This window comes from Peromyscus californicus, unplaced genomic scaffold, assembly GCF_007827085.1.
Source record: "Peromyscus californicus insignis strain IS unplaced genomic scaffold, ASM782708v3 Scaffold_17__1_contigs__length_78620276, whole genome shotgun sequence".
NCBI classification, from domain to species: Eukaryota; Metazoa; Chordata; class Mammalia; order Rodentia; family Cricetidae; genus Peromyscus; species Peromyscus californicus.
The window spans coordinates 36,059,827-36,348,184 of record NW_026294469.1 but is presented as its reverse complement, the minus strand read 5'-3'; the positions used below and the strand labels follow the sequence as shown (position 1 = coordinate 36,348,184).

General features: G+C 42.7%; 1 protein-coding gene and 1 long non-coding RNA gene across 7 annotated transcripts; both read right to left on the bottom strand.

Moving 5' to 3' along the window:
• Nucleotides 1-114,661: 114,661 nt before the first annotated feature.
• Nucleotides 114,662-136,174, bottom strand: LOC128112803 (uncharacterized). Its single transcript, XR_008219166.1, has 3 exons — nucleotides 134,131-136,174; nucleotides 131,268-131,526; nucleotides 114,662-114,774 (listed from the first exon to the last, which is right to left on the bottom strand). It is a non-coding gene; the product is annotated as an uncharacterized LOC128112803 (long non-coding RNA).
• Nucleotides 136,175-139,955: 3,781 nt separating this feature from the next.
• Commd10 (COMM domain containing 10) lies at nucleotides 139,956-268,055 on the bottom strand. Of its 6 annotated transcripts, XM_052742155.1 has the most exons (7): nucleotides 267,940-268,054; nucleotides 265,996-266,086; nucleotides 262,974-263,084; nucleotides 260,420-260,575; nucleotides 231,810-231,920; nucleotides 141,472-141,531; nucleotides 139,956-140,755 (listed from the first exon to the last, which is right to left on the bottom strand). In XM_052742155.1, the coding sequence occupies exons 1-7, from the start codon at nucleotides 267,978-267,980 to the stop codon at nucleotides 140,717-140,719; spliced, it is 609 nt and encodes a 202-aa protein (XP_052598115.1). In that variant the 5' UTR covers nucleotides 267,981-268,054; the 3' UTR covers nucleotides 139,956-140,716. The 6 variants fall into 6 exon arrangements, with proteins under 6 accessions (XP_052598115.1, XP_052598119.1, XP_052598113.1 ...); XM_052742159.1 differs by lacking the exon at nucleotides 231,810-231,920; XM_052742153.1 differs by lacking the exons at nucleotides 139,956-140,755; nucleotides 141,472-141,531 and adding an exon at nucleotides 150,124-161,753 and having other exon boundaries at nucleotides 267,940-268,055.
• Nucleotides 268,056-288,358: the final 20,303 nt, after the last annotated feature.

Here is a 288,358-nt window from a genome sequence, read left to right as displayed (position 1 = left end):
ATCCTGCAGCGAGTCCATATGTGCACACCCACGCCAGTCCTGCTGAGATGTGCATCCTGTTTTTCAAAGGGCTTTAGCATCTGAGATAAAGTTAATAGTTGAAATTCCAAGTGCTTCAAACAAAACAACAAAACCTTCCGACACCCTCACACTTGACCCTCACCACATCCCCATCCCAGTGCACATATGGGTCCAAAGTCACTCACAAAAACAAAATGACAAGAGAACACTCACAGGTAGTGGAATATGAATCAGAGTTGATACACCACAACAGAGCCTGTATCTGGGGACATTCTGACCAGTGCGGCACCACAGACACATAAGCACATTATCTGTGGGGACAAAATATGTGCCTCCAGCTCTTAGCCGGGAATAAGAGAGGAGTCATGACCAAGAGGGAGAGTTATTAATGCTTCTTCGGAGTAAGTAATGATAAGAATCTCCTAAAGCCACCTTAGGAGATTATTTTAAAAGTGACCTGGACATATTTCGGGGGCGAGGGGGGGGGATAGACTCGTAATTTGGAAAGGGAAAAGACAACAAGTTTGATTTCACGGCTGCTTCAGCAATAATAGCATAATCTTATCCGTTTTCACCAAACACAATCTGAAGCATTCAACCTCCCATAAAGGTATATCGCCTTCACTGTAGCAAACTGCAGATTAAGCTTTTTTTAATGCTGTTCAAATTGCCTGTGAAGCAACCTTTTATGAGATATGATGGCTCAAACAATTTTGCAAAGAGCAGAAGACAAAGAATACATTTTACACCGAACTGGTTTCCTAGGAAACACAGAAAAATGTAATGCCATATCTCCTAGAGGTGGTTCAAGGACCAGGGCTCCTCTTAATTTTTTTTCAGCAGTGTTTAACATCTGCCTTTTCCTCTCTCAGCAGTGGGAAGCTAGATGGACTGAGTAAACTCGACCAGCAGCCCAAGTGTCCTTTCATTAATTGACTGCCTGTTCTACACAAAAGAAATAGATGTGAGCCTACCATTATTCTCTGAAGCAATTGGAAGTAAGAAATAAGGAAAAATTTATACCATTTTGCTTTACCATTCAAAAAAAAAATCCCCAAACCTCAACTAAGAAATTAAGGGGGAAAAAGTCAACCCAGTCTTTTAAAAATCACATCTAAATTAGCCTGCTTCCTGGTCTCTAAATACCATTTATTTGAATTTTATTTTTGCTTTGGCTTGTCTTCCATCCCTGTGATGTGCTGGCATATGCAGGCTGACAGAGAGGTGCCTGAATTAGCAGGCTTATACATTCTCCAAGTTCATGTGCAAGGCCACCAGTGAGTATAGGTAGCAGAGAAGTTCAGGATGAGGGGCAGGAGAAACTGTCTCCTAAGAACCTTTTAAGGAGCAAGATGTTAGGGATGGCACCTCTGGTGGTCCCTGATTTCCTCCATCATAACCGGTGTCGAAAGGATATCGTAAGAAGCCTGGGGGAACATCTGGGCTGTGTGGGAAGGAGTTAAATTAGATTTTTTAAATAAATAGGGAATTAAAGCTTCAAGTTTCACTTATTCAAAAATCTGGGGTGAAAAGCAAAGTGATATTTTCAAGAAGTTGTGGGACTTTGTAGGGAGTGAGTGAAGGATGGGGCAGCTACAGCCTCATCACAGCAGCCCTTGTTCTGTGTGCATCCGCTTCATCTGGCCTGGGACTCAGAGAAGACACCAGATGGAGCGGATGGATGGTGACAGTGAGTGCCCATCTGTGTGTGTGTGTGTGTGTGTGTGTGTGTGTGTGTGTGTGTGTGTGTGTGTGTATGCATATGAGTGTGTAAGTGTGTATGTGAGTGTGTGTAAAGTGGAGGACAAGAGTCTAAGGTGGGTGTCCTCCTCTATCACCCTCCGTTTTTTATTTTTTTCAAGACAGTGTCAATCACTGAGCCCATTGCTCACAGATTGGCTAGAATGACTGGCCAGCGGACTCTGGGAATCCCCCCATCTCTACCTCAGCAGGTGCCCCGGCATACTTGGCTTTTACACTGGTGTTGGGAGTGGGAACTCAGGTCCTCATGCTTACACTTTATCCACTGAGCCAGCCCCCTAGCTCCTCTTTCCTCTCTTCCTGTCTGGGCAGTGAGTCTACACGAGCAAAGGACTGAGAAGAAACCTCTTGCAGTTGAACACAATACCAATCTTTTGTTTTGTTTTGTTTTGGCATGCAGGGCCTTCGTGGGAGAGAGTTGGTATGACAGCCATTATTGTCATCAAGACACATTTAGCAACCACCTTTACAGATGAGGCACTATATGAGGAATTGTGCAGGACAAGGAGGAGCCTTTCACAAAGACAGGAACTAAGAAATCCTGAAGCAACAAAAGCTGGTTGACATGTGCAATGCCCCAGGCTTCTGCTAAAGGACAGAGCAGGACATGGAGAGACCCCAGTTCCCATCCCACATGGCTTTACTGTGGGCTGAGTTGGATTTAAATGAGCATAGGCGATTTCATCCACAGATGGGGGATTCCATCTCAGAAGCAGCCTATGGAAAAGATGGAGAAGCCATGAAGACATCCTTCCTGCTCGCCTGGGACTAAAAAGAGGACAGGGGTAGAGTTCAGAGGTAGAACACTTGCCCAGCGTGTACAGGATCCTAGATATATTCACTTATGCTAAATACATCATAACCAATGTATGAGTCCTTGGAAGCCCAGGCCCAAGGTGCACAGCTGGAAGCCACTGAGCATCTGGAGATGGTACAGTTCCTATATGCCAGGGAAGAGCTGGGGTTAAAGTGCAGAGTGAAGGGGAAGGTGTACACTGATATGTGGTGAAACCGGAAGTGGGCGTTTTGTATGAGCCCTCTGTCTAAGGAGGGAGGCTACAGTAAACTTTACTCAGCTGGGTTATCCGGACAGATTGCTATTGCAAGATGGGTGTCCAAAGCACAGTCCACCGTGACCCAAACACTTAGCAGAGACTGGCCAGTGAATACCTTTCCGACTTGGCATCGGGGACTGGAGCCCTGGGTTTGTAGCTGCTGTTCCCCTGGAGGCCCAACAGCCTTCTAGCCTGAACAGATCACAGCTTATTTGCAGCCTGCATGTATGTGGACAGGTACTTCCTGTCCCAGGTGCCATCCAAGGGCACAAGAGGGAGTGTAGTTGGAATGCTGGGTCTCACGTCACCACAGCAGCTGAGCAAAGTCCCTTAAATTTTCTGCTTCGATTTCTTCATCTCAATGGGCCATTCCTCCATCTTGCCTTGTTGGTTGATGAAAGGCTAAACTCCTGGAATATTCACAGGATCCAGGGGTCCCAGCACATTCAGGGAGCACTAGGTGTTCATCAATTATCCTGAAGTCTGGCTGTGCATACAAATCCACTGAGCTCTAACATCTAGACTGGGTGTACAAGACCATTAGGCTGAGTGGCAGTGTGGTAAGCAGTCTCTAGGACCCGAATGTGTTTAAACAAACACGACATTCTTCGTGGCTAATGTGACTCAATAGGTGTCCCATGTATTTTTATACTTTAATGGTAAAATTAAAATATATTTTCCCAGAATATCAGAGTACCAGCTGTCAAGTAAGGAAGGGGGAAAAAAAAGGCTCAACACACAAATTGTATTCATAGATGAGGGAATGTGGGATGCCTGAGTGCAGCGGGTGGGAAATGGAGTTCTGACAATACAGAGTCCCCCCTTAGCGAAGCCTTACTCTCATTGTTTGCATGTTAGGATCACAAGGATTGTAGCGGAATCCTAGCGGTCAAAACAAACAAGTGTGTTTTCCTGAAAATGTCTGCTAGAAAAATTTGAAATTGATGCATTTAGTCAGCAAACACACGGCAGACCATGCTTCATGTGCTGTTCAAGGGGATGGAGAAAATGAGCAAGTCAAAAGACGAGCACGCCACAGTAGGCTGCCCGCTCATGCGTGACTCACAGCGGAGCAAGAGGAGGGTCCCCCCACAGGCTGTGGGACTGGATGGAGCTTTAGAAAGCATCTTGGGGCTGGGAAGATTCCTTAGTCAGTAAAATAATTGCTTAGCAAGCATGAGTACCTGAACTTGGATCCCCAGCCCAGAAGTCAAGCATGGTGGTATGTACACGTAATCCCAACGCTGAGGAGGCAGAGCTGGGAAGATCTCAGGATTTGCTGACCAACCAGTCTAGCCAAATTGGAGAACTCCGGGCTCAACAAGAGACCTTGTCTCAAAAACTTGAAATCACATGCTGGTTACTGGTGACCTGAGTTCCATCCCCAGAATTTACAGTGGAAGGAGAGAATTAACTCCCCAAAGTAATACTCTCATTCCCACACTCGCACCCTGGCACACATGTGCCTGCCAGCAGACACACACACACACACACACACACACACACACGCGCGCGCTCCTGCATCATACACACCCCTCCACGATAACAGTAAACAAAATAATTAAAAACTGAGGTGGAGAATAATTAATGAAGATACCTCCCGTCAACCTCTGGCCTCCACAGACAGACACCAACACACACGTGCACACATAAAAACATGTACATACACCATACCCATACAAGGTCAGTTGGAGGTGTTCCCAACTTAAAAGATGAATGATAATTAACTGTGGAAATAGTATTTGGCTGGTGGGTATTGTACTGAATTTTTCTGTGGTTGTCCTAAAATATCCTGGTAAATGCAGCTTAAGAGAGAAAAGGTTTGTTTTGGTTCGATGTTTAAGGTGATGGTAGTGCATCATGATGAGGAAGCAGTGGCAGCAGGAGCTTGAGGGAACTGATCACGTGGTAGCTGTGGTCAAGAAGAGACTGACAGACGCTCCTGCTCAGGAAGCATGGGCATGGTGGAGGAGGTATGTCACCAGGGGTGGCCTTGGAGGTTTCAAAAGCCCATCTCACTCCCAGTTAGAGCTCTTTCCCTCCCCTTCTCTCTCTGTCTTATGCTTGTGGATCAGAGGTGAGCTCTCAGCTACTGCTCCAGCTCCATACCTAACTACCGCCATGCTCCTCGCCATGACGATCATGGACTCGAGCCCTCTGGAACCATGGGCCCCAAATTAAATGATTTCTTTTACAAGTTGCCTTGGTCAGGGTGTTTTGTCACAGCCATAGTAAAGGAATCGAGACAGGAAATAGCACGGTCTACCTGTAGGGTGAGTCTGCCCACCTCAGCTGACCTAAATAGTCTAATAGATTAAGGGTGGAACCTCCCATAATGGGATGGGCCCTTCTCTATCAATTAGCAATCAAGAAAATACCATACAGACCAATATAACCGAGGCAGTTCCTCGACTGAGATTTCCTTTCTCCAGATATATCAAGCTGGCAGCCAGGATTAGCCTTCATAGGAGACTTAGAGGTATCCCATAAGAAAGAGCAAATGTGTATAAGTGAAGGTCTAGGCTCTATGAATGTGCCTCCTATAAGAACAACTCGGGCTGGAGAGATGGCTCAGTGGTTAAGAGCACCGACTGCTCTTCCAGAGGTCCTGAGTTCAATTCCCAGCAACCACATGGTGGCTCACAACCATCTGTAATGAGCTCTGGTGCCCTCTTCTGGCCTGCAGGGATACATGCTGTATACATAATAAATAAATAAATTTTAAAAAAAATTTTAAAAAAAAAGAATAACTCTAAGATACACATGTTTCTTTAGATGATAAGGCCTCTGAAGTCAGCTCACATTATTCAGTCTCTATTTATACATAGTGTTTTTTTTTCCTCTGAGCAACCCCCTCATATAGGAAAACACATACACACACACACACACACACACACACACACACACACACACACACGGAGAAATCACTGCTGACAGTATAATGTACACCCTTACATTCTTTGTCTTATCTCTGCTCCAACCATACATTGTGAAATATATTATTTGTATTATCCAAATACCCAAGACAATAGTACTATTATACTTCATAATATTATAATACCATGAATACACAGCATCAAGTATTTAGTCAGCCAGGCTATAGTACACAAACCTTAACTTATACTTTAAAATGGCATTTTACTTATTTCCTGGGTTTCTAAAATTTAGGTTAGTATGACAAAGGGTATGTGTGTTTCAATAGTAATAGTTATTTCTTGAACATGTTTCTATAATTTATAGTAAAATCATTAACAGATAAAATTACTCTTCTCATGTCCTGATGTCCCATGCAGGGCCTCTAGTTCTGTAAGTCTGGCCAGTCTTGTGAGTCAGAAGGCTTATCATTTTAGTTTACACATTCTTCAGTATTGATCAAGAAAAGCAAGTTTACATTAACGTAGGAAAACAAGGGGGGGATTTTCCCTCTTTTTTCTTCATTGACTTTCTCCATTTTCCTGAATCTCAATTTTAGACAAGTTTGTAATTGTCCTGTCTTCCATGTACGCACACGTTGTTGTAACCCTGTGTATTGCATGAGTCTATTTCCCACTGGCTTCTAACACCAGTGAGGTGACCTCTGTTACTTCAGCTGAGCTACAACTCCTTTTTCCAAAATTCCCTTCCCTGTGTGATTGCAGGAAGAGACAGTTCGGGGAAAACCTGGAAGTTGGTCACGACACAGCTGTGCTTTGAAGGTCACTGTAGGGTGCAGGGTCCTGTGCCAGCTCCTCTGGGCTTCTGGCTGGGACAGCACCCAGACCTGCTGCTCCTTGTCTGAGTACTAGGCCTGACATCTGTGTCGCACAGCACTCCATACAGCTCCCCCACAGCCTCAAGGGGGGTGGGGGAGAGAACAGATCTGGCCTTGCTCTTTCCCCCAATGTCTAGTTCTTCCAGTTCCGGGTCCAGGTTACTGACTGTGGGCCAGACTGAGCCCCCCACCCCCACTGTCAAACCCTAACATGGTTTCCATAAGATCTCACTGCTGAGCAAGACCTAAGTCCCAGACTCAGACCTTTATATCATGGTTTCTTAACCACATTGCTATTGGCGTTGGAAGTAGCCGACTCTTGGTTGTGGGGACTACCCTGTGCGTTACAAGATGTTAGCAACATCCTGTCAACTCTGCTCATTATGTCCAGTACCACCTGCATCCTAGTTGTGACTACAAAGAGACTATCCAGGGCAAACATCCAAATGTTCCCTGGGGAGAAGACCACCCCATTGGAAACCACGGCTCTGTCTTTCTGAGCATGGTTTTGCTCCTGGGATCCCTGAGGGAGACCATCAGGTGTATTATATGTTTTAAAAATACTTTGTTACATCCTTTTCCCTTCTTATTCTATCCACCGGTCAATAGGTGCGTTTATGTCAATACTTTTAAAGACTGTAGTGGTTTCCAAGCAAGTAAATGCAAGCTGCCTTGCTCTTCCTTTTGAGCATCTTGGATTTGCCGAGTATTTACTCAAGTGCGTTACAGCGTCTCCCTTAAGCCAGTTTATAAAGATTAAGGTTTTTTTTTTTTTTTTTTTTTTTTTTCTAGAGACAGGGCTTCAAGACTAAGTTTTAAAACTCAAGTTCAGGGTCCCCTTGAAATTGTATATAAAATTGTGTGGCCAGGGATGGTATGTGGAGAGTCACTCTGTGTCTTAACGTTTTCCAAATTATCCTGCTTTTTCAGCATCCTCGCTAAGAGTCGGAAAGCAGGCATTGGGGCCTTACTGTCCATGGCATAGGGAAAAGTATTGCATGCACAGTACTACATCCTGACATTCGCAAGAGATCCTGAAGAAGGCCAAAAGCGAAGATTCCCTTCCTGGGTCTCATCTGGGCTGATACAAAGAGACACAGACCTTGTCAACTCCGAAGTGTGACCCAGAATTCAGGGTGTACATCTGCAGGGGTGAGGATGTGCGGGGGAGCCGGAACACACAGCCACGGCAGGGAGAAGCTGCCTGCTATAGCAGGCGGTGAGGCATCATTAGAGTGCCATATCGCATGTTCATCTCATTTATTATTGATACCCCACCTGCTTCCAAAAGGATGTCACACAGCTTCCAGAGGAAAGCATGGATATGAAAGATCGGACCAGCTCTAAAACTACTGTCAGAAAGCTAGAGGCAAGACAGAGATGGGGTGATGTGGGGAAGGAGGATTTCGATAGAATAATTACTCCAGTTTATCTCTAAATTTCCATCTCTCTCTCTCTCTCTCTCTCTCTCTCTCTCTCTCTCTCTCTCTCTCTCTCTCTCTCTCACACTCACACACACACACACACACACACACACACACACACACACACACACAGCATGGAGAGAGACAGAGACAGAGACACACAGAGAGCGTGCTGATACACAGCTGTCTTTAACTAGCAGACCATCAGGAAGAGCATGAACAGCCTCCAAGGAACTGGCTCCTTCGGTCAGCAGAGAGCTGGGGTTTGTTTTATTTGGGGGTTTTGGAGGTTTATTTGTTTTTAAACTCCCCGTTTTCTGGTGTCCAAGGGAAAACTACCCTTCCAGAACTATTCATTTTATCTATCAGATACCTGCTTGCCACACTTGGTGCTCAGAGTTTACCAGTGAGACTAAGAATCCAGCACTAGGGCCGGGCAGTGGTGGCGCACGCCTTTAAACTCAGCACTTGGGAGGCAGAGGCAGGCGGATCTCTGTGAGTTCGAGGCCAGCCAGGGCTACCCAGAGAAACACTGTTTCAAAAAGGCAGGCAAAAAATAAAAAGAACCGAGCACTGTCTGTCACTGAACTCACGGTCAAATGAGGAATATAAACGTGAGCAATTAATTGAAATTAATTTTGATGATGTTCTAGAGGAAGGTGGAAGGAGGTGTCAGTGCGTGGCTTGGGCCCAGGAGCCCTGTCTAGGGGTGATGAGAAGATGAAGACGTGACAACACTCTGGAGAAACTCAGACCCATAGAGTTTGGTTCAAGTGGTCCAGGCTCTCTGATGGAGAAGCCACAGGATCCAGAGGCTCAGTGTTCTGACTGTATCCAGTTGAAGAGGGAGGTGGGGTTTTACATCCATCTGAACAAGGAGAAGACAGGTTTATGGCACACAGGTGAACAAGGAAGCAGGTTTATCCAATCCTGTTAGGAGCCGTCTCTATTAGGGAACAGTCTTCAGGTTCTAACTATCCGAGGGGAATAGAGCAGCGGCGGACATTTTCTGCACACATTGTCAACATTCATGCTCCAACCAAAAGAAGGCTTTGCCATTCTTTCGAGTCTCATTCGGGGAAGGCTTTCCCACCCCCATGGGAGTCAAAGGCATTGGTGTCCTTGACATAGCCATGTCCATGTCAACAGCACACATTCCTTCAGGACTTCACTCCCTCCCGACAGAAGACTAGAATATAAAGCTGTCAGGAGTTCTAGGTGGTAGGTGCTGATGCACAGGAGACTGAAATGGAGCAAGAGGATCTCAATCATGCAAAGAGAGCACGGATCTGTGGGGCCAGTTTCAGGGGGAAGTGGAGCAGATGGTATGTGGGATCCATGGAGGCCTGGGACCTGGGTACAGTTAAACAATGAAGGCCTTATTATGCAATGTTATGCAATGTATCAAAGGCCTTTGATACAGGAACTATAACTTTTTTTTTATGCAGGGAGTGATGAACTCAGATCTTGGATGGGAGTGTTTCACTTAAGATCCTAAATCCAAGAAGCTCAGTTGGTACAGTGCTCGTCTATCATCCACAAAGCCCTGGCATCAATGCCCATCACTACATAAAACAGACACGGTATCCTGAGTGCTGGGATTACAGGCACAGGACACCTGCAGCAGGAGGAGCAGAGAGTCAAGGTCACAAGGTCATCCTAGACTACATTTATAGTTCATAGTTCAAGGCCAGCCTGGGGTACATGAGACCTAGTCTCAAAGCAAATAAAAAACAAACTAAGGGGGGGAAAATCCTCAAATCTACACCCAGAAGACCCAGGTGCAGGCTCAAATTTATCAAAAAACCCTCACTCGGAGCAAACTAGGGCTGCACCCAGGGCTTTCCATGTGAACTCAGTGTTCTTTCTCAGCCGATCGTCATGTCCTTCTTCATCCTTAAGCAGATAATGAGAGACTCGGCACAGCAGCCCTCCTTAAACACAGCCAAGAAGAGAAGTAAAGTCAGCAGCAGGGGGGCTGCTTCCAAGAATAAATCTAGGAGCTTGAGGAAGGAAAAAAAAGAAAGAAAGAAAGAGAAGCCACATCTGTGAGTCATCTAAAAATACATTCGGCGGTGAAGGACGCACAGGTACTTTCCTACCTCTGTGTAGTTAGAGAATAAAATGTGGCCTGCCCCCATTAATGCCAGTGATGAATGCAGGTTTCAGTAGAACTCAAAGCCCAGGGCAGCACACCTGAATGAGGGACAGAAGCCCAGAATAGGATGGGAACCAATGACAGTGACTTCAGGCAAAGCCCAAGAGTTTAGGACAGAGGTGTGCATAGGAAATACACCTATTCTAAATGCCTGGGGTGGGATTAAGACTCAGGGAAGGGTCACAGCTGCAGTTCTGTTCTCCAGCTCTGCAGGAAGAAAGAGGGGTCCTCCGACCTTGCTCATTCTCTGACAATCACTCTTCTCTTCCAGCATCAGCCTCTGCAGGCTCTCCACGGGATCCGACATCCCTCACTGGTCCACGGGATCCGACATCCCTCACTGGTCCACGGGATCCGACATCCCTCACTGGTCCACGGGATCCAACATCCCTCACTGGGTCTGCCTCCATAAAAGCTTGCTCACTGTCCAAAGCTGAGCAAGTCCAGTAGAAACGAAGATATTTTTATAAGCTTGAACACAGAACACAGACATGATTTACGGTACCAGAAAGCCCGAGGAAGGCTTGGGATGCAATCCAGTCAAATAACTAAATAAAAATCTGCTTTTAGATGATTGTGGCCTCAAAATGCAGACACTGAATATTGGTTATGACCTGCTGTTTGATATAGGAAGTCTTCTCATAGGGCTCAGTGGCAATGCTTGTTGGCCTTTTAAAGGCCAGAATGATTTGTTCTTCCTCTGTGAACTAATCTTTCACCGTTTCCCACAATTTTCATGACTCCCCTACAGATGCTCTCAGTCCAGGGTTACCTATGGTCACTTATTCCTCAGATTTCCCAGAATCCTTTCACAGACCACAGACATGTCCTCAGAATTTTTAATTCAGCTAGCAAAATCCAGACCTAGTAGGCATGGTACATGCCTGTAACCTAGACTTTGAAAGCTGAGGCAGGAGGATTGTGAGTTCAAAGTCAGCTGTGTAGTGAGCTATTGTCTCAGAAAGAAAAAAAATTGACGGGAAGGAGGAAGAGGGATGGAGGGGGTGGGGGTGGGAGTAATGAGGGGGTATGACAGGTAAGATGGTCTTTGCATGAGCAACCCACTCACTGTATGATCAGAAGGGCTGCCCACCCAGCACTCTGACTCTGCTCTCTCTCTGCACTCACCCCTGCTCTGACACCACACAGCAGAGCTGACCACGGTGTTGTCAAAGTGCTCTGTCCTGTCTGTGTACAGTGGAGGAAACGCTGGAAGGCCGGAGGGTAAGTGTCCCCCCATTTTCCCCATCGGAAGGCTCTGCTCTTGGCTGTTCCTCTCCTGTACAGAAAGGAAGAACCAAGACTAAATGTGTCATGTGGAAGCACCACAGACTCAGTAAAACCCCATTTCAATACCCCCCACACTTCCCATCTTTCTACGTGAGCATTCCAAGCTACCCCAAGCTCCATATTGTTATTTAAGATGTCTGCCATAAGGCAGGCCTTCCAAACTGCATAAGCAAGGGGCCCCACAAAACTTGGCTCTCTCCCCAAATGCATCACAAACAGAGGAAAGAAAAATAAAACAAGGGAATGCAAAGACGTGAATTCTCTGAACAAAATTAAAAGTATGATTTCGACTTTGGCAGTAGAGGAGGTTTTTTTTTTTTTTTTTTAATTTATTTTGCAATACAATTCAGTTCTACATATCGGTCACGGATTCCCTTGTTCTCCCCCCTCCCGTCCCCCTCACCTTCCCCCCAACGCCCCCCCACCATTCCCATCTCCTCCAGGGCAAAGCCTTCCCCACAGACTGAGGTCAACCTGGTAGACTCAGTCCAGGTAGGTCTAGTCCCCTCCTCCCAAGCCGAGCCAAACCGGGCGTCTCTGGACCTTTTTTTTTTTTTTTAAATCCCACAGGAGGCTGTCTCTCACTTCCTAATGGGGGCCTACAGAAAGCAAGAACACGCCTACATCGCCTCAGACCCCCTCAGGCTTGGGAAACTGCTGTGGATTCCTCGTAGCAGCCCAGTGGGAAGGGCTGGGTGCTGTTGCCAATGGACCAGGAAACAGGTGTTTCCTCTCTGGGAAGCCCACTGCCATATCTTCCCCAGAAGGAGCCACTCTGAACTCAGCAGGACACTCCATGGGACAGAGAAGAAGGCATCCAAAGGCTGACACAGTAGACAAGCCGGATGGAAGGGATTTATTTAGCTAACATCGCTCCTTGCTCTGTGCAAGGGTTGAGGTAGAAGAACAAAGCCTTGGAGTTGGGGCCTTCAGGGGATGTCCCACATATTGGGTACTTTGTTCCAGCCCAGAGCAGGTGCTACTTCATGCTGTGACTATAGGAATTAAAAAAAATACAGAAAGCTCTCTAAAATTACTACTTATGACATCAGATGGGACCATGTCACTGAATTTGAGGCTTGCAAGAATTTTAGCAACAGCACAAAGTATTTAGATGTAGTAACAACAACAAACCCCCTTCAAAAAAAAAAAAAAAAAAGAATTCAAAACCCAAACCAGCAGGTCTGGGATGTTTCTCGCAGGTCTTGCCCATGTTGCATGTTGCATGTGGCGATCCCACTAAGGTGCTGGTTCTGAAAACTTGAAGTAGGCACTTCACACTCTATATCCCGGCAGCCACCACACAGGGTGAGGCCAAACAACTCCTGTAATAATCACTCACTCGGCTCACATTTCAGACTGTGTTATACCTTGCAGGGTTTTTTCTGGACATACAAAGTTTTCTGTTCTTACCGAAACACAATCATTTAGTCCTGCAAAGCTTTCCTACTGTTGTCCTGTAGCATCAAAGTATCGAATTAGCCTATCTTTCATTATGTTGTGCTAGAATGTCTGATTTTTTTTTTTTTTTTTTTGAGACAAGGTTTTGATGTGTAGTTCTGGCTGTCCTGGAACTCGCTCTGTAGACCAGGCTGACCTCAAACTCACAGAGATCCTCCTCCTTCTGCCTCCCAAGTCTGCAGAATGTCTGACTTTTAAAAATGCTGCTGGGTGTGCTGACTTGAGTTTCATTTTAAAATCTTCATTGAATTTTGTCTTAGGATCGGGATAGAATTTGAACAATTTTTGAAAGAGCCCTAAACATCCTTCTTCTGTTCTGTACTCCATATTTATGTAAAGCAGGTTCTCAGCATTGACAATTATAAAATCAAACTCCCCATCAACTCTAAAAAACATTGGTGACCCTCTGTATTTTGCAGTATTAACTAGTCAGCCAAGATTTAGTTCTTTATGTAATAATAAACAAACATGCCTACCTCATCTGTATGCAAATGTGGTTTTCTCTCTAGCAAATGGTGAGATTATATGTATACCAAAGAATTGTTTTAAAATAAAATTTCTTTGTGATTTCTTATCTGTACGTGTTTGATTTGTAGACTGATTTTACCCACGAGTAAGATAAACAATTTCCCGGTGAAAAGGAGTTGCTGGCTGAAGAAACCTTCCTGTAAGTGGATGGATACAGCTTTGAGCCTGACACCCAGGCCTGGAGAGCAGAGCTGGGGCAAGACTGTAGTTCTCACACACCGCCTCAGCGCTTTCCTCAGCACAGCGCAGTGGCTGCTGAACCTATCCAAACCTATCCTGGGCCTTCCAAGGTCTCCCAACTCTCCACCTTCTCTTCCAGTTTCTTCCCTTTTTTCTTTATTATTAATTTATTCTCTCATATAGTACATCCTGGCCACAGTTTCCCTTCCCTCCTCTCCCCCTAGTTCCTCCCCTCATCCCCATCCACTTCTCTGTTTCCCTTCAACAAAGGACAGGCCTCCCAGGGTTATCAACCAAACATGGCATATCAAGTTGCAATAAGACTAGGCACCTCCTCTCATATGAAGGCTGGACAAGGTGACCCAGTAGAAGGAAAGCATCCCCAAGAGCAGGAAAAAAAGAGTGAGAAACAACCCCTGCTCCCTTTTTCAGTTTCTAATTCCTATCTACCTGGACATATACCTTCCCAAGAGGGCCACGCCTGGGGTGGTACAAGATGGTATCCCTGTACTCTGTTTTCCTTTGCTGGCTGTAAAGCCGAGAGCGTGGATCTGGTCCCATGTTTGGCAAGGGTCCACTTCAGTGTCTCCACCACTGAGGATGTCTCAAGCAACCTTTATGATTTCTTGAGAGCAAGCCAACACATCCAATAATAACCCACTCTCTTTTGAAGTGAAGACAGTCTGAGTTCGCCCAGAGCACTCATTTTTTTCTGTCGACCATAGTTTGACTCTTACTCAGAGAAACAATAATCCTGACGCTCGTCCCTTAAGGAAATAGGAAGGTGTGCTGCCTCCAAACAGCCTCACTCTGATATGAAGTCCTTTACTGTCCAAGTAAAGATGGAGAGGCTTCAGGACATGACACCACAGCATGTTTTCAGGGCTTAGCCAAGGAATAAAGTTCTAGTCCCTTCTGGGACCTCTAAGAGCTGATGGAGGGAAAGGGGGGAATAAGAAGGGTACCGGGACTGGTCAGAGGGGAGCTCTGGGCTGTTACTTTCCCTGCTGTTTAATGCATGCAAGACTTTTTATGGAGGGTGAGAGCTATAAGGTAGCTACCAGTGATTTCTGTAATCGTGCCCTATTAACCCAGAGGCATACAACATTTAGCATTATAAAGCATTCATTTTTTCCACGTGTATCCCCAGATTGGCTGGATATCAGCTGATCCAGGCTGGGCTCTGGCGGGTGAGACCTTGGGCTGCAGGCTGAGTCCTGATCTCCTCCACGTGTCTCTCACCCTTCTTGAGGCATGTCATCCTCGTGCTAGGGAGTGAGCAAGCAAGAGAAAAGGCTCGGCCATAAGAACTCAGTTTGACTTCCCTACCCATGACTCTGTGAACACTCCAAAGGCTAGAGGAGGCCTGGAGCTAGCCACGCTCAAAGCCAGTCAAGTTGCCAAACTCAATACCACTGGGGTAGAAAAATAAACTCTGCCTCTAGTGGGAGCAAGTGGAAACGTATGTGGTAGACTATACACAGAGAAGAGTGATGGACTGAAAATCATCTGCCCTTGACCATACAGGGTGGGGAAGGGCAAGGAGAGGGTGGTGAAGGGCAAGGAGAGGGTGGCAGAGGAAATAGTGTCTTGGGGTACTTGTTTCACACCACACATTTCAATGCATTCTTTGGACTTATTCTCATAAGAGCTTTCTATTGTAGATGGAAAGCTGACGTCCATATGGGGAAACTGGCATGCCACCAATACAGGATTTATTCCTGGCTCTAATGGACTCCCAAACAGTGCCACCCGATGTAGAGCCTGAGACAGCAACTGCTGGGACTATGTCTTGTCTTTCCTAGCTACTGAGGAGGAAAAAAGGATACTACACTGTAATCTTTTCAAGGTCAGGCTTCTTCCCAGGGCTACTAGGAGGGACATTATGCTTGATGTAATGATTGTGATCTAGTGGTCTGTGGCTTTCATTATTGGGCTGTAGTTTTGCTATTTGCTCATTTCCCAAGTTCTTTCCGGCATTCAAACTAGTAGTAGGTTGTGTGATTCATACTATGCCGCCCTGAAGACTATGCTATAATAAAACCAGAAACCACTTTCAATAGCAATATAAAGAGCTTGGGTTTATATATGTCTGAAGTGCTTTCTCACATTTATCTTAGTGTGTGCTCGAACAGAGGTAAATATGGTATAAGGTGATACTGGAGACAAGTTGTGAATCCCTTAGCATCAAATTTTAGATTAACAAGAAAGTTCTTACAAGGAACAAAACAGAACACAAGCGTATGGATCTGATATTAGATCAGTTGGTGCTGAGTAAATATTTGTCAGAAGAATGAATTCATCAGCTAGGATTTTCTACCTGTGTTGAGCAGCTCTATGGCACTGTGTGCACAAGTGCTTGAACCTTGAAGGATGTTATTAGGATTCTTTGAAACCACAAATACTCCACCACTCAGAGAAAGGCATTGCTCCTGAGGTTGATGCTACACTGCCTTTTACCCCTTCTGGAATTCATGAAACCAAACACAATGTCATGAAGTGGCTCCTGCTTTTTGTGTTCCTTCCGAGCATGATCCCCTTTTGAGCACAGAAGAACTCTGTGAGGTAAGGGAGGCCCCGTTAGAATTCCCAGGCATCAGGCTTTAGGAGACCAGCCTCAGCATCACAATTCTAAAGCAGAGAGCCTGTGGGTTCACATTAATGCTTCGTTCACAAAATGTACACTCCTTAGTTGATTCCCCAGTTTTCTGGTAATGTCATGGCAAGAATCAAAATGCCAGGAGACAAGATGTCAAAAAGGCTTTCAGAGACCGAATTTGTACATTCCCAACCTGTGCTGAATTATAAGAATGCATGCTGTTAGCATCACTTACATGGGAAGTAAGTGTCCTTCCATCAGACAGGTATCGACAATGCTTCCTGCTCTGGACCCTCCATCTCCTGCCCCCAAGATGGCGCTGAAGAAATGTCCCCTAGACAGTTCCCATGTTTGTGTGTTAGCACTCAAATTCCAAATCCCTGGGTATTGTGAGGATGCCAGTGTTACAAAACTCCAGGTGAAACACTCACAGAGAGTGTGGAAGCTCCACGACGCTCAGCTCCAGAGTGTGAACAAGGCTCCAGGGGCAACTCCAAGGGTAAATAGCAACTGGTAGCTGGTAGCAAATTGGGCAAGTACCTCATTAAGTGTCCACGACCTTGGGCATGTCACTGAATTTCTTGCCATTTCAGTTCACACTACTCAGTTTGTCAGTTCTAGAACATGCTTCCAGCATTCTCTGAGACTGCCCATTGGGAAGTATGGGTCATTTGGCCTTCTCTTTGAATCTGGGCTTCATGTCAGCATGGCCTGTAACCACGGTACAGATGCTAAGTTTAAAAATTCAAAACATTCTAGTACCTGGCTCTTGGGATGCTCCCTCTTGGGACTCTGATAGTTGGCTGTGATGAAACCCAAGTATCCCCAGGAGGGGCTCCAATGAGACAGTCAGTACCAAACAGACAGCCAGACAAGTGAGCCATCTTGGAGGTTGGTTGGTTCTCCAGCCCCCAATCTAATTGCTCCCGTTCACCCCTGTGCCGCCACCGAGATGAGGCTTCCCCATGGCACACTTCCCATATTGCTGACCCATGAGGTAATGAGAGGGGTGGGTATGTGAAACACTGTGAGGGGAAGCTGTGACGTTGCAGTCACAGCACTCTGGCAATCGGATGAGAGAGGCCGTGAACAGCAAACACTCTCAGTAACTGGAAGGAGTCAAATCAGCTTTATTTTGTATTATTCCAAGGCACACACGCAGCCAAGTCCCTCATGCCAAGTCAGCAGCTGGCCTGTGTTCGGAGGAGAGGAGGTGGCTGCTACCGACACAGACCAGAGGAGACAGGTGGAGGAAGGGCACGCAGAGAAGGGGCCAACAGGACGCTGCAGTTTATCACGGCTCAGGGCTAAAGGTGACCCTGTGAGGTTGTCTGAGACCCTTCCTCCAGACAGATACACGAAGAATATTGATTTTATTTTTAAAGTTCTACGCGGAAACACATAACAAATGTCAGTGTTTAGCAGTGAGCGTGAGTTATTCTGCATTCTCTGTCAGGAAATTATAAACCAAGTCCCTCTGGTTTCCTCTTTTGGCCTATATTTTTGGGTTAGGTTGGCAGATAAATTAGGGGACAAATTAGAATGTCTAAAGGGAAAGCAATTTAGTGGAGTTGGTTAAGAGGCAAAGAGGGAGCCAGAGGAATAAGCAGGCGCCAGAGGTAAGGGGAGAGAAAGGGACCAAGCTACCTGCATATGCCATATATCCTTGGCTGCAGTACATGTGGCCCAGAGTGTTTCCATCCTTGCAAGGCGCCATTTATTATCTTTTAAGAAGTATTTTTCCTATTTTATAAACAGTAGAAGCATGATTATCCCAGTTTCAATTTGGTGGTGGAGATCCATAAATTACTTGGCTCGTCAAGGTGCAGATACCAGCAAAGCGGTATTTCTGAGCCAAGCTCAGTGGCAGGCACTTTCTCTTCGGTTGCACAGTACTAGTTCTGTAATGGCAGGGAATTGATCTTTACTTTTCCACTACACAGGAGCCACTAAGAAGCTAAGGAGAGATGGGCAGGGTTGGATATTTGGTAGAAACCAAAGACAGGGACGCAGCTGGTGCCATTGCCACCATGTACTAGCAGCATATGACATCAAAACACTAGTCAACTCATTAACATAAAGAGGAAGTGAGTCCTGGGAGCATTGGGTTAGCCCCATCTAGCCATGCCTAGATGCAGTTCTACCCTTCCGAGAGCAGTCTGCACACCAATAATGCATCCTGGAGTTGAAGCTATCACACGCAGCCCAAGTTGTTAACTGGCCGACGTGTATGAAGAAAATGCCCTTTGATGACTAAAGCAAGAAAAGTCCATGATAGATGGCCCCACTGTTTGTCCAAATGTCAGGAAGAGCCCTACCACTGCAGGAGCTCTCTTGTTTTCCAAGCACTTAGCAGTCAGACTTCTTTGAGACAGAAAAGGACACTAAGCGGTCAAGTCCTAACCAAACATATTCTCTTGTCTCTCACTGCTAAAGCTCTGTGTACTCCTTATCCCCCATGCCTCCAGTCACGAACACAGCGGTGCATACTTGTGAAAGATCTTGGGAGGTCAAGGCCAATCAGGAGTGCAGGTCTTGTGAAACGAATAGCTATTGGTCCCTTAAAGCTCAGCAAGCAGCAAATGGCAAAGTTGACTCTCGGGGGAACCTATTTTGTCTCTGAGAACAGGGCCCACACAAGGGCATTTGGAAGAGACCGCCATCAGCATCCATTTGGGTAAGACAGCTGTGATAGAAATTCCCACCACGCCCCCAGGGTCGGGCATGGTCGCGCATGCCCAGCGGGACACTTAGTCACCTCCGCCTAGTCATTTCTGGGTCATACGTCCTGCGCGACCCACGCCCCATGGTTACGCGGTCACGTAGTCGCACAGGTGCGTCCTGGCCTTTATAAGGCCGAGCTATGTCCCCTGTCCCCCCCCATATCCCATCCCCATTCCCCCCTACTCCCCCCGCCCATCTCTCTCTCGAACGTGGTTTTCCACAGACCTGATCACATCTATCCCTTTCTCTTTGTCTTGATAAAATTCTTGTTAGTGGATTCTGTTGTGTGTCGTGACTTTTCCTTTGGAGCAAGAGCACCATAAAAACCAACAAGCTAGAGTTGGTGCTAGCACGGTCTGCCTTAGTTTACGCAGTTGAGCTGTGACCAGCCATATAGCCTGATGTGGGGTTTTGAAAATACAGCGGCTATTCATAACCAAGCTTGCTTGTTTTCCAGGGGCACAACACCCATCACAGGGGGTAAAAGCTGCCTATTTACAAGGGAGCATCTGTGCACTGTCCTCATCCAGTGCCAGGGAGCGGGGACCACGAGCAAAGCATGGAGCAGGCAGTGTAAGAGTCCCTGAGTCCAGAGAGTCCTGAGCAGCAGGACCAGCTCTCGATCCCCGTGAACAACGATTAACCAAGAGTGGTGTTCCCAGTGGCTTCAAAGTGCTGCCTAAATATTTTGCTTTTCTATTGTCATGCCCCGACTTAAGGGCATTGCGAAGAAATGTCTGCTTCATTGGACCACATTTCCTCAGCATGTCCAGTTCCACAGCTTTGCCTTCCTCTCCCACCCACCACCCACTCCACAGATCATTGGCTAAACACAGAAACACTACAGTCAGGTTTGTAAAAAATCGTGACCAGACAGGTGGGCTTATAGTATCTTTCCTAAGAACATATTCAAAGAACAATTTGTCACCGTAAATAAGTGCCACAGTGCTAACATGTCTTGTGTGGTTCTAGTACGCATTGTGTATGTAGGCTTCATGGTAGGGCATAGGCTACGTGGTTAACCTGTTTGTAGCTTTATTAACTTTTTGACTGCAATTTCCTGTTAAAGGAGTTTCTGTTAAAGGGATAGCAGAATTAGATACCACCACGGGAGAGGGAAGGGATGGGGGTCTCGTAGCAGAAAAATAACATTCTTTCCATGCTCAGGGTGTTCCATCGACGGGTCTGAGACCAAAGCTACAAAAGCCACCTAGTCCACAATCCTCTAAGCCCATCTAGGCATATTTTAGATACCCTCATATGGCAGTACATTCCACAGCCCCTGTCCTTAGCAAGTGCTCATTCTCCTCTCCTCTCCTCTTCTCTGCTTTGAGTGTACAAGGGATGAGAAGGGAAAGGCTGCTGGAGGCTAAGCAGGGGTCACTGGACAAATATCTTGAGCTACATTCTTCCCACCAGTTGCTCCAGACAGACCATCGAGGCAGGAGCACTTGGCTACATTCTCAGGGATGCTAGCTTCTTGCTCACCCTCTGGATACATAGAGGGCCATAGGCAAGGCTAGGGCAGGGAAAGTTGGGCTTCCACGGGTGGCCAGGGCTTAGATACCAAGCCTTCTGTCATGGAATATTTAATTATGTAATTCTGTAAATATTTAATTATTTAATTTGTTTATGCTGTGAAATATTACTCTAACTGTGTAAAAGTGTGTTACATTTGTTTGTAATGCATTGGTTTAATTATGCAAAGATGTGTTGCTATGTCACCTTGCCTGCCTAAGGCTCCTGATTGGTCTAATAAAGCTGAACGGCCAGTAGCTAGACAAGAGAGGGAAAGGCAGGGCTGGCAGGCAGAGAGAATAGGAGGAGAAATCGAGGAAGGAGAGACGAAGGAAGAGAGAAGAGAATGAGGAGAAAGAAGGAGACATGCCCGGGGAAAGAAGCCAGGCAGCCGCCAGCTACCAGCCAGGAGAAGCAGTGACTTTAAGTACAGAGGGAAAGAAAAGTACAAAGCCCTGAGACAAACGGTAGATAAAAAGAAACAGGTTAGTTTAAGTTTAAAGAGCTAGCCAGATGTGAGGCTAAGCTAGGCCGAGCCTTCATAACTAATAAGTCTCCATGTCATGATTTGGGAGCTGGTTGGTGGCCCAAAAGAAAAAGCCTGGTACAGCTTTCTCTGCCAAGCTTTTCCCAGAGACCTCCCCTTGCTAGGGTGTAGCTAGAGTTTTCCTGCCTTGCCCACAGTCAGGACAAATCTCTCTCACCCGCCAGTCCCACTGTCGCTCAGACCCAACCAAGTAAACACAGAGACTTATATTGGTTACAAACTGTATGGCCGTGCCAGGCTTCTTGCTAACTGTTCTTATATCTTAAACTAATCCATTTCTATAAATCTGTACCTTGCCACGTGGCTCGTGGCTTACCGGCATCTTCACATGCTGTTTGTCATGATGGCGGCTGGCAGTGTCTCTCTGACTCAGCCTTCCACTTCCCAGAATTCTCTTCTCTGCTTATCCCACCTATCCTTCCTGCCTGGCTACTGACCAATCAGTGTTTTATTTACTAACCAATCAGAGCAACATATTTGACATACAGAACATCCCACAGCACTAGGGGATACATCTTCAGCTTCCTTCCCACGGATGCACTCTCCAGCTCACAGGCCTGTCTCTCAAGGAGCCTGTAAGTGACAAGTTAGCATCAGGTCACAAGCTTGGAGGTCATTCTGGACCTGTGCAGGTTAAACAGTGAACTACAGCCACAGCACAGAGAAGTAGATTTGAGTGAAGACAGACAACATTTGTTTGTTTGTTTTTAATTACTTAATACAGAATGAACTTATTATGGTACCAAGAAAGAGGCAGAATGATGAAACATTTTGAGAAACATCATCTCCCTGAGAGCTTTACTATAGGTGAAAATTACCTGTGAGCCACAACTCTTCCTTGTCAAAAACTGAATTTATCTGTCTTATTTCCTTTTTTTAAAAAACTTTTTTGATTGATTCTTAATGTGTGTGTTTTGCCTGCATGTATGTACATGTATCACGCGCACACTTGGTTCCTGCGAGGGTAAGAAGAGGGCATTAGATCCTATGGAACTGTGGAACAGGGTTATCGATGATCGTCAGCCACTATGTGAATGCTGGGGACTGAACCTGGCTCTTCTAAAAGATTATCAAGTGCTCTTAACCCCGGAGCCATCTCAAAGACCCTCTGTCGTATTTCTTATTGCACAGTTGCCTTCCAATAAAACAAGACACCTACCTAATAGTTACTATGGATTCTGAATGTGCTCCAGGTTATAGGAAAATAGACAATCTCTGAAGAGGAACATCTACCATAGCCTAGTTGGTCAGGGAAGTTACAAACTGTAGCCAAAACAACTGGTCTGTCCATGGACTCAAAACTTAGCAGAAAGGGGAAATGGCAACTTGCCGTGTACCCACATTTCTGCAATCAGAGGACAAAGACAGGTATAAACAGAGAACAGAGAGGGCAGCCATGCCTCCCTTCCCCACTGCCCCACATCACTCTATGCTTTGGGCATTTGTCCCAATTGCAAGACCTCACCAGGGCAGTCCATTCTGCTCACCTGTGCACTTTGAAAGGCGGTGGGGGATGGGGTTTGTAATTACTACACACTGTATTATTATGAATTAAAGTACTATCCAATTAGTGAAGAAGTGTGCATTTAAATGACTTGTTTATGATGCATAATTGATGAAGTCTTGTGTACACAACTTTTCTGAGTCACAGTAAGAGTTCCCAGGCCTCAGAAGACAACTCAACTCCTTCGGCACTTGGCAACCTTGACCATCTGCTGTTTTGAAGTCCGTATCACCAAGAACGTGTCGGTCTTTACAGCTCTCAGGCTTTGCTTTCAAAGCAAAGAGAGATGCCTCTCGTTTTCTGGGAGGCTGGGAAAGTCCTTGTATCTCATTGCCAACTCAGAAGGCAAAGTCGGAGGAAACAGCAGGTGTGGGCGCTGGAGCCTGCCCTCCAAGAGTTAATAGAGCAGAAAGGGGCTGCTGGCTTGCTACCACAGTAGCAGGGGTGAAGGGCAAGTTCTCCGCCATCGCCTGGGCCTCCAGCCATAGCTTCAGGCGGGACTGAACACCTGGGAGTTCTGCTCACCTGGTTCCTATCATGAGCTCACTGACGGCCTACGCCACTCATGGGTTTGCCGCAAGGCGGCTGAATAGGCAGGAAAAAAAAAAAATCTGGGCAAGTTCAATTTGGGGAAAGCCTGTCATATGAACAACCACAGGTTAGGTGGATTAAAAATATAAATGTACTCTCTGGCAATTCTGGAGGCTGGAAGAGTAAGATCGAAGTATCATCAGGGTTGGAATCTTCCAGGGCTTCTTGTCTTGACTTGTCAGTTGCCGTCTTTCTCCCATGTCCTCACATGGCTTTCCCTGTGTGCGTACCTTTGTCTCAATCTCCTTTATAAAGGAAACAAGTCACATTAGATTGAGACCTATCCTCGTGAACTCATTTTAATTTAGGTACCTTTTAAAAGGCGCCGTCTCTAAATGCAATTACAGAATTGGGGATTAGGACTTCAACATAGGAATTTTACATGTGATTCCTCCATACATGGATTATGTCCAGAGCCCCTTCTACACAGCACTGTGACTTCTGCTCACCCCACGAATATTTCACCTGGGCATCTGGCTGTGTATCATGCAGAATATGAATAGCAATTAGGTAGAAAAGAAGATGGAGAGAAGTCCATTTCAGCTACGTGGCCATGTAGAGAGATGGTTGTTTTTGCGCTCCCAGGATCATGTTTACTATCAGCCCTAGTAAAAAGGATCTCACTTCTTAAGTTTAATTTGCCAGATATCTCAAAAACTTATCTAGTCTCTCTCTCTCTCTCTCTCTCTCTCTCTCTCTCTCTCTCTCTCTCTCTCCTTCTTTCCTTCCCTCCCTTCCTCCCTTCCTGCCTCCCTTCCCTCCTTCTGCGTGTGTGTGTGTGTGTGTGTGTGTGTGTGTGTGTGTGTGTGTGTGTGCAGGAGCTCATGCACGAGCATCACGGCATACCTGTGCTGTGGATAACTCTTCTCTCCTGACACCTTGTGTGATTCTGGGATTGAACTCAGCTCTCGTCAGGTTTGCAGGCCAATGTGTCTACCCACTGAGCCATCTTGCCAGGCCAATTCAGCAAATACTTTAGAACAGCAACTGTATCAGGCAATCGTAGAGGTTGTCCACTCACAGCCACTGAAGAAGGAAGGATCCAGGGCTATTCTTTAATGAAAGGCTGGTGATCAGAAACTTCTGACATCCAACACTGCTCATTGGCCCAGAGACCCTTGACCAGGAACAGTGGAGCCGTTGTCTGACCTAGAGGGAGAAGTACTTCCTGATGACAAACGACTTCAGCTAAGGCAACCTGGTACAGTCTCTCCTCGCCATGCCTCCCATCTCCCTTGCTCCCCTTCCCTCCTTTCCTATTATAATATAATATAACATAATATAATATAATATAATATAATATAATATAATATAATATAATATAATATAATATAACATAACATAACATAACATAACATAACATAACATAACATAATACAATACAATACAATACAATACAATAAAAAATACAGAGAGAAGCTGCAAATCTCTAAAGGGCAGAGAGAGGGAAGATGTAGGAAGAGGAGTTTTTTAACCACACCAGATTAAAGATTCATTCCGACCCCATTGTCCAAGGCTTTTTGTTTATTCATTCAATTATCACTATTGTTATCTATTGTTATGGTTATTATTTCTGGTGGTGGTGGCACGAGGGATCCAACCCAGGGCTTTGAATATGCTCTGCTGGCAGAGTACCAGGCAAATGCCTTGCCATCAGGCCGCATCTCTGGCTTGGGACTCAAGGTGGGCTCAGGAACACCTTCCAGATCCAACTTACCCTGGGCTGCACCCACACAAGGGTTTGAATTCTGAGGTTCTGAGAGATTGTGTTCCTCAAACAGTTTGTTTGATCCAATCCAGACGTGTACCGACCTCTTGCAATTGACACAAAGGAAACCTTTAAGGTAGTGCCAGACAGTTTAAATATAATGAAAACCACAAAGGTAATTTTTAATTTTATAGTAGCCACATTAAAAGTATAAAAGATGCCAGTGAGATTAACTTTGGTTATTTTTTTTATTTTTCCCAACTTCTAAATATTATTTCAATGTATAATTGGTCTAGATTGCTTAATAAGATATTTATTTATTATTTATTTTACATCCTGGCTGCAGTTCTCCCTCCCTCCTTCCCTCCCAGTCCCTCTCCCCTCCTTCTCCTCTGTTCCCACCCCACCCAGATCCTCCCCTCCTGTTTCTGTTCAGGAAAGGGCAGATCTCCCACAGATATCAACAAGCCATGGCATGTTGCAGTAAGACTAAGCACCTCCCAGTGTATTAAGACTGGGAAAGGTGGCCCAGTATGAGGAATAGGGTCCCAAAAGCCAGTAAAAGAGTCAGAGACAGCCCCTGTTCCCACTGTTAGGAGTCCCATAAAAGGACCAAACTACACAACTTTAACATTTATGCAGAGTGCCTAGGTCAGTCCTATGCAGGCTCCCTGATTGTCAGTCCGGTTTCTTTAATCCCCTGTGAGCCAGGTTAGTTGATTCTGTGGGTTTTCTTGTGGTGTCCTTGACACCTCTGGCTCCTGAACATCTATGCCCCAAATGTAAGGGCACCCATATTTGTAAAAGAAACATAACTAAAGCTTGAATCACACATTGAACCCAACACAATAATAGTGGGAGACTTCAACACCCTCCTCTCACCAACGGACAGGCCATCCAGACAGAAACAGAAATAATGGAACTATCAGGCATTTAGACTCAAATGGACCTAACAGATATCTACAGAACATTTCACCCAAACACAAAAGAACATACCTTCTTCTCAGAACCTCATGGCACCTTCTTTGGAATTGACCTTATACTCTGCCACAAAGCAAATCTCAACAGATGAAAAAAAATTGAAATAATCCCCTGTATCTTATCAGACTACCATGGATTAAAGCTGGATTTCAGAAAAAGCCTACAAACTCATGGAAATTGAACAACTGTCTATGGAGTCACCACTGGGTCAAGGAAGAAATAAAGAAAGAAATTAATGAGATATTTAAAAGGCTCCAATATCTGAGGTGCATCCCTTACAGACAGGACTATTTATATTCAATGTTGTCCTCAGTAGCCTAGAGGCTACTATATATGATGTGCACCTTAAGAGCCCATCCCAGTGAGTGCCTCCAGTCCCACCGAGCACACAGCTAACACAACTGTGGCTCATTTAGACCCTAAGCTCATTTTTCTTTACTATATAAGTTGGCTGTTTGAATTTTTCTAGACTACTACCATTTTATTATCTTGAAGCATAAGGATATATTTACCAGGGATTATTTAGCTGGTAGAGGAACCTTCACAGTTTGGATTGGGAAATAGTAGAAGAACAGAATGATGTGCCACCCTAGGAAAAGTACCAAGGACTCAGCATCAGATGAATTTACCCAGCTTTCACCATGGAGGAAGCACAGCCATGAAAGCTCACAGTGGCCAGTCCTATGCCAGGCAAAGTCACCTGTGTTGTGACCGTGGCTACTTGCTAGGACAGCTGCTGCAGACTACGCATCGTTATCTACCTGCCGCTGGACACCGAGGCCACCAAGTGATGCTACTTGCTGGAGGCATTCACTCCCAGGCTGGTGCAGTCAGGAATTAAATGAGAGTCTATGCAAATTCCCAGTTTGATGCTTCGTACGGCGATCCAAGGTTCATAAGACCTGGGTTTAAAACACGACTGATCTTAGAAAATAAAATAAAAGAGGTATCATGGGAAGAGACTGTTGTTGCTGCTGTTATTATTGATTGATTGATTGATTGATTGATTTATGTAGATTATCCAGGTTCAGCCTCAAGTGAATGGCATGGAAAAGCTCTCCTTCACTGGGCAAATGTGACCCATCTCTGGGAGAAACTCTTGGTTCCTTTGCCTCTCTGGTCTTCTAAAAAGCTGGGGTGTAGGGACAAGCCAGTTCACAGCTTGCTACCGGAAGCACCAAACAGAAAACCTGACAAAACCTAACAGTGGTGTCAGATGGAAAAGACGGTCTCAAGCATGTCCAGTGTCTCACTTAGAACACTGTCTCTGCCAAGCTCTGTTTATAAATTTGAGTCTGCCCTCAGTTTAGCCTGCTGCCTGAAGGATGATCATTCTTTCCCTCCAGACTCAGGAAATGCTCCCACCACACACCGAGCCCAGCCTTCTGGTCTTAAGGATGTGCTGAATGGCTCACCTGTGTGGGTCGGAGTTTAATTACACTCATCAAGTGAGGGATTTGGGGAGCTTTAATTTAAAGCTGCTGTCAAAGGCTTTTAAACTATTTTAAATTTTCTGAGGCAACCAGGCGCAACACACACTTTTATAAATTACAGAGTAAATGCTGTAGAGGTTGAGTATATAGAGGGCCCGAGGATCAGAATGGATCCCAAAAGATAGGATAGATTCCAGGCTCAGAGGAGGAACTCAGAGCACACCTATCATTATTGTTAATGGGGCTGGGGTGTTCAGAGGCACACAGCACAATGCAAATTTGGCTCTTGGAATTCAGTTCCTCATTGCTCCCTGCCCACTCAGTAGCTCTGAGCCCTGGTGAAAAGTGTGTCAAGTTCTTCAAAACAATTATTGCTGCTGGAGGAAAAATGATCAGTGAAATACTCCAAATTTAACACCTCCTTAGAGCTGGAAATGAATTCTAGAAATGTTTTCATTCTGCTTAATATGAATGCACAGACATCTCAGCTGCTGTGTGAAAAATGGGAGAGAGATTTTAACAGATGGTAATGAGTTTAGGAAGAAGCTTGCAAGGTCTAAAGGCCAGTGACACTCTGAGGTCTTGCCATCTTGGGCAGCCTACTTGACATGTTGGGGGCTCCCTTTTGGAATCTGACTCAAAAGATGTTTGTGCCAGTAGTTTGTGTTAGAGTTTAAATAATAATACAAGTTACCCGTAAGAATGGCTGGACATCTTACAGATGTGATTGAAGTATCTTTCTGCAGGAACACTCCTGCAGAAAGGTGAGTGATTTCAATTCCAGGACCACCATGGATTGACTGTTGCTTCCTAGACAAAGAGATGACCTGGAAAAAGACCCCCAGATAGGACTGAAAATACCTCACAAAGAACATTCCACTGACCTTGAGAGACAGGACTAGAAAATTCAAAGAGGCATGGGATAAAATGTTAAAAGGGAATCTATTCGAATTTGTTTTTTCTGTTGCTGTGATAAGCACATGACCAAAAGCAACTTGTGGAGGGAAGGGTCTATTTCATCTTCTAGGATATAATTCATCATTGAGGGAAGCCAAAGCAAGAGCTTGAAACAGAAACCACTGAGAAAAGCTGTATGCTTACTCCCAGTTTCAGGTTCAGCTACCTTATACAGCCCAAACCCACCTGCCTAGGAATGGTACCTTCTACAGAAGGCTGGATCCTCCTCCATCAATTAGCAATAAAAAAATTACCCTCACAAACATGTCCACAGGCCAGCATGATGGAGGCAATTACTGTGGAATAATTCTTTGGTACACTGTGAAGATTTGTCACTCAGATTTGTTTAATAAAACTTGATTGGCCAGTAGCCAGGCAGGAATTATAGCTGGGACAACTAGGCTAGGAGAAAGATGGGAAGAAGGGCAGAGACAGAGAAAACACCAGCCAGACGCTGAGGAAGCAGGATGTGTAGAAAATGAGGCAACAAGCCATGAGCCACATGGCAAAACACAGATAAGAAATATGGGTTCATTTAAATGTAAGAGTTAGGTAGTAATAAGCCTGAGCTATCGACTGAGCATTTATAATTAATATAAACCTCTGAGTGATTATTTGAGAGCAGCTGCAGGACAAGAAAACTCCGCCTACAGGCAATTCTTCAAGAGAGGTTCTCTCTTGCCAGGTTGATAAACAGATTAGCTATCACTGGGTCCATTTTGTCTTGGTTTTCGCTGAGGCCCCCAGAGACTGGGAAGAATCAGTTAGACTTAGGAGTCTCCAAGGCCCCAATATAAAATATAAAAAGTGACTTCCCTCTTTCCAATTGAACAAAGAAAGAAGAGCTTTGAATGAATTCTTTGAAGACACTGGCCTTTGTTACTTAGAATAGGTAGGTTAGATCACACCTGAAAAAGTCCATCTGCTATATTAGCCTGAGTGGTAGAGTAGAGAGAGCATCATGAGGGTAGATGCCATAGATAACCGTAGAGAGTGGGCAGGAGGTGAACTAGATAATAAGCTATTAGAACCATTTTGTGGTGGCTAATCTTGGGTGTCAACTTGACATACCAGGGAAGAAGGATCCTCAGTAAAAGAACTGCCTCCATCACACTGACCTGTGGGCATGTCTATGGGGGAATTTTCTTGATTGCTAACTGATGGAGAAGGGTCTAGCCCACTATGGGCGGCACCACCCCTAGGCTAGTGGACCTGGGTTGTATGAGAAAGCAGGGTAAGTAAAGCACAGAGAGTAAGCCAGTAACAGTGTTCCTCTATGGCTTCTACTTTCGTTTCTTTCTTCAGTTTCTGCCCTGACTTCCGTCAGTGATAAGTTTTGACCTTGGAGTTATAAGATTGTGGGAGCCCAGCTGGGAGACTGGCTCCCACATTTTACTCTAGGCTATTCTTGAGGAGTGAGGGATAAGAGATTTAGATAGAAGGATAGAGGGGAGAGAAACAGATAGAAACACAGGATAGCCTCGGGAGGGCCTAGATCCTAATCCACCAGCTCCTTCTGTCTCTTCTAAAGGGCTATTTATAGGAATGCCAAGGGGCGCCGAGCAAAAGATCTCCCCCTAGGACACTCAAGTGCAGACCCTTTCCAATCACCTAGTAACCATGCACATGGTCAAGCCATCCTCTAATGCAGCTCTGCTGGGTAAAGCAAGCTCAGGTCTCACTAGGAAACCTTTGTGGGCCTCCACATGAGATGAAACAAACCCTTGCCTCAACAAGTTGCTTTCATCATGTTGTCTAGCAAAGCAAAAGAAAGCAAACTTGGACACACACCCATGTGGGTAACTGGAGGGGAGATGAGATCCAGCAGAGCCTAAGGAGTGCCGAATGTCAGGGGACAGAGGAGAGAAGAAAACGCCCATTTCAGTTCAGTTGTTCCCGGGAGAGGATGCACTACATGGAAACCCACAGAATGGTTCCTGCAATCCTGGCCAGCCTGGTAGTCGCATGGGCTATGCCATGCAGAGACATTGCTTACTCCTCACTTCTCCCTTCACCATCTCCAAGCCCTGCAGGATCTAGCAGCAGCCCGATGATCAACATCAATAGGTAGAGGACACGTAGCGGGGAGGGGAGGGGACAACAACCACTTTCTCAAGGAGAGAGAACAATTAATTTTCAATTGAATTTCAAGTTGTAATTATTGCAGCGGAATAGATACTTTAAATACTTAAAATACACTTTTTATAATGTGTTATCTACATGGGATTTGCCTGGGCTTTCCCCAACAGGTGGGGAATATGGTCCACAATGAGAAAGAACAATATTGTGTGGCATCCAGCTATGTCAGGCCTTGCTCTATGCCAGTCACAAACACTTCCCTGGATGCAATGTCCTAGCAATGATGACATACTGCCCTCTAGTATAGGTGTGATATGCTCCATTCCCCAATCCAGCCATGTCACTGAGGTGCCTGTCCCTGGTTGTAGAGCTGAGAAAGTTCTGGAGGTATGTTGCTTCTCTCCCATCTCTGGAACTTCAGCTGCACTTCATTGCTTCTAGACTGTTCATTTAAGCCAAGCATGCTCTTCGATGAAAGGAACTCATTTCACTTCATTTATCAGGTAAGAAGCCTAGAGAAGTTAAGGCATTTGCCAAGAAAAGTGTTCTTGTACTGCAAATGAGAGAAACAAAGGCAGAGCTGTTGAGACGGCTCAGCCGGTAAAGGTCCCTGCAGCCAAGCCTAATTTCTCAAGTTTTATCTCTAGGACGCACATGATGAGAAGAGAGAATTGACTCCCCAAAAGCTATCCTATGATCCCCCACACAAATCATCAATTAAATAAATAAATGTAATTTTAAAATGTTTAAGGCAGAAAAAAAGAAATGGAAAGAGAGAGGGAAGGAGAGAGAAGGAAATGCAAAGGATAGGGAGGATTTATTAATTACTGTATTTGAAAATGCCAGGCGTTAGTTTTTATATATATAACTTCATCTACATGTTCAATTAACACTGTCCTCAGTATATCTTTCTCCATGCCTTGGTGATGCGTTTTTCTTTCTGTAAGGTAAACAAGAATGACCATGAGAAGGTCTAGCCTTATGACTTACTAGTTGGCCAACCTCAGTAAAACTGAAAAGATTCTTCTCAGTTGTTCTGGTAAAAGCCACAGTTTGGATATCATTAATTGTTTTAAACCACGGTGTCTAGTATGGACCTAATGACCATAATTCTCAATGTCCCTTGGGCTGAGGAGAAAGATCGACTTCAGGGGAAACATGGAGTGTACATGGGTAAGAACTGCTGTCGCTTGAAGATAGGGACTTGGGCAATTAACAGGTATAAACAGCAAATACCCACTCTGGGTATCCAGCCAGCAAAGGAGAAAAATGAAAACAATTTACATCTTTTGATTTCTAAACCAAAAGTTTGTGTAGACCCAATATAATTCCATTGATGTGTCCCTCTTTCTAACATTATATTAATCAGCATTAATACGGTGATTTTAAGGTTCAAGCATGAATTTACCCTGACCTTCTGGGTAAATTACTTGCTAAAAATAAACACATGTAAACAATATCATTTTCTGTAACATGACAGCCAATGGAACCATGGGCCTTGTTTTATTAGCATTGGTGGAGAAAATCATTTGTGCCCTGATTTGTTCTGACACTGGAGAAAGCTCTATTTTGATAAACGGATTCAGGATTACAAAGTGCCACTCCCTTCATGCCCAGCAAGACAACATTTGGAGTGCGCTGCCGATAGATGCAAATGTTTCCTTCAGTGCTTTCTGGAGTCTGTCAACCTATCAAAATTAATTCCAGGAGTACAAAGAGCCTGATATGACTCGTGGAAGTGTCATAGTTGTTAATTTGTCTGACAAGAGATCAAAAGCATAAGCGGAATGATTAATGTGAAGTTTGCGGGTTTTCTTTTGTTTGTTTACTGGTACAAGAAAAAAACAAAACTTTTTTTTTTTTCCAAAGAAAGGATAGCTACATTTTTAAAACTCTGGATCCCTACTGCTCATAACTTTGAAGCTTCTATGGAGTAAGGGTTGACTTGTCTCATTCTAGAAGCAGACATCCCAAGTCTCATCACCAGATACTTGGAAAGCAGAACACGCGTCAGTAAGAGGCACAGGGGCTCTGATACTTAACAGGGCTTCCAGAATTCTCAACATGTGCTTCATGGAATTTAACTGGAACTGGAGTCCACGCTCTGCATTGCCTAAATTGAAGGAAGACCAATGGGCGTCTAAAAGGCCTGGTGGAGAGTGCCTGGATTAGACACAGTAGACGGTGCTTTGTGTCACCGACAGCACAAGGATTTGCTGATGTAATCTTAAAGAGATTTCCGGTTAAATCTTTATAGTCACACAAACTTCCTGAGGAAGATGGCTTCCTCTAACTTTACCAGTGAGAGGTCTTGGATAGTGTGTGGCTTCCTCAGGGTTACTAGTCTAATAGCAGAACTAGACTGGATCCAATTTTCTCTCTTACCAGCTCTTATAGACTTCTGGCCTAGGGCCAAGCGTTGAATGAAGGCCTCTTTGAAAGTTAATAAACTTCTACACATCCACCAATCCATCATCTATCCATCTATCCAACAACTTTGCCCCAGTTGGCCTCAGGTCCCATAGAAGAAGAAAATGATGTCACTACAAGGGGGCCGACCACGACAGAGGAACACAGTTAAGGGACCCGATCTCAACTCTGTGATCATGCTTTCCGGAAATACTACTACCCCAGGTGTGAGTCTCAAAGAGTGTCACACCAACATGTGGCAGCAGCTGGAAGGATGGGGGTGCCCTGCACAGAAGGAAGGCTTTGTGCTAGCTCAGTGTGGAAACTCTGAGTGAGGGCAGTGAGAGCTTTCAAATGAATTTCCTATCATTTATCTTTTTATCAAAAGGTTTAATCACTTTCCGCTCTCCTGACACTAAGGGATAATGAGCTGATTCTAACCCTACCGATACAATGCACAATAGAAACAGTTGAGAGACTATGTGGCCTTCAAAATGAATGTTTTTATTGTATAAGCACCACTAAAAACACAGCTAAAGAAATTTTTAAAGGAGAAAATCAATCCCCCTAATCCCATGCACTGCTACTCCATCCCTCAGATGCCTGTTGGTATCTGTGTGCATGCCCGGATGAAATTTATGTGAAGTAATATTAGATGTCATCTCAGGGCTTCAAGAAGCCGAATACATTTTGACATATGATGGACCTGTGGTTTTTGGAGAAGAAAGCAGCCCCTTCATGAGTTTCCACTTCATCTCTAGAATACAAAACGTACTCAGAAAGAGTGCTTTCTGAACAGTTGGGTTGCTTAAGCCTTATTCTGGAAACGATTAAAAAGCTACTGTGCACCCCTTGAGGGCAAAGTCTATATCATATACCTGGATGCCTCCATCAGCACACCTCTTTAAACAAAGCGCCTTTTATGTGATGGCAGCTGTGTTAAATAACAAAAGCAGCCTGAAACCTGAGCCATTGGGAGAGGTGTGGGTAGTTCCTTCTTGTTCCTCTTGCCCTGCACTGAAACATGGTCTTCAAACCTGGTTGTGGCTTCTTCAGCCTTCCATTTCTGTCCTCTTCCCCAGGTCAAAGTCAGGGACCTCATGTTTCCTCATATCCCTTCACCATCAAAGGGAGAGTTCTTTTCAGCTCACCAATCATTTCATCCCACGGAAGGCTCATCTCAGATGCTGTCCCACTGCAAAGCTCTTCTCTAACTGTACCATGAGGGCAGACTTAGGTGTTTGCAAGCAAGTGAAAAGGTCTAAGGGTAGGTAGATGATCCGTAAAGGGCCACCCAGCCTGCTACTCCACATATGCACTCAGAGCCTGTTAAGGAGGGAGAATCCTAGGCTTCACCCTGCAACAACCCTGAATCAGGATGACCGAGCACCAAGACCTCCACCTAGTGCTGATGTTGTTGATGAGGGACCTCACCTTGAGGACTCTCCACACCCAGGAACTATTCAATGAATTCACCCTCCTGGTGAATCCTGCCCTAGCAGGGTCTGGCAGGAGCAGAAGACAGTTTAATTGTTTTCCATATCTTGCTCTCAGAGCATCCAGCAAGGCAGCCATTTCTCAGCGCCACCCCTCCCTCCACATCCCACCTCTTCTTCTCCTTCCTTAGCGTCTTCTCCTTCTCTTCTCCTCCTGCAAGCATAATCGTCCGGCCCATGGGATTCCATTGATCTGTTTCAGTATACTACTTTCATAAAGACGACAGTTGTGCAAATCTGAAGCCATGTTTTAGGAAATCATATTGGTAGAGTATCACATTATTCATAAAACAAGAATTAATATGAACCCTGGCGGGGGAGAATCCATCAATAGCTGCATAATTCCAAGACTGGCAGAGGTCCTTGGAAACAGTTCCCATGCTCCCCACATGCCAGGCCACACAAATGCCTGCCATCCTTTTTCAGGGTCTGTGGTCAATCCATCCATTGTTTGCATGTATCAAAGTGCTAAATAGTATCTTGGTGACTATTTCGCTAGTATTTTAACATCAGCAAATATAATTTATTATGCTTTTATGCCTTAAATGTCTGGTAGGGCATCGTCTTTTAAAAGATCCCAAATGGGCATGATCACACAAAGGCCAATGAAAATCTACATCAAATTGCATTTCTCTGCAAGGGAAGTCGATGTGGTACAATGCCAAAACAAAGCCCTGCCCACTCTCCCCCCCCACCCCCGTCCCTGTTAACGTAGGGAGAGGTTCTGCAAAATATTAAAGATAATGCTAAGAAAATAAAAAGCTACTTTACAGAAAAAGACAGCACAGTAATTATAGATTTATGCTCCCCAGAACACACCCGACTTTGTAGTTATTGCTATGGGAAAATTGGTCTTGAATTGTGCTGTCTTCAGAAAAGCATTCCTTGTATAAAATATGACCCTATGTCTATGGGAAGATTCTATGCCTTGGGTCCTGGAAATCCAAAATATTCCCTGATGTGTTCAATGTGATTTCTCTACTTGGCTATGGAGCCCATCCCCTTGCAGGGGCTGCAGCTCTGTCTCCCTCTGTCCTCAGAAGCCCCATATACTAACTATCCTGCATGCTGAAGACACCCAACCACATGGTAATCTCAATCTCACTACGGAGGACAATAACACTTTCTTGTCTTTTCTTTTCTTTCTTTCTTTCTTTCTTTCTTTCTTTCTTTCTTTCTTTCTTTCTTTCTTTCTTTCTTTCTTCCTTTTATTTATTTATTTATTTGGCAAGATTTCTCTATTTTAGTGCTGGCTGTCCTGGAACTCACTATGTGGACCAGGCTAGCTTCTAAAATTCACAGATATTCCTGTCTCTGCTTCAAGAGTGCTGGAACTAAAGGCATGTGCCATCATACCCAGCTTAATAGTACCCACCCCCTTTCATTTTTTCCTAAGCTTTTATATTGACCAAGCGCTCTTGTCTGCTCTGAGCACAAGGCGCCTGGCTTGATGGTACCTTAGTTTCCCGCTGTGCAAACCTATTTGTTTTCTGCTTGACAGCTCTTGTTTGGAAGAAACTGCCCTTGGAGCACATGCAAAGTGAAGAAAGGCAATGGCGAGCAGTGGGCCAGTCCATTCTTATTCCGGGGCCCACTCTTGCCCTGCGTGTGGTGGCATAGCAACGCAGGACACAACCTTACATCCTCTTTCTCTCTGCAAGCCTCTGGTGGGATCTTCTTTGCAGTAAAAATGTAAGGCTGCCTCTCAGGAGAGAGGGCAAGATTGGCCCAGGGTCTCTGTGAGACAGCTAGTATGTGAACCTTGAGTATTAAGAGATATTGATGGAGCATGGAGGAGCCGATGGAAGATAAGCTAAAAAATAATTATCACAGGTTGAATGAGAGGGACCAGACCCAACTGCATCCTCTCTCCAAACAGGCCCTAGACCTGCACCACAAATAAGTGTCAGCAAAGCCAAAGAAGATGGCATTGAACTACATGACAGAGTCACTTAGGGGTAAAAATGATTGACTGCTGGCAGTATCATATGATTTAACCTAAAATTATCTATGTGTGTAAATGAAGATGTGAGGTCCTCTGAAATCATCTGTCGTGATAGTAAGTGAAGCCAAGAGGCAGGAGAGCCCTGTCTGTCCCAAGCCATGGGGTAGAGTGGGGAGTGGCCTATAGAATCATCTCCCACCAGGTAATAAATACACAGACACAGGAGACCACTCCTGTGAGCTGCTACCCTGTCAGAGGGCCTCTTGTTACTCCAGTCGTGATTTGTTTTCAGCTGCATCCTGAGAGCAGGGAGAATACCTTAGTTCTCTGTGTGTCAGGCCCCAATAAATAATCTCCAAATTAAAGTAGAAGCCTCATTAGATCAGTAAAAGACCAATAAAAACAAGTCCCCTTATTGTAGAGTAAGATAATATAGTAGTTCTATAGAAAGTAGGCTTCTGAGAATCTCTAAGAGGAAGGAATAGGGTTAGTGTTTGCTAAAATTATTTGATCTCAAAATGTGTTGTTTTCATGGAGCATCATCCAAAACTGTTGCTTCTCAGAAGGCCTGTTGGCTGAGGAGAGACAAGTGGGGCTGAAACGGTATATACTAACTATGAGCAAGAAGTTCATAGTGTAAACTGGGTTGCTATTTTTAAAAGAAATATTAAAATACTTCAGAGAAAAACGAACTGTTTCCAAAGACCTGGGACTTATTTCAGAAACACCAAATACATATAAATAATTGAAATGATATTAATAATAGATTAATTATTCATTGGAATAGGTTCCCTAAAGATATGGCTGAGGAGAGTCTAGACCAGCCCAGTTGGCAACGGATATTTGAGAGCAAAATTGCTTCAAACACGTTCATTCGGGCTTTTCAATAATTCAAACTGCTTCCACCATTTTAGTCTGTACTTTAAAGATCTTAATCTACCCATTTAATTCACTAATTCATTTGGAAATATATGAAAGGCATCATGCTCAGTGTCATGGGTGTACAAAGATGAATCAGGTAGGAAAATCTGCCTTTAAGGGTATTTCTATCAGCAGAGGTACTACACCAGGAACATGAGAGTCATTGAACATTCTTCAAAGCAGAAAACGTTAAGTAGTCTTTGAAATAGACAGTGCCAAGGATTCTCGAGAGCCAGTGTTGCCTCCAGTGGGGGCTGAGGACTGACTTCGGAAAGAGGGAACCAGGGGTCAAGTTGCTGAATGCATCACCTGCCCAGGGAGCGAAGGGCAGGAGGGAAGAGCGGCCCATGGAGGGTTCCATGGATTGTGTCTGACCACTTCAATAAGGATCATGTTTGCACAGCCCCAGGGTCAGCTCAGGTTTGGGATACGACTTTGCAGATGTTAAAAGGAAGCTGTGGAGCCGGGCGGTGGTGGCGCACGCCTTTAATCCCAGCACTCGGGAGGCAGAGCCAGGCGGATCTCTGTGAGTTCGAGGCCAGCCTGGTCTCCAAAGCGAGTTCCAGGAAAGGCGCAAAGCTACACAGAGAAACCCTGTCTCGAAAAAACCAAAAAAAAAAAAAAAAAAAAAAAAAAAAAAAAAGGAAGCTGTGACCATGAGTATGAGTGAAGTTCCAATTGCCAATCTTAAGAATGAAGTGGGGGGCGGGGTGGGGATTAAGATATCTTTGTGCAAGTTCTTGGTGTAAAAAGCAAAAAACAAACAAACAACAACAACAACAACAAGAAAAACCAAAGCATGCGTTTTGAAAATGGGACATCATCAACTCAGCTTTGTCTACCCTGATGTTAATATATTCCACCAACCCACACCTAAGAGTCACCAAGGGAACCCTGGCTGTGTATGCACAGTGCTTCATCAGGCAAATGAGAGTAAAAAGCATCCTGCGAGCTCAGGCTAGTTTTTTGTTTTTTGTTTTTAAATGCACATGAAGAAAATTAATGAGGTTGTGCTCTTTCAGTGTAAGGACATTGAGACATATCCTGGCATAACACTTCACCCTCACCCTTATAGTGACTGACTCCAAAGAGGAGTTGTGTGGGAGCAGTGCGTGAACAAATAAAAACTAAAACAACGTGGTACACAGGCTATGGATAAATTTTGCTGCTGTTGTTTTGAGACAGGCTTTCCCTGTGTAGTCCTGATTGTCCTGGAACTCACTCTATAGACCAAGCTAGCCTTAGACTTTGAGATCTGCCTGCCTCTGCCTCCTGAGTGCTGGGGTTTTAAGGTGTTGATCACCACTCACAGCTGTTCTGCAGATGAACATTAGCTTTTATTACCATTATAATTAAATACATACCATGTTTCATCATTTAATTTTCACATCAACACCATGCATTATAGTACTTCTGTTTGTTACTAAACTGAGCTCAGAATAGCAATAAGGCTTAAAAGAGGCAAAATTACAACTGAAGTAGAACCTCAATTTTAGTCCGGACCCTTTTGACCCTGATCCCCCTCCTTTACCTTTAAAACTATAATATTTGCTGGGAGAGGAGGCAAGTGCTAAGTTGGCATAGTCCACGGGGCTTTTCTGAAACTCAAAGGCAAAAGTACATGTGTGTGTTGGTTAAGGGGTGGGGGTAATCCAGGAGCTGTGCAAGCACAGCCTCTTCTAGAACCAGACTTGAAGCAACTGGCTGGGCATTGGTATTTAAGAAGTGGTCAAAGAATGCGGCAGTGGAAGAAGCCGTAAGAGTGAAGGATGGATGCCCTGGGCTCTTGGTTTTGCCTAACAATCCTAACTCTGGTCCTCATTATGACCAGAACCTTTCCCCTTGCGGTTGTCCCTGATGATGGTTTTTTTTTTAGCAGTGCTCTTACCCTCAAGGAAAAGTCATGAAACATGACAGAATCCACTAACAAGAGTTTTATCAAGACAAGGAGAAAGGGATAGATGTGACCAGGCCTGTGGAAGGACACGTGTGAGAAAGAGGGTGGGGTAACATGGGGCCCACCTTATAAAGGCCAGGTAGCACCTGCGCACACAGGCCCACGTGGCTATTCCACACATGCACATAGATCACATGGTCATGTCCGGGCGATTATGTGACCACACAGCCACAGGGCATGGGTTATATAGGACATATGACCCGGAAATGACTAGATGGAAATGACTAAGTGTCCTGCCGGGCATGCACTACCATGGGGACGTGGTTGGAATTCCTATCACCTGACATACAGCTTCACAGGTGAAGGGAGGCTAGGCCTGCAGAACCACCTCGTGGTGTCGCACAGTGGCCAAGTACCGATGCCGACCACCTTGAGGCTGGGCTACCACCAGCAACTCTGCCAAGGGCTTTGGTTGGCAATGGCAAAGCTTGTTCTGCCCCTAAGAAAGGAATGTACTAAAGATGGAGCCAGGAAGCCTTCCTTTCTGTGTTAGCAATGGGAGTCTATGGGTACTCCCAGTCTGCATGATAAGTCAGTTCAAAGACACCAACTTCGTGGCCATGAGAGTCCCCTGTTATCGTAGGCCAAACACTGTCAGTGTTACAGGTTTTATCTTCTTGTTCTTCACAAACCCTGGTTGTGTACAGCCGGTCCTCCCAACTTGACTCAGTCCCCTGTAACAGGAACCACACACTAAGGCTGAGGCATTATCTCTCGCTCGTGGCCTCTTGAACCCGGGCCAAGAGTCTCGGGTACCACAGAAGTGGGCTTACTAACAAAACAACCAACATTTGATTTGAATTTCCAGTATAAATAAATAAAGATAAGAGAAATGGCAATTACCAGAAAAGAGTGTCTGCATTCTACTTGGCTTTTGAGACAGTGAGAAGCTGGAGTTTGGGCCCACCATCTCTGAAAGCACCAACCGGAGATTCTTCTGGGTCTCCAGACAGGTAACAGGCTTTCTTGGCCGGGTATCAGTGGGTGTATAAACCCCCTGAAACCATGTACATCGTTGTGTGAATTGCCCACACCATGTGCAAGTACCAGTGAGCATCATGAGCATTGTGAGCATGGTGAGCATCACATTCCTGCTGGGAACTCTAGGGGTTCCTGTGGGTAGCCTACATGGATCCACAGTTTTCTTGTACCTTGAGAGAACCATGACCAAAAACTGCCTGTAAATTTGAGCTCCGAGGAAGATATCCCTCGGTTCTTGTTTCCTGAGAAGTCAGGGCCCGTTGCTCCCACACGGCCATGATCTGTTGATACCTGCCTCAAACTTAGCTTGAGGGCTATGGCACAGTTCTGGAATTGGTATGCAGTCTTTCAGAAACTGGCAGTACTTTCTCCCTGACTGCTATGAGGCCACTTCACCCCACCCTTCCTGCCTCTTCTTTCACAGCTTCTAGGGTAGAAACAGATCCTCCTCTCCGTTTAGTATGGGTACCAATGAGATTGCCACAAAGCCTCCTCAGACACAGAGCACAAGGAAATTCGAGGCCTCTTCGCATTCAGAGTCCTTCTGAACTGAAGGAGCTTCTTCGCCCCAGGAAAAGAATGTAACATTCACACAGAGCTGAGTGAGCCACATAATCCTGTCTTAATAGAAAGAATAACCCTAGAGGTAAACGGGGCTATCAGCAAGACCTGTTTTAGCAGAGAGAATAACCCTAGAGGTAAACGGGGTTGTCAGCGAGACCTCCAAACTGCAATGGCTTCCAAGCCAGGGGATGTGTAACAATAGCATAATTATAACAAGTCAGGTAGCAGCAGCACAAGTGTGTGCATACATACACACACGTACTCATGCAAAGGGGGAGAGAAAGCAACTTTGGAAGCTTGGGAATTGGGGCTATGGAAGTGCCTAGGGGCCCTCAGAGAGCCTCTCCTCTTGCCGCTCCTGAATAGATGCCCTGAGGGTCCTTGGATGCTGGTAGACTTCAGCGGAGTGAGGGTGGAAGACTTCTCTCCACTGAAAGCTCAGATGCCCTGCCAAGCATCCCGGCTGTGCAGCTGTTCCACTCGGGATGAGAACCAGAAACCATTGCCAATCAGAAAACTTCAGGGCCACACCATTTCTGTGGTGCTCATGTGCCTAGAAGAGCTCCAGGCCCAGGGTCCCCTCTTCTGAGAGTGCTGACATGTCACTGCTATCCTCACTTCTGAGCGGCTCTCTCAGCAGCTGTTAAGTTTCTGGACTTACTTCCCGCCCCCTGGGACTGGGACTTGTGAGCCTTCGCTCAGCTACACTGGCGTGTCAACTGGTACTGTCCTTGTGCTGGTCTTGTTTAGATGGCCATATTGATGAGATTTCACAGGTCTAAGTTTCCCTGACATATATAGAAGACACTGTCTTGCAGCAGATTCCCTGGTCCTCTGGTTTTTACAACCTTTCTGCCCCCTCTTCCACCATGTTCCCTGAGCCTTAGGTATCAGGACTGTATAATAGATGGTTAATTAGCCTTGGGCACCCCAGATATAGTTGTTCACTGCATTTGGACCATTTCTGTAATGATCTTCATCTACTGCAAAAAAAAAAGTGTTTCTTGAACAGTGCCTTGTGCTCTCAGTGGGAACCTTGGCGCTCACTTCTATCATCCCTTCCATCTGCAAGTCCCAACAGGTGTCAGAGTGCCTGGAGCAAGCCCAACCCTCCCCCGCCCCCACGACCAGAGAGGGTGCAGCCAAAGTCACAAGGCTGGGTTCTCAAGAGAGCAGGAAATCTGTGTTTATAGGTGAAATGGCCTGTTTATAAAAAAGTAGCTATGCAGGACAAACTTGGCCTGGGGCTACTGTCTGGTCCCCTTCCTCTAAGGAGGAAGCTCCCGGAGTGGACTGTACTGCACAACCCCAGCCCCTGCCTCCGAGCATACTGCTAATGCACGGAAGTCACACAGGGCACAGCCGGGGCCGTCATCCAGAGCAGCTGGTGCTAGGACGTCCTGAAGCTCAGGAAGTTATTTCCTTCTTTATAGAACATAAAACCCACAAAGCCACAGACACCCTGATCTGAGCAATGAGTTGAGTCTTTCCATGGACACCCTTTCTGATTTGCACCAAAGTATCATTTCCTCGCCAGCTGTTGGAGAAATGGCCCCTGTCTTTGCCTCACATGGCCATGTTGGAATAGTAGCAGCCCTTAGGCATTTAATAATACTCCGAAAACCGATAGTCGTAGTAGCTCAGTTATGGCATTACTAAAATAATAGGTACTGGTGTTGCTGTGAATCCCTAAGACGCTCTATGGCATGACACTCTTGTTGTGATGTTCTAGAAACACCCACTCTTTCCCCTATTTCATTATCTCAGCTGAGATGCAGCTAAGGAATGAAAATAGTGAGATGGCTCAGAGCCTCACATGATGGCACAAGCCTGTCATCCCAGGGAAGCCTGACATCCCTGTCAACTCAGGGAAACTGAGGCAGGATGAGTTCAAAGGCAGTGTGAGATAAATAGTGAGGCCTCATCTCAAAAAATAAGAACAGGGAAAGGAGGAGAAAGAAGAGAGTGGACTTCTTAGATATCCCAGCCTTAGTCGGACTTAAGATTCAGATACAGATGCCTCATCCACCTGTCTCTAAATGAGGCCTCCCTGGGTCCCACAAATTCTACACTCTTTTAAAACCCCCTCCCACCACCCCATCACCCCACCCCACCCCACCCACCCAACCACACTTCTCTTCCTCCATTGATCCCTTTTCGGGGCGTTAGAGAAAATATTTAAAGGTCTCATTATCATAACAACCCATTACAATGTTTCCCTGACAGAATGTAAATATCAAAAAGGTTGTTTTGCTTCAGAGATGATTTGTTGTGAATAAACTGAGCCTGAATCCTTCTCCATCAATACACTCTGGACATCACTGATCAAACACCTGGGTACTTGTCTCCCACACAGTCCTTCAGGCCCATGATACTTGCAATTGGTGAATTTTTTGTCTGCATCCACATCCATCCATCCAAGTACACACACAAAACAGTTACCCGTTTCTTTATGATCCTGTGTGGCATATGCAGTTTGGACTGAGCTAGACATAACTCTTAACCCATCACCTAGGAAGCAGATGCAGGACGATTAGAATTTCATGGCCATCCTTAGGTATACTGTGACTCTGAGGGCAGCCTGTGATATATGAGACTTTGAAACAAATGAATAAATAAATAAACATATAAGTAAAGATTCTTTTTAAAAAAGAACATTTCTAAATTGTCAGAATAAAAATATGGGGGAAGACCCATATTAATAATTACCATCTCTAGCATTGCCTAGTCCGGCTTTACTTTTGAGCACAGGAATACCATTCACGACTTTACTTTCTCAACTCTTTGATTAGCCAACCAATTCACAACTGTTCATCTCTGCCACTGTCCTTAAAAGGCATTTTTAAAGGAATACTAGAGATGTCTGGTCTGAGCAGAGTGTGTTAGCTCGTTCTTGTAATCACAGAACTTGAGAGTAGAGATAGGGGAATTTCCACTAGCTGGAGGCTAGCCTGGTCTATATAGTGAGTTCCAATCTACCCAAGGCTACAAGAAAACAAAGACAAAAATAAAACAAAACAAAACCACTATATCAAAAAAATTAAACAAACACAGAAATTAACAATAATGTATTTTATCTTAAAAAAAAAGTAAGAAACTAGGTTTTAAGCATTCCCAGAACTTGACCATCATGTGGACTAATGCATGTTAACTTGATTTTGCTATTATACAATGGTGCATTCAGTCCATATTTCTAAGTATCCTTTTGTATGCAATAAATATGTGCAATGTCTGTTAAGTTAAGTAAATGAAATGCAAAAAATATCTGGGTTCCTTACCAATCAACAAAAAAGTTTGTGTGTATGTGTATATACAGACAAGAACATAAAAGAAATATATAAATTGTTAAACTATGTAATGGAGATAGTAAATTCTCTTGAGCTTAAGAAAAGGCAAAAGGAGGATGATGAGGGCAGGAAAAATCAGGGAAACTTCTTGTAGGAGGTGATACTTAATCTAGAACTTGAGGGATAAGGACAATGTATTGGACCTTCAATATTAGGAACAACGCTGTTCCTAACCTGAGATGGAAAAGCAAAAGGAACCAATCAAACTAAGAAAAAAAATTAGATAATCCAATAAGGAGATTGGGATGCTTTTAAATTCAGAATCCATTAAAATGATTTTGTTTTATTATTATTTTAAATGATATGTAAATTTGTGTATTTATGTATGTGCACATGAATGCAGGTACCTGTGGTGTCCAGAAGGGGGCACCAGTTTCCCTGATGCTAGAGATATAGGTAGTGGTAAGCTGCCCAGTGTGAGTGCTGGGAACCAAACTTGTATCTTCTGGAAGACCAGTACATGCTCTTAACCACTAACCCATCTTTTTAGCTCCTAAATTCAGCACCTTTTAGAACTTAGTTTAAGCAAGATTGTTCTGGTGGTAGTACTCAGACTGGGGACAAAACACAAAGGAGCCAGAAGGATAACAATAACAATAAAAAACAAAACCAAAACGATGGACCAAGCAACTGACGTAAATGGAATATTTTTGTTTCTACGAGTTTCACACAAACATATACACACATTTGAAGGGTGGTAACTGTCAGTTTTAGCAGGCTGAACCAACTAAGATATTGATACCTTGATACGACTCAATGTGAAATGTCTCCCATAGCCTCCTGCTTGAAAACTTGGTTCACAGTTGATGGACCTACTTTAGTAGACTGTGAAGACTTTAGGACATGAAACCTCCTTGGGTCATGGGGGTGATGCTCGAAGGCTAGATCTTCCTGTAGTTCTCATCTGCTTCCTGACCCACCACAATGTAACAATCTACATTTCTCACTGCCATAGACAGGTCCAGTCCATACTCACTAGGTTTCCTTGCTTTTGTGCTTATAGTGATGTAGTACAACATATTAAAGGGTGAATTGTAGAGGATTTCACTTCATGGTAACCAGGAGATAGGAGGAGACCAGAGTTTCAATGTCCTCTTCAAAGGCATAACCAATGACTTAACTTTCTTCCTCCAAGCCCTATCTCCTGACAATTCTTCCACCTTTCAGTAGTAGCATGGACTAGGGTCAAGTCATCAACACATGAGTCACTGAAGAACATTCAAGAGACAAACTACAACTCACCCAATACAGTGGCTATCTAAGCCAGCCACATGGTTATTCAGGGTATCTATGAATATCTATATGTACCAAGTAATAATCAATTGTCCCTAAAACTCTTATGCATATCCATTCACACTTCTGACAATGTGGAGAGGGAAAAGTCACCTTACTGAAGAGATGTTCATTCTAGACTCTCCCTCAATGAAAACAGTTGAATTCAACTCAAGAAGTTCATCCACCACATTAGTTGACTGCTGTCTATTGAGTTCTAAGCAGAAATTTTCCCACCATGTCCTAGAAATAACACTATCAGCAATGACAATACTGTACCCTTATAAAACGTACTTTAAACCAACCAATCAACTCACTTTTACAACAATGTCATTGCATAGTTCTGTGGGCTAACATTATATCCACCGTACTAACTGGGAACCCAAAGTTTAGGAGCATACTCTGAACTTGAACTAGATACAGTGACTCCTTACCAGAAAACTCTTCAGAATATTTCAAAAACAAAACTCGTTTCAAAGGCAACCATTTATTTCAAATATGCATTACAGTGTTTGATATCTAAGCAAAGGGAAGAAGGCAATCATGCATATGTTATTTCTTATCTTGCCTCATTACACAATCAAATTAAAGTTCCTGATACATGGAAGAGTGAGCCCCATTCTTGGTTTTGTTTTTGTTAATTTCACAATGGAGTTTCTGGTCTACTAATCAACCTCACGCCTGGCTTTTCCTCTCCTGGAGTGCTCACTCAGGAAGGAGAAAACTCTGTTAGAGGAAGCTAACAGGGGGCTCTAGGGCATAGAGTCTGAGTGGGCCCAGCATCTCTGCCTGCCCCTTAACCTCTTAAGGACAGGCTCTGTTGTCCCATCCTGGTCCCTCCTGAGGAGGGCCTGCAGCTTTAGGAGGAAGAGAAGGCATGAGCAATTTCCTCCCTCATTTAATTCACTCAAAAAGGTATGTCCAGACTTCCTCTTTACAGCCCCTTCCTCATGCTTGGAAACACCCTCATGATTTTTAAATAGAAGCTTTGCTCTTCAAAACTAACCCTTCCAGAAGCAACCCATCTTTTGTGCTGAAAAACAAGCCCCAGGGACAAAAGACTGTCCAGGAACAGAGGTCCTCTGTGTAGTGTGGTCAGGGCTCCCTCCCTCCCAGCAGTCCTGACTCTGAGTCAGGGAACGGCCATGCTCAGCAGCTGGAAGGGCTTTCATGGGCTGGAGGTTTTGCTTGCTTGTTTGTTTTGTTTGGCAATTTCTTGGACGTACACTGTTTTGGTTTTCTTTTTAATTTTTGAAAAAGTCTACTTATATACTTAGATCTTTTAAAACAAGTTATTATTCTGGGGACGGAACCCAGGGTCTTGTACATTCTAGTCAAGTGTTCTCTCACTGAAATATGTCCCTGGCTTCATTTAATAGTTCTAGTTCAAAAGGCAAAATGGCGGGCCTGGGGAGATGGCTAAGTAGCCAAGATCACTTACTGTTCTTGCAGAGAACTGGAGTTCACCTATGTTGGGCTGCTCACAATGCCTGTAGCTCCAGGTACAAGGATCCAACACCCTCTTTTGGCCTCTGTGGGCGCCTGCAGTCACATGCCCATACATGTACATAAAGACTTGAAATTAAAAAAAACTGAAATATTCAAAAATATATTTAAAGGCAAAAGTGACATTAAAATGAATATGTAAAGACATCCCACATCTGTACCCTCACTTCCCCGTATCTCCCCTTCCATAGAGAGAATGGTTTTTAATAATTCCTTATGTATCCTTCCCCTTCATTGTGGAATAAGCTTTCTCCTTTTCTTCTTGAACAAGCATTCTCACTGGGTCTTCTAGCACTCCCAAGATGGGTGAATACTAGTTTTTGAAAGTGAAAAATTCTTAGTCTTTTGTATATAAATCACAAATATACATTATGCATACAGGACACAAACAGATGTTCATGGTATTAAAATTTCATGGCAAGGTAGGGATTAGGGGGGAAAACGTCTTAAGAGTCTTGAGAGGGTAGTAACGTGGGAAGGTGAACATCACTGCCACAGAAAGCAGCACACAGCATGCCCTCTTCAGCACTTTCTTCCCCACTTTATGATGCAGCCTGGGGACCTTTCCATGTCAATTCATACAGATTTACCTCATCGTTTTTAGAGCGCCTTAGAATTCCACTGTGCAGGTGAGCCATTATTTATTTAGCCATCTCCCTATTGATGGATATTGGGGTTTATTCTAACCTTTTGCTACTGACAGCGCCTTGAGGGACACGCCTTTTATATCCACTGAACACATGCCCAGGCAACAGGGTTGTATGTCTAAGACTAAATTATTTCAAAACGTGATCACACATGGCCACATTTCCATTACTCGCACTCAAACCCTCCACCCATAGATCATGTAATAAGAAATAAATTGCCTCTACGTGGCTGTCTCTGATAGTGTCTGTGTACTGGTTGTTGAACCAGAGATAACATGGACACTCCCTTCCGGGTTCTTCTCTGGGGTATGCTAGATCTATAGTTTATACAGTGTTGAGGAGGGGTGACAGGACCATTGACTTAACGGAGAGAGGACTGTCATCTGTGACTCTGAATCAGGGAGAGAGGGTGGCTCTGCATCTTGGCATCCTATAGAACTTGACATGGTTTCCCCACAGTCTGGAGCCTCCAACTTGTATGCTGGAAGCTTGCAGTAAAGCTGATTACAAACGAGTCATGGCTTTCTACGGCCTGGGAACAAAGGACCCTGAGTAGTGAGGCCACGCTGCATGGAGTACCCAGGTTGCCACATGATCGGCTTCCTTCCCTATCATCCCACGCTGCAGCCACACGGGAAGGGAAGTCACCTTTCCCTGAACACTGTGGGATAGCACTGCCCCCTCTTCCCACGGCATGGGCAGGCAGGACCCCAGGAGGTGCACTGCTCTCCACGTGGTCCAGCTCCCCCTGTGATCTGGCCTGCAGTTAATTGCTAGCTCCTGACACATTTATGCTTAACACCACAACCAACTCGATGAAGATTTTATTTGATCCTTAAATTATTTAAGCCAACGTAATCATATTTGCTTTCAACAGAAATCTGCTGTATTCATGAGTTTGAAAGCAGCCTAATAAAGCCTCTAGGTGGCTCACTGTCACTTGGGGCTCTGCTAGTATCCCCTGGTGGGGGCCTCCACCACAGTAGGAGGGGTAGTCCCCCCACTGCCTCTCCGTGAAGCTTGTTAACCAAGGTCAAATAAATCACAAAGCACCGAAATTTTATGCAGCATTACGGTCACATCTGAGCTATTGCTGGGCAGGATTCTGACTTTGTAATTTATTCAAGACTTCCTCTCCTTCATCTCCTAGGCAGCTTCCTGAGAGAACAGTGCTCCGGCTTCATTCTGTAAGCAACCCCGGACTCCCACCCAGCCCGGCTCACAGCCTAGTTTTTGGTTGAATGAAGGAACGTACATAAATAAGCAAACATCTGCCATAAACATGACTCCAGAGATGAAGCTGGCCTGGCCCCTTCTCTCTCCTCTGCAGCTTCTGGAAGCGCAATAAGGCTGCGTGCCCTCAAGAAAGGTGATGGAAGTGTCGAACCGCACTATGCATCCCGGTTCCATTTGCTCTGCCTACGGTGTTAAAAATGCAGGTTTTTCATACAGAAATAGAGGACGAGCCATGAGTGCTTTGGTAAGTCAACTGCCACAACACTTCCACTACCCACGCGGACCTGGCTCGCTCACTGCGCCTCCTCTGCCCCCACAGCCCGCTGGTTTTTTCATTCATGATACCAACAGTGGAAACAGATGTCAAGATTCAAGTGTTTCCTTCCTCTCCTTGGCGCGCCCCCCCCTCCCCACCACGCTTCCACCCACCCATGGTTGTTCTTCAGCCCTCCAACAGCCGATCTCTCTCACACTTGTACCCACTCTCTCTTTATTCCCTCTCGTCCTTACTCTTGTTCTCCGGCTCCCCAGCTCCCGCTCTCTCAGCCATTCTTCCCTGCCCTGTCTGTTCCCAGTCAACACATTTTCTCCCATCTGTCCTTCAATTTCAAAGACAGGTGTGACAGAAATCAGTAGGCTACCCAAGTATTAGAAAAAAAAATGACCAGATCCTTAAAAAAAAAAAAAAAAACAAAAAAAACCTGTGTGGGGTCTAGGCATGGTGGGACATACCTGTAACATACTTTGAGAGGCTGAGGCAGATGGATGGCAAGTTCGAGGCCAGCCCTTGTATCACAGGAGACCTATAAGGTTGTGTCTCCCAGAAATAAATGCCAGAAGCTACACCCATAAAATCTCACCAACGTGGCTGCCTAAACACAAGCTGAACAAGGCTGATACCAACAGACCTGATGAAGTGGGTGGGGAAAGCCCGTGAGGACTCAACTCGAAAAAGAACTACAGGCAAGGAAATCATGTTTCCCAGGGAAGAGCACACCAATTGGTTATCTCACACCAAATAGTTAACCCTGAAAACATGTACATACAGTTACAGGATATGAGAACATTATACAGACTGAGTGGGTTGGATTTATGTATTTTATGTGCATAAGAACTCGGGAGGCAGAGCCAGGCGGATCTCTGTGAGTTCGAGGCCAGCCTGGGCTACCAAGTGAGTCCCAGGAAAGGCGCAAAGCTACACAGAGAAACCCTGTCTCGAAAAACCAAAAAAAAAAAAAAAAAAAAAAAAAGAATATATATCTTATATATTTATATTCATATAATTATGTGTAATATAAATATAATATATTTTTCTTTGTTGATATATGATATATATGAGGCCATGGATTTGGAAGAGAATGGTGGAGAATATGGGAGGGTTTGGATGGGGGAAAGGGAAGAGGGAAATTATGCAATTATATCATAATCTCAGAAAACAGTGAAAACATCAAGGGGGAGCATGGCTTTGTGACGGAGTGCTCACTCAGCACACAGGCCCTAGGCTCCATCCCCAGTGACACATACACACACACAAAGGACTGTGTGGGGACTTGTGTGAAGTTCTCCTCCCAAATGTTAAGGGTTAGAATGTGTCTTTGACAATTGTCTTCCCTTAGTCTCTTCTACATCTAGGGAATTCTGAATCTTAAACTTCTCCCTCCATAGCCCACCCCGGCCTAGCTGCCAAGGCTCTATCTAATGGGCCAAACAATATTGCCAGATGCGAAGTCCTCCAAGAGAGGCCTAGGTCTCCAAGTGGTTTACTGGTTACTTATTGTTATTATTACTGGCTAAAGGATTTTCTCTGGGTTACAGACTCTTAGAAGTCTAAGGCTAGCTTTATCCCATCTCTAGACAATGCCACACAGTCTCAATATTGCCCCCTGGTCAATGACAGCATGGGGTGACACTCTGAGGAGGAAAATGTGTGATAGTTCTCCTGGTAACCCTGGACCAGTTCTTTCTTCCTTCTCGCTCACAACTCCAAAGAAAACGGTCTAAGGTACTCTGAGGGCAGCATCTTGAGATGAGTGTGTGCTAGCTGGAGCAGCCCAGATGAATCGTAACATATTATCCTAGCCTGTCATGTTGCTGCAGGGTATTAAACCCAGGGCAGAGTGCTCTCCTGAGACCCTCCACTGCCTTGCAAGTGGTTTATGCAAAGTCAAAATTGCATACAGTGCAAGCAGTCCCTGAGCCTTGGGGGCCTGACTTAAACTGAGTCCTGGGCATCTGTTGTTTCTTGTTGCCTGTCTCTCAGAAATCAACTTCATGAAATGGGGTGTGTGTGTGTGTGTGTGTGTGTGTGTGTGTGTGTGTGTGTGTGTGTGCGTGTTCTGCCTCAGTAGACTCAGTTGGAAAATAGCGCACAGTGAACCTGATTCACAGAAAGACTCATCACCTTATATATTACACTGAAGAAAGAAAATACACTCAAAGTGTACATGAACTCTAAATCAGCCTTGTGCAACATCCTGCAACCCCCCAAAATTATTAATGGGATGTAACTGGGTCAATTCACAAAGAAAAGAAGTCTTATTTATTCTGTTTCTTTCTTATACAAACATATATCAATGTGCAAGGCTGTGTGTGCTAGAGAGGAAAAATATACAAGATGGAAAGTCACAGCAGCAGCAACGATAATAAATAACCTTATTGAGCACTGCCGGTCAGTTCTCCATGGGTCTGGCCTACTTGCTTTATGTGATAGTCCAATGTGGTAGTTTCTGTTGTGCTCATCTTACAGTTGAAAGGACTGATATATAAAGAGGCTAAGTAACTTACCTAAAGGCAAATGCCCAAGCCAGCGTTTGTACCCAGAAAACCTGACTTCAGCACCTACATACTTAACTGCTGTACCGCGGAGTTTAACAACCACTGCGTGTTGCAGAAATAGTGAATGGGGTCCTTAAAACCATCTAAACTAAATAACTATGGGAATGTAGAGGAGACGGAGATTACTCAGGAGGCAGAGGGATTGGAATCTCAGCCACGGCTCAGGAAAGAGGTGGCATTTGTGCTCAACCTTAATAATCGGTGGGTTTGAAATGCTGGGACTGTCGGATGAGCTTTCCAGGTGGCAGCTGTGGTCCTAGCAGTGACGGGCAGCAGGGGCCTTGTAGAGGAAGAGTAAACTGTCCCACAAGATAGTTCTGGGAGAGTCTTGTGTGGTAGAAGAGGAGATTGTGTGTTTTATATTCCGAGCGTTTTAAGGTATGATTCAGTCACACAGGAGCGTACAATTGGCAGAATGTCAGAGCGTATGTTGGGGTGCTAGGAAAAGTGACAGGGCTGCGAACTCTTAGCAATGGGTGTCAAAGGGGGGGGGGTCACTCCTCTGCCGTGGCTTTCAAAACTGGAACATAATTTTTAATAAGCTCGTGCCCTAAGCAGGCTCGGTTCCATTTCGGGTTGCTTTTGTTTCTTGAGACAAGGTCTTGCATGTAGCCCTGGCTGTCTTGCTCCTGGCTATATAACTAGGCAGTTCTTAAACTCATGGCAATCCTCCTGCCCCGTCCTCTAGAGTGCTGGGATTTCAGTTCAATTTTTAAGGTGAGGTGCCATCAAGTTCCAAACAGAAATAGCATGACTTAGACAGCTCCTCAAGCTGACCAGTGACCAGTCAGTGACTCTGTCCTCTTTCTCTAGTCCCTGGGCATGCCCTGCTGGAGATAGCTAGAAACTTCCTTAAGTTTAACAGCATATCATATCACTGAAAGGACCATCTGTAAAATAATGTGGCCTCGAATGGACTATTTAGGACTGTCCCAGACCCAGGTTTTCTGGCAGAATGATTTACACACAGGAGAGCTAGTCATTGACAAGTCTGGACAAGGTCGATACAAGTGGAATGCAGGGATTGGCCCGTCCAGGCCTCGCCTGCCGCTCTGGCTGTGTCAGTTGTGGGAAGATGGAGAAAGTGCTGGAGATCTCAGTGGGTGTGAAGCTGGGAAGGTCTGGTCCGAAGCACATGAGGGAAGAAGTACAGTCTAATCTACGGGATGGTCATCAGTCTCCTGGTTTGTGGGGAGCAGAAGAAGCCGAGAGTAAGTGTGTCAAGAGGAGATGAAGTCCTGAGTGAATGTGTATTGTTGACCTAGGCACAGTCATGCCAAGGACCCAGTGCCTCAGACATAGGTTGGGTTGGCAAAGCCCTCCCCATACAGATCAGGTTCCGAACTGGCAAAGGCTTCCCTTGGTCCAAGTGAGAACATGGACAGCGTGTGCAAGTACAAGTGTTAAAGGATTGACTAGTGTGTGCAAATACCAGTGTCAAACAATTGACTAGTGTGTGCAAAAAACGGCAACTGCAGCTTCCTCCTCCCTGAGGCTTCCAGCCTGAAACTGCTGATGTGCAAAGACCTTCTACCCAGACGAGCAAACCCCTCCCACTGTGCTGTTCAGGATAAACTTGCTGAGGTTCTGGGTTGCAGTTCCATCAGGGCCCGGCACCGCCCACCCGATCCTGACTTTCCTGCACACGAGTCTGTGTGTCTCTCCTTTATTCCCCCATTGCCCCAGTGCATGGTGGCTACCCACCAACCCCACAGTTCCCCAGAGTTTTCTTGAGTGGGAGTAGCAGGAAATATTAGATAGAAGGATTTAGAGTGTGGAGATAAACAGATAGAAAATACAGGATAGCCTCGAGAGGGCCTGGAACCTATTCCAACGGCCCTGACTATCTCTGCCCCAGGGTATTTATAGAAACATCAAGGGGTGGAGTAAAAGACCCCCCCCCCCCCCAGTACAGCCAAGTGCAGACCATCTCAGACACCTGCACTCAGGCCCGAGATCCTAATCATCCTCTCTATGCAGACCTGCTGGGTGAAGCTACTAGGAACCTGAAAATGGGCCCCCACACCCCAGGCCATGCAGGACGGGGCACTGGATCACACAGGTTTTGGGTTCTTCCTTGGCTTCACTCTCTGACAGGGGAACGGATGGTAGTAAGTAGCATCACCAAATGCTTCCACTTCCTCCGGCTTCCCCTTCCTTGTCCTCAAGGGAGTTCAAAGGGTTTTGTTTTGTTCTTGTGTTTTAACAAAGGAAGCTAGACAAAGCAAAACATGGAAATCTCTGGCGCAGTGTCTGTCAGCCGTGTATCAGCCAGAGGGGAGGGTGCTGTCCTTGCAGAAGGGCAGCTGGCACGCGTCTCTGTTCTGCTGGGGTTGGTGGCTAAGCAAAGGGATCAAACCAGCAAAGAGCAACAAGACTTCCATTCTTGGGCACGAGACCATATCAGGCAAATTAATTGGGCTTCTGCTCTCAGCCAAAACGTATTGCAGCCCGCGCAGGGCATGACGAAGAAAACAGCAGCCCGCGCCAAGTTAGTCGCACATCCCATAATAAATTCTCCATCCATGCCGGGCGAAAAGAAAGCATTTTTTTTTTTTTTGCACGTTCATTTGTCAGACATCTTGGGCATACTGAGGTGAGAGAGCTAAGCAATAGCGGAACTCAGAATAGCTTAGCATTGCGTGGGAAGGGTGATGAAATGACGGCACTTTGAATGGTGACAGACCCTGAAGTTTGTGTTTTATCACTCTGTGGAAGCATGCCTTGGGAGGTTCACTGTTTCCAGCGTTCCTTCCCCATATCCCCGTGTTTTCCTCACACGAGTATGTACATTGTCACACATTTTACTTCAATTCTGTATGTTTTTCCTCAGATGCACACAAGCCCTGTTGCTCAGTGATGGCTGTGAGGCCTTGCCCCTGGGCTAACCACTCTGCTAACCTCTCTGGTGCCTCTTGTCAAGGGGCCACCAGTGCAGAGGCCTCTAGGTTCAGGCTGGGCCTCCTCCTTCAAAGACCAGGGACCCTGCTAACCTTTTGAAGTAAAGACCTCCCCGAACCTGGGACACAGAATGCCCTGGTATCCCTTTCTGCCCACCCAGAGTTTTCAGAAGAAGCCAGGCAATATTACCCACTGAGCTGAAAGGAAGCTGCCTCCCATCTTTCTCTCCCCTTGTGATGGCAACTTTTGTATCTTCGGCATCAAACAGGCCGTTCCTCCAATTGCAGCCATATGCACAAACCCTACCACTTCTGGGCATTCTAGAGAAGAGGAGACTCCCCTGAGGGACCTCATACAAACTTCCCGGAGGTGGAGACTGTGGACACTGCCTGAAGAGGATGGTGAGGAAGAGGGAGGAAGGCAGCCACACACAGAAGTCAGAGCTCAACAGGCCTCCTGGAACCGGATTGGCTGTGGGAAAGTGCAGAAGGTGACAGCGCAATGTTGGCGCTCACATCTTTGATGATACTGCTTGAACGCTCCCAGTATGGTGCTTTTCTATCGATCATCTCAGACTGACCTTTAGATAGTTCTTATTCCCATTATGAATAAAGACTCCAAAGTGCGAAAGACGAGTTTCCTCATCCAAAGTGACTCGGCTGGAGGTGACATTTCTATCAGCCTGAGTCCATACCTGTCCCTGTAGCTCCGTACATGCTTCTGCAGCTCCATCCCAAAACCTCATCTATTTCCACTCCTCCTAGTTGCTTAAAGCTGCCTAGTCAGGCCTGGACTGCTGAATCCTACCAAGGAAGGCGTTGCTCTACAACCTATGCAGCTAATCAAATGCTACACTCATGGGGACCTCTTCTGATTAGTAAAGGAAACCCTTAGACTTTTAACCAGCTAAGTTATAAGAGAATCCTGCCAGCTAAGAACATGGCTTTCCCTACCCGGAAGTGTGGACTGCAAAGAGAGCCCACAGCCTTGACCTTACACTGTGTACTTGCTACCACTTGGCTTCTTAATTTTTATTTTTTAAACAGGGGTTTCCCCTTGTGGGTTAGTTTTCTGTTATGGAAAAATATTTCCACCGTATAGTTCAAATGCTCTCATAAATGTCGGAAATGAAAATGTGCATGCAAGCAGAAATTGTCACCTGAGTGCCTATGGACGCAGGCGGGCAGACAGAACAGAGGTTCATCCTGCCCACCCCACCCCACCCCCACCCACACCCACTGAGAATTTTCCAGGGAGGAGAGGCCTGGCCGAGGCGGTGAAGCAGGGACAAGAAAGGAGCTCAAGCTAGTAAATGTGTCAATTTACTTGGACTCCCTGCAATTTAGAAGCTGATTTCAGAGAAAAATTGCTTCAGGCTTCAGGCTCCTTCTGTTGCGACCAACTGTGGCCCATTTTTACAGCTGACTGGCCACCATCTAAAACTGAGGGTCCCTCGCAGTCCTGGTGGGCCTTGATGGATCTTCAGCTGTCCAGAGCTGAAGTCGTAAGCATAATTACAGCTAATGGAGGCAGGCTGGGGCAGGCTCTATCCCCCATGTCACCACCTCCTGATTCCCCCAAGTCCCCGAAGCTGTTTGTTGATGCAGCTGTTTGTTGTGAATCCCAAGTCAACAGCTGACATGAGCCAGTACAACTTCACACCTCTCCTGCCATCCCTCACACCTCACACAGCCCACGGCTGTGGAATGCTGCAGCTTCCTGCTCACCCCAGCTCACCCACGTGACCTCTAAAGCTACACCCCAAGTACTTCACACAGAAGGAAAATACACTGGGAGTAACCAGAGGGGGCAGGAAATCTACCCCTCACACATCAATCACAGCAGTGGCTTTTCTCTTAGCAACCTGAATCTGGGTACTGCCCCTTTAAAACCCACTTCTCCCATTGCCAGGGTGAGATTGGAGATAAAGGGACATCAGACTGCTCTGTGGTGACGAAGAATACATTAATTCTGACCTAGTTTCCACACTGCTTCGTTTAAAAAAAATAGTAATAATAACAGGTGTTTTTGAAAGGTTAAATCATTGATGCACTGCCCCTTGGGTAGATAGATGCTCATAGCCCCATTAACATAGCCATGGTTATTCAAAGGAGTGGCGTATCTCAGGGCTGCTTCTGCTCAAAGGGGGCCTGTTATGACGAAGTGGGCAATAGGGGAAGCTCCAGGGTGGCACTTCAGTCAGCAGCGTCATTCTGGGCCGTGGTAACATGGAGGGACCAAAGGGAATGGAAGAGGGCATCTGTGGGTAGGGACCCTGATGCAGGGTGTGGATTTGATGACTTTGCTCTTAGTGTTACTTCACCCCTGGGATCCTGGCAGCTCCTGTGAAGAAGGCAGTGTAGACGAGATAACCTTTCCAAAGCCACCCCATGACTGTCTGCAGGCACACATGCAGGCAGTTCTGGAAAGGTCACCCAGAAAATGCAGTGTTAAGAAGCATCCTTCCAAAAAAAAAAAAAAAAACAAGCGTGACAATTAAAACAAAGCATCCTTCTCACTGGTGCTGCAGAAACAGTTGTGTTTCAGGAGAGCTTGGCTGGCCAAGGCCCGTGGCATTTGTCACCTGAGGGGAACAATAGTGCCTCTGTTGGCATTTCTGTTGAAGAAGCATGAACTTCTGCACAGCCTGGTCTTTGGTTTTAAGCTTACAAAAAATATATATATATATATATATATATATATATATATATATCAGAAGAGTGCCCATCCAGGGCAGTTTCACATCTTCTCTGGGCTCCCCAGTGTGTGCATGCATATGAGCCCAGCATGGGATGAGGTACATTGCTTTGCTCCCTAGAGCATGGTTTGCTGCAGGGCAGGCCTGAAAACAGTGAGTCTTTCACTCTTTCATTTAATGTTGAAGTAGCCGGGTTATCCATGGTTTTGAATTGAAAACTAAACACTGGACTGCGTTATAAATGTCAACTGGGTCCCATAGGTTCACACGTTGGACCACCTGGTCCTCACCTGGTGGTACTGTTTTGAGAGACGGTGGAACCTTTGGGGGGGGGGGTCTTCTAGTAGAGGAAGTACGTTGCTGGGGTCTTGAGGTTTAATGCCTGGCCTACCTCCTGCCCTGTTTCTGTCTCCTGGTCTGCTGAGATACAGCTGACATCTCCAGCTGTTATGGAGCCACCCACTGTCATGCCTTCCTCATCACGGCAGACTGTGGCCCTTCAAACCAAGAGCCAGACTAAACCCTTTCTCCCTTAAGTTGCTTCTCGTCAGGACCTTGGTCACAGCAGCAAGGGAGGGAATCAGCACACACTGTTCGAGTCAAGGGTACATGGTTACTGTCTCCCATAACTTCCCAGTCTCATAGAGAACCAGGGCTTCTGAGGAAGTGGCAGCTTAAGCGCCCTCTAAGAAGACTCAAAACATCCGTATGTGCTGATGTGTTGCTAGCTGGTTGATGCCTGGGCAGATCATACTTCCTTCAAAAGGAAGTCGGCCTAGGGAAGTCTAACACAATTGATAACTTTCTTCTCTCTCTCTCTCTCTCTCTCTCTCTCTCTCTCTCACACACACACACACACACACACACACACACACACACACACACACACACAGATTTTTGCACATAGTGTGTGTGTGTGTATGCATGTGCATGTGTGCTCACACACATGTGTGCATGCACTCACATGGAGATCACAGAACAACTTATGGTAATTGGTTCTCTCCTCCCACCATGCAGAAGGGAGGCAGGGGTCCGACTCAGGCTGTCATCAGGCTTGGTGTCAATCAACTTTACCCACTGAGACATCTTGCCAGAGGAGAAGAAGAGAGAACAGAGAACAATCAGTTGGTCCAGTTCTCTCCCCAATCATGAATAAACAAATTTACTTTTGGCAGGTGAAGTTATTTATGAATGGTCACGAAGTAAACTGGGAACCTAAGAACTAACTGGGGCAGTGGGCCAGCCTGAGAAATCGCTGGCTTTGGTAGTGAAAGAGACAATGGCAGACAAGGTAGGCATTTCATCTCAGTGGTGGTGCATGTGCCTCAGGCCCGCCAACATCTCTGGCAAATGGTTGCTAACAGCTCCCACTCAAGGCCGCCGCCTTGAGTCCTTCTGGTCCAGTTGGAGATGACCTGGCTGCACAGTGCTGTCTGTCCTGGAACTCCCAGGAACTTTTTGGCCTGCCTCATTGCTCCATCATAAACCTCATCATTTCCCCTGTATGTAACTTAGCTGGAAGAGGTCTTGGTTTCTTGTCTAAAAACAAGCCTGGAAAAAAGTGAGCTGTTTCCCGAGGCCCCACGAGAACAGTGATTGTATTAGGAACACACTCCATTGCGGCTGTTCTGCTTGATTAAAGGAAGGGAGACAAAAACCCTGACCTATGAAGTAATCACTAGCTTCAGAAAATGATGAGCCAGGCAGCCAAGCCAGCACTGTTTGTGCGGATTGAGAAACCCAGTTGCCTCAGAGGGGAGGACAGGTGTCTGATTCCTCCCCCCACAACAGCTGTCCAGTTGATAACGTGAGAACCTGGAAGAGTGCCAAGCACCAACTGGCTCGCCCTGTTGGGACTGCAATAGACCTAGACTGGAGGTCAAATCCATGTTCTGCCCCTCTGAACCCAATGGAGCTGAAAGGATTGGTAAGTTCACACTCTAGGCCAAGTGACAGCCATGTAGAGGTTTGTTGGCTTATCTTTTGCCTGTTTGATTTTCAGTGGACATGCTCTAAGTCCCGGGGAGTACACAGTGGTTTTTGTTTTTTTTTTTAAATAAATACTAAGAAGTTTCTATGACATTAAATATTGTTCCCAACTTATGTCATGTGGCTGGTAGGACAAAGACAGAACAATCCATAGAATGTGAAAAAGAACTCTCACCTATTCAGAATTCAACAATTCAAACTCCTCAATTAACCAGTTGCTCCACTTACTTTTGAAAGCATAAAAGACCAAGTGATAATTTGTTTTAGTGTCAAAGTAGGTTATGTCCCATAAGTTGCCCGTAGAGATCTCCTGAACCTGGAGGAAGGACAGCATCTTGGATAATGTGAAAATCTTTGTTATACTCATTAAACTCTGCTCTCCAAGGCATGGCTGTGGCCACAGATATTTTCAAAAGATTTAAAATGAGAGAGATTTATTTTGTTCTCATGGAAGCTGGTTCACCCATGAGACCCTTCAGACCATGTGGCAATTTCTCTCCTGAGAAGGAAGATCATAGGAAAGGTTGTCTCAACTGCACATGAACTAGACACGAATCTCAAGTGCTCAAAGCCATGCTTGAACTGTTGAGCATAAGCAACTAGAGATTGGGAGGAGGGAATGAAGAAACCTAGAGTCACATCCCATCTTGTCTTTCAAGAACTGACTTTGGGCAAGTCCCAAGTCTCATTGACCTCAGCTGTGAAATGAATAAAATGAAAATCACAGCATATTAAAATATTTATCTCCAAGGAACATCTATCTTTCAGCATTCTCTCCCCACCATTTGGAGAGGAGACTGCCTCCCTGACTCCAGGCAAGTTGAAGAGGCACGTATTTTTGAATGAATCCCATACTCTGTACTACAGTTTTGCCCCTGGAGGATAATTCCATCTGGCTTAATATCCTGCTTGTCTAGTTCCAATCTACAAAGACCTTTCCCGATACAGAAAGATCCTGAAGTTTCCACCCAATTACCTAGATCGCAGCATTTAAAAACATATTTCATTCCCAGTGGGAACCCACTGACTAGACTTCAAACCATGTAGCCTAGAAAGTCTCCTCTGTAGCTCAGATCCCAGGATCCTTAGTCCTAGTTCAAACATCGGAGATCTTCCAACTTCATTTGGAGGTGAGGAAGTGGGCGGCTCAACTTGGGGAAACGATGAGGTGCTTCCTTCCTACTGAGGCTGCGTGAACCACCTTGTCACCGCCACTCCCACGGCCCCAGAGATCAAGGTTCAAAGGCTGGAGAAAGGGGGCAGACCACAGACAGCAGGTCTGATTCCAACTCAATCCACTGGGACAGATGCATGTAATGCAATGTAATCAAAGTAAAAAAAAAAAAAAAAGTATTTCTAAGCGATCATCTTTTATGCTGGATAAGTGAACTCATCTCAAAGCATTAGCCTTCTTGTCTTTTGAATGGATTAGACAAAGGCCCTATAACATAAGCTTGGAATACCAGTTCAATGGATAGTTCATGCCAAGCACTAGGCATGAAAAACTACTTAGTAGCATGAGCTGTTGCTTTTATTGTGTCCCAAAGATCCTAACATTCTTTACCCTTCATCTAGAGCACGCAGAGCCAGTGAAACTAAGTTTACTAGGCCCCCGAGTCTCCTCTGGGAGTAGGGGTGGGCTGTGGATTTGCTGGTTGAGGGTGGGTATGATGAGGTTCATTGGCTGTGAACCAGCAGCTCTGATTTTTTGCACCTATGACTTCACTCAAAAGTCCCCAAGTATCACTTCTACCACTGTGCAGAGAAGTGAGAAATGAGTCATGTTTACCACCCTCCTAAAAGTCCTGATAATTTTAATCACACCCAGGTTCATTAGTGAAACCTAAAATAAATTTAACGCAAGTGTGGACATTGAAATGCTCCCAAGCATAATTACAAAAGATGCTGTAGAACTGGACCCAAAGCAGAGCAGCTGGGGACTGCTCTGTGTGGTATCTGTGGATGAACCAGTGGGACTATAGGCACAGCCATGCATCATTCATCCTGGCTCTGTCATCTGCCAGCTGCAGAGCTGGGAACCAGTTGACAAGCCTCTCCAAGCCCAGTGTCTATGAGGAAGAGGTAAAACAAAAACAAAAACAAAAACAAAAAACAAAAAACCCAACAATGATTAGTATTAATTAATGCAGATTATAACCTGTACTAGTTTCTAGTTTCTAAGACCAAATATCTGACCCAAAGCAATTTGTGGAGAAAAGACTGGTTTGCTCTGGCTTGCTGTTGAAATGGCTAAGATTCATCATGGCAGGGAAGACATGTCCATGGAGATGAATGAATGAATGATGGCATTTGCTTTCATCCTTTTCATTCAGTTCAGGACCCCAGCCCTTCCAGAAATATCCTCACTGACAGGACAAGAGGCTTTTTTTTCCCTAGGAGATTCTAAATTTTGTCAAGGTAACAACCAATATTAACAATTAGATAACCCCTTCTGGTGGTCATGATGGAGACTGTTCTGAACTGCAGCTTTTCTTGCCATGATGTCACTATTGAGTTTCTCTCTCAGATCAGAGATCAGGTGGGCACGTCTTTCCACCCTCTGGTACCCCTCACCTGTATCAGCCCCATGCTCATCTCCTGGGTCTGTCTGCAGCCCCTGGGAGATTCCCATCCAACAGCTGAGTACACACTTCCCAGTCACTCAATGGAGCTGTCCTGGGAATGAACTGGAGTCAATCCAGCAGGCACTACTTTTACTAAATTCCTATGGTCCATCTCTCATCCTTAGAGGGTCCAAATTCATGTGGTGGTGATCATGACTTGTCAATGGTTCGGGGCCCTAAGTCTCTTCTATTGTCCGGTTGACTCCTCCAGCTCTGCTCACATGTGGCTCCTCTCCTCCACTGGAGCCCGGGCCCTTCAAACCTTAGGCAGAGCATTTTAATTTCCACTGAGTGTTCACTTCACTTTTCTTTACGATTCAACGTTCAGTCACTGAGTGAGAGCCTAGCCTTAGGCTGTTTCCGGCATCAATGCTGTTCCACCGCTTACTACCCATGGGGCTCATTACCCCTCTGGATCCGCGTCTCCGTGTCTATAAAGTGGGAGTCGAGATTGCTCTGTCTTTATAGGGTCATCGTGGAGATGAAATGAGTTTATGTACACAAGGCATTCAGAGCAGTGTCTGGAATGCAGTAAGCCCCCAGGTGACTGTTGCTGCGATATTATTACTGTCTTAGCCTTGGCGACATCTCATGACTTGCTGGCTTTTCAGATGTTTCATCTCAGGAGAAAACAGAAACTGTCCCGTCTGTTCTCCTCTCAGGACACTGAGTTAATTCCTTAGACTCTCCCTCCCTCCCTCCCTCCCTCCCTCTCTGGTTCGCTCCCCTCCCCACCTCTCTGCCTGTTTACTGTGATCCCAGAGTAGCTCTGTCCTTCCTGTTCGAGGGACAGTTCCCCCTTCTCTGGAACAATCTGTTTACTCACATTTCAGTTACATCCTCCCAGCCATCCACTATATAAACCTGCAGTACTGAAGCATATGTCTCCACTACCACCGCGGTTAACTCCAAACAATGAAAGAAAAAAGGGGCGGGGCCAACTCTGCTGTGTCCCTCACTCTCCTCAAATTCGGGAGGCCCATAGGAGACCTCTCTGTTAAACTCTCATTTACCACTTGCGTAACAGTTATGGAAACAATATTCTAAAGAACCACATGGATCCCTCTTCCATGCCTGGCCCCCCATCTCCTCGTCCTCAGCCCCCACAGAGTTTCTAAAGAGCCAAGTCCATCCTATGTAATGTCCTGGTGAAGGATATGGAGAATAGTGCCTGGGCTGTGGCCCGATGGGTGTCCCCGCAGGGGGGGGGGGGGGGGGAGACGACGACTTTGAGCCTTTGTCAACCCTTTCCCACAAGGAAGACAGGAGATACTGCAGACGTTTTCAAACAGTTACCAACCAGTTTCCGAGGAAAACAAAGCCTGTAAGTCAGGCAACACTTTCTTTTCTTTCTCCACCCAAGCTGTTCATGAACGAATAGATTTTGATGTCTATGAGTTGAAAAGCTTTTTTTTTTTTTAAAAGCAGGTAGCCACATCAAAAGAAGACTCTTTACTTCAAGATCTAGAGTTAGATCAAAAAATGAGAATAATTAAAGCATAAGATGTAACTGTTAAGAAAGATATTTTTAAAAAAACTTCTTGGCCAAGTGCTTAAACAGGTAAACCACATATTAAAAAAAAAAAAAAATCTGAAAATCTCAGTATGAACTTCAGAGACCAAGGAGGAGGGCTTATTGAGCTCTCTGAACTGTCTGTTGGACAATTATCGAGCAAAGCCCGTGTGTAGGTGACTCCCTATGATTCAGCCCCTTTCCTGTTTTGAAACAGAAGGCTATTAACCTCTGGAACAAAAATTGGCAGCGTCGGGAACGTGATTTTAATTCAAACAGTACTTGCCTTCTGTGGCCTTCCTTTTCATCTCCGTGATATTTAATTTTTAAAAGTCTTATAAATATACTGAATTCTGCTCAAATGATCTTTTCTAAATGCTCCAGAGAACATGTCAAGCATATTTTTAAACAAAACAAAACAAATTTCCCCTTTGAAAGGTGGTTAAGAGCCAAATGAACTTGCTCAAAACCCATGAACAGTCTGACCATTTATATTTGTATTTGTATTCCAAGGAGAATGTGAAGTGGGAGCGTGAAGGGCTGTATGCAAAATAATGATTCTGGGTGGGAAAAAAAAGAAATCTCCTTGCTGCCAAACTTACTGATTTTTCTTAAAATAGGATTAGAATTTTAAATTGTGGCTTGAAAACTAAGTAATCAGATGTTTCAGAGGAGAGGGCTGTGGGTTTCTGTTTTAACCTGAAAGGAATCTGGACAGCTGAACACTGGATTCGTACTTTCCTTGCTCAGATTGTTCGTTGTATTTTGAAAGTAACTTATTCAGTCTTTCCTGACAGGATGCGACTTACCTCCAGCAAAGACAATGCATGTCATTATCCTAACTTGATTGAAAGAGAGCTAAGCAGCGAACCTGAGATCAGACACAAAATCTGAAGTGGAGCAGTGATAGCATCCGGCTTGCTAGTGTCCCAAAGAAACCTTGTCAGATAAAGTTGGCGATGCTACCTGGCCAGGCGGGAGATACAGGACTTGCAGGAAAGAGCTCAAACACTCATTCACTGAGTGTAAAAGTGGAAAGTCGATAGATAGTCCACCTTGACGAGAGCTCTCTAGCCTGCCTGAAGTGCAGTCAAACAGGATACTCATTGTTGTTTGGCTTTAACATCAGAAAGCTACCCACGAGTGTTCCTGTTGTAGCCTGTGCCCCCATCAAAACAAGGCTAAAGTAGGCAGGTGTTCTCGGGTTCACTTCAGGGGTAGACGGGAGAAGGGAAATAAGCAGGAAGGATGTCCCACACTTTTGTCCCTAGCTGGAAGTCATTGTAACTACAGCATCTCTATTATCCACGTAGAGAAGGGTGGTTAGCAAAATTGGGTGACGACCAAAGCAGCTGAGACTGTTTCCTGATGAGGCCTTTCTTGCCAGTTCATCAGCACAGACCAGTGTTTTCCAACCTGTGGGTCAAGAGCCCTTTGGGGTTGAACGACCCTTTCACAGGGGTCACATATCAGATATCCTGCATATCAGATATTTACGTTACGATGCATAACAGTAGCAGAATTACAGTTATGAAGTAGCAATGAAAATAATTTTATGATTCTGGGGGTCACCACACATGAGGAACTGTATTAAAGGGTCGCAGCATCAGGAAGGTCGAGAACCAATGATCTAGACTGTGCTGTAGGAGCCTGGACTCTAGTTCACATGCCATCAACACATCCAGGAGAAACCAAGGGAGAAGCAAGCGTGAATGAGCAATCTGGAGACCACACATGTGGAGATGTCAACCCGGAATCAGCATTAACTTGATAGTCTGCTTTACTCTACCCTAACATTTTCAAGTCACCCTCTTCCTGGAAAGGTACAAATCTCTGTGCTTTCTCCTGTCCCAAGACAAGCTACTAAGTTCTCGAGAACCTTCTCTAGACTAACCCCTCTTCTTCAAAGTGGGAACTTGGTGTTGTTTCCTCATTCTTTGCAGTGTTCCAGCATCATAAATGACTGCTTCTCCTCCAAGATTGTGAAGCCCTTATGAAAACTGACCCCTCCAAATCAAGATGGTCTAGTTGGGGGAGGGACGAAGAGGGAGAGCAATGAAGGAGATATCTTGTTAGAGGGACCCATTACAGAGTTAAGGAGAAACACGGTGCTATGGAAATTTCCAAGAATCCACAAGGATGACCCCAGCTAAGACTCCTAGCAACAGTGGAGAGGGTGCCTGAACTGGCCTTCCCCTGTAATCAGCTTAGTGACTACCCTAATTGTCATCATACAACCTACATCCAGTAATTGATGGAAGCAGATGTACTGATCCACAGCCAAGCACTGGGCTGAGCTCCTGGAGTTCAGTTGAAGAGAGGGAGGAGGGATCATATGAGCAAGGGGGGGTCAAAATCATGATGGGGAAACCCACAGAGACAGCTGATCCGAGCTAGTGGGAGCTCCTGGACTCTGGACTGACAGCTGAGGAACCTGCATGGAACCAAACTAGACCCTCTGAATGTGGGTGACAGATGTGTGGCTTGATATGTTTGTGGGGCCTCTAGCAGTGGGATCAGGACTTATCCTGGGTACATGAACTGGCTTTTTGGAGCCCATTCTCTATGGTGGACACCTTGCTCAGCCTTGATGCAGTGGGGAGGGGCTTGGTCCTGCCTCAACTTGGTATGCCAGACTTTGTTGACTCCCCAAGGGAGGCCTTACCCCCTCTGAGGAGTGGATGCAGGGTGGGATGGGGGTAATTGGGAGGGGAGGAGAAAGGGAGGGGGAACTGGGGTTGGTATGTAAAATGAAAAAAAGATTAAATAAAAAAAAAAACCTGACCCCCAAGTTCTCCTGTCCTGATGTCTTGGAGTTCTTAGTTCAGATATGAAGATTAGGCTCAGGTTAGTCTAAGTTTCATTTCAAATGTGTGGAGCACAGGTGGATGAACCCTGACAGCTCCCCTTCTCAAGAACATCCTAGGTTTGTGATAAAGAGAATGACACATGTACTCAGTCCACCAGAGGCTGAGACAACGTCTCCTCATAGTCAAAGAACAAGGCATCCTCTGAGATGCCTGTATTCTTTGTAAATGTTAACACCACCATTTCTGGACAACACTGGTACCACAAATCATATTGCAGACAACCCAGTCATTCCTGACTGCCTAGAGACCAGCCATGGACAGCCATCACACCTCCAACCCAGTCCTTCCTGACTGCCTAGAGACCAGCCATGGACTGACATCATACCTCCAACCCAGTCCTTCCTGGCTGCCTAGAGACCAGCCATGGACTGCCATCATACCTCCAACCCAGTCATTCCTGGCTACCTAGAGACCAGCCATGGACAGCCATCATACCTCCAACCCAGTCCTTCCTGACTGCCTAGAGACCAGCCATGGACTGCCATCATACCTCCAACCCAGTCCTTCCTGGCTGCCTAGAGACCAGCCATGGACTGCCATCATACCTCCAACCCAGTCATTCCTGGCTACCTAGAGACCAGCCATGGACAGCCATCATACCTCCAACCCAGTCCTTCCTGGCTGCCTAGAGACCAGCCATGGACAGCCATCATACCTCCAACCCAGTCCTTCCTGGCTGCCTAGAGACCAGCCATGGACTGATATCACACCTCCAACCCAGTCCTTCCTGGCTGCCTAGAGACCAGCCATGGACTGCCATCACACCTCCAACCCAGTCCTTCCTGGCTGCCTAAAGACCAGCCATGGACTGCCATCACACCTCCAATCCACTTTATTTCTCTCTGGACACTAGACAACTGTATGACATGTTGAACTGACCACTGAATACGTGACCAGAGGTTACTTTCAGGAACAATGACAGTTCTGCAAAAATCTATCAAATCAACCAACCTACCAAACAAACAAATACAACAACTTGATGTCAATCAGGGTAAGAGACTAAAACAACTAAAATTTAATTTTGACAGGTGGGTAGAACTGTTATTTTAAAAATTGACAGGCATATAGTTTTGACTCATGATCTTGTTGGAGAGCTATTGGGTAAATGTTGCGGGCACATCTCACGTAGTTAGGCCCTCTACACTAACAACAGAGTAATGAGGACTGTTCATGAAGATTTTACTCAGTGTAGTCCCATGTAGGTTAGAGTTGGGTAGGTGCTCCCTGCTTTCTCCTCATGGAATTTTCACAAGTGCTTATTATCAAAGAATAGTATCTGTCCAGTAGTTTGCTGAACTCTCTTAGTCTAAATAATTTTACAGCTGATTTGTATGGGTTTTCTAAAGAGAAAGCTGTAATTTCTATAAGTAAGAGCAATTCTTACCTCCCTTTTTCAAGAATTATTGTCTTTCTTTTCGCTGTTTTGTCTCATTACCAAAAGGTTGAGCTGTCACTGTCTTTTTTTTCTTCTTCTGATTTTAAGCCAGTGAGTTTGGAGTTTGTGTGGGGTTTCTTTCCTTTAGTCACAAGGAGCTGGGTTTGTTTGGATTTCTATCTCGTTAAGTTTCTTTTTACTCATCAATGGGTCTTTGTTAAATATATGTCATTTTTTTTCTAACTCTATCAGAATTGAGTTTTCTCCCTAGCTCTTGATCAAACGAAGTATGCTGGTAGGTTTCCTAAGATTGAAGTGTGCTGTCATTTCAAAGATAAACCTTACCTAGTTAAGATGCACTAATCATTTAATATACAAGTGAATCTACTTTGCTAATGTTTCACTTAGGGTTTTGTAACTGCATTCCTAACTATGATGGGTCAGTGGTTTGCGTTCCCCGTGTTGTGTTTTGTCTACTGTGGCGTGCGCTCATGCAGTCCTTGCAGATGGGTGAAGAAGCGGATAGCTTTATATGCTGTGCTGTAAATGAAGTGATACAACTCCAAAATTATCTGTTCCCTGGTGATCCAAGCTTATGACTAACACTGACTAACTTTTAAGCATTTCTATAATTATCTCTTTTCAGTCAATGTTAGAATTCGTGTTTACCTACAAAAATCATCCATTTTAAAATCTCAGTCAGTAAATGTATGGTAATGAAATTGAACATGGTATGTTTTTATATTTTGAGCCTCCTGACAGGATGTTTTCCATATATATGTATATATATCTTTATTTCTAATGCTGTTCCATGAATTTCTTTTTTTTTTTTCATAGGCAGTGCCTTGGTTGACTTTATTAAACTATTCTAATCATTTATTCAACTTTTGGGGGGGTGGTTACTTTAATATTTGTTCTATAGATTCTTGATTCATAAGTGTAGCCTACTTTAAAAGTATCTTTCTCATTAGGATAATTGAAGCCATGAAATATCCTCCGAGTATCATTTTATACACATCCCATTTTCTTTTCCTTTCTTTTTTTTTTTTGTTTTTTTTTTTGTTTTTTTTTGTTTTGAGACAGTGTTTCTCTGTGTAACAGCCCTGGCTGTCCTGAAACTCGCTCTGTAGACCAGACTGGCCTTGAACTCACAGAGGTCCGACTACCTCAGCCTCCTGAGTGCTGGGATTAAAGGCGTGCGCCACCACTGCCCAGCCCACATCCCTTTCTTAGTGCTGTGATGGTATTTTCATTCATTCCCAAAGTTGCTTGTAATTTCAATGGGATTTCGTCTTTTGCCCCCAAATTATTTAGACATCCATATTAAAATTTCCTGGTAGCTGTATCCAGAATATGTAAAAAAAAAAAAAATCTACAAACAAAAAGTAAAAAGAAAAAGAAGCTATTATGAGATGAACCCAAATTTAAATTGTCATTCTACAAGAAGATGTTTGAATAGTCACTGTCCTTGGGAGCAACTGTCTCTGCTTATTGTGCTACCTCACAAGCGTGCTCAATAAACTTGGAAGAGAAAGTTAATATGAAATACAAATTAAAAACATGGTGGAATATTCCCTTTTCTCTCCTCCTTCCCCCATCTCTCTTTTTCTCTCTATATATCTTACATAAATGTTTTTAAAAACAAATGTATATATATTATATATATACATTCTATATAATGATTACAGAGAATATACATGATATGAGAGCCCATAGAATTCTCATTCTATTGAAAGAAATTTTGAGTCACACACACACACACACACACACACACACACACACACACACACACACGTAGGTATTGTGATTGCTAATGTGGATGGAAGCATTTCTACAACCACAGTCTTGTGTTTCTCATGCATCCTGTGGTTCCCTTTCTCACCATTTATTGAATATTTTTACCTGTCCTAGTTAGGGTTGCTATGGCTGGGATGAAATAGCATGGCCAAAAGCATGTAGGGGAGAAAAGGGTTTATTTCACTTATACTTTCAGGAGGGAAGTCAGGACAGGAACTCAAGCAGGGCAGGAACGTGGAGACAGGAACTGACACAGAGGCCATGGAGGGGGGCTGCTTCCTGGCTTGCTCATGGCTTACTCAGCCTGCTTTCTTATAGAACCCAGGACCACCAGCCCAGGGGTGGCCCCACCTACAATGGGCTGGGCCCTCAATCATCAATCACTAATTAAGAAAATGCCCTACAGGTTTGACTACAGCCCGATCTTATGGAGGCATTTTCTCAGTTGAGGCTCCCTCCTCTCAAATGACTCTAGCCTGTGTCAAGTTGCCATAAAACAAGTCAGCACACTTGACTATACTTAACTTTGAGTGCCTAGCTAAGCACATGCTTTTCAATGAATATTTGGAATTGGTTAACATTGCTATACCCCTGAACAAATTATGGATTGATTTGATACAACTCCAAATTAGCACACCTGTTTCTTACTTGCCCTGCATTCCCTTCTACCCCAGAGCCGTTACATTAGGATCATCTGGTGCTGGGGATGTCTTTCTGCATGCTGTGAATGTGTGCTGCTCTGATTTGGTTGATAAATAAACCGCTGATTTGCCAGTAGCCAGGCAGGAAGTATAGTATAGGCGGGATAAGCAGAGAGGAGAATTCTGGGAACAGGAAGGCTGAGTCAGGAGTCACCATCCAGACACAGAGGAAGTAAGATGTGAAGGCAGAACTGAGAAAAGGTACCAAGTCATGTGGCTAAACATAAATAAGAATTATGGGTTAGTTTCAATGTAAAAGCTAGTCAGTGGTAGGCCTGAGCTAATGGCCGAGCAGTTTTAATTAATATAAGCTTCTGTGTGTTTGCTTGGGTAGTAAGTAACAGTAAGAAGCTGGGCAGGACCAGGAAAACTTCAGCTACAATCTGGGATTCCGTTTACTCTTTTTAACACTGCTAGAGAGTTTGCAGAAGCAGGGTGAGTGGACGCTGCTTGCCCACTCCCTTGTTTTCCATAGTTTAAGTTCATTTTCTCTCTTGCTAGAGTCTTCTGCCTGGAGAGGGTGTGTGGGTGGCAGTCTTCCCTGTCTTTGCATGATGGTGGTTTTATTTTGCCCTTCCACTTTTATGTGAATTTGGGATAGCATCACATGCTCGTTCATTTGCAACTGTTCTTTTTTTTTTTTTTCTGAATACGAAAACCAGTGATTCCCCTAAATTGCTGTTTTTTTGTTTTTGTTTGTTTGTGACATACTTCTGCTTTTCCTTAGATTTCTGCTTCACAAATATTTGTTGAGTTCCCACCAGGGCCAGGTACGTTTCTGAGCACTGGGGACACAAGAATGTCTGAAACACAAGAGTTCAATGTGCTCCTGTCCCCCACTATCATCCTTTACAGGTCAATGGCCACCTTCCTCAAGGATACCCAGTTACCTAGGCTGGGCGCAGTAACAAGCATTGTGATCCTACACTGAGCCCAAAACAAAACAAAACAAAAGTTAGCGATGCTACTGAGTTCTCATCTTACGCAATGATGCGGGAAACATGCCCAAAGACCAAAGCTGCAAAAATAAAGCTGCCTACTCTCTGGCCATTGGCCCACCGAGGGCAGCGCTCACTGTGTCTGGTCTCCTCTGATAACTGCTATGACCCAGCTCTCACCGACAAGCCACATCTGGCTCACTATCACTTTCTGAGTGATGCCATTTGGAAAAGGACAGACGAGGTTCTTGGCATAGCAATCCCCCGAAGAAAGAAAACAGGGCTGAGGACTAGAAGGAAGTGTTTATTACATTGTCCGTGGAAATATTTCAAAAGGCACCTCCTGGGTCCTTACTCCCAGAGAAGGAGATTTGACTCCTTGGGGAGGCTCATAGACCCATCTTGAAAAAAATGTTTCAGGAAACTCATATATGTATAAATACACATACACACCCACACACACACACGCACACGCACACGCGCACGCATGTGCACGCGAAAAACCATTGATCTTATCTGACCTTTTTGTTTCATCAGTGGAAAAACCATGGCCCAAAGAAAGAAGGTGATTGACTGGTTTAAGGCTATACAGCTAGTTAAAGGTAGAAGACGAGGATGTTAGGGATCCTAGACCACTACTTCCGACATTGCCTCTGCTTCCCCTTAACGTCCATTCCTCAGGTGATCTCTATCACCACTACCATCATCATCATCACCACCACCACCACCACTGCCGCTACCTTACTAAAGTTATTGTTCCACTTTTCATCAATCCTGTGAGGCAGGTACCTATGTTCACTCTCCGTTCACGTTCCCAGCCTTCGGGAACTCAGTCTCCCCAATCCCAGGGTCTGTCGCCAGGCAATGTCCTAATATTTACGATCCTCCTGTTTGGTAAGGTCACTTCATTTTTGCCTTAATGGAAGCTGGGCTTGTTTCATGGCTTCTCAAATAGAAGCCTTTCTCCTTACCTCGGGGGTCGGGGGGGGGGGGGTGAGGATGGAGGGGATGTCCCTTTGCATTGTGAAACTCATTCTCTCACCCTGCCTTCAAAACTCCCACTAACTTTAGAGTCCATGCCATCAAATTTCATCATCCACCACCTGTACTTGCCGCTGCTACCTATTCACCTCCCCTCTTCCATTCCTTCCTTCCTTCATTCCTTCAGCACCTGGTGCCCCACCCCTCCGCCTATCAGCAGGCAGGTGACGTCACAGCCTGGGAGAACAGTGAGTCACCCCATATTTGCCCTCTGAGTTCCATGACCTCCTCACCTCCAACAACCCCGATCCCTGCTCCACTCCAGTTATACTCCCCTCCTCCACGTTCCTGCCCCTCCTACCAGCACCGATTAGCACACACCGCTCCTCCAAGCCTTGCTTCAGTACTCCTCGCTTCCTGACACTGATCTTTTTGCCCTAGCACCTTTATGCTCGCAGAAAGACGCTCAGAACCACGCTAGACGTGGACATAAACCGTGCGTGTGGTCTTCTCCACACAGCCTCTCTTTCTTCCTTCTTGTGTTCATTTCATGGTTTGTCACTATAATTAGTGTTTTGTGGATTCCTATTTTCCACACCCTTCCCCTTCTCATCGGATTCATCTGGAAGCTGCTCACTCGAAGATAAACAGACACTCACCTAGTGTGTGCCCGCCTTCTGTGAGGATGCCTGGAACTGTGGAGGTAACCCCGGAGGGGCTGGTGAGGCTCGCTTTACTTCATTACTTCGTGGAGCCACTACATCCCACAGAGTTTTCCTTTGGTTTGGTCTTGTCTTTTATTTTGAAACAAGGTCTCATTATGTATCCCTGGCTGGCCTGGAACTCACTAGGCAAAACCAGGCTGACCTCAAACTCACAGAAATCTGTGGGTGTCTGCCTCCTGAGTGCTGGAATTAAAGGTGTCTACCATGATGGCCAACCCTGCTTGGCAGTTTTATGATATGTCTTTGGGTGCCTACTTCTCTACACCATAAAAATATCTCCCCCTTCTGCCTTACACTTTACACATAGCTGGTTTAGGCTGGGTTCCCCTGAAAGCCATGCTTGAGACACAGGCTTAACCTAAAGATAGCTTCTTTGTGGAATGATCCCACAGGTCCAGGGAGAACTAAAGACCAAACCGGGCAGGGCAGGAAGGGCTGAGTTGGTTGTTCCTCCTGCTGTCTGATGAGCAATCGAATAGGATCACCTACCGCGCACATGTCTCCCCTCACTTCGTGGTAAAGGATGGCCCTTTACACTAACTCACCTCTGTCTCCACGTAAATCCCGTGGACATTCTGGTCAGCAGCTATGGATCGGCCCTGGAGCAGCCACTGTCACTGTGCTAGCGAGCAGAGCTGTCATTATTTATTTATTGTAATCTATTTATTTTGAGACAGAGTTGTATTATGTACACCAGGCTGGCCTTAGATTCATAACCCTCCTGCCCCAGCCTCTTAAAAACTCGGGTTACAGACACGTACTGCCACACTCAACTAGCAAAGTGGAAGGGTTCAGTGCAACAATCCATGAAGGAGAGAGTGCCTCAAAGAGGGTTTGAGATGGAGCAAAGAGGCGTCCCTCACACCTGTCAAGCCTTTTATGAATCCCCGAATCCCAATTTCAGTCTTGCAAGACTGCAACTTCTGGATGCCAGGCATGCTGTCCCAAGCCTCTAATCCTAGCAGCTGGGAAGCAGAGGCAGGGAGACTGGAAGTTCAAGGCTGCCCTGGGCCCACACAATGATAATCTGTCTCAAAAATCAGAACAAGCAAAAGAGATTTCAGTCCCAGCCAGGGCTTACAACAGAGGGTGAGTGAGCCAAGCTCCTATCCCCTGCCATACTGAGAGACACTGTCTCTACCACCAATTCTCCATCTTCTTCTAGTCCCAGTCTGCACTTAGCTGACAGAAGTTGCCTTCTCTATCAACAACACGGACACTTAGCCTTTCTCAGGCCACGACTCCTGAGGTATTGGTCAAGCAGGTACTGGGTGCCACTCCCATAGATCCTCTGGGACAGACACAGACTGTCCTGCCTTCAGTGGGTGTCTAGCAACAATCCAGCTCCGTGCAGTGATGGTATAGTGAGGCATGAGGAATATCTGGGTCAGAGATAAAAGATATACATAGGAATGGAGGAGAGGGTCAAGGCCCCTTCATTAACTTGGGGGAGCGTGGCTTTTTCCAGGACTTACTATGTGCCTCAATTCCAGGTAAGAGCAATATCGTTATCTTTGTTTTTTATAAGGGGACACCGAACTTCAGAGCAGGAAAGTGCTTGTGTAGGAGTATTGAAATCTGAGGTCTTCCTCTGGGCCCTTGTCAGCTGACCCCCACTCAGGGCGATGGTGACATGTGAGAAAGCTCCTGTCAGGCCCCAGACAGTGCAACGTGATTAGGATTTGGGTGTGAAATGCATAAGAAATCATGAGCATGGAGTGGCTGTCAGAATTAGTGGCCATTCTACAACTTGGTGCAAGCCCCTTCCTCCTTCCTTTCTTCCTGGGCTCTCTGCTTCTTTCCATGTTCTTCTGGGGTTGCCTTGGGTAAACCAACGCCATGAGATTCCTTCAAATTCACCTGCACACACACTCTCACCTTCTTCAAGTTACCCTGTCTTTCTGAAAGCGTCCGTGACCACGGATGTACACAGTCAGCAACACAACACCCAAATAGGTCACCTTCCCACAGGGACTGGACCGAGTCCACGAGGTGGTGGTGGAGTTGCAGCGGTAGCCTGGGCTGGGCTCAGGGCCAGCGATAAAGGTGCTGCCTCCCCAGTAGCGACAACCGCAGTAATGACAGCGGGCAGGGTGCGGGCAGGACCCAAATTAAAGACGCGGGCTCTCACCAAGGGGAGGCAGGGCCAGCAGCCAAGCGCCGGAGCGTGCTGGACCCACTTGAAAGCACTGGGCTGAGAAGAGGGATCCAGAGGGGGAAGCCCTAAATCTGGACCTATTTAGAGAAGACAGCAGCCACAGCAAGGGCAAGTTGCCATGAAATAGGTCGGATCTCCCGAGCGCCACAGCGAGGATGCTGTGCCAGCAAGGGCGTCCTGGGTATCCAGAGGCCTGGCTCCCGCTGCTGCCCGGCTGTCCTTCCTCCTGAGAGCGCCTCCACCCAGGGTCTCAGCCTCCTTATTGGAGTATACATCTGTTTGGGGGCTCCTAGTATCACTGTCCTTTCACACTGCAGCCAGAAGAATGCCCTGATCAACCTGGCAACCCTAAGCCACTGGGAGGGCTTGGGTTATGGTTGGCCTTTTCTGGTTACTCATAAGCGTCACCAAAGCCTACTTTCCTTAAAAGGAAAATATGAGCACCTGGCATAGGCTTCAGGCCGAACTCCCTGCCTGGAATCTTGTCACTTCCCCCACGTGCTGGCTGGGAGACCATGGACCACTAAACTCTTGTACCTTCGCCTGCCTCAGAAGGCTTGGGGTGGAGATGCTGCCTCCTTACCGCCTTCCTCCTAAGCTTCCATGCGTTTTCAGTCATCTCATTCATTCCTTGGAACAGTGTGTGAATCGTCACATTTTACAGATGGGGAAACTGAGGCTCCAAAGTGAACAGGCCCTTACCAGATTGACACAACACGTTTCAGGAGCTGAGATCTGAAACCCAAACTTTCTGACTGCGGGAGGCAGGGAGGCAGGACATGCTCTTGTGGTCTCTCAATGCCAGAGGCGCAGAATGGCAGACAGAGAAGTAGGTAGACAGACAGAGAGAGGTCCAGGGCAGGCTGAGCTGTCCCGAGCCTCTGCCAGAAATGGATTCCAAGCAGGTTCTACTTCACTTTTACTTCTGTTTGGTATCTTGGAATCAGATCAGCGTCTGGAGCCAAAGTTCTTGTTGCAGGACCAAAGGCTGAGTCCAAATTAGGTGGGCAACAGAGGAGCTGCAGGTGGTCTTCTCTGTCCTTCCTTCTCTCCTGTCCACACCCTGGGCACCTGCACATAGCCCCGGGGGGAAGTGGAGCACCGCGGGACTCCAAGCAGAGCCGCAGACACATCAAAGCCTTGCCGGTGGGCCCTTCTCAAGGCTCTGTCTCTGGACGGGAACCAAGCGGAGGGGCAGAGGTTGTGGAGTTTCTGGTGCTGTGCAAAGCTCCAGCCACCCGTGTTCTCTAAGCTCTCCCCGGCTGGCTCCTCATCTCCCTTTTCTTCTTGCTGCCCGGTGCCAAGCCTTCAATTAACCACCCTGCTCCTGCCCCTCCCCGGCCAAATAGGTACCAGATGCACCACGCAGAATTCTGACAAAGTGGGGAAGAACAACTGCACTCACATCAGCAGAGAAAACACAATTAGGCAAAGAAAACAGTGCTGAGGGAGCGGCGGGCAAGCCAAGTGTCCAGGAGCCCACCTGCAACACATTTCCAGGAGCCCCTCGAAAGCCAAACCCTTATAATGGGGGACAGATGGAAGCTCCCACCCAGAAAAGGGGGTCTCCAAGAGCACAGCAAATCAAGACAGACACTGTGCCAGGGGCTGGAGAAGGAGAAAGAGGGGGGTTTATTTGTGTTCCACCCTAGAGTCAGTCTCCAGGAAGGATGTAGGGCCCGTGGCTGCTGTAAAAACACAAGAACTCAGTGCCAAAAAAGCAACCAGAAAGTTGGCCCGGCTCCCTCCTTATCATGCAATCTAGACCTCCAGCCTGAGTGAGCTGGGAGTTGCAATCACTGAAAGGGGGTGTGTGTGTGTGGAAAGGGCCAGGTTTACAATGATTTTTCTTTTAGAGGCTTGCTCAGATCCTGGGCTGAAAATAGCAACGGCAGCCTTAGGCAGGGGGTCTCCCCATGACTCTTTGAGACACCAAATAGGTCCTCGAGCAAACATCCAAAGTCTGCCTTAGGTGGTGTGGTCCTGATGCTCCCTCCAATAGCAGCTGGTATGGAGAGCTGGTTAAGCTGCCACCAAAACAGCACGGCACAAGAGATTGACACAGAAGTCTCGCCCGCCCCTCGCAGAGCAAGGCAGGGCCAGAAGCAGTAAGGAAGCACTCACGGCTTTGGGGGTGAGAAAGCTGTAACCTCAAACACCAGTTCTGCAAGTCAGAAACTTTCCTGGGATTGTTTTTCTGTGAGGTGTAACTAAGACACCTAAGCTGCTAGGACTTCGGTAGGCTGTGCCTGGGTGATGCTGAACACATCTGCACATGGTTAGGGCTTAATAAATGAGCTCACTGAAAGGACCTAACCACTTATAGAACTAGGGAGGCGGTGGGGGGTAAGGGAAGGGGTGAATATGAAGAATAAATCTGTAGCAGAAAGGTGTGAGAAGATAAAAGAGCTGCAGTTGAAAAAAAAAAAAACAACATCCAAGTGTCAACAAACTGACGTCATCCTCACCCTCTCATAAAAAGAGAAACAGGCTCTGCTAGCTTATTAGCAGGGGAAATGTTCTATTTTAAAAACAAACCAGCACAAAGTAGCATCAAATGTTCCGCATCTACATGGCCAAAGCATCACCCTCAATGTTTTCCCCATCCCTCCAAGCTCAAAGAGGTGCCTAGTGTCTGGGCTGCCTCCCCACACTCTTCCCAAAAAGGGTCTGCCTTTCCTCCTTCCTATCCACCCACCCACCCACCTTTTGCCACAGAAGGATTCCAGGTGAAAATCAGCGAGTGGACTCCAGCTGAAAAGGGATGCTGGGCTTGGTCCAGAAGATAATGGTACAGTCCAGGACCTAGTCTTGAGAGCCCAGAAGTGTGGTGAGGGGTCACCAACTCTACCCATATGTCTGGCATCTCCATGCCTATTGAGTGCAGTGCAGCACCTGCTGTGTGCCCTTCCCCAGAACTGGGGACCTCAGCACTCACAGGGAGAGCGATAAGGGGACCACATGTACCTTTAAACCTGAAAACCAATTCTGAGCTGTCAATGCAAGGGAAAGGATTCAATCCAGAGCCCTTAGCAGGGCCCTTAGCAGAGCCCTCTCTTCCCACACTGGGCCTGGTCTAGGAGGCCTGTCTTGCTCAGAAGGTGTTGGCAAGAAAGCCTCTTCTTGCCTCCATGATGGATTCTGTCTTGCCTGCAATTGTCTCCAGTACCTGTCACGATGGCTGGCATCTAACAGGTGCTCAGTAAATGTTTCCGAACTTGACCTCTGTTCTGTCCTGGATTACTGCGATTCAGACAGTTCTTAGACCGGACACATCACGAGTGGATTTTTTTATGGCTCTTCCATGTCAAAATGACAAAGGTGTGTGCAAGAAAGTATGAAGGCATGGGGGTCGATAGAAAGAAAGCAGTAGAGAGATGTCAACTATTCGTGTTCAGTGGTCTCGATGAGAAGAGAAACATGAAAACCCCGCATGGGAACTTCACAGAAATAAAAGTAGTTGTGCCTTAGACAATGGGCTTAGGATTCTTTAAAGCTGAGAAATGGAGGAAGTGGGGCCCGGGGTGGTGGTGGGGGGCCTTGTGGGGAAGAAAAAGAAAGAGAAAGAGCAAGAGGGAGAAATGGATGACACCAAACCTTGAGAGTTGCCTGTCCAATCACTTCTCAAGTATATGATTCCAACCCTTCCAGGTCAGACACTGGCAGAGAGGGTACTAACACTTCAGAGTTCCCTAGGATGCCACCCACAGGACATCCAGCATCCCAGCCCATTCCCAGGTTTCCTGCAACACACACACACACACACACACACACACACACACACACACACACACACACAAAAGCTGAGCCCTGAGGCATGAAGTGGGCACTTCCCTTCAAGACACCAGGTACACAGCCAGCTTCTCAGCCAGCCCCCCATTTTGTCCTTCTGATCTAGGCTTAAACTCCCTGCTGAGCTCAAAATGGCTGCAGCTCCTACCTCTTCCTAGAGCTACCTTCAATAAGGCAAAGAGTGCCTGTATCAGAAGAGCCTCTCCCGCTGAAACAGGAGGAATGTCTTTGTCCCTGAAAGTCACTAAATAATAGCACCCTAATTTGGTAGTGGAGGCAGAGGACATGTCATGAGGAAACAGATAGAAAGCCAAATTAGTAATTCAGTGTCTTGGTGTTGTGGTTTAAATGTGAAACATACCCCGTAGGTTCACGTGATCAAACCATTGTTTCCCAGGTGGTAATACTATTTGGGAAGGTTGTAGAGAGTCTTGCGGAAGGAAGTGGGTTACTGGGGGCAGATCTTGAGGCTTAATGGCCTTGAGTCACTTACTGATTAGTCACTCCCTGGTTCCTGAGTACAGATGCGATGTGACCAGCCAGCCTCCTGCATCTGTCATGTCTTCCCTGCCATGATGGACTGTATCTCTGTAGACATGTAAGCCAAAATAAACCCCCTCTCTCCTAAGATGCCTTTGTCAGGCCACTCTATCACAGCGGCACAGAAGTAACTAAGATGTTTAAACTCTGTTAGTAAAGTTCGCATCAAATCCCCAGTGTGAGCACAGCACCTGCAGTGTAAGTGGCAGCCACTGGAGGAACAGAGGGACTTACGTGAGATTTATTGCATTCTTTCTTCTGCCTTCTACAACAGTCTCCAAGCAAACCTACCCCTTCATAACTATCATAGCTCCAGTCAATGCTGATTTTAATACCAGAAGTGAGTAAACACAAGCATCGAGCAAGACCACCAAAGACTAGTCATTCTGCAGCACAAAAGCCTTCCTGCTACAACCATCCTTAACGTGTTTATGTTTTCCCACGTGGGATCTCAGAAAGCCCTATGTTTTCAACTTCACTGAGCTTGGTTCTCCATAGTTATCCATACATAGCCTGTTCCTTCAACATCAAGAGTTCTGGGCAGCAGCCAAAGACTCCCTTCATGTCTTTCCCCTACTCCCATGAAATGCAGGTGGTGAACAAAACCCAGAAACGGGCCTTTAGCCAACTCTCACGGTTGCTCAATTACTTTGATCCAACCTGGGAATCAAGCAAGTCACCTGCTGCAGTTTCCCTGGTTACTGAACTGTGTGTGCATTATTTTTAATAGTCTAAACTTAGTTTAGACATAGCTAGACACTCAGGTTTTTCATGATTTTCTCTTAAACTTGATTCATATTAAAGTTGTACTATGATTGGGTGGACTTCTTTGAATTTTTGCCATTTGGCATTTGATGAGCTACTTGAATTTGCAGGAAGAATTTTATCTAGAAAAGTATCAATTGTCTCTTTACATCACATGTACTCCATGCTCCCTCCTATTTAAGACTCACTTAAAATTATTTTTAGCGCTTCTGATTTTATCCCTTGTGTTTCTCATCCTCTTTACTTTTATTTCTTTAGTTTCTAGTCTTTCTGTGCTGTATTTATGTAATTTCTTTGTTGTATTTTCCAGCTTACTAATTCTCTCTGCAGTTGGGTTTAATGTGCTAGTTAACAAAGCTTTAGCTCTGTTCATTCTAGCTGATTTTGAAAAAGTATCGGCACCATCGACTTTTGCAATTTTCTGTTTTCCTCAGACCAAACTGACTTTTATATTGACCTTAAGACTTTCAGAGTCTGTGCTTGACAATTTCAGTCTTTTAAATCTGTTTATGTTTTTTTTTTTTTTTGCATTAATTAGTTCTTTCTCAAAATGGCTTAGTTTCAGGTGAGTTTGGTTCTCTTTTCCATTCTGGTCATTGTGTCTGAAACTGAAACATTAAAAAATAATTTGGCGCTAATGAAGGTGGCATTACCTGTCGCAAGGACTGTTTTTGTTTGATCTTCCTGGGAACATAGACTCAACACCAGTCGGCTACAGCTCAGTCCCAGTTTACATCTTGAAAAGTTTTTAAACAACCAGGTGGAACTACAAGGCTGCAATTCAAGGAAGGCAGGAAAGGTGGCTGGCTGATTTGCTTCTGGTTTACTCACACTCTGAGTATGAAGCTTTTGGGATACCAGCTTAATGGGTAAATGAAGGTGCGAGTGTCAGATTTCCACCTGAGCCACAATCCTTGGCCTGGACTTCACTGCCTCTTTCCATGAGTTCACCAGAACTATAGTTCAGTCTTTAACAAATGCCCAAGGATACAGGTTGATTTCAGAGAATAATTTATCTCTTTCTAGATTTTGATTATATAACTACTTCTTATTATACACAGGGGAGAGGAAAAGGGGTGGAGGGAGAGAGAAAAAATATGAAAGAGAGAGAGAGTGTGAGAAAAATATAAACTGGCCGCTGACTCAACTTTCAGGCCTTCAGTGGATTAGATGGTGCTCATCCACACTGGGGGAGGCCATCTGCTTTACTCAATCTACCAAGCCAAATATTAATCTCTTCTAGTAATATAATACCCTTACAGACACATATAGAAAGACTGCTTAAACAGTTCCTGTATGAAAGGACCAGGCAGACACCATAACAGGCTGCTCAGTCTTCTCTCAGAGATCAGGCCTCGATTTCAGTTTCCTGAGACTTGAGCAAGTGGTTTCTGGGAGGGCCATGAACAAAAGCCATAGTCCTTGCAGGTACTCTGACCACTCAAGATCCAGCCAATTGTTTACTGTCTGGGACCCCTCACCAACTTAGAGCTACATGCATGGGTCAATGTGAAAGCCTGGGCCACTGAGTCAGCCCCCACAGTCAGTACTAGGCCAACCAGCCTCCATGGCAGCTCAAGGACAAAGTCTGGGACTTGTTCATGCCTGCCCCAAAATGGATAACTGTAACTCCCAACTAACTCTAGCCAATTAAAAGTTTCTAACATGATTGTCACTCGCATAAACTTGCATAATAAATTAAATTGTCATTCTGAGTCTGTTCCTATGTAGTCTATAGGCCCCAAGCACCCCTTGCTTGAAAAACCCTGCCCCATTGCTACTCAGGGTCTCTCCTGCTCTGCTGCTGTGTCAGACAGAGAGACCCGAGTTAACTTGCAATAAAAAGACTCTTTGCTTTTGCATTGGATTTGGTCTTTGGGGGACTCTGGGTACAACATTGTATATCCACAGAAATCAAATTAACCATCATGAGTCTATCCCTTAATCAAATGGCAGCCATAAACATATCCTCAAAAAGCATGCTTATTTCCAAATAGCAAGGTTAAAATTCCACTTAATATGATACAACTATGTTGCATGGAATTTAAAAAGTATTGACTCCTCCCACCAGGAAAGGCAAAGTCTGAAGAAGATGTTTACTCTTCTCCTCGGTATTCTATAAATGTTATGATATAAAATGAACAGTATTTATACATTATATGTATTCATTACTTGTCTCATTGCTGTGACTAAATACCTGACAAAAGCGACTTAAGGAAGAAAGGAAGGGTTAATTTTGTCTCCCAGGGACAGGGCATATCATCCATCAGGACAGGGGTTGAGGAAGCTGGGCACATTGTACCTGCAGTTGATAAATGTTGATGCTCTGTCCAAAGTGAGAATGAGTCTTTAATTAAGCTCATCTAGAAATCCCTCGAAGACAGGCCAAAGGATTGTATCCTTGGGGATTCTAAATCTTGCCAAGTTCACAATCAGTATATCATTGTAAATATATGCCTTGCCAACTTGACACCCAAATGTCACTTTTCAGACTTAAAAAATATATATTGTGTGTGCATTGGTGTTTTGTCTGCATATATGCCTGGGCGAAGGTGTCAGATCCCCTGGAATTGGAGTTATAGATAGTTGTAAACTGCGATGTGGGTGCTGGGAGCAGGTCCTCTGGAAGGGCAGCTGGTACTCTTAACCGCTGAGCCATCTCTCCAGCCCCTGCCCAGTTTTCAGTCTTCTACCATTCATCACCACAGGCTCATAGTCATCTTACAATGCAAAATGCATTCAGTCTAACTTCAAAAGCCTCTACAGTCTTTTAGTCACAGCATTGTTTAAAAGTCAGAAGACTCAAGGCAATCTATAGGCAAGCTCCTATAAAATAAAAAAACAAGGTACGTATTTCCAATAAACAATAACACAGAAGAAACATCCCCATTCTATAAAGGGAAAATAAAAGAACAAGGTACATATTTCCAATATACAATACAAAGAATAAACATTTTCATTCTACAAAGAGAGCATGGGGGCGTAACAAGGAATTATTGGACCAAAGCAAGATTGAAACCCAGCAAGGGAAAACACCAGCTTCTACCACTCAATGTCTGGCGTCCAGGGCTTGTCATGGAACAACGTGGGCTTCCCAGGACTTGAGTAGGCCTGCCCCTCCCCCAGCTCTCCCACCTGTGACACACACTGCCTCCCTCCTAGGCTGGCTCTGATCTGTGCTCAGCTTTCCTCAACGGACGGCCAGCGTTCCTGGCATCCTGAGGTCTCCACTGCACTGTGAGCTTCACCTGCACAGCATCATGTACTGGCTTCTCAGGGCCGCCTTACAGGCATTCCCACCCTGTCCTATTTTTCCTGCCTTAGCAAGTCTCTGGAACCAGTGGGCAAGCTTCCATGATGCCCTCAATCTTACATCTTTCCTGCCTGCAAAACCAGTACCATGTGGATGACGCAGCCCAGTTCTGCTGCCAGCTCAGGATGGCGCTTGGCACTTTTAATGATAGTTGTACCAGGTTCTATGTGCTGACCCTGGGGAAAAATTTCCCTTAGCAGTTGATTTTGAGAAGCAGGGAATCCCTACAGTGGCATTCTCAGTAGAGGCCAGTAGTTCTCAACCTTCCTACCACTGTGACCCTTTAATACAGTTTTCTTGTGCTGTGGTGACCCCCAACCATAAAATTATTTCGTTGCTACTTCATACGTGTAATTTTGCTACTGTTATGAATTGTAATGTAAATATCTGTTATGTGACCCCCAAAGGGGGCATGACTCTCCATGTTGAGAACCACTGGTCTAGGCTCTCTCCGATCAAATGAATTCGCATTTTCTCAAGATAGAACCTTTGATGGATAGGTTCTTACCCTCAGAACACTTCTCCTGTTGTCCCAGTCAGTGCGAAGTGCCAGGTTTCCCTTTATGAGTGCTAACCTCTCTAAGAATTACAGCTGCTTTCAAACCTGCCTTATCTGTAAGATTAAACTCATCTACACTCTTCCTCACAAAACTGCCATTTTATTTGTCTTTATTCCCTTTCTGATACCGGGGATTGAACCTAGGACCTCATTCGGGCTGGCCGAGGACTCTGCTACGGAGTTACTACCTCCGGCAGCATACTTCCTTTCTGTCCTCTCTTCACGTAAACCTGGACGAAAACAGTGAAAGGTGGCATGCCACAGCCTAAATGCTATCCTGTCTTGAAATATCCTCCACCAAACAAATTAGTCTGTCACCTTTCAGTTCAACCTCACAAAGGTTCTCAGGATGTGGGAAGAAGTCAGCCAGATTCTTTGCAAGAACATCTCATGAATGGCCCCTAGTCTTCCTGGTCAGGGTCCTTGCTCTCCTATGAAACCCCGCGAGTTAGGCTTGTTCATGTCTCTCTTGGCATCCTCGACTTCAACACTCTCGTCAGAAGGGCCCACTCAGCTCCTCTCGCAGCACTCTGAGGGCTTTTGTAGGCCCCCCCCCAAACTGCAAACTCTTCCACATTCTTCCTGCAAAATAGTTCCAAAGGCCTAGGAACCACATGCTCCATTTTTATCACAGCCCCAGCCCCACCTCTCCAGTACCACTTTTCTGTATCGACTGCTTTTCTTGGTGCCACAACGGAATGACTAATAAGAGCAGTTTTAAAAGGATGGTTATTTTGGCCCCCAGTTCAAGGGTACAGTCTGTTATGGGGGGAGTGATACAGCAGCATGAGCAGGAGGTGGCTGGTCACATTGTGCCCATAGTCAAGAAAGAGAAAGCAATTCATGCTGGTGTTCAATGAACTTTCTCTTTTTTATTCATTCTAGGATCCAAACCCATAGCATGGGGCTGCCCTCACTTAGGGTGGGTCTTCCCCTCAAATAATATAATCTAGAAATTCCCTCACAGATGGACTGACCCAGAGACTTTCTTTCTTGGTCATTCTACATTTTATCAAAATGATAATCAACATTAACCATCATTCAGAATATAAAATCGGTATAGCTTTTTATCACAAGTGAATAAAAACAAAAACGAATATACAAATTAAAAGAAGTACTCATAATAGTTATGGTCATCATTTCTGTAACTGGCCACGTGTTTATAATTGGTATTTGTCTTCTGCTACTAACTCTGTATTACCGTCAGCAAGCACCTTAACTAGTCCTTTGCCCTCTGGAATGAACCAGACGTTTAGTCCTGGAGAGTCTGAGGAATTAGTAGTCCTGCTTAGATGGAGCTGTAGTTTTCAATCATGACGTTATTCACAGGGCACAGAAACACTAAGAAGTCCTAAGAAATCTCCTGCATGCAGACAAGCTCTTCCTTGTCTTTGCTGTAGCACAGTGGCCTAATTTTTCCTTGGTACCTGGGATCAGTTGCTCCAGCCAGTGCTATAACTCCTTTCTTTACTGATTCAGAGACGTGAAAAGCCCTAAGTAGCTGGGCAGAAACTTCAATTTCCAGTTCAATGGTCTCCTTGGTGGGTCTCCTGGTAGAAGCACTCTTCTCTTTTGAAATAAGACCTCTAGAGCAAAAGAGCATAGTGTCAGGAGAACAGAAGGGAAAAGGGGAAAAAACGTTAGTAGAACATTGGGTATAAAATGATGAGTGGTGCCATTTCTGTCCCCCCATCCCCCAACTCCTGGACCCATCTCCTGACTGTGGGAGAAACAGTTCTCTTGCCCCCATGCTACAAAGCACTGTCACCCGCCCCTGCTCTGAGTCCACTATCAAGCCAGTAGAACACTGATTCTAGTTGGCTCCTTCGGCTTTGAGGTTGTGATCTTCCGTTTATGTGAATCTCAGCTGTCTTCAGGAGACAAGCTGGTATGAAATTTCTAGCTTGCCATTTTAGGACTTTTGTTGAGAAAACATCAAGCCAGAAGATAAGAAAGAAAAAAGTGTCCGAAATATTGCCAGTAGAGATATCTAGTATTAAAATTATAGTATACATGTTTATAGACATTTCTATGCATACAGCCACATGTAAGTCAATCTAAATTGATAGAAACTTATTACTGGAAATCTGAAAGTTTTATTAAACAACTGTTTTTCATGTTAATGTAGAAATTAATTTATAATGTTCATATAATAATGCTAAGCTGATACCACTGATTATTTACTGTGTTCATGGACCTTTCAGCCATTTAACAATCATGACAACTATGTAGAACGTACTTTTTAGATCATGAAGCCTCCTAAGAAATGCTATGAATTGTGAACATCTTACAGATTCAGAAATGGAGACAAAGAGATGTTTTAAAATGTACCAGAATCATGAAAGTAGTAAGTCGTGGGTCCAGATTTAAACTGAGGGAATCTGACTGCCAGGCCTATGCTTATAAAAACCAGACAAAGCATGGGATGCCACTACATGGATGCATTTAATTTATTAAACCAAGACCTCCTCCTGGTGCATAATTAAATTATTCACAGGGTATTTTTGCTATTATGTAAAAATAACCTTAAAAATTCCTTGGTGTACATCTTTACGAACTTGCCTATTTAAAAATTCCTTGGTGTACATCTTTACGAACTTGCCTATTTAATCTCCTCACAGAATATTTCAATAAAGAAAATTGCCATGTCATGGGCACCTGTATGTATCTATGCATGTGTATTCATGTATGCATTCAAGCTGAAACATTTGATACATACTGTCAAAGTCCACTGTAGACAGTTTATTAATTCAGAATGCCACATTAACTTAGAAAATGCCCTTAACATCCTTTTAGCATTGAGTCCTGTTGGTTTTTTCTTCTCTGATAACTCTGCACACTGGAAAATACTCTCTGTGTTTATATTTCTTTCAAACTGTGCCAATGGAGCCGTGCCTGTCTGGTGAGCTATCTGAATTCTGTTGGCTGTGTTTCCTGTGCACAGTCCCAGAGCCTCAGCCTCTCGTTCCTCCTCATCCGATGTCCTCCAGGAAAGTCAGCTGTGGGGCTGTGTGTCCAGTCACAGAGGAAAGCAGACTTCAGAGCCCAGTGGCAGTCTCTCTCCCAAGCCAGGTTTTCAGGGTTGTGTGTGCTAGCCTGCATCTGCTCATTCCCTCTCATCTTTCTGATCAGCAGGAAAGTCTTCCATCAAAGAAGCTTCATGGCTAGCGGCATTCCAGAATGTTTTCTCCGCAAGCCTACAGAGTCCACATAGAGTGTGAGGGCTTTTAAACCTGTTACACCATTCCAGATGAGTCACAGTCTATAGAAGAGCTCTAAAATGATGAAGGACCTTCAAGATATACCTCCTTCCCTCTTTCTTGCTTCCTTCCCCTCTTTCATTGTCATTTCCCTTTCAAACGTATTTATTTTATTTTATGTGCATGGGTGTTTTGCCTGAATATATGTATGTGCACCATATATGTGCCTACAGACGTTGTGAGCCACCAAGTAGGTGCTGGGAACTGAGCCCAGGTGCTCTGCCAGATCAGGGCTCTTAACCTCTGAGCCATCTCTCCAATCCCTCATTATTGCTTACATACTGTGAGAACCGTAACTCTTCAAACCCCGTCATCTCTCCCCTACTTCTCTCATATCTCCCCCACCCCCGTTATTTCTCGATCAAAATCCCCCCTTATAACCTTGTCTGTCACAAACTTTTTCCTTCAAATCTGCGCTGGTAAAGTTCAATGGAAAAGCAACAGGCGTTTCCTGGAAAGCAGAGGAGTGACAGCATCATGTGGAGATTATGACAAAATGGCTCCGTCTCCTGAAGTCAACGGCCGTGCTAAAGCCACTCACATGACAGTCTTGTGCGTCTGAAACACAAGTGCACGGCGTTTGGAGTTCAGATGATTCTGACAAGCCGATGGGTGGGTGTTTCCTCCGGGTGACGTGAGAAGAATCAGAGATGGTGGAGAGGCCCGGAGATTTCTTGCCTTGGGGATGAAGAGAGATCAGAAGGCAAACCCTTGGGCTCAGGCTGCCACTGGAGTGAACTGGGAGGTATCAGGACCAGAAAGGGTGGGAGGTGAGACAACAGGTTTACAAAGTTTCCCGAGCCCGTCACACGGTATCCCATGTTCTTGGCACACTGGGAGATATTTAGCAAAGGCAATAGATAAAGGGGGGGGGCTCTAGGGAGTTACACAATTTTCCTCGTTGCAGGATCCTTGGAAACACTTATATGACAATATGGATCATTTAATTCTAGGAAGAAGTGACCATATGATGTAGCTTAAACTTTCTTTACATTTCGTGACCGCAGAACACTTCACTTTTAGATCTTTTACATTATATAATATAATTTGGTAAGTAGAAACATAATTTGTATTTTTGCCTCTGTTTATAGTTGAGATGCTTTGTAACTGCGGCTGTTTTATTTAGTAATGGTGTACAGAGGGAATAGGAAAGGCCTGCAGAGTATAATATGAAGTGTTTATGTTTAAAATGTCCGAAAGCATCAAAAGTTCAATGTCTTTTAAATGTCCTTTAAAATGACTTAATATTGTTTGTTCAAATGATTTAATGTACCAAGATGCAAGACAATATTGAAAATCCTATCAAGATAATATTGGACTTTAATGATATTAAATTAGCATGCACAAGGATGCTCTTATTATTCTGTGTATTTTTACCCTGTGTTTGCATGTGCATGCTAATGTAAGACAGGAGAGACTCTGTCCTCACTCACTGATGGCCTGTGTTTGTAGCTGGGATCCCTGTAATAAAAGACAGATTAGCAAGAAAAAAAGAAAGCATACAAATTTATTTAAATGTTATATGACACAGGAATGTTCAGAAATAAAGACCCAAGGAAAGAAGGGTCTTTATTTCTGTGTACAAGTGTGCTTAGGTTTGATGAACAGAGAGCCAGAAAGCAGATGTGCAATTAAGTGAAAAGGAGTGTAGCCTCATGGTGACAATGTGTGTGGGGGGGTTGCCGCTTCAGAACCTTCATGGTGTCACTGTGGCTTGGGGAAAAGCATGTGCTTTTCCTTTGAGTGAATGGAGCACAACTTTGGAAAAAAGGCTTTATGATGATCCTATAACTTCGAGGGAAAGTCAGAATTATTAAATGTCCTGCCTCGGGAGAGAATGAGGAGTGAGAATAAACCTCCTGCTTCTGCTCTGTCCTCAAATGCCAAGGGACCATGCTTGGGGTTAGGAGGTGTAGAGCCTAATCACACCAGATTCTCCTTTAGATGCAGCTTTTTAGAAACAAACAAACAGGTTGTGTGAAACTGGGCACCTTACTTTTTGCATTCAAAGCATTTTAGCATGGAGTTAAACTTTTTTCAAAACTCTATGAAGAAAAATGGGAATCTACCTAAATATTTCTTTTTTTAGTATCTGGGCTATATTAAAAATTTCTGTTATAGTACCATGATGAACATCTTTTATATCTACATTTATTTATTTTTCTGTTTTTTTTTTTTCAGAATGAATACAAATGTACAATACCTTAATTGAAGGGTGAAGCTCCATTAAGATTCCTCTCGCTTGTTGCCGGCTTGCCTTTGAGAAAAATCATCCCATTCAAAGAATCATCAATAGTGCTTAAGACAGCTCCTAGTTACTGTCTGGTTGCTATGAGGAGACACCATGACCAAGGCAACTTATGAGAAAAAGCATTTAATTAGGGGCTTTCTTACAGCTTCAGAGGGAAGGGTTAGTCCATGATCAGCATGGCGGGAAGCATGATAGCAGGGAGACACGGTGCTGGAGCAGTAGCTAAGAGCTCACATCTAATCAGCAAGTTGCAGGCAGAGAGAAAAGCTAACCGGGAATGGTGTGGGCTTCTGAAACCTCCTCCAACAAAGCTGTGTCTCCTGTACACATACAGTTCCCCCAACTGGGGACCATGCAATCAAATATATGAGCCTATGGGAACTGTTCTCATTCAAACCACTACAGCAGCCAGAGATAACACCCTACCAAGGTTCTTTTGACCCTTAAGTTAAATGTGGTTGTTAAGCAAGTGATCCTTGCTCTGTGCATAGTTCAAGCCTTAAAAATTAAATGCAGCCCAATTTCCTTCCTATTGCTTTAGTCTAAACATTGCCTGACCTAGAGGTAAACTCACACTTCTTGAGAATAATCTCAAAATTATTTGTACATGTGTTAGCAGATTGTGGTGATATTATGTTCCCCAAAATATTGTGCACCCTAATAAACTTGTCTGGGGTCAGAGAACAGAACAGCCACTAGATATAGAGTTCAGAAAATGGTGGCACACATGCCTTTAATCCTAGCATTCCAGAGGCAGAGATGTGCCTGGATCTCTGTGAGTTCTAAGCCACACTGGAAACAGCCAGGCATGGTGACTCACACCTTTAATCCCCGGAAGTGATGGCAGAAAGCAGAAAGGTATTTAAGGCATGAGGACCAGGAACTAGGCTGGTTAAGCTTTTAGGCTTTCGAGAAGCACAGTTCAGCTGAGAGGCACCCAGTCTGAGGAAACAGAATCAGCTGAGGAATTGGCAAGGTGAGGTGGCTGTGGCTTGTTCTGCTTCTCTGATCATTCAGCTTTCACCCCAATATCTGGCTAAGGTTTGATTTTATTAATAAAACCTTCTAACAATTTGTGCTATAGTAGATCTACGTAAATACATTCTCATCACCCCCTCAAAATCTCGACTATTTCAGTTAACAATATTACTGAGTCTTATCCAAGATTAGCACATAAAGGGTATGCTCATATATTTAACAGCCATTTGCCATTCTACTGTGTAAAGTACCCCACTGTGGGGAATGAGTGTACCACTATATTATTGAGCATTCATGACATGAGCAAGGCCATGTCAAGGAGGCTGAAGCCTCAGACTTACAGGAATGGTAAGTTAGCCTTCCCCAGGTCCAAGTACAAATGTTGACATCTGCTTGACCTTTAGCTAAAAGCAGTATGTACAAAAAGTGTAGACTTCATCCTGGGTGACTACAAGACCACATCCTCCCCTACCAAGACCCCCTACCAAGATTAGCTAGCCCACCTCATAGTGTGTGTAATAAACACTTTGAGTACCCCCTAACTGGCTGCTGGTGTGCCTTCATTCACGTGCATAGCACACCCCATCCTAGCTTTTCATTACTTGTGTTAGTCTTCCTTCATCTCTTCTTGTGTCTAGTCAGGTGTCTAGAACCCAGTTAGGTAGCCACAGGAGTCCCACAGTTTACAAACCAATCGTCAATCCACAAGCATGTGCTTCTCAGTTCATGTAAGCAAGAACATCAATGCCATATTTCCTGAAGTAGAGATGTTGCTGCAAAAGTTGTGTGTGGAGGATCACTGCTTTTCTTTGTTTCTTTCTTTGTTTTGGTTTTTGGTTTTTCGACACAAGGCTTCTCTGTGTAGCACTGGCTGTCCTGGAACTCACTCTGTAGACCACCCTGGTCTCGAACTCAGAGATCCACCTGCCTCTGCTTCCCAAGTGCTGGGATTAAAGGTATGGGCACCAAAGGTGTATGTAATCAATAACTTTACTAGATATTGACACAATGCGGTGTGGAGACTTCAGTACTTCATATTCAAATCAGTCTCGTGGGGCTTAGTTCCCTGTACCGTCCGCTGATGGTGTATTGTATTTAACTAATAACTGGTTTTCTGGGGATGTGAAAGGAGACTAAACCTGTAGCACTTGCTGACTTCCGAGTTTAAATGCTTTTACCATGGCTCTTTCGGCTAGCAATCTAAAGGTGCTGTGCGTGGAACTGGGAAAGACGGCCATAGCCAGGGCTCTCCTCACCCACCCACTGCATCAGCGAACACTCTAATCTTCAAGGGTCTGAGAGGTAGAAGTGAATGCTGGGCTTGAGACTGAGTCACCTTTCATGCACACAAGAGCATGTCCTTTTCTAGAAGCTGTTTCTACTTCTTAAGTGTATTTCCCCTTTTGGTAGGTGTTCATTCATTTGTTATACAATCACTTTACAGTAAGATCACTACATTCTGATCGGAGTAAGGTAGTAAACATATTCTTTGGTTTATTGCATTTGTTTTGCCGCCATGTGAGGATACTCACTCGCCTCTTTACGCCCTTTAGGTTGTGTGTGATGTAGTTGGGTCTTCTCTACTGTAAGATGATTTCTGCTCACAGGATTTCCTCTTGTGTTCTTACAGTTCTACTTTGTGCCCACAAAAACCTTTGCAACTTGTTTCCTGTGTTGGATTTGGGGGAAGTAAACTGTCACAGAGATTGAGATGATCCTGTGGCCAGTGGCTCTCAAGTCTCCTAGATACTCATGGAACTTTTTGTCTACTGGTGTTATGAATTGAAGTCTGTGGTTTCCAGTCTGTTTGACTGCCAGTTTGGTTGTTGGTTTGGTTTGGTTGTTGTTGTTTGTTTGTTTATATGTTTTGGTTTTAGAATCTATAATCAAACACATACCCAGATGAATTATTTTTTCATAGTTCAAACCATTTATCTTTTGGTATCCAAGGAAATGCTCCTTACCTTCAGTCCTGGGTGTCTTATATTAATACAGTCACTCCAGTAGTCAGTGTTCACACAGTATGCCTTTTACTGGTGTTAGTGTTTAGATGGTAAACATTTTTCTTTTACTTTTAACCCAAATCTTTCTTTATATTGAAAGTGTATTTCTTGTAAGCAATAACACAGTCTGTTATTACTTTATATTTTGTAATCATTTAATTATTGAAACCAAACACTGTGTGGTTGGGTTTATATCCACAGTGCTTCTATTTGTCACATTTCTTCCTTCTTTCTTTATTATCTTTCCTGCCTTTCAGATTAATTTGATGATTTTTACTATTCCATTTTATTTCTATTACTGATTTATTGGTAAGATTTCTTCTTAAAATTTGTCTTTAGTGTTACCTTCAGACTTTCCATATATTACTACAATTCATCACAATCTGCTCTAGTTTAATATCATAGAAATTTACACATGATTAAAGAAACAAACAGGGCTGGAAACGGCTCAGTGGTTAAGAGTGCCTACTGCTCTTTCACAAGACCCAAGTTTGGTTCCCAGCATCCACATAGGACAACTCACAACTGCTTGTAACTCCAGTCCAGGGTGATCTAATGCCCTCTTCTGGCCTCTGTGTATAACTGCACTCATATACACAGCCTCCTACCATCTATCTATCTATCTATCTATCTATCTATCTATCTATCTATATCTATATATCTATATATATAATTTTTAATAAAACCTAAAAGTAATAAAGCATATAGCAATTTCTTTCACTTCCCCTCCTTTATGTTAATAGTTTTGAATATTTTATTACTATCTATATTGTAATCATGAAAAAATATGACTGTTTTTGTTTTAAACTCAATTATATTTTCTTTTTTTAAATAGATTTTCTTAAAGATTTATTTATTTATGTATATAGTGTTCTGCCTGCATGTACGCCTGCATGCCAGAGAGGGCACCAGATCTCATTATAGATGGTTGTGAGCCACCATGTGGTTACTGGGAATTGAACTCAGGATCTCTGCAAGTGCAGCCAGTGCTCTTAACCTCTGAGACATCTCTCCAGTCCCATAATCAATTATATTTTTGAAGCAAAAAATTTGAAAGAGCTTTTATTTTATTTGATCACACAGGTACCATTTCCAGCTTACTTCATTAGTGTGTGTGTGTGTGTGTGTGTGTGTGTGTGTGTGTATGTGTGTGTGTATGTGTGTGTGTGTGTGTGTGTGTATGTGTGTGTGTGTATGTGTGTGTATGTGTGTGTGTGTGTGTATGTGTATGTGTATTTGTGTGTGTATGTGTGTGTGTGTGTTTGTGTGTGTGTGTGTATGTGTGTGTGTGTGTGTGTGTGTGTGTGTGTGTGTGTGTGTGTATAAGTGGTTTCAAATGCCATCAGAAGCCGTTTCACTTTGGGTGAAGGGCTTCAGGACTGTTCACCAGTGCAGAGCCAGCAACACTGACATTTATTACCTTGGTTATCTAAAACTGTTTTGTCATGATATTTTTAATGGTATTTGCATTATGTTCAGAGCTCTGCAGTGACGGCGTTCCCACTCTGCTTTCTGTACATACATGCTTTAGACAAGTCATTCAATTGTGTCCTCTGGAAATCTATCCTCGTGGTCATCTTCATTTCTCTGTGTGCAATGTGAATTTTTATTCTGGATGCTTTTTATCTTCACATATTTGTTCATGAGTGTTCTTTTCTACTTTACACAGATCCCAGGTCCCAGCTGTCTCACCTTCTCTTTCTCCAACGCTTAAAAAAACAAACAAACAAAACAAAAAGCAAATAAACAACAACAACAACCAAAAAAAAAAAAACCCTACTCCTTATAAGGAATGTCTTCTGGTAAAAATTCCCTCCAACTTTTATTTGTCTGAGGTAGTCTTTATTTTCCCTTCACTTTTGGGCGTGGTTGAATGTTTGTCCTGCATGCTCTCAAGTTCTATGTTGAAATCCTGACCCCAATATGATGGTATTTGAAAGTGGTGACTTCAGCAGGTAATTAGGTACTTAAGGTGGAGACCTTGGAAATTTAATTCCTGCCTTTATAGGAATAGTCCAGAGAGCTAAATGGCCCCATTTCTACCATGCAAAGCTCGGGTCAGCAGCAATCTGGAAGAAAGCCCTCCCTAGAAGTCAACAACGGAGAATTCTTGTCTTGCTCTTTCTGCATCAAGAACAGTGAGAAATAGATTTGTCTTGTTTGTGTTAACCGGTCTCTGGCAATTTGTTATAGTGGCTAAATTGACTAGCGTCATTTAGAAGACGAATATTTCAAGAGAACAAAAGTCTCACGATGATTGTGAAGTGTACACTTGCTTTTCTCATAAAAACTTGAATATTTCAAATACTCTACTCTCTTCTTCTTACCTGCTTCCTGGGAAGTCAGACGCAATTTTTATTTTTTGCTTTTTTTTTTTTCATAGGTATGATATTTTTAATCCTCTTGTTTCTTTCTAGAGATTCATCTTTTATTGTCAGTAGTTGGAATATGGTAAACCTAAGCATCATTATTTATTTTCCTCTCCTTTCTATTTATTTACATTTATTCTGCTTGGCCTCCTCTGAGCTCCTGTGGTTTGATATCTGGCGTAAACTTGAGGACATTCTCAGTCATAACTGCTTCAACTATTTCTTTTCTCTCTCTCCTTCTCCTACTCCTATTTTGCACATGCTACTGCTTGGCATGGAACCGCAATTCTTGGATATCTTGTCCCAAGCTTTTAGGATTCTTATGTTCTAGAAGTTTCTAGTGCTATTTCCTAAAGCCCAGACACCTTTCCCTCAGATCTCTCCAGTATACTAATGAGCCCACCAAACGCATTCTTCATTTTTGTTGCAGCATTTTTTATTTCTGGCATTTTTGATTCTTTCTTAGATTTTCCATTTCCTTGCTTTACACCAACCATATGTTCTTCCATGTTGCCAGTTTCTTCCATCAGGACGCTTAGCGCATTGATCACAATTGTTTCCGATTCCCCAGTCTGACAATCCCAGCATCCTTGTATATCTAAATTTTGGTTCTCCCTCTGTCTCTTCAAACGACCTGTTTGTTTTTGCTTTTATTATGCTTTGTACGCTGCTATTGAAAGCCAGATATACTGTGCTAGGCAAAAGAAACTCAGGCAAGCATGCCTCCGTCGTGTTGACAAGCTGTGAGGAGAGAGAAAGAGCCCTGTACTTCATGGCTTCCCAGTCCTCAGTGCCTTTGGGTTTGCATCTCAGAAGGCTTTGAAGGTGTTTTTCTCTCTGGTGGGAGAGCATGACTAACACAGGCCAGGGATGGTATTTCCCTTGCCCTAGGAGACTTACTTTCTGATAAAACAGCAGTTGGTTAGGCACTACCAAAATGGTTTCTCCCAAGGGCAGCCATTTTTAGTAAGAACAGAATGCTCTGACTGATTCATCTTCTTTGCGGGAAGCATGTGGGGATTTCTCTGGACTATTCCCTGTTGTGTGATGTTTTGATTGTGTTCTGACAAATAAAGCTTGCTTGGAATGAGAGGGTGGAGCTAGCCACTAGCTGACCTAAATTAACCATAGAGGTTTGGAGGACTGTAGACAGAGAGGACACAGGAAGTAGTAAGGCAGGATGGAGAGAGGATCTTAGGTCCTTTTGTACAGAAGAATGGTAGAGGTAGGAGGCAACTGGTGGCTGCTCCCTGCTTCCCTGATCTTTCTGGTTCTTACCCTGATATCTGGCTCCCAAATTTTTATTGGTAAAGATTAATTAGATTAATGCTTCATCTGGCACTCCACATTGGGTGCCGTATGTAGTCAGACATTTCTGTCCTGCCCACCAATTCCCAAATAATCACTCAGAGGTTTAATATTACTTATAAATGCTCAGCTGGTAGCTCAGGCTTGTTACTAGCTAACTCTTACACTTAAATGAACCCATATTTCTTATCTGTGCTTTGTCACATGGCTCATGGCTTGTCACCTCATTTTCTATACGTCCTGCTTCCTCAGCAGCTGGCTGGTGTCTCCTCTAACTCTATCCTCCTTCTTCCTAGAGTCTTCTGTGTCTGGCTGTTCCACCTATACTTCCTGCCTGGCTGCTGACCTGTCATCAGCTTTTTATTAACCAATGAGAGTAATACATATTCACAGTGTAGAGAAAGATTATTCCACAGCAATCCACCATGAAAACCAAGGAAGTTGCCCAAAGATAAAACTCATAAATCTGTAGTTCAGTCCTTGGCAGTGATTGGCTTTATGATTTATGGTCCCTGAAGTCATTCAACTCTCAGGTCCCTCTACCCTGAGCTTCCAACCATTTGTCCACATGCAGTTCAGGTTCTCTCCCCTGGAGCTGGGTCCTGTAGAGATTTCTGCTGGTTGGTTTCTGCTCTGGGAATGGCATCTCTCTCTCTCTCTCTCTCTCTCTCTCTCTCTCTCTCTCTCTCCCTGTCTCTAATTTGTTTTGTCTTTGACTTTACATCCCCAACAGATCTAAGAACCATCAAGGGTTTTTTGTTTTGTTCATTTTAATTTTGGTTTTTCCATCTTTTTTCTTTTAAAAGTTGGGTTTTTGTTTGTTTGGGTTTTTTTTTTTTTAAGAATTTCATATGTGAATACTGCATTTATGTAAATTTCCCCCTCCCTCCTTCTCAAATTCATTCTGTGTGTGTGTGTGTGTGTGTGTGTGTGTGTGTGTGTGTGTGTGTGTGTGTGTTGAATCCATTTGATGTCACTCATGTGTGTATGCATTTAGGACTGACCCCTTGGGATTAGATAACCTATCAGTGGGCTCACCGCTGGAGTAGACTGATCCTCACTCTCTTAGCAGCCATTAATTGCCTGCAGCCACCCAGGTTGGCTTGTCGGTTGCTGTTGCCACATTCAGGTCTTGCTTAGGTGACCATACTGTTGTGATTTCATGGGTGCAGTTCCCTGTTGTAGATGGAAGACACTATCTCCCTCCCACGAGATGCCCTGGTCCTCTGGCTCGTATAGTCTTTCCTTTCTGTTAGAATGAAGTGACCGCCACCAAACTCTTCACTCACTGAACCAGAGAGTGAAGAGGAAGTCAGTGACTTCCCCGCGACATCGCCAGTCCCCAGCATCAGATTATGACGTGCTTCGATTTTTTAAAAAACGTTTCTCATGTTTGGAATTCATTGAGCCTCTCAGATCTGTGGTTTAATTTTTTTTTTTTTGGTCAAATTAGACAAATTTTTGGCTGATGTTTTCCATAATAAAGTTTTTGCTCCAACTCACTGTCCTGGGATCCCAGTTACACATATGCTTGACTGTTTAATGTTGTCCCACAGCTTATGGGTGGTGCACTGCTCATCTGTCAAGTGTGTGCTCTCTTTCATGCTGGGTTGTCTGTGGACCTGTAATGTCAAGTTCGCTGGCCTTTCCGCGTCCAGTCCACCGTCCTCTCTTACACTTACTCTGCAGCTTTATTTCAGCTGTTGTATCTTCATTACTTAAAACCCATTCAGTCGGTCTTTCATTTCCTTCTTCATTGTGCTGATAATTTTATTTACTTCAACAAACACAAAAGATTCATAATAGCTGTTTATCATCCTTTTCTGTTCATTCCATCATCTTTTTTATTTCTAAATGACCTTTTAAGACAGAGCTTTAGCAAAGAATCAAAACACATGATTGTCAAAAGGATCAAATTAGTGAGAGAAGCTTAAGCACCTGGTAGGAAATACCTAGCACTGCTTAAAGGAATACAACAAACCAACCACTCAACAATGTTAAATCTGTAATGTCCGAACATCAATAACATTATTATATACCTCGCCCGCCCCCCCCAAAAAAAAACAAACCAGGAGAACACAACTGTATTCTCAATGAGGAGAAGAATGCATTCACTTTGCCCCATTTCCAAAGCTTTGCCTTTTTCAGATCTTAATGGTTTCAACAATGTCTCTTAGGTAAAGAATCCCCGTCTGTGTGGGCTAAGGGAATTATTTATTTTAGGATCACCCTATAATTATTTTACCCTAGAAGTTGTTCTTGCCCAACTAAGTGGAGCTACTTTGTGTCTCTTTTCAGTGTGTCTATGTTCCCCCTTCAGTTCCTAACAAGCAGAGAATACAAACATCTGTGACCCACAAGAACCAAGAGGCTCTCACATGCTGCCCTAGGAGACGGTCCTTCACAGGAAGGACATGGCTCCGCCCATTGAGGATGACTAGAAATACAGCATATTTGGGGCTCAACTTGTCACACCCCAAAGATTAAAGTGATAAAGGTTATTTTTGACAAATGCTCTCTAAAAGTGTGCATACTGAGAATTTTGTTATGACTTGGCTGTTTTTGTTACTTCCCAAACCCATGATAAAATGTCATCCCCAGGGATGTGGCACGTTCTAGATGATGTACAGGTCACAAGGGCTCCAGCCTCGTGAATAAACTGAATCCATTGTAAAACAATCCTAGGAGGGGATTGCTCTCTTATACTTTTGTCCCTCTGCCTTCTGCCTTGTGTGATCCAGTGAGAAGGTGGGGACCTAGATTTGATCCTCAATGCCATGTAAAAATCCAGCTATGGCTGCACATTCTTGTATCCCTAAAACTGTGGGGACAGGGACAAGAGGACTGCTGGGCTCTGCTGGCCAGCATGTCTAGCCAGAGCATGAACCCCAAGCTCAAGGAGCGGCCCTGTCTCAAGAGACTAAGGCAGAGGGTGACAGACTCAGCATCCACTTCTGGCCTCCATCTGTGCACTCTCAGGGACACACCTTCCCACCTCATATAGGTACACACACATCAGATATGACCTCCACAAACATACACACACATACACAGAAACAGAGAGAGACAGAGATAAAGAGAGACAGACAGAGAAAGAGAGAGACTCTTGCCAAAGGCAGCTACCTTGGTTTTGAACTTCACTGTCTCCAGAACTTTGAGTCAATAAATGTATGTTTATTATAAATTAACCAGTCTCAGAAATCCTGTTGTAGCACACAGAGATATAACTTATTCTTAGAAACAGCCATTCAGGATCATATTATTTTATACCCACCCAAACTGTGTGTTCTTTAGCTCCTTGCTTTACATAAAGCCAGGAATCTGAGGTGAAGGAAGTTGGAAGCACAAGAAACGGTCCAGCTTTCCTAAGGTTAAGTAGATGCAACCGTACATTGTCTCCTTTTGTGAGGAGAGCTTAGCCTTTAGCCCATACAATCTAGCTGAGCCGACTTCCTCCACCTGAAGCCATTGACAATTTAGGAAGAACAAAATGTCACTGCCCATTTCTCTCCTGCCTATCACAATGAACAGATAGGTTCAGAGAAGCTGAATTAGGACAAATGCCCTGACTGTATCTCCAGCTATCCTGAGTTATCCCAAACTTCTTATAGCAGCCTAACCCCTGCCCTTATCTGACTTGTGACAAATTCTGGCAAGGGTGTAGTAGGATTTTTGGGGCGGGGAAAGGCCTGAGCAACAACTCTGAAAACTATTTACCCCCAGCCAATGGCACAGAGCCAGCTGCCAATAGCTCACCCAGTCCTGATCTTTTTTCTACTGACGAGAGAAAAATTTGGAAAACGGTATTTTCTAAGATGAAATAGTGGAATGAAAATAGATTATACATAATCACTTTAAGTGTTGGTATCAGCAGAACTGGAAAATATCCTCTGGCTAAATCCCATGGTGGAAATCCACTAATTTTGAAAGGATTAAGGCAACTGTGTAATTTGGGATGGGCAGATAAAGGAAGCAACCGTCCTGATAGTTAAACTACTCCAGGGAAAGAAACTGAATTTTTAAGTCTTTGGCAATAATTGCAAGTAGAACTCAGTGTTTTAACAGCTACACTATTGGGACTGTTTCTGAAGATAAAAATTTACATTGCAATAATCTCTGCATGCCAGCAATGTTAACATTTTCTTCAGACACATGGTTTATCACCGTTTGGAAGCTGTTATCCAGTCACCTCTCCGTTTACCTTATCAAAAAAAGAACCCAGGCCCGATTGGACCCACTTGATACAATAATCCCCATAAAATATTTTTCCGACTTCCATCACAGTGGCAAAGCCCTGAGAATGATATTAATGTCCTTAGCAGAGGACAGTGGCCAGGGAGGTCATTTTTCCAACTACAAGAAGTTCCAAACTTTCTCATTCTATTGCTTGCCACTTTCCACCAGGTCAGCACTAACTGAAGAAATATGGAGTTGGCAGAAAGCACAGGCAGGGAGAATTTTTTAAAGCACATCGCTGAATAGATGGTCAAGATGCTTCCCTCTGCAACTGATAGACCCTCAAAAATAAAGAAAAGCCAGTTGTGGGGCATACCTGTCAATTCAAACACTCAGGAGGCTGGGGTGAGAGGATTTTGAGTTCAAGGCCAGCCTAAGCTATATAGCAAAACCCTACTTTCTCACCTCAGCTCCTCCCCTCAAAAAAAAAGGCTGGGATGAGAAGCTGGGACAAAAATTTACTTCATTTTATTCTAGTATCATCAGTGCCTGGACCACTACCACACACAGAACAGAGTCCAGCATGTACTCAATGCGTCCATCATCAGTCGCCACAGCCTAGGGAGACCCTCTGAGAAGGGTCTGCTTCTCTCTTCCTTGCAGAGGCAGAGATCTGGAAGAATGGACCAAAGGATGCACAGCCCACTTCTTTCCAGAGACCTTATCTGTCCCAGTAGACTACAGTTCACCTTTATTACCAAAACATGAGGCTTTACTGCTGCATTTGATCAGGCATATTTGTGGGGTATCAACTCCTGCCCTTTCACCCTCTCCACCTAGTCTTCATTTCTCTCTCTGCTTTTTACTTCCCTGGTTTGGGTATCCAGAGTAAATATAGGTGTGAGAGTGAACCGTAACTGTTCATTTCATGGTAGATTTTCATGACTGGTCTATTGAGGGTTTTCTATTGTTTTGTTTATGTATCTTACCTTTTCTCATGGACAAACTCTGATTTGTGGCAAGCTAAGACTGTCAATGACAATGCTGATGAAAGATGACTCTGTACCAAAAGTCACATACTTTTCATTGTTTTTATTATGTGTATGTGTGGGAACCAGTCATGCCATAGCACATGTATAGAAGTCAGAGGACAACTTGTGGGTGTTGGCTCTCCCCATCTGCCATGTGGGTCTGGAGGGTTGAACTCAGATCATAAGCGTTGCTGTGAGGTTCCTTTACCCACTAAGCCACATCATTGGCCACCCCCACCTCCTCTTGTGTGTGTGTGTGTGTGTGTGTGTGTGTGTGTGTGTGTGTGTGTGTGACGATATATGTGTAGAAGGCAGAAAACAACTTGGAGTTGGTCCTCTCCTTCTATCACGTGGACTCTTGGGATCAAACTCGGGGCCTCAGTCTTGGTGGCAAGGGCCTTTACCAGCTGAACCACCTCACCAGTCCTATATTATTCTTTTTTTTTTTAAAGAAATCATTAGTAAAAAGACATCTAAAGTAATAACAGGTGTCAAGATCTGAAGAAAGTGAGCTGAGCCCTTGGTTGTGGTTTGAATGGGAAATGTTGCCCACAGGCTCTCCTGTTTAAGAACTTAGGGGAGGTTGTGGAACATTTAACCCAGGTGAGAGCTAGCTGGAGGAGAGGGTCAGTGGGAGTGGTCCTGATTATTCCCAACTCCATCCACACCATGGTCAGCTTCCTCATCTGCCAAGATGTGTAGAAGCTCCACCATGCGTATCGATACCACTGCCATGAACTCCTCCGTTTCTTTCCTGCTGTGATGGACTGAAACTGTGTGAGCCAAAGTCACTATTTCACCCTTGAAATTGCTCTGTCAGGAATTTCTCACAGCTACTCTGAGAATAACCTACTTACCCTCTGCTGCTTCTCTTCTGGAAGTGTGTTAACGTGGCAGAAGTCCAAGAATCAAAGCGTGTGAGCAGAGGCAGAGGAAGTGGCAGGAATCTTCAGGCAGGCTCACAAGGTTGGTGTCCTGTGGAGTCCAGCATACCTCCAGGTCTTCTTAAGACATTTTCTAAACTCTGAAGCTGCATTGACTAGGGACTCAAAAAGCTTAATGATAGAGTCTTTGAAAAACAGAATAGAAATGGAGGGAGTCTCCCAGTGTTGAGGAAACAATTGGTACCATTAAGCATTTACCAACGTGGAGTACGGGAGGACCACACAGGGCTCTCAATGGAAAGACTTAGAAGTAACGGCCACCAGAGGAGTGTGGATTAACTAGAGGTCAAAAGAGACTGGCTAATAGCAAAACCAAGCATTCAGAAGATGTGGTCAGCCCACTTGCTGTCCACCTAGATAAGACAAGGGCAAAGCAACTTCAGTGAAAGATACTAATTTCAAATCGCAGTGTGTGGCATGTGGTATAATAAAAATTATGCTAAGAAGCAGGCAAGTGGCAGGTAATCAAGAGATAAAGCCATGAATAGAAGCAGACTGAGAAACAAGCTAGACACTGAAGTTTGCAAATGAGGACTTCAAAGCAAGTAATATCAATGTGAAGAAAGATAGAAAATAATAAACAAATAGATACATGGAGCACTGTTACAGATCCTTTCCATCTGTCTTTCTGAAACTTAGAAGTGGACTTTTGTGACTAGAGAGATACATTTCTGAGAGCACTTTCTGCTCTTCTAGGGGACCCTAGTTCATCTCCCAGCACCCATGTTGGGTGGTGTACTATGTACACATAGTTCTTTGTGTACAGTTGAGGCTTCATCAACTTTTCCTGTACATGTTAGTATGACTGTGGATGTTGTTCTTGTACAGGTTCACAATGGCCTGTAACTCAAACTCTGGGGAATCTGACGTGTTTTCTGGCCTCTGTGGGTACCTGCTTGTTCATGATACACGTGACATATATGTACACATAAATAAAAATGTAGCACATGAAGTTTTCAAATAAATGTAGTTCTCCTCAAGGAAACACCTCTGTGCAACAGACGGAGACCGTTACAGAAAACCACAACCCATTAAAATGCAGAGTTGTGTAGCCCAGTCTCAAATGAAACATCTACAACACAACTCCTGCATCTAAGACTCAGGGATCCTATTGGAAGAAGAGGCAGAAAGACCGTAAGAGCCAAAGGAACAGGAAGCTTCTAGAAATAATCGGAGAAACTACACCCATGAAGTCTCATTAACATGGCCACCAAAACATGACCTGGACAAGGACAACACCCACAGTCATGCTAACATGTATGGGAAAAGTTGATGAAGCCTCAACTGTACACAAAGAACTACAGGGAACTAAGGAAGGTTGAGAGCAAGAGAAATAGTCTTCCCCAGGGAAGAGCATACCAATTGGTTATCCAATACCAAATGGTCAGCCCTGAAAACATATCCACACAGGTAACATTACACAGACTGAACAGGTTGTAGTTGTGTGTATACACACACACACACACACACACACACACACACACTACACAGAGAGACACATACATATGTATGTAACAACAATTAATGAGGAAGAGGCCATGAATTTGAAAGAGATCAATGGGTGAAGGATACATGGGAGGGTTTGGAGGTAAGAAAGGGAAAGGGGAAATTATGTAATTATACTATCACCTCAAAAATATAAAATAAAATAAATTTTAAAAAGAAGTGGGCTTTCCAGGAGGTGGTGGCACACATGTTTAATCCCAGTGCTCAGGAGGCAGAGGCAGGTAGATCTCTGAGTTTGAGGCCAGCCTGGTCTACAGAGTGAGTTCCAGGGCAGCCAGGGCTATACAGAGAAACCCTGTCTCAAAAAACCAAAAAAAAAAAAAAAAAGTGGACTTTAATGCAACTGACTCTTTTTTAAAATACTAAACTATAAATCCAGGGAAAATGCAAAGCATAAGGAAAAAAAAACCTAATTGTTCTGGTGATGAAAAGATGCAGGCTGATTATAGAGCGAAGTCGAAATTTGAAAAGTGGATAGCAGAGTGGGTATCCCATTTTTACTGTCCCTCTCTATCCTGAGGGCAGCCTTAGGCACACTGGTAACAGTGCCATGCCACCAAAATGCCACAGAAAAGCCCTCTAACTTATTGGCTGAAAGAAACAGAAAAAAGAACAGAGATCCATGCAAAACCCTGAAAAACACAAGCCCTGAGAACCCCTGGTTCTGCGTGTGGTTGTAGCACAGGTCTATGGTTGACAAATGAACTATGGATGCTTGGAAGAAACTGGAAGCACATAAAACTTCAAGAATATGGTTAAAATTGGCAGTACACAATTTGGTCCAATGTCTAATGAGTACGGCCCTCAATAGTCTTGCTCTTGATGCTAGAAAGGGCTTGAAATCATGCCCAAGTCGGATGCCAGCATGATCACAGGGGCTGGGCCATTACCATGAGTCTGTTGTGACCAATTCTTGGCTTTTACTGGTGCCAGCTGGGGGGGAACTTGGGGATCTTGTTTAGACATGTATTAATTCACTGATTATTTATCAAGCCCTACATTGTTTTATGTCGACCTAGCTTTCTGAACTTTCTAGCATGCTACTGTCTTAGAATAAGTATGTATATTAATAATCCGCAGCACAGACTTGGCCTGGGATCTGAAGAAAATCATCTTCATTTTAGTTCCAAATGGGAGAGATACATTTCCCCAAGTCTTGGGACAGATACCATGTTTTAATGCTATCTTTGCCTCAATACCTAGCATAGGGGCTGGCCAAGTCTAAAAGATGGCTTAGTACATGTTTGATGAACTTATCTTTGGAGAAAATTCAATAGCTTCACCCCAACTCTACAAGAACATATTTTTACTGCTAAAGCTATGACAGGTAGAGCCCATAATTCCTTACTAGGAGTCCCTCAGGCTGTGTATCTCGATGGATAGTGGCTGTATAGTTACTGGGCCCTCATACACTTCACATGTGTAAATGATAAGAATTTTATTGGGTCTCCACCTTTGTACAAAAGTCAAATTCCTGCTGGAGTCAATGAGGACTGTGGTCCCGGCTGGAGGCCATTTTCAGTTTCTAACAAATGGACATAAGGTCATTAGCTTTAACTGTCAACTTTATAAAGCCCTACAATCATCTGGAAGAGAATTCCCATGAAAGATTGTCCAGCTTGGGTTGGCCTGTGGGGTGGAGGTTGTCTTGATTGCCTTGATTAGGGTGAGAAGACCTAGCCTGAGAGCGGGATGCCCTACTTTCTGTTTTGGGGGTCCTGAACTGTGTAAGAGTGGGAAGAGCTAGCAGAATACTACGTGTGCACACATTCATCTCTTTACACTCCTGACGGAGGATTTGCTATGGTTTGCTACTTCAAGCTCCTGCTGTGTGGTTCCTCTGCACTGATGGACTAAAATAAGCCTTCCTTCCCTAAGTTACTTTGTGTCAAGGTACTTTATCAAAGCAACAGAAATGGAACCAGACAGAATTATGTATGAGTCAAAGTTCTGAGCACTCACAGGCTATTCCCACCATACTGACCACTACCTCCTGCACATATAGCTGCCAATGTACCACGCAAAATCACCTTTAATTGAAAGCCGAATTTTAATTTTCCACTGCTGCAGGTAGCTAGTCACAGAGACTGTTCCACAGGACCTATTGGGTATTGCAGGCTCCTGTCTCTAATGCTTCTTGGCTTGCTCATCATTACAAATACAAACAACAGAAAGCACCCGTAGAGGGTGGTTTGGGTCATATGCTCACCTCATGTCCGCATGTTCAAAATCTACCAGAGCCCAATAAAGAGCCAAGAGCAATGCTTCAAAAGAAAAGAAGCATTTGCCAGAGTTCTTTGCTCTAAAACCTTCAAGGTCTCCCCACAAGCTTAGTATGACAATACAAGCTGCTGTAGACACGATCCCTTTAGAATCTGCCCAGACAGCCATGTCCTACTTGAAGACCTACTTGGACCTTTCAACTTTTCAAAAACTCACATGTCAGATGAAGGCTGGATTACCCACTTTGTGGCTGGGGGAGAAGGAGAGAGAGACAAAAGGAGACAGATGTACTGTTGGCTCACCTTCAGTCAATCATTAGCTTTCCTTTACTGTCGGAAAACCCTCAGACAATCGACCTATGAAGAGAAAGAGTTCGCTTTTACCTCACGGCTTTGTAGGCTGCTCTTTTAGAGACTGGCCCCATTGCTTCAGGGTCTGAGGTGAGGCAGTGTGTTATAGCATGAGCATGTGGCAAACCATTCAATTGATAGCTAGGACTTGACAAAAACACGGACGTAGAGGTGGTGGCACCTTACTGTCCCCATGAGGTCACAGCCCCCACTATCCTATGTCTTCCCAGTAGGTGGCCTCCTGAGGCCTCTAAAATAATGACCACCAGCAGGGAGGTCTGTACCACACCACAACTGTCAGGAAACAGCGAGCGCCAGTCTGGGCCTTAGCTCTTTGTCCTGTGTTCTCAGCAGACCTAGGAAGGTATTGCCTGAGCACATTCGTCAGGGCCAGACGCTGTGAGGTGGGCCACGTGCTGCTTCCGCAGGGAGAGGACCTGGTCAGTAGCCAGCTCTTCTATGGGAACAAGCCCATTGGGCTCAGTCAGATGACAGTCAACACGTGATCTTTCACACCATCTCAGCTGCTCCGCGCTGACTCTCCACATGCAGATTTTGAGAGACCCTTTACTTTTACATTATTACACGTAATAAATCCCGATGAGGTTGGGAATGCAGTCTCATAAACTCTCTCTGTGAAGAATCTGCCAGGCATACATTTCCCCACTCTGACTCAGATAAAGTATGTGTTTTACTGATTTTCATCTAAGAGAAAATTTTACATTGGTTTTCATGCCAAAATTGCCCAACATTGATATCAATTATGTGTTTAAATATAATCTATTAAAATTCATTTCCGAAATACGTATTTTTGGGGTGTGTATGTGTGTGTGTGTGTGTGTGTGTGTGTGTGTGAGTGTGTGTGTGTGTGTGTGTTTGTGCACATGAGTGTAGGTGCCCATGGAGGCAATAAATAATGAAAAGGTGAAAAGAAGTCATCAGACCCCTGGAGCTGGAGTTACAAGTGGTTGTTAGCATCCTGATATGAGTACTGGGAATCGATCCCAGATCCCCTTCAAGAGCAGCACACATTCTTAACTGCTAATCCATCTCTCCAGTGCCTAACTTATTATGATTCCTGTCATTTTAGCTTTAAGATGTAGGGCGCAAGAGAAACACTTATGTTGCAAGATATTTGATTACACTGTGACTGGCTTAATAAAAAGCTAAATGGCCCATAGCAAGGCAGGAGGTATAGGTGGGACTTCCAGACAGAGAGAGTTCTGGGAAGAAGAAAGGCTTCATCATCAGCTGGATGCAGAGGGTGCAAGACATGCAGGAGAGGTAAAAGCCATAAGTCATGTGGCAACCTATAGATGAATAAAAATGGGTTAAGTTAGCCGGGCGGTGGTGGCGCACGCCTTTAATCCCAGCACTCGGGAGGCAGAGCCAGGCGGATCTCTGTGAGTTCGAGGCCAGCCTGGGCTACCAAGTGAGTTCCAGGAAAGGCGCAAAGCTACACAGAGAAACCCTGTCTCGAAAAACCAAAAAAAAAAAAAAAAAAAAAAATGGGTTAAGTTATAAGAGCTAGTGGGACAAGCCTAAGCTATAGGTCCAGCTTTCATAATTAATAAGTCTCTGTGTCATTTTTTTTTTTGTGAACTGGAGGCCTAAAGAAAAATCTATCTACACATACCTACATCAGGCACAAAATTTAAGAGAAGACCAGTACTCGAGATAAATAATGTTCAATGTAATAGTTTTAAAATTTAAAATGAAAAAAAATTCATGGTGAATAAAATGTCAAATTTTAAAATAAGGACAAGATCAGGAACCTGAAGCAAATGAAAATATTAATAATAGTTTCATCAGGGACACATGATACTTTTTCACAGAGTTCAGAGAGGTAAAGTAATTGTCAGAACCAGATTCAAATCTAATTCGGATGTTGGAATGATCTGACAGAATTCCAGGTTCCTGTGATAAATACTGTCAAAGACTATGGAAAAGGCAGGCAATGTTTAAGACCAGACTGGCAATCTCAGAAGAGAACAGAACATGTAAGAAAGAATAAATGGTACTGTTAGAAAATTTCCAAAAACAATTATAAAAATTGCCTTCCAAAGACTCGAGAATATATCCACACAGCTCAAAAGAAAGAACTATGAACTTGAAAATAGGTCACCATAATTTCCCAGTCTGAAGACAAAATGCACAGGGAAGAGGCTTGTTAAAATACATACCAAAGAGCTGTGGGACACTGTCAAATTAGAATCCATCCATCCAGGAATTGGTGGCACATGCCTTTAATCCCAGCACTTGGGAGGCAGAGGCAGGCGGATCTCTAAGAGTTCCAGGCCAGCCTGGTCTACAGAGTGAGTTCCAGGACACCCAGCACTACCCAGAGAAACCCTGTCTGGGAAAAACAAAAAGAAAGAAGAAGAAAATGGATCAAAAAAAAATATTTGAATAAGCAATGACTGAGAATTTTTTTAAATTACTGGTAGACACCAAACAAAAGAATCAATAAACCTGGAGATTAAAACAAAATAAACAAAGCAAAAAAGGAAATGAAAATTAAAAAAAAGAAACAAACAAAAAACTAGATACACTGTAGTCGAACTACTGAAGAACAAAGACTAAGAAAAAAAAATCTTACAAGCAGTCAGAGGAAGGAAGACACAATAAAAAACAGGAAACAAGAAAATCAGAGCCAATGTCTTGTCACAAACCAGGTAAGCAAGAAGACAACAGAGCATGTTAAGGGACTATTTAAAAAAAAAAAAAAAAACAAAAGAATCCTGTCCAACCTGACACTAAATTAAGTCAACGCTTCTAAAGAAGAGTCTACCAAATCCCCATCAACGGATCTAATCTTAAAAATAAACAAAATAAAAGGAGTTAAAGAGAATGGTTTAGGCAGAAGTAAAATAAGTCAAAAATTTGGGTCTGCACAAAGACATGGAGAGGACTAGAAATAGGAAAAATGTGAATAAAATGTATTAATTCTTTTTTTTTTTTTTTTTTTTTTTTTTTTTTTTTTTTTTTTTTTTTTTTTTTGGTTTTTCGAGACAGGGTTTCTCTGTGTAGCTTTGCGCCTTTCCTGGAACTCACTTGGTAGTCCAGGCTGGCCTCGAACTCACAGAGATCCGCCTGGCTCTGCCTCCCGAGTGCTCTTATTTTTTTAATTTCTCTGAAAGGTGTTTAAAACAAAAGAGCAACATTGTATTTCCAGCACATGAAGAAGTTAAATGTACAAAAGTACAAGTGAGAAGTGGGAAGAGTTGGGGTATGAATTCATAAATACATACACAAACTACACCCAGCGTGGCAATGTGGTCCCTGAAGGCAGATTCAGCTGACTTAGGAACTTAGCAAGGTGTTAAAGCGAATGGCAGATTCACAGAACAGATGAAATAATGAAGAACATTTGATTTGATGCAGAATGAGGGAGCGGGGCAAAGAAACAAAGACCAGCCCCAGGGAGAGACTGGTCCAGCCAGTCTCTCCCTGGGGCTGAGCAGGATGGTGAGTGTCAATGGCCCAGACCTCCCCTGTCCACCAGAGAGAAACACACTGAGCTAGGAGTCTTGTCAAAGCAGGAACTCATTTTATTGCATCAGGAGTGGACTTATATAGGTTGAGGTGATGAGGGATGGGGTGAGGATAGCGGGCCATTGATATAATGCCATCTCAGCAGTTACTAGGCAGAGGCGATTCTAGATCGGGTAGAGCTGAGTCACTCGTATGTGGAAGTCATGTCCGAAGACAGGTTGCCAAACTCGAGTTAGTCTCAGGAAGTTACACTGGGCCTCACGCCCAGGCCTTACAGGGCCCAACATTAATCCAATCACATCAGTGAGCAGAATGGCTCCAAGAGCTCAAAGCAGCTAGAAGGAGGATTTCCAGATGCAGTGTGGGCATCTTAATTTGAATGTTTCCCCACATTCATGTGTTAGGACAGTCATTCTTCAGTGTGGCACTGTTAAGTAGTGGGTGTGGGCATTGTGGGTGATATTTGGGTCTTGCAGGCCATGTCCTCACAAACTCATAAATTCTTGTCACCAGAGAGTGGGTTAGTGATCATGGAGGTATGACCCTGTCTTTCACATGAACCTGCTTGCCCATCTGCTGTCCGTCTCAGAGAGAAATGGTACAATGCTGTACCCTGATGTTTCTTGGCCTTAGAACCATCAGCGCAAAGAAACCTCTGTCTGTTATGTTACCGGGTCCCAGATATTCCCCTGTGGCGACACAGAACCACCAGGACAACAACAACAAAAAAGTATTTAGAGTGACACTGCTCTAAAGACACCTGAAAACTGAAATGTGACTTCGGGAATGGATAATGAGTGGAACTTAGAAAAAATTGGAGGGGCAAGCTAGAAAAAATAAATTACTGTAAGTAGTATTAAGAATGGTACTGGAGACTACTTAAGAAACAGGAAGCCTGGCTGCCCCTCAGCCTTCCCTTCTAACCCATCTCCATTTCCTTGTCTCACCTGCAGACCTGAAGAAACACTTTCTACCTGGGACTCCTAGTGGCCACACTGGGCTGGGACTCAGGTAAGGGATTTTCACATTCTTTCTCCAGCCTGCCTGCAGGAGCCTCTCCCTCCACCCACCTCCATTCCCAGGGGACTCCATCTCTTGGTACAGACTCAGGGTTCCCCTAGCTCTTTCCTGTGGGTCCCTCTCAGTCTTGCCTCCATTCTGTTGTGTTACCTTCTGTGGTAGTTTGAATGAGAATGGCTCCCATGGGACTAGTTGGGAAGGATTAAGAGGTGTGGCCATGTTAGAAGAGGTGTGTCACTGACAGAGGACTTTGAGGTTTTGAAATATTTCTGCCATTCAAAAGCCCAGTTAGTTCTCTCTGTGTGTCTCCTACATGAGGATAAGAATGTAAGCTCTGGGCTACTGCTCTAGCACCATGCTCCCTGCAATGATGGCCATGGACCCATCCTGTGAAACTCTATAGAACTGGAAGTCCTCATTAAACAATTTAATCTATAAGTTACCTTGATCATAGTGTTTTGTCATGGAAATAGAAAAGTCACAAGCATATCTGCTAACATGCAGAAACATTATCAAGGACCCCACAACATGACACCTGACTAGATTCCAGAGTGGGCAACAGCAGCCAACAGAGAGAAACCTGTCTAAAAAGATGAGACCAGATATCTATACCAAAAACCACCTCAAACATCCTAACTTCAGATGCCTAGACCCCAGTGTAAAAACAAAAACATGAGCAACCAAGATAATATGTCTCTTCCAGAAGCCAGAAATCCTATTGCAATAGGCCCTGAGAAATGCAATCTAGCTGAAGCATAAGAAAAAGACTTCAAAATAACAATTATTAATATGCTCAAGAACCATGAGGAAGATATGAATAAATGCTTTAATGAAGACCATGAAAATACAAACAGTTGAATGAAATAATGGAAACATTTCAAGACATGAAAGTATAATTTAACATAGAAATACAATCACACACACACACACACACACACACACACACACACACATTGATATAAAACTGAAAATGAAAAACCTTGGGTATCAAACAAAACCTCAGAGGTCAGTCTTACCAACAGATTAAAAGGCATGGAAGAGCCGGGCGGTGGTGGCGCACGCCTTTAATCCCAGCACTCGGGAGGCAGAGGCAGGCGGATCTCTGTGAGTTCGAGGCCAGCCTGGTCTACAGCGCGAGATCCAGGAAAGGCGCAAAGCTACACAGAGAAACCCTGTCTCAAAAAACCAAAAAAAATAAAAATAAAAATAAAAGGCATGGAAGAAAAAACTTCAGGTCTTAAAGACAAGTCAGAAGAAATGGAGAGCTCAGTCATAGAAAATGTTAAATCTAAAATAAAATCAAGCACAAAACATCCAGGAAATCTGGGTCATTGTGAGAAGACCAAACATAGTGATAATAGGAATAGAAAAAGAAGAAACCTAGGTCAATGGCACAGAAAATATTTTAAAAAAAATTAGAGAAGAAAATTTCCCCACTCTAAAGAAAGAGATGCCTACCTAAGGTACAAGAAGCATATGGAACACCAAAAAGACTGGACCAGAAAAAAATCCTCCCCATGACACCTAATAATCAAAATACTAAATGTACAGGACAAAGAAAGGATATGAAAAGCTGAAAGGGAAAAAGATTAAGTCACATATAAAGATGGACTCGTAAGAGTAACACCTAGCTTTTCAACGCAGATTCTGAAGGTCAGAAAGACCTGGATGTTCTACAAACTCTGAGAGATCACAGATTTCAGGCCAGAATACTATACCCAGCAAAACTATCAATTACAATGGACAGAGAAAGAGAAGCATTCCATGTTAAAAGTCAATTTAAGCAATTTCTACTTACCAGTCCAGCTCTTACAGAAGGCACTTGAAAAAAAAAAAACATCAGTCTGATAAAACCCAAGAGCACCCAAAGAATCAATAAAACAAGAACAGTAAATCAGAAGGAGGAGGGACCCACACCACCACAACGAAATAACAGGAGTTAATAAACATTGCTTATCAATAACTCTCAATGTTAATGGTCTCAATTCTTGAATACCAAGACATAGACTATCAGATTGGATTAGAAAACAGGATCCGTATTACTGCTGCAGCCAAGAAACACACTTTACCAGCAAGGATAGACAAAAGGATGGAAAAAGATATTCAAAGCAAATGGACCCAAGAAGTAAGCAGCTGTCACTATTTTAGTATCTGACAAAATAGACTTAAACTAAAACTAATCAGAAGAGATAGGGTAGGGCATTACATACCTATCAAAGGAAAAACTCCTCCAAGAGGATATTTTATATCTAAATGTTTGGGCACCCAGGTTCATAAAAGAAGCACCACTACAGCTTAAACGATCACATATTGACCCCCACAAAGTGATAGTGGATGACTTTCATACCCTACTCTTGCCAGTAGACAGGCCATCCAGACAAAAATTAAACAGAGAAATGCTGGAGTCGAATAACACATAAATCAGACGGACCTAACAGACATCTACAGAGCATTTCACCCAAACACTAGAGGATATATTTTCTTCTCAGCAGGCCACAGAACTTTTGACAAAATTGATCACATGGCCCTCCTTGCTAAATATAAACAAACAAACAAACAAACAAATAAAAGAAGCTATTTGCAGTTGATACCTGCTGGGATAAGTTGATACCTGCTGGGATAGGAAAAATCAGTTTTTTTTTCTTCTTCTTTCTTTTTTTCTTTTAAAAATCAGTTTTTTAAAATGGAGTGTACTAGGTATGTCAACCACCCTCCAGGGCAGGCCCCACGCTCATTGTTAACAGAAAACAAATTCCAGTTTTGTTTTGTTCCATAGACTTTTTGTTTTGACATATTTTGGCGTTATTGGTTCTTTGCTTGTTTGTTCTGATTTTCATTTTTGTGCTTTTTGTGGGCTTTTTGAAGAGAGGGAGAGAGAACTATAGTTGGGTGGGTAGGGAGGTGGGAGGTTCTGGGAGGAGTTGGGGAAGGGGGAAACACCATCAAATATATTATATAAAAATTTTTTTAAATAAATTATATTTAAAAGGTAAAAGAAAAAGGAGTGGGGCTGGCAAAATGGCTGGGTAGATAAAGATCTTGGCATGAAAGGCCAACGACATGAGTTCAATCCCTGTATCCCAAGGTGAAAACAGGGAGCTGAAGTTGCTCTCTGACCTCCACATGCATTCCATGGCATGTGTGGGCCCACATGTGTCTGCCATACACACATAACAACAGCAACAATAGTAATTTTAAAAGACAAAGAAAGCAAGATGACCACAAAAAATTTAGAACTTACTAGCGAGTACTTAAGTCATCGACCAGAATGCTGATGGCAATATCGAGCGGAGAGCTCTCTGAGCTCTCTGATGGAAACTAGGACCACCCTCATGAGAACTGGTGTCAAGCCCATCTGTGCTCTTCAGTCGCAAGGAGTATGACAGCTCTGTGCGCATGGCCTAGGGCTTTGGAAAAGGTGAACTATGTAGGTGATGGAGTAGGATTTCCACAGGAAATAACATAGCGTCTGCGTTTCTGCATGGTTACTTCTACCTCTGCTGACACGAGGAAGAAAACCATGACTTAGAGGCAGATTTTGTAATTAAAAGGGAAACAGAGTGTGAAGCTTTGGAAAATTTGCAGCCTGGCCAGAAAACTGTAACAAAGCATGTTTGGCAGCAAATTCTGAGAAACTTAAAGAAATCAGCACAAATAGAAAAGGACCAAGTGCTGTAGGAGCACCTCTGAGCTTAGTCTCTTCCACCATAGTCCCAGAACTGAAGGAGCAAAGTCGAAGGATATTATCAAGGACGTATGCCCAAGGCCACATTGGGATTCTGCTCTCCGCATCCCAGGACAGCATTCACTGGCTGTTCCAGCCAAGGCTCAAGCATCCCTAGGTGTGGCCCACACAATGAACCCCAGCAGCGTCCACACGGTGCTAATTCTGCAGGCACACAGAAGGACTTCAGAGTGGGGTGTGACTCTTCCACCACCTAGACCTCAAAGGCTGCTACAGAAACCCCAGGAGGCCATGTACAGATCTGTCACCAGCAGGAGTCACAGCAGGTGATGTTTACCAGGCCAATGCCCCATGGAGCTGTGGGAATGGGATCACTGTGCATGGGACCTCAGAATAATGACGCTCCTGGCAGGAGGCAGCACTCACCTGGGAAGACCACAGGCACCAGTGTGAAACTCCAGTTCAGGGAAATGGACATGGGAGCTAAATCCAGTCCAGCTAGAGGACAGGGCTGCCCAGGACTTCGGGGACACAACTCTCCTGAGTATGTCTAGGAAGAAGCACATGGAACGGAAGATTATTCTGGAGTTTCACAACTCACTGTCTCTCTTCTTGGTTTTCAATCTTCTTTAAGGTCCCTTCTCTATTATTTCACCCTTTTGGAATATGTCCCCCATTGCATATTAGATCAGGTTCTTCTCTCTCTCTCTCTCTCTCTCTCTCTCTCTCTCTCTCTCTCTCTCTCTCTCTCTGTCTCTCCCTTTCTGTGTGTGTATGTTGTGTATATGGTATGCAGTGTAGTACATGTTGTGTGTGGTTCATACATGAGTGTATAGGTGTGCATACCTGTGTGCACTCATGTGAAAACCAAAACAGAACATCGGATATCTTCCTCTATGGCATTCTACTTTATTGCCTTGAGACAGGGCGACTTACTTTGATTTTCAACTGGAAGGCGCTTGCCTTCAGTCTCAGATGAGAATTGGTGAGTTGATACTAGAATGATTTAAGATTTTTGAAACAGCTGGAATGGTGTGAGTTATTTTGTATCGTGAAAAGGACAAGGATTTGGGAGCCGAGGACAGTATGCTATGGGTTGGGTGTGTCCCACAGAAGCACATGAGTTACAAACTTAATTCCTCAGTGTGGGGTCAGGAGGAGGTGTTTGGACTATGGGGGCATCAATGGCTGCATCCTGGAAATGGGTTTGCTATGACGTCATGGGAGGTTCCTCTCCTTTTAGCTATTTCACTTATATCCTGTTTGTACTTCCACTTCCTGCTATGAGTTGACACAGCATGTGCTACCATCATGCTCTGTGGTTTCCCAACTTTGAGACATATAAGAAAAAGCAAGGCTCTATTATTTATAAACTACCCAGTCTCAAGTATTCTATTCCAGTGGAAGAGGGGGGAGTGTCCCAACTGTATGCACTCAACAAGAAGCCTATTTTAAAGACACACATAGGTTAAATGCTGAGTAATAAAAGGCGTATTACACAAATACTAAGCAAACAACAAGATTTTAGTTTTAGACAAAGTAGACTTCAGAAGAAGGAATGTTACCAGGGATAATGAGGAACACTGTATGTTGGTAAATGGATCAAGTTTTTAAGAGGCCAGAACTAAATACGTTAGCTCTTAACCACAGGGCTTCAAAATGAATGACACCAAGGCTGTCAGTAGCAACAGAGTCACTTTATTTCAAACCCAAGCAAAATGGAACCAGGAGGCCATGAAGTTGTCTTCATGTGTAGGAACATGGTCCATGAACGAAGCTGTGTGAGGAGAACTCGGAGAGCTTGTAAGAAAACCCCAAGAAAACAAGACGAGAGTCTTGTGACCTCAGTTCCTTCACAACACGGGTTGTCCTTGGAGTGTGCTTTCATGTCCTTCCCAGGCATATGGAATAGGAGTGAGGTTTGCTTCAGATTGCCCATTGTCGCTTATCACTGTCAACCAGAAAATGCGTCCAAGCGAGGCTTGGTCTTGTGATTGTATACAGTTAGAACTCATGTGAACTTCACTAATGTGACCTTGTGAGGCTTGTTCTTGTGATTGTATACAGTTGGAACTCATATGAACATCACTCACGTGATCTTGCTTAACTGTCCGAATACAAACTGTCTGATGCGCTAAATACAGTTGTCTGTTGCATGAGACTTTAGTCTGCCTCATTGTTAGGCTCCATTCTCCTGGGTCCCACCGCCTCTAGAGCAGTGACACTTATGTTCATGTTTGTGACACAAGGATTCTGAACGTGCCAACAATTCTGACACGCCAGTTCTCTGAAGGACGTCTTCCTGAAAACCAATAACAAGCCACATATTTTCACTCTTGAAAACAAGGTTGGTTGCCCCAACTGCACAGGATGTGCTTGATCACACATAGGCGGGAGGTACTTGGGCAGAAAGTCTGTCAGGACATATGCTTGCCCCCAGTTGGGTGAAGGCAGGAAGTATGTAGCCTTGTGGGTTCATACTTTATAAGCATTAGACTAACATAATTAGTGGCCATTCTCTGGCAATCCTGGAAATGGACCTGGTCAGTGTCCATCATCCTGGCCAGTATTTAATAAAGCTTGCTTCAAATTTAGCTCAAAATATTGTGGTAGTGCTCTTGTTCTCAACAGGTGGGATTAACATATGATACTCTTCCCAGGCTCTTCAGGCACCCCCACACATGTGGCATACACTCACACAGACCCACTCAGGTATACACACACACACACACACACACACACACACACACACACACACACACGAAACAAAGAAATTACCAAGAGATTCTGGGTCCAGACAGATGGCTCAGCAGTTAAAAGTATCAGCTGCTCTTACAGACCCAGGTTCAATCCCTAGGATCCACATGGCGGCCCACAACTGTCCATAACTCCAGTTCCAGGAGATCCAATCCTCTTTTCTGACCTCCTCCAGCATCAGGCACACATGCAGCATACAAACACATATGTAGGCAAAACACCCATACATATAAAAAATATTTAAAATAAACAAAACACTGATTTTAAAAATTCTAGAAAAATTAAACCATGTTTAACTACAGAAAGTTTCTGTATAAGATTCCAGGAAGTGGGGGAGGGGGGGCGGGCGAGAAAGGAGACAGCTATTGGGACATTTCCTCTATGTATGTAAAAGGCTTTGCCTTGCCTCAGTCCTCTGGGTTATCTGTGGTCCACAGTGGCATGCATACCCCAGATCGCAATCCCTTGTTATTCTTTTTTTTTAAAGATTTATTTATTTATTATGTATACAGTGTTCTGTTTGTATCCCAGCAGGCCAGAAGAGGGAGCCAGATCTCATTACAGATAGTTGTGAGCCACCATATGGGTGCTGGGAACTGAACTCAGGACCCTTGGAAGAACAGCCAGTGCTCTTAACCTCTGAGCCATCTCTCCAGCCCTCCCTTGTTATTCTTGGACAGCTATGTTTCTGAGAGTCAGTCTCTGTTATCCAAAGAAGTCTCTGAAAGGAGAAACACACAATTATAGCCCGAGACTTCAGCATTCCTCTCCGAGTAACTGAGAGAAGATAAAAATCATTCAGGTTAGAGGTGCAATCAACTGCGTATCAACCAGCTTGTCAATCCTCACAGTCATGGAATACCCAGCAATGGCAAAGGGCTCATTATTCTCAAACGCAATGGGACGTTTCCAAAGCAGGCAGCTTTGTGTTCTCCAAACTTGGCTAATTATAAAACTAGAGGATGGAGGGATGGCTCAGCGGTTCAGAGCACGGGCTGCCCTTTACAGAGAACCAGGTTTCAGGTCTCAGTTCCCACGTGGCAACTCACAACCATCTGTAACTCTTTCCAGAGGAACTCTTCTGCCCTCTGCAGGCACCAGGAATCCACCCTCATTAAACAAAACATAAAATAATAAATCTTTAAAAAGTAATGATAATTATAAGATACCAGGTAGTGATGGTGCATGCCTTTAATCCCAGCACTCGGGAGGCACAGTCAGGCAGATCTCTGTGAGTTTGAGGCCAGCCTGGTCTACAGAGCAAGTTCTAGGATAGTCAAGGCTACATAGAGAAATCCTGTCTCAAAAATGCTAATAATAGTAACAAATTGCTGTGGGATGTTCTGTATGGCAAATGTGTTGCTGATTGGTTAATAAATAAAACACTGATTTGCCATTGGCTAGGCAAGAAGTATAGGAGGGACAAGGAGGAGAATAAAGCTGGGAAGTGGAAGGCTGAGTCAGAGAGACACTGCCAGCCGCCATGATGACAAGCAGCATGTGAAGATGCCGGTAAGCCACGAGCCACGTGGCAAGGTATAGATTTATAGAAATGGATTAATTTAAGCTGTAAGAACAGTTAGCAAGACGCCTGCCACGGCCATACAGTTTGTAACCAATATAAGTCTCTGTGTTTACTTGGTTGGGTCTGAGCGGCTGTGGGACTGCTACAACAAATCATATAATTTTTAGTATTTTATTTCCAGGTATTATTATTATAATACAAAAGAAATTACTCAGAGTATATTCTGGCCCTTTGAAGGGATTTTTAGAATATTTGAAACTTAAAAACCTCCTCAAATATTTGAAAATTTAACAGTAGTCTCATACATAAACATAGCTCAAAGAAGGATGCTCAGAGAAAAATTGGTTCTGAATTGAATGATAATGAGAATAAAATAATCTGTGAGATGTAGCTAAAATATCACTTTATATATGTATTATATATAAATTGACGTTACTAGATTAGAGATGAAAAATAGTAATCAAAAGCTCTACCATAAGAAGCAGGGGAAATGTTTCTCTTGTTTTGCTTGTTTGTGTTTTGTGGCTTCAGGAATCAACCCCAGGGCCACCTCCAGCTGAGCAAGCACTCTGCCCTTGAACTGTGTCCCAGGCCCGAGACAAAGGAGTTCATTCCAAATAAACAGGAGGAGAGAAAAATGAGCAGAAATTAGTAAGGAACCAATAACAGGGAAAGAATAAAAGGAGAAAAATCCACTAATCTCAAATCTAGCTCTTTGAAAAGACCAATAAAACTGATAAACGTCCATTCTAAATGACCAAGCAGGAAGTCGCAAATCAGTAGCAGGAGCCAAGCGAGGACATCTCACAGAACGTCAGCCAATGGCGGAGTGTGGACGCCGTGAAGGGAATAAATCCACAGGCCCAAAGAAAATGGATAATGTCTTTCAAAATGACCAAAACCAGTCCAAGGAGTATAAAAAGTTTACACATAACATATAATGCAGAAACTAAATAGCTTTCTATAAATAAAACTACCAAACAGCTTTATAGTGCACCCCTTTAATTAAGACATAAAGAAACAAAAACTTGTGTTCCCAATAACACATTTTGACAATGTTGTGTTTATCCCAGGAATGCAGGTTTGGTTTAACACTAAAAACTAGTCGATGTGATCCACCACACTATAAAATAGAAAATATTTTTCACCTAGATACAGAAACAGCATTTGCCAAAATTTGACATTCATTCATGATGAAACAATTTTAGCTGCAGAAGAGCTTTTCAGTCTCAATGCATCTGAGAAACAGCATGGGGAAGAGTCACGCGTAACTGTGGACGTCTTGCTTTTTTTCTCAGAGAGGAACGAGAGAAGGCTATTTGTGTTTGACATTTCTGCTTAGTGTCCTGGAGGCTATTTATGCCAGTACAAAGAGGTAAGGCGGAAATGCATAGAGATCATAAAAGAATAAGGAAAAGTAACTTTCAGTGTGTGTTTGTATATGTGTGTGTGTGTGTGTGTGTGTGTGTGTGTGTGTGTATGTATATATGTGTGTGTGTATGTGTATATAAATATGTGCATGTGGTACACATGCATGAAGTTTGCTCACCAGCATGTAGAGGCCAGAGCAGGATGTCAAGAGTCTGCCTTATTGCTTTGAGCTAAGATCTCTCACTGAACCAGAAGTCTGATTGGTTTTGTCTGGATTGGCTGCAGAAAGTTCTTAGGACCTCTTGAATCTGTTAACCCCAAGGCCAATGTAACAGGGACATGCAACTATACCCAGTTGTTTGGTTTTTTTTTTTGTTTTTTGTTTTTTTTTTTTTTTTTTTTATGTGAGCACAGGGGATTTGAACCCAGGTTTTCAATCAGAACAAGTGTTTTTACACACTGAACCATCTCTCCAGCCCAAAACAATTTTTTTTCATACTGTATAATTTCATGTTTAGAAACCTAAAGGAATTCCCAAAAGACACTACCAGAAGTAGGAAGTGAGTATCGCAAGGTGATATCACAGAGATTAAAATACAAATGTCAGATGTACTTATAGCCCAGAATTTTTTTTACAGAAATTGATAAGTCCATTCCAAATATCATAGGAAAACCTAAATTGCAAAGACTATCCAATAGAATAATTGTACTATAATTTGCTACATAGCTACAGGTATGGTTTTGGCCAGCACATACATGGCACCAAATAGAGTCTGGAGAAAGGCGTACATATTCAGTGGTCAATGGTAACAAGACAGGGCTGGGGAAAGAACTCAGTGGTGAGGTGCTTGCCTGGCCTGCACAAAGCCCTGTGTTTGACCTGGTACCATGTCCTCCCAAAATTTAATTAAATAATAAAAATAAAAAAGGCACCAACATAATTCAAATGGGAAACAATATTTATTCTGACGAACAGTGTAGTAGAAATGGGATATCCATTTATATGGCGGCCTGAGGGGCCAGCCTCCAGCAGTACAGGGCTCTAAAGGGATCCATGGAGTCGGCTTACTCAACTTTTCTACCTGAGGGGGTTAGGGAAAGAGATACACTCTCTCTTGATGATTTCCTTCTTTATTTTCTATTCTTCATTCTGTGTTTTATACTTCCTTTTCTTATCTCTATCCAGAAATGTCCCTTCTGTCTCTCTTGATGTTTTCCTTCTCCTTCTAACTCTTAATGTTCTCCTCCTCCTAATTCTCTCATTCTTGATGTTTTCCTTCAACTCTATCTTTATGCTTGATGTTTCCCTTCCAGTTCCTTCTAACTCTCTCATTCTTGATGTTTTCCTTCTAACTCTCTAATTCTTGATGTTTTCCTTCTAACTCATTTTTACTCTACCCTTATTCTTTCCCTTATAGCTTATATACCCCATCTTTCAGGCAATATAAAAATTACAATGTGGTTTGTAGATGGAAATTTCTCCAGTCCAGCCTGGTCCTGCATGGTCCCACAGTCTGGACAGATCTCTCCCACCTGAGGTCCCACAGCCGCTTATAAAATAATCACTCAGAGACTTAATATTAATTACAAACTCTATGGCCTATGGCTTCAGCTTCTTGGTAGCTATCTCTTTCATCTTAAATTAACCCATTCCTATAAAATCTATATGTTGCCACATGGCCATGGCATTACCAGTCTGCTGACATCTTGTTGCTCCTTTGGTGGTGGGCTCGAGTCTCCTCGACTCCTCCTTTCTTCTCTCACTATGTCTTTTGGCTCCATCCTGCCCTGCCATAGGCTAACGCAGCTTTATTTATTATCCAATGGGAGTCACACATATTCACGGCATACAGAAAGACATCCCATAGCAGTGGTTACATTCTATTTTTCAAGTGAATGATTACAATGAATACAAGTAAAAAAACAGCATGTTTTCCATATCCTTTACATGATTAAACATTCTATGTGTTACAGGTGAAAAACAAATTATCCCAAGAGCCCATGTAAGTTCATACTCAAGCAACTTGTTATAGATTACCACAGTGTAAGCAGGCAAGACATTCTTTTGCTGGCAGGCTGTGTTTTGCAGCTACAAAGAAAGGACCAATTACTTTATTACTTATCTTGAAAGGTAATCTTATAAGGAATCTTAAAGGAATCACAAACCTAAACTTTTATGTATGAAAAAGAAACAGTCAGCTCTACTTTAAATCTTTAGTATATATACCCACTCATCAATAGTTTTTTATATCAAGAGATTGAAGGCAAAATGGGTACAAGGAATTATCATCACTTTTGGTCATCAACCAATCCTAGCAAGAAAGGCAGGTCAGCTAATGGTAACTGGGCTGCTTTCTTCTTGGTTCTCTGACCTTAACAAGTTCCTCATTCAACTATGTGCCTTTCTAAAATTTTAGATTATCTTCTTGGGTTTTTCACCTCAAAGCTATTTAACAAAAACATCTTAGTCTAACTTTAAGTTATTTTCAAAACTTTGTTTCAACTATGATGCACCAAAAAACCTGTGAACACATCTCCCAACATTAAGATTAAAAGAATTTGAGCCAGTCAGGCTCCTGGGACTCAACTGCTTTTGTTTGTTTGTTTGTTTTGATTTTGTTTTTCAGAAACAGGTGGATTTCTGTGAGTTTGAGGCTAGCCTAGTCTACAGATCAAGCTCCAGGACAGGCTCTGAAGCTACAGGGAAACCCTGACTTGAAAAAAAAAATCAATTATTTTTTTTTAAATCATTAACCTAAGTCTATACAGCTCCTAAATAGAAACCCATGTGTTCTAGCTGTGTGTTTTATTTTTTTATCATCAAAACTTTATTTAAACTAACATTATTATTATCAATTAGACAGTACAGCTTAAGAAGAAATCATCTTCATAATAATCCACAGGTAAAAATGTCCAGCGGGATGGGATGTTTCCATGAGATAAACACACTACATTACAGGCAGTGGGGATCTCCCCACACCCATTCACACCATGTCAGATACCAGAGAAAGATGGTAACGGCAAACATGTAAAGGTACAGCAGAAGCAAAAGACATGCTGGGGTCTGTGGTCTCGGGGCTTTGCCTATCCAAGATTCACCCTCAGGGATTTTCCTCTTGGTGGCTGACACCTGAACTTCAATTGCAACCTGCTGCTCCTCTGACATGACCACTAGCACATTTATAAGAAAATGGTTCTGGGTCCTTTATCATACCATTTGTAAAAATCATCTTAAAATGAACTGTATATCTGAACATAAAAATTAAGACTATATAACTCAAACATTTGTAGTTCTAGAAAAGGCAGCTATTGTATGATATTTTGTTTGTGTTCTGACAAATAATGCTTGGCTGGAGATCAGAGGGTGGAGGCAGCCACTAGTTAATCATAGAGGCCAGGCAGTGGTGGCACACACCTGTAATCACAGCACTAGGGAGGAAGAAGCAGGAAGATCAGGAGTTCAAGGGCACCCTGGGCTACACCAGACTGAACCAGTCTAAAAGAGAAACAGCCAGGTGGTGGAGGCTCACACCTTTAATCCCAGCACTTGGGAGTCTTATGCCTTTGATCTCAGCAGTAGGGAGGTGGAGACAAGAATATAAGGCAGGTAGAGACAAGATCCACCCATTCAGTCTGGATTTGTAGAGACGGGATCTCACCCATTGGGCCTGAGATTTCAGAGAGAAGTAAGAAGTCTCTGATAGCTCTGCTCTGCTTCTCTGATCTTTCAGCTTTCACCCTCGCTCGATATCTGACTCCAGGTTTTTATTGTTAAAACAATTAGGATCGCACTTCAGGCAGCAATTTCTTAGGACATAAAATGCACAAAAGAAAAAAGATGATGAGTAGACTTCCAAAATAATGTACTATGCTTTTTTAGGATGGGGCTGGCAGGACATGTGAGCTGTAATAGACATATCTGACAAGGGCATTGTTTCTGGAAAAAAAATATAAAGAACTCTTTATATCAACAAGAAGATAATCAATCCAATTTTTTATCTTCTAACTTTTCAGTCTTTAGATCTTTTGCAAATTATATTTGTGTGTGAGCATGTTCATGTGTATACGTATATATTTACATGTGTGCATCTGTGCATGCACAGAGCCCAGAGAGGACATCTGTTTTCATGTGGCTGGAGTCACATGAGTATTTGCACGCCGCTCACCTTGTTACTTGGGTTCTGGGATCTGAACTGGTCTTCACGACTACATAGCAAGAGTTCTTAACCACTGAGCCATCTCTTCAGCTCCCAATTTACAATTTTATCCATTTGCATAAATGTCTGCCTACCTGAATGGAGGTATGTGTACCCTGTGTGTGCCTGGTGCCTGAAGAGGAAGACAGAAAGGGGCATCAGGTTTCCTGGAACTGGAGTTAAAAATGGATGTGGGTGCTGGAAACTAAACCTGGGTCCTCTGCAAGAGCAGCAAGTGCTCTGAGCCACTGACTCATCTCCCAACTTTTAAAGTTAACTTAAAAGTAATACCTATATGTTATTATATTGTTCTTGTTTGTCTTTCTGTTTACCCAGACAATATTCTTTGGGGTTATTTTGCAGGTATGGTAAATTTATTAACAAAAGCACAAGTAGGAAATATTTTATCCATTGAATAACTGAATTTTAAATAGTGCTTTTGAATATACCTTCTTCATTGTACATATTCATTGTACATGGTGTGCTCTCACACAAGGACATTTTCATACAACTACCTATGATGTGTTGTGTGTATTTCCCCCACACTCCACACCCTGCCCCTTCTCTCCCTCCCACTAGCTCTCATTGTTCCCTTGAATATTCCACTTCTAACTTTATGTCACATATCCATGCATGGCCTTATGGATCTATATAAAAATCTAGGCCCAAAATAATTTATAATTTCTATTACATTTTTATGTATTTATTTTGTGGGAGAGGTACACATGTCATCGCATTTGGGAGGTGGTCAGAGGACAACTTCCAGGGGTCTGTTCTCTCCTTCTACTGTGTGAGTCTAGGGGATTGAACTCAGGCCATCAAGCTTGGTGGCAGACTACTTCACCCATGGAGCCATTTCATTGTTCCCCAAACTATTTTTTAAATGAGCAACTCTTCTTAAGTGAAAATACACAGACAGTCAATAAATACACAGGAGTCGTTCAATATCACTAAGTTATCACAGAAACCTCTGCACATCTAGAAAATGATGAAATTAGGGGGAAAGTGACAATACAAAGCACTACTGATGCCTCAGTCATTTCAGAGTGTGGTGGTTTCATGCATTATAATCTGACAACTGGGGCTGGAGAGGTGGCCTAGCGGTTAAGAGCACTGGCTGCTCTTCCAGAGGTCCTGAGTTCAATTCCCAGCAACCACATGGTGGCTCACAACCATTTGTAACATGATCTGATGCCCTCCTTCTTCTGGTGTACATGAAGACTGAGCATTCATGTACATAAAATACATAAGTAAGTAAGTCTAAAAAAATTGAGTTCATAATCTGACAACTGTTATCCACATGTCTTGTTAGATCTATTCCCAGCCATGTTCACAGGAGCAATGAGAACACGTCTCCCACAAGACAGAAACACAGCAGCTTGACTTCTAATAGCACCAGGCTGGTGTTTGTTAGATCAATAGACGATCAAATAAGCACTTACTACACTTATTACTTTGGACACAGCTTAGCTATAGGAGAGGGTGGCCTGGATTCACAAAACAACGGAGACACATCTCAAAAACCAGCTGAACCAAAGGAACCAGACACAAAAGAGCACATGCGATATGCTTCTCATTTATATGACGCTTTAGGATAGACAACACTAATCCATGCTGACAGCAAACGCAGCGTGAGCGTCTAGAGCCACGGATGGAGGAGACGGATGGCATAGGAACAGATAGGATGTTTGGGGGTGGCAGAAATACTTTGTCTCAGTTGTGGAGCAAGGAATTTCCAAGTTGGCACTCTAGCCAGGGGTAGGACCGCAGCTCTGAGATCTCCCTATCCTCAAATTCAATGGCCTCCAAGGTCTAAAGTCCACTATTTTGAATGTCGCTGCTATCAAGTCCTACATTACATGTTAAGAAAGCATGATAAGAGACTGAAGAGATGGCTCAGCTCATTCGCTCCATATGAGGATCAGAGTTCAGATGCCAGCATCCATGTAACAAGCGGGGCCTCCCACAAAATGCCTGCAATTCCAGCCTAAAGCACTCTGCCTGCCCTTTGGGCTCTGCATGCACAGCCCCCACAGAATGCCCCCCTACACACACACACACACACACACACACACACACACACAGAGGCACACACAAATACATAAATAAATGAATTAAACCTTTAGAAACAGAAAGGCTGTCAAGGTATTGGCTCACAGTGAAGCCTCATGGGGGCTGTGGACAGTGTCAATCACAGGGTCTCTTGAATGAATAATTAAGACAGTAGTTCTCAACCTTCCTAATGCTGCAATCCTTTAGTACAGATCCTCATGTTGTGAGTCCCAACCATAAAATGATTTCATTGCTACTTTATAACTGTAATATTCCAACTGTTATGAATTGTAACATAATTATCTGATATGTAGGATATCTGCTGTGTGACCCCTGTGAAAGGGTCATCCAACTCACAAAGGGGTCATGACCCACAGGTTGAGAACCACTCAAGTAAGACAAAAGAAAAAAGCTATTCCCAGAGGGAGCATTAGACGTCTAGAACATTCACATGCAAGAATTCAGAAAGCCAAGGGAGGAGAGGAGTGGCTTTGTGGAAGGCCAGAACATGTCTCGTGGCTCTTAGATCAAGCCCAGGCTATAAAGAACCTAGGCTGTGTAAACATTTAGAAACTCGGGCAGTGTCCTTCATCCACTTCACTGGGCCAGGCAGACAGAGCCATGGTCACTATGGCAGATTCTCTTGGGAGTCAAATTTCATTTCCCACGTACCTGCAACTTCAGTGAGTGAGGCACATCCCCAGCCAGGGCTGGCCCGCCTAGTGCAGCTTCGCTTTCACTGGGAACTCCTGCAGAGCAGTTGGCCTTGCCTGGGACATGCAGACACATTTCCTTTGGCCCCACATGCTTCTTGATTCTCAACAAAGAGGCGAATGCACATCCCAAATCAATTCATCAGCCTCTCAATGACAGCCAACAAAGACATTCTCAACATGGCTTGACTTAGCTCATGCAACCCTTGCTGTATCCACACCCCTCATGGGTTCATCTGTGACCCATCTGTGGATGAAAAAATTAGTAGAGCTCAGTGTGTCACATATGCCCATACGTTCATTTCAGAGCTCAAGCTAGAAGTCATGCTTTCGTCGAAGCTTCATGGGAGTACGAGGAACAGGCTTTGTTGCCTCCCTCACTTCATTAAGGATTCCACGCTGTGGTTCCCTAGAAAAATACCAACTGTTGAGCAATAACAAAACAGCCAAAGGTCCATCCAGATGAGCAAACCAGTGTGATAAGGGAGATCATTAGCATAATTAAAGCACAAAGGCTGCAAAGGACTGGTGGAGAGACTTTACCTTCAGCTGCAAGAACACAGCAGACAACTCAGAGATGTTCTGAGGAGGGCACTCCAGTGGCTGCCAGGGCTTAAAACATTTCAGTTACTTTCAGGGAAGTCAAATCCTAGATCCAGCATATTGGACACACCATTGTTTGCCATACTAAAGGTAACAGTATTGCAGAGGAACGACTAGGATTCCCCAAATTAACTCTTTTAGAAGTAGGTATGGAATAGCCATGCATGCATGTATTAAGGTATTTTTCCCCCTACTTCCTGGTGGCAGTTAGATATGGTAGGATAAAAGGGTAGATTATTGAGTCTACTTTTTTTTTTTTTTTTTTTTTTTTTGGTTTTTCGAGACAGGGTTTCTCTGTGTAGCTTTGCGCCTCTCCTGGAACTCACTCTGTAGCCCAGGCTGGCCTCGAACTCACAGAGATCCACCTGCCTCTGCCTCCCGAGTGCTGGGATTAAAGGTGTGCGTTCGCCACCACAGCCTGGCTATTGAGTCTACTTTTAAAGAGCAACAACTTGTTTGAAACATTTTACATTGCTATGGATTTTAGTTTATTGATACAAATTTAAAGTTAGTTTTGTTATACTGTATATATATATATATTTCTACTCTTGTTTCAATGATTATGTTTATGCAACTCATTTAAAATTGTAATGTATAATTAAGAAATACAGATTAATAATTAGTCATCTATGATAATCAAACTTATAGTCATGTTAGTTAGGTTTTCTAGGTATACATAGATATATTTCAATTAGGTAGGTAGTCTTCAAACACTTTAAAGATGTATAGAATATGGCATTTAAAATGTTTTAAAAACTTAGACTTTTCTGGACATTGAGACATGTCTGCTCCTGGCAGCACCAATCTACTTCAGAGAAAATGATGGGCATCGAAGAAACTCCATATGGAGTTTGCTTTCTTTGTACCCAAAGTTAACCACTGGGTAAAAAGGTGCTTTTGCCTTGCTTGCTTGACAGGATGTTGTATAAACTGGACATACAGGACCCATAGGAAAGTGACCACTAAACTTTGCAAGGTGAGATGGTCCTTCAAGTTCCTGCTTTGCAGAAGAAACTGCCAGACATTCTGCAAGACACAGGAAGAAGTGATTGATGAACTTTGCCAATAGGTGAGACAATCCTTAAAACTTCCTGCTTAACTGAAAGCTATGCCAGAGACTCTAGGTCTATAGGATGAAGATAGATGCCCCAATGTTACAGAGGAACTTTGGATGACTGGCCAGGTAGCCAGCTGTCTCGGTCATTTCTAGAATTATAGAATTTGCTTGCCATGCACTTCCTGTTTACTCAGGTACTATTATATCCTTCTGGGGTCTTTGATGGAGTTGAAGACTACATAGTTATAATTATAGTTTTCCTTAATCATGATAAAAGATAAATTGGATGTGAAACTTTAGACTCACAAATATAGGATAGACTATTTTCTTTAATTTTGCCAAATGCAAATAGACTAGATATTGTAACTGTAATTCTTGCTTGATAACTGTTCTATTGTATGTAATTTTACTATGTTAAGGTTTAAACCTTCCTTTTTGATTAGGTAGAAAAGGGGAAGTGCTGTGGGATGTCTTTCTGTATGCTGTGAATATGTGTTTCTCTGACTGGTTGATATATAAAGCTGTTTGGCCAATGGTGAAGCAGAATAAAGTTAAGCAGTACATTTGAACTGGAGAGAGAGGAGAAGAAAGGAGAGTGGGGCAGACACTGCCAGCTGCCACCAGGAGAAGCAAGATGTGAAAGTACCGGTAAGCCACGAAGCCATGTGGCAATGCATAGATCAATAGAAATGGGCTGAGTTAAGTTGTAAGAGCTAGCTAGCAAAAAGTCTGAGCCATTGGGCCATACAGTTTGTAACTAATATAAGCCTCTGTGTGTTTACTTGGGTTCGAGCGGCTGCAGAACCTGGTGGGACACAGGAAAACTTCTGACTACAGGCAGTTTGTGTCACCAACCCTTGTGTCCACCACACTTAGAGAAAGTGATGGCCTGGTTCAAACTGATGATGAAACCTGCTTTTTCCTCCCAGCTCTGCCACAAAGGGGTCACATGACACCAGACAAGTCACTTATCCTCTCTAAGCTTTATAAATGGTGCGACCACGTGGTCTGTCCACGGTTCCTTTAAGATGCTGCTGTGCGGTTTTCAGTCTTTCCCACCGAATGTTTCCTTCACTCACTGCTCCAGAAGTTGTTGCTGAGGATCACACTCAGAAGTTTAGTGGTCAATTTTATTGACCAAGTGAATGGTGGTCTATATGGGCAGTTTCCCCGTTTTTTTTCCTGCACACTGCCATTTCCATGAGGTGCTACTGCACCCCACCAAACAGCGGTGTTAAAACTGAACTGTGCCCAGTAAATCAGTCCACATTCAGAATTTTGGATGTGTTCAGCATCAAAGGAAGCAGGTGCTTTAAAAAGTGATCAAAGGTACACGACAAAAATATCTGCCAATAACAACCCAACTCTTTCATTTTCCTCATCTGTGACACTACACAGGTACTTGGTAAGTACATCAATTTAAGTCCAATCAGGAGACAGAAACCTTATAGTAACTGAAATAAGGAAAGCTTAATGTGCAAAAAAACTAAGGTATGATAAAATGGCAACTAAGAGGGAACTTTTTGGAATACCATAGAGTTAAAGGGAAGATCTCTCTCCTCTAGGCAGGGGTTCAAGCCAGGTTGGAGGAGGCGTAGTTGAGGTCTATCAAGTGGATGAGAAGTTTATTGATATGTTCAGGCCAGAGCCAGTCAACAGCTCCCAATAAGCAGAGTCATAGCCAGTGTCCAGGTGTGTAGAAAATACTGATTTGGGTGGAAGATGTGGCATGGTCTGGGTGTCTATTAAGCAATATATGAGAAAGGAGGAAGGTTCCAGTTAGTGAGGAGAAGAGTGGGAATGCAGAGGGGCTGGAAGTCCTGCCCAGCATCTGTGTTGGGAGAGCCTGGAAAGGGACTCTCTAGTCTGGGCCAGGCTTGCAAGTTCATGAATGAACTGTGTGCTCTGGACACAGGGATGGGGCAGATTCTCATACCTTTACCAGTCACTGGCAGTGAACTTCTGGAACATACTGGATGGCTCCCGCCACCAGCGTGGTGCCTCCAACACTTTCCACTGAGAAAGTTTACTATAGGGACCACACAATGTAGAAGGGCTTACCGGGCTTTCAGCCTTTAGGCAGAGCAAGTACTTGGAGTCTATTCACATGAGGCAAACATTAATTGGCACTGTATCAAAAGAGCCCTAATGTGAGTATCAGAAATTTGGAATCCTAGTCACTGCCCCTCAGAGGCAGGTGTACTGGTTTTTCCTCCCTTCCCTCCGCCAATCCCCCCACCTCACTCCCCTCCCCCCCCCCCCCCGCCACTCCCCCCTCGCTCCTCACTGCCCCAAATGGACACAGGAGTCAGTAGGAAGTGCCTCTTCTCCCAGTGGTCAGCCTCTGCCTGAGACCCTGAGGAAACGCTGTTAGTGCCACTGTCCTCCTCAAGCAGGACAGAGTCCTGGCAGTACCGTGCTTGGTGGATTATCAAACAGTGGATTAGGTAGCTGCTATCAATGAATAAGTAACTAAGCAAACAGAGTTTCCTGGCAGAGGCTTTGTCCAGTATCTCATTTGAATACAATAATCATGATGCCACCAAAAATGTCACTTTTCCCCTTAAAAACATCTCAAACACACACACACACACACACACACACACACACACACACACACACACACACACACACACACACGTGCACACACACCCTTTGCCATTTCACTTTCCTTTCTTTACTATTTTTTAATGAATGAAGGATCTCTGGTTTATGTGTAGCGCACTAGCCAATGTATTCCTTCATTGACCACACTCTCACAGCACAAACCTCAAAGAATGCACCAGGGTTCTGTCTGTGCATCCTGGGCACTGTCGTCTGAGAACTGAAGAGCATCTCTCTGCCAGAAGGGTTAGCTCTTGGTGGTCTTCAGCTCCCATCCTGCCTGTCTTGGGATTGCTCATGATTCATGGAGGAAGGACGCTGGGAACAAGCTGTGGCTGAAGGGGGCAGAATGCTGAGGACATGTTGATTGGTCTAGGGGGAGGATCCTCCTGCCATATGGCTCTCCTCCCCTTCAGAGGCAGCCCTGCAGAAGCAGAAAGAGGCAAGCAAGTTTAATTAGTCTGAAACATGTCCTAGGACACTTTGGAACCCCATGCAGGGAACTGAAATGCTGCATGGTCTTTAAAGCTCAATACCACTAATGTGATTAACGTTTCCCTTTTCCCTGCCTGTAACACATATTGTGGGTGAAGTTCAGCCAACAAGCACTTACAGAACCAGTTAACTGTTTGAGGTAGCAGCCCGCTGGCATCGCAGTAACGTTTTCGTCTGCTTTTGATACACACTGGGATGGTGAAATACTAGAGAGTGAATCACACATGGAAGAATCTTTCAACTCATTCATCCCCCCTGCCTGAGGCAAATCACACAGTTTTCATATGATTCGCATCAGTTCCACTTGCAGATGACCAAGTGCATTTGGAAAAGGAGGCATACATGTGGCCCTGGAGTGGCTTGGACATCTGTTGTTGGAGCACACCACGGTAACTTGATCTGTCAGTTACCATCACATTCCTTTCCCTTGGTTTCCTACTTTCCCTGGTGGCATGCTACACGTCAGTCTAGAAAGAGGCTGAAATGCTTTCTGTTCGTCCACTCCACAAGTGAAGCCAAAGGCTACAAGACAGAGTCCTGGCTACCAGGGGTCTACCCCATACCTCCTTGGTTTCCTAGGAGCTGGAAGACTGCAATTCAAGCTGTCTCAGAAGTAAGTGTAGAGAAGGGTAGGCTTCCCATCCTGTGACAAACTGAGAGTCACACCCGTCACCAATGTGTTGTGTGGGAGGTGTGGGTAACCCATCAATCCCTTCGGTTTTTTTTCTTGGTGCTGGGAATGGATCCCCGGGCCTCACATATACTAGGCAAACACTCCACGGAGCTATATTCCCAACTCTCAATGGGTCTTTGAAGCTGACGCAGCCATATCTCTCCTCTGTGCTCAGAGAGGTGGACATTTAGCTTATCTGGAGTGCAATGTTAGATGTCGTTCACTAGTGCTCCTCAGAGTGAGCTCAACTCATTGATTTCAAATCCTCTTTCTCTTGCTCTATACCCACTTGGGAACTAAAAGGTCTGAATGACGCCTTTGATATTTTTGTCTACAGCTCTCCACAGATGTTTACAACAGGAGGTCAGGCAGATCTTCGAAGAGCTATAAAGGACAGAGATGAATTTTTATTGCACTAATGGCATTGGCTTGAGAGCTGCTAAACATGCAAATCTTGTTCTGTCCATCACTCTTCAGCTCTTCTCCCAAGGGAGCTGCATACAGAGGGACAGACACTTGATCATCTTTCAGAACTTAGTAATGGCAGGGTTGAGCATCTGGTTCACCCATAATGCCTAGTTAAGGACTTCTTCCCCATTCATCACTCCCCAGCTTCACCTCCAAGTTTAGACAGTCTCTCTCTAGTCCCTGCCTGCTCTATGGCATAAACCCACAGCAATGGTGCTTTCCTGCGGCACAGAAAGATGGAGAGACCCTGAAGGGCCCCTAATCATTGGCAATTCTAACTCATGGATCAGAAGCAGTGAGTGAGAGAAGCATCATTCACAGTCTTTACAGCTACTCTGCCCATCTGTAAATATGGGCGACCTGTACTTTATACTTGTTATTAGACACGCCATTCTTCCTCAAGGGATGTGAACGGCTAGAAAGAGGACCACAGGGAAGTGGGTAGAGGTAGAATATTTCCACTTCTAGACAACATTTATCCTTTCCTTGCAATTGTTCAAGTAGATACCCTGTACAGAGAAGTTCATGAAGTAGAGGTGGCTTCCTTTAGTAAAACCTAAACAAGGTCAATTTTAGAAAACCCATGAAATGCACAATTATTTAATTATAGGAATTTTTCCCATCTCAAAAAAAAAATCCTTTTCTATGGGAAGAAAATCTGATTTGTCACAGCCCTATTTTGCAATCAGCTTGTTTGTAGCCCCCAAAACTCTACAGAGACCGCGGATCTAAAATACAAGCAGTGACTAAACTGTTTTGAGATTTTCTTCACGACACATTAAACTGAAAGTGTGAACTAAGAAAATAGATACAAAAGTAGAGCGGCCTTTGTGGGATAGCAGTACCCCAAGAAAACGACTCAGGGCGGTCAGTGCAGAAGAGTGGTCCCCAGGAGCTGGTTCAGAGCCGAGGAGCATGTGTGTGCAAATCCTCAGGGAGCCTCTGAAGAAGCTCGCAGATGGTGGTCACACTCCACTGCATCATTGGCTCCGAGCACCCGCCAACACATCGGAACCCACCAAGCAGCGCTTCACAAGATCGCTGACCCAAACCTAGGAGGGGGCTAACAGCATGTTCAGCAAAGGTGGCCACCCTCAGAACCCGCGGGCCTCCAATGTGAGCACATTCTGCAGAGGGCAACTCACAAGTCCTCAAGGCCGATGCATCTGGTGACATTGTTTTTGCTGCTCTATTACCACACAAAGGATAGAACAGACAGTAAAAATTACTACAACGGGTACAGAAGGACCTAGACTTTAAGGCTCACAGGGCCTTCTGCATGAGGTAGCAAAGCTTTGTAGATGGTCAGTCTATCAGGAAGAAACAGATCCCTCTACAGGATACCACTCCGAAGGGCACACACAGTTTTGGTTGCATAGGTGGAATGCTTACCCCAAATATTGAATAGCCTTGTGCCTGGCTTCCCACTTTTCCTGCGTTCTGTGTTATCTACAATTAAAAAAAAAAATCTCTGATCAAGTAGTACATTTGTGATAACCTTGAACAATCCGAGCCCCTTGAGATCCATTTTTCAAACTTTGTCATTGAATTGCCTCCAATCGGTGGGTCAAGTCTCCTTGTAGGGAGTGTACACAGGATGTGTCTGTTCCATGTCTTTAATCAAAATGCACTTTTCAGCAGGAAATTAAAGTCTTCTGGGCAATGAGCTCACAAACTCTATCCATGCTGAACATACCTCTCAATAGAAGAATGTTGTTGATGTCTCTCTAGAGCACTTCATTTGACTCTGTCTTATAAATAACCTCAGAATTCGGTAGGAATGTAATTGTTTTTAGGGCTTGCAGCATCAGAACCCAGAAGCATGTCTAGGTCAACTTCATGACTGTCATAAATCTCTTCCAAGCAATGGGAGAACAAGTGTTAGCCTTCTGGGTGGCAGAAATCTGGGTTTCAGCTGGTCATTAAGGTTTTACTCTCCATATGTACATGATGAATGAAGGGATCAGTGACTTTAAGAGAGCCTCCCCAGGAGGGGCTGTTCCCTCATGGAACTGCAGATGTACATGGCTCTCAGAGTCTGAAAACTACTCTTGTACTACTTGAGGCCTACAATGATTTGGGTTGTTTAAAAAAATTAGATGGTATTGTGCAAATAAGGAGAGGCAGAGGGAGAAATACTGTTTCTGCGCTCCACTAACTCATTCAGCCTACATTTCTCCAGTATCATGATGTTTGCAGACCTACTTACATCAGCATGCCATAGACAGGCTGGACTGCAGTGTGCAACACATGGTCTGGGATTCGTGAGTCACTCTTCCTCTGGCCATTTGGAAAATTACTGTGTTTCTCTGCCAAAGCATACCACACTCCTGTATGGTGTGTGTGTGTGTGTGTGTGTGTGTGTGTGTGTGTGTGTGTGTGTGTGTGTGTGTGAAGTTGGAGCATCCGGTACGGAAGTGTTAGGGTATCTTTTTTCAAGAGCCTTTTGTCTCGAGGAGGCCTGGCTGAACCTGCAGAGAGAGTCTGCATTGTGGGCTAGAAAGATAGCATAAAAGAAAAGTAGGAATTTAGGAGGCACGAGAAACGAGCTTGAGAAATCAAGGAAGCCATGCCTCATGGTAAATCCATATTTATGATAGAGGAGAAAAACTTCCTTACTGACTTTGCCTTAAATGAATCTGGTAAGATGAACTGTGCTCTCTGAAATTCAATTTCAAAAATAAATGCATATGTAATCTGTGTTTGTGAAAAAGTAAAAAAAAAATCAAAACACCAGTAAAAATAAATGCAATGATTGAATTTACTGTCTACTGCTTTCCTTCATGGATTTCTTTGAAGAAAAAGATACTTTAAGAAATTGAATCCTTGGCCTGGTGGTAGTGGTGCACACCTTTGATCCCCTTGGGAGGCAGAGGCAGGCAGATCTCTGAGTTCGAGGCCAGCCTGGTCTACAAAACAAGTTCCAGGACAGGCAGGGCTTCATAGAGAAACCATCTCAAAAAACAGAAAATAAAACAAAAAAGAAAAGTAAAAAAGAAATCAGATCCTTTAAGAAATGACTCTCAGATTCTCATAAGCCACTGAAATGACTGAAGTCTGGTCCTGCTAAGGGAAAGGTATCATACACTTTGTATTTTTCCTGTCTCGAAGACTAACCCACCATGACTATCTTCCGTATGGGAGTATAGACTGGACCCCCTACACGTGCATTTCCTTATATCTATGGTCTATTTCTTTTGAAATAGAAACTAGAAACGGTCCATTTTAAATAAGACAAAGCAAGCTAGCAACCACAGTCACCTGGATTTGGACTGTAAAGGTCGACACCTCATCCTCCAGAGACACAACAGTCTTAGGAGATTTCAAGGTTGCAGAAGAAGGGGAACAATGATGAAAATCCCTTCAGTTTTTTCAAAATTATAAATGCCATTAAGCTTTACTATAAAATTCAAATTAAAGTGTTTCTAATTTTAGTGTTAAATGAGGTTGGTCTATTCAATAGACTATTTGCATAACTTTTAACCAAAAAAAAAAAAATCAAAGTTTTAAGGAAGCAAAATTGACTGATCTGTAACTTAAAATTATAAACTCCCGACTAGCTGACTAGATTCTTACTAATGAGTCTGAACAAGTCAAAAGTGCCCCACATGTCCCTTTTTAGCAGTTGAAAGGAGTTACAGGAAGACTTCCGGGGCAAATTCACAATGCCCACTCAGGTTTGCTCAAATTCCAGCCACACTTGGAGAGGAGGAAGACTATACGGTCATAGGAACTCCAAGAGTTGATGCTGAAGTTGTGGACTGCTACCAGGTTTTGGTTTTCTCCTTTAGGTGTTCTATTCTCTTTGACATTTATACAGTTTGCAGTATCTGCTGTTAAATGTTTGTCACTCTAAAATATATTTTAAATGACTGCCTAATTAAAAAGATGTTATCAAATTAGTTAAGCCATAGGCTAAATTACAGTATACAGGTCTCACTTGACCCAAATATAGTTGCTCAAGCATGTTTTCTTATATAGCCATCTGCTGTGGGCACGTAGGCAGAAGTGAGCCACGGGAAGAGGTTGGGACCTGGGTTTCCTCCGCCTTACTGCTCCTTACCCCTGAAATATTACAATCCTTGCCTGCTCAAAGCTGACTTTCACAATTCACCGGTGAGACTTAGTGTTATGGTTTGAAGCAGCTGCAAAGCAGCATAGAAGATAGCTTCCTGTTGGATAACAATGTAAGTGACGCTAAGGAAACACTCACCGTACCCATCTTACAACTTATGACTTCTATGAATGTCCCAGTTTAGGAGGCAGAATATAACGCAGGCATCTGCACACTTTTTCCTCCTACAGAGGACCATGTGTAGGCTTTGCACATTTTATGGGGGGGGGGTCTCTGTTATAACTACTCAACTTCACTGTCTGTCCAAAAGTGTAGACATACACCATGCATGAATGGTATAGCTGTTGTCTTAGCTCTCCGTTGTATCATAACAAATTACCATGTGTTAGAAGTTTAAAACAACACATTTTTATCACAATTACCTGGGTCATGAGTCCAAGCAGAGTTTAGCTGATCTGTTTAGAATCTCATAAAGCTCTATCAAGGTATCAGCTACACTGTGTAACCTACTTCAAGGCTCTTTGAGAGCTCTGCAGAATTTCTTTCTGGCTGGAGGGCGGTGAGCCTCAACTCTTGCTGACTGCGTTCTCAGTCACCTCTTGAGCTCACCCATGGTCCCTCACCATACGCCCCCAACATGCACTCCAACAGATCCAGTTGTCTCTAGAGTGAGCTGGGAAGTTAGAGTACTAATGGAATTCTACTGAGAAAGACATGGTAAGCAGAGCCATGTACTGGCCCCTGGTATAACGAACAACGTAGGGAAGACATTATATAAGGCCAAAAGTAAGTATCATGTGCACTGTGTTTGCGTGGTCAAGGGCACCCTCAGACCCTGGCCCTTGCCTTGTACCATGTTCCCTGCACACACTAGGCGAGCTTCGCTGAGTTTCCAGATGTGTTCCTGTCTCTGTATCCCATCTCCCTCATACGAACACTGAGAGCACAGATGCTCGAATTCTATGCCTTGCTTTTATGTGTGTCCTGGAGACCTGAACTCAGGTTATCAGCCCTGAGCAACAGTGCATTTACCCCACTGAGCCATCTCCCCAGCCTGAGAGAAAGATTTCTTAAAGCCAGAAGGACCATGTGGAAAGGTACTTGTAAAACAAACAAACAAAAACATGTTTCTTATTCTGGTGCTATCACGTACATACCACAATAGTTGGATAATAGAAAATTAAAAAAGGATTAGCTTAGCATTATGGCAGAAAAGATGGAGTTACTGTTAGAACTTCAAACAAACTCCAAGAGAAAGACTTTCATAAAGCTGTTAGTAATTTCGACATGAATTCAAGCTCACCTGGAACCCTTTCAACAGAAAGTCTATTTTCTCAAGGGTTATAAAAATACACTAACACTTTCATGTGATTGCAGGAATCAGAGTTAGAGAAAATGTTTAACACAATTATCTCACTTAATCCTCAAAACATTGCTATTGTTTGGATTATTATTCCTATTAAGAAGCTAAGAGAAATGATCTTTAGCAAATTGCAATTTGTTTAATATATGCACAGGAAACATGAATTAGAATCTGGCTGAGGGGCCAGGTCATTACATTTTGTTTGATGTATAATGGGACCCTTTGAAGGATTTTAACAAGGAAATGGTATAATTAGTAGGATTACTGTTTAATTCTGTTTAATTAGCCCAGAATGAAGCCTGGGCTGAAGGCAAGCTGGGGTGGATGCAAAGATGGAGGTGGCTTGGACATGTGAGAGACCTGGAAATACATTTGTAATATATTTAGGTCATAGAAATGGCAGCACTTGGTGAGGGACCAACACCTGTCTAGTTCACAAACTGGAGCAGCTCCCTAGTCCACTGTCCAGTGGACTCCAGCCACATGATCTGTTGGCCCTTGAAATACACTAGTAAGTCTCTTTTAACCTCTAGGGTTTTTGTTGCATGAAGCAGTCTGTCTGCAATGCTTTTCTCTCTAATTCTACTCTGTCATTCTATCTTATCCAACAGAACTCGTCTCAAGTTTCACTCTCCAAGGAATCCCTCCTGAAACCCACCGACAGCCTCAGGTTTGGTTCCCTACTGAAGTTCTCCTTAATAGACTCCAATTATATTTCTCTCCGCCTGCCGACTGACTGCATGCTTTTTCAAGTGGGCAGGGACTGTTTGTTTTGCTCATCAGGTCAACACGGTGGCTATGTCTGCAGAGTTCTTGGCAGCATGTTATTCAGCGAATATGCATTAAGAAAATAAGTATCTGCCTTCAAGGCCCTTATACTTACTGAGCTGCATACATTTGCTGATCTTAAAAAAAAAAACAAACGTTTTTTTCTTCACTCCTGGATTTACTAACACAACATATTTCTACTAGGAAGCAGCGTTTCCTTCTTCAGTCTCTTGACAGATACGAACTATAATTCCCAGTGGAGAAGAATGTTAAGGGTAGGGTGCACGGTGGGAAGAACAAGCTGATAGAAAGGCTTGGGGTGTGTGAATTCTTATTTATTGGGAGAGGGAGCAGAAACACTCAACTGTTTGGGAAAACAATCTAACAATATATATCACAAGTCTTGAAATAAATATGAATATGTTTAACGTATTTTTGTCTCCCCAAGTTGCTTTGGTCGTGGTGTTTTGCCACAGTGGCAGTAACCCTAAGATGTCATCTAAGGAAAAAGAAAGTAAGAGGGGCCTGCAGGCCACAGAAAGGAGCACGCCACGCTAGATGTAACCCGCACTGGGCTGTACCGCAACGCAAGCGGGACTTTAAAACCCTGAGGACCCATCAGCTGTGGATAACAGCTGTAACATTTGCTTTCTGCAACAACCCCAACTTCCAATTCTTCTAAGCAACAGCATTCTTGCATAAACAAGTACCGGGATCTGTGGTAAACAGTGCACACTGGCTGCAGAGAGGTGAACCCTGTATTATCCAGAACCCTCACGTGAGAAATGTGCTCAACTGTAATTGTTTGGTTTGCTTAACTGCAAGACATTCTGAAATCGCGTTCCTTCCTGTGAAGAGGGCTATGTCCGAGACTTCCCCTCCTTCCTCTGGAAACAAGGTAAGACACTTCATTGATAAAAATTTCAAATGATTTTTTTTTCAGGAAATCATATATTTTTACATAACCATAGCTTAAAATATGTTATAAAATAAAAATACTGTACACTTGAGTTTAATTCTAAAGTATAAAATTTTTATTGACTGATACCAATGTACGTATCCACAGAAGGAGAACGCAAAAACTTCTGATTTAAAATGTCAGTTCCCATGTAGTCCTCATTACAGGTGTTTTCATTCATGATCTGAATCTGTCTCCACACTGTGAAGCGCACTGTTATTAATTTGTAGAAATATATATAAACCTAGATGATTAGTAAATCATTAAAGTCAGAAGAATTCAATCAGGTAGGGCAAGAGGATCACATTGGAATTAACTCATAACAGTACTGGCGCCATTTTAGATTTCCTTCCCGTATCATACCTCAAGCAAGAATGGAGTTCTAAGACAAACGCTGAGACACTGGATGGCCTGGGGCTGCTCCCCTAATTAAGTAATGTAATTATAAGCTTCCATATTCTGCCAGGGCACACGTCACACCGGCCGCCTACAGACCTTCAGTGATCCGTGAAAGCAAGAGCGCGGCAAAGTGAGGACGCAGCAGCGCCACAGAGAAAGAATATGGCGTTCTCTGCTGGTCTCCTTCAGGGGCTTTCTCAACCATTGGTCTCGGCTCACGTGAGGAGAGACGGTATATTAGGAACCCCAGTGATCTTATTATGATTTCCCTTCACTGGTATTTGTTTAAGAAGTGATAAGTCATATTATCTAAGAATAAAGTCACCGAGTCCTCCTGAAAATATACGTTCGTTTCTCTTCAAGGCAAAAGGATGAGGTGGCAGGAATGTGATGGCGAAGCCAGTCTTCGAGAACATCATGTGAGGGAATCCAGCTGTGCTTGGATGGTCTCAAGCTGTTATAAAGACAAAAATGAAGAGAGCACGGTAGTGATGGGAGCGAACGGTAGCGAGTGTTTGGAAACATGCGAACCCACGGGAGCAAGGGCACAGGAACCCACACTGCACCCACACACGGGCGGATGGCAACGCTCGGGCTGCTTTTCTCCACCTAAAGATGTCAGGGTTTAGGCCTGTTCTTTCACTTTTTACATTATGAAGGAGGAAGGCTTCTAAGTATTACTATCTGAAGTGCACTCAGCTATTTCTTAGTAAATTACCACCACACGATAAGGCTTTAAAGTTTGGTAGTTAACAAAATGCATTTTCCTGGGGTACGAAGTCAGTATTTGGAAGGAAAAATGAAATATAAATGAGAGATAAATCACAAAGCCTGGCAGCTTCTTTCTACCCATGGGCCCATCCACTGACGTACTTCAGGTGATCTATATCTGCGGACCAGGGGCTACAGGGGGCACACAGTGTCCTGCTCGGTTTCACAGAGAGCACCAATCCTATCTCTGTAATTAATTAAAACCGTCTCATTTTCTTTCTGACTTAGTCTTCAGATTCTCCTTATCTTGGCTCTGCATAGGAAGCTATTGTGAGATACAAGGTGCTTATAGGAGTTTAAAGAATTTGGCCATATAATAAGGCATCAAAAATAAAAATTTATAAAACCAAGAAGTGTTAGAAAATCACTACATATCAGAAAACATTTAAAAACACAGACCTTGTTGTAGAAATCGAACAGCTCCTTGTGATTGAATTCCACTAGAACCTTCTCCAGGTTCTGTAAAGACAAACAAAGGGGGAAAAAAATTCAGTTGTATAAAATTTACATTTCATTTCCCTCTCTCCAGCGAGCCTAGGATTATGGGATCCCTAGAACCCACAGAGTCACTTGGTAACATTCCACCTGAGCGAAAGGTTTCAACTCTACAGGGACATTGCTCTTTAAGATGACTCCACAAAGGTTAATAAAATATATGCTAGCAAGAGAACAATTTAATTATCTTTTTTTTCCAAGACAGAGATAATACATGAGATTATATTTCATCTTTCTCAGCAGTCCATTTAAAATCTAGTAAATACCATTATGCAGACACTGGAGGCGGCGTATCTGATTGAACTCACCCAGCCATTAATGTCTCACATGGGCACAGCCTCTGCCTCCAAGCACTACCCTGACAGTTACCATCTTAATGTGCTAAGATTGTGACCTTCCTTAATGTACAGACACAGCAAAAGCTAACAGTTAACACGACAGTTTCAAGGCCAGGGCTTAGTCGTCTTAGATTGATCCATCTCACTGCTTTGGTGAAACCATTCTGGGTGCTGCCGACGAACACTGTGATTGTGTCTCCAGTGATCTAGTGAAGTGGACCCCAACTGATGCAACTGTAACCTAGCCAGCTGAAGACCAATCCTCAACATAGCCGAGTACTGCCAAGATGGTATGACTTTAGCCAAGGTTCCCCTGAAGCAGTGAAACAATGGCGGGCAGGATGCTAAGAGTCTGCCACCCATGCTGATCCCTCTGCTTTCCTCATAGGACACAGAGGAAGCATCGGGACTGAAGGGGTGGGAAGCTGCTGTACACAGGTATAATTATAGTACTTAACCCCGGTCAATTTCACAGTATCAACTCAATTCTTAGCTTCCGTGTTGTCTTGTGAAAATCTCTTTGGATGGTTTCCATTGTGGTGGTATTGTGTTCCCCAAAACATTGTGCACCCTAATAAACTTATCTGGGGTCAGAGAACAGACAGCCACTAGATACAAAGTCTAGAAAATGGTGGCACTCACACCTTTAATCCTAGCACTCCAGAGGTAGAAATCCCTCTGGATCTCTGTGAGTTCAAGGCCACATTGGAAACAGCCAGGCATGGTGACACACGCCTTTAATCCCAGAAAGCGAGCCTTTAATCCCAGGGAGTGGTGGTAGAAAGCAGAAAGGTATATAAGGCGTGAGGACCAGAAACTAGAAGCATTTGGCTGGTTAAGCTTTTAGCTGGTTAAGCTTCAGGCTTTTGAGCAGCAGTTCAGCTAAGAGCCATTGGGATGAGGACACAAAAGCTTCCAGTCTGAGGAAACAAGACCAGCTGAGAAGTTGGCCAGGTGAGGTTAGCTGTGGCTCGTTCTCTCTCTCTCTCTGATCTTCCAGCTTCACCCCAATACCTGGCTCTCAGGTTTGATTTTATTAATAAGAACTTTTAAGATTCCTGCTACATTCCATTTTTTTTTTTGTTTTGTTTTTGGTTTTTTGAGACAGGGTTTCTCTGTGTAGCTTTGCGCCTTTCCTGGAACTCGCTTTGTAGACCAGGCTGGCCTCGAACTCACAGCGATCCACCTGCCTCTGCCTCCCGAGTGCTGGGGTTAAAGGTGTGCGCCACCACCGCCTGGCTGGTTTCCATTTTTGTAACAAAGCCAAAAATTTCAAACCAGGTTATCTCCAGCTAACTCTTAGGTCAATGGGGCTATGTTCAGAAACAGTTCCCTCTCCCCCGCACTCCCACCAGGCTTAAGCACACAGGACCAACTTGCACAATTCTTCCTTTCTCTCTTACACACTTAAGCCTTAGCCAATGAGAAGCCTCGCCTGTGTAGCCTGATCCTTTAGGAATGGTGTAAATTATGACGGTCGTGAACTGTATTAGAAAAATTATTCAGCTAATTGGCACACATTATTAAATATGCAAAAGTCTAACCAGCAAGAGCTACTGATACAATTATATTCTCTCTGAAGTTAGAAGGGGGTTTACCCTCTCAGTTCCACGTCAAAAGCTATGAGGAAGTAAGAGGGGAAGAAGGATGGAAATAATTTATTTGCATAACCCTACACCCAGCACTAAGTTAGGTTGTATTTTGCTTTGCTCTGTTTCAAGGTGGTGTTCCCTAGAACGTTACAGTGAAGAGAAGGAATAACGAAGCATGCTTGTGAGAACCATCACAGCCACCGTGAGTGTGGGGCAGACTAGGCAATCCGAAGCCCCCCTTCTTCCACAAAGGCACGGAACAAACAAACAAAACACAGAGCAGAAGATGGCTGTCTATAAGACCCTAGACACATCAGTGCATACCACTGGAATAGTTATCACTGAAAAAAAAAACAAACTAGGGAACGACAAGTGAGGGTATGCAGAGAAACTGGAACCCTGCACACCAGTGGTGAGATTATAAAGTGGTACAAATGCCACAGAAATGTCTGGGCTGGAGAGATGGCTCAGCAGTTAAGAGCACTTGCTGCTCTTCCAGGACCTGAGCTTGGCTCCCAGCACCCACTTCGGGTGATTCACAACCGCCTGTAACTCAAGCTCCAGTAGACAATGGCGTCTCTCGACCTCCAAGGGTACCTGCACTCACGTGCACACCTCCCCTGCAAATACATAATTAAAAATAAAAACCTTAAAAAGACCAAGGTCCTTCAAAAATTCAAGATAGAAGCTGGAGAGATGGCCCAGCTGTTCCGAGTGACACTGTTCTCAGAGAGGACCCAAGTTCGGTCCCCGTACAACCAAGATTACCAAGGGTTTTGGGAGTAGTACTTCCTTTATAAATATATGTAGAGAGATTCAGATGTGCATGTGAAAAAGATCTGGATGTCATTTTACAACAAGAACATGTGCAACAATTCCAACTGTGTATTCAAAGTGGTTAAGATGGTATATTTTATTTCCTCTTGAAAATAAAAAAAAAATTAGGTATGTGTGTGTTTTGCCTGCATGTATGTCTGTGTACCATGTGCATGTCTGGTGTCCTTGGAGGCCAGAAGAGAGTGTCTGATCTCCTGGAACTAGAGTTGCAGACAGTTGTTAGATGCCTGGTAACTGCTGGGAAGTAAAGCTGGGTTCTCTGGAGGAACAGTCAGTGCCCTATTGCTCAGCCTTCTTTCCAGCCCTGTCTTTAAAAACAAACAAGCAAAAACCCCCAAAACCAATTAATTGTAAGTACATGCATGGATGTGTGTACATAAAATTTTACTGTCTTGCTTTACTGAAACGTTTAGACATAGACATAAAGACATGAAAACATTGATACCTGAAGTAAAATTTGCACAGAGCCTGTCACTGTGCCTGGGCTAACTCCCAGCATGCATTGCCACTTCCCTTCTATTACAGTGGCTTAGGGGAGACCATGGAGACTATGGAACTGGCAAATTTTATGTCTATGGTGACACGCTGGTTTGTAGAGAAGTAAGAATCTAGCTTAGATGTCTAGGCTGGCCTGGGCAGTTCCCTACACTGTCCTGTTCCGACATGAAATCCCACAGAATCCAAGAATTTTAAATTAGTCTCCTTTCCCGGACATCATGAAAACACCAAGTAAGGACAACAGAACATAGTTTTGCTAAGCTTGGGGGCTTTAGTGACTTTCAAATGCAGCCACCCACTTGTCCTCCATTGTCACCCTTGCTGCAGTTTGTGATCAAAAGCTTTCCTGTGGGGGCTGGAGAGATGGCTCACAGGTTAAGACCACTGGCTATTCTTCCAGTGGTCCTGCGTTCAATTCTCAGCAACCACACGGTGGCTCACAACCATCTGTAATGAAACCTGGTGTCTTCTTATAAATAAATAAATCTTAAAAAAAAAAAAAAAACAGCTTTCCTGTGCCCACTTTATCTCTAGGAGAAAGATGTGCTCCCAGCAATGCCTGAGACAACTGGAAAGCTCAAGCTTATTTATCATACCAGAATAGACCAAGTTCTCTTCTCACTGTTTACAGAACATATGGAAGGTTCTGTCTGTGAAGGAAGAAGCTGTCAAACAGCATCTCTCCACTTTAATAGCCATACAATTGGTGGCTATCCTGATCCAACCCAGAACAAAGAAAAGCACTTATGTTCAAGGAGAACTCAAGAGTTAGTATTTTGGATGTCTACCATCTTTTCCTCTACTTTATGTCCTTCTGAATTGAGTCAACTCAAGGTTCACTAGTATCTTTGCTGAGAGAGAAGGGAAAATGTTGAAACTAAACTCTGTCATCACACCACCGTCAAGTGTAACAAGGGGGTTTGTGGAGGAAAAGAATAGAAATGCCCAGCTAAAGCAGCTTCATGGCTGAAATCAGACAAGCGGTTTCCCATCTTTGTCCTGTCTACCACTGTCAGCAGAGAGTGAATGGCTATCCCATCACCACAGGAGAGCAGCCTTCTCGGATGCATTGACACAATAGCAGCTCAGGGTTAATGAACACACAGCATAGGCAGCCGGCTCACGTATATGTATAGAAACATCATGGAGTCCTATGTTCCACTTGCAACTCCCCCACAGTATCAACTCAAGCTCTGTGATGGGCTGAACAGCATCTCCCTCAGATTCATACAGTTGAACACCGACTCTTTGAAGCTCACAGTGTGACTGCATCTGTGGAGGAACTGGAGATGTTTGGAAGAGTGGGCCCTGACCCAGGACGGCCGGCGCACTTAAAGCAGAGATGAGGCGACACATACAACAGAAACACAATGGGAAGCCCACAGAGGGAAGCACTCATTTTCTAGCCCCGAAGAGAGCTTCAGAAGCCCAATTCTCCACAGCCTGACCTTGGTCTTCTACTCCAGAAGTGTGAAGAAATAACTCTCTGCTTAAGTGACATGTGTGGCACTCTGGTATGGCAGTCTGTTATGGCTAGAACATGAATTACCACCTGCCCCCATAGGCCGACGAGTTAAGGCTTGGACCCCAGCTGGTGGTCCAACTTTGGTGAACAGTGGAACTTCATGGCAGCAGAAGAAGCAGGCTTCTAGGAGCTTCTATCCTGTCCTCGCCCCTTCCTGTCCCTTTCTGGGTTGCTCTGTAATGACACAAGCAACCTCTACCAAAAACCCCTTAGCCTGAGACTCAGAGCAACCTTGGACTAACATATTTGAAATTAGGAATGAGGGCTGGAGAGATGGCTCAGTGGTTAAGCACACTGGCTGCTCTTCCAGAGGTCCTAAGTTCAATTCCCAGTACCCACATGGAGGCTCACAACCATCTCTAGTGGGATCTGATACCCTCTTCTGGTATAAAGTCAATAGAGCACTCATATATATATATATATAAAATAAATATTTTAAAAAGTTAGGAATGAAATAAATATTTCCCCCTCTAAGTTGTATTTCTAAGGTATTTTGTTATATAAACAAGAAACAAAATTAAAATCTAGACTAATAGCCATAGAAAGCTAATGTAGGTCCTACTGTCTCTTTTGGAGATTAAAATACATTTTTTTTCTCTCTCTCTGTGTAGCCCTGGCCATCCTGGAACTCTGTAGACCAGGCTGGCCTCAAACTCCTAGATCCACCTGCCTCTTCCTCACAAGTGCTAGGATTAAAGGTGTGTGCCACCACCGCCCGGCAAAAATCAAATTCTTAAAAGCAATGGGAATCACTGAAGACTGCAGGTGTAAGAGTGCCACAATTCTATTTACAGTCAAAAACTCAACTTGCCTTCCTTTGGAAACCGGTTAGAACCTGCCAAACTGGCTGTGGACAAAGCAGCCATGAGGCTACCAATTTAGTTCAGGTAAGAAATGATGACTCCATCTAACGTCTGCAGTGAGAGAGAAAAACCGAGCCACTGTTCAGAGGTAGAGGAAACAGCCCCATGACCATCTGGGCAGGGGTCAGGAGGTCACAGAGGGATAGAAAGATGGAGAATGGCTGCCGGTTTGCTGGAAAGAGATGTTGGAGGGACAGACCTGAAATCAGCAACACAAAGGCTGGTTCAGGCGGTGGATCCAATGTATACTTCCAGACAAGGCTCAGGAAGGCAGAGATCACCCAGAAAATACCGAAGTAAGTCTGGAAAGGACAGCCAGGTAAGAGAAACAAACTCAGGAGTCACTGACACCAGACCAGACTGCCCGGGAAAAGAACACAGTACAAGAAACGGAGGTGCCCAGGCTCGGGATTTAGGGCAAGTACTCCTGGATAAAGAGCGAGTAGCCCCAGCTTTACACACCCTCCATACGTGCTATTTAGAAGTGTGTAGTGGCTATTTATCACATTATTAAATGAATCGGGAAGTTAGTATACAGACAGAAAAACTGGGTGGCTTGTTCTGAAATATGCCTTCCACCTTCCATTTTCCTGTACAATCCACTGATGCCACTAACTGTTAACTAGACAGATGGAGACTAAAAGATGTCCTCTCTCCCTCTCCTGCCTTCTACACGTAAGATTACAGCTAGAAATCCACTCAGGAAATTCATTATTTCTATTGTCTGGGCTAATCTTAGGTGTCAATATACCAAACTTAAACGTTTTATATTTGATATGAAAATATGGCAAAGTAAAAATGAAAGAACACAAATGGGTATTCTGCCAACGTCTTGAGAAAGATCACTTTTCTATTCCTCTTCATTTTTAATTTGTAAGCGTATCCAGCAGAACTTGGATAATGTTGCACGTACCCATTAGTAAATTCCCATGGAAATAGAATGTAGTAAGGTCTTCAGAACAATTTGACTGATGAAAGATGACACTAAGAATATCTTCTGCTTTCCCATTAGTGAGGAACACAAATACATTTTGAAAAGAGAAATGCACCAATTTTGTCACAAGTTATCTAAGCAGAAATAATAAAAATATCCCAGATAAGAATTACAATTTATATTGCTCAGCTTTCAAATCTAAATTGAATATCAAAATTAGAAATGCTACAATTATCCTTTCACTGAGAGGCACGAAGGCAGAATACTCCTGCAAGGGAAAGGCTACCAGCTCTCGTTCAGTTGGACCTAAAACACTTTGTTTGGTCTCTGGAGAGGTTTTCTTTTCGGGTGAGGAGCCTAGGCAGAGAGCACGTAAATAACATTCCATCCTACCAAACGAGTGCATTGAACAAACACCATTAGGCATCATTCACTTAGTAAATATCTCTGTGGATTATATGGCTATAACTATATGTAACTAGAGATAATTCTAAATATATTCCAGCATATTTACAATTAGTTGTTCACTGTCTTTATTAAGTATTAGTGTTCAAAAATGACCAATACAATGTCAGCTCTTAAAGACCAAATAAGCTATGACCTCTATCTACATGTCCAAGCCACTGGCCATTTCTCTCACCCACAGCGTCTGATCATTCAAAGACACTGAGCTACGTGTGTGTTATTGATGTGAGGCAGCCTCACCTCCTAAGACTTTTTTGTTTATTTGTTTTATGACTTAAGGATGCTAAAAAGTGTATCTGCATCAGCAAATGAGGCCTCTGAACTGAGGTAGTTAAATACAAAAATGTCAGTTAGAAAGTACTGTCAAGAAACCTGCTCCACAAAGACAGAAGGATGTTCACAAATGACAGAGATGAGGCCAGTCACCATTCTTGCTCTGTGTCACGGAGGCAGTAGATGGTTACAGACTTTGATTTCAACGTCAAGATGGTTCAGAGGGGGAAAAAATCCCCTTCCCATGAATATGCACAATCATTTCCACTTAACACAGAAACACTCACGAACTAGGATGAGGTAAAATAGCCAATAAATATAGGTCTTGAGGTGTCTAGCTATCTTAAGTTAAAAGAAATATAATGTAAGGCTAAGGCTTCAATTCCCCAAAATATGCTGAAAAATTAATGAACTGTCTTAACTTTGATGATAAAAACAAAACAAAAAGAACAAAAACAAGCCTCTTGTGAAATTTTCACAAAAGTGATCATCACCAAGTTTAGAACTTTAATTTCAAACAAAAGAATAAAAGTGTTATCTCAATGGACATACAAGATCCAGAACACAGCAATAGAAATGATCACCTTTACAGGGCACGGAGCTAACTTTTGTTATTTCCTCCAAGCCCCGAGATTCCAAAGTCTGTGGAAAATACTGCCCACTCCAGCAATTCCCCAAATCTCACAGGCATGACCCTGTTCTATGAGGAGGCGTTCTGAGAACCTGAGACTATGTCAGAGATGATGAAAATTTAAAAGGACATCTGCCACCAATGGAGGCAAGCCACAGATAGCATCTGCCAAGGCTATATCAACCAAATAATAACTTTGTTTTTTAATCTCTAAAAAGTATATTTTAGCAAAATGCTTATCTGCTTTAGAACACAATAGTATACAAACTGCAAAAGCAAATTCCAAGCTCATTAGTGTGGCATTCACCAAAATTTGGCCCATGTTTTGTAAAGACTCAAATTCTGGCGTCATCTTGCATGCAGATGGATGGGGCATCAAGGAGAGCACCGACAGTGTTTCACACACTGTCCTCTGGATCCTGGCTCTTGCTATTGCTGTTCTAGGAGGATCCCAACTGAATGCACAGACACACGCGTGCACACACTCTCGCACACAGCTCAGCTGACACCAAAGCCTCCTCCTCTGAAAGCATACTGAACACGGAGTCTACCCGAGAATGGAACCTGTGTAAAGGACGACACTATTTTTCTATTCAGGTACAGTACTTGACTCTGCTTAGAAAATAGTAGACCTAATAACATAATCATCAAACTACAACAATTGATTCTCAATAAATTTGAAAAAAAAAATGGCTCTCACCTCAAGCTGGTTAAAGCAGAAAACCTGGCATTTCACACTACTTAGCTGAGAAGAAAATGTAGCAGTCTGGCTGCCAACATGATAACAAAGCATTTTGGCTGAAAATCTTTAAGTAACACAAAAGTCGTAGAACAGTGTACACTTCACTGCGTTTAATTGGATCAATTAATCCTGGCCATCTGACCCGTGATCTGCATACACTCTTTACTCTTCACTCGGGCTAGAAGAGGCTTTCTTCTTACAGAGACACAACAATGTGTGGCCGTCCCATCAGCAGAGTTCTCTTCTGTAAGGTGGGCCGTGCACTGCACACACACTTGGAGCCAATCAAAAATGTACCCCATGCAGTATTCATTAACTGTAATGCATTATGTGTGTGCCGATATATCATTATGATATTAGGCTTTGGTGTGGATACATTTAGCTATGGTTGCTGAATCTAATCAGCAAGATGAGAGGTTTTGAATAACATTACTCGAAGTTCTTTAAACAGAAGTAGTTCAGAATGGAGCCTTTTCTGTATTAAATACTATAGGCGATGCTTTATGTTTTCTGGAAAATGGAAATTATTATAATCAGAAGCACTTTTGCTAAAACATTACCATTTGGAATAACCGTATTATTTCCCAGAATGCTTTAGTACCCTGGCTGAGGGACTCTGGGTAAACAACAATCTCTAAGTTAGACTCATGCTGTTTCCAGAATGCAGTGTAAAAGACTTGGACTTCAACAGCCAAAGTTTGGGATCTATTGTTTTCTTAAAATCAGTATTGACAAAAATCTGTGTGATACATTGGCACTTTCCAGAGCTACATTATATTTGTCCTAAATTAAATGACTGACCACAGTCAACAGTGTACAAAAAATATAAAGGTATATGCCAGCTCCTTCCTTCTCCCCCACCTCTCTGCCCAATTCCTTTTTTATTTCCTTTTCAGTGTCTCCTGGGGTAGCTCAGGCTGGCTGAGCTCATCTCTCAGAATCTACAGTCATGAGTCACTATGTCCAACTGATTTAATTCTTCAAAACAATTTGTGCTGTTAAGTCCATTTGAAGGAAGAGGACCAATGCGTCCCTTGACATCTCACATCCAGTCACCATTTACACTTACCTGCTCAGGGGCTGCTTCATCAGGATGAAAAGACACACTCAGCATTGTGTCAGTTATGAAATGGACTTAACTAGTCCCCTGTGAAAGCTGACGATCCACCACTGACTGCAGAGTTACAGGAAGTACTAATCACACCCAATACCTAGGAACCCAGTTTTCCTAAAGACAGTCAAGGATAAAACACAAGTTGATAGAATGTGGGAGTAACTCAAGGCAGCAACTGTCCAGAGGACACTTTAGCCTGTAACAGCCCTGTTCTGAACATACTGTGGCCATAGCTGAAATCGCTTTCCCCTCCCCGTTAGAGCCTTGTAAACTGTAACTGTGAACCTGACTGCAATTGTAAAGTCATCCTGGCGTCAACTGAACTAATGATGCATATTCTACAAAAGTAAGTGCTTTTAACTAGTTGATACATTTCTAATCCTCAGCCAAGAGCTCATGACCAGTATTTTCATTTTATGTTTAAACTATTAGTTTGTGGCAGCTGCTGTGAATTCAACACAGGCAACACCATTCTATAATTCAATCTGTACTATGATACTTGAGACAAAGATGGAACACATGTTTTACAGGGGGAAAATAACATTGGAGAATTCGACTTACTTTTTTAATAGCAGTTTTATAGAAATTCTCATATGCCATTCAGTTCATTCATTTAAAGTGAGTAATTCAGCCCCAAGGCTGTACTCTCACAGTTAATTCTAGAAATCCTCATCACCTCTAAAGCAGTCCAGGACCTCTAGCCACTGCCTGCTAACACTTAGTAATTACTCTGCCCCCCTCAAAGCCCTGGACAGTCAGAATCTAGTTTACTGGTCTGCTTGTCTGAAAAAAATATAAAAATTTAACATAATCATGTATAAGCGACATTTTTTGACTAGCTTCATATTGTGTTTCCAAGACAGTATCCACATAGTATGTATCGCTAAGCATAAAAGTATGGTCCAATTAAAGCAACTAAAATTATTGGGATTGGATTTTATAATTCAGATTTAACAAGTCATGCATGACACAAACATATACCTAAACACAGTACATAACAAACAATGCTGACATAATTTGATGTTTCTGACAATTAAAATAAAATATAGCATATAAGCATGATTCACAAACACATTTTATTTATCTTAAAGAATAATGTTAAGAATTATTTTTTTCTCTTCCTGGAAACCTGTTTCATATTTCAGAATTCTCTTGAAATGTCATCTCCTCTGTGAAACCTTGTTTGAGTCTTCCCAACTCCCACCACCCTGGACGCGTGCTGCGCTTCTCTCATACAGTGGGATTTCTGTTAGTAAAATGTATGTATGTACATACTGCAATGATGTACTACTGCAATGGAAGCTTTCATATCACGCAGGAAGCTCCTTGACATCAAGGGCAGTGCCGTATATATTTTTAATAACTAGTAATGCAGAACACGAACACTGTAGGTTAATCCCTCCCCCCCCCACACACACATACACATTGGGGATTTATCTGTAAAACCAACTTTTCCTCTGAAAACCAGGACTCAATAAAGCTAGGGCAGAGTTCCACCAGTCTAAGCACAGGATTATGAGTATATACATTAACATAGCTCAGAGCAAATCTGGCCAACTGTAGCATTAATCATAATGACCAAGGCCTAACATCTATAAAACACCTATATAAACTATGACCTTTTTACTTCATTCATGTATTTAATTTCCTGATTACATATTTCCTTTAACCCTGCAAGTCAAACTCATTAGATATGTTCTGATGCTTTGATGACTTGTATAAAATATTGTGTGGTTTTGGGGTTTCAGAGTAATTTCATTTTTTAACATATTTTTATAAGCAACATGCTAAGGTGTTGGGGCTAGGGCAATGATCAATACATACAACTTTTGCTTTACTTGAACTTAAATGTCCAAGAGAGATAAATGGAAAGAACAAAATAACTTGAATGCTATAACAGTCAAGGTACTGTGGAGTGAATAGAAGATTCATAATAGAAATGATAGGTAATCTAAGATCAGAAAGATAAAGTCTTGAACAGGACAAGATAGGGAGACCGCAAAAGGAAGAAGTAGACTAATGTGATAATAATAGAACTAGAGGTAACGGAGGTCTGAATTAGGGTAGCTGTAGTTGAAAATTAAAAGAAACACATGCATTTAAGAGGCATTTAAGAAATAAGATCTGAAAACTCAGTGCCTCTTTCAATGAGAAATGTGTGAGATACAAGGTATTAGGAATGAAAGACAAGCATCAGGCTTGGGAAAACGATGAGCAGGGCCAGTCACTGAGATAGGATGAGGGTGAAGGAAGAGGTCTTGGGTTGTCTTAGTTAGGTTTCTATTGCTTTGGTGAAACCATGACCAAAAACCAAGTTGGGGAGGAAAAGGTATATTTGGCTTATGTTTCCATATCACTGTTTATCATCGAAGGAAGTCAGGACAGGAACTCAAACAGCAGGAACCTGGAGGCAGAAGCTGATGTGAAGGCCATGGAGGGGTGCTGCTTACTGGCTTGTTCATCATGGCTAGCTCAGCCTGCTTTCTTATAGCACCCAGGACCTTCAGCCTAGGGATGTCACCACCCACAATGGGCTGGGCCCTCCTCCATCAATCACTAATAAAGAAAATGCCCTACAGGCCTGCTACAGTCCAATCTTATGGAGGCATTTTCTTAATTGAGGTTCCTTCCTCTCGGAAGACTTTAGCTTGTGTCGAGTTGACATAAAACCATCCATTACAGGGATGGAACAGAGTAGGAACCATGAGTTCAGTTTAATACATATTGATTTGGAAGTGTCTTTGGATAATCAAGTAGAAAAAAAAACCATCAAGCTATTAAATATATGAATTTATTAAGGTTAGAGACTTGGGGTGTAGATAAACTTCAAGGCCTAAGGACAGGGAGCAAGTTAAGAATTCTAGCTAAAGGACTACAGGGTAGTTCCCAAGGATAATACTTGGAGAAAACCAAGAATAAATACTGAAGGCACACCAACCATGAAGGGAATGCCTCGAGGGGTGGATGGAAACCAGAAAAGGACTATCACGGCTCCTGGAGAGTTACAAGAGCTATGATTAGGACAGCAACAGCTCCCAGTAATCCAACTGAGACAAGGAGTGGTACATTTTTATTCTAGAGTCAAGAAGGGGAGGTTACTGACACCGAGAGTGTAGAGAGGAGCCAAGCCCAGTATGCCCAGAAGAGGGCAATATGGAGCAAGGTCGTTCAGTGACCAGGAGCTGGTCTGCTATAACCCAGGTGCTGCATCAGAAAGACTATCAGTTTTCTAAAATGAAGGCTTCCTGGGACACAGCCACACTGGCTACGGCTGCTTCTTTATTACAGTCACTGGACTGGGCATTCGGCAAGCCTGACCTATTTATGATCTGGCTTTTAATGCAAGTTTGCTAATCACTTTTGCCACTAATGTCTTAAATTATTAGTTCTATTTACCAAGTGACCTAACGAGCACTCGCCTTCCTTACTGCATTCACGCTGCCTGTTAAAAGGACATGTTGCTTGTATGTCAACGAGTAAGTGAAATCTGAATGAACAGTGTAATTGCTCATTTCAAAGTTGAAATGTCAGCCCTTCACTGTCATCCGACACATCTCTGGTTTATAGAAAAGGCTGATGACAGTTTCAGAGGCTTGGGACAAACAGAACCCACCACCCAGCAGCTCATATTTATATGAATTTCACAAATGTCAGTAATGACTCATATAAACTTCATGAATTAATGCAATTTTAATGTTGACATGTTAAAAAAGACATGTTAAGAAAGTATGTTCCCAAGGTTTTTTTTTTCTCTTTTTAACAGCTTATTAGTAATAGGGCTTTGGAGCTTTTTTTTTCAAACCACTAGTGGTTAGTTCCAAGTATTTTATTTCATGTATTCACATGACGTCAACAGAAATGTATCTGAGTATGATTTTAGGAACTTCAGTTTCTCTAAAGAAGGAAGAAGCCAGAGGTGGCTGGGAAACATTCCGGCCGGCTGTTCTCCTGCTTATTCCATGTGGCCTCGCTGGAATGACTCCTGGCGTAACAAAGCCTTACATTTGGCTTAATGCTTTGTATCTGTTACTGATTAGAGAGGCTAAGTGCCTTTTGAGTTCAGTCATTAATATTAATGAATTTCGTGACCCAGGCCAACTTAGTAAAACAAACTTTAAACTACCCTGCTAAGAAGTTCTCAATAATTTGGAACTCAAAATTGCCTGTTAGAGCGCTGGAAAAAAAACAAAGGCATTTCCTACCTGGATGTGGGAAAATGACAAAATGGTGAGAGCATTTCTCCAACACATCGCTTTGTGAATGTGGGTCACATATGGCTGCTTCGCAATCATAGGCTAATGGAAGAGGGAATTAAGACGGAACAGTCCCCCAAAGGCTTGAGGACAATGTAAATATAAGTTAATTCTGGCTGCAGTGTGGCTCAGTTGGTAAAGTGTTGGCTAAGCCCTGTACAGCCTGGGATTGAAAGTGTAGAACAGGGGGAACAATGAAGAAGATAAATCAACATTCCTCACCTCCCCCCCAAAATCTAGGCAAAACCTGTTCAGTTCCAGAGTAGTAAGAAGTGATTTTTACTTGTAAATTAGCTCAGAGTTAGCAAATATAAAACTGTAAGATTTCTGGGATATATTCTAATAGTTGTGAAAAATATGTGCGCCATGTAGTTGGAGGAAAAGTTAAAAGTTTTGTAAAAAACAGAATGCTAAAAACAAATGTCGGAGGGCATTTCATAAATATGATCATGATATCAGGATTACTTTTTGTTTGTTTGTTTTTTGAGACAGGGTCTCTCTATGTAGTCCCGGCTGACCTGGAACATACAGAGATCCTCCTGCCTCTGTCTCCTGAGTGCTGGTATTAAAGGTATGCACCACTATACCTTACCAAAATTGTCTTTTTTTAATAGTATTATTTTTAGAGGGGAAAGGGCCAACCTGCAGAATACTCTACTCTAAGCAGAAGCGTAAAGAGTTAGTCTCTTTTCTCATGCAAGGTTATTTCAGGTTCAAATCACAACTAGCTATTTTTTAACTTCTCATGAGCACAGATCAGCAAAAAAGTGAAGATTAATGCTTTAAAAATATTCATAAATAAATGTCTGAAATGGACTGAGTCTATAAAACTCATTTCAGTGGGGACTGAATGCAGAAATTAAGCTATAGTATTTGTTAATATTCTGACTCGTCCCTTGGGGCCGCTCTGCATCCTGACATAAAGAAAAACCCTCTTCTTCCTCTCTCTCTTCCATGCTCTCTCTCTCTCCACTCCCACGAGGTGTGCACCCCTCGACCCCCCCCTCTCTTTCTTCTCTCCCTCTTCCCTGTCTTCTCTTCGTCTCTTTACTATAACCAACCATTTCCGCATGGATGCAGCATCTGGGTTGTGAATGTTCACCTGCCGTGCCCGCATGGTGTGGATTGCCAGCCAGCCCTTCGCTGTATCTGCCCAGCATGCCAGCATGTTCCCCTGTACATGCAGGATACCCTCGGGGTCCCCCATTCATAATTCATAACAGTATTGATATTAACGGCATCTTAAAAACCTTTTTAACACAAGAAAACAAGATGAAATGTCAACTGCCCTCAACTCAGGCTTTAACAGAGACTTAGGGATATAACTTTTTCATAGTGGGCTGTATGACTGCATGTCATTTTTTTCAGAGTATAAACTTACCTCAAAAATCAGACAATATCTTGGAACACAAGAATCAACCATATTTTACATTTAGATGACACAGTTTTTACGGAGCTTAAGATAATCTGCAGGATCTACCAGAAATGATCTCTCTCCATCAAACTCCAGCCCCGAGACATAAATAAAGGAAGGTAAGTGACAAGTTAGCCACAGGACACCGTGTGCAAGCCTGTCTTTACAGGAGACGACAGTGCTGTCTCCATATAAAACACACAGAGCTCAGCACGGCACACACTTCTAGTCTAAAATGAAGCCTGGCCTTGTCCTTTCTCTGGGTCGGAATTAACAGTTTCTTGGACTCCGATAAGTGAGGTGAGAGAAGAGTTGGAAAAAGTAAAATCTTTGCACACTGAGTGCTATTTTGCAGGTCATGATAATGTCAGGTGCTGTGAAATAAAACACCAGATTACAGACCTTACCAGATGAACTTCCCTTTAACAGTCATTTTGGCAATTACTAAAGAGATCGACCTAGTATATCACATAGAACCACTGCTCCATACAGATATTCAAAATTTGACCTCAAGTATATTAGGGTGAACTTGTAGAAGAAAATCCTTTTTTGTTCTCCAAGCAGCTCATCTCGTACTTTCTTCACCAGAAGTCCTCTCAGGAGAACACATATCTGTGCAGGGAGACCTGGGTGGGCCTCACACAGCAAGAGCACACTGGAGTCAGGCACGATTTTGCCTTGAATTAGGTTCACATTGTGAATAAAGCCCACTTCTCTCTAATTCTTCCCAGGAAGTGTGATGTCCTCTAATTCAAATGTATCTTTTTTTTTCTTCAAGACAGGGTTTCTCTGTGTAGCTTTGGAGACTGTCCTCGAACACGCTTGTAGACCAGGCTGACCTGGAACTCACAGAGATCCACCTGCCTCTGCCTCCGAGTGCTAGGTATATACAGTATTCTGCCTGCATGTATCCCTGCACGCCAGAAGAGGGCACCAGAGCTCATTATAGATGGTTGTGAGCCACCATGTGGAAGCTGGGAATTGAACTCAGGACCTCTGGAAGAACAGCCAGTGCTCTTAACCGCTGAGCCATATCTCTCCAGTCTCAAATATAACTTAATATTTAATTAATGTTAACTAAGAAAAGTTTTTGGAACAAAATATGAACTAATCATTTTCTAAAATACCTGTGTGTGTATATATAAGCAAAAATTTGTTTATATATTACTGACATATTAAGAGAGTCTAAGCAAGCTCAATTTTTTGTTTGTTTGTTTTTCAAGACAGCGTTTTTCCTTGTGCCCAGGCTGTCCTGGAACTCACTCTGTAGACCAGGCCTTGAACTCACTGAGATCCACCTGCCTCTGCCTTCCAAACTTGTGCTACCACCACCCGGCTTCACAGCAAGTATTTTTTTTTTTTGAAACAGGGTTTCCCACAGAAAATTTTAATCATGACAATATTAAACCAACAGCAAAAATGTTTTAAATAATTTTAAAACATATTTAGTTATGAGAACATCAAACCTACTTCAAACTTTCCCCTTTCTACATTAACTGTTTCTGCTGATGACTAAAGTTAATTTCCAGAGCACTGTTTTCAAATATTTCACTTTTTAAAATGGAGAAATGGTCCCCAATAATACTTATTTACATTAGCCATTTTAAATGTAAGGCTGAAAAATATGAGAGAAGACCTGCCAGCCATTGTGCAACTGGGCCCAGCCTGGATCATGAATCGTTACAGAGAGGACTAACAAGGTCATAAAATGCTTTATTTTGTTCCTAAAACACAAAGAATAAAAAGCTTATTTTAGAAGAAAACATTTGGGAATTCAAAGACTTGCCAGCCACCACTTAGACAACAATCTAATTTATAGTGGGTACATTTATACATTTTACAATAATTAATGTACTTGAAAAAACCTAGTGCTACAAGATCAAGAGCAAGACAGAGATATTCACTTTCTCATTCCCTCCTAAGACAGTAATAGATGTTTGAGCAAGGACACATGAGCAACTACAAGAAATAAAGTATATCCCAATTGTACAGAAAGAAGAATCAAATAAGCCATGTTTGTAAATGGCACAATTCTCTAACAGAAGAAATGAAATATTTCATGACCAAATTGTTAGAACTTATAAAGGAATGCAGTACAGCCGCAGAATACAAAATCAGGCTACAGAAAGCTACAGCATTTTCATACACCAATAATGAAGTTGCTAAGAAAAAATTAAGAAAGCAAAAGTTAAAATATTTAGAAAAAAAGAACATAGAAAATGAAAGATATCTACAAAAAAATTACAAAACACTAATGAATAAAGTGATAAAGGATGCACACAGAAATGGGAAGATATTGTATGCTCATGGGTTAGAACAGTCAACAATACCCAACACAATCCATAGAGCCAATGTAATTCCTTTCTAATTACAAACAGCTTTCTAAGTAAAAAGAGAGGAGATTCCTAGAACCATATGGTACCAAGAGAGACCCAGAAAAGTTAAAGCAATGCTGAAGAGAGAGAAAGAAATCACTCCAGGGTGTGTGTGGGGTGGGGTGCTATGACCTAACTTTAAAACAGCACGTCACCAGTACGAAAGAGAAGCAAAGGCCAGCGCAAAAGAGAACTCAGAAATTAACTCAGGTTCATACAGCCATTAATTTTTGACAAAAGACCTCAAAAATGTACTATTAGGAAGTTTCATCAATAAATGCTGCTGGCCGTGTTGGATATCCAGAAATATGAAAGCAGATTCCGTTCTCTCAGAATACACAAAATACATCTCAAAACGTTACATATGAAATTACCGAACAAAATATAGTTGCCACTTTCCCAGATTTTAGCAATGTTTATTAGATGGGAGCCTAAAGGCACAAAAGGAAGAGGAGATAAATAGAACTGTATCAAATTACAAAGATTTTACACAGCCAAGAAAAGAATCAACACAGAGATAACTTATACAACAGGAGAAAATATCCGCAAACCATTCATCCAACAAGGGATAGATATTCAAAAATATACATGGGACTAAAACACCTGAAGACAACGAAACAAACGATCCGATTAAAGAGTGAGCCAAGGAAATGAACGGGTGCTTTAAAGAAGGCAGACGAGCTGCTAACAAATACTCGAAAAGTGCCCGGCCTCCCCACCCAAAAAGAACGCCACATAAAAGCATAATGGGATAGCCTTTCATCACAGTTGGCGTGGTTATTATATCTGGATACACATTTCATACACACATCTATACATTTTACACACATAGGTATACTTATATATGAAAATAAAACCATGAAAGATAGTGAGTGGGTGGAGAACAGGGGGAGGCGAGGAAGGAGAGATACGGGACAGCAGGATGCCTGCTGGTTCTTCAGTTGCAATGGGGTAACTCCCGGATAAATTAATGGGGTACTTAAAAAGTGACTTAAAGAGTACAAAATTAGCAACAAATAAAGATGACTGGTGGTTGAGTAGACAGAAATTCTTATTATCCAGATCTGATTACTATGCATTGTACACATGCTCTAAATTACCATGATGTATACCCCAGAGGGATGTTCAAATACTATACTTCAATAAAAAAAAAATGCTGGCCCTAAATCCAATCTTTAATTCTTAAAAAAATCCTGTATGCTAATTGCTAATGATAAAAACTAGCTGTTAATAATGTCCTCTTATAGTTCTGGGAATTAAAAATTAAAGAAAATAAAGACATACATCTTCTCTAAATTCTCTTAGGTCTAACCCTGAGTATTCTTTCAATTTAATTTAGAAGTGCAGTATAAATTCGTCTACAATATGTATTCGATTTTCACTTTGATAAAACTATATTAACTGATACTGGGACAGTATGCAAGGAATGTGGAAAAAATTTTAACATCATGGCCAACTTTGAGTCAACTGAATGTAAAAACAACTGGGCCCAAACAGAAAGAGATGAACGGAACTACTGGTCAGGAGAACACAGCATCTAGAGATTTAAAGTACGGGCTCTTAGGTCCAAATGCTTGTGTGCGAGTTCTCGCTCCACCATTTGCTAGCTGCTTGGCCTTACACAAAGTCATTAATGTTTTTTTCATAATAGTAAATGTTATAAATTAAGTAGTCAAGAACTCGTAGTTGGTATAACTAGAAAACTAGAGGAAGCAGAGTAATTACAAAGCCCAGACGCTGAGAACAGTGGGTCAGCAGCACCAGAGGCTGAAGGCAGTCATGTAGAGCAGATCTCCCATGTCCACAGCATGCTGAGATCGGTGACTGCTTTTTCCCCATGGTAGAGTGCACAGCATCTTCCGGCACCATGAGAGCCAGCCAGTGGGGATGAAGCTTTCAGATCAGCACCCATTTGACTTTTCCATGTTCACAACTCAAGCGAGTGGTGTCTGACCATCAAGTTCTGGAGGGTAACCAAGATCAGTATTTGGAAGTCTGTAGGAACCCACTGGCCAGCAGCTCAAGAAGAGGTAGCATGTTCCTGGTACTAGAGTTTTGTTTATTTGGTAGCATGAGGTAGGTATAGAGTTGGGGTACTGTCCCCAGTCCTCACAGTGACTGTGACAACATGCAGAAGAGCTGCACAGGCTCAAGCCAGACAAATGCCAGCACGGAAGGGGGCGTCGAACATGAAGTCCTATCCCAACTGGGGCACTGCTGGCATTCGACAGTTGCTAGGAGACGAAGAGTCAGTTTTCGGACACATCATAGGCCAACCATGCTGGAGATCAGCCACCACACCCGTGAGGAACTGGGCAGCACAGACTGGACTCTGCGGGGACGGGGAGGGGAGGGGGAGCAAACACGTGAAGATCAGCCCCCACACCCATGAGGAACTGGGCAGCACAGACTGGACTCGATGGGGATGGGGGGGGAGGGGGGAGGGGGAGGGGAGGGGGGGCAAACAGGAACAAACACGTGAAGGTGGACGCACAGTTGAGGGGTGCATCTGGGAGGAGCTGAGGAAGTAGGGTGGATATGATCAAAAGACAACATGTGAAACTCTCAAAGAAACAATAAAAATACTATTTTTAAAAAGTTTTAGAACAGAAACAGGCACACTAAAGCCACTAGTTAAATCCAAAGGAAGAAAATTAAGTTGGTAAGTGTGATGGCTGCTCTTGGTTATCAACTTGACTACACCTGGAATTAACTAAAAACCCAAGTGGCTGGGTATACCTGAGGGGGTTTTCTTGATTAATTATTTGAAGTAGAAAGGCTCACCCTAAATCCTGATCTTTTGAGGTGGTTTCAAAGACCCACCTTAAATCTGGGCCCCACCTTCTGGTGGCAGCCTCTCTAAATGACGTGGAAGAAGGAAGGTCTTGCTCTTTGCCTGCTTGCCCTCGCTCTCACTGGCAAGTCCATTCCTTCACTGGCAAAAGAGCCTACTTCTTCAGGATCCCAGAGTAGACTAGAATAGACTGGAATATAGGAGCAGCTGAGACATCCAGCCTCACGGACTGAACAACTGCTACATTCTTGGACTTTCCATCTGGAGACAGCCACTGTTGGAATAGTCAGCACATAACCTGTTAGCCACTCTAATATATCCCATCTCTCTCTCTCTCTCTCTCTCTCTCTCTCTCTCTCTCTCTCTCTCTCTCTCTCTCTCACACACACACACACACACACACACACACTATATCTATCATCTATCTGTCTATCTACCTTTATGTATATATGTATCTATATAGATGATTTAGATATAGATAGATTCATTTTATCAGTTCTGTTTCTCTAGAGAACCCTGACCAATACAGTAAGTGATGATAAAAGTCAGATAACAAGAAGTTAGTTGGGACTGGCGAAGCTTGGTTGACAGACATGAAGGAAACAAGATATCTGCACCCACACAAGAAGTGCAAAATAAGATGAGAAAACAGAATAAGGGAAGTAAGAGACAGTTGTTAGATATTCGAACCAATTTTCATACCAACCAGGCGAATGTCAAATGAAGTCACTGCTGTGAAAGCTGTTGTCATGGGGGTGTACTTTGGGGGATACCAGCTGTAAACTATATCATCAAATTGGTAAGAGTTTTTCTATAAGCCATAAGAATGCTCGTGCACATCAAGTGTTCCTCACTAGACCATAAGAAGGATCACCAATACCCACCAGAAAGACCTCCAAATATCCTAGCAAGATCAGTTAACACCTTGAAAAGAAACAGCAATCACCATTATGATTTTTCACATTTAGAAATCCATGGGCGGCACCTATGATTTCTAATTGCATCCAGGTTTTCTGTTCAATGAACAGGTTTTGAACATTTTAATCAACTTCCTTTTAATCAAAACTAGTCAGACCGGCAAATGAGACAGCACTGAAATTTGTAATTCAGTATGGTAGTTTTCTTTAAAACTGTGTTTTAAAATCAGTTTTCGATGCAGGTGTGCTTTTAAAATTAACAAGTTTTCACAAGCTACTTATTTTTTTAAGTAGGAACTGGCTTTATTAGAAAAAAGAAAAAGTTAAAAAATTGTTACTTATCATAAAGGAGTACACGAACAAAAACAAGCTTACCAACATACTAATATCAATTTTTCAAAAGGAGAGCATGTGGTTTCACATATTTTCCTTAATTTTAGATGGGTTTAATGAAAAACTAAACGATCACTTCATAAAATACCTGAGCTATGTAAATGAAACCTTTCCATATTCTCTTCTAAACACTTATTAGCAAACTTTGTTTCAAAATATAATTATAAAAAAATAGGACAAAGTCAATCCCAAGGCCTAATTTTGAACTGCAATGTTTCTAAAAATGTATTTAATTAAAATATGTTTTAAGTAACTCTCTGTCCATTCAAGCAGACAGTTACCTTACTCATGGGACTTCAGCTCTGCATGACTATTAATATAACATCGACTGCTTTGGCTTATATTTGTTTATGTTTAGTGTGTGTCGGTCGGTGTGCATGTGAGTGGGTACTCTCATGCTAAAGCCCATGTGTGCACCCCAGAGGACAGCTTGTAGGAATGGGTTTCCCATTTTACCATACCGGATCTACAGCTCGAACTCAGGCCATCAGACTGGGTGGCATGAGTCTCCTGGCTAGCCCAACATCTGATTTGATTTTGACTGAATCTTGCCGAGACAAAGCAAAGAAATCTTTCCTAATCTATCAAAATAAATAATTCTTTTACAATTTTGGTATTGGAAAATTAAACTTACCAATACAATGCTGCCATGCCATGAGGCTTTTGAAAATAACATATTTAGTAAAATGGGTCACTGAATACTTAATATATCAAGAAAGTTATTAACAAGAAATAAAGATACCACTTAAGCAATTTCTTCTTAAACAGAATGACCAATAATAAACACTGTCCAATAAATTTTGCTAAAATAATTGGTTTCAATTTCTTTTCCTGGGGGGAAAAATGAAGTCATAACAGAAATGAATTCTGCATAATGACCTTTATAATAAGTAAAACAGCACATTTTTGTCATTTTCAAATATATTTCTAAGATTCCATTAAAATGATTTCATCATCTTTTTGGCCTCTCTTAATTTCAAACTGTGCTTTTACATCTTACTTTAAAAGAAAATGGATTATAGTGGGGATGAGGGCACATTTCACCTCTTCACTTTCCCTTCAAAGTCAAAACAGTATAATTTAAAAAGGAAGTTGGAAGTAGGGGCACAACATCTTTAATCTCAGCCCTTGGGAGGCAGAGGCAGGCGGATTTCTCTGAATTCAAGGCCAGCCTGGTCTACATAGTAAGCTCTACAACAGCCAAGGCTACATTGTGGGACCCTGTATTAAATGAAAAGAGAGAGAAAGAGAGGGGGAGGGAGGGAGGGAGGAGAGAGAGAGAAAGAAAATAAAGCGTATTGGTGCTGGGGGTGTAGCTCAGTTGGCAGACTCCTCCCCTAGCATTCACAAAGTCCTGGGTTCCAACCCCAGCACCACATAAAACAAAGTAGCCCACATCTGTCATCACAGCACTTGGTGAAGACAGGAGAATAAAAAGTTCAAGATCATACTCAACTACAGAGCAAATTCAAGGCCAGCCTGAGACACGAGAACCTGTCTCAGAAAGTATTAATCATGGAAGAACATAAGACAGAACACTACATCAAATCAGATAATTTGAGGAAACTCTGTAAACTAAGAATCAAGAGATTTGGATACATTAAAACCACAATCAGAAAAAAACAAAACAAAACAAAACCACAATCAGTTCATAGAATACTGCAGTTATAACAAGCAAGGGAGACTGGGCTGTAGAACGTTCATGATCGATCAGTAAAAGCAGGTCTACACTGTTTATTCAAACATGATTTCTGACAATGGGGAGATCTGAATAGGGAGCAGGATTACAGACAGAGAAGGCTGGTACTAACCAGCAGGAAGGGAACTCAACCTCAGTGGTCCACAGTGAAGCTCACCACTCAGTCAGGCCCACTCCTGCACTGCAGGGGTTGGATGGAGACTTCTCTGAGGAGAATCTAAAACCCCATGAAGTAAAGAAGGATTCTTATCTGGGTTAAGGCCTAAATCATCTCTAGCGTAAAATGGCTGCTAAGTGTAGGCCCTCAATTACACAGAGTAACAACAAAGGGTCGCCAGCCTTTGAGGAAAGCCTCACAAGAAAGCCACCAAACCTGAAAAATTAAAGAAATAACATGCAGGCTACATAAAAATAAAACAACAAAAGAAAACCCTAAATAGAGATGTCAATCTCTGTGAACTTTAAAAAGATAGCTCAAAAGCAATAAAAAAGAACAGGCTGTTTTGAAAAAGCTCAAAAATATTAAAAGTAGAACTGACAAAATTATACCTAAAAACACGGGTTGAAAATGAAAAAGAACTACTAAGTATCTAACTGTTGAGCAAGCAGATAAAAGCAAGAGATTCTCCAGAACCCACTGAAAAAAAATGATAAGGAAGAAAAATGAAGGATCGATTTAGAAGTTCAGATTCACCTAGAAAAAGAGATAGATAATTGGTGGAAAAAATAACCACAGAAAAAGAAAATTTCCCTTATCTAAAGATAGCTTAGGCCTTTTCATAATGAGGAGGATGTGGGGACAGATTCAGTAATCACATCCCAGGCTAACAGTAAAGTAACTTCAGGGAAGCTGCCCAACACAGTGAGCTTTGTTTTTTATGTTACAGCCAAATCTGAAACAGTTTACCAAGGCTGCAAAGACACTACAACTGTTCCAAAGTGGAATTCAATTCTTCTAATGACTATGTCATCACCTCCAAAAACTAACGCCCAGCTAGCTCAAGTCACAGGAAACTGGAGGTTTAAATAATCCCAGGAAACCTATTTCCTTCCCCAACGACTTAAAAAACAATTAATACCAAGCTGCCCTTTAACACTGTTTGCCTTTTGACTGTACACTAATATAGATTTTTTTTTAAAAAAAAGTCATTAGATTTAATTTTGAGATAAGGGAAAATGCTACAATTTAAGAGATAATTATGTAAGAACCAAAAAATATCCTCCATTTCTTCTGTTTCCTTTACCATGCCCCCTCCCCACACCCGGTGATGAACAGGTATAAGGTAAAATAAACAAATGGGAACGTAAGTGGAGAGTTTCCTCTAGGAAAGAGTGTGTTAATTGTAAGACCCCACTGTAAACGATCCACATTGATAACTGCTGATCTCACACCATGGAGATCTCAGAAAGGCAGGGAAAGTATGGACAACATCCTTGGGTCATAGTGGGAAATTAACCAGAAACCAGAAACTCATGTTCTGGAAAATAAGACTGTGGTGGTTTGAAAAAAAATGGCCCCTAAAAGCAATGGCACTATTAGGAAGTATCACCTTGTTGGAGTAGGTGTAGTCTTGCTGGAGGAAGTGTGTCACTGTGGAGGCGGGCTTTGGGGTCTCATATGTGCTCAAGCCACACCCAGTGAGACAAAGCACTTCCTGCTGCCTGCAAGATGTAGGACTGTCATCTACTTCTCCAGCACCATGTCTGCCTGCATGCCACCATGATGATAATAGACTGAACCTCTAAACTGTAAGTGGGCCACCCCAATTAAATGTTTTCCTGTGTAAGAGTTGCTGTGGTCATGGTGGCTTTTCACAGCAATAGAAACCCAACTAAGACAAAGACTTTTTTTTTTGGTACCTTTTTAATCCACTTTTTAAAAAGGGGGTGAGGGAATCAAGTAGGCAAATTTTTCTCTTCCCTTTTCATAAGCAAATTTTATAAAAAAAACAAACAATCAGATGAATCTCTAGAGCTATTCTGTGAGTTAGCTGAGGAGTTCAGTGAAAATGGTTACATCTTCACTTCTGAAAAATTAAAGTATTTACAGTCGACCATATACCTAACTAATTGGAGATTATGACTGTTCCTAACTTACTACATATAAAAATATAGAGAGTAACTTTTGCCCTATAGATAGGATACTTTTTCAAATTGTCATCAAGGGAAATTTTCCCATGAAAAGCTTTCTGGCTAGACTACTGAGTAGTTAAGTTTCCTATATGCTTTAAATAATCTATTTAATAATATGATATAATTCTAGAATGGTCAATTGTTGGAGCCCACTAGGTTTCCTAGTGGCTGTACCCAGCAGGACTGTATAAGAGGTTGACTGGACCATGGGCCTGAGTATCAGGTGTTTGTAAGGGTCTACACTTGACTGTAACTAGCAAGGGGGAGGTCTTTTGCTCCACCCCTTGGCATTGTTACAAATAGACCTTTGGAATAAAGTTCAGGGCCGGTGGGTAAGGATCCAGACCTACTCAAGTCTATCCTGTGTTTTCTGTCAGTTTTCCCTTCCCTCTTTATTTCTAACTAAGTCTCTTATCCCTCATTCTGGGGTAAATAAATGTGGGGGCTGGTCCACCACAATCAATATAAAAATCAGGGAAAAATAGTGGAACATATATGCATTTATCTAATCTTTCTATTTTCTAGGGTTTTATTTATGTAAAATTATATATATATAATAGATAGTATATTATATAATTATGTATATATATTATATTCATGATATATATAATCCATTAAAATAAATTTTATGTAGAAGATGAGTATGTCTGAATTTTAGTGCTATAGTACAATTAAGGAAAGTTAGAGTAAAAAAACATGTTTAGATAATACCAAAGAATATTTCATAGACTGGGAATGGAGTTATTTCTTAAACAAAGCAGAAAGTAGAAATAATAAAGGACAAGACTAAGAAGTACATTTTAAAAATTAGATCATATTAAAAATGATAGTTCGTCTTCACCAGAGATACCAGAGTGGGAAAATGTCAGAACTCATAGGAAGTCATTAGGAAGCGAACTGGTACAGCTGCTCTGGAGAAAAGTTTGCTATTACCTGTTAAAGAAGATTCTGTGATACAGTGATTTGTGTCTAGGCATAAACCAACAAGAAATATATGTGCATATGTGTTGTAGAATATTACTTTAACTAGGCAAAGATGTGTTGTATTTGTTTATGCTGCAGAATATTACCTTAACTGTGTAAAGATGTGTTACTTTTGTTTATGCTGCATTTGTCTGATGATGTAAGGAAGTGTGTTTAATTAAGAAAGATATGGTGTATTTGTTTCACCTTGCCTGCCTAAGGCACCTGATTGGTCTAATAAAGACCTGAACAGCCAATAACTAAGCAGAGAAAAGACAGGCAGGGCTAGCTGTCAGAGGGAATAAATAGGAGAAATATAGGCTTACGAAAGAGGAGAATGGGAAGAACTAGAGAGAAGGAGAGAACAGAATGAGGGACATGCCTAGGGCAAGAAGCCAGGGAGACGCCAGACAGACAGACACAGAGAAGCAGTGAAAGGAAGATATACAGAAGTAAGAAAGGTAGTATTCCCTGAGGCAAAAGGTAGATAAAGAAGAAACAGGCTAATTTAAGTTAAAAGAACCAGCCAGAAACAAGCCTAAGCTAGGCCAAGCATTCAAAACTAGTAAGTCACTGTGTCATGATTTGGGAGCTCGTTCGTGGCCTAAAATAAAAAGCCTGGTACACATATGTATAATTCACAGTACAGACTTATTTCCATTATGAAGAAGTGCATACATACATTGTGGTATAAATACAACTATGCAGTACGAACATAAACAAACCAGTGTCATACAAAACACAAAGAGGTCTCCTATTATAAAGACAAGAGCTGAGAGACAAAGGAGAACATTTTAACTAACTGTGTTTCTAAAGTGCATTAGAATAGGCAAAACTACCACACATCTAGAAAAGACTTATTGAAATGATTGATTAACTTCAGTATTTATTGATGTGTGTATGTGTTTGCTTGTGTGATTTTCTGCATAGTACATCATGGATGCAGGGGCCCCGGGGGGCCAGAAGAAGGCACCAGATCCCCTCTAACTGAAGGTACAGATAGTTGTGAACTGCCACGTGGGTGCTGGGAACCAAACCGAGGTCCTCTGCAGGAGCACCAGACACTGCTGAGCTGTCTCTGCAGCCTTACCAATGTGAGATATTAGAACAGTTAATAAAGTCAGTTGGCCAGCAGAAAGGGACTAACATGACTAATGGCCTAGAAAGTCAGACAGCATGAAAGAGCAGTAGGGCTGCAAGTGATGTTATTTCAGCTGAGAGAGCTACAGTGTATTCCTCTGCAGAGTATCTATTGTGTACTTCTCTTCAATGACTAACAGAAGGTAACCACTACCTTCCCCCTTCTCCTCTTCCTCCCCATTTAATGGGACAGGATGTCACTTTGTAGCCCATTCTGACCTTGAACTCCCAATCTCCCTGACCCAGCCTCCTGAGTGCTACAGTTGTAAACTGTGGCCAGGCCACATCTTTAAACTCATTGTTAGCTACTAGATTACTGATTTTTAGCATTTATTTAACTGTCATTGACAAATTAAACCTCTTCAAGGAAGTCAATTGGGAAGTAACAGTTGAACATGAATACTTCAGTGGTTATTTCAAGATAATCCATAAAACAACAGATAGAGAATATCAAATGTGATGTTTTAACAAAATGAAAAGTCAAGTCATATTTAAAGAACTATTTAACATACACATGAAATAACTACCTCTGTAATGAAAAAACATGCATACTCCCTTCCCCAGCAAAGAGGATTTAAGCCAGTGTGGTTGACCATGCCAAGCTCAAGGGCCACTTTATACTAAGCTGAATTTTATTCAGAAACTAAAGAACTATAGGCTATACTGCCACACTCTGGAGCACTGGTTCTCAACCTTCCTAATGCTGTGACCCTTTAATGCAGTCCCTCATGTTGTGGTGACTCCCAACCATAAAATTATTTTCACTGCTACTTCATAACTGTGATTTTGCTACTGTTGTGGATTGTAAAGTAAATATCTGATATGCAAGATATCTTATATGTGACCCCTGTGAAAAGATCATTTGACCCCCCAAAGGGGTCTTGACCCACAGGTTGAGAACCACACTGCTCTGGAACACAGACGCCCCAATACTGACAGGTAGGCAGCACACAGGATGGTGTGAGCTATATACTTCTGGGTTGAAGCAAAGCAATGCTGATTAGAAATGAATGGATTTGAGACATTACAAGTAGAGGCCAGAAGTGACACATCTCCTCCACCAAGGCCACACCTCCTAATCCTTCCCAAATAGTGCCACTCTCTGCTGACTAAGCATTCAAATATATGGGCCTATGGGGGCCATTCTTATTCAAAGAAGCACAGCTGTCTTCAGGTACTCTGACCCTGACACATGGCATCAAACCTCAACTTCTCTCCATGACCTCTTCAGTCCTGGAGCTTCTACCGCAACCTTCATCAATGCCCTCTCCTGATGTCAAGTCTCAGCTGCTACCACTTCATACCTTTAAAGCCAGTACCACCTGGGAGACTCTTACACATTTCCAAGTTCAACTGCCAGCACAAAGAATACCCATGGTCCTCTCGGTGTGCTACCCTGAGGAAACACTTCCCAGACAGGTGTGCCTCACTGAGGCTGGTCTTTTAAATCACAGTTGATCCTTCAGCCCCATCTGACCAAAACCACAGACTCTCAATTTAAAACACCAAATGGCTCTGATAGAGTCTTGAAGGGACTCTCAAACATCCATCCGAATGTCACAAGCCAGGCCTTCACTGTCTGCACTGCTCTCAACACTACCTTTCAAGTTCTCACAACAGCAGTTCATTTCTCTCTGAGCACTAAGTAGCATTTCCAGACCAAAGTTCTAGGTATTTGGAATATTAATGTGTATAAAACTGAAGTCCTCTGCCCTTTGGGAATTTCCATTCTGTTTGAGGATCTGAATATACAACAAACAAACAAGACACATATATACCTGTCTAATAACCCGTACAGCTAGTTTGAAACTGAAGATATGGAGTACTGTTAGTTCATATGGAGCTCAGAGAAAGTGGCATAAATAAGTTGACATCTGATTGAAAACCCTAAAGAAGTGAGGGAACAAACACACAGGATTAAAACATTCCAAACAGAGGAAACGTCAATAGTCCTTGAGGAGAAAGCACTCTTGGTGTCTTCCAGAATGAGAAGAGAGGTGTAGCTGGAACAAGGTCGGCCAGAAGGGCTGAGGAATTAAAATGAGGAGGGGAGGACAGATCACGTGAGGCCACTGCTAGGACTGAATACCGTTTGTAGACTGAAAGCCATCTGGGCAGTTTTCCCGGAAAAGTAAGGACTGTGTATGCAGAAGAGGTAGACTACCAGACAAAACCCAGAAGCTAATGATTGGAGGCTAACATGTCCGAAAGGTCAGGATCCCTGTGCGGGGAGAGCAAGAAGTAAAAGCAGCTTCCCAAGGGGCACAGTTGGGGAGGCTGGGGACTGGGTGGACATGGCTGCAGAAGCCAGTGTCAGTGGAGGAGGAAGAAGGAAGGGAAATTCTAACTTGAGAATCAGAGTAACAGGAGCATCTTCATGGGGATGCTATCAGGTACGGGAGGAGACTGGACAGCTGTTCCAGTCCTTTATGCTGATTGGTACCTGTAAGCTGGGCATTTGAAAGACCACCTGCTTAAAATATACAAAAAATAGGTAACAGCATTGAAAAACATTTCGATTTTGTAATTATTATTAAAGCAAACACACACAAAAAAGTACTGTTAGTTCACATATAAATTCTCTAATGTAAGAACAGCCTAATACATATATGCCTTTGATAAAGGGTAAAACTATTACTTGTAAAGCAAGGGAATTGGAGACACTGTAGACTGCTTATGCAAATGTTTGAAATAAAGTAAAATTCAGAGTGCAAATGGAGAAGCTACTGATGTGTCCAGTAATGATGCATTTAAATGAAGCAATATGTGTGGAACTGCATTCAACTGTAAATAATTTACACACAGATCAAGATATGAACTACCCAGCAAACAGTCTTGAGTTCCAAAAACAAACCCAATGGGCTAATTTCATCTGTAGAACTCTGAGTTTAAAGGGCTCTCTGAATTCTTCTTGTGAAGTTGTGAAGAAGTCTCTTAGAGCCTAAATGGTAGCAGGACACAGGACACAGTTGAACTGCAGCTTCTGGGGCGTGACAGACAAAGGTCAACAGCCCTAACTGGCCACTCAGGGAAGGGCCAGGCAACAGCAGTCTTTGCAGGGCTGGAGACATTTCGTTTTGCTAGAAAAATCTTCTCACGGCATAGCTAACTAGACATAAATTACCTTACCTACGGACTCCTCCAAATAAACACCTGTAAAGTAACGGGCATAACTCCACACTCGCGCCTCATATACATGTATATATGTACTTTTTTTCCATTTGTGAAATACACCAGGCTTTTACTGTTTCTTTTTTACCAAGGCACGCTGATACAATAAAAGAGTGTGAACTGATAATTAACTGCTGGTCAGTCAAAAATGGAGATGAAAGACAGAAAAGGCTGAAAACACTTCCGATTTCTCTGCTGAATGTTCTGGGACCCTCTGGAGTTGGAACTGGCGGCCACTATCAGGACGCTGTTTTGGTAGAGCTGGGTTCTAGGCTGAGTCTACGACTGAGTCTAAGGCCTTCTTCAACAGCGCACACCTGACGCCTAGGCATTTGGGGCAGGCCTTGGACTCACAAGCCTCCTGCTGGAGCCTCCTGTCCAGCACGTTTCTCGAGGAGCTTCCACTGGTCTCCATAACTGCTGCACTCATTTACAGCCCCACAAAGTGTTTAAGAGATCCTTTTCTTCACATCTTCCCAGCGTGTTACTTTTTGTTTCAGTAAATCTTACAATAAGATTTATTGTAAGGAGTAAGATAGTATCTCACTTGGTTTGAAAGGTTATTTGTTTGTTTTTGCTTTTTCAAGACAGGGTTTTCTCTGTATAACAGTCCTGGCTGTCCTGTAGACCAGGCTGGCCTCAGACTCACAGAGATCTGCCTGCCTCTGCCTCCCAATGGCTGGTTGTTTTGTGTTTTTGAGATAGGGTTTCACACTGTAGCCCAGGCTAACCTGGAACTCAATATCCATAGTTAAAGTTGAAATCAACTTTATGATCCTCCTCCTGGGTCAGCCTCTGAGTGACAGGTTATGGGCATGAGCCCACAACAGCTTCCATTTAGCTTTGAGGATTCATGGTTGCAGTCTTCTTTTCACGTATTGTTGGCCATTTTGTTTCTCTCAAGAAGCATCTATTCAGATTATTTTGCCCATTTTTTAACTGAACTGTATTTTTTGTTTGGAATTCTTTATATATTCTGGATATTAGCAGTTATGTGAATACATGACAATATTTTTCCCATTTTATAGGCTGTCTAATTCATTCTGCTGATTGCTTTTTTGCTGTGCAGAGAGGTTTAATGTAGCCCCGGCAGTTAAATTTTCTTTGATTTTAAAGTTCAGAAAATCAGTCCCTGAACCAACCAATGTCCAAGTTTCCTGTGTTCTTCTAGCAGCAGTTTTAAGTCTTACATTGAAGATGAGAGGTAGGAGTCACGCTTCAGTTTTCTGAATATGTATATCCAGTTTTCCTAGCATCACTTGTTAATATCCAGTTAGCTTTAACTGCCATCTTGACACAGCCTCAAGTCATCTGGGAGGAAAGCCTTGTCAAGACTAGACTGGCCTTTGCGCATAGCTGTGGGTCACTGTTTTGATTGCTAATTGATATAGGAGCCTACAGTGGGTGGCATCTGCCCACGTGGTCTTTGCTGTGTAAGAAAGCTATCCAGGTATAAGCCTAGGATTAAGCCAGCAAGCAGTGTTCCTCCATGTTTTCTGCTTTGAGTTCCCGCTATCAACTCCCTCCACTTGACGGAGTGAGACTTGGAAGTGTGAGCCATTAAATGGACCCTTTTCTCCCCAAGTTGCTTTTGGTCAAAGTGTTTTCTCATAGCAACAGACGAAACTAAAGGGGTTATATGTTCTTAGGTACATGTACCCACTGTGCTCTTGTAGAGATGACCAGGAGTGTGGGGATCTGACACACTGCCCTCAGTGTATCTTTGTGCCAGCACCTTGCTGGGGTTAGATAGCCCTGCGGTGTATACTCAAGTTAGGCGCTGTGGTGGCTCCAGCTGTGACTCTTCAATTCAAGATTTCTTTGACTATTCAGGATCTTTTATGCTTCCACATAATTTTAGGATTGTGTTTTCTAGTTCTGTGAAGGATGTCATTGATATTTTAATGGGGACTGCTGATCTGCTTTTTGTTATATAGTCAAATTATGAACAGATCATCTGAGTATATCTATTAAAGAGAAAAGTTTCATAAAATAAATTTGCATTTTTATGAGTTAAGAGTATTGTTTAATCTGACACAACCGACTTTTACTAATAAATCAACCCCATCAGGAGAGAGTTAAAATATCAGCAGATGCCAGGGAATGTACCGGGCACAATCACAGGGTCAAAGCAGGATGCCACCGCCGTCCCACAACCATCTTCTTAACTGCAATCAAGGTGCATTTAACAAATATAAAAACATGTTCCCAGATGTCAAAATCTCCTGATTTGAATACATTCATATTCTCTGAAAATCAATGTGCCTCATGTTGCACAAAAACAAGGTCTGAAGATAGTAACAGCCCAGAGTTCTACAAAGATGCTTTTCCTTGAACTTCTCATACCAAGATGAAAGACTGTTTTCTGGAAGAAATGATGTTTCTGAACAAGATACTTCTTAAAAAGAGTTACTTACAACCACTCCAATAAAACATTATCAAGAAATTGTCACTCAGACAGTTCATAGTACTGAGAACAGAAAACCTGCTAACTGGGTCATATGACAAAGAACATTATTGGGATTAACAGGTCAAAAGATAGGCACATCAGTGAACCTAACATGAGCAATTTTGTGATCTTGATTGATTCTCTTATAAATCATCCCGACCACTTTTAACTGTTACTCTTCAGAGAGAAGCTTAAAGCCTTTTTACGTTTTATTCAGTATACCTAGAACACAAGTAGCCACTATGCTACAGGTTAGTGGTGCTTCAATATCAATTTTACAGTTCGTTATGAAGATAAAGAAATATGTAGGCTCCACAGGAGATTGCCCTGAAATATCAATTTTATTACACCCAAACCCTTTCTACTGACAACATGAAAACTGCAAATTCATATTCTATCTGGGGCAAATCAGCAGTGAACGAGCCCAAGAAAGTGCAGAACCACACTAAGGCAGGGCTGGAACACAGTACCATGGGATAAGAGTTAACACAATAATCATTTCTGTCATTTCCAAAAATGGCTCTTTAATGTGTTCAATTGGTTAGACTAACCATTTGGGTGATCTTAAACTGTTCTGGAGACTTTGCATTTAGCTATCTAAGCGTATTTTCTTCAAACAACATAATTCTCACATGCTAGTAGCAACATCTTGCATGAAGTTGATTTTTAAGGATATGGCATATGTTGAAAAACTCAGTGACCTTAATTGTTTCTTTAATTAAGCAGATTAGGAATGGCATGGCTTGGTTTTTTAATGTGAACCACAAATTTATATTCAATTTAAATCATGGCTTTCAATGAGGATGGCTAGATTAATGTAACTTTTTACTTAAGAATTACAGTAGAATTTAGTGTGTGTGTGTGTGTGTGTGTGTGTGTGTGTGTGTGTGTGTGTGTGTGTGTGTAGACCAGGAGTGTTATTCTTTAGGTACTACCTTGTTTTTTGAGAGGATTTCTCACTGACCTGAAGCTTGTCAAGCAGGCTAGCATATTAGTTACTTTCTGTTGCCAGGATACAATACTCTTACTGAAAGTAACTTATGGAAGAGTTTATTTTGGCTTACAGTTCCAGAGGGATGAGAGGCCATCATGGCAGGAAGCAGTAGACATGGCAGCAGGAGCAGGAAGCTGAGAGGTGAGCAAACAGGAAGCAAGGCCAGGCTATAAATAAGTGTTATATAACAATTTCCTCTGAAATTAAAACATTCCATCTTTCACAGAAGCTCTTTAAACAGGAAGGTAAATGACTCACAATAGCTTCAGGAAGTCCCTGAAACTGAGCAGATTCAGGAGGAACCCTGAGTAAGCAATAAAGGCTGAGAGTTCCCTGCAGACAAACCAAGCTGCTAAGATTCAGAGGAGCCATGCTGCAAAGAAGGTTCTAGAGATAAGAACAATTGCCTGGAAGATGCAGAAACCAGCTGAGCTGCCTGAAAGAGGTTTAAAATAACTGAATTACTTGGAAAGGATAGTCTCCAATTTGTGGAGCTTCTGCAGGCTATACAGTGTACTCCAGGTTCCCAGCTTTTGTGACCTGTCATACATTCTGGTGATGCAGCTGTTTTTGAGTTATTTCTGCTCCTGTAAGGAACCCCTCACCCATATTCCTGAAAGTAACCTCAATAGAACTCATGGTTCACTAAGCTGGACTTCGGTAGTATCTATATTTTGGTCTTGTGGGCTCCCTATCTGGGGTGAGTAGATGTGTGTGCTGCATCTCCCCAGGGAAGATTTGTCACACAAGAGTACTCAAAGCCCACTCCCAGGGACATACTTCCTCCAGCAAGACTCCTTCTCCTAAAGGTTCCACAACTTCTCCAAACACCACCACCAACTAGGGACCAAGTGTTCACATATGGAAGCCTATGGGGGACATCTCTCATTCACAGCCCACAGCGGGACTAGCTGACAGTGAGCCCCAGGAATCTGCCTTTCTCTAAGCTCTGGAACTACAAGTGGGTACTAGTGTGCCTAGCTTCTTTACATGGGTTCTTGGGATAGAACTCAGGTGCTCCCACTTGTGTGGCAAGCACTCTGGGCTATCCCCTAGCCCTGACCCCTACAGACACTAAATACTCCTAGATAACAATGTTTGGTTTGGAAGATTTGCTAGAGTTGGTAACAAATACTTGAAGAAATAAATATCGTTCTCTTCCCAACTCTGATTTCTCTTCCAACAAAGGCTTTATCACAAATTTGCTTCACAGTTGTATGTCATACTGGGAATATCACCAACTGTAGATGCTGCTAAAAATGGGAGATGAAAAGTTTTTAGAAAAAAAAATTAATTCACCAAGATTCTAGACTAAAAGTAGCTCACACGAGATGATGGCTAGTTTTGATAGTTAACTTGATGGGGTTGAAAAACATCCAGGAGAGAGACCTCTGGGCCCCTATCTGTGAGAGCGTCTCCATAGAGGTTTAAAATATGTGTGTGTACACCAAATTAAAGTGTGTAGAGGGACAAAGGAGAGTGATGGAGGGGCAAGGGAGAAAGGAGAGCCAGGGAGATATGCTCGAGAAACAAAATACATCTTTATGAACACTTAAAGAAAAAAAGCCTTTGCATCATGTAAGTAGGTTATAAAAGAGAAGCATAAACAGTAACATGAGTGGGGAAGGGGTTCAATGCGCTCACGGCTTCCTGCTTATCTACCAGCCGTTAATGGTTGCAGGTCTGAGGGTAGGAGGGTGGATGGGACATTTTCCTCAGTGGTGTAGTCGGTATTAAGTTGTCAACGCTCCTGTAAATAACCCCTTACCATGCTACACATTACGTCACTGGTGTATATATGTACCCTAAGTAAAGAGGACTGGCTGGGCAGAGGAAGGGCATCAGTGAGAGGGGAGGGGGACCAGAGTGGACAAAGGCAATGACTATGCTCGAAATACATTATATATGCATAATATGTAAATGTCATAATGAAACCCAATTTTACACATCACTAATATATGCTAGTAAAAAAAAGAAAACAACAACCCAGGATCTCTAACACAGAATGAGTTACAAAGGACATATATTACGAAGGTGGTTTGCATAATTACATGAGAAAAGAGGAAAACAATAACTGTGTGGAGTCCACGCTCATGGTAAGACCGCCCCAGGACCCACTTGCCGTAACAGCTGTGTGCACTGTAGAGAAGAGGCTCATGAATCACCCTAAGTGAGTTATTGCCACTGCTACCATGTACCTGCATGTGGCCGCTCCAGTTGGAGGCCTGCAGAAACTCAGGTGAAATTTATATCTCAGAATTTCATCACTGAGTAGCCCCTGAGACTGTCGTGCTCTGACAGATACAGCAAAAGGAAGTGATACATAGAACACTAGAGGGTGGTGCAAGAATACAACAGGGTAGACTCGTTTTCCCAGAATGCTCGGCAAGGCAGCGTTCTATGCTGCTCTGCAATGTTTTATCATATTGGGGAACTGTGGAGGCTCTTCCCTGAATGACAGTGATGGAAACTGTAACAGACTGATTATATTTACTTAATGTCAGCCACTCAGAAAAAATATTTTAACTAAATTCCAATGTTACGAGATATGTGCTGATTACTTATCTCACTAATTATAGTGAAACTGAACTTAGAAAAGTGAAACATTCCGCCAAGGTCACGTGGATGGTAAATGATGGCAGCAGTGACCTCTGTTCTGTTTGGCTCGCCCCAGGAGGTGTACAGAGTGCAAGCCCCTCCCCCTCTGAGCACTGTTGGTTAAGGCTAGAAGCCGCAGCAGGCTGTGACAATGACCCATACCTAAGTCTCCTTCTAGATTGTGCACTCATTCCAAGAAAGCTGAGTACCACCTGAGGCGTTTCTCCGGCCAGTCCACCCGCTGCAGGAAACAGTGTATGGATAAGTCATTCTTTTCCTCAAATTCAAGCAGGCAAGTAAAAGCAGGATCATGTAAGTCTTATTGGTTTGACCTCTTATTTTCTTCAACCTTAACAGTTCAGCATGAAGGTATGGATTCCCACAATTTCATGTCCATAGCTTAGTGATTAATATACATGATTATCTGTAATTCTTCTCAGATCCAATCACTACTAAATCACTTAACACTTGAATTATAAGAACTCTATATGTATTCTAAAAGAGACGTATCACTCAAATCCCTAAAAACAAGTAATAAATGCTAAGGATACATAATAAAATGTTACAAATAAGAGGACCAAATACAAACAGTCAAGTCAGTTTATGTAAAACATTTAAAAATCATTCATTTTTTTAAGCAAGGTAAATTTTCAGTTGCTAAGTAACCTAGCACTTACAAACTTAAGGAATATTTACAGTATAGTGGTATACACTGAATTCTATAGTTAAGAATAGTAAATAAGTTTATGGCCATATTTAAAATGTAAGACTAGATAAAATTAATTATATTTTAAAGTTTCTTTTTCTTTTCTCCACAGACTGTCTAGGTTAAGTTGAACTATTTGTTTCCTACCTAATAAAATTTAATTTTTATGCTAGGCAAAAAAACCATACAAAAATAAGCAGATAATTGCAAGCTTTAATTGGTGATTTAAAAAAGAAAAGTAATCGGACTGGATGGCAAGGTGCTGACAGTATACCCAAGGATTTAATATCTGAGTTGAGAAAGTGTGAAATGGTTGGGAGGACGGGGGGTGGGGGGTGGGGTGAAGAGTACCTTCTGGATACCACAGGACATTATGAACTCCCAGGAGCTATGGAACATGCGTAAGACCTGCACAAGATCAATCCAATCAATGTTCCAGCATGGATGGAAGGCAGGCACAAGAGCCCTTCCCCCCAGCTGAGGAGCTGTTATCAGTTCATGGGTATCAGGGGAGGGAACGCCCATTTTTTTTTTTTTTAGGGATGTGTTCTCTGGGGTGGATGGCCCCAAACTTATGTGCACATGAGTAGCGCTAACTGGACTCTAGGAGGTATTTTTTTTTTTAAGATATGAAGTTAAAAGAGGGTGGAGGGGAAGGGGAGCTGGGGTGGGAGGGAGTATGCACAGACTGCTAGACCCTGAGGCACTGGGGGTCAGGAGCACTCTGGGGTATCAAGGTAAGGAAGTCCCAGGGATGCTCAAGCCACACACCTCACAGGACAGTCTACACTTCCAATTCAGGCAAACTGATCACCTCCTGAACAATTCAAAGAAAATGGCTTTGAAAAATGTATGAGAACCAAGAGTCATTTCCCATATAACTGACAATGAACAGATCTCAACAAAAGAATTTTGGAATGTGCAAAGAAACCAGAAAGTATTTTACATTCTAAGGGAGAAATGAAATCAATAGAAATGACTGTAAGTAGGCTAGCATGCTAAGTTTACCATGTGAAATAACAAGAAAGGTCAAATAAATCCCACAGTTATATTCGAGGAACTGGAAGAAATATATGCCATCAGGAAATGAGGTTGGAAGGAACCTCAGAAGAAGAATGGAAATGAAAACGTGAAGCTCCAGTTCTGAGAAGTACAGTAACTGACTGGAATATTCACCAGATGGAGAGAGACGGCAGAGTAAGTAAAATGAAAGGTGTGTTAACAGAAAGGCCCAGCCCTTCAAGGAAAGGGAAAGCAGATTAAAAGGTCAGAGATCTCTGGGATGGGATGAAAAGGCGTCACATTTGTGTGGCTGGATCCTGAGATCTCTGGGACGGGATGATTTGTGTGGTTGGGTCACGCCTGTGTGGTTGGATCACTGAGCAGGACAGTGTGGCAGTGGGGTGAAAATGCTCTCCAATCTGCGAGAAGACAGTAGAGTATGGCCCAAAGAAAAGCCATCAAGTTTAATGAGTCTAAACACAAAGAAGAACTCTAGAAATAGTCCAACTGCTGAACACTTCCTCTGACTTTGAAGACCAGGAGTGCTAGAGGCATAGCTCAGAGGCAGAGGGAGGGCCCAGCATCTGATTCCCAGCACTGCCAAAGGATGGGGGGGGGAGGAATGGGGGGACATGTAAGTCTGATAGCTGAATCCATGAGCTTCAAAGTAACTGGAACAGCATACCAGGAGTGCAAAAGGCTATCAAGAATTCTATTTCTAGAAAAGTATCTTCAACAGTTAATAAGGAGGTCATATTCAGGAAAACAAATACTAGAACACGTTGGTGGTAGAGTATAATTAAAGGAAATGCCAACAGGAATCCTTTAGGCTGAGGGGAAATGACACTAGGTAGCAAGTTAGAACCATAAGAAATGAAGCAAGTGAGCCAAGAACACCAGTTAGAATGCCTGCATCCCTAAACTGGGATGAGCACCTCATTTACATTGGATACTTGTAACTATTGCCTTTCAATCATTCCAGGTGGCCTGGTGTGGAATATTATTTTAACTGGACAAAGATGTGTTACATTTGTTTATGTTGAAGATTACTCTAACTGTGTAAAGGTGTGTTACTTTTGTTTGTGCTGCATTTGTTTAATTATGTAAAGATATGGTGCATTTGTTTCACCTTGTCTGCCTAAGGCACCTGATTGGCCTAATAAAAAACTGAACGGCCAATAGCGAGGCAGGAGAAAGGATAGGCGGGGCTGCAGAAAGAATAAATAGGAGAAATCTAGGCTCGAGAGAAGCAGAAGAACAAGAGAAGGAGGAGGAGAGAAGGAGGGGCCCGCCGGGGCAAGAAGCCAAGCATCCGCCAGCCAGCCCACACAGAGCAGTGAAAGTAAGTTATACAGAAAGAAAAGTGAGAAGCCTGGAGGCAAAGGCAGACAAAGAAAAACAGGTTAACTTAAAAGAGCTAGGCAGAAATGACCCTAAGCTAGACCAAGCACTGATAACTAATGAGTCTCTGGGTCATGATTTGGGAGCTGGTTGGTGGCCCAAAAGAAAAAGCCTGGTGCAGCAGCCTCCCCATATCTGTGCAGCATCCATTGCAAAGATCAAATCCTTCCTCCAGTGTTTACCATGCACTCCAGTCCTTCCAGGGCTCTGAGTGAACCCTTTCTGCTTCCTGGAATACTCTCCTCAAACGCCACACTTCCTGCCTGCCTCAGTCTGTGGCCACACAGATCTTCCCTGATTGTGTTCATTTTCCCTGGCCTGGGCTCCAAAGCACCGGTGGTTTTCCCTCATTACAACTCCTAAAATCCTAGTTATAAACAGAATACCCGATTCACCAATATGCTCACAGCTAGAGTCCCAAGTCTGCTATGGTCTTCAATGCCTGCTTTGGAGGTCAATAAATATTCCTAAATAATGATACTATTTATGTATGTGGGCTAAACATGCTATGGTATTTCTTGCCTCCCATTAACTTTGTAGTAAAAACTCTCTGCTCTGCTATACTAAACCTGAAGTTTACAATTCTCAAACTTAAAAACAGAAGCCCACACTCACTTTGTAAAAATGCTTCCTAGATTTCACTTTCTCATTCAATCCCATCTCCTTTTTTGTCTGAAGAAAAATATCATTTTAACACAGGAAGTATTTGATTCCTACAGAGACACATATAATTTTAAGATGAGGAAGACAGTAAAATATCAATTACAAGGAAATAAACACAAGCAAATTAAGAGAAAATGCTATGGAATATTTTATATCCTCCAGCCAGGAACAATCTGAAGACACTAATCAATTAAAACACCCATAATATGAAAATGGCCAAATGTGGTTACTTCCTAGTTCCTTTTGTGAAAATGTCACAATGGAGAACAGTGATAACTTCCTTCACAATCAAGTCTTGTGTTCCTGAATAAAATCTAGATCTCATTACAAAACATTGTCTATTTCCCAAACACACGTACTCTCCTATGTAAAAAGTACACTGTCATTTAACTAGCTGAATTAAAAGTCAACGCCTGTCATCTGGAACATGAGTTCCACAGTCTAATGGGCATAAAAGCTGTAACGGATGACAAAATAATCTGAACCCACATTACAAGATCCTGCTTTTACCAAGTGAGATTTTGGGATGAAATCTCTCTAAATTAAGCTATTAAAACTTAATTTCAATCATCAAAACTAACTTTTCATAAGAACCACAGACTGCTTTCTCTTCAGCTCTTGGGAGTATATTTTAAGAATAAAATTATAGGCTTAAATTGGGTTTAAATGCAACTACAAAGAACTGCATTCCACAATTTCTTGTTAAGTCCTCTCGTGTTTTGCTCGTCCCCAGGTCCCCAGGGAGTACTGGCACATGGCCCTCCTTCCCTCACCCTCTCTCTGGTAGATTATGCACCTACCAAATGCTGCCCACTGTCCCAAGACTTACCTCCTCCCACTCGGGCTAACTAAAGAAAATAGCCACATCAAGGGATTCCAACCATCTTCTTACAAATCTGCAGTCTATATTTTATTTTTCCTGGCTGTATATGCCTATTTTTCTATCTTTTTACTAATGAACTATTTTCCCTCTAAGAAGAAAACAGTCTGAAAAGGAAAAAAAGAGGTAAAAAGTCCACCATTCTTTTCCTCCTTTCTGCTGCAAAAAATAAACATTGTTGTCTTGAACTGCACACAGCACCCCCGAAATAATCAGAGGGCATCTCAAAACAGCTTACTAAACTAATCGTGCACACAAAAACTAAAGTTTAAGAAATTTTTTACAAGAATAGGAAGTATTTGCTAGCTTCCAAGCAGCAACATTATTACTGTGAAAGTATGCTATTCATTGTCAAGAAATAAAAGTTACTGTTCTGCAAATTAAAGTACTAGGAATTAGCACAATAAACCTAACTAAAGATGCACGCGCGCGCGCGCACGCACACACACACACACACACACACACACACACACACACACAGCAGTTCCAATTACTTATCATAGGAAACTTCAGTTTTAATGCTCACCTTTCAAAGTTAGCATGATCTGGGCTCTATATATTTTAATACATTTAACAAAAGTTCAAAACTGAATTTCAGTCCTTACTAAAAAGTCAGACTGTAGTCAAAATATTACTAAAGGTTTGGTAGACTTTAAGAATAAGATAGTAGTGTGTTTCCCCAGTGAGACTGCCTTGGGAGAAAACTAATTTTTCATGTGCAAGTGGTTGTACATTGGAGCTAGCTTCGGGGCCATGAGTCCACTTCTTTCAGCTCTAGGACCCCATCTGGTGCAGACCCATGTAGGCCCCTTGCATGCTGCCACAGTCTCTGTGAGTTCATACGTGCTGTGCTGTGTCATGCTGTGTTCAAAACGCCTTGCTTCCTTGGTGTCTTCCATCCACTCTGGCTCTTTCTGTCTCTCTTCTGCATAGTTCCTTGAGCCCTGAGGAGAGGGATTTGATGGCGACATTTCATGTATGGTTGAGTGGTCCAAAGTCTCCCGCTTTCTGCATAATGTCTGGCTGTGGGGTCTCTGTATTTGTCCCCATCGGCCTTAGGAGGTAATTTCTCTGATGATGGCTGAGCAAGGTGATGATCTATGAGCAGAGCGGAACGTCCTTGGGAGTCGTTTTACTGCGACACTGCTGCCCCATGCCCGGCAGCAGACGGCAAACACAAAACAAACTCTACGGCATCTTTGGAGATTCGCTGTCTCATAATGTCATGTCAGGGCTCCTTCTGTCCTTTGCTTATAGAGTATGGCCTCAGGTTCTGTGTTTTGTGGGACTCCTTTGTGTGAGCCTGTGTCTCTGTGTCTGTATGTGTTCCCCCTGCTTTTCCTTTGGCTCTTTTTCTCCTGTTTGCTTTGTCCTGTTCTGCCTTGTTTGATCGTTTTGTATTTTATGATTATTCCTTGGGTGCCCATTTGTTTTCCACTGAGAGAAAGAAAGGGTGTGAATCTGGGTGGGAGGAGAGAAGGGGGGAGCTGGGAGGAGTTGGGGGAGGGGAACCATAATCAGAAAATACTGTATGATTAAAAAAAAAGTCTATTCTCAGTAGAAGAAAAAAAAATAAGATATTGGCCCAACAGCAGAAAATAGTCAGCTCACTTCAAATCCAAAGCGGGGGATCATGATTCAAGGCACACGATTACACCAATGAACACTAAAGAGTAGTTGGTCTTTACAGTTCTCCTTTTGCATTGGTTTCCTCAGGTTCTGTAAAAAACTGCCACAAACTTGACCGCTTAAAACTACAGAAGTTGTATTATTCTGTGAATCTGTGAAGTCTGAAAAGAGTTTTTAATGGGTCTAAAACATGGTGTCTACACGTGGCCTATGAAAGTACACCCCCGATATGAGAAAACAATACGGCAATCTCATAAAATTAGAGTCTGTCTTACTTATTTTTCTGTTGCTGTGAAAAGATACCATGACTTATGCAACATATAGAAGAATGTGTTTATTGGGGCTCACAGTACCGGGGGAGAGTCCATGACCATCATGGTGGGGAGCATGGCAGCAGGCAGGCATGGTGCTGGAGTAGTAGCTGAGCGTTTACATCCTGAGACAACAGACAGACAGACAGACAGAGACTGGGCCTGAGATGGTCTTTTTTGAAACCTCAAAGCCCATGCCCAGTGACAAACCTCCTCCAACAAGACCACACCTCCTAATCCTTCCCAATTAGTCCACCAACTGGGGACCAAGTATTCAAACATATGATTCTGTGAGGACCATTGTCATTCAAACCACCACAGAGCTCCACCCTCATTTAACTTTAATTACCTGGTTAGAGGCTTATCTAAAAAAATGACAATCATATTGCAAATCAGGGCTGCAACTTAAGAATTTGGTGTAAGCAACTCAAACACTCTCTAGTAATGTCTGTGTGCCAATCAAGTCAAATCCCCACTGGAGACTAGCTGGAATTTCCTAATGACAAAAGACTAGTTAAGCTCCTCTGCTACTTTTTAGCTACTTGAGATTAGAGCTAAGAGGTCTCATCTCCCACCCTACCTACTCTATACTGTTCTGTTTCATCAAGAGGCTGTTCTGTAAATACAGTTCCACTTCCCTACTTCTGGAAAACCCGTAACATAGCTGGTGCAGGGAACCCACAAACCTGCTTCTGAAGGTCCACGTACAGGGCTCCTTTCATTGTGCTGTTGCTAGTTAGCAAGGTAGATTTGTTTCTTTACATAAACTGTGTCCTGCTGTCACTAGGAAGCATCTTTAGAAGCTGTGCAGGGCAAAGCTGTTTCTAATAGTGAGAATGTGTAAACCATACACTCTATACAGTGCTCAATGCTTAAAAACTTGCTGTTAAGTGGTTGATTTGCATGGCGGAACTGCAGGAGTGGGTTTTTCTTCTTCTTACGTTGTCTATACTGTCCTGTCCTTCTTTGATAGTGATTTATTTGCTTTTAGAATTTAAAAGTCCCTTTACAGAAATATATAAAGCCTTGTTTTTAATACTTAATGACTGTTTCCTTAAAGTTATACTCAGCATCATCAGTTGACATCTATCTCAACCAAACACCTCTTCATAGATGTTTGTCCTGAAAGTGCGATGCCAGAACCAAAGAGCTTACAGACCTTAACTGCAGAACTGATACTCACAAATAACACGATTAACCTGAATCCACTTTAGAAAGTTCTATGCCAGACACATGTCACATGTACTGGCAATTATTATGCTTGGTAAATGGCTCTGGTACAAATATGAATCTTAGCCAGGTGGTGGTGGTGCATGCCTTTAATCCCAGCACTCGGGAGGCAGAGGCAGGCGGATCTCTGTGAGTTCGAGGCCAGCCTGGGCTACCAAGTGAGTTCCAGGAAAGGCGCAAAGCTACACAGAGAAACCCTGTCTCGAAAAACCAAATATATCATACTGTAATATTATGAAACTTTTTGACAAAAAGTAACATTGGTTTTCTGTTTCTGCTAAAAACTCAATAAAGCTTTCCAGTCAAGATAAACTTTGTACATATACTGTTTATGCGATTAGTTTTTATTTCATTTGCTAACATAAATAAGAGAGAAAGTAAGTAAAATAGTCTCCAGAATTTATGGGAATACAATAGGAAATATTATTAATCAAAACTTTGTAAAAGCCCATGTTTTCTCCTTGATGTGAAATCTGATCAGTTTGCCAATCCCTTTTCCAATAAAAAACCTTATGTAATGGTTAAAATCAGAGGAAAAAGGATTTCCTTAATGTCAAAAATATTTATTTTGTAGCCAAAAACATTATACCCCCAAAATATTGAATACTAAGTTCATATAGGATTAAAGCAATTATTTATCTAATTGGAAAAAATTATCAGTGTGGAAATTCTCTGGACAGTTTTACTTCACGACAACTGTTTCCTTTGTATCAAAGTCTATACATGATAAGGCTTTTCCTTTCTCACGAACAGCATCGTGAACAGACTGGCTGTTTGTACTTCTATATTAAAAACTGGTCTACGCTGTAACCCCAGCATTCAGGCTGGAAGATTGCTAGTTGAAGGTCAACCTCAGCTACATAATGAGATCTTGTCTCAAAATAAGAACAATGTAAAAAAAAAAAATTCTCTCAAACTTTCACTGTATCTTTCAATATGCATTTGCAAATTTTCTTCGCAAAGAAATCTTATTTGAAAGGAGATATATATCTGGGAGGTCTTGGGAGAGGGGGAAGAATATTATAAAAATACAATGTATGAATTTCTCAAGGAATTTAAAATATATCTGAAAATCATGAAAATATATTGCTCTATAATATAAATACATAATCTTGTAAAATATTGACTACAAACAAAACAGAATAAGAGGTTACATCAATTTTTAAATTATATAATTCTTGTACAAACAAAATATTAGATATCATTTTCATGGATTTAAAAAATCCTCAATTTTATAAAAGTTATATGTAACAGATCATGACAATATTATTTTCTACTAGTCTCTCAACTAAATAGACCCAGCTACATTAATACTTTCATTTAAACAACCAAAAGTATTTGTTTAATAAAATTTCTTTGTATATTTAGATCTTTATGAGAGTCTCATTCTATAGCTACACATTTGATACAGAATTAAACAATGTATATAAATGAAGCTAATTCCTCAACACAAAAAAGCAGTGAAAGTCTATGTATAGAATGTCTGTTCTCTCTGAAGAAATGAAGCAAAATAAAAACAATGTTAAGGATTACCTTGGAGAAAAAATATCTCAGACTATCAAGATAAATGAGCACCTCTCTGCTCCTGGCTGGGAAGGCTCTGCGGTAAAGACCTTCTGTAGTAGAATATTATTTTAAGGTATGCTACTTTTGTTTATGTTGCATTTGTTTAACTCTGTGAAGCTGTGTTACTGTGCCTGTGTAAAACACCTGATGGTCTAATAAAGAATTGAATGGTCAATAGCAAGGCAGGAGAAAGGATAAGCGGGGCTGGCAGGCAGAGAGAATATATAGGAGAAAACTGGGGGGGGGGGGGAATCTAAGATCGAGAAGCCAGAGGACGACTCCAGGGGCCAGCCACCCAACTACACAGCAAGCAACAGAGTGGGAGTAAGATTTACAGAAGTTAGAGAACAAGAAAAGCCCAGAGGCAAAAGATAGATGGGTTAATTTAAGGAAAGCTGGCTAGAAACTAACCACACTAAGGCTGGGCATTCATAAGTAAGAACAAGCCTCCGTGTGTGATTTATTTGGGAGCTGGGTGGCAGGACCCCCAGAAAAGAGTTAAAAACCCCCAACAATAACCTTCCTGATTGACAGTCCATCCCAGCAACTGGTGCTTAGTAAGAACTAAGCATAGGGACTTCTCACTCAGCTTTTACACAGGACTGTTATGAGATCCTGTTTGTCCAAGGTGTCATGATAAAAGTTTGCTACATGGTGCTTGGATTATGAAGTGGATAACTGCTGTAGGAGAGTGGCACTGATTTCATGGGTACGTTTGCCTTTGCTGTGTGTACTGAGGCTGAGGTCCTGAGGCCATAATTTAACCACTGATGGGGAACTGAAAATGCTAAAATGTCCATCAATTCAACTTTCAGAGTGTAATGCCATCTTAATGCTGAGTACCTCAATGCCTTCTTCTGACGACCACAGTGTGAAGAAGCAACTTCTTAGGAAGTTTCACTGTTGCTTACATTTTTCACATTTATTTATTTTGTAAGGATGAGAGGCACGTACAACAACGCGCACGTGGAGGTCAGAGGTCAACTTTCAGGAGCCAGTTCTCTCCTGTCATCACATGGGTCTCAATTGAGTTTGGGTAGGACCGATTCCCATCGGAATCTGACTCACTATTCTACACTACACTCAAAGCTCCGCTGAGGAGATTCACTTTTTACAGTTTATTTTCCACAGAATAAATATGAATTTTTAACAAATTCTATTTTCAGGGAAATTCCCCCAACAATGTTCTTCCTCCTCTGAAAATGCTGGCAAAGCCCACTAACTTCTACATTATTCCAGCATCGAAAATGGAGGTAAATGTGTCTGCATCCTCCCAAGAGGAGAGTGGACAGTGCTCTGCAACTTAACGGCCATTTGACGGAGTGAGTGGATCAGGGGCTCTAAGCCAGCTGGTTCAAACTTGGGACAAACCTGCAGCAAACTCTCTGAACCTTCACACTATGCAATCCTAACCACAAGCTAAAAGGGAAGCTCCTATTGGCTCAAACCCTCAATTTGGGACATGGAAATATTCATCAATGAGCTAAAGATGTCAAAAAAAAAAAAAAATCCTCAAAATTAGGTATGATGAAATTGTTTCCAGTTCTGTTTCTAAGCTGCACTTTTACTTTTAGGTACTATCATATGCATAATATATGTCATCTAGAAAAGGAAGGAGAAGAATCAACGGAGGTGGGATATAAGATGTCTCAGAGTAATAAGAAACAGTGGGAATCATAGGAAGAAAATATAAAACAGAGCATCAAGGAAACATAATAGAAATCAATTAGATGCTAAAAGATGTCCAAACTAAATGAAAAACACAAAAGTTTTCAAAGTATTTAGCTTGATTTAGTTAATAAAAACCACTGTGTCCTCTTTATTACTTTGTATTTTCCAAGGTCTAAAAAAATATACAAATCATACATGATATATGAATATATGTATAGACATGCATGTGTTTATATGAGAATTTCATATAAGCTCACAGGTAAAGACTAGAAAAGTACTCTAATGAAGCTGAGTGCTGGAACTGAGTCCTCCAGGTACAGAATGATTACTGTATTGCTTTGAGATGCAGGTGGAACCTGAGTAGCAGCAGATGTGACTACAGATAGTAGAGCTAATTAACATTTAATGTACTTCTCTGCTTCAACGATTAAGTGGGGAGGGACTGCAGGGGCTTGCTTGTATTACTAGAGTAATCATATCATGGTCAAGAAGGTGGAAATACATTTCCATGAAACATTCTCTTTGATTTTATTTGTCTGAAGAACGTTTTCACTCATGAGATGTCCCCTCACTCTCTTTTATTTAAATTTAAAATTATGCTGTAGATTTTAATGCTTTCAGAGTAAAAAGTTTTGGACAAACCAGATGCCATGAGCATCTAGGAAATCTGTGTTTAATGGAATAAGAAGACCTGCTGGAGCTTAGCAGTCATTTTATTACTGTCTGATGTGGCAGCATTTAGTGGAGATGGCAAGTTTTATCATGCACCTTTAACTACCAAATTCACAAAACAAACAGAAGGTTTACCATGGGAGGTCGAGGGTGATCAGACTGTATCCTGTAGTTACTCTTCCAGTAAAACAGCATGTGCTGTCTGAAATTGCTATGAGAGCCTGGGAGCTCATCACAAGAATGAGTTCTAGTTGATCATCTTTTTTAAATATTGCATATCATGACCTCCACAGTAAATGAAAGATTTATATGCGGGCATCCATTATACAAAAATTAAAATAGGTAACATTTAATAACATTAAAATAAATGCAAGTGATGACAAATTGCAATTTTATAATGGTATCATAAGCATGCAAATAGTTTCATTGCACAGGTTTCTTTGTTTGCATACTGTATTGAGTTGAGCACATTCTCATTCAAGAGAACACAAAGGGAGACAGGTGTGTGCTTCAGTTCCTCATCTGCCTAAATAAGAGCGGAAATACAAGTATTATATTTCCTCCTTCCGATAGGCAGGCATTCCTCTAAATATTCAGCACTATCAGGAAGCAGATGTAAAAAAAAAAATTACTAAAGAACATACAGAGAAGGACGGATGGTCAAGTAAGAATGAGCTTGAAAGCAATGTCCTATTTCCGTGTAGGTGTGGATACTGATGCGTATCATTCACATTACCTCCCAGAACAGCGGAATGCAATCGTGGATAAAGAGAGAATCTGACTACGGATCCAAATATTTCCATCCCATAACACTTCTGCCATTTGGAAACTTAGAAAAATAACTTTCTGGCCTTCTTTCACTCAAGTAAATTCCAGCCACAGTGTCTTCCTGCTTTCATTTACTGCTACATGCAGTACTGACAGTGTTAACACGTGACTTATAGCTGCACAAAATGCTGAGAATACCCGACAGTTGAGGGTTCGGCCTTCTAAGGCTTGGGGAACACTGGAGGAGGCGGCAAGAAGTAGGTACGAGCCAGAAGGGAAGTGAAGGGGTGTGAAATGTCATCCTCCATTCAAGGCAACCAGTGCCATCCTGAGTTCACAACAGTTGCCTGGGGACCTGTGAACAGTCAGCCGTGGATGGGTCAGGAACATTTTCTGCTGAACTGTCGGCTGTTGATAGAACCTGAGACATGAGAATCAGTTTTCAATTGTGTACCCATGCTGACTGCACCAAGCTCCAAGAGACTGCTCCAAACTAATGTCACACAGACATCCCTGGTTAAACGCAGGGGGTCACAAAACAAAACAATACCAAACTAACGTCACACAGACATCCCTGGTTAAACGCAGGGGGTCACAAAACAAAATAATAAACATGAATGTCAGAAAAAACTTTATAGGAGGAGTGAGTAGATAGGGCTGTAGGGAAGTCAGAGAGGGTGGGAGGTTGAGAGAGGTCACTGTGCGTCATACACGTGTGTGAAATGGTCAAAGAACAAACTTCATTCATAAAAAGTTTGGAAATTTAAAAAAAAAGTATAAAAAGTGCATTTCTAATATACTAAAAAGTGGAAAACAAAAACATACTTAATGTATTTTAAACCCAAAAGTTATCCTCCTAGATTTCCTCCTCTCCCTCAAGCTGTGATTGATAAAACTTTTTCTTCTTAAAAGGGTAGCAATGGACTTGGCTGAGGATAACTTGAATGCTACAAATGGAGGCTTAAGAAACTAATCAAAATTATGTTTAAGATGTGTGTATGTGGTTAGAAAGTTTATAAAAATGATCAAGACTGGTATTTGGGGGTGGGACAGAAAGAGAGAGACAGACATGCAGGAGGAGGGCAGGGTGAAAGGTTAGATTCTCTTTATGTCTCCAGCTGTCAATCACTGCAGGTAATAACCTCAACAAATAGCCACAGCTCTGAGAGGAACAGAGTTACGTATCAGGGCTTAGGACCACAGATTGATAACCTAGGCAAATCATGTGCTTCTGCATCTGAACTGGATTCCTCTCAAAAGATCTTTTTTCCCTTTGGTGGGAACAGTGCAGTAACTCACTCCTCACTGCACTTTCAGAAAGGTAGAGAAAGCAGAGATCCTCAACAAATAGTCTATCTCTATAAAAATAAAATTCTATTAATTCTAACACTTGCTGGCAAGAAATATATTACTGCAATTTAAAAATTATATTTTTATTTATTTATGTGTCTGTCTGTGCCACATTGTGCATGTGGAGGTCAGAGAACAATTTGCAGGAGTCAGTTCTCACCTTCAATCACATGCAGATAGAACTCAGGCCACTGCTTGGTGGCAAGTACCTTTGCCCCCTGAGCTATCTCACTGGCCCCATCATTATAATTTTAGATAATATTTACAAGATGCACATAGTATTTTGGAAGGTAGAAAACAGCATGCCATGTGTTCATTTCTTACTAAGTCTTCAAAGCACACCACCACCCTCAAATGGAAAATGAATGAAATGAATTTTATGGTTTCATCCAAAACTGAAGTCTGTGACTGTGAACTAAACTAGGTGAAATATGACAGACTGCACCCCATAAAACATGTTTTATAGCAAATATTAAAAAGGATATTTACTTAACAGAAAGACTATATTTTCTTGATTATAGACTTCCGATATAAGCCCTTGGAAACATTCTATAAAAGAAAAATACTTACTGTAACGGCCTGAATGAGAATGGCCCCATAAGCTCCTATGTTTGAATACTTGGTCCCCATTGGTGGAACTGTTTTGGAGAGATTAGAAGGTGTGGCTTTGTTGGGGGAGGTGTGCCACTGGGGGTGAGTTCTAAGGTTTCAAAAAGCCCACAGCAATTCCCAGTTCTCTCAGTCTCATGGTTGGTTGTCTCAAGATGTGAGCTGGTGCTCCAGCGCCAGGCCTACCTGCCTGCTGCCATGCTCCCCTCGATGATGGTCAGGGACTCACCCTCTGAAACTGTAAGCCCCAAAGAAATCCTTCCTTCTATAAGTTGCCCTGCTCGTGGTGTCTTCTTAACAGAGCAATAGACAACTAAGACACTTATCAAGTTACTTTACGTAAACACCATTAAAAATACAAATTCAATCATATCAAAACTTCCCAGCTTTAATTAGTAAGTCATTTCTCACATTAAAAGAATAACTATTATTTTTTAGGTTGTCTCCAATGCCATCTTTTCTAAATAAAGTTGAAAATTAGTAATATGTGACACCTATCTATGAAGATAAAGATGTATCATTTAAAATACTAGTTATTTTCCAGATAGATGGTGGCAAGACATTCATGGCAGATATTCAGCATTTTAGTGACTTAGAGCATGTTGGGGGAATGTTTAAAATAGAAATATACACTGTCTAGCTCCATCAACAGTAACTCTTTTTCCTTAAAAGGGAGCTGACTAACAAATGCCTCTATAGTCATGACTCCTAAGTACCACAGGACACACTGAAACACTAATCAACCAGGCACAGGAGTGTTCGCAGATTTGGTTATTGAATTTTTTATATTAGGAAGTAATGACTACAGCTCTGTGAGTCTAAGATGATTTGTTCATCAATTTATTCACAGCAACTGACAACAAGGCAGTTGAAGTGGCAAATATGTCCTTCAAATAAACAGCAATAGAATCACTCTGACTTCTATGAATACGAATAGCTTCAGACACAGTCATCTGTACAAGATATTGCAGTAAAACCATGGATGACAGCTTGTCTTGCCTGCTCTTTGTGGCTTTGTGCAGTGCCCCTGGTCTGTCTGGGTGACTTTCACTGAGATGCATTTTCATAACAATGAAGAGACTCAGGTTCAGGAGAATTCTTTGCCTATTTCCGTCTCCTCACACTGAAGTCACGCAGCTCATCACTCCACAAGTCCACAGGTTTGACAGGACTTTTAAAGTGAGATGTTAAGCAGCTGGGCACAGAAATAAAATGGAACAGCCTGAAATTCCACTTGAAGCTGCCTTAGACCAAGTCCAGCTGTCCCCAAACTCCCACAAAGCCACATGGCCACGATGGGTACAGCAGCAGCCACCAGCCTCAGCAAGTACACTATTCTGCTAGAAAACCCTTCGATCCTAACCACTTCATTAAACACATTCCAATCTTTAATTATGTCACTGCCTTCCCTTTATAAAACAACTTAAGATAGAAAATACTTTAAAAATATAATGAAAAACGAGTTGTGTTTTAAACATCTATTTTCTTTTGGCTGAAAATATAAATGAACGCACTTCCCCATATAGCCAACGCGATAAGTAGTAATAATGGGTCTTAGGCTGGCTTATAAAGGAGGACACTGGTCTTAACTACAGAGCACTTTTGAACTCTTAATTCTTTGAAACTGGGGCCACCTGGGAACAAACAAGAAGAGAGAGAATTTGTTACCACACTGTTAGTAAGAATGTCACCTACATCTAGGCATGTGAGGAACACTTTCTGTATTTACTCTATTGAACGCTCATACACATTTTATAAGGATCCCGTTATTATCTTCATTTTACAGGAAAAAAAACCAGGCTTTGGAAAATTAAGTGACTTTTTTAAGGTCATACAGGTGAGAAATGATAACGTGTTCACACTTGGGTCCTCATTCTTTTCAGGTCCTTGCTGCCTACCCCTCTGATGCATGGATAAGTTTCAGAACACCCATGGTCCTCCCCACAGCCTGGCACCAATCCTTCCACACCTGCCCGTTAGGAGGAAGCAGACTGACTGAATTTACACTGGGTATAAACGACTCAATTCTGACAGAAGTCCTTGGTCTTTAAGGAGAGGAAAACTTGAATGACTTTAATTCCAACTAGGAGGCAGGGAAACAAGAGCAAGCAGAACAGCTGACAGTGAGGAGCAGATGAGCCATGCTTAGGAACAACACTTCCTCAACGGTTTCACTCTACTCAATGTGAGTCAATGTGAGTCAATGTGAGTTTGGCCATCACCAAACCTGATGGTCAGGAGAACTGAAAAGGACTAAGAGGTGATCTGTATTTATTCTGTTTATTTTTTTTAATGCCCCCCAAACAGTACTAATTGCTACTTGCAGAAGTCACGGTCACTTGGTCATATTCACTTGAAACATACACAACTACGGATGCTACAGTTAGACGTAGACACATGCTTGAATCGGAAGCACTCAGCAGGCTGGAGAAGGAAGACAGTGAGGTCAAAACCAACCTAGACTACACAGTGAGACCCAGTATCAAAAAGGAAAGAGCTCTGCACTCCTTGGAGGAGAAGTCAGAGAGAGAGACAGATGTGCAATTAATCAGAGACGCAGAGAAAAGAACGGCAGGGCTCCAATAGGTTCTGTCCTGACTAGGGCTAGGTTCATCCCTAGTTTCGGCATAGCTACTTGCACCAGAAATTTACATGAGTATTATATTTATATTATGTATTATTTCATTAATACTATAGGCATGTGTATAATATATTTATATCATATTTTCAGCCATGATGCTTGACAGAAAACTACAATGTTGCACTGTCAAAACTACAGAAGTTAAATAGGAAAGGGACACAAGAGTATAAAATGTGGAAAGGCAATTATAACAATCAGCATACAATGCTGGTAAAAATGTTTGTAATTGGTTTAGTATAAATTTTAAGTTAATTTATGTCAGGCCTTTGAGGTTAGCACCCAAAAGGAGCCTCACCAATGCAATCCTCTACAGCCTAGGGATTCTTGCCATGAGTTCTTCACTTTAACATGCATGGGTACACTATGATTAAGAAGAGCAAGAAGAAAGCTGATTTCAATTTCACATTAGCGATGAGGAGCAAAGGTAAGTTCAGCCATGAAGAATGAGGTTGAGCCTGCAGTCTACAATGACGACCTGCCTGCAAGACACACTGGGGTAGTAGAAGCACAAAAGTTGTAGGGCAACCCATTACTGTCTGATTAGATTCAAGGGCCACTTCATGAGATGAAACTCCTGCCCAACACTGCCCATGTGACCAAGAACCTGAGACTAGCTAGGCCCCAGACCTAGCGGAAAACCAAACTGTTCTGCTCAGGGAACACAGCAGTAAAATGACTCTAATGACATTCTGCCATACTCATAAATCACTGACTTGCTCAGCCATCATCAGAGAACTAATCAGGACCAAGAAGTGGTTTCTATTTTTATTTTGTCTATCTTTATCAGAAACCCATACCTCCTGTGCTGGGAACACATTCAGAAACCTACAGCTGGACAATGTGCAGAGAGTGAGAGACTGTGTGACACTGTGTCCTAAGTAGGGTGTCTCAATCAAATCCTTCCCCTCAGGGTTCAGGGAACTCTGCAGAAGAAGCAGGAAGATTGTGGAGCCAGAAGGGATGGAAGACACCAAGAAACAAGGCCTTCTAGACACAAGAGGACTGGCAGATAAGAACTCACAGAGACTGTGGGATCAAGCACAGACCTAAGGCAGCTGGTGAGAGGGTAAGTAGACACAGCCCCATCCCTAACCCAGAAGCTGTCTCCAGATGGTAACTGCTAACAAAGGAAAAGTTGGTTTTCTCCAACACAGCCTCACTGGGTATGCAAACCATGTGTAAGGACAGGCCCCCTGTCCAGCAGTAGATGCTAACACAAAACAAACTCGATAGTATTTTTGGAGATTTTTGAGTCTCACTATGCTTTGTCTGGGCACTGAAAAAAAGATGAGGTTGAGTCAGTTAATAGCAGTAATAATAAATATAATGGCAGTAATAATAAATAAATATAATTTCTATTTGTAAAAATAAATAAAATAATATAATAAATAAAATAAAGGTAAAATATCTATATATTAAAATTGGAAATTAGCATGATCCTTATCCATGAGCTTATATTTTCACTCATGAAATCTGAAAATTACAATGGACAATGTCAAAACTATTAAAATTATATAGCAAGGCAACATAGAGTATATAGTGCTATACTGTCTACTTTTACCTTGAAACAAAATAGTGAATTAAATATTAAATATTTAATTTTAATTTAAAATTCTAAATTATATTGTATTTAACTGTAGCAAATGTTTAAAATGGGTTTGACTTTTAAAAACACTATTATGTATGACTTAAATACCCTTCTATTTCCCAACTTGTCTTCTACAGATGCAAGTATAAAGTGAAAGGAAAGCTATCCCAAAGTTTTATATGAGTTAATTTGAGTCTTCTCTCATTTTTCTGGATTAGGATTTCATTCAAGTTGATTTTCTTTGTTAATAGTTCAGACACAAAAGTTTTATTTATGCACATACATTTATACACATGCACATAACACACACACACACACACACACACACACACACACACACACACGAAACTAAGTTCTCAAATGTTAGTAATACTATACCATGATCTCAGTTCTAGATGACTGAGCATTTATACTGTAAAGACACAGGAGGTATGGGGTGCTGATAAGAAAACAATCCATACTGGCACACACAAAGAAACAACACGTGGGTCACAAAACCCAGTGACAGGAATAGGGACAGCTTCAGGGATTGCTGGTCTCAAACATGCTGTAAGCACTAGCTTCTCCCCACTCCCGCTCAGTCCACTCCATGATGGGCTAGCTAAGCAGGCCAGGTGATGCGTGAGGCCATGGTGTCTGATTGTAGGCATAGTCATCCAACTCAAGGCAGTTACTGTGTCAAAGAAAATGCAGTGCTGACTGCTTAAGCGCAGCTCCCACACACCACCTTGGCCAGTACCAGTGTGCCCACAGCAGCAGCCAGCAGAGGAGGGAGGGCCTTCTATGCCGTCTTATGCTTCTTTGCATCACAAGTTCTTTATCAGTACCTCATGCAGAGATTTTCACCATTGGTCACGTTTAGTCATGTGCCCAAAACACTGTTGTAAGAGTTAAAGAGGGGCTTATCCGCCTCAGTTTGGCTTCCACTCGGGGACTAGAGCACTGAGAACAAACCCGAACACATAGTGAGCCGTCAATGGACATTCGATTGGCTTGGGCAATTATGCTTTGGCATGACTGACGGTATCCCCTTCATTAAAGTCAGACATAAGAAAGATATTACCAATATCACACACAGACTGAGCCTTTTGGGTCTTAGTTCTAATTAAGTAGAAAAATGAATCTTAAACATTAATTCCAATCTCTCTCCCCTCAATGTATCCTCCTGTAGAACATACATTAAGCCAATGGTTTTAAGAAACCTGGGAGAAAATCCAATCAAACTGTAGACTCTCTAAGCTAGACCCTGGCAGGTTACAGGTAAGTCAGGTTCCAACACTGGTTCGTCTATGTTATTTTCCAGCGCAGCTACTGCGCAGGGATGGAGTCCTCCTTCTGTTCTGACTGACAGTGATGGAGTAGCTCTCCTCTGCAGATATCTGTTCAGACTATTATTTACACATTTGGAAGGAAAAGCCTGTCACTGGGCTCCTCCATTAACAAACTGTTTCTGTGACTCAGGGTAAAGAGCATTGTTATTCTTTTGAGAATTTGACCTAAGTCACATGCTCATAGTTTTAGAAACAACAACAACAACAACAACAAAAAAAAAGTGGAAGATACAAAGAAAGCATTTAAGAGAAAAATTCTGCTTACAACATACAATTGTTTTGATTAAAACACAAGTGTATGGAATCTAGCAAGTTTACCAATAAAATGCCTTTTTACAGAAAGCACAAGAGCTCAATTTACCACAATGTTTTCTCTCAACTCAGCTGGACACAACTGCATTCATGTCTGTATTTATGTTGTGCATTTGAGTTAAAATACACTAGGAGCATATTCTCACACAAATGGTAGTGGATGAAGTAATTAGGATATCATTTAATCTGCTTTGTAGTGCAAACCCGAATCCTAGCACTCTCTCTTGTCACAGCCTCATGAGGATAGGTCGCTGGGGGTTATTTTTTAAAAACACGAACAAAGAAGCAATGTAATTAACATGAAAGTTACTTCTAAGCACTCAAATATCTTCAGAATTCAACTCTAACACTGTCAACTGGTTAATCAAGATTGTCAACTTGACAGACTTTGGAATTACCATGGTAATGATTCTGTGGGTGTGTCTGTGAGGGGTTATCTAGATTAGGTGAAATGAGGGAGGAAGAACCCCTCTAACTGGGCAGCACCCGCATGGGCTGCAGTTTGAGACTGAATAAAAAGGAGAACCAGCGCTCATTAGTTCTGTCCTCTGAGTGTGGAAGACGTGAGCAGCTGTCTCAAGAGCCTGCCACCAGAGTTCCGACTCTGTGAACTGTGAGCAAAAATAAACCCGTTCTTCCTCAAGCTGATTTTGACAAATACATTGTCACAACAATGAGACAAGTAATATACAAATTAATAAAACATGGCCGTAATATCTGCACTTACGTGTTATCATTCGATTATATTTAAATGCGTATTACTATTTTGTATAAACATGACAATTCTATAAAACCAACACTGTTTCTGCAATGTGCTCTTTTGTATGCTCATTTAGCTTGTTTTCAGCTATAACGTCAGCTGTCAAGTACATTCTAGTTATAAGTGTTTTGTAACATTTTATTTTACTATAACATGAATAGTGGAGAAAGGTCTGAAACATTCAGGTAGAAAACAACTTCTTAGGTCTTATTTGAATACATATGCTCTTAAAATGTTTTAAAGGTTTTTTATTTTTTTAGAAACTTGATTCATTTGTCTGTTTTATCTTTTTACTGAAGGGAATACTCAGAAACTGATAAGGTAAAGGATCTAAACTGCTAGAGTGAACTAAGAGAGGATAAAGTTGACAATTAAATTAGCTACTTCTTCAACAAGTATTTCTTGAGTTCCTTGCAAGTATCTGGACCTACTCTGTAAATGCTAATGTTAAAAAATAAACAGAAAAATAAAGAGTGAGAAAAATTACTCACAAAAAATTAAGCGAAGATAGACACTAAATTACATTATTATGATGCCCCCTGGACCAGGAAGCAGGCGGTAGAGATGTCAGGTTTAGGGCCGAGCACTCCATCTCACTTATTCTAGGCACTTTGACTAGCTGATGCTTGGAAGCCCATTTCAACGTTGGTGACAACAGGTCAACAGATAGAAGAGCATTTAAAATGGAAGAGGGAAATCATCAATGATTCAAACGGTTCGAACCCGGAGTTCAGAGCATCAAAGGCTCCAGTCTGCTGAGCATGTTGTTTTCTTCAACAATGTCTAACGGCAGAGGGAAGTGGGATGAGACTTTTGAGACCAAGTTCTTACTGACGGGTGCAGCAAGACAGGCGGGTGAGAAAATCATTCGCACTGAAAAGGGAGTAAGGAATCAGAGCAGGAAGTCCGAAGATGCTGGCTCAGTCAGGAAGGTGCTTACCACAGAAGCAGAGGACCAGCACCCACATAAATGATGTATGTGCTATGCCTGAAGGCAGCACTAAGGGGTGGAGGGGTGGAGACAGGGGCCCAGCTGATCCCTAGAGGAGACTAGCCAGCCAGTTTAGCTGAATAGATGAGCTTGAACTTCAGTGAGAGTCTGTTCCAAAAAGTAAGGTGGAGAAAGATAGAGACACCTGATGTCAACCTCTGACCTCCACACACCCATATACACAGGTATACACACACACACACACACACACACACACACACACACACACACACACACACACACACACACGAGGGAGGAAGAAAGGGAAGGAGTAGGGGGAGAGGCGACAGACAGACAAACAGACAAAGTTAGTAACTGAAGACAGCATGGCTGTATTGTTATTTCCTAGTTGGCAAATTTCTGATAACTAAAAGGTAGCTAGTACGTGTGCTTTGAGATCAACACTAGAGCTATGTGGCCTTAGGCCAACCCTGCCCCTTGCTTATCCTGTATTCTCTGGAAGGTCCATGCACTAACAACTCAGCCCACTCCCACACTAACTCAGCCCACTCCCACACTAACTCAGCCCACTCCCACACTAACTCAGCCCACTCCCACACTAACTAACTCAGCCCACTCCCACACTAACTCAGCCCACTCCCACACTAACTCAGCCCACTCCCACACTAACTCAGTCCACTCCCACACTAACTAACTCAGCCCACTCCCACACTAACTCAGCCCACTCCCACACTAACTCAGCCCACTCCCACACTAACTAACTCAGCCCACTCCCACACTAACTCAGCCCACTCCCACACTAACTCAGCCCACTCCCACACTAACTCAGCCCACTCCCACACTAACTCAGCCCACTCCCACACTAACTAACTCAGCCCACTCCCACACTAACTCAGCCCACTCCCACACTAACTAACTCAGCCCACTCCCACACTAACTCAGTCCACTCCCACACTAACTAACTCAGCCCACTCCCACACTAACTAACTCAGCCCACTCCCACACTAACTCAGCCCACTCCCACACTAACTCAGTCCACTCCCACACTAACTCAGCCCACTCCCACACTAACTCAGCCCACTCCCACACTAACTCAGCCCACTCCCACACTAACTAACTCAGCCCACTCCCACACTAACTCAGCCCACTCCCACACTAACTAACTCAGCCCACTCCCACACTAACTAACTCAGTCCACTCCCACACTAACTAACTCAGCCCACTCCCACACTAACTCAGCCCACTCCCACACTAACTAACTCAGCCCACTCCCACACTAACTAACTCAGCCCACTCCTACACTAACTAACTCAGTCCACTCCCACACTAACTCAGCCCACTCCCACACTAACTCAGCCCACTCCCACACTAACTCAGCCCACTCCCACACTAACTAACTCAGCCCACTCCCACACTAACTAACTCAGCCCACTCCCACACTAACTCAGCCCACTCCCACACTAACTCAGTCCACTCCCACACTAACTCAGTCCACTCCCACACTAACTAACTCAGTCCACTCCCACACTAACTAACTCAGCCCACTCCCACACTAACTCAGCCCACTCCCACACTAACTCAGCCCACTCCCACACTAACTAACTCAGCCCACTCCCACACTAACTAACTCAGCCCACTCCCACACTAACTCAGCCCACTCCCACACTAACTAACTCAGTCCACTCCCACACTAACCCAGCCCACTCCCACACTAACTAACTCAGCCCACTCCCACACTAACTAACTCAGCCCACTCCCACACTAACTAACCCAGCCCACTCCCACACTAACTAACTCAGCCCACTCCCACACTAACTAACTCAGCCCACTCCCACACTAACTCAGCCCACTCCCACACTAACTAACTCAGCCCACTCCCACACTAACTCAGCCCACTCCCACACTAACTAACTCAGTCCACTCCCACACTAACTCAGCCCACTCCCACACTAACTCAGCCCACTCCCACACTAACTCAGCCCACTCCCACACTAACTAACTCAGCCCACTCCCACACTAACTCAGCCCACTCCCACACTAACTAACTCAGCCCACTCCCACACTAACTCAGCCCACTCCCACACTAACTAACTCAGCCCACTCCCACACTAACTCAGCCCACTCCCACACTAACTCAGCCCACTCCCACACTAACTAACTCAGCCCACTCCCACACTAACTAACTCAGCCCACTCCCACACTAACTCAGCCCACTCCCACACTAACTCAGTCCACTCCCACACTAACTAACTCAGCCCACTCCCACACTAACTCAGCCCACTCCCACACTAACTAACTCAGCCCACTCCCACACTAACTCAGCCCACTCCCACACTAACTAACTCAGCCCACTCCCACACACTTTGAAGGCCAAGAAATAGAAAGAGTGGGGCTTGAGAAGGCCAAAGAATAGGCTGCTAAGCATCCTTTGTTTTCAACGTTTTCTTTTATAATACACAGCCCCTCGCCCCCTTTTCAGTCAACACAAATACAAACAGTAAAACAGGAACAGGTAGCTGGTCTGCTAGAAGTTGAACCCAATGTCCCATTCAACTTCCCATGGTCCTCCACTCATACTTCTCTGTCACCTAGGACCTCAGCATAAACTGGGCTTTGATTCAAACTGAGAGAAGAAACTTGAACCCCACACTTTGTTAAGGCACCCCACAGTTGGATTATTGTGGCTTCCTTAAATGAGACAACAGAAACCCAGGAGCACAGCGATTCAGGAAATAATGAAGAACAGAGAGTTGTCTCTTTTTCTATACTTAGTAGTGAAACTTGTTCATCTTTATGGGGAAATGCTACACAACAAATCTTTTATTAGGAATTCTATGTATGTGACTGTAATCAATTTCCCAAAATTCATTTCAGGAAGCCTTATGTCTCATTTTGCCAAATCAGGAAGTTAAGGCCAAAGAGGCCAAGTAACTTACCCATACTCACAAAGTTGGAAAGGCCAGGATTCAAAGCAGCTGATCCCAGAGACCCAACTCATCACATCGAATTGCCTCCATATTCATAAACACTACACGGCTCCTCTAGTACCATTTTACATAAAATCCTCTGGCTACAAGCCCATAAAAGTTTTCTCACTCACACTATTAAAAACAGTTCAACCATTGAGAACAATCCTCTAACTGTAATAGTGCATAACACGGTGATTCCAACTCAAACTGTTTCCTTTGGTAAATAATGCTTCTCTCCACTGCTTCTAGAAAAGTCAGTGCAGCTTCAAGCATGATGCTCCTCTTATCCTAATTCTACGTGGATAGGACAGATGAGACTCCACCCCATGAGTCAGTGCTAAGTGATCTCACTAACTTTAAGAGCTGCTCAACAGAAAATTGCAACACTTAATGTGCTGTGTGCCTAGGTCACAGGATCAATATTGGTAACAGCGTCACTGAGTCAATCCCAGTCATTACACAGGGACACCCAGAAAAAGAAGCCAGAGTCAAAAGAGCTGAATTTATAAAAGGGTTTAAAATTCACTTCTCAAATATGGAGAAACAAACATTAAGGCCAGAGGCACAAAACATAAAAGTTAATGAATTATTAGGCAATTATGAATGAACTAACTGCTAATAGGATTTGTCACAATAAATGGCATTCTCTGGGCAAACACAGTCCTCCTTTAGTCTGCAAAGATTAGTTCCAGAACCAGGGACTGCCTCCTGCCATCACAGAGAGACCAAATTTTGTAGATGATCAAGTACCTTAATAAAATGAGGCCATTTTTACATGTAACCTATCACATCTTACCATGTACTTGAAGGCATCTGTAGAAATTTATCAAACCCAATATAATAAAAACTTTATATAGCTGCTATATTGTATTACTTGGGGAGGAGGAGGGGCAGGAGGAGATGACTGCACTTGTTCAGGCCAGATATACTATTTTTATCTGATTTCAGTTGGATCTGCTGATGGAGAACTTGTAGCTAAAGAGACCAGCTGCATTCAAATATTTAAAGTACCACTGGGTAGTTTACGAAAAAGTCATTATCCCAAAACTAATGTAGGGAAAAATGGAACTGAGAGAAAGGATTCTCCAATTGTACTCTATTTCAGAGGCTTGGGACCTACACAAACAGTAAACCAGTGATTTAACTGGAGTAGGAGTCTTCTTGAGTATGAGCACATTTTAAAATGTACTGTCAGCAACAGTGACAATTTTGAATTATGTATATTATTGTAATTAGCTTCACATCGTAATTTTTTTTGTAAAACTAAATATTAGTATTCTAATCAAAATGTTTATATACACATATAAATACAAGTGTACAGAGACAACCCAACCGTTTCTAAGCATATACAACTGACTAATTACTATTCAAAACCTTTACTGTTGACTACCCAACAACACAGAGAAGTCACAAAGGAAAACCTACAATCTTCTATTTCACAGTAGGCCTTCACTAACCCTCGGCAATAATCCAGCTTGTTTCTCTGGCTGTTTCACCGCTGCCAAGTGAGTTGCTGGGAATTGCCCCATTCTCCTCTCTTCTTGCCATAGGAACACTGGGATGACAGATGTGCGACTGTGTCAGTCTGTATCTGGGCTCTGGAGGTCTGAACTCGGGTCTTTAGGCTTTGGAAGCAAGTGCTTCCCCCTCCGAGGCATCTCTCCAGATCTCATATTTAACCTGCATGGAAGTGATGAGTCACCTTTTGACTTCCACTGCACACTTTCATTGCGGATATACATCTCAGCTGATCTGGAGTAGCCAAGGACACGTTCACATTTGACAAATCTGTCACTGTTCTTCAACTATAAATATTTTCTAGGTAAAATTGCATCATTCCAAACGTTGCTAATCTTTTCTGTAATCATTTCAAGATTTCTTTTAATTGTATATGTGTGTGTGTGTGTGTGTGTGTGTGTGTGTGTGTGTGTGTGTGTGTGTGTGTGTGTACATGTATGTATGGGTGCTGGCAGAAGCCAGAAGAGGGTATGATATCATGAGAAATAACAATAGCTTCCTCAGTCTGTAGTCTCTACTTAAACGCGACCCACATCCAAACGTGACCCACATACACACGTCAAATTGAACTATCCTGGGACTCTAGAATGTTGCTTCTTTACCCCAAACACATTTTCAAAGCTAGTTGTTGGCTTTCTTCGCTGTGCATGCTGCTTTTCAGAGCCAATGACACTCCTGGAGTCTTTGTGATTTTCTAGCTCATTTTTAGTTTAATGGTTACTAAATGTACCTACAAACACGGAGTGAACAAAGCTCTTTCCGGCGTTAGCTGATCAGAGTAATTCTGGCCTAAAACATCAGTACTATTACTGCTATACCTTCCATGGAAAACATGAGTAATTCAAAAGATAACAATACCAATGGGACACAGAGGCTGGACACCATCCTGAGCCTGTCCAGACCTGAAGCCCATGGTAACCCCCACTGATCTCCTTAGTGCCTCTATTTCTCTCTTTTCTCTAGCTAATGTGCAACATTTCCAAGACTGCATCTCTACTACTTTTCTTCAGCTAATTCTTCAATACCCTCATCTACCCTGTAACGTCAACATAGTCACACTGGCAAAATCCCACAATCTGTATGCTGAATATCAGAGATTCCTAAGAGTGCTGTTATTTCCAAATCCGCAAAGGATATATTCAATTGGACAGCCTCATATCCTCAAACAGGATAGATTTCCAAGACCCTTTATAAGTTTAATTTACTTTGACATACAAGGGTTTGTGTATGTGTAGATAGGGAGGGAGGGAGAGGGCGGGATGGCGGGAAGCGAGACACACACACAGTGCACACACATGCATGAGAGAGAGACAGACAGACACACAGACAGACACAGAGAGAGAGAGACAATCAGACTGACTCAATTCATCATACTCTTTCAAAGTTCCTTTCATTCATTCATAGAAATTCCATCTTACATTATTTTTCCTTCTATTCACTATAAGATTACTATCTAGTCCAAACATGTTTTTCTAAAGAAATGTCTTATGGATCTGAATTTTCCACTTCATGTCTATTCCCATTTTGTCCCTGGTTATTACTTCATTCTTAAGGATTCCCACCGCAGACTGATATTCCAATTGATCCCATTTTTATCCAGTCATAGCCCAATGTCCACACATAAAAACCACCTGCTTTGCCATCCCTTCTTAACGCACACTCCTGTGTCATCAGGACGGAAGAGCAGCTTTTCTCCCATCATCCACCTGTGCTCTTCAATGCACACTTCCTCTGTGTGCACTGAAAGCAGCCCACTACACACAGGCACACTAGTGCTTTCAAATGGAAAGAGACCTAAGCAAAGGCCACGAGAGCCGCGTTCAAGGCCTGGCTCTGATATGACCCAGTGGTTTGGCCGCGTGAGTCACCTCCTGCTGCTGATGAAAGCACCTGGAGGAAGGAAGGATTTCTCTGGACTTACGTGCAGAGCTATAGAGTCCCTATGGTGGGAAAGGCGTGGAGACAGTTAGGAAAGGCGTGGAGACAGTTAGGAAAGGCATGGAGACAGAAAAGGCGTGGAGACAGTTAGGAAAGGCATGGAGACAGAAAAGGTGTAGAGACAGAAAAGGCGTGGAGACAGAAAACGCGTGGAGACAGAAAAGGCGTGGAGACAGTTAGGAAAGGCATGGAGACAGTTAGGAAAGGCATGGAGACAGAAAAGGCGTGGAGACAGTTAGGAAAGGCATGGAGACAGAAAAGGCGTGGAGACAGTTAGGAAAGGCATGGAGACAGTTAGGAAAGGCATGGAGACAGAAAAGGTGTGGAGACAGAAAAGGCGTGGAGACAGTTAGGAAAGGCATGGAGACAGTTAGGAAAGGCATGGAGACAGAAAAGGTGTGGAGACAGAAAAGGCATGGAGACAGAAAACGCGTGGAGACAGAAAAGGCGTGGAGACAGTTAGGAAAGGCATGGAGACAGTTAGGAAAGGCATGGAGACAGAAAAGGCGTGGAGACAGTTAGGAAAGGCACGCAGGAGTGGAAGCTGGTTGATCACATTTCTTCTACACACAGGAATCACACAGAGAAGAGGAAGTGGGCAAGGCCATCAGACCTCAAAGCTCACCACCAGTGATGTATTTCCTCCAGCAATGCTCTACCTCCCAAAGGTCCCCAAACCCCCTCAAACACCACCACCAACTGGGGACCAAGTATTCAAATATATAAGCCTATGGGGGACATGCCACACTCACACCAACAAAACCACTGAGCAAGAATCTGAAATAACAAATAATCCATACTTCTGTTTCTTCACTAAAATGAGACACTGAATTAGATTATCTCTAAAATCACCGAGGTATTAATATTCTTCAGTTCCTAAAACATTTATTGACTTAATACTTTGTTACTTAATCACAATTAGGGATTTATGTAAATGAAATATCTGCTAAGTTATATATGTAAATACATTCACATAATTAATAAATACTCTGAAGAGGAAAGTCATGTGTTTTGTGCATTTGTGAACTCAGTAAAGCATAGTAGTATAGTCGCTCTCTTTCAGCTTTTTTCTTTTGGCTATGGGACTGTAAATCTGGATAGATAAACAGAGGGCCAGAAGTCTGTTGCGTATCATTTTCAAATATGCTTATCTGTTGTTCCTCTAGCGAAGACTAGCTGCAATCTACAAGTGTCTTGTCCAGGTGTGTTACAGAGTAACGGGCAGCTACGGCCACCGAAGAACTAAAGCGCAGCCTGTTAAATTTCCTAAGCCTTTGGAACAAGAGGTGTTTATAACAACGGTCCAGCGGCTGCTTCCGTGAACAAGAGTGTGACATGGCATCAAATGCTGTGTTCAAATCTTTTTATCAACCCTTTTATTTACAGCTACTAGGATCAGCATAATCACTGCGAACAGCCTTATCCAGGCCACACAAAAGCTGACAAGGTGCTTGTGTTTCCTGGCACCATAATTTGTAAGTTTCTCCTAGGAAAAGAAGGACTTTTTCAGAATCAGAGACCCAAAAGGGAAGGTAATCATTTATATTACAGTTATGTGCCAATTTTTAAAACACATGAATATTCACCATGTGCTATACATATACATATGCACATATGGTCATATATTAAGATAAATTTTTGGTATTCTCACTGAATACTTTCTAATATTTAATTTAACATGATAAATTATAATAATTCTATAACATATTCAAATACTTACATAATCACCCATGTCAGAATAAATTTAAAAGTGTTTTAAGGCTTGAATCTTGTGATTAGTCACAGAATCTTAGAGTGGAGTGGGTAGACTCCCGGGTCAAACACAGCGTCTCTCACATACCAGAGTACAATAAATAAATAAACGCTATCTTCTTGACCTTACAGAATAAAGACGGTCATTCACAAAGAAGCAGTTCCTAGCTTTCCCCAACACCCCTTTAAGCAGCTGGCTCATTTTCAGCTCACTCCCTTTCTTCATCTCTAATTTTTCTATCACACAGCAGTATGTTTAAGTGTTAGGAGAACAGAATCATTAAAATCAGGATATTGTTTCATAGGCATAAGCTTTCGACAGTAGCATATATCTTTCTGAATCCTGCTGCTTGTCTGTGACAGACTCTCACTATGTGGCCCAAACTCCGATTCTCTGCCTAAGCTTCCGGAGTGCTAGGATTATAGGCATGAGCCACAGAACCTGGCTATCTTTTAGATTATGGCAGATGATGATATTACCTGGCTTAAAAATATTAAGGACAAGAATGTATTTTTATTCGTTCATCTATAAAAAGCATCTACTTAGCATCCTCTGTGTAAACACGTCCATAAGACAACAGTTTCATAAGAAGCTTCATGTGGGAAGAGCAATACAGCATAGAGGCAATGCAAATGATCACCTTGCTCCCAAGGAGGTCTCGATGAACAGGGAAAGACCAAGGATCGCCAGACAGTATCCCGGTAAAAGGGTGAGGAACATCAGACAACATGAACTAGGCAAAGGAGAAGGGAAGGAGCTCGGAGGTCTCTGAGAAGTCTCTATGAAAGCTGCCTCTCGTGGGGCTCAGGAAAAGTGAGAGGAAAACACTGACGGATGAGCCAAGATCCAACCACTGAGCAGCAGTATCAAACATGAGGTGATATTAAGAAATTCTAAGTAGCAAAAGGTCACGTCAGAACTCCATGCTAGAAAAAAAAAATGATGCCAGGTTGTAAGGGAAGATTCCAAGGGCAGGGTAAGATAGTAAGTTAGACTAAGGTAGGTCACAGGGATGGGGATGATAGTTGGAGTTAGACTAAGGTACGTCACAGGGATGGGGATGATAAGAGCTACGTCTAGAGCAAGAGCAATTAAACTGTTACAAACACACACAAATATACTCTATTCAGTGACAGAAAGAGCAACACTAAAAATAAGTGACTTGCCAACATTTTGCCCAGGTGGACTACTTTACATGAAAATCTCCAGGTGTTTAGAGCTATCAGAAAAGGTTCTCTACAGTATTTAAATTAAAAACTCTGTTCCTCATAACTCACAAGAAATCTGTTCCAACAATGAAACATCTCCTTTAACTGACCTATCAGATAGCACGGCAACCACTCTTTTCATTATGTGCAAAAGGGTTTAATGAATAAATTTCTACCTCACAATTATAAGAATGCTAATGTGACCTTGGGGAAATCATTCTACCTTCGGATAGCCCCCAATTTATAAAACCGGGGATTAAAATGCTTCATGGGAGGCAAGAAAGGAAAGTGAAATGCTTTAAAAATACACTAGGTCCCAATAAAGCTGTCTAGGCCATAAATAGTAGCAAAAATAAATAAACAGAGGTAAGTATACTTGTTTCCTTGAGATCTGGCTCTGATTATTAATTATTAATAGCTTTCTCCAAGCCACAAAATGCAAACAGTATATGCCTAGCATCCACCACATAGACAGAACAGCAAGCACTACAAGAATAATATACATGGTGCTTTAAACAACAATATATACACACCCAGATTGTCCCGCACCACAGTTATAGCTATAGAGAATGAAACTGGCAAAATATGCTTCCAATCCAAACAGCGACTTCGCTTTCACAATATTCCATTCATTGTTCAATTCATTTTACCACAGCAACTGCATTTGGAATCTTGAGACTTTTCTCTACATTTGTTATATAACTGAAACATCTTAGCAACAGTTTTATCTAAACTTTCAGATAAAATCAATACACATTCGTTAAACTCAAAATCTGTGAAAGGCTTGCATTTATTAAATTCAAATATGTCATGTTCTTTTACTAGAAATCTCATCAAACTGTAGGTTTCCAAGGCCTCTTTTTTTAATACCTTGACAGTTTTTTATTAATTATATTTTTTATTTTTTGAAATTATAATACAATTATATAATTTCTCCTCTCCTTCCCTCCCTCCGAATCCTCTCATAGCCCACTCCTTGTTCTCTTTCAAATTCATGGCCTCTTTTTTCATTGATTGTTGTTAGGTACGCGCGCGTGTGTGTGTGTGTGTGTGTGTGTGTGTGTGTGTGTGTGTGTGTGTGTTCCTAAATATCTAATATCTAATACAGCCCGGGCTGTATAATGTTCCTTGTACATTGTTTTCAGGGATGACCATGTGGCATTGGATAAGCAGTTGGGAGTTGGAGCGATCTTCCCTGGGGAAGACTATTCCCTCCGCTGTTAGCATCCTCTAAGTTAACTTCAGTAGCCCTGGCTAGTTGACTAGGTTTCCAGTACCAGGCATGACTTCAGTCTTGTTGAGTGGGCTGTAATTCCAACTAGAGAGCTGTTGGTTACCACTAAGATATGTCTGCCCTTGGGTAATTGTTCCATGCTGGCTGCTGCTATGGGTTATAGGTGCTATGGTTGGGTAGGACTATTGGTTGCTTCCCTCCTTTGGGAGCTTGCATGGTGCCTATGGTTCCATGAAAACTAGTCCGTAGGGACTAGCTTGGCAAAATTTTCAGAATTTACTTAGGGACTAGCTTGGCAAAATTTTCAGAATTTACATACATTTTTAAAACTCCATTTTGTCCTCAAAATGGTGCAGCAAAAGTTATAACAACTCTGAAACTGTTCATTCAAACAACAATCACACACACACACACACACACACACACACACACACACACACACACACACACACACACACCAACCCCCAAAACCACAGCTTTTACCTTAAAAAGAATAAAACACAATTTATTTTAGAGCCAAATTTGAGTGACCATGGCCCAGGGACACAGGTTTAGGTACTCCCAAACCCCGTGTTACAACATGGAAGCAATTTCATGGAACTTTATAGTTCTACAGAATAAAGAAGGTTGTAAATCAAGGCAAGTTTAAAATACAGTGGTGGGTGCATTAGAGAGGTGGATACATCAGGATGGGGGAAGCTTTGCTATAGGCCCAAGATGCTGTTTGATGACAGTCTTAGCTTTTGGATTTACAAAAGCTAGGGGTCTGCTAAGTTAGTAGATCTTAAAAGGTTTTTGTTTTGTTTTGTTTTTATCAACTAGGCATGGCGGGTCCAAGCACTCAGGAGGCAGAGGCAGGCGGATCTCTCTGACAAGGTCAGCCTGGTCTACAAAGAGAATTTTAGGACAACCAAGGCTGTTACACAGAGAAATCCTGTCTCAAAAAAACCAAAACCAAAACAAAACAAAAAAGGCGGAGGGTGAGGGCAGAACAGCTTTAGACCAGATCCAAATTGAAAAACAAAAAGAAAGGGTTTTTTTTCCCACTAGTCACAGGACATTAGTGCTGACGCAGAGATGGGTAAAAAATGGCCACTCATGGAGCTAAAAGTAGCTCGGCTAAAGCAGAGATGAGGCGATTAGCCTCTGGACCTGCAACATTCCAACTTCTCCACATCACTGGAGTCCTAATCAGTCAGTCTCTGAAAACAGCGCTTCCTTCCACGAGTTCCCCTTCACAAAACACTAAATACTCATTGTAGTCTCCCCCATACTTTGGTGTCTAGTTTTATCTACTTACTAGACAGAGGATGGGGTCAAGGGATTAAGGCAAGAAAGCCAACGGGGCCAAAAACTTGGTGTTTGCTGTCCTATGCACTTGGACCGACCTGCGTATCTCATTACTCACTATTCATGAGCAGCTAGTGTACTGGGTACTATATTAGTATTTATATCCTTGGTCCATCAGCCATCCATCCTCAACTGTCCTCAAATGCCTCACATGCCAAAAGGCATCCATACAGACATGTAAGCTTCTACATTATTTTTTTTCAGAACATTGAGTGGTATGAAATAATGATGAAGACGACAGCTACCTCTTGAGGATTAAATGGGGTCCTGGCTGAGCTACTATATTTTACACGGTGTAAGTTATAAGTTAGCTACACTATAGAAAGATTAAAAAATAAATAAATATTCCTGGTTTTGTCTCTGACACCCATAGGATCATAACACAGTCTACTCATACTGTAAATTAAATTTTTTCTAACTTCTAAATAAAAGCAACAAGGGACAGTTTACCTTTATAGACAATTAACCTAAGTTCCAACCTTACTGTGTTTAGTCACTCAGACATTCATCCCGTTTTCCAGACTTTTCTCCCTTTCTCTCGCTTCTGAAAGCCTCTATCAAATGTGGTTTTCTCTCTGCAGCCTCACCTGGGGGACACACAAAGTCAACCCCACGTATGTGGTTGTGTGTTCAGGCTGTACTGCAAGGAAACATGCACAATTCCTTACTGTTCATAAGCATCTAATATTTAGGGCACCATTTTAGATGCTGGCCACATTTCTCACTGAAATACATGGTAACCAAGTCCTTTTCCACCTCACTATTCAGCTGCCCCTAACAGGAATATTAATATCCATTTATAGCCACTTGTCACCTACTTCAGAACTTCGATAAGCTGTGACAGAGGGATGTGATAATAACTTCTAATATGTTCAGGGAAGGCTCTCTCTGATGGATAATGATTAAGTGAAGACTTACAGCAATCCATGTGGCTATCTTGGGGGAAAGCCCTCTTACACGGGAAACAGAAAAGTCCCAAAAGGCCATGAGGCAGGAATATTTTTAGGCACGTAGGAAAGAACAAGGCAAGTTTTACAGTTACAGCAGAGTGAGCAGGTTGGCTAGTCATATGAATTTGAAGCCAAGCAAGCATGGTGGAAGATCACACTGCTTCTCCTGGGTATGCTAAGTCACTTGGGTTTTGAATAATAAGGGAAGTTCTTAAAATATAGAGAGAAGAAATGATAGAAGATAAACTATATCTTAAAATCATACTGTCATATGAAAAAAAAATTACGGCTGAGGAAAAAGGTAGCAGCAAGGAAACTAGAGGTACAGGGGACAGATTGGTGTCAAATGAGAATGATTAGCCAGGGAGAAAGAACATTTCTGGATTTAATTAATGAACATGGTGACCTCGACCCTTTTTTCCCTGCAACAGGAACTTACCACCTGTTACTTGTCAAATGTGACAAAAATGTTTGTCAGCAAAACAGGACCTCAGAGAGGCAAAAACATGGTTTACAAGGCAACTGATGCTTTATTACAGGGTCTTTCTTTCCTATACATTATTAATTTAAATGTGGCTTGCCAACCCTGTCAGATCATGAAATGGTAACTATGAAGATAATGACTTAATCTTCTACTCTCTTACTGAGAATAAACTAGAGAAATTGGACAAAATGTAACTGAAAATCAAACTGTTTAAAGGTTTACTTGAAGAGAACTGGAGACTTGACAACAATGGCATTGCTCTTTAACCTCTTTCTCAAATGGCCAAGTAAGGAAAGAAAGGTCAGTTGATCAGACAAGTCTTTGCAAACAGGGGTACAGGTGAGGGAGGGACCCAGGTATGCCTATAATCTCAGGTAGGCTGTGTGTGAGGTTAGCCTGGGCTATATAGTGAGTTCTAGGCTTGCCTACACTATGAAACCATCTCTAAAAAGAAAAGAAAAAAGAAATAAAGGTAATGTCAGTATCTTAGTTTTTCCTCTTGCTGTGATAAAATTGACCCAACAAAAGCAACTTAAAAGAGAAAGGGTGCAAACCAAACTAATAGCTCATACTTCAAGTCACAGTTCATCATGGTGGGAAGCCAAGGCAGCTGGGGATTGAAGAAGGAGTTCACATCACACCTACACCCAGAAAGCAGAAAGGGATGAATGCATGCTGCTAGTCAGTTCCCTTTCTCCACTTCCACAGTCCAGGATTTCAACCAAGAAATGGCACCATCCACCCATCTCCTAGGTGATCTCATCTGCCAATGTTGACCAACTATCATGGGTGAGCTCTCTTACTAGCAAGTAAGACGATAAATGCCAAAGCCACATGGTACACCACCAAACCATCAATATGGCTAAAACTAAAGAATTATTGCTGCCAAGTTCTGGAAGAAATGCAGAACAGTTATAACTTTTACAAGTTGCTATGCAACTATTTTAAAATTAAACACACACAAATATGTGTGTGTATGCATGCATGTATGTATGTGCACATGCGCGTGCGTGCGTGTGTGTGTGTGTGTGTGTGTGTGTGTGTGTAAGTTGCAAAAAATAATATAATTATCCATCTCTCACTATCAACAAGTATTACAGAATATATGATCACACTGTAAAACCCCAAGACCATGTTAATAAAATCAACCTTGGATCAGGGGGCGGAGCCAGCAACTAGTTGACAAGAATTAGCCATAGAGTATGGAGGACTTGGGAAAACAGACTCACAGGAAGTAGTAGGAAGGATCTTAGAAATTCCTCATCTTTTGGGGTTGGGAGGAATGGAGAGATGGTCTCTTGTTGGGTCCCTGGCCAAAAGGAAGGTCAACTGGTGGCTTCTCAGTCCCTCTGAGCTAGCAGGTTTTCACCCCAACGTCTGACTCCTGAGTCTTTATTGGTAGATAGAAGGATAGAGACTTAGTTAAAAACTACATTTATCTGCAGCAACAAAGTCACTACCAGTAGGACCGGAAATCCTGCCAGGCTGCTAACACCGTCTTTAGAAGTGGCTACAGGTGACAATGGAAAACAAAGAATTACCCAAAAGGGAGTTAGTTCCAGGCTTTGGAGAATATATTCAATAGCAAACAAATGAACTGACATAATAGAGGTTTGACTGAAGAGTATTCACTATTACTAGGATTATAAATACAATACATAATCTCGAAGTAACTATCCAGGATTTCAAAATTGCTTTCAACCATAGTGACAAATGCTTCCTATTCTTCTGGAAAAAGAAAGTCTACTGAGGTTAATGCTGCCCCTGCGGCATCACCACACACTTACATATATGGAAACAGATCTCTCTAATTGTTACATCTCTAGAACCAGAGAAGTCCTACTCCAGCCAATGTTCAGACCTCATGAAGACAATCTTGAATTTCAAGTTTCCTACTATAGCTGTGAGCACTATTGGACTCTTGAAAGGGTAGAGAAATGATGTAAACATTTGCAGCTGTCGGCTTGAAATGAGCCACCCCATCCCCTGACACACATGCACATACTCACTCACATGCTCCTGTGCTGAGATGGCCTCTGCCACTAGTAGTATCCTGGGGGTGGAGTAGGAACTTTGGGAGACTGGGCCCAGGTAGAGGAAGCAGGTCACTAGGGGTGCTAGCATTCAGACCTGCCCCTTGGGACCTGGCCAATATGCAGACAATACCTTGGCCTGATGAGGATATGGACAACATCACTCACTCATTGCTAAAGTCCCCTCATAAAAGGTGAGGCCCCGCCCACTTCTTTCTCTCCTCTCCTCTTCCCTTCTCAGCCCCTGCTCGTGCTCTCTCTCCTCTCTCTCTTTTTCCTCTCTTTTTTTCTCTCTTCCCATGAGGCAGCTCTGTGCTCCCTCTTCCTCTCCCCCCTTCACCACTAATAAAACTCTCTATATGAGCACGGTCTGCATAGCGTGTCTCTGTCTCTAGCCCGCCATGAGGCACCTTGGCTCCAACCCACGAAGGTCTCTCTCCGACGTTTTTAAAATACAACAAGGGGGATGACTTTGAAGATGATGCCTTGCCCCTGGTCCCTTCCTCTCTTCTGCTTGCTGGCCACCATGAGATGGAAAGCTTCTGTTGTACACCCCAGTACCATCATTTTCTGCCTCACCATGGTCCCAGAACTGATGGAGATGAGGACAAGGAACTAAAACTTTTGAAATTATGAGGAAAAAAAATCCACGCTTTCTCTTTAATTTGTCCATTCTGGTACTTGGCGGGGTTAGAATGCTAAGGTGCAGCACACAAATGGTAAACCTGCAGAGACAAACTGCAAAGCAGCTCTCTTCTCGCTGAAGTGACTTCACATCCACCTCATCACCACAGCATCTCCCACTAAGTCAAAGTCCTCTACAACCCTGAGTGTCAGGGAACCCTAGAGGTTGCTTTAGCCAACTAAATTTGATGGAGCAATGGAGTGCCCAGTATTAAACCCAGGCCTTCAGAGGCTTTGTATTTTGCTTCTTCTTTGATCCTAACCATTGCCAGATTGGGCCCTTACCAGTAATAGGTCTACCAGTAAGATCAGGCTCATCTGTAGAAGATGCAGGAAAAGGACTTTGGCCACACTCATCATGGTAACAGCTATTTACCCTACACAACCTACCTCCAGCTAACCTACAAGTTAACTATCGACACACCAGACAAGCAGGATGCAACCAACCTGGCCTTCATCAGCAAAGCCACCTGTTAACTAATAGCCACGTAAGCAGTAAGTCACCAAAGGATCAAACACCTAAGTGTAAGGTCTAATTCTAAAACTACACAACTCTTAGCAGAAAACAAAACCACAACTTCTGAACCTTGGATGTGGCAATGATTCCTTGACTGTAACATCAAAGTCACAAGCAATAAAAGAAAGAGCAGACAAACTGGACTGCACAGAAACTTTAACACTGTGTTCATCAAAACAGAAGCAATACAGTAAAAATGCAACCCAAAGGCTGGGAGAATATATTGACAAAGCACATAGCTGAAAAAGGGCTAGCATCCACATATATAAAGTATTCCTACACAAAATGACAAAGGAACAACCATTTTCATCTAAAATGGCCAAAGGACTTCAATAACCATGGCACCAAAGATACACTAATGGCTAAAAAGCACATAAAAATGTTCAATATCATTAACCATTTCATGGAAATCTAACCACAATTAGTTATCATCTCATACAAATTAGGATAGTTATTACTAATTAAAACAAACTATATAGGAACAATCAAGTATGGAAAGTTTAGCCTCCTGTTGGTCATCAATGGAGTAACATGGATCCCACGGTGGAGAACAGTATTGCAGTTCCCAGACAGCAATACTACAAACTCGAAACTATCAAAGATCGAAGTCGCCCTGTAGGACATGCTTTTACACATGCCATAGGCTGGGTTCTGTCTGAGAAAATACTGGGAAGTGGCATGATGTCCAATATTATGTCCAAATTTTCAGATGAGAAATTGCGCTTCAGTGAGATAAGCATTCACGGTTCTCTGGAAGCTGTGTTAACGCACCAGCGATGACTCCAAACCCTGTTTTTTTAACTGCATGCCAGTGCCACCATCAGCCTGCCTTGTCCTCTGTTAACTTGCAAAGATGCGTCGATACAATGCTATTTTTTTTAACTAGATGGAGGCAATCACTCCACTCACACTCTATTTTCTATGTAAACACAGTAGACCAGAGAGGTGAAACAGGTTTCTCAGGACACACAGCTGTTTACTATTGACGTCTAAGCCCTCTCTGAGAATACAATGTTATTAACATGAAGAAAAGGAAACAATAATAATCTGCAGCCATACCTTTTCAATGCAATAAATCAAATGTTAATTCTTCTGAAACACCTTAGGACTCTAATTTGTTAGGATTATTGACTTCAGAATTTGTTTTGGTACAAATTAATGCGAGGTTTTAATGGTCAAAAAGGAAGAAACACCACGGGTGGTTAATGCTATTAATATAAATAAAGGAGAAGTCCTATGTCTCCAGCAGAGACAGGAAACCTCCGAGAGTGGGAGCCATGAGAAGTAGCCACCTCTGATACAGATCCATTAAGATAACTTGGCTAGCAGCAACTGAATCTGAATCAATACATTAAAAAAAAAAAAAAAAGCTTAGAATCCTTCAAATTAGGCCTTCACTACATCAATAGACTCCATCCTCTCCACACCAGCTCTTACGCTAACCTAGCACCTATACCATCTTACACATTTCTTTTTTGTTTCACTAGGTCACAGAGGATGCCTATTTATCTTCATAATTTTTACAAAAATATTCTTATCAAACAAAACAGAGTGTCTGAAGGTGGTTCTTTCATACAAGGTCATCGGCATTCTGGAGTAATGCTTTTTAAATTAAAAGAGATAAGAAACAAAAGGTTTTGAATATGTAAATAAATAAAAAAGGACAAAGCCCTATAACACAGATCATTCACTAATACAGTGGAGTCACAGAACAGTCAAGTGAATTCAACTATGGTGCTAAGAATTCAATTATAAACTGAAACAGATATAAAACACTAGAAACTGCAGACAATTCTATTTACCAGACCTGAATAGGTGTAAACCAGGATTGGGCATGAAATAAAAAACAAAACATGACTCTTCACTGGTCAACCCACGCCAAGGTCTCATGTGTTTCCAGGGTCTCAAGCATGCCCAAGATGACTCCGATGATAAAGGACACATGCTCACTCTTACATGCATAACTAAGGAACTAGCAAGTGTCACAACAACTGCTGAAGAACGATAGTGTAGCTGTGACAGAGTTACTTAGGGGAACAGTCCACTGAGTGAGACAATCATCTTCTGCAAGTTATCACTAGCTCAGGAGACATGGAGCCTGCATGCACTTTGCTGATCTATGCTCCAGCAAACCCTGTTATAGTCTCTTCCGGTCCCCAGAATTCTCTGACTCTAAAGTTCTGCTAGAACTCCATCATATAGGAAGCCCTACCAGAGTGAATGGGACAAGTCAACTCAATCCTTTATCAGGGCCATGGTCTCACTCTGCAGTTGGCAAATGGAAATAAACCACCTGTCCTCACGGGAGTTTCAAGGGCTGTCAAGGTGTTTATGAGTGAGACAACACCATAAAGAATGTAAGAACAGGATTTATTGAACAAATCAAGTATCTTACTTAGTACAGGAAACAAAGCAATCACCTTGGAAGCACAGTGGACAGTTTATTAAATCATAAATTATTTTCAGTCCTTCTGGGACTGAAAGGCCCGGTGTAAGATCATGCAGAACAACAGTTGGCACACAGCAACTGATGGACCAAGGCTGTCTGTTCTCACCGTGTGAATCTGGGCGTGGCAGGCATAGTGAGTCCTGTCTCTGCACAGCCAGTACCACCAGCCTCAGCTGGTACCAGTCTTGGCCATTCCGAAAGAGGGAAGTGGCAGTGCTGAGAGGGGAGAGAAATAATGAAGTCGCTCAGGTGCCTGCAAATGTACAGCTATCATTAGTTAATCTGATGGTGCCTCGGCCTCAATGGTCCCAGACTGCATTTGCCAACCAAAGGCCACATGCAGGCTTCATTCTTCTCCTTCTTCCTCTGAAAATTACACTAGAACTCATCACTGACCTATTTTACTTTGTCCCTTTTTACAAATGTAGTTTTTAGTATTTTTATATTATGTGTATATATGTGAGTATATGCATGTGAGTGCAGGTGCCCTCGGAAGCCAGAGGAGTCAGACTCTCCTGGAGCTGAAGTTACAGACAATTGTGGGCACCTTGACAAAGGTCCTGGGAACTATACCCTGGTCCCCAGAGCAGTGTGCGATCTCAACCAAAGCCATCTCTGCAGCCCTGTGTGATCTTAACCAGAGCCATCTCTGCAGCCTTGTGTGATCTTGACCAGAGCATCCTCATCCTCACAGCCCTGTGTGATCTGGACCAGAGCATCCTCATCCTCACAGCCCTGTGTGATCTGGACCAGAGCATCCTCATCCTCACAGCCCTGTGTGATCTTGACCAGAGCGTCCTCATCCTCACAGCCCCGTGTGATCTGGACTAGAGCATCCTCACTGCCCTGTACTTTCCTTTCTTCACTGCCTTTGCTATCCTCACAGTCTTGGTGAGGTTTATTTCTTGACATAAATTTTCTTAGAACAAATGTCCATCTTTTATTTACTACTTTCTTGGTGTTTTAACCTCTCTCTCTAAAATACACAGGATTCGGTACTGTTCTATCCATAAAGAAATGTGCACCATAAAAGAAAAGCACAAATGCACTGGGCTATGAAAACAGTCCTATTATTACATATCATTACTATGCAGAACTAAAGAGCCTGAGTGGGTGGCTATTATGAGCTTTTGCATAACTGGAAGCACAATATCCTGGCAGAGCTAAGACATCTATAAATGTCCTATTCACCTGTCTGCAGCAAAAAGGCTCAATAAGACTGTTCTAGGTACATGCTTACATTTTCATATTTGCTTGTACTTTAGAATCAAAAGAGGTAAATGCACACAAAAGATTAAAAGCAGAAGGGGAAAAAACTCTGACATTTAAATGGTGATAAAAATGTAACCACCATTCACATTAGGCAAAAGAACATTTGGCTTTTACAATAAGACTATACTGAAACCTGGGAAAGTGCACAGCATTTACCCAAGTCTTCAAGACTCTAAAACAAAAACATCATGAGGTGTGTGGCTGCAGAGAGGTGGACGGCATGGACAGCAGAGAGCAACAGTAAACCACAGACCGACCAGATGAAATCTAGAACTGTCCAATTCTAGATTTGTAGAAGAAACAGCAAAGACTAACATCTGGCACCAGGCAATGAAGTAGGAACAGGAGGGTCGTCTCAGTGAGGCTTTACACAAAAACAAACAGGAAGATCTCAACAGACTCCACACAGGAAAACTTGGCAGGCTGGAGAAATATACTGTACAGGTGGGAGGGCTACAATCTACACAAGCAGGTACCAGAGAAGGGTCACTCCTCACTGAAGAGCTCAGATAGCTGGAGCCATGGGGGGAAATCTCCATGGGAGAGGTCAGGTAGAGAGAACAGGAGCCCCTGCACTTTTTATGTACCCAAGACACAATGCCTCTCCTTTCTGCTGGCTAAGAGAGCAGCCACCCCAAGAATCAGTGGGGCGAAGGAACTGACTTGGATGCAGACCCATACACACAGGTTCATAAGGGATAGAGTACATGCTGTGCTGCAGAGCGAAATGAAGGCACACACATTTGGGAACAACCATGACCTCTAGGAAGAGCAAACCCGAGAATCCATAGGGTGTATGCAGCTTGGAGAGAAACGAAAGGAAACCTACTTAATGAAATCACAGACAAAACTTTCCAAAAATACAGAAAGGTATGAGCCATACAAGTACAGAGAGACCTAGAACCCCGTGCAGAAGTAAATGGCCAGCAAATAACCTTCCTCATGACATATTTAATCGAAAGGACAAGAGTACAGGACATGGAAAGGAAGGAAGATGTATCAACCCACAAAGGCAAGTTCATCAAAACCACAGCAAACCTGTCAGAAGAAATCACGAAAGACAGAATCATGGGAGGCAGAAAAAAAAATCAAGCCCCACAAATAAATACTTGCTAACCAAAATCCAACTAAGTTATCCTTTAAAAATGGTGAAGAAATCAAGGTCTTTTAGGATAAACTAAAGGAACACTGGAGAAAATTCTTAAAGGAATCTTACCAACAGATACAGGAGAAAGGGTCCATTCAGTAAAGAATAAATTTTAGGCTGAGCTATGGTCCCCTAATTCTTCTGTCACCTCTTTCAGCAATTCCTCATAGTCCATCTCCTTTCCTTTGGGATTCCCATCTGACCAGCAGAAGGACTCTCTACCAGGAACCCCACAGCCACCACATCTGGCTAAGACCCTGGTAGGCTACTTGTATCATACTCCTCACATCTGATCTCTGAAGACTATTTTGGACCTGCTGCATCATGCCAGCCTGAGACCCTGCTCCAGTCCACCTACATCCCCTTGGAACTTAGCCTCTTGGTGCAACCCAGGGTCCACAGTCCCTCTAGTTCTTCTGCCTTGCATTTCAGCCATTGCTTCCAACCCATATCCACCTGCTGTGACTCCACACTGACCAACAAAACCACTCCTTTCCAGGGAACCCACAGCTGACAGACACACTTGGCTAGGACCCAGAATGGGCAACAGCAATCAAAGAATGGAGCACTCACCCAACAAAACCAGGAACCTCAAATATCTTAACTCCAGATGCCTAGATCCCAGTGCAAAAACACGAACATGACCAGCCAAGACGATATGCTTCCTCCAGAAGCCAGCAACCTTACTGCAATAGGCCCTGAGAAATGCAATTTAGCTGGAGCATGAGACAAGGACTTCAAACCAGCAATTATGAATATGCTCAAGGACCAAAAGGAGGGTGCAAAAACATAAAGTTACATGAAATAATAAAATACTTCAAGACATGAAAATAGAATTTAACAAAGAAATAGAATCACACACACACACACACACACACACACACACACACACACACACCCTACCAACAACAACGACAACAACAACAAGCCCACCAAACTGATAAACCTCAGAGGTAAGACTCATCAACAGGTTACAACACAGAAGAGAGAATTTCAAGACCTGAAGATAAGTAAAAGAAACAGATAGTTCAAAGAAAACGTTAAAACTAAAAAAAAGCCCAGGCACAAAACATCCAGGTAAACTGGGACGCTGTGAAAAGACCAAAATCTAAGAACAATGGGCACACAGGAAGGAGAGCAGCACAAGTGAAAGAACAGAAAATGTTTTCACTAAAACCTCCCCAAACCAGAGAAAGAGATGTGCATCAAGGAACAAGAGGCATACGAAACACAAACAGGATCATGAAAGAAACGGTCCAGGACACACAGAACTGAAACACTCTACGTGCAGAATAAACAAAAGGTATTAAAACCTGCATGGAGGAAAACAATAACGGACATGTTAACGGTGGGGGGAAAGCCATGAAGTCTCAACCCTACACAAAGAACTACAGGCAACTAAGGGATATTGAGAGCAGAGAATGCTCTTCCCCAGTGAAGGGCACACCAATTGGTTATTCAACACCAAGCAGTCATTCCTGAAAACATATACGCACAAGTAACAGTATACAGACTGAGCAGGTTGTACTCATGTATTTAGAAATATATATGTGTACTATATAACAACAATTTTAAAAGGGGACAAAAACTTGAAAGAGAGCAAGGAGAGGTACTTGGCAGGGTTTGGAGGGAGGAAAAGAAAGGAGGGGATGATTTAATTATACTGTAATCTCAAAATATGCAAAAAAAAATTTAAAGCTGCAAAGGAAAAAGACCAACTCACATATAAAGGCAGACTCATTAGAATAACATGATTTTTCAGTGGAGACTCTAAAGCCAGAAGAGCCTGTGCTGATGTTCCACAATGCTGTGGAACAATCTTTGTACACTATAAATATGTATTGCTCTTATTGTTTATAAAAAGCTGACTGGCTGATAGCTAGGCAGGATTTTGGGAGCAGAGAGAATGCTGAGAAGAAGAGGAAGGAGTCAGAGGAGTCACCAGGAAGATAGAAAGGAAGAAGAACTTGCAGGAGAGGTAAAAGCCATGAGCCTTGGGACAGTACACGGATTAATAGAAATGGGTTAATTTAAGTTGTAAGAGCTATCAGCTGATCATTTGTAATTAAAATTAAGCCTCTGAGTGGTTATTTGGGAAGCAGCCGCTGAGACACAGAGAAACTCCAACTACACTACAAGCTCTAACAAACTACACATGCCAGCCCAGAGTACTATACCCAGCAAAACTATCAATCACAATCAACAGAGAAAGAACAACATTTCACAATAGAAACAACTTCAAACAATTTCAATCTACCAATCCAGCTCTACAAAAGGCACTAGAATGAAAACTTCAGTCTGAAGTGGAGGTTAACTATACCATGTGTATACCCATGAGTACACAAGAAACAAACAATCAAGAGAACAGTTAATCAAAAGGGAAGGGGCACACTACCACAGGAATAAAAAAATACTGCTCACTAATAACTCATCAATATTAGTATTCTCTATTGTCCAATAAAAAGACACAGACTAATAAACTGGATTATAAAAACAGAATCCATCTTTCTGCTGCATCCAAGAAATACATCTCATCCTCAAAGGTAGATATCACTTTAGGGTAAAAGGATGGAAAAAGGTATTCCAAGCAACTAGATCCATGAAGCAAGCAGGTGTAACTATTCTAATATTTTAATATCTGACAAAATAGACTTCAACCCAAAACTAGTTAGAAGACATATAGAAGGGCATTACTTATTCATCAAAAAAAACCCCACCAAGATGATATTAAAATTCTAAATACACATGCACCAAGCACAAGGGCACCAAAGTTCATAAAAGAAACACTACTATAGTTAAAATCACATACTGACCCTTACATAATGATAGTGGTGTTAACTTCAATACTCTACTCTTGCCGACAGGTCATCCAGACAAAAACTAAACAGAGAAATGCTGGGGTTAAATAACATTATAAATCAAATGGCCCTAACAGACATCTACAGAACATTCTACCCGAACACTAAATTATGTATTTTATTCTAGGCATCTCATAAAACTTTTCTTCAAAACTGGCCACATACTATAGGACACAGAGCAAGTCTCAATAGATAAAAAAAAAAAACCTGAAATATTACTCTGCATCCTATCTGACCACCATGGATTAAAGTTGGGTATCAACAACAGGAACAGCAGAAAATATACTAACTCATGGAAACTCACTGCTGCATGAAAACTGGGTGAAGACAGAAACTAAGAAGGAAATTTAAAACACTTGAAATTGAATGAAAATGGAAGCACAACCTACCCAAACCTATAGGACACAATGATAGTTCTAAGAGGCAAGTTAGTGCCTACATCTAAAAACTGGAAAGATGTCATATTAATCACTTAACAATACACCTCAAATCTCTAAAACAAGAAGAAACAATACCCAAAAAAGAGTAGATGGGACAAAATAGCCAAACTCAGGGATAAAGTCAATAAAACAGAAACAAAAACAACAACACAAAGATCTGTGGTGACACTTTATTTGTGCTGAAATGTGGTGATATTTTATTTGTGTGTTAATAAATAAAGTTTGCCTAGAGATCAGGGGGAAAAGGCCAGCCATTATAAGTAAACAAGAAGTCAGGCAGCACACGCCCTTAATCCCTTAGCAGGCAGGATCTCTGTGTGTTCAAGGCCACACTAGGGAACAGACCCAAGCGTGGTGACACACATCTTTAATCCCAATACCAACCATAGAGGCCTGGAGGTCTGTACAGACAGACAGAAAGTGACAGAGCTGCATAGGAAGAGGAAGTGAGGTAGCTGGGCTAAGATAGCCAAGGAGAGGGCAGAACAGCAAGGCAATAAAGGCATGGGTAGACAGGAAGGTTACTCACATTTGGAAGCTGCAGAGTTGGTGAGGTAAGGTTGGCTGGTGGCTTTCCCTATTTCCCTGATCTAAGGCTTTCACCCCTATATTTGTCTCTGTGGTTTTTTTTTTTTTTTTTATTAATAAGACCTTTTAAGATTCGTGTTACAAAAATCAGTGAAAAGAACAGTTTGTTCTTTGAGAAAATCAGAAAGATTGACAAACCTTTAGACAAACGAACCAAAAGACACAGAGAGAAGATCCAAATTAATGAAATGAAGATGAAATTAATTGTTAATGAAGATGAAAAGGGACACTTACAATAGACACCTAAGAAATTCAGAGGACCAGAAGAACATGCTTTAAAAATCTGTATTCCACCAAACTGGAAAACCTAAGAGAAATGGACAAGTTTCTTGATATATATGACCTACCAAAGTTAAATAGAAATAAAACGAACAATTTAAAAAGACCCATAAACCCTAGTGAAATCAAACAGTTATTAAAAATCTCCTAAGAAAAGCCCAGACCAGACAGATTTAGTGCAGAATTCTATTAGATCTTCAAAGAAGAATTAACACCGATACTCTTCAAATTGTTCTACAAAATAAAAACTGAAGGAACATTTCCTAATTCTTTTTATGAACCCACTATTACCCTGATACCAAAGCCACACAAAGATCCAACAAAAGAAGAGAATTATAGACCAATATTCCTTATGAACACAGATGCAAACATTTTCAATAAAATATTTGCAAACCAAACTTAAGAACACATCAAAACGATAATCTACCATGATCAAGTTGATTTCATCCCAGAGATGCAGGGATGGATCAAAAGCACAATGACACTTTACTGAGAAAAATAGATTTTAGATGCTTTCACCATACAAAAAAGCTACCTATGGGAGGTAAAGGCTTCTCTAATTTGCTCAACTACAGTAATCACTTATTTATTATATTTATATTAACAAAGATAGTAGATAGTACAACTTAAATATAAGTAATAAAAAGCATCCAGCAGGGATTAAATGTCAGGAATGAACTCTTTCCACATCTGAATTGTGCCCCAATCACACAGATCATCTTGGTTGCATTATCAATAAGAAAGTATCCTTTAATGTGATTTATTCTAATAAAGATGTAACATAGGACACCTTAAAATACATTTAGAAAATTCTCCCTACATTTGAATTCTTAGAAAAATCTGTAGGTACTAATTCAATCTATACTACATCACCTTTAGGGGATCAAAGTATTTTAAATTGCCATAACAAGAGTTCAAGATTTGACTAGCACATTTTTTTTCTAATTGAGACATCTATCCTAAATAAATCAGTATATATTTCCCCTTTAAGTAATATAGTCTGTTTTAAAGACATTATGCAATGACGTAAGATAATCCTTATGCCAAGATTTGCTTTTTTTAAAAAAAGTAAGTTCTATTGAAATATCATCCATACATAAGCATACACTTGCTATGCAGAAGTAAACGAGTATCTCTCAATGACCAAGTCTCAGCTGTCCTAATGAAATTTCATAAAAGGAAAGGAAGCAGAAAACAGAATCTACATAATCTTGAGAAGAAAAAGAATACAACCTCGAATTTAAAATAGCATCTAACATCTTAAAATATGAGCACATATTACAGAATGGACCACTAAATCAGTAAAGAAGGAAAATAATCCAGTACCCACCAATAAACACTGCAGTAAAATGGCCTGGCTTCAAATTCTAGATGTGCAGATTACTACTTTATAGCTGTGGAAATTGATTTAACCTCTCTGAACTCCCCTTTCTCCATCTATCAAAGAGTAACAGTTACAACTGGAAGAGATGCTTTAAACACCAACACCTGACAATGTCTAGTGTCTAGTACACAGCAAAGAGTAAAAGGGGTGGGAGGTAGCTCGGTGGTAGAGCATTGCCTGAGTTCTAGTCCCAGCATAGTTAGAAAGAACTATAAATAGTAAAAGAGTAAAGCTCATTTTCTCTCTCTAAACAGAATATACCAATCAATTGGAAATAGGAACACATCTACCTCAGAAACCAGCATGAAAAGATCTATACTTACTCAAAATCATAATTATTTATCCATATATACATTCTTTACCCTAAGAAAAGTCCAGTTTAACATTAAGAGAAATGGAAGTTTTTTGTGAAAGTAATTTTATCTTGGTTGTGGATAAAGAATGAAACACGACTTTAATCTCAATATTAATAAAATAGAATTCTGTTGAGTAACAAACTGATAAGGAAATTAAATGTATATTTTAAGTATTTTGGTGTTTTAAGAATATTCAAAGTGTTGATGATATTCAAAATTACACACTTGTTAGACATGATATTGTAGTCTTCACAATTTATTTTTTTAATTCAACAGACTATAATTAGCCTGGAAATAGTTTAAACTATTACCCAACAGAGCCATTCATTTATCTTGGGGATTATTTTCTTCCATTTTCTTGTACAGAAATAAATATAAGTGACAGGATGAAACAAAGAAGTCAACAGAGCAGAAGGCGTTTTAATGAATTACATTTTGGCACATGATCATAGACAAATTAACAAAGCTGACTCATGCTGATCTCATTTATTTGTTCTATACATATCTGATTAATCGGCATTAATTCTGTTGATGGAAACAGGAGAACTCCATTGTTATAGACAGATTAGAAATGTAAACACTTAGCATTTCCCACAACTACTTTGAATGTTATGTTAAATAACATTGTGACTGCCAGAAACGGTTAGGCAGGCAAAGTGCTCTACTGCCCCCTAATGAAATAAACCAAACTAAACCATAACAAAACAAGAAAACTTAAAGTATCTGTGAACCAGAAAAATCATCTTACTTTGCAGAATGCATTGAAAGATACAAAGGACATTAGCTGAAAATAACTAGACTATAGATCTGTCCAAAAGCTACAATCATCCATTTTTCATGATAAAATTAGTAGCAAAACAGGAAAGCCTTGAGACAGAAATATTCTTACAGCAAAGATAACATAGCCAAACAATGTTATCTAGAGTGATAACAAATGAAAACTTCATTGCAAGCTACATGTTCACGAGCAGGTTGTAAGCTGACACCAGGAAAGCCAGCTCCTTAGAAACTACACTCTGGGAAACTGCACTGTGTGAACACTGTCCTCTCCACTGGGAGAACACTGTTCTCTACATTGACTCTAATCCTCTCAATACATATATATTCTCAGGGTAACTATGTCATACAATACATATTTAAAAGAATTCCTACCAACAGCTTACTATTTTACATAAATGATTTTACAATATGACAATTCTGTACTTTTCATTATAACCTAAGTAGTCCTGACTTCTAATATTTTAACAGCAGCTCCTCCGTCAGTCCACGTGGTTTTCACAGCCTGCCCCATGCCCTGCTCTCTCATTTCGGCCTATCGACAATTCCTGAGATCTTGTCTCAGAATACAGAAAACTGAGAGAGAGCACAATACAGTCTGTGGTCTTTAATAACAGAAGCTACATAAACAGTAGCTTCCAACAGCCACATGAAGCAGAAATATAAAGAATAAAGTCATGATAACAGGAGAATGTAAACAAACAAATTCACCTCAAGGCGGAACTCAGCAGTTCGCTGAGGAGATGGTGGAGTTGGCAACTGTTCCTTGAGGCACAGAGCACTTGGACCCAGCATGCTCCTGCCCAGGCTGACAGCAGGTTTACATTTCATTGTGTGTCTACTGTCTGGGGAATGTTAGCTGGGTCGAGTCCACCCAATGCCACAGTAGGGGCAAGAGAAAGAAGTGGCTCAATCTGCACACAGGCTAAAGAGCTCACACCCCTCACAGTGGGCACTGCTCTCCTGGCTCTTCCACTGTGAAAGACAGTGGTGCTCTAGTTCTTCAGGTTACAAGGCTAAATAATGCTCATATGTGTAGTACAATCCAATCAAAATTTCTAAAGAGCAACAAATGGAAAAATGTAAATATACTTAACCCATATCACTAATGATCTTGATTTTTTTCTGTTTTGACTTCCTGAGCAACATGAATTTAAAAAAAATTTGTCTGGCTAGAAGTATTATTCTTTCATTCCCACTGCCTCACAATGAAATGGACACACAGGCATAAAGGCTTGGTTTTATGCCTATGTGATGGAGCTGGGAGGTCGTGGGCATCCCAAAGTGAAGCACTATGAAAGCCCTGATGCTTAAAGCATATCTAGTATTTGGTAAAAATAATATCCCTTAGCTCACATAGTGCTGTAGCTCTGTAGCTACCTGGAGTTAACATGCAGTAGTCATAAAAGAGCAAACCGAGACAGCTACTTAAATATGCCTGTGTTCAGTCATGGTAAGCCCGTCTACTCCAGTGCCTTCCAGACCATCCTCCTAAACCTAAAGGAAGACCTTCCTAGGTTCATAGAAGGGAAAGGGACTTGCCAGGCTGTCCTTTTGCTCTTGAATTCCCAGTAAGCATAAATATTAAAAGTATATAAAAAAAAAGTGTATCGAGAAAAAGAGAGAGATGACATAGGAAAGAGAAAAGTGACAGTAAATACATTAGCAAAGAAATTTAGTAAGAACTTTTGCCTGAAGCAAATTCATTGATCTTGATTGGCTGGCTGACTGATCGATGTTAGCTCCCTCCTGTACTGATGACGGCGATGATGGTAACAGCCAGTACTCACTGAGAATTTACCACATTGGACTAAGTACTTTATACACAGTAGGCATGGAATCTTCCCAGAAACCCTGTAAGATGCACACTCCACACTACAGGAAAGAAAGTCTTACAAAGATTAGGCACCATGCCACAATTATGTCACCATCAAGTTGCAGCACAAACAATAATAAAAGTCTGTTTCACACTTGACTAGTAAGTTTATATGATTTTCCAGTGAAAAATGTGTAAAAGAAAATTATTTTAGAATACTATATTAAACTAATACATTATATATAAGACTTAAATCATATTAATATTTTGTGGTTATATACCCTGGGCTAGCCAGTGGTCCAGTTCTTTAAAAAAGACAGAAATGCCTATGATATAATAACTAATTGTGAACATGGCATCAAAGTACATATTATAAAGGTAGCTACTGGAAGAATATTCAGCCACTGTAACCTCTCCATCCTCAGATCTCCCACAGCACCCTATGCCCAGCTCTATTTAAACGTCTCAAAATAATACAAAGTCTCATCTATTGGGGTGGGGGATTTATTCTCCCTTTTCTATGGTAAAGAAGTAATTATAATATAAAATATGATAGGTTATATCTGAAACATACTTCTCTACACACCACAGTGGGGAACCTTCCACGGCACTTCTTTCACTGTTGATAATTATGTTCAGGTTGTTCTAAAACTGATACTGAAGGAAGAGCTGCCCTATGATGTAAACTAATGCAAAAAAATGTATCTTGCAAGTTAGGATTTAAACACATGAACACACTATTCCCCAAAATGTAATTCAGATTATCCGACTGCCCCAGGCATTGGCTGGACAACAGCAAATATCCCTTTCCCTTTATACGTGCAGCTTACAGCTTAATACACACACACACACACACACACACACACACACACACACACACACAGTGGGGGGCATCAAAAACAGTAATTTCAGAGGGACTCCATTAAATTTTTATCTCACACAAATTAAAAGACATTATAAAATGGTCTGTAAGAGAAGCACATTGTTGCAGCTGATTTACACTTACATTTTTCAAGGTCAGACTCCTCTGTCAATGAGGTACGAGACCTACCAAACAAAAGCCCTCCCTTCACCAGGGCCCGGGGTCTCACCTTCGAGTCTTCCTGGCTCACTCCCAGCTGCAGCACGGCCTGAGGAGACTGGAGCTTGGCTCGGGCGGAGTGAGCCATTTGCAGGTTAAGCTGCCATCCCACTGTCTCTAGCTACAAAAGACAAGTGAGGATTGGGTTCAGATGGCAGGGAAGAAGAAAACAGTCAACTTTAAGCACACTCCTGCTCTCTAGGAATCAACGCAAACAGCCTAGACTTAATGGAAAGTCAACTGCAGGCTCCTTTCACCTGAAATCTCTGTCAGCTTTCCCTCTGGACTCAGTAGATCAGTCTCTAGTCATAGCTGTCAACTCCAGCAGTACAGTGGTCTCCAAACAGGCTACTCTAAAAAATAAAAATGCTAGGCAAGCATGCATACAAAGAGCCAATGGTGGGTGGTTTTTTTTGTTTGTTTTTTTTTTTTTTTGAAGGGGTGAAGGGTGGACACAAGATATTTCTCAAACCCATTATGTAGCCTTCAACTCCTGATCTTCCTGCCTCACCTCCCAAGTACTGTAATTACTAACATGTGTCACCATATCCAGATGGTTTTTAAAACCTTATTGTTATTTTAAGATAGCATTTTAAAAGACTTGCATTAAACAAATACAAATTTCAGCCTGGCGGTGGTGGTGCACACCTTTAATCCCAGCACTAAGGAGGCAAAGGCAGGTGGATCTCTGTGAGTTCGAGGCCAGCCTGGTCTACAGAGTGAGTTCCAGGAAAGGCGCAAAGGGCTGTTATACAAAGAAACCCTGTCTCAAACCTGCCCACCCCAAAAATACAAATTTCAACTAGTAAATAGCATATTTTGGTGACAATCCTTTGACTTCCTACTGTCTTCAAAACTCTGTGTTAGACAGAGTACAAATAAGGCTTTCTCTCCCTCGTCCCCTCTTCCTCCCTTTCTCCTTTTCTATGTAGAAGGAAACTAAAACACTCAGACACAAGGTTCACACCATGAGGCGCAATCAGTAAACAGACAACCAGGCTAGAAACTGCTGATGTACCAGCTAGCCTGTGGTACCAGAGAGGTCATTATACTTTCCAAAGTACATTAACTTACTATGGCTCCCAATTATGGTAGAAACTAATTGTTTCCTTTGAATTTACTAACACAGAGTACAAGTTAATCAGGTTGGACAAAATTAGGAGAGAGAGACTGTGGTAGTTTAGAATCCCTTGAAACATTACACAGCACAAACAGCTTTATGAAACCAGACTCAGCAGTGTGATCATGTGGTTTTAGATTCAGTTCCAAGCTTTGTGAAGAGCAGTGCTCACATGCCTCTAACAACACCGCCAAACTACCTTTGCTACACAGAAAGCCAGCCTCACAGTGCTCACTGGACCAGAATACTAATCACTTGACTTGAAAGACCACTGAACAGACATGGCAGTGACTCGAGGCCAGGCTGGAAAGAGTGCAATCAAAGGACCATCAACGTGGGAGGGGATGTGATGAGAAAACAGAGACACTTCTGCTTCTCCCGGGTCCTTCAGAGGTATAGAAGGGGAACATGACCCATAGCAAGGACTCACTTAAAGGTGTGTGTTAAGGAGCCTTAATATGCTGATCACTAACACTAACTGGAAGTCTCTACAATGGTGTCTAATATGAGCCTGCCAGTTTCCAACAGTCACAAGAATAGACCTCCAAAAACAGACACACCATGTCCTCGGGAAAAGCACCTTCTAGGTATTCACATGGACTTGTAATTATTTCTCAACCTTATTGGCTGACCCCACCCATGCCGTAGATTAAAGCACACCTGGGTGCTGCCTAGCCTTGGTGTGAAACAACCAGACAGAGCACTGAGTTTGAGCATCCTCCTTTGGTTCACATGTAAGCCATTGCTCCCTCATCTCTGGCTAAGGCAGAGTCTCAAGAGCTCCATTTCCTCATACAAAACACAAGTCCATCTACCTGAACCATCTGCTCATCCACCTCCTTAATAGGTACCAAAACAAAAAATGTGCATTATAGTGTTTGTGACATTTTAAAGCAATATAAGTACATGGCATTTTAGTCACCCAACTTTTCTGTATCTCTCATGTAGTCTTCACTGCAGACTGTCATGACCCATCTCTTCACAAACTGCCACAGATTGTCTCTAACTGGGTCCCTACCTTCACTCTCTCTCAAGATTCCATTTTCCTTCTTCAAAGACTCAGTAGTTACAAAACAAAACAAATCCAAAATTTCAAGTACTAAGTCTGGTACACAAATTTCATCAAGTTTAAGAACTACCTTTCCAATCGTGTGTTGTAACATACCTTAATAACTGTCTATAACCCCACCATACTGAACCATGTGTGAGTCCCAGAATGCACTATGCTAGTTGCAGGCCTGTTCTTCGGATCCTATGTCACTTCTATGGTTTTTCCTTCCCTTCCCTCTGTAGTTAGTTGGGCACCCTGCTTCTCAGGACACTGTTTCCTTCTGCTAATATTTAGATCAGTATACTGTAACAGTCTGACACATCAGGGTCGACTGTAACCTCCATCATGATGAAGCAAGAATCTATCACCTTCATATCCCTGTAACCTGCAACAGCCCTGACAGGGAGTCTTCTCAAATAAATGATCATTCATGTTATATATGTATGCTTTCAAGAAGGAGTATTCACACTAAAATCAATGGCAGGAAAGAAGAAAAAACTCAGTTGTATTTCCAACTAGATACAGCTTTTTAAGAAGTCAGAATTATAAGTTACGAGCCAGCATTTGCTTGGTCAGTTGATGTCTCTGTCTCTCCTCTCTTCCCCAGCCCCTCTATACACACACCCTGGGGGGGGGGGGGTTAAAGTTGCTCTCTATAGACCAAAGCATGCCTAATAGATACCTTTCTATGAAGAATAAGCGTTACCTCTATCTGTCACTTGGTTTAGTAACAGTCAAGAATGTGAACTGTGCGGTGACTTTCAAGTGAACTTAAATTAAGCAGGTGACTTCTCTAAGCTTCAATTTCCTCACCAGCACAACGGGGGAATCACACCACATCAGGACCTGGAAAGAGTTAAATCCGTGCTGGCACCTTAGTGCCAACTCCTAACTGGTTTACGTCTGTGCTGCTTCCAATACATGGGCCTGGTCCTGAGCACTCATACCTATGCATTCACTCATGGTACAGCTATGACTATCTTCCTGTGCTAATACTGCACCTTAGGATTCTGAAAAATATACCTTAAAATTTAAATCATTAACACAGGAAACTACTATGCATTTTGACTTTGAAATTTAAACACATAAATGTTTAAACTGATTCATTTGTTATATGTTTATTATGCATATTTATTTTGGAAGATTATTAAAAATCAATGAGTCATTTGAGAAAAAGGTAAAACTTTACTTCTAAAAGTAACTAACTGGGGACTGACCAACTGATAACTGAAAGGTATAGAATATTATCTTTTAACAATGTACACACATTTACAATTACATCCAATTTTGGAAGGTTTTCCACCACCCTCTCCCAAAGTGAAAACTATTAGAATATCTGTGGCCTTGACTAGTCTCAAGAATACTGTCCAAGAATGGAGTCATGTGAGGAAAATTCTGAGTGCTTGTGAGAAAACTCCAAGAAAGCAAGAGTATTGTGACCTCAGTTTCTTCAAAAACACACAACTGTTCTTGAAATGTGCTTTCATGCCCTTCCCGGGTAAAGCGGATAGCTGTGAGTTTACTGTAGATTATTTATTACAACTGGCTGTTGCTATTTGTTTATGTGCCTCCATGGGAAAAGATGTTTTTGTCACATGCAGCTTCTCCTTGTGATTATACTCAGGTTACCTTTCTTAACCCGCAGACTATAAATTGTCTGATGCTCTGAATAGTTAGCTATTGCATGAGACTTTAGTCCACCGCATTTTTAGGCTCCATTCTCCCAGGTCCCACCACCATTCTAGATCAGTAACAGACCAGCACCGAGAATGACTGACAAACAGATGCCCACAAGTCAGACAGGCCGAGCCAAAAACCCATGACCCATGTTCTTAGTCCACGGGCAACAGAAGACATGTGAGCTGTTACTATTCATCCTGCTTCTTCTTAAGGCTTTTCTATTCACCAAAATATATGCAGTACTTAACCATTTGGTGACCTCGGCCTGCTATCTAAGTGCCTGAGCAAAGTGCTGAGTGTGTGCTGGTCATCCTGTACACACACACACATGCTCACACATGGAGTTTCACAGAACAGAAATCAGTATCCTGAAACAGTAAAGGAAGAGAAACTTCAGAAAGATTAACTACACTGATTAAAGAGTACAGGCACACAGACCAGTAAGAAAAAGGGAAAAAACAGGCCGGGCGGTGGTGGCGCACCCTTTAATCCCAGCACTCGGGAGGCAGAGGTAGGCAGATCTCTGTGAGTTTGAGGCCAGCCTGGGACAGCCACCGGAACTACACAGAGAAACCCTGTCTCGAAAACCCAATAATAATAATAATAATAAAATAAAATTTTAAAAAAATGGAAAAGGGAAAAAACAAAGCTCTCTTTTCAGTGAAGCTGGGAGACATAGAAAACCAAACAGCACTCTGAGACAGGTGCTTTTACTATCTACAATTCACAGACTACAAGGAAAACGAGGAGACAACTTATCACTTAAGGTGAAAACAAACGGAAATTCCTTCTCTTCTGATTAAAACTCTTGAGTCTGAAATCACATCAGAATAAACACTGCAGAGGACTGACTTAGTGAGAGTCACCAAAGATGCCACACAGAGGCAGAGAATGGGTTAGGGATGGGCTTCAGTTGGTAGAGCGTTTGCCTGGCTGGCACAGGGCCCTGGGTTCCCCAGCAAGTCCTTAACCCAGTGTGGTAGCGCATTCCTGGAATCCCAGTACCCAGGGGTAAGAAGCTAGGAGGCCCAAAGGTTCAAGGACATCTTCAACTACCCAATGAGAGTCTGACACCAGCCTGGGCTACAGATCCTACCTGTCTCAAAAACAAAGTGTGTCTGAGTAGTGCATAGTGGTCAGCGTACACGTCACAGTATCTACTCCCATTGCTTCCGGGTTACCAAGGGGAAAAACTCACCGAGGAAAGCTTCCACCAGCTAACCCAAGAGGTCAAAATTAACATGACCCCAAACCACGACATGGGTGTCAGGATCCTAAAGTTTATGTACTGTGACGGCTACAAGATCACTTCCATAGCAGACGAATAAAAAATTCACAGCCAAAATTAGATCATGAAGGAACTATAGAAAATTGTAAATTAAGGACCATCCTACAAAAAAATTGTATGTATATATCAAAAACACAAATGTCTTCAAAGAAAAACTAAAAGACCTAACACCGTACATTGCTTGGAAGATGTTATTTGCAGGGTCTAAACAAGCGTTGTCGATACAAATATGAACAAGAGCTGTTCTCTCTGCCAAGGTAAAAGTCTTGTGGTACACTAATTAGTCCTCTGAGACTACCCATAACGAGAAGCGAATACAGCTGTCATCAATATTTTAATTACAGGGAACACAGCAAAATTTAGTGTAGAGTTCTGCCTTAAGTTAGCCGAGCGTTATTACCTCTGTTCAAAACAAAGCTCGGTCCTGTGTATACTCCATGTTTGTTCATTAAAATACTCAGGCATTTTACCGCATTGCTCATATTCTAATTTAAAACTTAGGGTCTATATTAGTTTGCTTCCCATGTGTGGTAAAGACACTATGATCACAAGCAACTTGGAGAGGAAAGGGTTTATTTCAGCTTACAGTTAGTTCATAGTCCATCATCTAGGGAAAGAACTCAGGTAGGAAGCTGAGGCAGGAACTCAAGCAGAGGCCATGGAGGAGCGCTGCTTACTGGTTTGCTCCTCATGGCTTGCTCAGCCTGCTTTCTCATTCAAGGCAGGAGCATCAGTCCAGGATTAATACCACATAAATCATTAATCAAGAAAATGGCCCAAACATTTGTCTACAGACCATTCTGAAGGAGGCATTTTCTCAACTGAGGTTCTTTCTTCCCAGATAACCCTAGTTTGCACCAAGTTAACAAAAACCTATCCTACACAGGGTCTTTGTATCTTCGTGTTATGGGTTTAAATGTCAGTAAAATAATGGAGAATAAACCAGTGATATTTTAAATGTTTTGGAAACTCATTCCAGAACTGTAAATACATTTTCTCCTAATAAACATTGCTTCTTATTGAAAAATGTTACTAATCAGTTAGTCGGTAAATGACTTCCTTCTCTCTCCTATGTCCATGTAGGAAGTTCAATGAAATATTAACTTATAATTACTCTACAAAACATGGTCCAAATTAACAAAACTGGCTATAACAGTAACCCTATGAAATTAAAAACTAATAAAAACAGCTGGAGAGATGGCTCAGTCCGTAAGGCACCTGCCATGCAAGCGTGACAGTGAGATCCCAGCACCCAGGAAGTGCAGGGTATGACAGTGAGATCCCAGCACCTACATGAAATGCAGGGTATGGCAGTGAGATTCTCAGCATCCATGTGAAATGCAGGGTATGAGCAGAGACTGGCAGAGCCCTGGAGCTCACGGCCAGGCAGGCTAGCCAACCAGTGAGCTACAGGCTCAGTGAAAGACCTTATCTCAAAACAGAAGGTAGAGAGTGATAAGGAAAGACACCTGATATCAGATTCTGGCCTCTGTATTCGAGCGCTCTCTCTCTCTCTCTCTCTCTCTCTCTCTCTCTCTCTCTCTCTCTCTCTCTCGTAAACAAATAAGTTAGCAGATAAATTTTAACTAGTAGCTCTCTAAAAATAGCAATATTGAAATTTTTTGGATGGGAGACGAGGCATACCACGCAGCTAGCATGCAAAAGAAGGCTGCCCAGGCTATATTAACATCAGACCATGCAAACTTCAAGTCAAAGGATGTACTTCAAGGTCATTTACTAAGGAGGCACAGTAATAGGAAGCAAACACGAACATAATCATGAAAGAGAGAACAGCTGCACACTGGCGCAGAGGCTATCTGGGTCTCCTGATACTTTTCTCAATGAGGGAAGATGGAGATAAAAGGCAGGAATTATGATTTTCCTGGGCCCAGGTTTAAAAGAAATACCCATTATTTTCTTCAATAATAGTAACAGAGGGAAAGAGAAATTGCTTGAAAAGGGAAATGGTACATAGTTTGAACATTCCTGATCCAGAAATCCAAACATGTTTCAAAATCTGGTAATTTTTCAATAATAATGTGCCACACAAGGGCTTGGAATTTGGGGCACTTTAAATACACATTTCACGCTGCCCATGCGCCCCTGGTAAAATGTAGCAAATTGCCCCAGATCTGAAGAACATAAAGTGTGGACACTTGTAGTCACAAGCATTGTAGATGAGGGACACCTGACCTATACTGACAAGTGTGGAGATTTTTCAGAGGACACTGGGCAGACAGTGCCCCAAATACTTAAAGCACAACATGTTTATTTGGCATGTTTGGGGCAAATCACATGAGCTGCAGTTTTCAGGTGACATCTTCAGAGATGGAGGTAAATGTCATATACCACATTCTTGGAGTGCGGGTATGACCTCTCCAGTCCTCTTAGGAAGAGGGCATTCTCCTGGTCTGTGTGGGCAGACTCAGCATTTATGTATGCTGACGTAGTTTTCAGTCAATCCTATCTGTATTCAAAGTCCGAGGCCACTCTTCCTACGTCCATGCTACTGGGCAAATCAGCTAATCCCAAGCATCAGTTTTTCACTTTGGGTTAAAATTGGGGAAATCTGATATAACCACTGGACTGAGCTTTTGTGGGCAACAAAATAGGTGTAAAAGTATGGCAAAACATCTGCCAAAGAAGGTATTAAAAACAGATAGTATAAAATAGATGACACTATAAAATAGATACTGGACACTACTCTCCAATCCTCCCTTTAGGTCAAGATCACTGTCAATTATCTTTACCAAAATTCCCGTAAGTCTCTTTTAAGCCTTTCTAAGAACTTAGAGATCATTAACCCCCTTCCATACCCGCCTAGTTGATTGCAGGGCAGGTCCTCCCCATTTGTCCAAAACTGTAATAAACTTCTGTTCTCTTTTCGAAAGCATTTTAGGTGGGAATTTTATCCCTTCCTATGAATTTAATTCCACGACTCAGTTCTAAAGTTGGCTTTACGTGGCTTGACTTCCCTTAGTGCCACGGCGGTAGCGTTTTCTGAGCCCTATCCCACACAGGTAGCTACACCCCATCGCAGTCCTTCGGCATGTAAGTGCAGACTCTCATTTCTAGTGCAGAAATTATTTCTCTTCTCCATACACACGCTTCTTGTGTCCTCAAAAAATAACATAGCTGTTTATTTTCAAATATGTTCTACCAACTTGTTTCAGATATCTATTTAAAGCCAGAGTTGCTTTCCCATTCTAAATCCTTTAGACAAGAATTTTAAGATTTATTTCTGTTATTAATAAAATATTTAATTTTTCTTTTAAAAATATTTAATCTTTCTTCTACATTTTCAGGTTTTATGACTGTCTTTAAGTATCACTGGGTGATGTTTGCCCTCAATGTGTGCATTACTTTTGATACACACAGAGTATTCATTAGGGTATCGATTAACTGGAAGAACATTAAAAACTCTCAATATTTGGAAGTTAACCACATACTTTTAAATAATGTCCAAGACCAAAAGAAAGTTTTAAGGAAAGTCAAAATATATACTGATCTAATTGTAAAAGAAAATTTAGGACCAGGAAAGAGTTTTTATATTTGAAATAAAAGCAGACTCTAAAGGGAAAAACTGGTAAATCAGTCTTCAACAAAAATCGAAGTGCTTGCTCCGCAAATGACCCCATTAAAAGACAAGTCAAGCTATACAGTAGGGGTAAGCATGTGCAAACCATATGCCTCACAAAGGATTGGTATCCTAGATAAATAAGGAGCACTGAGACCATAGAGCACAACTTAAAATGTGGTTCTGGGCCCTCATCAAAGAAGTCTCTTTTTGCAGCCGCTAGGGGGTGCTGCAGAGATCCACAGCTGGTCAAACTGCACAGATTACGTGATGATGGTGTATGCAGCCTCAGCCCTGCATCTACAGTGCAATCTGTACACGTAAAGCTCAGGGAACATCACAGAGGAGGCAGCTGAAAGACTGTGAGCACCAGAGGACCAGGAGGCCAGCTGTGAGATAGTATCTTCTAAACATGATGGGGACACCTCTCAAAGTTTAACAATATGGCTGTCTAAATAAGACCTACAAAATGACCACACCAGCTGATAGGACACGGAGGGGGTAAATTTTACAAGACCACCATATTACTTTCTGTTTGTTGCTACAACACTCTGACTGAAAATGACGTAAAGAAGAAAAAGTTTATTTTGGACTTGCAGTTCTGGAGGACAGGCCTAACAGGCCCAAGAAGCCAAGAGAACCCATCTTCAACTGAAAAAACAAAGCAGAGAGAGCAAACAGGAAGTCAGGCAGGCCAGCTGCAATGATGTGCTTTCTCCAGCAAGGCTCCAACTCCTCAAGGTTCCACAGCCTTCCCAAACAGCACCAAACATTCCAACATGAAAGCCTAAGAAGACACTCTCATCTAAACCACCACAGCCCCTCCTCTAGAAAGAGCCACAGCTAATAAAGAGTGGCTGAGAGGAAAAATCAGTTTTCCCCAGGGATGATCCCCCGACAGGTGATCCAATCCCAAGCGGTCAGTCCTAAACACACAGACATGTGAGCAACACTGAACGAACTCAGTAGGTTTTACATGCGTGCGTGCGTGCGTGTGTATGTGTGTGTGTAGCAATAATACTTAAAAATGAGATCACGAGTGGGGGCACTGCAGTAGGAAAGGGACAGGGAGAAGTGGAAATGGTATAAAAACAGTATTTGTATTTTTGAAAACTATGCACAGCCCACGAAGAGTCATCTCAGGTGAGAAGAAATGAAACGGTAAATAAGCACAAGGAAAAACACTGAGCATCTCCAGTCATCGGAGAAACACAAATACAGCACTGGGGAGACTTCACTACACACCTTCTAGAGCAGTTCAAATAAATGTGTCAACACAACCACTGGCAAATATACAGAAAATGCAGATCTTTATACACGACTGGTAGGAATGCAAAACGATATAATCACTGTAGTTTTTCTTAGGAAACAACCAGCTACCATATGATTTAATAATTAATCACATGACAAAAACTTACACAAGAACCTGCATAAACATGTTCACGACAGTTATCTGTAATCATCCCAAACTGCAAATAACTAAGATACCCTTCCAAAGTTGAATGTTTAAACTACTTCCTTTACATACTATGGCAATAAAAAAGAAAGAACATGCAAAGAGCCATGGAAATAAATCTCCAGAAAACTGTAATTATAAGGCAAGAGTCAAGCCAGACTCTCAGAGCCTGCAACACCCCACTCACATACCATTCTTGAAATGACAGGATAATACGGAAGGACATCGGATCTGTGGTTGACAAGGATGCACAGGATGGGCGAGGGGAGAGAAACTCCAAGAAAACAAGAGTATTGTGACCTCAGTTTCTTCAAAAACACAGACACCTTGAGAAACACTTGTGATGGAGGTACTCTATATCCTGACTGTTTGAATGCCACTGCCTAGCTGTGACAGGGTGCTCTGCTTGGGGAATGTGCTACTGATGGGGAAACCGGAACCTCTGTTGGTTCTTACAACCTACTAGTAAATCCGTACCCATGCCCCAAACATGACTAGTGCCTCAGGGGAACACAGAGAAGAGGAAAATGAAGACTATAAATGAATGAATGAATGAATGAATGAATACCATTTACTTATGGAACACTGCCTAAGTCCATCACTACACTCTGTTCTTGGGTATTTGATTAGCTACTCAGAGCTCTCCTCACAGCTGCTGTAATCTCACATGGCTTTTCCAGTCTGTCCTGAAAGCACACATACACACACACACACACAGAATGAAGAAGAAAATAACGCTTCCTGAACCTTTCCCATATGGAAAAGCACTTTTGTTTTTCAATTTGATGTATGATCTGCTTTGCAGGGTTATGGTTTCGAAGCTTTCTCATTATACACCTGCATGACCAAGAAAGAAATGACTTTTGGGATGATCAATTTATCAATCTCCATAAGGTCATACTGAGAAGTCCTCAACAATGTGTATTTGTGTGAAATTCAACACCTGTCAGATTCACACCTTTGATTTAGATAAAAGAGAGAGGTGTCCATTCTTTCCAACACACTGAGGGAAAGTATGGAGACTACTTCCTCAGGAAACAGTGTGTCGAAGGAAAACGGGGTGAGTCCGGGATGTAAGAGTGTGTCTCATTGGAACACTGCACACACCAGAGCACACTGCTGCTGCACACACAGATGATTAGACGTCAACTTCTGAAAGGGGTCAGGGAGAAGAGGGAAGGAATCTGGCGAAGGTCCTTACAATCCACTCAACTAGAGTCATTAATCAAATTAGCAAAGCTGTAAACTGCTGTCTTCAGACCCCTCACTCCCAGGAGATGCCAAGTTTTATAGGGAGATGGAGCTCAACTTACTAAGTAGTAATCAAAAGCTCTGGCCACCTTACCCCCTATGAGGACGGGATAGGGATGGATGGAGGAAGGTGAGGGGGAGCGGGAGAAGGGGAGGGAGGGGGAACAGGGGTTGATATGTAAAATGAAAAAATAATTAAATAAAAAGAGAGCAAGGAAAAAAAGAAGAAGGTACTCAGGATCCAAAAAAAAAAAAACACTCTGGCCACAAATCTGAACAAGGCTGATGTCAGAATAATGTAAGAAATGATTGCTACATTATCAAGTAATTTAATTCAAGGAATACAAGTCACTCCCTCCTTTGTATGTAATAGGTTCCTATTACAAGGGTGTGCAAAACTAAAAAATAAAGAAAGAAAGAAAGGAAGTAATTTCATCCTCATTGCCCTCAGAACCAAAAACAAACAACAACAAAAACACACGATGGCATTAGACAGATCTATAGTGTCTAGCATTTTACGTGTTTTTTCTCAAATACTGGTGTTCTAGTTAGGTTTCTGTTGATGTAATAAACACCATGACCAAAAGCAACTTGTAGAGGAAAGGATGTATTTCATCTTACCGGTTATGATACATCCACAGGAGAAGCCAAGGTGAGAAATCAAGGCAGACACTTGAAGCAGAAAGCACAGAGGAACACTGCTTATTGGCTTGCTCCCTCTGGCTTGCCTAGCTACCTTTCTTACAGCTCAGGCCCACCTGCCCACACCCATCACCCACAGTGAGCTGGGCCCTCCTACATCTATTAGCAACTAAGAAAATGCCCCCACAGACACGGTCATAGGCCAATCTGATGGAGGTAGTTCTTTGGTTGGGGTTCCTTTTCTAAAAGGTGACACTAAGTTTATGTCAAACTGACAGCAGAAGTTAACTCTAACAATTATCTGCATATTTATGAATCTTAAGCAACAAGCATTACAATTTGAGGGGAAACCTGGTCTTGTCGGGATAGTAATGATTCCTACCTCTGAGTGAATAGTATTAATTTCACCCTAGTTTTCTGTCCATTTTTAAACAGCAGTGGAAATGGTGAATCAGCCATAGCCACAGTATAAAGCTGGTGAAGCTCTCAGCACTGAGGCCTGAACTCCAAGAAGCACAGGAGGTCACATTTCAAAATGCCAACTAGTCAGCTGGTGATGGGATTCTGCACTCTGCACACTGCAAGAACTGGAGCAGGACTGACGGCAAGCATATGGGAAGCAAATGTCAGTCAACAAGCCAGGAACCATCTGTGCAAATAAACTCACACAGGGGGATGGCCACCTCTTTTCACCTTAGGGAAAAAGACAGTGTGATGAAGGTGGAGCCTATCCACTAAGTAATGGAGAGGGGATTAACAGAGACAGAGAGAGACAGAGACATAGAGAGAGGGAGAGCAAACAGACAACAACAACAACAACAACAAGAGCACACATTATGACACTGACATTCGCCCCAGAGACCACGAAACACGAGCCACAGTCAAGTCAGTTTAAAACCACAGGCCTATGACAAATCCCTGGACATGCCTAACAGCTCAGAGACCCCCTAACCTGGCCACAGCTGTAAGGACCAACCCTGTTCCGAGATACAGTTACAGATGATACGGACACTCAGGTGTGAAGACACTCCCCAGCTGTTACCACGTTGTTCCGATCACTCCCTGCTGCTGGATGCTGCAACTCTGGAGTTATCTCAGTGTTGTAACTGTTCTAAGAACTTACTCAACAAGCATCCAATAATGTCATCCTATGCTCTACCTACTACTGTAGGTTTGCAGTTTAACACTAAAAAGAAAAAACAGAAATACCTACTTTCCTAAATCTAACATTCAAGTGAATAAAAGATCCACTGGTGATTAGTAAGTAAGCAACATTGTACGGTATTGAGCGATAAGAATAAAATACAAACAGGGTCAGGTTAGAAATGGTAGATAAGAGTATACTTTTAAAGAGCATAGCCAGGAAAACAAGACCATATAAACCTGAAGACCTGTGTTCAATGTTAGGAAGCCACGGAAAAAGCCCAATTTGGTGGTACAAATGTGTAATCCCAGCACGTCTCCAGTGACAGGGAGGAAGAGACCCATAAGATGGGAAGTGGTGACAGGAGGACAGGCAGCTCTTGGATGCAATGGAGAAGCAAGAATAAGAGAACTTTGGACTAAAGTCTCAAAGGACCATTCTGGTGGGCACTTGGAAGACAAGAATGTGTGCAGTTGAAGGTCTGGCCTCTGAGGGTTCAGAGAGAACATGGTCTCCACCAGGGACTGGGTCAGGGCATTTGTGTGATGTGCTAGAAAAGACTCTAGCTGCATCTTGCCCTGTCCTGAGAATCTGAGTGAGGTTACGTTTAAAGGGAATGGACTAATTCATTTGGTGGAGGACACCCTGAGGACAGGGTAGCCCTTGGGCGGTGCTATAGTTAGTGCTAACTGCTCTCATCCAGGCCTGTAGTAAGATATGAATGAGAAGTCTGGTGAAGAAGGGTGTGTGGCTGTGACCTGGGTAGACAGCAAAGTATCTGTAGTAGTTACAGAGTCTCATGTTAGGGAAGAGTAACCCAGCATTTTACACCAGGACAACACTTGCAGAAGGCTCCATCTTGTGAAAATGCAAAGTCATTTGAAAGAGAAAACTAAGAATGCTCCTGAACTTCGGTCACTCTTAAAAGCCTCTTTGTTTGTTTGTTTGTTTTAAAAAGTCTTGCTATATGTTGCCCAGATTTGTCTAGAACCGACTAATGCAGCCCAAGCTGCCCTTGAACTCAGGGTGATCATCTTAAGAGAATGTCTACCTCTACAGAGCATACAGTGCAAATCTCTGGGAAGACAACCCATTGAGCAGTCTCCAGAGGACAGCGGGAACATGCTGCTTTCAGCAGAAGTAAAAAAGCAAAGGGACCAAACCAGTGATCTACTTTCAGCACTCTGTGCTTTTCATGTTACCAAATCATCAAATCTTAAGAGGTAGGGATGCTTATTATAAACATTACAACTTAGGGACATGCCCTAACTACACCCTCACTTAGGGATATACCCTAACTCTACCCTCAGTTAGAGATATGCCCTAACTCTACCCTCACTTAGGGATATGCCTTGACTATAACCTCACTTAGGGGTATGCCCTGACTATACCCTCTTAGGGATATGCCCTGACTATACATTCACTTATGGATATGCCCTGACTATATCCTCACTTAGGGATATGCCCTGACTACACCCGCCCTTAGGAATATGCCTTGACTATACCCTCACTTATGGATATGCCCTAACTATACCCTCACTTAGGGATATGCCCTGACTATACATTCACTTATGGATATTCCCTGACTATACCCTTACTTAGGGATGTGCCCTGACTACACCCGCCCTTAGGGATATGCCTTGACTATAACCTCACTTAGGGATATGCCTTGACTATACCCTCACTTAGGGGTATGCCCTAACTATAGCTTCACTTAGGGATATGCCCTAACTATACACTCAAGCTACACACAAGGGTCAGCATGGTCTCACTTTCAATGTAACAAAAAAAAAAAAGCCTATACTTTTGACCTATAGACTTATCCAAAATACCTACCATGAGACTTCTCTCCAAATTCAAATTTAAGATGTTTATAGGACACATCAATGACTTTCAAATTGCTATGGCTCTCAGTCAAAAATATATGAATAGTACAAGTTTGAGGACAGTGAAATGTCATTCAACTAATGATCTCAAAATTGGCAACATTAAAAAAATACATGAGCTGTATTTAGCAAGTGCACATTTTGGAGCACGATGATGTAATTGGGGTAATCTTGCTAACAGCACAGTTCTTTGGCATTAGCAAAATCTTTATTCAATTTGTTAATGGTTCTGGTCTCAGCCAATTACTTAGGAGAGAATACATTTCTGTTTTGAATAAGACTGATTAAGGGTCTCTTTGATTAAAACCTTTTAAATTGACTGCTGTATCAACAGCTAAATCCTTCACTTTTTGTTCCCTAGAAGACTTTCCATCTGTTTCAAGCTAAAGCAACTCTTCCTATACTCTCCCTTTTAAAGAGAGAAATTTAAATGTCTGGAATCTAGGAGTCTAAGAAGATCCAAGAGCCGTAACATCAACGAACCACACACACACAAAAGCTTAAAGTAGAACAAAAATTAAAGTTAAAAAAAATACTAGGAAATGAAAAATACAATTCACATCTCTTCCCTGAACTGTTCTTTTCTCACCAATAAATAAAAATATCCCTCTTTATAAGAAAAGCAAACAGACTCAACTTCAAAATAGCACCATTTGTGAGTCAAGGACACTGTTCACTTAACTATTTCTGGAGACTCTGCTATCTTCCAAAGGCTACTGCAACAGTGAAACGACAGAATGGCCAACACGGACAAACAGTTCTGTCCTTGTGAAGTTCGCATTACACGACAGAAGCAAACAATTTAAAAAATATACAGGCAAAATATAAAGTAACACGGTATAAAATGAGATAAGCAGCAATAGAAGGTTCTTCCAATTATGACGGTCTACGATAAATGTCACCTTTAAACATAGATCTGAAGATGGCAAAGGAGCCAGCCATATGGACATCCAGTAGAAGAGCCTCTGAGGCAAAGAGATCAGAGGGATTCAGAGTGAGCCAGGTGGGAGATGTGAAGCAGTGAAGGTCAACAGATAGACAGTGGGCTGAGGGGGGACTATAGGTCACATATGCGACTGTAAGAAGTGAATTCTATTATGAGCAACAGAGAAACCTATTCAAGGATTTGTAGCAAAAAGGGAGCAAAATAAAACTGAGTTTAAAACAATCATTGTTGGTGTCCTGAGCTAGTAAAGACTGAGAAATAGTTTGTGTTATGTTAAAATTCTTAAAGACAAAAGTTATAACCTTCAGTCAGGATATTTTTCTATGACAATTTGAAAGCAGAGGAAAATGATTAGCAACAGGCAGAAATTCAGGGGAATTTTACTTAAAAAAATAAAAGGACTCTGACTGTTACAAGGGAACCATATAGTGGAGAAATTTACATGTTTCTGACTTTTCCTAATTCTTGTAGTGTGGGATGGCAAAATCTCTAACAGAAAGCTTCGGCAGTTTGGGCTTAAGGTGATCAGTGGTTCCATTCCTAGATTCATATTCAAGGGAAATGGAAACATATATCCATAAAAGGACTTGTCCAGTAATTGAAGTTACCCTACACCCATGATGATGCTCATCCCAGAAGCTGCCAATAAAAAGGCCAGGGTCAGATGTAGGACACTTCCCCTCAAGGTATTGGTCAGAACACTGCCAAAGCAACACAGGCCATTGCCATCGCTCTTGACTGCCCACAAACTTGACGGTAAGGCCCTATCACTTAAGACATCACATTCACTGACCACAGGACATGGAACAATAAAATTGGTACTGACCAGGATGATTCTTCCCTGCCAGCCGGGGGAGGGAAAGACATCAACAGTCTTACCTTGCTGGTGAACTCTGTGAACCACAAGAGGGACCGGCATGACAAGATACGCCCATGAGTGCAACTGTGGCATGAATGTTATGGGGGTAGCCAACCCCTTTCTAATTGGATTTAAAGCCGTCTACACAAAACCAAACACATCGGGTACTGTAAATCTGGCCAAGAACCCATGGTTGAGGAGCTCATAGGCCCCGCAGGTGAAGCTACAATGATTATTCTGCTAAATGGGCAAAGTAACAAACTCCTTTCTACATTCATATCATCTACCCATAGATTAGTTTCTTTGAGCGGCAATGGTGGTGAATGCAGAAGCCCACAACTGATCAAAATGCAGAGAATTAGTATCAGTGGAATAGTCGGCACAAATGAGACATCTATATCACATACTGTCCAAAGCTCAGCACCATCACAGAGGAGGAGGCAGAAAGATGTCAGGAAGGACTGGGGCAAAGCAGTGTCTTCTGACCACAATGGGATGTTTGCACTCATCAACTCACAGCAGCTCTGGCTGCCTGAAGAATATCTGCACAAGATCAAGCCAGCCATACTATAGTATAGAGTAGGAAAGGGTTCACAAGGCCCTACACTAAACAAAGGAGCTGTGGACAGACTGTGGACAGACGATGGCTCCAAGATGAGAATCATATTAAAGTTGTGACCCTCTGGAGGTCAGGGGCTTTGTATCTGGGGGAGGAGATAAGCTATGACAAGACAAAGATCTTTGAGGGGAGGGGGAGTCTCTCTGAATGAGCTGTGAAAAAGCTTTATCTTAAGTACTTTTATTTTCTTTCACTGACCCAGTAATTCAGAAGAGTAAGTCCTGAGGGGATTTTGCTTCTTGCACAAAAACGCCAGAGTGCATGTAGCAGTTGTGACCCACTTGGGAACAGTGGCAGGTGAAAGATCTAATTGGAGAGGTACATGGTAACACAGGCATCCTAATGCAAGCTTAGGGAAGAAAAAAAAAATCTCCCGTTGAAAAAGCAAACGCATGAAAACAAACTGTGTAGGCAGAAATGGAAGTATGGCAGACCCAAAGAGCATCATAGGAAATGTAGTTTGAAAAAGTAGCTTGGGAAATGTAGTAATAGCATGACACTATACAGAAAAGCAGTCTGGGAATCGAAGTTTTCAGCTAAAAATGGCAATACTGCCCGAAAACTCTGGGTTTTTCAGCTGAAAGTGAAGTTTCTTTCTCAAGCACTGCTGAAAAGCTTGGCTTTACCTCCCAGAAAAAAAGAAGAAACAGGTGATCAAAAGCTTGCCTCTCAGGAGACAATTAAAATACTAATATTGTTTATCAGCAAATCATTTTGAACCCATTAAAGCAAAGGAAAGTGATTCCTACACTGGAATATTACTTTAGGCATGGGAAAAATTTACAGGCAAGTAAAAATAAAAAACTTGGGTTGTGTTATGAGATACTAGAGAGGACAAATGAGAATAATCAGAAGTTCTGCAATAAATGATTCCTTTACAAATCTAACAGGGGGACAAGGAAGCAGGCACTCAAAAAGAAATGACTGCATTGTAGATGGGGATCAAACTTCAGAAAATCTAGCCATATCACAAAATAGTTGATTCACTTGAAAGTTCCCTGTAAGAAAACAACGCTAAAATAGAACGCTTGCTTAGTGAACGCACTGATGTTTGTGAGAACAGGAAAAAATGTGCCAAGTACTAAAGGTTGAAAAGCTACAACTGCAGTCTAAGCTGAATGACTCATAATCAGAGTATATCACAGCTGCCAATAAAAATAACATCAGGGGCTGAGAAGTTAATGAATGAAGTGAAGCTAATGAAGGATGTGTTTCATGAAACATCTAAGTTCTTGACTCCTTTGGACAGTAGCATTTTGGTGAACAAATAACCTTGCCAGAAATATTGGGCTAATAAGACTCTATCAGAAACATCAGCATTGTTAAAAGAACCCACGGAAAATATAGCTTTAAAAAAAATTAAGTAGGGGGAAATTGAGAGTTTGGTGATGAGTATGGAACAGAGGAATATCAGCTCTAGTGAAAAGTTGAAAAGAAACAAAATTCAGAGCCATACTGCTTTTGCCTAACTAGCAGTGGATCAATGCAGGCTAGAGACAGTGCCTAATAGCTGCACAAGGAGTTTTTGCTAAGGACTTTATGGCAGCTCCATACAGTAATTTCACCTTCATCCTGAGGTAAGGATTTTCAGTAGAGCAAATGGAAAGTTCTGCTATAGCAGAAATGTTTGTCTGAATTGTAGTACAGAGGAGCTGCAATGAGTTGGGTAAAGGGACAGCCCCTAGTTAGAAACCATCTGCCACTGAACACATCTCTGCCAGTTCTGGAATAGCTGAGAGAGCTCAGCAGGAAAGGTGACTTTGGGGGACTGGCATTGTCCTGAGAGTGTTACAGCCCCCTAGAAACAAATTTTACAACTCCATAGCTACAACACTCACTAAATCCCAGGGTTGAGGGAGAGCCATTGACAAATTAGGCTCTTGTTTCCAACCCTCAAAAGAACTTTCAGAATGACAGCAAAGCTGACTGTAAACTCTGGACTTTAGAAATGATTTGTGTACTTCTTGTCTTGCTAATAATTTAGCTAAGAAATCTCTTTTAGCTATCAGTTAAGAAATCTCTTCTAAGCCGGGCGGCGGTGGTGGTGGCACACACCTTTAATCCCAGCACTTGGGAGGCAGAGCCAGGCGGATTTCTGTGAGTTCAAGGCCAGCCTGGTCTACAGAGAGAGATCCAGGACAGGAACCAAAACTACACAGAGAAACCCTACCACCAAAAACCAAAACCAAAAAAACAAAAAACAAAAAAAAAAGGAAAGAAATCTCTTCTAAATGTTAAGAAATATCTTCTAGATACTTTATAGTGTAAGTTAGTTCTGTTAAGAGATAGTTCTTCTATAGATATGTGCTAAAGTTTGTAAAATAGTTTCCTTATGAATAAAGGTTTATAAAATATAGTTTCCTTATGATTATAAGCTTGTAGGAAGTATAAATAAGTATATGTTGAATGTGAGTTTATGAAAAGTGTAAATGGTGAGTGTAAGTCTAAATGTTTAATGTAAGCTTGCAAAAAGTGTAAATATGTATAGTGACAATAGTTCAGTTAAGAGAGTTGTTAATGTTTATACTAGAATTACATTGATGTTAATGAACCAGAGTTTGGTAAAAGCTAAAGGAATCTTTAAGTTTGATGTAATTTATCTGGTGCAGTTTGAATCAAGAGTATTGATTTAAAAAGTGTTTGGCACAGCTAAGGCTGTTATAGACATCTTAAGACCCACTCCAAAAAAGATATGCCATCTCTATCATCCTATACTCCTATACTGGGAGGTGTGGCAGCTATAGAGATCACTGTGGACGGTTGTGAGCTCAACAGGAACCTGGGCCAGAGCTTAGTACCCCTCCGGCCAGAGGCTAAGAGTCAACGACAGGCAACTTTCTTCTTGATAGCTTCCAGCCTAAGACAGAGTATGCTTGATAAAGAGTACGCTTGATGAAAATCCTATCTCCATGATGGGTAATGAAAGAAATAATCAGGGAAAACGACCTAAGACAGACCTTAGTCTATCTGATGGGGCCTAAGGGGCTCTTTAAAAAATTAAGAGGAGGGACCTGTGGGAGCCCACAAAGGTTTTCTAGTGAGATCTGAGCTTGCTTTACACAGCAGGTCTACATTAGGGGTTGGCTTGACCATGTGCATGGTCACCAGGTGTTTGGGATGGTCTGCACTTGGCCGTGCTGGAGGGAGGTCTTCTGCTCCACCCCTTGGCATTCCTCTAACAGCCCTTTAGTAGAGACAGAAGGGGCTGGTGGGTTTTGACCCAGGCCCTCCCAAGGCTATCCTGTGTTTTCTGTCTCTCTCCTCTATATTTCTATCTATACATTCCTCACTTCTCCCTGCTTAAGAGTGCCATGAGGGGAGGCCCCCCCCACAATAATCATAGATTTGTAATGCTCTTCTTAACCTTGGCCAAAGAAACAGTGGGCAGTAGTCAATGCAGACTCATAACTGGTCAAAATGCTAATAAGAGACTGAGTGCTCATTCATACATGGGACATCAATATCAACTCCCCTATCCCAAGGCTCCAGAAACATGACAGAGGATGAGCAGAAAGGATGTAAGAGTCAGAGCACAGCAGGAGTGCTGTGCAATGTCCTTTGGATATGACATGGCGATTGCATGCATGAATTAATATCAGCTGTGCTTTCCTGCACAAGGCCTACAGAAAAGCAAGCCAGCAAAACTCCAGCATAGATGAGGAAGTGGCTCACAGGTAGCTGCTGGCTGGTACAGAAGGAAGAGCCAGTTTTCTCTGGGGATGTGGCCATTGGAAGGTTGCCTATGTGGATGGCCCCATACCCATACAGGTAGCCTTCACTGGACTTGGTAGGGATTTTTGCTGCCGTTTTGTTTGGGCGTTTTGTTTTTTGTTTTTTCTTTCATTAAAGGACATGAAGCTGGAAAGAGGCCATGTTGGGGGCAGTCTCAGGGGATTAAGAGAGAGAAGAAAGGGGGTAGCTAAGATCAAAATGCACTATATATATGTACATAATTCTCAAAGAATAAATAAAATGGTTCTAAACAAAGACAGGTATATAACAATAAAATATATAATTTTACATAAATCTTGTAATGGCCTAAAGGGAATTATTTTAATGCTTTGAAATATTATTGTCTTAGGGAGTAATGTCTTGGCCATCTATTTTTAGATGCAGGTTTTGTAAGAACCTGCATGAAAATAATAAAATTTCACCAAGTAAACACAACGACTGTCTATTTTGAGTAATTCTGTATGTAAATGGTGAAATGAAGAACAGGAAGCTGTACTTGACAGGAGAAAATCACATTGAACACACTGTAAACATTCAAAACAAACAAGAGTTATATTTATACTTAAAACTCCCCAACACATAATGCCTCTTAAGAAGACAGATCAATGTGCCAGCTATTTTAGAAGGGCTAATGACTGGCCTTCCATACATTTTTCATTACCTTACTTTTTAAAGGTATTTTAGAAACAAAATACAAAAACACAATTTAGGAACAGTGCTTCAAAAAAGGTCTCAGAAAAACGAAAGCTATTATTGCCAAAAATACAAAACAGTTTTCACTTTTAATATAGCTCAAATGTATGAAGGGATTCGAAATCAAAACTTAATGAATAAAATTAAAAATCATGTTTATTTTCTGTGGTCTGTAACGTAGTAAGTGTAACGTGGTAAGTGTGACGACCACATAGGCATTATGACAAATGTTTGAGAAGCACTGCTGACAGTCGGCTCTGATAAGGCGGAAGAACACAAAGCTGATATGCAGCAGTAACCTCTCAGTCTCCAAGAGATTAAGACAGTGTTTCTGAAAAGTAAGGAGACAGAATTGAAAATTCCTTTCGGTCAAGCATTAGAAAAAGTGGTGATGATGGTTTCTCAGGCCTCTCTTCTACTTACCAGATTTAAATAATAAAGACATAAAGAGGTGTTTTCCTACTATGCCTTTCAACTACTTTTCGACTTATCTTTGACAAAGGGACCACACACACACAATGGAAAAATGCATTCTCCTTGTCAAATGGTGCTAGAAACCGGCTATGCATAGGAACACAAAACCAGGCTCTTCCATCATATGCAAAAATTAATTTTAAATCAATTAGGTACTTAAACACTAGGCATAATGAATGCTACCGGGGAAAAGCTCTTTGGCGATGCTCTGGCTGGTGGCTTTTAGGACATGAAACCAAAAGCAAAGGCCACACACACACAAAAGACCAAATATGATTGTGCTAAACTCAAAGTCCTTGAACAGCAAGGTGCAAAAAAGAAAAAGGCACCCAGCAAAATAGAAAAAGATCCACATACCATATTATCTGATAAGGGTCTAGTGTTCAAAACATAAAAGAATCCAAACAAAGATCAGCAAGAAAGCAATCCAGTTTTTAAAATAGGTAAAGATAGGCTGGAGACATGACTAGGCAGTTCAGAGCACTTGCTGCTTTTCCAGAAGTCAGATGCTCACAACCACCCATCATTCTGGCTGCAGGAAACCTGATGCCCTCTTGCGGCCCCCTCAGGCATCCATACTCAAGTGCATAGACACACACACACACACACACACACACACACACACACACACAATTGAAAAATAATAAAGTACCTGAGTAGGTGTTTTGTAAAACAGAGACAACCAACAGGCATGGCAAAGGTGCCCAAAGCCACACTTGGGGAACACACCAATCCCAGCCAGAGTGGGATGTCCCCTCCGCATGGCAGTAAGGCTGTCATCACAACAACAACAAGAGGGGCTGGAGAGGCTGCTCAATGGTTAGGAGCACTAGCTGCTCTTCCAGAGGACCCCAGCTGGATTCCTAGCACCCACAATCATCCATAACTCCAGTCGGAGGTGAGCTGACACCCTCTTCTGGACTCCCATGAACACCAAACATGCAAGTAGTGCACACACAGACACACATGCAGGGAAAACACCCCAAAAACATGAAATAAATACATAAATTTTTTAAATTTAAAAAAAAAAAAAAAAAAAAAAAAAAAAAAAGGCCGGGCGGTGGTGGCGCACGCCTTCAATCCCAGCACTCGGGAGGCAGAGCCAGGCGGATCTCTGTGAGTTCGAGGCCAGCCTGGGCTACCAAGTGAGTCCCAGGAAAGGCGCAAAGCTACACAGAGAAACCCTGTCTCGAAAAACAAAACAAAAAAAAAAAAAAAAAAAAAAAAAAAAGACCTATACAAGATAACAGACAGAAAGGGACCCCTGGACACTGTCAGTAGAAATATAAATTGGTGCATCTATTACTGAAAATGGTAGGAGTGTTCCTCAAAGCACTGAAAACTGCCATTGATAGATTCTGGGAACTGAAATCATAGCCATCAGCTGTGTAGCCACTACTGAATCCATCAACCTACAGTGTGCAGATCCAAGCTCACGGTCACACAGCCAGCCCTGGTGAAACTCAGCGGTCACAAAACCAACTGAACAGGTATGTACATAAGGACAAGCTCTGGAGGGAAGGCAGGAGTGTCTGTGGGCTGCAGGGAGACAAGGGAGGTTGAGGCTAAAATGGTCACCATGCATTGTGTACACATATGAAACTGTCAAAGACAAATTTAATTAAGACAAAAAAGACTGAAAATAGAACTACCACATGACCCAGGAAACCCTTGCTAAGCATATATCCAAAAGAAATGAAACTGGCATCTTGAAGACAACCTGCACGTTCATGACCACTGCAGAACTGCTCACAACAGCCAAGACACATTAACAACCTAAGTGTCTGTCAATGGATGAATGAACAAGAAGACATGGCTACATATTCACAATGGACTGCTATGCTGTCATTCACATATATATATATATATATAAAATAGATATATATAAAGATAGCTTGGGGACTGAAGAGAAAGCTCAGTGGTTCAGTGCCGCGGACCTACATGAAGGCTCAAACTCAACTGTAACTCATGTTCCAGGGAATCCAATACCCTCTTGTGTCCTCTGCTGGCACCAGGTACACACGGGGTACACATACATACACACAGGCAATTTCTTCAGTCCTTCAAATTTATTCTTTTAGAAATAGTTTTACTACATTACTACACTGTCCTGGCTTTCCTCAAACTTGTGACCCTTCCTTCTCTCTTAGACTCCCAAGATGCTGGGATAATAGACATATGCCACAATACCCAACCCGAAAGTTTCTTTTTTCCATTTTTCATATTTCCTATGACAACTTCGTACTCCTAAGCAGCATCTGAACCTATCATCGCTATCTCCAAAGGCAGCTGTCCAGGAGACACTGAGAACTACCTCCTGGCTCGAGCCTGTAAACAAGTGAGCAGTGCAGACCCATGCTAGATGCTGGGAAGCAGACCCTCAACACAGGAGGAAAACACGCAAAATCAGACTAATATAAGGAAGATTTTCTAAATGGAGATGCTTTAAAGAAAAAAGAATTTCAGGGAAACAAAATGAAAAACTGAAATATGCACGGGAAGCGGGAAAACAAACTGAACTAATGAAAAGCAAGGCACAAGTACAAGGACAATCAGACATGGAAGGCAGACTCGGACGGAAACAACACGGAACATTTCCTGGAGATCGAGAGGTAACATTTAGTAGGAGACAGTGTTTTCTCCCCCAAACTGTCGATCAAGTGAGACAAGAAAATAAGGACTAGGAGGGCTGGGAAGATGGCTAGGTCAGTAAAGTGACCGCTCTGCAAGCATGCAGACCCGAGTTCAGATCCCCAGCATCCATGGAACCTCGACACCGGCACGACAGACTCAGGCTGATACAAGGTCACTGGCCAGCCTAGTGTAGTGGAAACAGTGAGCTCCAGGTCCTACAGAGAAACTCTGTCTCAAAAAACAAAATGAGGGGAGGGGGGATTAAGGGAAACACCCAACGTGGCCTCTAGCACTCACACACACAGACACACATGAAAACACACATATATATGACATAGATAAAAAGGGGGAGCTGTGTAGATGGGGGAGGTCTCTGTCGCAAATATCCATGTAAAAATAATTATAAAAATGTACTGGGCTGCCGGGCAGTGGTGGCGCACACCATTAATCCCAGCACAAGGGAGGCAGAGCCAGGCGAATCTCTGTGAGTTCAAGGGCAGCCTTGTCTACAGAGAGAGTTCCAGGTACTTGAAAATAATTGAAATAAATCTATTTTTTAAAGGTCCTATCCCTAATTAGTAAATTACTAGAGTCATAGGGTCATAGGGCAGGTCAAAATAGAAACATCAAGACATTGAGAGCTTGCTAGCACTCCTTGGGTTCAATCTCCACTATCACAGAAAAAGTATTTTTAAAGAGTTAATTCTATTTCTATTTCCAGTATCTAACAATAAACAATGGGAACCAATATTTCAAAAATAGCATATTTATAACAGCTTTAAAAACAAAATAAAATAAAATACTGAGCTAAAAAATAACAAAATATGCACAGGATCTGTGACAAAAATAAAGGACACTGAAATAAAAAATTATTCCTCTACAAATTCATTGTTAAATCAATCACAATCTTAGTTAATATGCCAGTAAGACTGCTTGTAGATTCTGAAAGCTGATTTTTCAAATTTATATGTAAGAGCAAGAAACTAGAATACCCCAAATGATAACAAAGCCATCGAGCTCAGACTATTTTTTTTTTTAATTGTGTGTGTAGATCAGGCTGGCCTCAAACTCACAGAGATCCCACTGCCTCTGTCTCCTGAGTGCTGTAATTAAAGGGTGCACCACCATGCTTGGCCCTCTTACAATAAAGCTCCAGTAATTAAGACAGAGGGATATTCTGACACAAAGACAGACAAATAGATCAAAGGAATCAGAGAATTCAGAAAAAGACAAATACATGAAATGATTTTTACAGAGGGCAGAAACAATTTGGAGATAAACGGATAATAACTACAGTAACGATGTTGGCATGCAGTGCAACAGAGACAGAAAAGCATGGCCTTGGCCTGCACCTTGCACCTTAACCAAAAGTAGTTCAAATGGATCTCAGGTGTACACGAAAAACACCAATGCTGTACAAAACACTGATAAGGAACAGAAGAGGAAACATCTGTAATACTACCTCCGTCTATAAACTCTCAGGCACAAAACTGAGCATGGGGTCAAGAACATCCCAAGTGATAACACACAGACACTCAACATAATTAAAGCTTTAGCTGTGTGGGACACACAGCTATGGAAGAGAGAAAGGCAGCTGCAGACCAGCAGAAACACTGTCCCATCATCCATGTCACAGAGAGCTAGAACTGGAATTCAAGTCCCAAGTGAAGGGAACGCAGGGAAGCACCTCTCTCTGTTAAACCTCAGAAAATGTGTCTCTATAGGACGTATGCCTACATATACAACTAGGTGGTATGCCTGGAAGACAATGAGATCGATCTACAGCTCTGTCTTCTCTCAGATGGAGCACAGTTAGGCAAAATATCCAGACACTTCACCACAGAATACATATGCATGACGGGTCCATAAAAAACTGCCAAAACTGTGTGGTAGAGACACAAGACAGCACCACAAACTTAATGCAGTGGTTTTAAGAAAAACAACAAAAAAAAAGAAAACCAACTGGCAATACTAAGTGCTGCAGAGTCTGAAACCGCTGCCCCAGCACATTCCTGGGAATGCAGAACAATGCTCATCCTTCACAGCCACTCCTGGACAGCAGAGCAGGAGCAGCTCCCTGCTCACCTCAGATGTACCATAAATCCGTGGAAAAAATCTTTAGCAAACTATCAGCAAACCAAACCAGTAGTATATTCAAAGGATGACACAGGAGATTTACCCCAGGAACACAAAACTGTTTGCACATCAGAAAACTCACTTCATACAAAGTGTGAGTAGGAAAAGGCAAAATCTGCCCAATCGTCCCCAACTCTGTGAGGTTAGGTTTGAGGACAGCCTCGTGACACAGCTAACTTTATGGCTCTCCCAGGGTTTGGTTTATGGGAGTTGACAGATGCTAAGTCAGGACCTATCACACACATGGGGTTGTGCTCAGCACTAACGCAGATGCACAAAAGACAAGCAAGAATATGACTCAGTAAATGTTAAAAACAAGCCTCACCTGGGAACACAAGAATCACTGCCAAGGGTGTAAGGAGACTATCTCATTCCTATTCTTACATTACAAAGGTGTATTTTCAACTGCCAAAATTAAATCATGTGGTAACAAATATGCTAATATGTAGAAAAACTTAAACAGGAATATGTAGCTGGAAGTTTCTCTGGTCTCACCCTGTTGCTTGAATCCTAAATGGTCTTATAATAAAATCCTGCTGCCAGATATTAGGGTAAATGATGAAAGATCAGAGAGACAAAGGAACAAGTCACTAGAGAAACTTCTTACGACTACGGAGTCCTCAGGCCAAAAGGGAGGCAAGATCCTATCTCCACGAATCCTCTGAGTGCAAGTCTCTGAGTCCTCAGCCAAAGGCTCTAGTTCCTGTCCCCCCACGCCTTATATACTTTTCTCCACCCAGCCATTTCACTTCCTTGCTAGGGCTGGGTTAATGGCGTGTGTGCCTCCCAAACACTGGTAGCAAAGGCATGAGATCTCAAGTGCTGGGATTAAAGGTGTGTGCCACCACTGCCTGGCCTCGATGTTTAATCTAGTGACTGGCTCTGTCCTCTGGTCCTCAGGCAAGCTTTATTTGATACATAATGTATCATCACATGGCCCAGCCCCTTGGTCTGGACGAATCTCTCCCACCTGTGGTCCCACAGCTGCTTCAATCACTCAAGAGGCTTAATATTAATTACAAACTGTACGGCCTTTGGCTCAGGGTTCTTGCTAGCTTGCTCTGATAACGCAACCCATAATATAATAGATTATATTAATCTATGTATCGCCAAGTGTTCTGTGGCTTTACCTGTGTCCCATAACATGTTGCTCCTTGGACAGAGGGCTGGCATCTTCCCCGACTCTGTCCCTCTTCTCTCTGTATCTCTGCTTGGATTTCCCACCTGCCTCTCAGCTACCTTGCCATAGGTCAAAGCTGCCTTATTTATTAGCCAATGGGAGCAACATATATAATCACAGTGTACAGAAAGACATCCCACAGCAGGAATATTTGACTTTTTGCCTTACTTTACCTCTTACCACAATGTTATCATTTTTAAGACTAGCTGCTATAATTTTTTGAAAAATATGTTGGGACAGCACGTCCTATACCTTGTGAGGGCCCAGAATCCTCTGCCTGAACTTCTCAACCGTTTCTTGACCCATAGCCGACCAAGCGTTGGCAAATGCTTCTGCTTTGTCTTGTGTGAGATGAATACTCTCCAATTGCTGCTGCAGGGCCGCTGGCTTCACGTTGTGGTATACTGCCTGTCAAAGGGGGAAGCATACACATCCTCAGGCTCACGCAGTCCTCGAGCTATACACAATCCAAAAGTATTTAAAGTAAATTAAATTGTGTGTGTGTGCACGAGTATGCGTGTACATGTGTGCGAGTGTGCGTGTGTGTACGTGTGTGTGTGTGTGTGTGTGTGTGTGTGTGTGTGTGTATACGCATGCTGGGAATAAGTACACATGAGTTCAGGGCCTGTGGAGGCCAGAGGTATTGGGTCCCTAGAGCTGGAGCCACAGTGCTTTTAAGCAGCCTGAAGCAGATGCTGGAAACTGAATTTGGGTCCCCTGCAAAAGCAGTAAGTGTTCTTAACTGCTGAGCCATCTCTCCAACCCCAGCATTAAAACAATTTAAATCAAAAAGACTCCATGGCCCTCTTGCAGGCATTTTCAACAGTTCTATTAATAACAACATACAAAACAAAGAGCTAAAAGCCATGGTAAATAGTTCTAACTTGCTCAGGCTAAATGTTTTGTTTTGTGGTTTAATAATACTAAAATTACTTGGTAAAGTTTTATTTCATTTATCTCAGTTACTCAAAGTTTACAATGGTCTCAGCAACTAGACTTTTCCCAAGGAGTCCTCAAAACTACCTTTATCTACCAACCAAAGTTACACATAACCAAGAAAATTCTACAATAATTTTAAGAATATCTGTTCTGTTCCGCACACAAATTGAGAACAACTTCCCCACAAACCCCATCCTGCGCTGTTCTGTTTAACTACATTCTTTTTCTACTGAAGGTTCACCAAACTTAAGAACCAGTCATCACGATGATCCAGGCTAAGGTTTGACTATGAAGTGTCCCTCACAGGTTCAGGTGGTTGAGCACAAATCCCAGCTGTGGCACTCACTCTCTTTGGAAGATGCAGAGCCTGGTAACAGATGTTCCCACTGCCTCAGTCACAAGCCGCTCCCACCTCCATGATTTCCCAGATGGATTATATCCCTCGAAACCCCATCCACCAAAATAAACCCTCCCTGCTCAGTCATGTGTTTGGTCCCAATAACAACAAATGAGAGAGGGAAGTGGTATGAGGAGTGGGGCTACTGCTGTGATCAACCTGACCATGGGGTTTACAGGCCTGTGTCATTGGTATATGGAAAGAATACAGGTGAAGGAGTTTAGAGCCACAGGCTAGAAAAGCTCCAGAACGCTGCCGGGAGACCCCGATGTTGACTCTGAGAGAAATGCAGATAGGAAAGATGATACTCAGAGGTTTCAGAGAGGAACAAGGACTCCATCAGAAATGGAACTAGAAGTCATTCGGGTTACAGTCTGACAAGCCAGGTGGCTACACGCTACATGTGCCCCGAAATTTGACTGAGGCTAAATTAAAAAATAATGGACTGGGGGATAAATTTAAGAGCACTAGCTGCTCTTCGAGAAGACATGGACTCAGTTCCCAGCACCCACATGGCAGCTCACAACTGTCTGTAACTCTAGTTCCACACCCAATTCTGGACTCTTGAGGGTACGTACGGGACACGCACATGGTGCACAGACATACATGCAGACAAAACACCCATAAACATAAAATAAAATAAATAATGGATGAATACGTTTGGTGAAGGAAATTTCAAGGCAGAATACAGTCTGTGGCATGGTTACTGCTCACTGCCCTTAGCCAGGATTTGTAAGAAAAACCAGAAAGAGAGAACACATGAAAAAAAGAACCTGGAACACGGTCAGAATTAAGGACAGCTCAGGTATGGTGGATGCAGACAACATGGCTCTAATTGCTACAGACTAATGAGATGCAGGAGAAACCTGGCACTTTACACTTGGCACTGGGACGATAGGAATGATGCCCTGGGAACAAGATGCCACCCACTGAAGGCTCTAGGGCATAAAACTAAAAATCACTCATCGGAAAGAAGCAAGAAAAAACACACAGTGCCTAAACAGAGACAGCTCCAGGACACACTGAAGTAACAGGATGTGAACAGGAACGAAAAGGATGGAAGGAGTTTGAGAAGAAAGGGTATAGAAAGGAAATTCCGTAGTAAAAGAATTACGACATTATTTCTTTCTATAGCCTCCTAATCAAATGCGTGCTACCCAATCACCTCTTCAACTTCTTCAGTGAAAAGGGTTCGTTTTTCCAGCTACACCAAGAAACAATGAGTTAAAATCAGATGAAGGCCCAGTTCACATTGTTAAATATTTACTACTACTATATCGTATGTATTTTTGCAGAATGAAGTGCTATGGAAAGAAGCCATGCATTCAAAAATGTTTCAGTATATTGAAACCCTTGACTAAAACATCCTGATAGTTTCCATCTTACATAGCTATATAAAAATATAGAAAGCCGCAGATATTAAAGTCATGAAAATATGCAGTGAATAGGAAATCAAGGCCATAAAAATACCTGTTCCAAAACGAAGGATATTGTTTCCAGAACCAGGTGAAGTTCTTGTTTCTCCAGAGAGAAGGCAGCCTGAAGCTTTTCTTCCTCTTCCTCAGTGAAGCTGCTCTCGGCCTACAGACACACAAGCAGTCAGCCCAGAGCGTGCATGCAGAGGACTCCCTTACAGGAAGAGAGAACCTAAGAGGAAGGCCAAGTCCACGGTGAAAGCAAACGGCCGTGCTTGTAATGGGAACTACGACCCGCATTCTAGACAGCTAAGTGGGATGAAATGAACTTCTCGTGGTGACGTAACTGATCACCGGGAATCTGAGAAATGGACGGTTTTTCTGCTTTAATTTTAGACCACCTCAGACATCTGTGCTCTAGGTTTCTGATATCTGGTCTTCCTAATTCTTCCATTTCATCTCCTAATTAGCAATCACTCCTTGAAACTGATGACTTCCTCCAGCATAGTTGCATCTCCGTTCCCCACTTCACCTTCTATAGTCTGTTTTGCTGTTTCTAGTGTTCTGGTCAGGGACCCAGACAGCTGGCTCTGCAGACGGAAGCATACAGCAGTTACATCAATAGGTTTCATGTGGGGACCTAAAATCTCCGTGATGGGGGTCAAACATCACGTTTTTACTTGGACGAGCTGTAACCACTAATTAAGGTCACAGGCCACAAACACCTGTTTCTAAGTTCTCTGCTACAGAAGTTTGTGTGACTCCCCTCAGTTTTTCCCACGCAGACTGCTCATGTGTAAGATGAGACACACACACAGACTGTTCCTGCTGCTGCTATTCCTCCTGCCTCACCAGCTACATCACAGATTCACTATAGGCACAGATTTAGAGTTCCTGTATTGGTTTTGCATTTCCCGATGAAGGAAAAGAATTAACTCCAAATGTATGCATCGAGTGCCGACTGTATAGTGAGTAACGTATTGGGAAAGGGAGCCAATAGGTGAGGAAGGCATGACTCTCCAGGCTGTAGGTAGAGAGACTGATGAAGTTTAAGGATTTGGTTGTCTTCTGAGAAATGAGTGCTTGTAGTGCAGTGCTACGGTGAACTGAGAATCAACCAAACATTCCAGAAGCACAGAGAAGAGACTAGCAATGCCTGAGAGTGAGATCACAAAATGCTTGGAAGGTTATGCTCTCTCAGTGAAGCAGGGAACAAGGGCATGTGGAAGCAGGGAGAGGAATGCATACACAACATAAGATTGAAAAAGGCCCTAGAACACTGTAATACACGTGCACCGTACAGTGTGATTGCAAGTGAAAAGTAGGGAGAACGGAGGCCACTACCATCCTCTAACGGATCTCACACACAGCTATGGGAGCCCACAAAGGCTTCCTAGTGAGAACTTACTCAGGCTCAGAGAATCTGAGCTTGCTTTACCCAGCAGGGCTACATAAGGAGATGATGTGACCAGAGACGTGGTTACCAGGTGGTTGGAAGGGTCTACACTTGGCTGCATATGCTTTGATCTTGCAAGGCGGAGTTCTTTTGCCTCTCCCCTGGCATTGTTATAAAAAGTCCTTTTGAATAAACGGAAGGGGCTGTTGGGTATTGACCCAGGCCCTCATGAGGCTATCCTGTGTTTCTGTCTTTCTTCTCATTGGCTAGGTTTCTCTTTCTATCTAATATTTTCTTATCCCTCTCTCCTCCTCCTAAGAACCCTTGAAAAGGTGAGAGCTGGGCTCCCACACAGTGTTAAGGATCTTGAAGTTTTCCCCATGTGGTAAGTAAGGGACAGCTACTGATGTTTCTAAATGCCATTAAGTATGGTCAACATTTTTAAAAGAGAAAAACATTTGGAAACATTACTGGAATGGTATTATCAGGAATCAGTCAAGGGCTGGAAAAAGGACTCAGTGGATAAGAGTGCTTGCTGCTCTTGCAAAAGACCCATGTTCAGTTCCCAGGATCCACGTAATGTGGTTCACAGCCATCTCTATCTCCAGGGGATCCAATGCCCTCTCTGGCCTCCATGGGCACCAAAAACACATGTGATGTACGTACATATGTGCAGCAAAGCACTCCTACACATTAAAAACAAAAAAAAAAACCCAGAAATACATAAATGTAAAAAAAAAAGATTAAAACCAAAAAGATTATGAGTAACAGATACCAGTCTGAAGCCAGGAAACAATAAGGATCTAAAATAAAAACTATGTGGAGATTTTGGATTTCAGAGACAATTCAGAGTGAGTAGACTATGGGTCCAGAGCTGTCTCCTGGCCAATAAAGAGTTTTGATGTAACTGAATGTTGGTGCCTACATGCAGAGCATTTAGCAAGTGCTCCATAAACATGGTCAATGCAATTTTATAACCCAATAAAGAATCTAAGTTGGACCGGTTACCAAATAACTTAATTACCAAGCATCCACACGGCCAAACCAACTGTACCCTTGAAATAAACGCAAAGAGAAAAATCAGAAATTAAATACTGTGTGAGAAGAAATACTGAGTTATTTTTAAGATGTATTGATTATTTGCATGTGTGTGCATGGTGCCTGCATGAGTCTATATGCACCATATGCATGCAGGAGCCCGAGAAAGCCAGAAGAAGGTATCGGATCCCTGGAACTGGAGTTACAGGTGGCTATGAGCCACTAACTGAGTGCTGGGAACCAAACACAAGTCCTCTGTAAGAGCAGTCCATGCTCTTGACCACTGAGGCATCCCTCCAGCTCTGGGCTGAACTATCTTTACCAGGTAGGACATCAGCCTTTTCCTAAAGCATGTTCCATAGAACATTATGTACAGAGATAAAACAATTCCAAAGTCAAATTTTCACCCTTAAATATGTGACCCAAACATTAGTATTCAAAATATTCTGGAAAGCTCCATTTTTTTTAAGTTAATTACGGAATACAAAGTTCCCCAGACTTTTGACCAGAGAACATTATCAAATCTTCCACAGATCTAGAGTTCCCACGAACACACTAGAGAACAGTATTTCCCACAGTTTTCCCAATCAAGCTTCGGGGGAGTCAGAGGGGTCACAAGCCACAGGAACACAGAAACGCAGACCTTCAGGTGGAGCTTCTGGAGAATTCGGATGAGAAGGCGTGGGAATCTTCCGGTATCGACTGCGTTTATCAGCGGCACTGCCTTCTTCATGCTAAATAAGTTTGTAAAAAAAAAAAAAAAAAAAGTTCCAAAATCAGTTTCAAAAGGTATTTGCCATTGCTGCCGATACATTTTTATTTCAACAACTCTAGTAGCTATGTCCTCTTAGTGAAATAAAATGAAATGAGTGACAGGTAAACACTCTGAGCATTTCCAAAAAGACGCCTCTCCCCAAAAGCACACCTGTTGAAAAGCTTGACAGTTTTCTCTTCCCAGACAAATTACTTGGGGGAGGTAATTAGCAGTGGGGATGCATGCTACCACTTAATCCAAAACAGAACTGGAAAGGAGTATGAAGAAGAACACAGCAAATTAGGGGATTAACACCAAAACCATAAAGGATAATGATGGCAAGTAACGGCGGGGGAGGGGAAAGATAATACATACAAAACCATTTAGAGTGCACAGTCACTCTACAACCTGGGTCACTTGTAATCAACAACTTCAAATTGTGTGGTAAGCACAACCGCGTACTTCCTGACTGTGCCTTCATCGTGTGTGTTCGTGTTCCCCCAGGACAAGAGCTTGAAGGAAAGAAGTGGCTTGTCAGATCCAGTGACGGAAGGAAAAACTTTAAAATGCCAACTGTCTTCTTCCCAATGCAGCAGTGTTGTGTTCAACCTTCAATATGTTTACCTGCATTCATGAGTATTTCTTCTGCCTCCACAAACTGGGTCAGTTTTTGATGAAATAATTTTGTTTTAATGGGGGAAATCTGAGCAGGATGTGGTGGGGCGGCCAATAGCGTCAGCTTGTTGGAGGGTAAGGCTGCACGGATCTCGGGTATGAGGCCAATCTTGGCGACAGAGTAAGAAACCATTCCGCCAAAGAAACTCTTTAAAACTGGACTGGGCTTTGCATCACCACCAGAGCCGGCCGGTCTTACCGAACACACCGAAAAAACTAAAAACTACATAAAATGAAAACATTATTAATGGTGCCAAGGCTGGCTAAATATGTCACGAGTGCCTGAACTGTCTGACCTCGGTTTCAAGGGGCTATTAACTCGTGTTATTTGTTAATCATGCCATCGTACTAGCGTGAACCTTTCCCACCATCATCAGGTCTGAAATAACTAGAAACACAGAGCATTTGCCCAAGAAATTGAACAGAATTCGGGTGGCATCTAGTAACTTCTAGTACCTGCGTTACAAAGTCCCTCACGTCAGTATCTCCAGGACAGACCAGGGCGGCCAAGGCTCCCTGCAAACTCAAAGCAGATGAAGCACTCCAGAATGGAGGCACGCTGCTCCTACCCCTCCCTCCCCGCCCACCCACCAACACACCCACGCACCCACCCACGCCCTCCTCCACGCCCCGCCCAGACCTCCGCGCCCCGCCCACACTCCCCTCCACATCCCGCCCACCCTCCTCCACGCCCCGCCCAGACCTCCGCGCCCCGCCCACGCCCCCTCCACACCCCGCCCACCCTCCTCCACGCCCCGCCCACGCTCCCTCCACACCCGGCCCACCCTCCTCCACGCCCCACCTACGCTCTCCTCCACGCCCCGCCCACGCTCTCCTCCACGCCCCACCTACGCTCTCCTCCACGCCCCACCCACGCTCCCTCCACGCCCCGCCCACGCTCTCCTCCACGCCCCGCCCACGCTCCCTCCACACCCCGCCCACGCTCCCTCCACGCCCCGCCCACGCTCTCCTCCACGCCCCGCCCACGCTCCCTCCACGCCCCGCCCACCCTCCTCCATGCCCCGACAAGTCCCTTACGCGTTCTGCTCGGGCTCCCGACCCGGGTCGACCGCACCTTAACAGCAGGCGGCGGCGACACCCCAGCTCCCGCCCCAACAGGTCACCCCAGTGTGGCGGGGCGCTCGGCCTGGCTGCTACCTGGGGCTCTCGGGCAAGATCAGCGCCGCGGACGCCGCCATCCTGGAAGCTTCCTCGCCCGCGCGACCGTCAGCTGTGCACAACGCAGCCAATGACGGCGAGCCTGACGGAAGCCCGGAAGGGCCAAGTCGCGCCACCCGGGACGTTTGCGTTATCCGGCTGCAGCGAGCAGAATTCCAGAAGGCTTGTGCGTGGTCCAGAAAGGGAAAGGAAGATCATGATCATCATTTCTACCACTCTGACCATTTCGGAATCCGGGCTGTACATGTGTATTTATTTTTATTTTTATATCTGCATTCCTGGCTAGGCATATTTGTCTATGTGTGCATCCCGCCCCCCCGCCCCCCCCCCCCCCCCCCCCACGGAGCTGAGGACCGAACCCAGGGCCTTGCGCTTGCTAGGCAAGCGCTCTACCACTGAGCTAAATCCCCAACCCTATGTGTGCATTTTATGCACGTGTATACATGACTGCACTCACAAACATGTACTACATGTAGCATTTACCTTTTTTTTTTTTTTTTTTTTTTTTTTTTCAGTTTTAGTGGAGGGTTTAAGCAAGCTCCAAGGCGTCTACGGATGGAGAAATGGGCCAAGGAGCATCCCCTGTCGGGAGAGATTATGCTACCAACTCTTGTTATTGACCCTCCTGTGTCTGCATCCCCAGAGTTCTCTGCAGAGCACAGTTCTGGTCCAGTTCCTTCTACAGTAGATTCATTGAGTGCCTACGGTATACCACGCATTGAGTTAGGCATTGGAGATTCAAACAGACAAATACGTTTTGTCAGCAATTAAAATGGACAAGTATTTGTTAGGACTCTCTTTGGAGTCCAGCATAGCACAGAAGAAAAATAAATCACCGCGAAGTGTGTAGTTAAGTTTCTCAGAAGAGAATAAGGAGACAATGCATTCCACAAAAACCTTTATCTGCCTTAGAAAAAACGGGAGGAATGTGTTAAGGGGTTGGGGTAGCAGAGAAGAGCTGGAAGATAGGAAAAGCTATCTGAGCCTGCAGAGCTGAGGAGAGTGTTTCAGCAGAAGAAAGAGTGAGCAAAGGCTGAGAATAGGAGAATGATTTGACTGGCCTGTCAAAGGCAGTCTGGAAGTAAAGCTAGAAGCAGCTTTGGTGAGGGGATTTGGCCTCTGCACTTACCTGTAGAAAAGTGGGTAGCCACTAAATGTTAGGGGTTTGATTGTTTTTAACGATGGTCTGATTGGAAAGAGATAAGTGGGAAAACTATACAGGAAGTCACTGCCATAATCATAGCAATCAAATCCTGTGAGAGTGAAAAGGCATCGGAAAATGAAGACAGCACACGGATTACATTTCAATAGTAGGCTGTTCAAGAGCTGGCAAAAGATCGAATTTAATTTTCCTCCCTAATTATGTTTTACTCAAATTATTATTTAAATTAGTTGGCATTCCTGGAGCAACCCAAGAACACCATAACTGAGACAAGCCAGATTGCAAATTAAAAGTGAATAATCCCCTCGTGGATAATTGAGTCAATTATACAGTATGTTGAACACATACAAATACGTTTAGTCCCACAACACTCCCCATACTCCCCCAATTTATGCATATCTGAAAAAGATGTATGTGAATCTACATAATTATGGGTCTGCGATCCAAACACAGATTGCCTTACCTGGCATAACTTTAGAGGGGTCCCATTTCTCCTCAGTCTTTGAAACATTCTCCTTGTGTCTTGATTCATGGCTGACGTCAAGTCACTAATCAACTAAACCTGGTTCAGATCCCTAGTGAACTTCAGCCCTTCCTTGGCTGCCTTGAAAAACACAGGTGGGGCTTAATCAAAGAGGCTCAAATCCTGAGTCTGTGTGAATTCACACACCTTTGGACGCCTGATATGTGATGTGGAGGTGACAGTAATGGCTGCTTCCCTGGACTGTGGTGAGGATTAAGAAACGTGATCTGCACCTTTGAGAGACGCTCTCCTTAAAGTACATACAAAGCACAGACCTCTAGGGTCCTGTCCAGAGAGTCACTGCCGGTCACAATGGTCTGTCACGCCAATTCTCTCCATATATAATGATGACTGGTCCCCTACTGATATAAGTGATGCTGTGAATAATTTCACCCTTTGAGTGTGAGGCTCCCCTGAGCTGTTTCCATGCATGTCTGGTGTAAGTCCATGAGAGGATCCTTAACGCTCTCTACTGGTGACCACTTCCTGCAGAACGGGGACTGACTGGGGTCAGGATTCCACAGCCTCTCTTCACTCTTGCCCTCTAGTCAGCCCAGCTTCCAGATGGGTGCAGAGCCCAGGTCTGCTCCCACCCATCTGTTAAGGACACCTAGCTCTCCCAAATGCAGCAAAGCTTTTCTGTTTTTCTACCTTTATTGCTAACTTTGAGTCTACGTTTTTTTACATTCTGTGATACCCACAGTTCTCTGGAAAAGAAGCCCAGCTATACCTACATGCCTGTGCCCCGTTGGAGGGTATAATTTCAGGAACATGGGAATGAGAGCAGAAGAGAAGGAAGGAAGGGTAGGAGGGAGGAAAATGCAAAGTGGTGTTGTCCAACTGTGTGATGGCTAATTCTGTCAACTTGACAGAATCTAAACTTACCTCAGAGACAAGCATTATGTCCTTCCCTAGCCTTCCCTCCATGACCTCCTCCAAGCCCCACCTACACTTCCCTCCACACTACGTCCATGTCTGTGAGGAAGGATCTAGATTAATTAAGGTGGGAATACCCACCTTGCACAGAGGGTAACGTTTCTTATGCTGGGTCCTGTACTGAATAAAAAGGAGAATGCAAACTTGTCACCAGCATTCACACCCCGCCTCTACCTTCTGACTGTAGTCACGGTGTGACTAGCTACATGACTCTCCCCCCACCAGGTCTTTCTGACCATGATGGACTGCCCTGGGAATAAGCCAGAGTCAACTCTCTTTTCTTTAAGTTGCATTGATTGGGCATTTTGATGCAGCAATGAGGCACCTCATCAGAAACTAGAGTGTCCAAATACTTGTGGCCTTTCTGTATGTGGTCAGGACAGAACCACAGACAAGAATCAGAACTGCTCACTTTCGGGATCCTTGCCCTAAAACTGCCCAACGGGTTTCCAGCTCCTGCTGAAAGGAAATGTAGCCTCACCTCCCTCTTCCCTAGGAATCTGTCCTTCCTTCTGTTATGAGCTTGGTCCTGTCTGAAGTCCCTTCTTTTTTCACAGGTCTCTTCTCAAGGCCCCTTTGTGTGCTCACACTCCTTCCCTCCAATAGGCAGGCTTTAATTTTTTGTATATAATAAAGTAGGCTAATTTCTGAACATTTCTTTCAGAAATCTCCCCCAACCCTAAGTGAACTCTAGGCACACCAAAGAGCAACTCCAAATTCATTCTTCAGTATCCCAGTCCCAAATGCAAATGATTATCTCCAGAAGTCCACCACACTTGCTCAGCAACCCCAACAGTATTGTCACTGTACCCCGGGATTCTACAACCCAGGGGCTCCAGTGAAACACGTGAGACACAGAGATTGCCAATGTGCTTGGGAATATGGAGAAGAGACCATCCATAGCACCCTTTGTTTACAAGAATCGAAGAGGTCTCAGACGTTTGTTATGGGGCAGTGGGTAGAAGATTCCAGTGTTTGCAGAAGCTCTTCGGTCCACTGCTATGTTCCTTGAAGGAGTTGTTGGCTCTGTCCTTCTCTTTAAAAGTCACTTTCAGGCCACCCTCCTGTGTCCTTATCAACACTCCGGTTTTGCAAGTGAAACAGGAAGGAGAAAATATCACAAGTGTCTCTCCCTAAACGCGAAGTGCCAAGTGACTAGGGCAGGTTGTGACTGATTAGGCTGAGGAAGAAAGTGGGTAGGCAGGGCTTTGAAAAGGCTCCTCCTTCCTGGTGAGGCACGGCTCCTTTTTTTTGTGTTCTTAAATTCATTTTCATTTCCTCTCTATATTGCTGTCTTTCAGTTTCTCAGTCCTTGGAATTCAGTCTCATCGAAATGACTTTTTAAGGAAGCGTTTGATGTATTTTGTCAAATCAGACGTTGTATAGGCACTGTGTACTACTCTAAGCCGTCCTGCCTATGGAACATGTTGTCTAGCCAAGGAGCATTTTGGAAGTCTGCAGTTCTATAATTCATCCTGGATTTGTCAGGTGCATCGGGCAAAATATGACATAGGGCTGCATCGATACTACCTGCTCCCCATGGTTCATCCCAGCCTGTGGACAAAATATAAACCTCCTACGGGGCGTCTCTGTCAGCAGCCATAGTCTGGATTTTCCTCCTTGCACACCAACACTCAGTCACAGTTGGCGCCCCTGTTCTAGCTGTCGGCAACACTTACCTCACAGGTATGAGAAAATCAACTGGGGTGTAACCAAAGAACGCCTGTGTGGATGGTCAAGGTGTCACCCACCGTTCATTCCATAATTTCTCCCCCGATTCCAAAGGGCACGAAGTTTTTAGAGTGTGCATCTTTCTTTGTGAGGTGGTGGTGGAAATGTTCCTGTTCGGGTGAGATCTCAGGGAGTAAGGACTGCTCCAACGCAACGTGCTCTCTGAGTACTTGCACAACTGGCTGTGATGCGGAAAGGAAACGAAACGCTCAGGGGAAAGAAAAGAAACAAGAAAGAGAAGCGTCAAAGCTGCAGGCTGCACTCGCCAGTCAGAACCCCGTTTGTGTTCACTTACAGCCATCAGATGAAGGGTGGAGTAGAGGGCGGGATGGAAGCCTTAATTGAAAGGAAGCACAAATGCACTTTGTGTTACACAAATTGATCTCTTTCTCATCTGTTCTCGAGCTGGAAGTTGAAAACTATCTGGAATTTTCACCTCTCCATTTTCATTTGCACCTAGCTTCCTCAATTCCACCTCCCAGAGGCCACTGCCATTTAAAGGATTGATGTTCACACATAGAATGTGTGAAAGCCAGACTGGTTTCTTCAGTAATTTTCACCCAGGAACGTCATTTGAGAGGGATTAGATGGTGTTTCCCATGTAGATATAGTAGAGTGTTTTGTATTTGTGTTGTTGTTGTTGTTGTTTTTAAATCCACTAACTGGTAGAGGAAATAAAAACTGGTAAATCACTAGCAGACATCAAGAAAACTAACAGCGGGAATGGAGAAAAGCAGTTTTGAGTAATACACTAAGAAAAGAGCCCCAGCTGCATTGGAGACTAAATGTGCTCCTCAGGTTGCTGAAATGATGCTGGGAAAACCGTAAGAATCCTTAAAGTCCCCAGTTCAGGCTGTGTATGTCCAAGATGCTTGGTGTAACCTCGGTACCAACAGGAGCAGAATTGGGAGTCAGTGGTTAGCCAAGGGAGACTCATGGGAAATCCCTGGAGAATATAAGTTTCAGGGGGCTGATGCAGATGGTGGTGGAAACCACAGGGGGCCAGGGGTTACCTTTTCAATACTGCTGATTGAATGGCAAAGGGAAACAGCAAGACAAGGAAAAACGATTACACCTTATTATTCCACACAATAAACAGGGAGCCGGCAAACTAAAAGAGAGAGAAAAAGTTACATTGCAGACATGGGACAAAAGGCTTCCCTCAACCCCTCTGTCTCTTTGTTCTGGACCCCCATAAGCACTCTGACTGGTTTTCCCTGTGCTAAGCAGAAATGAAAGCAGGACATGGGACAAAAAGTGCCATGTCCCCACCCCACTGACTTGAGAGGAATCAGAGGTTCAGGGATGCAGTGGTGAAGGAAGGATCTGCAGCCTGAGGGTGCCATCTTGGTGGTTAGATATGGCCTGACAAAGTGAGCAAATCCTCTTGTTACAGATCCGTTAGCAAAAGCTTAACAGAGAAAGGTGAACCCACTAATAAATGCACTATCAGATTCCCTTTAAGCTTTTATTAAAAGTAAGTAGAATTCAATACTGAAACATCCACCTGGCATTCTAAGTGGAAAGACGCATTGATTTTACACAAATATGCAAAAGAACCAGGAAAGCTTTGGCATAACATCAGAGAAAGTAGAGCCTCGGCAGACCTGCCCGGGATGGCACAAGAGGGAAGGCAGGCACACCTTGGCAACTGTGCAGTCATCCCACAGAAAACCACTCACGTAGGCTGACAGTGTGCAAACACATACACATGCACATCGTACACAAAACTAGGAAAATGCCAGATGAGCGTTCAACGTGGAAATTAACAGTGAACAAGAACTGAAAGACATGACCGGGCGGTGGTGGCGCACGCCTTTAATCCCAGCACTCGGGAGGCAGAGGCAGGCGGATCTCTGTGAGTTCGAGGCCAGCCTGGGCTACAGAGTGAGTTCCAGGACAGGCTCCAAAGCTACACAGAGAAACCCTGTCTCAAAAAACCAAAAAAAAAAAAAAAAAAAAAAAAAAAAAAAAAAAAAGAATTCAAAGACTTCATAAAATAAAATTAGATGTGAAGAACAGAGCCAAAGAAGCCGGAAAACAACAAAATTCAGCACCTCCTGCTCCGTTAGACACTGTAAGAAACAGAACAGACAGGATTTTAAACTCATGTTCCATGTATTACACACACAGTACCTTGACTGAGGTTTAGATACAGATATCCGTGGTCATCTCGAGAATGGGGTCTGACTAATGTTCAGGGTGTTTATTCTCTCTGATGAGATGATCTGTAATTTCTCCATCACTTGAATTTCCAGTAGTGAGTTATTAACGGTAAAGCTATTATTCAAAAATAGTGAAAACAAAGGGAATTGGTTATATGTAGACTTCACTTTTCCCTAAACATGAAAGTATGTAACATATCTAACATATTAAAGACTGTTGATGTTGTGTGAGATTATGGTCCCTGTCCATTTATCCATCAGTGGTGTTTCCAAGCCATTGCGGAAAACAAAGTGCCTCTCCATAATCCTTTCTGGAGAAGTGAGAACCTAAAGTCACTTTAAAAAATTATTTATTCCGCCGGGCGGTGGTGGCGCACGCCTTTAATCCCAGCACTCGGGAGGCAGAGGCAGGCGGATCTCTGTGAGTTCGAGGCCAGCCTGGTCTCCAAAGCGAGTTCCAGGAAAGGCGCAAAGCTACACAGAGAAACCCTGTCTCGAAAAACCAAAAAAAAAAAAACCAAAAAAAAAAAAAAAAAACAAAAAACAAAAAAAAAAAAACAAAAAATTATTTATTTTTATTATTTTCAATTATGTGTCCGTGAGTTTGTGTATGTGTACATGTCTGTGTGTGTGAATATGTGTGTGTGCATATATGTATGTGTACGTGATTGTGTCTGAGTATGTGTCTGTGTGTATGTGTCTGAGTGTCTGCATATGTGTATATGTCTGGGTGCGTGTGTCTGGGTGTCTTTCTGTGTGTCTGTGGATGTGTCTGCCTATGTCTGTGCATATGGATGTGTGTGTCTGTGTGGATGTGTGTTTGTGTATGTGTGTATCTGTATCTGTGTGTGTATCCATGTATGTGCATGTGTATGTGTGTCATGTGTGTCTGTGAATGTGTCTGTGTGTATGTGGATGTGTCTCTCTGTGTCTGTGCATGTCTGCAGATGTGTCTGTGTGTCTGTAGATGAGTCTGTATGTCTGTACATATGTAGACGTGTGTGTGCACACACGTGTGTGTGCGTGTGTGTGTCTGTGTATGAATATGTGTATGTGAGTAAAGGTGTCCACAGAAGTCAGAGGCTTCAGCTCCTCTTTCAGCTGGAGTTATCAGAGGTTACGAGCGGCCTGCCATGGGTGCTGGAATCAGATCCCAGCTCTTGGGCTCTTAGTAACCGAGCCTTCTCCCCAGACTCATGACGTCATCCTTATGGTACTTTACAAGGTTTCATTAAACGTTTTCAAAATTTACTTAAGAGTTTTTGTGTTAAAGGAAAATCTGAAGTAAATTATTAATACTACTGCATTTGAAAAGAATCCAAACACATATCCTCAATATAGCCACCCATATTTTATTTACAGAGGACTTTTAAAAGGCTTTCTTTTCACTGTTTGCTTAGATTAGTAAATTGACAAGGTGGGTTCAGTTATGTTCTTTTGGGATCAGAGCCAGCCAGCACAGCACTACTAAAGTTAAGTGGTGGTTCCAACAAGACAAACAGGCAGCAAGGACTTAATGTGCCTCATGAGAACCATGAGCCACTACACAGGATTTTCAGGGCTGCCCAGCCTCCTCGCTGATCAAGTGTGACATGCCTGGCCCCTTATGTCTTCTAGCCTTGCAGTGTCTTCTCTGTGATACATTCTCCCAATGGTTCCCATAATCTCACACAATGTTAATAGCAACTGAGGAAAGAAACCAAGCCCTCAAGAGTACACAGTCCAACCAGTTCACACTTCCTGTTATCGAAACCACCTAGTCACGTGTTTCCCTGGATAAACCCAAGAGGGTTTATCATACGTAGGATTGTGTTTCAGCAATATCCAGTTGTCCAAAAACCATCATGTCTATCCTTAGACTTCCCCCAAAGATCTCAGAATGCCTGAGAATACCATGCTGGTACATGATACATACACTTAACCCAAGATTTAACATGCAGGGCTGTGGGGTCCCACAGAGACCCCAGGTTGCGGCTTGCTTTCATCTTGACTCAGGGTCAGAGAGTCCAAGCTTGTTTTCTCCTGCAAGGCTGCATAATAGGATGTTTTGGCCAAAGGCGTGGTTACCAGGTGTCTTACACTTAAAGGCCTAATTACGGGATGCTTTGCATAAGGTGTAGTCACTAGATGTCTTGAGTACTAAGTAAGTGTTTACACTTAACTGTATTTTGTACTTTGAACTGTGATGTCCTTCAAAGCGTGGGGGGGGGTGTTTTTGCCCCCTTGCTTTGGGTACTTTGTGAGTAATAAACTCAGGTGTCTGCCATATTGACCCAGAACCCTCCCGGAGCTATCCTGTGTCTCTGTCTTTTTCTTCATCTACATCTATATTTCATAGATATCATTTCCCAATTCCACACTCCCCACTTCAGAACTGTTCAACAGGTCAAGCAGGACTTGACACAGGACCATGAAAGGGACACAGTGGAAACAGCGCTGTTCCATCACAGGGAGTGGCTGGAGGTCTGACCATTTGATTCTTGGCTTGCTGCTTTTATTGGCTGCTCTGACACCAGACAGCTCAGCTGTGTCAGCTCAGCTTCCTCAGCTGAGCACAGACAATTTACCCTAGAGCACACTGTGTATGCTGTTTTGGTGCCCAGTTCCTGAAACAGCCTTGGCATATTCCTTAGGTGAGATTTGTCCATTTTCTGAAGATAGCCTGCCCCCCCCCACCCCTTTTTAAACTTAAATTAGCCAAAGCCACTTGTAGTTGAAAGCCAAGCAAGGTCATGAAAAGACAAGAGAAAATTAGAGTGTAAAGATAGAGAAAAGAAAGAAATGATATGATTGGCGTGTATGATCCGGAAGTTAACTTAGGGCTTTTCATGACAATAAGACATATCTGCTCTGGCAGCACCAATTTACTTCAGAGATGATGGGCATTGAAGAACCTCCTTATGGAGTTTGCTTTCAATGTGACAAGGCTAGTCATTTGGGCAAGAAGCTGTTCTTGCCTGGACTGATTGATGGTATGTTGTATAAACTGGACATGCAGGACCCACAGGAAAGTGACTGCTGAACTTTGCCAAAACAAGGCGGGATGGTCCTTCATGGTTCCTGCTTAACAGAAGAAACTGCCAGACATTCTTCAGGACATAGAAGAAAGTGACTGACAAACTTAGCCAGTATAGGTGGGGCGGTCTTTCAAATCTTCTGCTTCATTGAAAAATGTGTCAGACACTGTTGTGCCCAGATCGTAACCCCCAGAGAGACCACCAAGGACGAGCATACCAGAATGCAAAAGCAAGGTTTATCTGTTACAAGTCATGACAGGGAACTCATCTCAAGCACTCACTGGCCTCAGCACAGTGAGGCAGGGAGGAGTTGCTCTTTCTTGGGGAAGTTAGTTTTTATAGGCAAAACCCATAAAATTTCTTAGAGGGGAGGGGGTCAGTACGGGTCCGTCCTTGATTGGTCCAGTTCTTCCTGGGCCTGGACTTTGTCTTATTTTAGTTTATCTGTTTGCCTTGTCAGGAGTTTTACTACTCATCTCCGGGGTCTGGTCATGTTATCTCTGGAGAGGGGCATCTCGTATCGGTTACCACCAGACATCCTGACTTTGTTCTTTTGAAAACACCTGTCTTTACCCTCTCCAGGAAGGGGGAACTGACTCATTTCTAAGATATCTCTTTTCTCAGCTCTTTTGGGTTTCTGGGGGAACTGTGTCTGGGTCTTTTATCTCCAGTGCTGAGATTAAAGGCGTGTGCCACCATATTTCCATCCCATTTGGTTTTGAGACAGGATCTCTATAGCCCAAACTGGCCTGTGTTATGCCCAGATCGCATCCCCAAAGCCGCCACTGGAGACTTTAGGTACAGAATGCAAAAATGTATTCTAAGTTTACAAGCCTCAGCAGGGAGACTGGTTCCAAATCTCTCATGCACAGCAGGGAGGTTGGAAGGAGTGCTCCCTTTTCTTTGTGAGGCTAGTTCTTAAAGGCACACACCATATAATTCATTTCAACCTGCCTCCCTATTTTAGTCTTTTGGTCGAATATCCTGACTCTGTGTTTTTCAAAGTCCCTGTAGCAGATACAGCAACCTGGGAAAAAGGGGTCTAAGTTCTTATCTACACTTAGGAATCCTGGTTTAAGCTTCTCTTTATCTGTAGGGGATAGAGTGTGGGGGGGGTTACTGAGGTATCACAATACTATATAGGCCTGTAGGCTGAAGATGGATGCCCCAACCTTGCAGAGGAACTTTGAGTGACTGTCCAGGCAGCCAGATGTCTCTGTCATTGCTAGAGCTTTAAAAGTTGTTTGCAATGCACTTTTTGTTTACTCAAATAATATTATCCTTCTGGGTCTTTGATGGAGTTGAAGACTAGATAGTTATAGTTGCAGTTTTCCTTAGTTATGATAGAAAGTAAGTTAGCTGTAAAACTTTGGATTCACTGAGATAGGATAGATAATGAAATATTTTCTCTGATTATGCTAACTACAAATAGACAGAATATTGTAAATGTAATTCTTGCTTAGAACTGTTTTTGTTGTGTATAGTTTTACTATGTCAAAGTTAAAACCTTTCTTTTTATTTACACAAAAAAGGGGGAATGTTGTAGAATATTTTAAGGTGTGTTACTTTTGTTTATGCTGCATTTGTTTAACTCTGTGAAGCTGTGTTACTGTGCCTGTCTAAAACAACTGACAGTCTAAAAAGAGCTGAATGGCTAATAGCAAAGCAAGAGAGGATTGGCGGGGCTGGCAGGCAGAGAGAGTATATAGAGGGAGAAATCTGGGAGGAGAGAAGGAGGAACAAGAGAGAACAAGAAGAGGACTCCAGGGGCCAGCCACCCAGCTACACAGCCAGACATGGAGTAAGAAGGAAAGAAAAGGTATACAGAAATAGAGAAAGATAAAAGTCCTGAGGCCAAAGATAGATGAGATCATTTAAAGTTAAGATAAGTCAGCAAGACACAAGCCAAGCTAAGGCTGGGCATTTATAACTAAAAATAAGCCTCTGTGTGTGATTTATTTGGGAGCTGGGTGGCAGCCCCCACCCCACAAAGAGTAAAAACATGGGTAGGTCATAGGCCCTAGAAGAGAAGCTACTACTTTATACTGCTAAGTGGACAGAATACTAAACTGCCGCTAAATACTATTGTTAGATGCATAGATTAGTAGATCTCTCAACCCTCATCAGAGAAGCTCCTTTTTGCAGTAAATGGTGATTAATGCTGAGACTCACAGTTGGTCAATGAGCAGAGAGTAGGAGACTGTAGAATGCTCAGCCCTAAATGTAACATCCATGCCACATCCCTTCTCAGAAAGGCTTAGGGATCATCCTGGAGATGGGGTGGAAAGATGGTAAGAGCCAGAGGTCATGGAGGATTGCTGAGAAACAGTGTTTTCTGGACATGGCAGGGCCGTTGCATACATGAGCCCACAACAGCTTGACTCTATGAACAAGACCTACACACGATCAAACCTGCCAAGATCCCAGCACAGATGAGGGGGTGGGTTACCAAAGTCCTATTCCTACCTCAGGAGCTGTGGGCAATTGATGGCTGCTAGGACACGGAGAGTGGTTGAAGCATAATCCTAATTAGTCTTAATCAATAAAAACCCAGAGTCAGCTATCAGGGTGAAAGCTGAAAGATCGAAGAAGCAGAACAGCCAGATACTTCTTCCCTCTTCCAAATCTTAGACAATGTGTGGGGATGCTTTCTCTATGAATGCTCATACTGAAGGGGCCTGTGATCCTGTCTCTATCTGCCTTATATTCCTGTCTCCACCCCCTAGAGCTGGGATTAAAGGTGTGAGGCACCACCACCAGTTCTGTTTCTCTTTTAGACTGGAGCAATCTCATGTAGCCCAGGGTGGCCTTGAACTCCTGATCTTCCTGCTTCCTCCTCCCAAGTGCTGGGATTACAGGTGTGTGCCACCACTGCCTGGCTTCTATGGTTAATTAGTGGCTAGCTCTGCCCTCTGATCTCCAGGCAAGCTTTATTTGTCAGAACACAAACAAGATATCACACAACAAGTGGTAGTCTTCTTCAGGAACTCGACTCAATAGGCTGCCCACGTTCCACTGGATGGTCCAACAGTCACGCACTTACTGGCAGCCCAAAGTGGACTCAGTGGGGTTTGGAGAGAGCACGTAAAGTTGGGAGGGAAGAGTGGAGACAGGGACAGGGGAGGAGTTAGAAGGGAGAGGACTTGATCAAAACACATCATTATAGACATGTATGAAACTCTCAAACAGAACACTTAAATAAAATAACTATTTCATGGTGGTGGGAGAAGAAAAGAAAAAACAATTTGATTTGATTAACAGTTGTCTTAGTTTTGTCTTGTATAAAACGGAAGTACATATAAATGGCCAGCAGAGGGAGGTAAAACCATGTGTGTGTGTTTTCTGGTTGGTTTTTGTTTTGTTTTGTTTTTTTGTTTTTTCCCTTTTTTCTTTATAGTTTTAAGGGGATTATTAAAAATTAAAAAAATGAGAAGGCCCCTGCTTCTTCTAGAATCTATACTAGAAGTCATGTAAATTGTATTGTTGAATGCCACTCTGCTGCTGATTACTGTATGAACAAACTTACAGGTAAAAGAGGATTCAATCTGAGCCAATTCCATGAAAAAAAAAATTCTCCCTTTCTCTTTCTTACTCTCTCTCTCTTCCTCAGAGTTTGTTATCAGAAACTACCCCAAAGCAATGCAAATTCTATTTTAGATGAAAATAGTCATGGACTGAGAACCTTTTCCATTTCCAATGCAGGAAACACCTTGGTTACAGATGTGTTGGAAGGACACAGAAGGGCCTTCTGCCTCTTCATCTTGGTCGTAGGTTTATCTCAGGAGCAAGTTGTAGAAATTAGATGAAAATGAATTCGATACAACTTCCTATAAGTGTCTGTTGGTTTTATGGGCAGGGTAGATAGTGTCTCTTATTTCAAGGAATCCAATCCTGACTAGCCTAGGGAGGAAAAAATTTACTGAGGGAGCCTGGTCCATACTATCCAGTCAATAATTTGATTAAAATTCCAGGAAACAGTCATTAAGAAAAAGAAGAAGAATATGTTTTGTACAACTTTGTTTATACATTTGAAAATTCAGATAAAATGTATAATTCCTAGAAAATAGAATTGGCCAAAATTTACATAAGAAAAAGAAAAGTAGAATGTGATTATTTTTAAAGTGAACATATTATTTCAACTATTCCTATATAAAACTGGTTCTCTTCCTCCTCCAGCAGTCATCAATTACCAACAACAGCTCCCTAGCGAGGGGTGAGACTTTGTGAGCCCCTTCCACGTCCATGCAGGGGAAGAGGGGGAGGGGGAGATGAGAAGAATAAAGGAGAGGGAAGAGAGAGGAGAGAGAGGAAAGGAGAGAGAAAACAGGACTGCAGAGGAGAGGGAAGAGAGAGAGAAGAGGGGAGGGGAGGAAAGGGAAAGCAGAGGAGAAGGAGAGACAAGCCCTGTGAGCTAAATGGCTTTACTGGTAAGTCTCAACAAACCTCATTTAAGGATGAAATTCTTTATCTGAAACAAAGCCTTCTAGAGAAGAGAGAGAAAGTAACCTCCGGCCTCTTTCACGACATCAAAGCCATTTCCAGAAAGATCTGGTAGAGTTGCTTTTTCCTACTCCTCTCATCAAGTTCAGCTAATCGCAGTGGATGCTAGAAACAACCTAAGTCAGAGATGGAGAGCGGGCAGCTGGCCGGGAACGTGAACATGCAGATACACAGAAGGAAGTACTCTGGGTTGTTTTTGTTTTTGTTTTTTGGGTTTTTTTTTTTTTTTGTTTTTGTTTTTTTATATTTGTTGTTTTTACTGCACACATTCCTGAGTATTTGAAGACCGACAAATGGAGATGCCAGCAACTCAGAAATGCCAAGCACTCACGAAAGGCCCTCAGCAGCATGGCTTCTGCAGCCAAAAGGCCAAGAAAGGAGCAGCTAGCCCTACAAGACAGAACACTTCTGGGCCCCAGCCCCTGAATTCTAGCCAAGGGCTATAGGAAAATACTGTCCTCTCTCCCAATCCAGCTGAGGAGGAAAGTGAGGACCTTCTACCCTAGTCACACTGTGCCAAGGTTCCTCAACAGGACAGATGCATACCAAGACATCTTAAACACCTGGAGAGAAACCAGAAATTACAAGTGGAAAGAGGAGCAAATCAAATGGCAGGTGATTTCTCTCCAGAAACTGCAGAGCCCAGGGGAAAGTGAGAAAACATGTCCTAAATGGGAAAGGAAAGAAGTGATATTCTAAATTCTACTTGAAGCAAAGAAACCCTTCAGAAAAGAAGAGTAAATACAGACAGTGTCTCCAGCAATCCTGCCCCACATGAATGATTAGATTTTGTTATGAAAGACTGGCTGCATTCTCTGGAGATCAAGTCCAGGAAAGGTGATCTGCTTCCCACCCTGTGATCCAACATGGTGACCTGGACATCTGGACAGATCCTTAATGAAAAAAAATGAATGCAAAGATGCATGCATTAGAAAGGAAGAAACGGTTGTCCCTGTTTGCAGATGACAGATTTCCACTACAGAGAACATTACAGAAACCCACAAAAGAACCTTCTACAACTAATAAGCTAGAGAAATTTGTAGGATATATGACAAATACACCTAAAATCGGTTTTATGTCCATGCCTGCAGTGAATACTATTATTTAAAATACTGTCTTGTAACACAAATCTTAAAAGGTCTTATAATAATAATAATAATAATAATAATAATAATAATAATAATAAACCCAGAGCCAGATATTGGGGTGAAAGCTGAAAGACCAAATAAACAGAACAAGCCAGCCACATTCTTACCTCTATGAAATCCTCAGCCTCAAGAGAGATACTTCCTGTTTACTCACGTCTTACATACATACCTTTCTGTACCCTGCCATCTTCCTTCCTTCCTAGTGCTGGCATTAAAGGCATGTGCCACCATGCCTGGCTCTGTTCCCAGTGTGGCCTTGAACTCAGAGATTCAGATGGATTTCTGCCTCCTGAATGCTAGGATTAAAGGTGTGTGCTAACACTGCCTGGCCTCCGTGTTTAATACAGTGGCTGGCTCTGTCCTCTGATCCCCAGACAAGCTTTACTGAGGTACACAATAGATCACCACACTGTCTCACGTACAGCTGCTCAGAAAAGCAAAACACGTGGTTGTAAAACTAACAGCACATACCAACATTTTGTTTGCCCCAAACTACAAAGTGATGATCAGGGAAACAGAGAACATTTTCAGTAAATGAAAAGTATACTGCGTTCATGGATTGAGAGACTCAAATGCAAATCCCCAACAATAAAGATTTGAAGACTTAATACTCTATCTGGCTGAACTCTTTCATATTGTAAAATGTATGTGGAAAGACAAGTGACTTGTAATAGAACATAAAACAAAAACGAAAAACCCAAAACAACAATAACAAAAATGTGGTCTCACTATGTAGTCCTGGCTGGTCTAGAACTCAAAAGAAATCCAATTGCCTCCATTTCCTCTAAAGATATATACATCACCACACCCAGCCCGCCCCTCCCAAAAACAACTTTTAAAGAGGAAAACAAAATGAGATTTACTCTACCTAATTTTAAGTTTAAGGCATGATGGTGCACTTCTGTAACCTACTGGGGAGGCCAAAACAGTCAAGACAGGCAGATATCTGAGGTTTGTTGGCCAGCCACCTAAATCTAACCAACAAGCCCAAGGTCCCAGTGAGAGACTCTCACAAAAACAGGGTGGATAGCTCCTGAGGAATGATAGCTGAGCCTGACCTCTAGCTTCCACATGCAGGCAGACATGTGTGTACATGTATACCTGCACCAATGTACATGCACACATACTCATGAAAAATAAAACCACTGCAAAATGTAATCACTTTTTTTTTTTTGTCAAACCAAGTGTGATAGTAGAGAAGAGTATGTTGCTTGTCCAACACAAGGGTGATGAGTCTTTTCCCTTCCTTCTACCAGGGAAACAGTAGAGTTTTAGAAAATCTGAGAAGCTGAAGAGAATTTTCTAAATCAAACTATAAATTTGTGGGGGGGGAAAGGATGAAGGCTACTTACTTAAGTTAGACCATGTAGAACTTTGTCCTAAATAACCTCACAAATATCATTTGCTGTTACAAACACTATGGAGCAGGAAGGAAAAAGAAACTGGATGGGAAAAGAGTTATGAAGATTCTATAAATTGTGTTACTCAGGAATATGAGCTAATCAGAAGCAGGGGCCGCCTGGCAAGTGTCAAGTCACTGCCTGACAATTGAAGGAATCTGCTTGCAGGTCTACCCTGCCATTCACCCCGGGAAGCATCACTGCCACTGTAGTCAGTATAAAGGGAACTCCTGAACTTAAGTAGCAAATGGTGAACAGCCCAACAAAGAAGACTTGCTCAAATAGATGTGTAAATGTTTCTAAGATACTACAGAAACACTAAATATCCAAGTTGGCACTGTTCCCTTTCCAGGAAAGCAAAAAGACCTGTAAATGGAAAAGTTCAATGATGCCTCTGTCAGCAGCATCCCAAGGTTGTATTGGTGCTGGGGTTGGAAGGGAGGCACAGCAGGTCATATTTGACACCACGTGGACATTCTTTCATTCCTACCAATTAGAGTCCCACAAAGTTGTCATGCAAATCGGTGTGGCACAGCATTCCAGTTCAAAATCTTTGCATAAATGTGCTCAGGATGCCTTGTCTAAATCCTTCAGCATGTACTAGTTTATATTCAAATGGCCTGCATGAATTCTCTTTCCTTACAATCCCTATACATATTCATGAGAAACACCATCAGCATAGAATGATAGCCAAGCAGAAAGAGAAAAACCCCTTTATACCAAGGAGACAATTTCCCTGGTTAATGCAATCAGACCATGCAACTGAATTCCCTGTTAATCTGAATTCATATCAAGTAGCTAATGAGCTTTTGTCACTTCCGTGATAAAAATTGGATACTTGCAAAATGAGATTCCGACAGGTCACATAAATTTATTTTTGCAGTAATCATTTAGAGCAGAAGAAGGCTTTTCAAAAAGCCATTCAGTTGGCATTCGATCACGATGAACAAGATAAACCTGATTTCTTAAATCATATTTCATAAACCTGATTTCTAAAATTGTATTTGACAAACCTGATTTCTAAACTCACATTGCATCATGTTTTACTAGGCCTCATGTAAGTAGCAGGCAATGTCTGCTTAGTAATTATTGCTCTTTTTCTTAATTTTTAGATTTACTGGGAAAGCTGTGAACATAACTTGCCAATACACTTACTTACCAAGACTGATTTTAAAGCCAAATTACCTTGTTGCTTAAGAGTGAATGACAAGAGGAAATAGAAGAGAGAGATTAGTGCCCCTTTGTTTTTAGAATGAAGATGGGTGACTTGTGGCATCAGTAGGATTGCTCACACTCACCATGAGATTCAACAAGGAAGCCGGGCTGAAGAAACAGATGCCTAAGCCTGAGTTCTGGAAGTTCAGATTTTGGAGGACTGGAGGAGGCTAAGGAATGGATGTTATTAAAGGTACCTGAATGTATTTTAAGAACTAGCCAATTTTGGACTTTGTTTTATCAGGGAAGGAAAGCTTCTGGTGTTAAAATCAGGGTTGGGCTGGGGATACCAGTGTAGTTGGTAGGGGGCTTTCAAGCATGCATGGAGCCTGGGGGTCAATCCCCAACCATGCATAGTGACACACACTTTTTAATACCAGCACTCAGGAAGTGGGGGCAGAAGAACCTCGGAGGGAGTTCTAGGCCTGCCTGAGCTGTATAAAATTCTGTCTCAAACAAATATCAGGGTTGACAGCTCTTCAGTGTGTTCTCACTGGGGCCAATTTAATTCACTGGGGTTACATCTCCCCAGGTATACAAGCAGAATGCAAAGAACCAAAAATGAAAACGGCCTAAGTCCACAAACTCCATGAAGGTGGGGGAAGGTAGATTTGGGATGGTGCTCTGTCTCTGGCATCTAGCCCAATGTCTGGCACAGATCAACCTTTTCTCAGTATTGCTTGATCCATCCACCATTCCCATGAGCTGAAACATTACAGAATTCAAAGATAGGAAGTCATAAAGTAGTACATTTGGCCCATTATTTAGAAAATAATCATCATTCTCAAAATGAAAAAAAAAATACATCAAATGAAAAGGTCCTCCATCATTTTTGCTGCCCTCAGGGCTATGCATACCCAGTGAACTTTCAAAAGATGTGACTTGGGTAATTTCACTTTCTACTTTTCTCCAAGGGCTGTGATAGTGAAAGGTCATAAACTAGGGACTCTTAAAGTTTGGCTCACAGTACTAACTGCTCCATTGAGGAGACTTGAAGGTTTTGGGTGTAGCTCAATGATGAACCCTTACTTAGCATGCACAAAGCCCTGGGTTTGATATGCAGCCACAAAAGTAAATGGAGTCCAGAAAAGCCAGTGAGCTCTGTGGGAAACAGTGCAGAAGGATCTAAATTCTTTTGTTATGTGGACAGGAGTTCCATGCCCACCACAACATCTTAGGCATTTTTATAACAAAATGTATTCTCAAGTAACAAGTCCAGAACTGTCAGAGTTTCTACCATGTGAAAATTGTACAGAAATAAGTATTTTTTAATGGCTTATGGAGGGAAAAGAAACCTTGAAAACCCAGCTTTCAATACTTTGCATTTACTCCGAACAAGATATTCTTCTTGGTTTAAAATAGAACTAAGTCCCACTGTTTAAGCATGTCCTTCCATTATGTATCTAACTTAGGGAAGTGGTTTTCATACATGGTCCCCAGGCCAGTGGCATCATCATCACCTGGAAATTTGTTTCAAATGTGAATTCTTGAGTCATATCACACATCTTAATAACTGAGGATGTAAGGGCCCTCTGGACAATGAACATAAGAGAAAACTCTGACTTAAACAAGAAGGGGAAAAGTTCAGTGCTAGAGAGATGGCTCAGACATTTAGAGCACATGCTGCTCTTGTGAAGGACTTGGGTTTCATTCCCAGTGCCAATTTCAAGTGGTTCAAAACTGCCAGTAACCCCAGCTCCAGGGAAGCCAATGTCTCTGGCCTCTGTAGGCACCTGCACTCATGTATATGAACTTAAACAAAGACACACACACACACACACACACACACACACACACACACACACACACACACACACACACACACACACACAGGAGGGAGAGAGAGGAAGGAAGGGAGAAAGAGAAAAATAAAGACAATAAATAATAAATCTTAAAGAAGGCTGAATTCAACCTTCCAGACATCTCCTGCAGCTTATCTGAGACAACTACATCATGTTTTTAGTTAACTGCTCATCCATACATTCAACTAGCAAGCATACAAGCCACTCTGCATATTAATTAAGGCTAACTTTCTTTTTTTAAAAAGATCCTGAAATACTGATCCTGTAAGGAAATGTGTAAATCACTGACTTTCAGCAAATTCAAGCCTTCACTTCTCAATTTATTAAATAATATATAACTCAGTAAAATACAAATGTTTGATAATAGAAATATCATTACCAAATTTAAGATTAACAGTAAAATGTAAACAATAAAAAATAAGACTAAAGCTATGCAGTACAAAGGCACAACATTGCTTTTCTTAGTTATGTATGACATTCTAAGAAAAACACATCACAAAGTTATGGTTGTGTGTTCTAGGTAACAGTTTTTAGATACAGTGTTCTGCAGATCTTAAAACTGTGGTGTTCTGAACCAGACACCCTGAGAAGTGGGAGGTGTGACTTCAAGGCAGGCTTGAGGCTGGTGCTAATGAGCAGGACTGATCGGCCACTCCTGCAGCCCTCAGTCATGAGTTGAGGAACCTGGGAGGGAATATAAGTCTACACAATTATTGTATATTCTACACTGATCTATACCATGTGAGAATATTTTGCCCAAACACTAAAACTTATCCAAGCGGAAGAGGTTTGACTTAAA

Bases quoted from the DNA above. Each gene is read 5' to 3' on its own strand.
- Commd10 (XM_052742153.1), bottom strand. From the start codon at position 267,980: ATGGCGGCGTCCGCGGCGCTGATCTTGCCCGAGAGCCCCAG. The intron at 231,921-260,419 runs GTATAGGACGTG...TGTCTTTTGTAG, and splicing joins GGATTCTGGGCCCTCACAAG to CTAGAGACAGTGGGATGGCA. The intron at 161,754-231,809 runs GTGAGACCCCGG...CCGTCCCCGCAG, and splicing joins TGAGCCAGGAAGACTCGAAG to AGTCCAGTCTGTGCTGCCCA.